Raw genomic sequence first — 250,790 nt, 5'->3', positions numbered from 1 at the left:
CCCTCACATACATGTCCTTTGTTTTTTTTTTTTTTTTTTTTTAAAGATTTTATTTATTTATTCATGGGAGACAGAGAGAGACAGAGAGAGAGGCAGAGAGAGAAGCAGGCTCTATGCAGGGAACCTGACGTGGGACTCGATCCTGGGTCTCCAGGATCCCGCCCTGGGCTAAAGGCGGCGCTAAACCACTGAACCACCAGGGCTGCCCTACATGTCCTTTGTTTTAACACTGAAATCCATTCTACAAAGTCGATTTTACAGATGAAATAGTGGAGTTCAGCCAGGTTGAGTGACTCGCCCGAGGTCACGCAGCCCATAAATGGTGGCATTGAAGCCTGAGCCCCAGTCTCATGTGTTCAACTTCTAGTTCCCCCACTGGGTTTTGGTGCTTCAGCTAAGGGAGAAAAAAGGGCCCTCTCTCCAGTGGTGATCACACTGAAGATCTATCCGACAGGATGCTTCTAGACTCACTTGCTTCCAAAAATTCCTATAAAAGGTACTTAGGGGGGATCCCTGGGTGGCGCAGCGGTTTGGCGCCTGCCTTTGGCCCAGGGCGCGATCCTGGAGACCTGGGATCGAATCCCACGTCGGGCTCCCGGTGCATGGAGCCTGCTTCTCCCTCTGCCTGTGTCTCTGCCTCTCTCTCTCTCTGTGTGACTATCATGAATAAATAAATAAAATCTTTAAAAAAAATAAAAAATAAAAAATAAAAGGTACTTAGGGAAATGGCCACAAAGAATCCTGCAAATATGAAGGGTTGGGGACTAGGTAAGAGTAAAACCTGACCAGGCTGAACTGCAGTGCTTGGGAAGAACTAGGGTATTTTCTCTACTAGTACTGGCCCCATTGTTTTCATGGCATGGCATCACTCTTATCAAACCGCATATGAAACTGGCCTAACTATAAGCCTGTCTATTATGAAATGCCCTTGTTATTTTTTTTTTTAAACAAGCTTTTTCCCTTGATCTCAACTAGGCCTGACCACTTTTCCCTGGCCAGTTTTTCCTAGGTTTTATGCATCTTTTTAGACCTCTTCAGGATTATTACTTTCTCATGAAATTCCCTGATCCCCATCTGGATGAGGCCCCCTGTTCTAATTCTCTCAGCATCTTATAGTTTTCCTTTGTAGCTCTTATCACATCTCTAAATACCTATTTGTATGGTTATTTATGTCATAGTTGTCCCCTCCATCATATCAGAAGCCTAATAAAGGTCCACAGAGATTATTTCTGTGCTGTTTACTGCTGTGTGACCAGGACATAAATATCTTCTCTGAACTTCCAAAACATTACATTGAATAAATAAATGAGTCAATGAAAGAAACAATGCCTGGGATCCCGTCAACTTCTGACAAGTCAAAGGAAACCTGCTTCTATGGACCATCTGCTCAACAGGTTGAATGCTGGATAAGCCTTCTCTTACTTGTTCTCACAAAAACCCAAAGAGAAGAACTGAAGCTCAGAGAGGGAAGTGAATCTGCACACAGCTAGGAAAGGATGGAGCTGGGTGGAATAAAGGTTTCAGGTATGCTCCTCTCTGCCTCCCTGCCTGTCCAAAGAGGTGGCCTGGACCAGCCTGCACTTCTGACCCTACAGCTCTGACTCCCGGCGGCCTGCCTCCTCTGTCTTCACTTCACGAAGGCCCAACTGCATTTAGAGGCCACAATAGCAACTGGAATATTACAAGAGCAACCTTAGCAATCAAAGGGCCACTCTAAAGTCCAGGAAGTTAAAAGTGGTTTCTCATTTCACAATGAGCCAGGCTTTTGTGGAAACTAAGTGCTAGCCCTGTATTCTAACGACCAACCACTTTACAGTTCTCTTCTTTGTATGCTTTGTAGGTTTTTAATTACTCATGATCATAAACCACCTAATTACAAATGGTGGCCCATGGATTGCGAAAATGTCTCCCAAACTGGCCTCCTTCCACTTTGCTTCATCAAACTGCTGCTGAATCCCAAGTGCCACCCCCATCATGCCCATAATTGCTGAGGAGTCCCCCAGTGCCCACCACATGCGGTGACACAATCGGAGGACGGTGGCCTCTGCCAGTATCTTCAATTATGTAGGCCCCAGAGGATAGCAGTGGCTTAGTGACATCATCCAGCATGTCAGTGCAGACTCTAGGCCTTCCCTACCCCTGCGTCAACTTACCTCCTCTGATGTCCTTCTAACCACGCATGTGCCTACCCTCTAGTCATCACTTATTTTTCCTTTTATTTACTTCATAATTTCCTTTTATTTACATCATAGTTTCCCGCTGTCCTTGTTTTGCTTGGAAGACTGCTCTCTCTCTCTGTTTCCGAACCCCACGGAATCCTAAGGACCCAAGTCATATGCTACCTCCTTTTCCTGATCCCCTTGCTAGAAGATTAGCTCCAGCCAGGGTCCTTAGAGTTCTGTTAGCATATTATCTGTGAATTTCTTCAGGCACTTATCTTTCTGGAGTTACAATTATTTGGTTTTTTGTTTGTTTGTTTTTTGGTATATACATTGATTCAACCATTTGGTCATTAAACAAACACTAAGTACCTATTCAATTACCTTTTCTTGATTGTGAACTCTATGTAGGAAGAATCCGTACTCAGTTCCCTTTTGTATCTGCCCAAGCATATCTGTATATGCTTAAGTTGAATTTAGAAGGAAACATAGGGAACTGGATTGGAAGAAATGTGACTTCTGAGGTGGTTAGTGATGTGGGGTGGGGGGACATGGAGGGAAAGGACAAGGAGGGGGAATGGTATTATCAAAGCCCAGAGGCAGGATGACATAGTTTCTTTGGGGCAACAATGCATCCCTATATGGTTTAAAGTTTGTTGGATGAAAGTGCTTGAAGAATAGAATGGTAGGGAAAGACTTCTTCACATGGTGGATGGTAAATGATGAAGTCACTAATTTACTCTAGACAAGCAACAGACCCATTTGGGGGAGATGTTGAAAACACTGAAAGAAAAAATAAAGATATGGCTTTTTTCATGTGAGGTAAGCACCTTGTGAAATATTTTGTTAAAAGCTACAGGGGATCCAGAGCTCAGGAAGAGTCAAGACCTTCATTTAAAGAACAGAAGGAGGATAGGAAGAAGCTTGGTGGGGGAAGAAGGGATGGCATTCCACACGGATGGAAACTTGCTTAACCAAAGAGCGAAGAAGAGAAGAGCCAAGTATGTTCAGTTTGAGAAAAGTAAGGAGGAGCAGTGGAAGAAAAAGTCTTGAAATGAAGGTTGTGGACAATTTGTGGAAAGACCCAGATTCCAGGCTGAGGATTTCATGCATAATCACAGAAAATCCATGGGATTTTTGAGCAGGGAAATCACATAAAGCATACCTGAGGCCATTTCTAGCTCACTAATGAGGAAAAGAAGATTGCCTCGTATGACGTCAAGGTCTCTTGCCAAACTGGCAGGATGAGAATCAAAGCTGAGCTTTCCAGGGAGCAAGTGAGCTTTCCATTTCTTGGGATGACTCCTCTCAAACATATATATGTAGATATTTTTGGACTGATTTACCATTTATCTCCAAGTACACTTTTGAGCTGTGACCAGCTTTATTCTCCTCTATCTTCCGTAGTACACTGGTGAATAATATGTCTTGGACGCATCCAGTATCTTTCATCTGGAGATCTTAAGGAGACTTAATGACAACCAAGCTTCATTATTTCTGTTTTGTGTATGAGGAAACTGACTCACAGAGGGTACAGCAATTTTCTCATTCATGCTGAGAGTTATTACCAGAACTATGAATGAAACTTAGGTTGAAACCCTATTTCATAAACCATTAAACCCTGTATCCTTTATAGGAGTGGAGTTTACTATAATAATGACACCTTTGTCTTGAGAATTCATTCCTTTATTCTATGATTAAATCTTGGCTTATGTGGGGCAGAAGCATCTCACTACAATGCCAGCTTGAGTTGTTCTGCAATGCAAAGCGTGATGGGAAACGTTGTTGCATGTTTTGGTGATGCTCAGACCATTCAGAGTTTATTGTTTTCATCCTTCCTCCCATTTATCAATTTATTCATTCCATTATCATATAGCTGAGTCCCTATTACATCATCTGAAAAATGGGCAGAGTAGTATTACCATTAGCAAAAGGCTGTTTTGAGAAGTAAGATAATTTCTATAATGCACATTGTCTAGCACATAGTAAGCCCTTATTCATAATAGGGCTTATTTTAATTAAATAAGTAATTCCAAGTGCCACATGGGAAGACAAAAATGGTTCTTTTGTAGCTCTATTGATAGGTAGTGAGGGTAAGATTGCATCTGAAGGGTGGATTAATTCCTCAAATTAAAAACTGGGACAGAGCAGTTGGGTCTCAGGTAGACCAGAGAGGGGTCATCTGAGTTTGGACTACGCCAGGAAGGTATTGTTGGGTAGTGGACGTTAAACTGACACAAACTACTTAGAAATGTGTGTGTGTGTGTGTGTGGGGGGGGGGAATGGAGAGACAGAGAAAAGAAACACACACAAAACTCAGATGAAATGGGGTGGAACTTCTAAGTTCTGTACATTTACCTAGTTACGGTAGTATCAAAGCCTTACATACAATAATAGGCCAGCCTGTTTAAATTCCCCATATTCTCTGTTTTTATCTCCCCATTACTCTTCTGACAAAAAACACCAAAACCAAAACTGAATGATAAGCAACAGACTGGAATAAAATATTTGCAAACTAGAACACACATTTTAACATCATAAGAAGGAACATCCATAATGCATAAAGGGCTCCTATAAACCAGTAAGAAAGGCAAATCCAATGGACAGAAGATATAAAGAGGTAATTTCAGAAGAAATAGAGACACAAAATGTTTATCTCTAATATAATGAAGGGAATACAAATGAAAACAAGCTACCATTTTGTTTGCCCATTATATTGGCAAAAATTAAAAAGGCATATAACAGGGAACACTGGCAAATGTAAAGGGATATCAGGAGTTTCTTCTGATAGCAAGAATATAAACTGATGTAGCCTTTTTAAAGAAGGGTGTGACAGTATCTATAACTACTTAAGGTAGGCCTACCTTTTGATACAATTTCACGTCTAGGAAGCTATGTTATTTAAGTACATCCACCTGAGTGCAAAAAATATGAGAATGTCAACTGCCACAACGTTTGAGACCCTGAAGAAATACTAACATCTAACATTTATGAGGGCCAACACTCTTCTAAGCGCTGGGCAGCAGTCGATATAAGGAAACTGAGACAGGCACAGCTAGGGTGTGGAAACAGCAGGATCTTAGCTCAGCCTGTCTCCAGAGTTTGCTCTTAACTACAATGCTCGCTAAGAGGGAGAAAATAAGTCTAGTGTATCCATACCATAAAAATAGTACAGCAATTCAAAAGAATGAGGTAGATCTCTGTTCACAGACATGGAAACCTCTTTAAGATATATTATTAGTTAAGCGGAAAAAAAAACAAGTTGCAAAGACTATGACATAAGGCCAGATGTGTGGGAAAAATATACATCTGTGTATATATACAAATACATATATATGAGAATAAGATAAAGGCCTCTACTGACAAGAGAACGTGTGTAGCAAGATTTGGGAGTGTAATTTTTTGAGGTGTGTTTTATACATGTGTGGTTTCTTTTAACTTTTACAACAATGCATTTGTGGATTATTTTGGTAAAAAAGAACTGTTCTGTTGACCAAAAAGAAATTAAAATAAAAAATTAAAAAAAATAAAAGTTTAACTCCTATCAAGAGATCAGTCTTCTCTTTTTTCCATGTAGACAAGGTACAGGTCTTGGATAAAAGTCGTCTGCAGTGTGGCCATTTCTAGCCTACGTAGAGGGTGCCCACTATCTATATCTTGCTGAGCACTACCTATTCTTTTCAGATAAGGTTCTCATGACCAGTATTTGGGACCATGACTTCCTGTTGGCCTACCACGCTCCATAAAAATACTTAGCCAGTTATTGAAAACTTATTTTGGCACCCGAGAACCACATGGTGCTCCTTTTGCTTGGCATATTTTATTGTCTTCAGGGAAAAGGATCCATAGTCATGCATTATCTCTTATTTCGCTTCAGTGCATAAGCAGAAGTGTCTGGCTCACCTTGTTTTCTTGGTGTGGTTGCGGGGGGTATGAATGAGTCACTCAACATACAGATTTAAAGGACTTACCTTTTGACCAGAAGTCAGTGTTATTATCGGAGAGGAAAAGGCTGTATTGGATTGTTCAGGGCCTCTTCCTGCCTAAGTCCAGGGTGCTTTAACACAAAGCGAAAGATGACGGCTGCCAGAAGGTTTACTGATTAAATTGCTACTTTTACAAGGCTAGAGCTTTAGAACTCAGCTGCAGATCTCTGTGAGCTTATCTCTGACATGCCAGTGAGAAAGGTTCTTAAGATTCTCATTACTTAATGGATAGTAGATTATAGCTTTTTTTTTTGGAGTGGTCCATCTATCTCGGTCCAGATTTCCAATTTCTGAAATTCTAATGTTCTTAAGCATCTTTACAGAAAAAAAAAAAAAAATCCTCATTCACTTAAAAAAAAAAAAAAAAACTGCCTTCCCTTGTTCTTGGTGCTGCTTTTACATAGTTTTTAAGTAGTGTATACAAACTATTTTGTATCTGTTGTTCTCTCACCTTATTTCCAATACATGTTTCACGTACTTGCCAAAATTTCATGCATTTGACGGAAAGCCAGCATACCTGCCAGGACTCTTTCTGTTAATGTGACAGAGCTTGCTCGGATTATTCCCCAGTTGTTGGGACAACTGGGCCCCTTCCCAGGTTTTGGTCTTTATGAACATTCTCTATTAGCCCTGCTATAAATATTTTAATGCAAGTTCTCCTATCCATCCCCCCCCCCCCCCCCCCCCCGCTCTTCCCCCTTGGATTATTTCCTTAGACATCTACTTCCTTAAATGGGTTTACTGGGTCAAAGGGGCTCAATGAACAGTTTTAATAGCTCTTGGCAAATATTTTTCAGATTGCGCCCTGCGAGGATCGGACCAATGGCACGAGCTGCGAGCCGGCAGGAATGCGGAGGAGCTGCCCCGTAACCTGCCCTTCTTCCGCCCCCCAAAGGCAAGGAGGAGCTGGAGAGGGCCTGGGGACCGAGGCCTCTTCTATCACCCTTTTATGCTCCTCCGCGGATGGGTGCTCAGGCCCGGGGCCGCGAGAAGACCGCTAGGGACCTGCACAAAGGCTCTCGCATCCCAGCACTTCTGCCCCGGGGGCGAAGCCGGGCGGGGAGTGCGGTGGCCGACCCCGCTGCGCGCCCCTCCGGCCCGTCCGCGGCCCTCCCCCCCCCCCCCCCCCCCCCGCCCCGGGCCCAGGCAGGCCCCTCGCAGGCCCCTCGCAGGCGCAGAGTCCCGCGGGCGGGGGCCGCGGCCGGCGGGCGCTATTATCCCGGCGCGGGTGATGCAAGGCCCGCATAGCTGCGCGCTGAGTCAGCGGGGACGGGCCGCCCGCCCCACCCCCCACCTCGCCGACCCCCGGGGCAGGGGCAGGGGCAGGGGCAGGGGCAGGGCGGGGGGATGCCGGGCCCCGAGGCCGCGGGGTCGCCCTCCCGAGCAGGCGCAGGCGGCCGCGGCGCGCTCCCCCCTCCCCCCTCCCCCGGCCGGAGCTCAGGGCCGCCGCGCGCCCGGGGAACTCGAAGGGGGCGGGGGGGGAGGAAGCGGGGAGGGAAAGAGGCTCCAAAAGGAGAGACGCGGCGCGGGACCGACAGAGGAAACGAAAAGAAGAAAAAAAAAAAAAAAAAAAAAAAAAAAAAAACATGGAGGCGAAGGGGCGGCGGGCGGCGGGGCGGGGGCGCACGCGCGTGCGCGCGGGGGGGGCGGGGCGAGCGGGGGCGCGCGCGGGGCGGGGCGGGGCGGGGCGGGGGCGCGCGCGGGCGGCCGCGGCCCGAGGGGCTTGTGGGTAGCGGCTGCGCGCGGCCGGAGACGCGGTCCGCGCGGGAGTGTGTGAGGCGAGCGGGCTCGTGGAGCGGGGCTGCCGCGGCGGGCATGGGGGCGGGCTGGCGGCGGCCGTAGCGGCCCGAGCCCGGGTTTTCGGCCTCCCGGAGCGCCGGAGGGCGGGGCGGCGCAGCCCGGCGGTGGCCGCGCCGCTTCCCCCGCTCCCGCCCTCGGAGTCCTGAGGGAGCTCGCGGCCGGCGGACGAGCGGACCGGGCGGCGCGAATCTGACTGAGGGGCGGGGACGCCGTCTGCTCGCCGCCGCCGCCGCCCCCGCCGGGCGACCCCGGGCCCCCGGGGCCGGCGCTGAGAGCCGCAGCCGGCGCGACAGGCGCGCGGTGGGCCCCGGCGGAGCCCCGCCCGGAGCCGGCGGTGCGGGGGGCGGCGCTAGGCCCCGGGGCGCCCCGGGCCGGAGCGCGGGCGGCGGCGGCATGAGCCGGGCCCCGGCGACCGGGAAAATGCCCGGCGCCCCCGAGGCCGCGCCGGGGGACGGGGCGGGCGCCAGCCGCCAGAGGAAGCTGGAGGCGCTGATCCGGGACCCCCGCTCGCCCATCAACGTGGAGAGCTTGCTGGTAGGTGCCCCCCCGCCCCGCCCCGCCTGCCCACCCATCCGTGGGAGGGAGGTCTCGCCCCTCCCGCCCCGCTTCCGGCAGCCGGGCCCGGGTCGGAGGCCGGACACTTTCCGCGACCGAGTTCCAGCAGTTGGAGACGCGCTGGATTCCTCCGCTCCCACCTCCCGGAGCGGGTGTCACCCCCGCCCGCCGCCCGCCGCCCGCCGCCCGCCGCCCGCCGCCCCGGGAGGAAGCACCGGCCCCGCTCCCCGCCTCTCCTGGGCCGGGGGGGGGGGGGCGGCTGCAGGGTGTGCGGGGGGGGCGGGGGCGCCCTGCAGCCTCCAGGCCAGCGGCATGCGGCGCCGGGCCGTGGGTCGGGGTCGGGGTCGGGGCCGGGGAAACCCGCCGCGCGCCCTCTGGGGAGATGACAAAGAGCCGGGGCCAAGGAATCCGTCCGAGCTGTCGAGGAGAAGGGATCTCTCCTTCTCGCGGTCCGTCCTTCCTCAGGCAGCTCGTGGAAGACCCCTGTCCCTAGTCAGCACGTAAAGGCTGCTCCCTGGCTCTTGATTTAAGAAAAGGAGCAGGTCTTAGAAATCAGAAACGCACCGTCGAGTTGCCGTGCGTATTTTCCACGCTCGGCCAAGCCCCGACGGTCGTACCGCCCAGGTGCGGTGGGACCCGTGTGCCGTGGAGCTGCACGGATGTTTGGAAGAAGGGGGTGTGGATTTTGACCCCGGGGTTGGAGAGGAAGGTGCAGGAGATGCTCCGGGCTAGGAGGTCACTCCGGAGGACTGGAATTTGCGTGGGCGATCCTTGGACCCTTTGGATGTTTTCTCCGCCACAACTCAAATTTTCACTTGAACTCCCCGCTGGGAGAGACCTGGTGACTGTAAGGCCGAGGAAAACTGCCTCCTCCCTTTCTAGTGATTAACCGACGTTTCCTCCCGAAGTCCTTGGTTATCCTTTGGGGTTTCTGGACTCGCTGGCGGGGTGACTCAGTCCGCGCGGGTTGGCCACGGGGCAGGACCTGGCTGAAGACCGCCTCTCGGTGCAGGAGCGGGACGTGGTGATGGGCTGCGTCCCGTCCGACGTCCTCGCCCTGGCGTCTCCCCGATTTTCGCGTCAGCGTGTGGTTTGTGTGTTTTCATGGCACCCTGACGCCCTGGTCCCTCGTTAGCGCGAAGGGCATGACTTCGCCTAGGCCAAAGCAGAGGCTCCGGGCTTCGCTCCCAGCGTTTCCACTTTGGCATTTTGCTAGCAAAACTTTGACCTAAGGCCAGAAAGTTCAGTTAAAAATAGTACCGCAAGTATCCATCAGGTTCATATTCAATCCCAGATAGAAGATTTTAACGACCCATCACTTTCATCTCTTGGGTCTTTCCTCACGTTAATCAGAGTTATTCCGATCATTCCGAACTTGAACCGAAGCGATTTATACCTGTATTGCGTTCACGCGTTCTGTCTCGTTAGAGTATTTTCTAGACTGTTAAAGTGAAGGCTGTTGTTAAAAGTGCAACATTACACGTTTTAGTCAACAGTTTGGTCCATTCATTTATTGGGCGCTCAATACAGCCAAGACACTTTACACTGTTATTAAGGTGATGTATCGTTGGTATGAGAGTTGACATTAGATGCCGCTGACCGGACAGATTTTGCTATTCCTGTTTTTAGTTGATTAAATATTCTGGTTCTGAGTCGAAGTAAATCTTACCAGGCCAAAAATTGTCCCCTTACTCTTTTCTTTGGAGCAGTGTTGCAGGGCTTCTATTTCAAATAATGAGCTGAAAAAATTTTTAGACTGTATTATAGTACATTAATTTTAAATTATGTGTATTGCACAAAATAGAATGATTGTGTTTTTTTGTGGTGACATTTACGTAAAATTTACCACTTTAGCCATTTTTAAGCGTACAGTTCAGTGGCATTAATTACCTTCACATTGTTGTGCAGCAACCATCACCACTATCCAGTTCCACAATTTTTTTTTTTATCTTTCCAAACAGAAACTCCATGAATTAATCTTTACGAGAATGTTATAAAAACATACTTCCTGGGCAGCCCTGGTGGCGCAGCGGTTTAGCGCCGCCTTCGGCCTCGGGCGTGATCCTGGATACCCTGGATCGAGTCCCACGTCGGGCTCGGGCTCCCTGCATGGAGCCTGCTTCTCCCTCTGCCTGTGTCTCTGCCTCTCTCTCTCTCTCTCTCTCTCTCTCTCTGTGTCTCTATGAATAAATAAAGTCTTTAAAAAAAAGTAAAAACATACTTCCTGAAATACTAATGAAATAAGGGCTGGGATCACTTTAAAGATTTGAAACCTTACAGTTTAGCCTGTACATCACTGATGATTGTTTTACTGCATATGGCACTTCTTTTGGCTTTACTGTAGAAAATAAGTCTTTCTTTAACAGGGAAAACTTAAGTAATATAGTCAAATGAAAACACAGCCATGAGTCTTAATTACTTCTTTCAGGTGCTCAGAAAGTACCACTTAAAATTGTATACTAAGATGACAAAAATATGGAGATGAAATATACCAGAAGTTACTGTATAATTATTCTTAGAAGGTAAAACTCTCTTTGTAGGAAAAAAAATGTTGCATGAGATTACATGCAAAGTGCTTAGCTCAGTGCTTGGTACATAAGTAGTGCTCATTACATTTAGCTCACTGGTGTGCAGTTACCATAGTTAATTGCTAATTGCTTTAAATTTCCTTTGAAAAGGAGAATGGTTTTATTGGCAACTCTTTCTTGCTATATAATTTTGAATAAGTAGCATTATAATTTGAATTTACTATCAGAAAAGTGCTAGCAATCATCAAACATAGGTAAGCTGGATTCTAAGACTATGTCAGTGTTAAAAGACCAAATTGTCTTTTTTTCTCTGCAGACTGGATTCTAAGACTATGTCAGTGTTAAAAGACCAAATTGTCTTTTTTTCTCTGCAGATGCTCCTTGCTTTGCATAGGTCCTTAAATTAATCTGAAGCGAGTGTATCCCTTTTGTGGTTACAGATTGTGGGCTGGTTGGTATTATTTAAAAATGGAGGATTCACCCCCCCCCCCTTTAAGATTTATTTATTTATTTGAGAGAGAAAGAAGAGGAAGGTTGGGGGGGGGGTTGGAGAGGGGAAGAGGGAGAGGCAAGAATCCCAAGTAGATTCCCTGCAGAGCACAGAGCCCAACTAGGGGTACATCTTACAACCCTGAGATCACAACCTGAGCCCAAACAGAGGATGCTTAGCCGATTATGCCACCTGGGTGCCCCTAAAAGAGAGTTTTGGGAGAGGTTTGTTTCTATCATACTTGTTTGGAGGAGAGGAACTTCAGTGGTACATTTTTGCAGTGTTTGAAACTTTTTGGTAAACATCCATGTTTTGTTGTCAAGACTCAGCTTCTCATACTGCTTTCCCAAATAATATGGTAAAAAGAATTGTGCTTTAATATGCTGGAGAGATGTCTTTTCCCCTCCCTCCCTCCCTCCCTCCCTCCCTCCCTCCCTCCCTCCCTCCCTTCCTTCCTTCCTTCCTTCCTTCCTTTTTCTTGATTTTATTTTTTAAGTAATCTCTACACCCAATATGGGGTTCAAACTCACAATTTTGAGGTAGAGTTGTATGCTTTACCAACTGAGCCAGCCAGGTGCCTCTGAAGATCTTTCTAAAGAGCTGTGCTTTTGGGTTTTAATGTGTTTTACTAAAAGAGTAAATGGGATCAGGCTTGAGTAAACTGTTTTCTTTAGACCGGTGTTGATGGGGAAAGGTGATTAAAATTTTATTTATGAATTTCAGTGACTTAGTACAAAATGCTTTTTTTTTTTTATTGATTTCATTATACCAGTAAACTGTATACACATATTTCTTATCACATTGCTTAGATTTCAGCTTAGTACTGGTTATCTGCCTAAAGTAAAATTTTATGTGTATTTTTTCTCCACTGACAAATAAGTGTATTATAAAGATATACAAGTGAAATAGAAAAAAAATTGAGAAATTGTTTTATACATGTTTTCCTTTTGTGAAATAAAAGTTGAGCATTTATAATATAAAGGGGATTACTTCAAAATTTGTGTTTTGATGATCATTAAAGAAAATGAATTAGCTAGAAAGGTTTAAAAAAGTAATGCATGGAATTTACTGTTTAGGTAAAGTTGAACCTCTTTGAAAGTACAGGTCCACAGCCCTCACCTACAATTTTGCTATATAACGAACTCAGAAAACCAAGTTTTTTTTTTTTAAGATTTTATTTATTCATGAGAGAGAGAGAGAGAGGCAGAGACACAGGTAGAGGGAGAAGTAGGCTCCACACAGGAAACCCGACATGGGACTCGATCCCGGGTCTCCAGGATCATGCCCTGGGCCGAAGGTGACACTAAACCGCTGAGCCACCTGGGCTGCCTGAAAACCAAGTTTTTGACGACTTACTTGATCATAACATCTGACCTGATCTGATGTTAGAATATTTATAATCAATGTGTCCCTCTTGGTGTAATTGGGATAGCTTTTCCTTGGTGAAACATCAAAAAAATAAAAAAATTGAAGTGTTTGATTTCAGAGTGCTACAGGAGACTTGCAAGAGGGTTTTCAGAAGGGCAGCCCTGGTGGTGCAGAGGTTTAGCGCCGCCTGCAGCCCGGGGTGTGATCCTGGAGACCCAGGATCGAGTCCCACATCGGGCTCCCTGCATGGAGCCTGTTTCTCCCTCCGCCTTTGTCTCTGCCTCTCTGTTGGCTCTCTCTGAATGAATGAATAAATAAATCTTAAAAAAAAAAAAAAAAGAAAAAGAAAAAAAAAGGGTTTTCAGGAAAGTACTTTATATGGTGTGTGTGTATGTGTGTGTGTGTGTGTGTGTGTGTGTATATATATATATATAGTATATGTACTTTATTGCCATTCTAAAATCCAGAAAATTCAGAAACATCTTGCCAATATAAGTCCAGTGAAGACTTACATACATCTTTAACACTGTAGTTATAAAGAAATAGTGAATAAGTATCTTGAAACCTAAGTTGTTTTAGTTGAATCCTGATCCAGTAGTCCTCTTTTCCCATTTTGAATTTTGAAATATTCTAAGCATTAAGAGAATATAGCATGAAAATATGAATTATGAAGCATAAAAAACAAGCATTCATGAAATCATTGCCCAATTTAATGAATAGAACACTAGCCTGTTGAAGTTACCATGTGTTGCTGCTTGATCAGTCTTCATGCATTCTCTCCTGTTGCCCTGAAATTTTTTTGAGGATTTATTTATTTGAAAGAGAATGTGTGCTCGAGTGAGCAGGGGTGGGGGCATAGGAAGAGGGAGAGAGAGAATCTCAACTCCCCACTGAGTATGGACCTTGATCTCATGATCCTGAGATCATGATCCAAGCTGAAATCAAGAGTCAGCCGACTCAGCCACCCAGGTGCCCTCCTCCAAGATTTTTATTATTTCCTTGTTTTATTTTATAGATTACCAGATTTGTATGTATCCCTAAACAGTACTGCTTAAGTTTTACTTACTTTTTTTAACTTTAAAAAAGGTCAAAATTTTTATACTATGTTTTGTGACTTGTTTTTTTCAATCAAAGTTATATTTCCCAGATGTACCCACATTGTGGTTTATTCATTTTCACTGCTACCATAAACCAAAGCATATTGCTCCAATCTATTTAATGGATATTTAGGTGGTTTTTCTTTTCTGCTATTATGGACAGAATTACTGTGAACATTACTGGAGCCCATGTGAAGTATCTATAGGCCAGTGTATGTGTTTAGGATTGGAATTGTTGGGTTTTAAGATACACACACACACATATATGTATATATATATATAGAATTGTTGGGTTTTAAGATATAGATATAAAACAAAATAATGGATAGAGTTTAACTCTTCCACCAACATTTTTTAAAAGATTTATTTGAGAGAGAAACAGAGCACACGCGGGAGCAAGGGAGCGAGCAAGTGCCAGGAGAGGGGCAAGGAAGGGGAAGAGAGAATCTCAGACAGACTACCCCCTGAGCACAGGATCCTGGCATAATGACCTGAGCGAAAACCAAAAGTTGGACGCTTAACCCACTGAGCCTCCCATGTACCCTTTCTCCCAAAATTTTATTATGGAAAATTTCAAAGTGTTGTAAAGTTGAAAGAATTGATGCTGAACATCTGTATACTGATCACGTAATTACTAGTTTGCTGTATTTGCTTTATTGCATCTGTCCCTCCCTTTATCTATCTCTTGCTATATCTTTTGGTTTTGATTCATTTAAAATAAATTGTAACTATTGGTATGCTCCTTTAAGTACTTCAGCATGCACTTTGTTGAGTATAGTTCAGTATTTGTTTAGGCTTTTAATTTTTTTATTAATTTTTTTTGTTTAGACTTTTTAAAGATTACATTTACATACAGTGATACGTACAGATCTTAAGTATACATTGATGGGTTTTGACCAGTGCACACACTTGCGTAATGCAAATCCTTATCAAGATACAGAATGTTATTACCAACCCAGAAATCTTCCTTATATGTCTTTTCAGCTAATTCTGCATCCCCTTCCCATAGATTCTATCACTCTTCTTTTTTTTTTTTTTTGGTACTAAAGATTACTTTAGCCTCTTGAAGGTCATATAAGTGGAATCCTGTATAGTGTGTACTCTTTTGTATCTTATGTATTTAGCTTAGCATAGTTTTTGAGATTCATCCATGTTATTATGTGTATCAGCAGCTTGCTCCTTTCTTATGACTGAGTGGTATTCCAATAAATGTGCAACCAAAGTGTGTTAGCCATTTCCTCTTGATGGATACCTGGGCTGTTTTGAGTTTTTGGCTATTATATATAATATATTACATGCTTTGATACTTAATCAAGCTTGCTAAGAACAATCTTGTATTAAGTCTTTGTGAGGATATGTTTTCATTTTTTTTTAAAGTACCTTTTCCTTTTTTTTTTTTTTTAAAGATTTTATTTATTTATTCATGAGAGACACAGAGAGAGAGAGAGGCACAGAGACACAGGCAGAGGGAGAAGCAGGCTCCATGCAGGGAGCCCCATGTGGGACTTGATCCCTGGACTCCAGGATCACACCCTGGGCTGAAGGCAGGCTCTAAACCGCTGAGCCACCTGGGCGTCCCATGTTTCATTTCTTTTGGGTAAATACTTAGTAGTGGAATTGCTAGGTCATAAGGTAGAAGTATGTTTAATTTTTAAGAAGTAGCCAGATGGGGGTACCTGGCTGGCTCAGTTGGTGAAGCATAAGACTCTTGATCTGTGACTTCAGGCCCCAAATTGGGTGTAGAGATTACTTAAAGTCTTAAAGAAGAGAGAGGTAGAGAGGCAGCCAGATCTTTTCCCAAAGTGGTCATAGGATTTTACACTCCCACAGCAGTGAATGAGAGTTCCAGTTCCTCCCCAACACCGAGTCTTAAATTTTAGCCACTCTGTGGGTGGTGGGTACTGGTATCTCATTGTGATTTTAATTTGCAATTTTTTGATCATTATGATAACAGATTTTTCAGGCACTTACTGGCCATTTGTGTATCTTCCTTTGTGAAATATTTGTTCACATTTTTGCCCATTTAAAAAAATTTGGGTTCTTTAGTGGCTTATACAGGTTCTTTATCCTATACGTGGTTCTTTGTCAAAAGTTTGGAAATGTTTTCTCCCGGTCTGTGGCGTGTTTTTTTTTTTTTTTTTAAATAAAAAATTTTTGTGGTTATTGCTTTCTCTGCCTAAGAGACTTGCCTTTCCCCATGTTACAAAGATATTCTCTTTTTCTTTCCTTTGGGAATTTTATAGTTTTTTCGTATTTAGGTCTAAGATAGATGTGAAGCCAGTTTTAGTGTGTGATACGAGTTAGGGCTCAAGGTTCATTTCCCCCATCCCCACTGGTACTTCCCATATCCAGTTATCCAGACTATCATTTTTTCTGCAGCTTTATTGATACGTAACTGACACATAACATTATATGAGTTTAAGGTATACAGTATGTATGTATACAGTATATGTATATATTGCCAATTGCTTACCACAGTAATGGTTATTTACATTCTTCACCTCACATAATTACCCTGTGGTTTGTTGCTATTGTTGTTAGTGTGAGAATATTTAAGATTTACTATTTTAGCAACTTTCAAGTGTACAATATTTTTTTTTCTTAAGATTTTTTATTTAATCATGAAAGAGAGAGACAGAGAGGCAGAGACACAGGCAGAGGGAGAAGCAGGCTCCATGCAGGGAGCCCAACATGGGACTCCGGGATCACGCCCTGGGCTGAAGGCGGCGCTAAACTGCTGAGCCACCTGGGACTACCCACAGTACAGTATTGTTAACTATAGTCACCAGCACCAGGTTTTTAAAAACACTTTTCTGATTGAATTGCTTTAGTGCCTTTGTCAAAAATGAATTTACTGATAGGTGGGTTTTTTATTTGTCTATCTACCTCCTAGTAACTATATTTGTTACAGTTCTATTGTTTAACCCATGCTCTATTCAAAATTTATTTTGTAGTTTTATCTTTTTACCTGAAGGACATCAGCAGGCAACTGTGGTTAAAAAACCTAGATTTTATTTTTTTGAAGGGAAGAAAGATGTAAATTTTTGTAATTATAAAAAGTGTTTTTTTAAAAGATTTTATTTATTCATGAGAGACACACAGAGAGAAGCAGAGTCATAGGCAGAGGGAGAAGCAGGATTCCTACAGGAACTAGATGCAGGATTCGATCCCAGGATCCTGGGATCACAACCTGAGCCAGAGGCAGATGCTCAACCACTGAGGCACCCAGGTGCCCCCAAAATAATATGTTCTTATTGTAGAAAATTTAAGAAATAAAACTATAAATGCAAGTGACATATTTAGTCTCCCCACATAGAGTTAACATTTAGGTATAAATACCTGTCTGAAAAAGTAAAATAGAAAAAAAAAGTAGAACTACATCGAACATGTGCTTTGTCATTTTAATTTTTTTTACACTTAATGAATAATAGAAGCTTTTGTATAGTTAAATTTATCACCCTTCTCATTGTAGAGTGATCTTTGGCTTAGATGTCATTCTGAGGACATTCTCCGTCACCCAAGATTATGATATCATACACTCTAATTTTCCTTTAGTACTTTAATAATTTTATTTTTAGTGTTATCTTTAGTGATATTTCTATTGCATTTTGAATTCTGATGGAAACCATGAAATAGGGGTATGAAGATTTTATCAGGAAGTTTGTGATAAATATTAGAGTACCCAAAATAATAATTGGAAGCCTTTGTTTATATCTCTTTGTTCTTGTCTTATAACTTTCTATTTGGAGAGTGGTGCTTGTGGGAGGAAAGAGGATAATGATTATAGATTTGGTCTTCCATTTGGGTGTCTTGAGTTTTTTCATGGAAATACTGCTTAAAACTGTACTTAAAAATACTACTCTGGGGGATCCCTGGGTGGCTCAGTGGTTTGGCCCCTGCCTTTGGCCCAGGGAGTGGTCCTGGGGTCCCGGGATCAAGTTCCGTGTCAGGCTCCCAGTATGGAGCCTGCTTCTCCCTCTGCCTGTGTCTCTGCCTCTCTCTCTATCATGAATAAATAAATAAAATCTTAAAAAAAAAATACTACTCTTGAGATGCTTGGGTGGCTGAGTCGTTAAGTGTCTGACTCTCAGCTCAGGTCTTGATCTCAGGGTTGAGTTTGAGCCCTGCATATTGGATTCCACGCTGGGTGTGTAGCGTACCTAAGAAAAATATTCTATGCTGACATTCAAAAAAAATATATATATAAGCTGTTAGTGATCACAGTTACCCGTGAAGAGAATTTGAGTGACTCAAGGCTACTTACGGCTTTTGTGGGGGAAAAAACCCCCACAAAATAACATTTTCCACTGACAGCTTGTTATATAGAGCTTAATATTTAAATTAATGTCAAATCATGGTGGTATTTGGGACTCTACTAAAACTGTCTCTTCTTTATCCTTAATTATAGTTATTCTTCCCTCTTATCTGTACTTTTTTTTCTATAAAATGATTGGATTATGGAGATAGATTTGTAAATTATGCAATTAACAGCCCCAGATGACCCTCACTCATCTTTTTGGAAAGCATTTGGATCACAATAGTTAGTACTTCGCACTCATTCTTGTGTGTGTGCGCGCGTGCACGCTCTCTCATTATCTTTCTCTCTTACTTTTTTTTTTTTAAGATTTTATTTATTCATGAGAGGCACGGGGGCGGGCGGGGGGGGGTAGGCAGAGACAGAAGAAGGCTCCATGTAGGGAGCCCGACGTGGGACTCCATCCCAGGTCTCCAGGATCACATCCTGGCTGAGGCAGTGCTAAACCGCTAAGCCACCAGGGCTGCCCTCTCTCTTACTCTTTCATTTGCTCTCTCCTCCTCCCTCCTTTCCTCCTTCCCTCTCTCTCTTTCTGTGTTTGTCTCTGTGTGTGACAAAAAGGAAATATTGAGATTCGTTTTTGGTTCATCTTTGATAATTTGGAGGAGTGTTTCAATAATTCCAAGAGGGATTTTATGTTTTGTTGCTTGATTGTGATAAGTTGTTTGTTCAGATAACTAAAGTGCTTTATACATTTTTTGTTATAGTTAATTGATCACTTATTATTCAATATCTGATTTCCTTTATTCTCTGAGAGTTTAGACTTTTTAGTTATAAAGCAACTGATAGAAATTTTCTTTCTTTTTTCTTTTTTTAAAGATTTATTTATTAGAGACAGCATGTGGGGAGGGGCAGAGGGAGAGGAGGGGGAGAGAAGCAAACTCTACTAAGCACAGAGCCCAACACGGGCTGACCTGAGATCATGACCTGAGCCGAAATCAAGAGTTGGACGCTCAGCCAACTGAAAGACCCAGGAGCCCCCCAAATTTTCTTTTTTTAAAAATTAAATTTATTTATTCATGAGAATCAGAGAGAGAGAGAGGGAGAGAAGCAGAGACACAGGCAGAGGGAGAAGCAGGCTCCCTGCAGGGAGCCCAATGTGGGACTTGATCCTAGGTCTCCTATCACACCCTGAGCTGAAGGCCGGCGCTAAACTGCTGAGCCACCTGGGCTCCCCCCCCCCCCGCCCCTTTTTAAGGGATTATAGACTTGGAACTGATTTCTAACACATTAGAGTTGTTTTATATGCCAGGGAAATGAATAGTAGAACTTCCTCTAGTAGTACTTTAGATGGAAACAGCAGAACAGAGTTGGCATTATCTTAATTACCTGTGATTATGATAAGGAATGCTTAATACACTAAGTGTTGTCTTATATACTTGGTTTTGAGCTTATTTGATGAGCTCTTTTAGGACATGCGTCTTTTTTTTATTGTTGTGTCCGGTAAATTTTTGATACATGAACTAACAGATAATTTTTTAAGTAACAGGAGTGATAACCTGTAGAAATATATTCCTGTTTATTTTTATTATTTTTTAAATAATTTTTTAAAAAGATTTTATTTATTTATTAATGAGAGATACAGAGAGAGAGGCAGAGACACAGGCAGAGACACAGGCAGAGAGAGAGAGACTCCATGTAGGGAGCCTGACACGGAACTCGATCTCGGGTCTCCAGGATCATGCCCTGGGCTGAAGGCAGGCGCCAAACCGCTGAGCCACCGAGGCGTCCCTATATTCCTGTTTAAAGAGCTTTAAAGTATTCTCCAAATAAACATTTTGATATATGTTCTTGTCACTTATTTCTTACCTATTTGTAGGAAAGAACATAAGTAAACATCTGTATATACAAAGAGGATATCCTTGAGTGAAAGAATTAATTGGAGGTTAGGTAGGAAAAGTGAATAATGATTTGGACATTTTCTGGATTGTGGTGAAATAATTTGTTTTGGAAAGGAATTAAGCTAATTTTATTCTAGTGAAGTAAAGACTTTGTGTAGGCTGTACAGCTTTTATCATTTATTGAGTTTCATCTATTCCCCTCACCCCCTAATTTTTCTTCTGGTTAAATATATCCAATTCCTTTTTATATACCTAGGTGATGCCTGTGTTGAAACAGTGCTTCATATGTAAGGACAGATGAAATGCTGGTTGGTTTGTACATAAGGTGAAATTCTTTAAAATGGTATATTGACTGTTACTAATAGTAGGCAGTATTGATTAACAAAATTAAAAGAAAGCCAGAGAGCATGAGAACTTTTGATCAGGGGTCAAGAGTGTTATTATAACTCACTATGAATGACTGTTTAAACAATTTTTCAGATATTATCAAGCATTCTGATTCCTAGCATTTTTATGTCGCTTTATTTTATTTTTTTTAAAGATTTATTTATTTATTTATTTATTTATTTATTTATTTATTTATTTATTTATGATAGACATAGAGAGAGGCAGAGACACAGGAGGGAGAAGCAGGCTCCATGCCGGGAGCTCGACGTGGAACTCGATCTCGGGACTCCAGGATCACGCCCTGGGCCAAAGGCAGGCGCTAAACCGCTGAGCCACCCAGGGATCCCCTTTTTATGTCGCTTTAAAATGTTTATTGTTTGGGGGTACCTGGGTGTCTCAGTTGTTGTGTGTCTGCCTTTGGCTCAGGTCGTGGTCCTGGGATCCTGCATGGAGCCTGCTTGTCCCTCTGCCTCTGTCTCTGCCTCTCTGCGTGTCTCTTTTGAATAAATAAAATCTTAAAAAAATGTTTATTGTTTGTGATAATCTGTTCTTTATCTAATAAATCCCAATACTTGATTTTTCATGTTCTCTTTGCGTTGAATTTAAAACAGGTATAGAAGGAAGAGAATTAGAGTATGATTTTTCTTCTCCATATAATAATAATGGCTGTCAGCAAAGTAGAGCAATACACAGTATCTTGCTTGTAGTAGGTTCTTGATAATTGTTGGTTGAATGATAAATACAGGCTTCAGATGTAGTACAGTTGAGAAGACAGTGTTTCAGTCTCTGATTTGCTCTTAGAATGAGCTCTGAAATAAAAGTCTGGCAGAGAGTGGTCAGCAGGTGTTGAACATAGGTATATTGTTTATTGAATTCTTTTTTTTTTTTTAAGATTTTATTTATTTATTCATGAGAGACACAGAGACACAGGCAGAGGGAGCAGGCTCCCTGTGAGGAGCCCGATGCGGGACTCAGTCCCAGGCCCCAGGATCATGACTTGAGCCAAAGGCAGACAGATGCTCAACCACTGAGCCACCCAGGTGCCCCATTAGTTCTTTTTATTCTTTTTATTTTATTCTATAATTTCCATATCGTAGAGTTCACCTATTTATAAGTATACAATAAACTGGTTTTCAGTAAATTTATGGAGTTGTGCAGCCATTATCATGATCCGTTTTTATTAACCCCTCGGAATTTCCTTGAGCATGTTTGCAGTCACTACTTACTCCCAGGGAAGCCAACTACTGATACATTTTCTCTGTAAGATTTTCTTTTTCTTTTTGGAAATTCCATAAAAGTGGAATCCTACAGTATTCAGCTATTTGTTTCTGGTTTCTTCCACTTACCATAACATTTTTGAGGTTCTTCTGTGTTGGAGCATATGTCAGTATTTTGTTATTTTTTATTGCTAATATTCCATTGTATATGATATACCGTATTTTGTTTATGAAGTCACCATATGTGTATGGATGTGTGTTATTTCTCTTAATCTAGATTTTAAGGAGTTAGATTGCTGGGTCATATGGTATACCTCTGCTTAACTTTTTTTTCCCCCCTTTTATGCTTAGCTTTTAAGAAACTGACAAACTTTTCCAGAATGGCTGTTTCATTTTACATTCCCACCAGCAATGTATGAGGATTCCAGTTTTTCCATATGTTCAGAGAACACTGAACATTGTATGTCTCTGTGGTGATAACCATGATAGTATATTTTACTAATGATAAATGATGCTGAGCACTGCTTCCTGTACTTGTTATTTTGTTTTTTAAATTTTTACTAAGGTACTATGAGTCTGATCTAGTAAAAGGAGTTTCATTTTGTATACCACAGGCCAGTTCCAATGTTTAAAAATTGAATACATATAGATCAGAGAGCCCTATATAGGTGAAACTATCCTACTGACTAGTATCTATCTGAAAGACCTAATTAACACTAACATGTTTTTTTTTTTTTTAAAGCCTTGTGTGGTACCTTCCAAGTAATGAATGTACCTTGCTGAGCTGTGTAAGCCGTGATAATGGCTGTGAAGTCTCTACTGGTTGAGTTATTTGTAAGATACGGATCAAATTTGAATACTTCTGACTTAAATTATGGTCTTTGATTGTTTCTTCATTCTGTTTTGTGTTGATCTTTACTCTAAAAATTTTTTTTTAATTTTATTTTTTTAAAAAAGATTTTATTTATTCATGAGAGACAGAAAGAGAGAGAGGCAGAGACACAGGCAGGAGGAGAAGCAGGCTCCATGCAGGGAGCCTGATGCGGGACTTGATCCTGGGATCCTGCCCTGCACCAAAGGCAGGTGCTAAACCACTGAGCCACTCAGGGATCCCCCAGTTTTTTTTTATTTTGAATATCTTGAGTAAGCTTATACACTGATTTTGTCAACTTAACCCAACATTTATCTTTATAAAACTTTTCTGTTTTACATAAAAAATAAACAGTTCTTATTATTAATTTTGTAATTTGGTTCCTGTGAGAGTGGGTAATTATTGGTATTTCAAATGGAATGTGTTACACTTGGCTTTTGGCTTATGCTTTGAGTACCCATCTGAATTATATCATACAGATACACATGTTACTTCTTGTTCATAGGTGGCACTGATACTGATTTGAGGGCTTAAATTATGAGCAGAGTTTTAGAACTTAACCAAGACCATGCTCTTTTCATATGTAAAAGTAGCTGCTATATATACCCATTCTGTATCAAGATATTACCTTACTGTTTTGCTTTGTGTTTTCAGTGTGATTCTTTTAGAAGTCATACTAAAAGTATGCTTATTGAAATTGAAATTGTTGAGCTTTAGTTTATATTGTGTTTTTTGAAATTTCTAAAAAATATTTTGTTTATTTGAGAGAGAGAGCACAGAGGGAGAGGGAGAAGCAGGTTCTGCTGAGCAGGAAGCATGATGTGGGGCCTGATCCCAGGACCCTGAGCTCATGACCTGAATTGAAGGCAGATGCTTAACTGATTGAGCCACTTAGGCACCCCATATTTTTTGAGTTTTTATTAAAGATAACCACAAATGGGACTTTTGAGCAGAAAGGAAAATTTAGGAAATAATTGTTTCAGTACTTGAGATGCTTTAATTTATTACGGATGAATTTTTAAAATTTTGGTTATAGTGATATTTATTCTTCTAAAAGGAAAGTGCAGTAGAGTGCCTGGGTGGCTCAGTTTGGTTAAGCATCCAACTCTTGATTTTGGCTCAGGTCATGATCTCAGAGTAGTGATTGAGCCCCGTTTGGGGTTCCATGCTGGGTGTGGAGCCTGCTTAAGATTCTTTCTCTCAGTCTCCCTCTGCCCCTCCCCTGCTCCTCTAAAACAAAACAAAACAAAACAAACAAAAAAATAAAAGGAGAGTGCAACAGCCAAACTGCAGTGAAGTATGAGGCCTGCAAGAGCTAGTGAAATGTGTCTTTGTATATTGAAGCTCTTGCAAAAATATTTTGGGTATTAAATGTGTAAACATTGGTATGATTTTGAAAAATGTTTCACTTTTTTGGGGTAACTTGTAGAGTTATAGTTTGTGGTACTTGGGCTTTTATATATTTATATATATATGGCATATTTTATTGTGTTACATAATGAATAAAGTTCAAGTTGAAGTTGAATGGTTAAAAATGATGTGTTGTGATTGAACAGTATGCCTGTGTTGAAAGAATCAAGATTTAAACATTTTTTTCCTGTATGAATCATTAGATTTCTCTAAGGGCTACTGACAGGTTATATAATCAGCATCTGTGGCATTAGTAAAGACTAAAAGGAAGATCTATCAGAATTATTTTCTTTCAGAGATGTATCAAAATTATTATTTTCTTTCAGAGAAGTTAGCTATCAAGTCAGTATTGGGGAAAGAACTAATGCAAAATTTAAACCGTATTGTAAAATTTAGCCATATTGTTGCTATTCTAAATTTAGCAGAGTTTGTCTGGAGTTAACAGAATATTTGGAATTGCTTTTAAATATCTAAAAAATGAACTTTGAATTTTTTATTGCCTTCTCAATGACTGTATTTCTCAAAATCACTGAAATTAATGTGCAAATGAAATTATGATGAACTTTTCTTTGAACTTTATATGCATGGCATAATCTTAGTGTTTGACATGAAATGATTTTTTTGTCTTAACATTCTTTCAAAAAGTAATCTTAAGGAAGCTTTAATAAATGAATTGACAAAAATTTTCCTATTGGATTAAAATAAAAAGGAAATTTATAGATACAGATATATCTGGAAATTTAAAAACTTAATACCATTATAGTATATTTCTTGGCTCCTTATAGGTTATTTATTTATTTATTTATTTATATTATTTATTGATTTATTTGAGAGAGAGCCAGCATGTGAGTGAGGGGGGTGGTGAGGGTGGTGGGTAGAGGGAGAGAAACTCAAGCAGACTCCATGCTGTGCAGGGAACCTGATGTGGGTATCCATCCCAACACCCTGAGATCATGACTGGAGTCAAAATCAAGAGTCAGTCACGCATTTAACCAACTGAGCACCTGGGCGCCCCATATAGGTCATTTTAAGTTACAGGTTTTCTAATCTGTATCTGCTAAATCCAGTAGTTAAGACAGTGGTTTAAAAATCTTGTTATATATAGGGCGGCCCGGGTGGCTCAGCGGTTTAGCGCCGCCTTCAGCCCAGGGCATGATCCTGGAGACCCAGGATCGAGTCCCATGTCAGGCTCCCTGCATGGAGCCTGCTTCTCCCTTGGCCTGTGTCTCTGTCTCTCTGTCACTCATGAATGAATAAATAAATATTAAAAAAAAATCTTGTTATATATAGCACTCAACTACAGATCTTTAGAAATACTGATGCCTGGCTTTCTCCCCCTGGACTTTCAAATATAATAGGTATCTGGTGTGGGCTGGAGATCAGGAGTTTTAAAAGTTCCAAAGGTGGTTCTCAAGTGCAGGAAAGCGTGGGAACTACTGAGCTGAGAGGTGCAATATTGTAATTTAAGGATTGGTAGAGAGGGCATTGGGTTGAAAATGTATCTGAGGAAAGGAGAATACTTAGTGTTTTTTTCTTTCTTTATTTTTTGTGACTCACCGAGGCTTGGATGAAGCCAGAAAGTCAGAATTATCTGTTGGAAGCCAGAATCACACCCAGGATACTTGGTGGAAATGGTGTGAGATCCTCTGATTTAGATGGTCTGTAGTGGGGGCAGGAATTTGCATTTAAACGAGAATCTCAGGTGCTGGTGCAAGTTAGTAGTGATCACCAAGGCTTGAGAAATTTGTATGTGTTGCTTCTTGTACTAACAAAACCAAAACCAAATAGTCAAGATCTCCTTGGCCCACAGAATTATATATGTGGAAAAGGCTGGCGAATGGAGAAGTGCCAGATTTTCTGAAATATCAAGGGTAATCACATTTTCTGTCTTTTTTTTTTTAAAGCTCCATAGGAATCAGACGAAGGTTTTTCTTTTTCTTACTTTAGAAGGAAATTTATTTTGCTTTGCTGAGCTTTTCTGAAGGGAGAATCAGACAAGATAGACCAAAAGAAGTGTAAAACAATTTTTATTGTGATAAAATATACAGAATATACAATTACGATATAGTGATGTCATTATGTCTTAACCCTTTCTTGAGAAGTATAATCTACAGACACTATATTGGCCTGGAAAATACATAATTTTGGTGTTTCACATTTAATAAATCACGACAGGGAAATAATGACAGCCTGTTTTGTCACTGACAGTTGATTTGATTCAGAAAGAAAAATTTCACTAGAAATATATGGTCCTTCAAAGCATAGCACCTAAAGCAGCATGGTGTGTATATATATATATATGCCTGTGTTTAAAAAATAAAATTACTCAAAAATGATTCTGTGGCCTTTTTAAAAACAACCAAAAAATAAAATGTTAAATATATAAAAGCTTTATATTAAACTTTTTTGAAATTTTATTTTCAGAGCAGGCTTCATGTTGATTATATTATATAACAGTTATCTTATTAGTATGTTACTATTTAGATTTTCTTAAATGCACATTCCTTGCAATTATGTCTCTTTACATCATTGGAAATAAGAGAAAACCAGACAGTTTATACACAGTGGATAAATTGTGCCTATTTTTCACTTTCTCGTGTATTTGTATAGACTTCCTTTTGTGTGGCCATTTTAATTTTGGTAGTTAAGAGGTATGTAGTATATTAGAATTTTGAAAAAGTTTTCATTTATTGATTCTTGGGATAATAGTTATAGCTATTAGAGGAATAGCAGTTGTGAGTTTTGTTTTGTCTTTTTTTGATATTTGAGTCGTTAGCAGCTCACTTTTTGTACATTTTATGTTGTGTGTGTGTGTGTGTTTAAGATTTTATTTATTCACTCATGAGACTGAGAGAGAGAGAGAGAGAGAGAGAGGCAGGCAAAGGGAGAAGCAGGCTCCTCATGGAGCAGGAGCCTGATGCAGCGGCGTTTGATCCCAGGATACCTGAGCCCGAAGGCTGGTGCGTAGCGCCTTAGCCACCCAGGCTCCCTATCTTGTGGTTAATAAAATTGGACACATTTGTGGCCAAGGCAATATTAATTAATATTTTTGAGATTATAGAGTGATACATAGTATCTTTAAAACCCTAAAAATTTGTGACAGTTTATCATTTAAAATGTATCCATTCTTCCAAAGTTGTTGTCAAATAGATAACTAAAATGTGAAACAAATCCCAAACTGGGTAGTCCTTCTTTCACTGACTAATATACTTTTGCAGTTATCTTTGGAAGTTTGTTACATCTGATTTTTTTTTTTAACATCTGATTTATTAACACTTCATTGGAAGTGTTTTTTTCATTTATTTCTTAAAAATTTTTTTAAAGATTTTCTTTGAGAGAGAAAACACAAGTGGTGGGGGGTGGAGGGGGTTGGGGGTGGGCAGAGGGAGAAGCAGACACCCTGCGGAGCTCAATCCCAGGGCCCTGAGATTATGACTTGAGCTGAAGGCAGATGCTTAACTCACTGAGCCCAGGTGCCCTGTTTTTTCATTTTAGAAATATTTTACAATCGGGCAGCCCAGGTGGCCCAGCGGTTTAGTGCCACCTTTAGCCTGGGGTGTGATCCTGGAGACCCAGGATCGAGTCCTACATCAGGCTCCCTACATGGAACCTGCTTCTCCCTCTGCCTGTGTCTCTGCCTCTTTCTCTCTCTCTCTTTCTCTCTCTCTCTCTCTGCGTGTCATGAATAAATAAATAAAATCTTAGAAAAAAAAAGAAATATTTTACAATCTAGTCATTTGAATCCCTACTCCATAATACCTCAGCATTGCACAGGATGTTCCAACATTCTAAATATTTAACAAAATGCAATTTAATTTGAGACTTCATGATTTGTTATGTCCATGCTAAAACAGCTCTGAGGCATTATTTCTGATTATAGCTGTAGAATATATATAATTCAAGATTGTAACATTTAAAATTGAGTATGAATATGTTTTAATGTTGTTATATTCTCACTAAAGAATTTAGTCATAAAAGTAAGATGTTATATTGTAAAAGAATGCAAAAACTCACCTAAAGGATTTTGCTGGTAGTTCTGAGAGTTTCTGGGGAAAAAAAATTGTAAAAGGATATATTTTTGTAAAATTAAAAATTTTGAAGGCATTTCAGACAGATTTGTTTTCCATATTTAGAACATTCCCAGAATAGGAGAACAACGGATGATACAAATAAAACTAAATTTGGAACTAATAAAAGGAAACTAGTAAAAATTGGCTTATGAAATTTCCTTCAGAGTGAAGTCATAAAGTAAAACACTGAATACATTCTTAAGAAGTTAATTACTCAGTTTTTGGGAAGAGTTGGAAAGATAACTTATATGATGGTATCTGTCTACTTCAAGGAGATCCTGTATTATCTCTGATACAGATTCTGGTCCTTAGGCATACCAGGATCTGGCTGACAGAGTAGGCTAACATAAGTCTGTTGTCAACTCTTTAACAGCCTCATGGAATAATAATTTGCATTTCTATAGGCAGAAAAAACTGAATTAGTATCCAGGCATAATTAAAATGAATGTGAGGAGAAGCCTGTATGGTGGTAACCACTGTTATGGTGATACATTATATACTTTCCCTGTTGTGGCATTTATGAATTAGGAGATGAATTTTATCTACTTTTATTTATATATCAGTGGTTTTTCTTAGAGTAGAGAGACTTCAGCATAGACTTTTCTATCTTGTGGTTGGACTCTTGTACTCAGGTACCTATCCCTCACTCTCCCATTAGGAGTAAAGGGAAGGGGTTTTTGAAAGGCCAATAGCAAGGAAAAGTCTTCTTTTATTATTATTTTTTAAGTAATCTCTGCACGCATTGTGGGGTTTGATCTCACAGCCCTGAGAGCAAAAGTTATATGCTCCACTGATGGAGCTAGCCAGAAGCACTAGCTGGAAAGTTTTGAGGGATTTATAGCTCACAGATGATGGGCTTTGGGGAAATACACTTATCTTCAGATGTGAAAAGGAAGAGAGTGAGCAGGACCAGGGATAGAGGCAGTCATCCTTTCACTGTTAACTGAATAAATAAACCACATTCTTTTATTTATGCTCTCTACCTCTATCTCTAAGGGGAGACATTCTCTGCTTTGTCTACTTAAAAAGCAAACAAAACAAACTTCATTTTGAAAATTACAAAAGTAATACATGCATATTTAAAAAATTAAAAATTAGGGCAGCCTGGGTGGCTCAGCGGTTTAGTGCCGCATTCCGCCCAGGGCGTGATCCTGGAGACCAGGGATGGAGTCCCGCGTCGGGCTCCCTGCATGGAGCCTGCTTCTCCCTCTGCTTGTGTCTCTGCCTCTCTCTGTCTCTCTCTGTGTCTCTCATGAATAAATAAAAATCTTAAAAAAAATTACAGAAATGAATATAAAATATCAGTTCTCTCTTAGCCCTTTCTCCTTGATCTCAGTCTTTTGAAACAACCACTTTACAGAACATCAGTGTATCACATTCCTTGTATTCATAACAATATATACATGTAACAGTGGTGTATCGTTTTCTTTTTTTCCTTGCATATAAAAAACACGAATACTTAGGTTTTTTTGGTAACCAAATGCATCTGTATCATATCTATCATTTTGTATTTGCTTTCTTTATTTATTTGGAGGCCATCCAGTCAGAACTTATAATTCATCTAGTTCTTTTAGGGAGTATTCCATTATCTGAATTTGCCATGATTATTTTACTGTTTCAGCATTGATAGATATTTAGGTGGTTCTGTAATAAACATTGCTGGAGTGCACATCACTAAATATTTTTGTGCATATATGTGAATATTTCTGTAGATTTCTAGATGGGATGGTTAAAGCATGTACACATTTATTTATTTATTTATTTATTTATTTATATTTTTTTGCATGTACACATTTAAAATTCCAAAATAATCCCAATGTAATGAGAATACACATATTCCCATATCTTTGCTAGGTAAATATCAGCCCTTTACATTATTTGCCAACCTCAGAGGTGAAAAACACCTAGTATCTCCTTTTATTTTTATGTGCATTTCAGTATTTGATTACTAATAAGATTGAGTGCTTGTTGTTAGTCATAGTTTTAATTCTTTTTTAGGATCCACTTCAAATTTATTTTCTTTGTGAGGTCTTCTCTAATTCTTACTTATCCCTTTCCTTAACTCCAGGCAATGACCCTCTTTGCTCTCACAGTACTCTCTGTCGTAAGTGATTAGAATCATGTGTTATGATTATTTACTTATTATATATTAGACCAGGAGTTCCCTATGGTTGTGACCATGTAGTAGTCATTTTTCTAGGTTTCGTATCATGATTTATTGGAAATTTGAGAACTAAAACCTAGTTTTTATGGTAACGAGGCATAAATGCTTTAAAGATAATTTCTTTTATCCTTTTAGTTCTATTGAGATATAATTGATATATAGCACTGTGCAAGTTTAAGGTATACACCGCAATGGCTGGAATTAAGCATATTGCAGAATAATTGCCACAATAAGTTTAACATTCATCGCCTCATTTTGCTATGTAGTATTCTTTATGTCTGCTCAGTGTCTGGCACAGATCTAATAGCATTTAGTGTTTGATTAGGAAGTTTTATAAAATGGTTAGTCTGTTTCCCAATTGGGAGTCTGTATGTAAGGTTTGCGGCCGCCTTTTTTGGAGGAGGGGAAGGGTTGTCTCGTAGTGGTAGTTCTAGTACATGCCTTTATTTTACAAATGAAGAATTAAGTCTAAAGGAGGAACATCTTACTTGGTTAATGAGATATTTTTATTCTTTAATAAAAGGTGTTGTGAAACATAACACAGCTCGAAATGGGGTTATTTATGGTCAGGGATGAATATTGATTTCTAAGATAGATGATGAGCTTTTCTCAGTTCTTACAGACCAAGCTTAATCAATGAGGCTTTTGCCTAATAGTCTTAGCATGTAGCCTTAAACCAATACAAATTATCCCACTTCATTTGGCTCCTTCCTAAGAGTTATGATTCGTATGATACACTAGACATAGACTTTTCTAGCTGCACGTACTGGCTGACTCCTGAGAGACCTGGTGTCTTGTCTTTTAGAGAACTCTTGAAACCTGTCCTCTTAGCCATCTTTCCATGAAGTGATCCCACCAAACCTTATCACATTATCCTTTCCCGCCCAAGATACAAGTCATTAAACACATCTCTTCTCATCTTTGTTCCCTCACCTACTCCCCTCCTTTTCAAACATGTTACCTTTGTTCTAAGGCTAAATATAATTACATCTTTAAATTCTTTACCGAATGTTACTTTTATCTTTGTTAAGTAACACCACTGATCTTCCTCCTAAGGGAAATCCCTTTCCTCTCTAGTGGAACTTTACCTTCCTTTATTCTCTACAGATTCCAGTTGTAGGAAAGTATAGGAAAGTGGTTTCCTGCTTTCTTTGCCTTACTGTGCCTGTAAAACCTTCCTGTTAAAATTCCCCTTGCTGAGTCTCAGTCTCACGAAGTTGGTGTGTACATCTCTGCTTGCTCTTTGAAGACATGGACTTCTTACAGACTTCCTTTCTGTGTGAGGTTGTGCCATCATTCTAGGTGAATTTAGTGTTTATGTGAACAGAGTACCCGGGACCCTGGCTTCATAGTTACCTCATTCTAGTGGAGATCTTCACCTAACTCATTTACTTACACTCATGAAATTACTCTGGACCTCACCATTACCTGAAATCAGCTTTACCTGTGAGATCATTAATTTAAATATCTTGCTCCTGAGCTCTTAACCTCTTGATGCTTTTGAGATCCACAATTCTCGACTCCTCTCTCCACCAAATGCTTTCTTTATAAGCAGGCAAGAATCCATTGTCTGTCACTTGAGACCTCTTGCTAGAATTGTTTCCTTGCCCTGTTAAATTTCTGTCATATGCATTTGCATTTAGGTTTTGTATCAGTTTGTCTTTCTGGCTATACAAAAGATGTTCATTGAGCACTGATGGAGGAAAAAAAAGTTACTACCCAGATTAAAAAAAAAAAAAAAACTACCCAGATTAGTGATACTGTGAATTCATGGTCTCTATTTCTTTTAAGAGTAGTCCGAATGGCAAGCAATTCTCTCATTCTCCTTAGGGTCCGTTTTAAACGTTCTTTTCTGTCTTTGAGCAAAGTGTGCTCCACAGATGGTCTTCTCACTTCACGAGAAAATAGAAGCCATCAAAAGGATATCCCTTAAATTTCCTGTTACTTGACTCACTGGTTTATCTCTTCTGTACCATTTGTTCTTTTCCTTCTGTTCAGTGGATGAGGTGTCCATCATTCTGTCTCAGGCTGGTTCTCCAACTGTGCTTTGGAATTCATTCTTTCCTTCTGTTGATTAATTCTATTTGTCTTTCATCTTTCTCTTAATTTGGATTCTTTTTCATTTAGCTAAACTTGTCCAAATGTTTCACCTCAAACAAATGACCAAATGACCCCTAGAAAAAAATCTCAATTCTTTCTACCTTTTTGCCCCTCCCCTCACCAGCAAAACAAACTGTGCTGTCTCATTTTCTGTTCACTCCTCAGTGCACTATAATCTCCCTCCCAACCTCTCCCATCACTAACACTGCTCATTTCAAGATCATTCTGATTTCTTTGCTGCTAAAACTATCATTCTATCAAATATTCAGAAGTACTTGACACTTCTCAAATTGCTGTCTTCTCTTGGCTTCTATGACCATACTTAGCATCTCTCGCTGTTTGTCTCAGGTTCCTTTGCTTTCTCTTCCGCTGCTAAGTGTGAATCTTGTTTATTCATTCTTACTTTTTTATTCATTTGTTGCCTTCTTAAGTTTGTATTTGTTTCTAGGACTTTATCATTTGTCGTTGATTTCCATTTTTTTAAAAAGATTTATTTATTCATGAGACACAGAGAGACGGGGGGTGGGGAGCAGAGACATAGGCAGAGGGAGAAAGAAGCAGGCTCCTCACAGGGAGCCTGATGCAAGGCTGGATCTCAGCACCCTGGGATCAAGCCCTGAGCCAAAGGCAGCCGCCCAACCGCTAAGCCACCCAGGCGTCCCTCCATTTTTCCATTTGAAATCTTGCCTCTAAGCCTTAGGCATCTCTAGTCAGAGATAGCACAGATACTTTAAGATCAGCGTATCTACAACAATATTATTTTCCCCCTTCTGCTTTCATATCTCCTTCATTTCCTGTGATAAGTGATTCCACTACCTATCTGGCTTGGATCGAGCCAGAAATCTGGCTATTTGGATATCGGTCATCCTTGACTTCACTTTCAGTATCACTAGATCCTGTCAGTGTTGCCTCTGACATAGAATTTTTTTCTTTCCCATCTGACTGCTGCTTTCCCATTTCAAGTGACCATATTTTTCTTAGTTTATTACAGGATTCTTTTCTTTGATGTTGTTTTCCTAGCCTTTTCTACTCCAACCAAACTATGTATTATAAGATGTAGATCTAACCCTATTATTCCCAAACTTAAAGTACTTAAATGGACTAATTTCCTATTTATTCAGGGAAAATTTCAAAATGCTAATTTTTTTTTTAAAGATTTTATTTCTTTGAGAGAGTGAGAGGGAGAGAGCACAAGCCATGGGGAAGGGCAGAGGGGAGGGAGCCCTATATGGGGCTCCATCCCAGGACCCCGAGATCATGATCTGAGCCAAAGGCAGATTCTTAACCGAGTCACTCAGGTACCCCAAAATGCTATGTAATTTCTTACAAAAAGATTGTTAATGGTGTGATTTCTGATTTTTCCAACTCTATCTTTTGTGACTTCTCTTCTTCCTCCCAAATTCTACCCATGTTTAAGTAACTTCATTTGAAGCTACTTTCTTCCCATTTCCAGGCTTTTTTTTTTTTTTTTTTAACATGTAAGTCTCTCTGCCCTGAATGAAAATGCTAATTCCCCAAGTGTTACTACTATGCAGTATGTGGAAATATTTCTTTTTTTTTTTTTTTTAAGATTTTATTTATTTATTCATGACAGACACAGAGAGAGGGAGAAACACAGGCAGAGGGAGAAGCAGGCTCCATGCAGGGAGCCTGACGTGGGACTTGATCCCAGGTCTCCCCTGACGTGGGACTTGATCCCAGGTCTCCAGGATCCAGCCCTAGGGCTGAAGGCGGCACTAAACCACTGAGCCACCCGGGCTGCCCTGTGGAAATACTTCTGCCTCATTGTACTTATTTTGGTTTGAATTCAGACGTTAGATGGAGAAGACAAATATATATTCACGATGATTTTTTTTTAGAAACTGGCTTAATTATTTAATTAGAATAGATCGATGTTTATAGAATTCATAAGAGGATTTCCTTAGAAATTTCTGTTGTGAGAAGTGTGTATAAAATATGGCTAATGGAAAATGGTAATATAAATGCTATATAAGAAACTTCCTTTAAACTAGAAGATATTTTAAATTCTTTGAAACTCGTAATGATAAGTACTAAACTTAGCATATTGAATACAGTGTTTTTTATGATACATCATTAAGGTTATTGTCAATAGCAATAATAGTAATATTGTTAGCAAGACATAGTCTCATGCTTGCTTTGGCAGCACATATACTACAATTGGAACAATACAGAAATGATTAGCATGGCCCCTGCTCAAGGATGACATGCAAATTCGTAAAGTGCCTCATATTTTTATCACAATATTGTATACCTGAAACTAACATAACACTGTATGTTAATTGTACTGGAATTAAAAAAAGAAAACACATGTAGTAGTTCTTACTGTGTGTCAAGCACTGTTCTGAAGTGCTTTATTAATTTGTTAGGTTTCTTTTTCATTTTCTAGTCACATCAAAATGACATATTCTTTAAAAATATTCTCTTTAGAAATACTTAGTTTCAAACATTTAAAAAAATATGATCCCTTCTAAGTAGAATAGTTAGTTGCCCATTTTTTTGCAAACATAATGAAAAATGTGTTACCTGTCTATGTTAAAGTCATGTTAAAGTAAAAAAGCCAAGTAGCCTGTATCTGTCAGTATAATCTAACAAATTCAGTAAAGATTTTATTCTGTAGTGAAAAGACTTAATATCTTAGCAGTTTTGTGTGTTGTCTCATTTGATGTAATAATCTGTGAACTATATGGGGCAGATATTCTTTTTAGTTTCCTGAATGAGGACACTGAAATTTGGAGAGGTTAAATAATTTTCTCAATGAAAAGTAGCCAGTAAATGGCAGAAAAGGATCTGTGCCTTTAGAGTTCTAAAGTAGTATTCTTTTCTCATTTTTTTAAAGTGGGCTCTACACCCAGCATGGAGCCCAACATGCGCTTGAACTTATAGCCTTGAGATCAAGACCATGAGCTGGATCAAGAGTCAGATGCTTGACTGATGGAGCCACCCAGGCACCCCCTTTTCTCATTATGCTTCTTTTCTTTTTTTTTTTTTTTTCCTAAGATTTTATTCATCACACACACACACACACACACACACACACAGGCAGAGACACAGACACAGAGGGAGAAACCAGCTCCATGCAGGGAGCCTGACATGGGACTTGATCCCGGGTCTCCAGGATCACACCCTGGACTGAAGGTGGCACTAAACCCCTGAGCCACCCGGGCTGCCCTATTCTTTTCTAAAGCAAAAACTTGAAGCTCTGTATAAGAAGTTGGTAGCCATTATTTTTGGACAAGCCTGATAGATATTTTAGAAAAGTAATTAATAAAAATGTTCTACATTAAAAGGATTTCAGATTTTAGAATATCTTTTAAATCAGTGATTTTTCAACTTATTCTCCCCCAAATTTTCTTAGATTCAGGTTAAGCTTCTCTAAAACTGATCTTTTTTAATTAGTTTTTTTAATGTCTCCGAATGGAGAGAATAATTAACTAGATGATCTACCCTTCCTGGAGGTCTACATTATGATGGATAATTCAAGAACAGTTCATTATCTAATGATCACTTTCTATTTGTAAGTCTCTCAAGGGCTTGTGTGGAACATTTGAATATGGATATGTGTGAAATTCTGCAAATCAATGCATTTTTCGATGAGGATCTGCAGTCCTAATCCTAGACTTTCATGAGTCTAATTTCCCTTCTTACTGGCATGTTCCCCCCCCACATTATCTCCCAAATTTTTGAAAAGGATTACTGTAAAGAGAGCTGTTCTTCTTCTTCTCAGACTGCTTTCAGACTGCAGGATATCTAAGTGGTGCATTTAAATTGTGATATCTTTGGGGTGCCTGGGTGGCTCAGTGAGTTAAGCATCTGCCTTCCATTGGGCCCCACATCGGGTTCCCTGCTCAGCAAGGAGCCTGCTTCTCCCTCTCCCTCTGCCCCGCCCCCAGGTTCTTGCTTATGCTCTTGCTCTCAGACTCAAATAAACCCAGGAAAGAGAAAAAGAACCCCACAATTGTTGGTATCCCATGATGATGAGAAAACTATCACTTTTTTTTTTTTTTTACTTTCTACCACATATAACATTTGAGACATAATCTAGGTGCTTGTAAGAAATTATAGAAGGTACAGCTTATTGTCAAGGGGAAAATTATATGATGAAGAGCAATAAATACAGTAATATAAAAGAGTGCCTTACTTGCAATTTTTAGAAATTGTTATTTTTGGAAATAGTAGAAAAGTGCTCTGAAGGACGAGGGACTTGATTTACATGTTGGAAGATGCTAATTATGACAGTGACAACACTGATGACGTTAGAATAGCAGCAGACATACTTATTGTCTCTTGTGGTTGTACATAAATTAATTTGCCCCTCCAAAGGCCCTTTGAAGTAGCTACTGTTACTTTCTTGATCTTATTGTTGAAGAAACTGGGATTCTGCCTTTATGTGTCCACATTCTCTAGGTAGGCTGCACTGCATCCTGTACGGCAGGATGGCAGGAGGTGGTGGAGATTAGGGAGGGTAGCCTTCTTTTGCCTTCTTGGTAGTGTGGAACCTGTGTAGGCTTTTGGAATGGCCTATTTAATTATATCTCTGAATGAAAAATAAGCTCTTACCCAGGGCACAGATAAAATGTATTTTCAGTAAGGAAAATTAAAAAACCCACGTAACAGATTTTTTATTGATTAAAAAAAGAAAATACCTGTTTTAACCTTTTTGAGTAGAATTTTTTTTTAACCTGTGTAATTTTCATCATATTGTTTTAGGACATTTAATTAAAACTGTCTAATGAGAAGAGTGTATAACTATTTTGCATTTAACAATTTTTAGTTAAAACAAATCAAAGACCCAGTCATAGCCTTGTATATGCATGTGTGTGTAAAATTTTATAGTACCACTAAAAAAACTCTATATAGATGATTAACAAGTATCAGTGGTGTGTGTTATAGAGGTATTGTTGCAGAAAAACCAGCATATAATGAAATATTTAACATTGGAATATAAACATGGACTTGTTTCATTGTATATGGAATCTTGAAAAGTATCATGCTCTATTATCAAAACATGTAAACTGTTTTAGTTGGGAAACTCCTCCCCCTATATTTATTTTGAACATTTCTTTTGATAACACTTCTTCCTTCATAAAAGTAATAACTATTTAACAAAGGCAATATAAAGACAATATAATGAGGTGTTTAAGGACTTGGGGATCTGGAGTTATATTTGGGTTTATTTTCTTGTCCTTACTGTGTCATCTGATGAGTTGCTTAACTTTTAACCTATCAGTAAAATGGAAGATAGTAATAGTATTTCCTTTATAAAGTTGTTAAGTTTAAATGACTTAATCTAAACCACATAGTGACAGGCATATTGTAAGCCTTCAGCAAATGCCAGGTTTGTTTGTTTATTTTTTATTTTGTTTTGTTTTGTTTTGTTTTTGTGTTTGTTTATTATTGTGGCAAAAAAAAAAATGGCATAAGATTTACCATCTTAACTATTTCTGAGTACAGTTTAGTAGTGTTAAGTACATTCATATTGTTTTACAACCAAGATCCAGAACTCTTTTCATGCTGTGAAACTCTAAACTCCATACCCAGTATAGGGCAACTGGCTACTCAGTCAGTGGAATATGGGACTCTGGTCTCAGGGTTGTGAGTTTGAGCCCCACATTGGGCATAGAGATTACTTAAAATCTTAAAAAACAAATAAAAATAAAACTCCATACCCATTAAAGAACAACTCTTCATTCCTCCTCCCCCAGCCAGTGGCAACCACCATTCTACTTTCTGTCTGTATGAATTTGACTACTCTAGGTACCTATGTAAGTAGAATTGTATAGTATTTGTCTTATAGTATTTGTCAAAAGACTTATTTCACTTAGCATAATGCCCTCAAGGTTCATCCATCCATATTGCTTTATGTTAGAATTTGCTTCTTTTTTCAACAGTGAATAATATTCCATTGTATGTATATGGGAAATTTTGTTTGTCCGTTTATTTTGTAGATGGACATGGGTTTCTTCTACCTTTTGGCTATTGTGAATGATGCTGCTGTGAACACAAGTGTAACAGTATTGGGAGACCCTGTTTTCAGGTTCTCTTTTCACTGTATATCCAGGAGTGGAATTGCTGTATCATATAATAATTCTATTTTTAATTTTTTCAGGAACTACCAGACTGTTTTCCAGAGTGGCTGCACCATTTTACTTTCCTATCAGCGGTGCACAAGGATTTCAGTCTCTCCACATCCTTACCAGTACTTGTTATTTTAAGGTGTTTTTTATTTTTGGCTAATTAGTATGAGGGTCTTCTCATTTTTATTTATTTTTCTTCTGCCTATAGGCTTAAATTGTTCTTTCTCAGATTTTTCCTCAGGGAGCTTAAATTGATAATTTTAGATCTTTTCCTAAATTTGCTTTTTTTTTTTTTTTTTTGCTATAAATTTCTCTTTGAATACTGCTTTTGCTGCCACCCACAAATTTTGAGAAGTTGTATTTTTGTTTTTATTTATTTTTTTTAAATTTTTTTATTTATTTATGATAGTCACAGAGAGAGAGGCGCAGAGACATAGGCAGAGGGAGAAGCAGGCTCCATACACCGGGAACCCGACGTGGGATTCGATCCCAGGTCTCCAGGATCGCGCCCTGGGCCAAAGGCAGGCGCCAAACCGCTGCGCCACCCAGGGATCCCTATTTTTGTTTTTATTTAGTGACACCTTATTTTTTGAAAGGTATTTTGCTATCAATAGTATTCTAGGTGATAGTTTTTGTTTTACTTTTGGTACCTTAAATATGTTGCTTCACTATCTTCTGACTTGCATTATTCTCTGTTCATTATTTTATTGAATTTCTTTTTTTTTTACTGGCTTTAATCAGTTTGATATGCCTGTTGTTTTCTTTATGATTCTTGTTTTTAGCTTTGGTTGAGCCTCTTGATCTGTATAGTTTAAGTTTTTATCACGTGCAGAGAATTTCTAGCCCTTATTTCTTCACATGTTTTTTCTTCTTTTCTATTTCCCTCTCTGACCTCTAATTATATGTACTTTAGGTTCCTTCACGTTGACCGACAGCTTGCTGAGAGTCTACATTTTTTTTTGGTCTTTTCCCCTATGTGTTTCATTATGGATAATTACTATTGCTGTGTCTTCAAGTTCTGTTGTCTTTTCTTCTGCAATTTCTAGTCTACTGTTAATCCCATCCAACAGTAATTTTCATATCACAGATATATTTTTATCTCTAGATTTTTGGTTTGTGTCCTTTTTAATGTATCACCTCTCTACTTAACATTTTTAGTGTTTTCTAAATCTTACTTATTGTGATAAAATATACATAACATAAAATTCACCAGTCTAACCACTTGAGTGACACTAAATACATCCACCGTATTGTATAACCATCACCACAATCTGTTTTTTTTTTTTTAAAGATTTATTTATTTATTCATTCAGAGAGAGCGAAGAGAGAGGCAGAGACACAGGCAGAGGGGAAAAGCAGGCTCCATGCAGGGAGCCTGATGTGGGACTCGATCCCCAGTCTCCAGGATCACACCCCAGGCTGCAGGCAGTGCTAAACCGCTGCGCCACTGGGGCTGCCCCCACAATCTGTTTTTTTAAGAGCAGTTTTTGTTGCTATGTGTGATTGACCACATTAGTAGTTTCTGTGGCTTATGGGTTGTGAACAAGAGGGGCTTCTGTGTTAGGGAAGAGTCCTTATGGGGAACTTATGTATTCCTTTTTTGTCGTTTCTTTTTAGTGACTGGTGCCTGCTTTTCCACATCATGAGGTGGGAGCCTTGTATTTGGGTTGATGGCAACAAAGTTCAGGAGCCTGGATCTCTGATGATTGTGGGAGCTTTTGTGTCCACATCTATCTATCTATCTATCTATCTATCTATCTATCTATCTATCTATCTATCAAGATTTTTATTTATTTATCCATGAGAGACCGAGAGAGAGGCAGAGACACAGGCAGAGGGAGAAGCAGGCTCCATGCAGGGAACCTGATGTGGGACTTGATCCTGGGCCTCCAGGATCACACCCTGGATTGAAGGCTAAACTGCTGAGCCACCTGGGCTGCCCTATTTATTTATTTTTAATGATCCAAATAGCCTTTATTGTTTGGGAAATGAAAGAGAGGAGAGGACATGACAACTCCAGCTCCTGGGACAGTAACAGTGATTACATCACTGTCCTTCAAAAGGACCCTTAACTGTTTTAAGGCAGACATAAGACACTAAGGGGCATTTTCTGTCATTTGCAGCTGAACCCCAAATCAAATTGATACTTATAAATTCCATTACTTCTTTAATATTGACAAAGACATAAGATTTTTAGAAATACATACCAAAGGGTAACTTCTTTTTTAAATAGCTTTAAAAAAAATAGCCATCCAGGCACCCCACTATAGAATTTCGTAATGCTACATTTATTATTTATAAATCCAGCATGATTTTTCTCTTTGGTAATTGACAAAGTGGATTTAAATTTAACAAAGAAAATAATTTAAAACTGTTAATACATAATTATTATGTATGAATGTATTGTGTTTTATAGACATTTTATTTTCTTCATGTATTTTTCACAACAATCCTGCAATGTATTATTGTCTCTGTTTACTGATGTTATTGAGGTTTAGAGAAGGAAGTTATGGAACTTGGTAGTAGTGATGGAGTTCAGATTATATTTAAAGTCTTTCTGACCCCAAATCACACACTTTTTTCACTAAGTCCTACTTTTTCTATCATCTGTCTTTTATATCTTTATTTCTGAGACAACTCTGGTTGGTAAATTAATCTCCTAGGAGGTACCCTGTACCAGTGACTAAGTTAATTCTTTCAGGTCACTTAATTCTTTTACTTATTAGTGAAGCATGAGAAGTTAAAATAAACTTTTCTGAATCTGCAAGGTTGAAAACTACTATAAGCCCTAGACTAGTAACTTAATTTTAAGGTTTATATCATAGATGGTGGTTATTCCAAAGGCCTCAACCTAGCCTTTAAGTCTTTCAGCTGTGCTAGTGTCTTTCATCAGTTAAAGGTTTAGTTTTAGGTATGGTTAGCTTTAAATTACTGTACTTATGATCTGAGGAAAACAGCCGGACTCTTCTAGTCTAAGTTTCTTAATTTGTTGAGAAACTTTGATGCAGTTTTGGTTTTTGTTCTCATTATTTTGTTTTAGCTAACTCGTCTTCTGTAATGACATAGTAGCATTCAGAGGACAAACACATCACACCTTAGGAACAAAGAGTGCCAAGAATTACTTGAAATTTATGATCATATAAAACAAATTTACTTCTTAAATTTAATTTTTGTAATCTGTTATGGCAAAATACTTTTAAAGCCTGGGTGTTCCAGAACCTGTTTAACCTGTTATCTCTTAAGTGAGATGACTGCATACCTGAAAAAATAATTCACTGGTGGAAGAGACAGATGCCAGAACTATTGAGAATAAGTCCTTGTTTGTGTAACCTTTTAGTTTGTCGAATCATTCCTTTTTTGGAGTACAGGAAATTAAACACTATGGAAAAATTGCCATTCCCAGTTGGTCTAATGTTCACTGTACTATAGAATTTCTCTTTCTTTCCCTCCCTCCCTCCCTCCTCTCTCTCTCTCTCTTTCTCTCTTTCTTTCTTTTTTCTTTCCTTCCTTCCTTCCTTCCTTCCTTCCTTCCTTCCTTCCTTCCTTCCTTTCTTCCTTCCTTCTTTTTTTCTTCTAATTTATTTACTTTTAGAGCGAGGTGTGTGTGAAGGGCAGAGGGAGAGGGGGAGAGAGAATCTCAAGCAGACTCCTCACTGAGCATGGACCCCATGTGAGGCACAATCTCAGGACCCTTAGATCATGACCTGAGCCGAAACCAAAAGTTGGACGACACTTAACTGCCTGAGTCTCCCAGGCACCCCACTATAGAATTTCTTAATGCTACATTTATTATTTATGAATCCAGCATGATTTTTCTCTTTAGTGGATTTAAGTTTAACAAAGAAATAATTTAAAACTGTTAATACTGGGGATCCCTGGGTGGCTCAGTGGTTTAGCGCCTGCCTTTGGCCCAGGGCGTGATCCTGGGGTCCCGGGATCGAGTCCCATGTTGGGCTCCCAGCATGGAGCCTGCTTCTCCCTCTCCCTGTGTCTCTGCCTCTCTCTCTCTCTCTCTCTCTCTCTCTCTCTATCATGAATAAATAAATAAAATCTTAAAAAAAATTAAACTGTTAATACTATATATGCAAATGTATAAATTCTGAATTTTCTTCAGCTGTGTAATCTACTACCCGTTTTGCCCCTTCCATTAACCTCTCCTCTGTTAATTAGATATGTGTAGGAATTTTTTTTTCCTCCTTTGCTTTCACAGTGCTTATGTACTTTTCCAGTTCCTCAAGTTTGAGTGCTACCAGTTGGGGGGGGTAGTTGCATTGAGTAGTTCTTTATTTATTTTATTTTTTTGTTGAAGTGTAGTTGACCTACAGTGTTATGATTCAGGTATACAGCATAGTGATTCAACAATTCATTCTATACATTATGCAGTGCTCACCAGGATGAGTGTCGTTACTATCTGTCACCAGATAAAGTTATGACAGTATTATTGACTATATTTTCTATGCTGTATTGTTTATCCCTGTGACCTATTTATTTTATAACTGGAAGTTTGCATCTCATAATCCCTTTAAAGAGAGTTGTCATAGAATGTATCTAAAAATGCCTCTGGCCAGTGTGGTAGCCATTATTACATGTGGCTGTTAACTAAACTAATGAAAGTAAAATAAATTTAGTTTCTCAGTTGCACTAGCCTTATTTCAAGTGGTGGGTAGTCACATGTAGCCAGGGGCTACCATATGGGACGGCACATCTGTTGAGTGTCTGAAATTCTGAAATGCAGCTGATCAGATTGTGACCTGAAGAAAGTACCCAGTATGATTTTTATTAGTTAATGTCATTTAACTTTAAAATTTTTAAAAAATATTTATTTACTTATTTTAGAGAGAGAGAGAGAGAGAGAGAGAATGTACATTAGTGGAGGGAGGGGTTGGGGATCTTCATGCAGACTCTGCTGAGTCTGATGTGTAGCTCCATCTCAAAACCCATGAGATCATGACTTGAGCTGAAACCAGGAGATGGACACTTAACTGACTGAACCATTCAGCTGCCCCAGTTATGTCATTTAATGTAATTATTAGTCTTATTTCTAGTGGAGGTTGTTTAGAAAAGTGAGGTCTTTCATTTCTCTCAATTCTTAACAGTCTACATTTTGATGAAAGTTTTTTCGTTATATTTTCAGGAAATTTTCAGAGGTCATTATATAGTGTTGTTTAGTTAACAGACAAATGGGATTTGCTCCTTGTTTAAATGGCTTGCCAGAAAATGTTACGGATAGTTTTGTAGATGTTTATTACATTTCTGATTATAGGAGTAATATGTGGTTACTGTAGAAAATTGGGAAATGGGGCATCCCTGGGTGTCTCAGCGGTTTAGCTCCTGCCTTCAACCCAGGGCGTGGTCCTGAGGCCCCGGGATCGAGTCCCACATCGAGCTCCCTCCATGGAGCCTGCTTCTCTCTCTGTGTCTCTGTCTCCGTCTCTCATGAATAAATAAATAAAATCTTAAAAAAAAAAAAAAAGAAAATAGGGAAGTGTAAAGAGTAAAATATAAAAACTTACAACCACCCAAGGATAGTTACTGCTTCTGTTTTTTTTTTGCTATTTTTGTAATTTTGCTAATTTAAGTTTAATTTTTCAGATCATTTTCAATTTTGTCTTTAATGTGATAGCATAAGGATTTTCCTATGATACTAACTTTTTTTCTTAAAGTTCTAAACAAATGTACCACAGTATTAAATGAAGTGGTTTCAATCATAATTAGCTTAATGTTGTTGGGCATTGTGTTTTGTGTGATAGTGTTCTCTGCTTTGTAGCTCTGATTAAAGGGTATGTTCTGTAACTTCTCTAACTGGAATATAATCCTTAAAATTTTTTTAACCTCTATAGAATGTATTTGGTTTAAGTTTATTTCTTCTACTAGAGTAGAAGCCACGTGAGTTTAGGGACTTGATTACCTTAGATCTTTTTTGCAGTGAGACAGGATATATAAATAAAGTTATTTTAGTTATATTTATATTTCCAATTTATAACACTGTGCTTGGCACATATTTATTTACGTTTGATGAATTATATTTAGGCGTTATTATTTTTTAAAATTCTCTTTTATTTAAGTAATCTCTACACCTAGTGTGGGGCTGAAACTACTGACTCCAAGATCAAGAGTCACTTGCTCTTCTGACTGAGCCAGCCAGGTACCCCTGACAAGTTGAATTTAGATAAGTGGCTTGTCCATTTTCATAGATTTTGCCTGTAGATGAAAATATACATGAAAATTTAGTAAAAGAATAATTCAGTTTTTTGGACACATTCTTTGCTGTTAGGAACTAGTCTCATTTGTAATTATGGGTTTTTTCCTTATTTTGCAACTCTTTTCATGGAAGAAAGGTTTTGGCTGTGCCATTTTAAGAAGATGAATAATTTTTCAAGGAATTCATATTTAAGCATATTTGCCTGGCTTTATCACATGCCACAATATGGTTTAGCTATTTGAAGAACATCTTTAGTGGCAAACACAAAACAGTGAATGTGCTCGGATACTGGCCAAATTTAATTATGATGTAGTTTCCTAACTTTATAAGTTGGCTTCAACAATGTTATAATAAAAGGAACTATGAAAAGCAAAATTAATGACATATATAGTTAATATTTTGTTATCTAAACTTACTGGATTTGATGACATATAAAATATTTAGGATATGAGACCTTATTTTATGCATGAAATAGAGCATGTGTTATGTTGAACATTATATTGGTGTCACCAAATGTAGTCCTTATCCACTCATTTTAAATATGCTTAATGGTACTGTGTTTCAATGAATGATAGTAAATAAGAAGCCAGTATATGCAAAGTCTGAATCAATTCTTTTATAGAACTATGTAGCCAAAACACATAGTCAAAATTAGTATAAAGAGAGCAGCAAATCCAAAGGCATCTGTGGTAATGTTTTTAATTGCTACACTGGACCATGAGAGCATCATTGTTATTCTGAAGTGCAAATTATTGACTGAATAGTTTTTCCAGTCCATTTTTAGTATCATAATTTGTTTTAGTCATTCAACAATATACCCTTTTCATATTTCCATATTAATACATTTAAACCTATTTTATTCTTCTTAATAGCTTGACAATATTCCATTGGATGTATTTTAAATTATCCATGGCCTGTAATCAAGGACTTTTGAGTCATTTTAATTATTTACATCAAATATCAAAGGATATTCTTACAGATAAATATTTATATATTTATGCAGGTAGTAGGAAAAAGTTAGAATTTATTTTTGTTATTTCCTACGTTTTAATTGGTATTGCATATTTTTACAATAAGAACAGGATACAAATTTATGATTATAATGAAAAACTTCCTTTAAAAAGTCGGTTAAGTACTTGAGGGAAAAAGTGAGGTTATTTTCTTGCTTTATAACATGCACTAAAATAAACTCCAAATAGTTAAAGGGGATTAAGGCAAAATTAAAAACTATAAACAATGGGGTGCCTGGCTGGTTCAGTCAATAGAATATGCAACTCTTCATCTCAGTGTTGTTCAAGCTCCCTGTTGGGTGTAAGCTTACTTTAAAAATAAAAAATAGGGCAGTCCTGGTGGCGCAGCGGTTTAGCGCTGCCTGCAGCCAGGGGCGTGATCCTGGAGACCCTGGATCGAGTCCCAAGTCAGGCTCTCTGCATGGTGCCTGCTTCTCCCTCTGCCTGTGTCTCTGCCTCTCTCTCTCTGTGTGTCTCTATGAATAAATAAAATCTTAAAAATAAAATTAAAAAAAATAAAAATAAGAAGAGTTGTTATATTAAAAAAATACAAAAAACCATAAACAAAATGAAGCTACACATGTGCCCATTTGATCTAAACATAATCGATACAAAAGCATCCATAAAGAAAAAAAATCATAGTTTTTATTTGCTGAAAGTGAACAAAAAAGAGAGAAAGTTAAAAGATAAGAAACAGAAAAACCATATGCCCAAAAAAGGTAGAAAATGCATTAATATTCTTAAAGAGCTTATATAAATTTATTATATAACCTTAAATATCAATAGAAAAATGTTTTAAAAAATTTAGTTCACTAAAGGGTACAGTTGTATCTAATCTGTCTACAGAATTCTTTTTTTTAAATTATAGTTGATGTACTGTGCTACATTAGTTACAGGTGTACAGCATAGTGATTTGACAACTTTACATGGTATACTATGCTCACCATAAGTGTAGCTACCATCTGTGATCATACAAGGCTCTCATTGTACCATTAGCTATATTCCCCATGCTGTACTTTTCATCCATGTGACTTATTCCATAGCCGAAAGAGTCCCATTTTCCTTCACCCCATTCTGTTGGATTCTTAATTTTCACTCATTTTAAGTTTTAGAGTTTTCATTTGACTGATAAAACTTCAGGTTCTCTGCCAAAATTCTCCCATTTTATCTCGAACATGTTAATAGCAATGATTTTGAAGCTTGCATTAAATTTCTGGATTTCCTGTGGGTCTGATTTTTAATAAATTTCTTTTGGTGAGACACCGGGTGGTTCAGTGGGTTAAACTTGTGACTCTTAAATTCAGCTCAGTTTGTGATCTCAGGGTCCTGGGATTGAGCCTCCAGTTGGGCTCCATGTTCTGCACAGAGTCCGCTTGTCCCTCTCCCTCTCCCCTTGCTTGTGGGCGTTCTCTCAAAATAAATAAAATCTTTTAGAAAATTTCTCTTGGTTTTATATTTTGGTTTTATCTTGTATGACTGCTAATGTTTCATTGACTACTGGACATTGTATATGAAAAAATGCTTAGGTAATGTTATCTTTTTTTTTAAAGGTTTTATTTTATTTTTTAAGATTTTATTTATTTATTCATAGACACACAGAGAGAGAGAGGCAGAGACACAGGCAGAGGGAGAAGCAGGCTCCATGCAGGGAGCCCGATGTGGGACTCGATCCCGGGTCTCCAGGATCACACCCCAGGCTGCAGGCGGTGCCAAACCGCTGCGCCACCAGGGCTGCCCTAGATAATGTTATCTTTCTTCAGAGAGGATTTATATTTTCTGTTAGAGTTGAGACAGATCACCTTAATCTCTTTAATAATTGAAGAGATTTGAGGCAGATTTTCAGTCTTTTGAGGGTTGGTCTATTTCTGTGTTTTCTTTATTTCTTTTTTCCTGGAGTGTAGCACTTTAGGCACTGAGTTAAAAGCCTGGACTTTTTCTTCTTTGTGAGTCCAAAACTCTAATTTCTGTCTTCCCAATCTCCTAAGAGTTCTTACAGATAAGCTTTTTTCAGTTTTTCAACTTCTAAGCTGCAGCATGGTAGTCAACTTTAGGCTCATATCCTTGTTCCCACTCCCCATCCCATTTTAGTCTCAGTAGTAGGATTGGCTTGCAACAAATTCATCTGTCATTGGTGGAGGTAGTTATCTCCCTGTTATGTTATCTATATATGTTTCTTTTTAAAGTGTTTTAGGTGTCTGATATATAATAATTATTGTCATTCTGAATGTGGAGGAATTGGAGGAATATGTTAGAATGTTTTATTTATTATTGGTAAAATCTAGGATATAGGCTGAGATATGGGACAGAATGCTCATTGTTCTGAATAGATTTGGACTCTTCCAGCAGATAGGTCTCTCACAGAGGTGGAGTCGTCTTTGCTGTGTTTATCAAAAGAATGAGAGTAGATGAGAATTAGTGTGTATAATTTGTAGGGATCAAGATTCTAGAAAATTAGTGTAACTCAAAATAATTATAAATTGGAGTCACAATCACTAGGTGTCTGTTATATGCAACCTATGATTCTTCCTTCAATAGATCTTATATTTTTATAAATTATGGCCATAGAGCATGGATTTATAGTTAAGTTGTAATGTTGCACATGCCAGGATGGGAAATACTGTTTTGTAGTCTCAAGAATAATTGCAAAATGGAATACTTTGGAATATTTTGTGATGACTATGTTCTCAATATGATGATCTTTATATGATCTGGTTATTTGTCTTCTAAATTTGGAATTTTTCTGAGTTGGTGACTTATTGCCCTCAGAATTCAGTTGGTATTGCATACACTACAATGACGTTGGCAGTATCTTTCATAAAGTTTGAACCATATGATTAAGCAAGCACAGTAAGTACAGGAATCTCTCAAAACTGCTTGATTATTTTTTTAACTGCTTGACTTTTAATCCCCAATTCCCACTTTTAACCTTTTTCAAAAAATTATAAGTTAAAACTTTATAGTAACAGCCAAACTCATATTTAAGATTTCCTGAAGGTTGCAATAATACCAGGTAACACTATTATAGTCAAGCTACTTTCCGTAAAAAAAACCAAATTCACCAAATTTTGGAATCAGATAACTAGCATTAACTAAGTGAGAAGGAGAAATAAAACATACCAACACTTATTACAGGGAGATTTGCCAGGAAAAGAAGGTATCTTTAGGCCATCTTAGTCTTACTTTTATTTTGCATTAGTTCAGCCCATTCATAAAGTCAAAGAAAAAGTTTTGACATAGCTTTTCTATTAAATGGTTGGTTTTGTATTTAGGAATGTTAAACTACATTTTTGTGATTTTTTTTTTTTTTTTTTTTTGTGATGTAGAGCGGGGCAGATATACAAAATAGGTTTCCAGATATAGAACCCTAATTTGTAATACTATTTCTTTTTTTTGTTGTTGTTTTCTTTTTTGTTTTTTTGTAATACTATTTCTGTTGGAAATGAGAATTTGTTTTATAAATTTGGATTTCATTGACCATCAAAGAACCAGTTTGGTTGTGAGATAGATGAGGATCATGTGCATAACTCAATTAATGATTATCAAGCCATGTCTGTTAAGACATGTATGTGTATATACACATACATGTACATAGTTTTTTTGTGTTTCCATTTTTGAAGTATTGGGTTAAATTCAGATATGCTTGTCATTTAGGAATTTCTTTAAGAAAATGTCTGTTTGGTGATTGGTATTCAAGAAAGGAAAGCTTTCTGTATTATTTGGTGGCATAGAAGAAAAACATTTATGAAATGAGATGTTAGTGATTTGATCACTTCATGTATAGGAGCCATAATATTATTTTGCAGATTTTTGGATTATGCCTTTTTAAAAAATATAAGCCATTTGATAATTTTTATAGTACTGTAAACTAATTGAGATCATTGTGGTTAATTTACTTATAGTCTTGATAGTTTTTCAAGGAAAAATAGTAATAAAATCAGAGACATGTTATATTATGTTCCTTGGTTTGCACCACTGGTTTTATTTGAATGTCTTTTTTTTCCTCCTAGAGAAAACTTGGTTTTCTGTGTATTTATCTACAGTTTTCAGTCAAGTCTGATATGGTTAATTCTTGTCTGTCAGCATTTAGAGTGTTTATATTGAATTTTCCACATGCTCTTGGTAAATATTGTTGCCTTAGCTGGCTGCAGTAGTGCAGTTTGCTTTCCGATGGAAATAGGTTTGCTCACTAAGCTCCTTAGAGCAAGGACATTAGCTCATTCATTTCTGCTACGGACATATTTGTTGAAATGATACCCCAGAGCTATCAAATGAATAGTAGAGGTCTTTTTACCTGCTTCAGTGTTCCTTGATGTGATTGATAAAGTGAACTTGTTTTGTAGTTGTGTCTTAAGTTCTTTGTGTTCCAAGGACTTTGTGTACATTTAGTCTAATAAGTATGTGAATTTAGCAACTACCACTTGTCAGGTCCTGGATTAGGCCTTGCAGTGAACAAAACAAAAATTCCCTGCTATCACTTTACATTTAATGGGGAGCCAGATAATAATAAACAATTGCCTAAGATAGTAATTTATGGCAAGGAGAAAAAAATTGAAACAAGGCGAATGGTATGAATATATATAGAGTGTTGACAGTACGGATACTAAGGTTTCTCTGAAGACTTAAGACCTGGTGGAAGTAGGAGAATTAGCCATGCAGATACATGGTTCGATAATTTTTGGATAGGGCAAATCCAAAGACCTTGAGTCAGGAAAATGGCTTGGTGTGACATTAAAAAAAAACTTATTATTTGGAAACAGTTTCCAACTTAAGAAAAAGTTGTGTGTTTTTTTTTAAGATTTTAATTACCTATTCATGAGAGACACAGAGAGAGAGAGACACAGAGACATAGGTAGAGGGAGAAGCAGACTCCCTGTGAGGAGCCCCATGCGGGACTCAATCCCAGAACCCCAGGATCATGCCCTGAATGGGAGGCAGATGCCCAATCACTGAGCCACCCAGGTGTCCCCAACTTAAGGAAAAGTTTTCAAACCTTTATATACTTTACTGAGAGCCCTCATTCAATTTTTTTTTCTTTTTTAAGATTTTATTTTTTTTATTTGTGAGAGACACAGAGAGACAGAGACACAGGCCAAGGGAGAAGCAGGCTCCCTGCACGGAGCTCGAGGGGACTCTCCCAGGACCCCAGGATCACGTCCTGAGCTGAAGGCAGATGCTCAGCCGCTGAGCTACCCAGGCGTCCCTGAGCCACCCACATGTCCCTCAAGTTTTGTTAATTGCCCAAATAATATTCTTTAGACCAAAAGGATCTAATCCAGGATCATGCATTGCATCCAGCTCTCATGTTTCTTTAATCTCCTTCAATTTGGAACAGTTTCTCAGTCTTTCTTGGTTTTCATACTATTTGCAGTTTTGAAGGTTATAAGCCAGTCATTCTGTAGAATATCCCTCAGTTTGGGTGTGTAATGTTTCTAATGATTAGACCCAAGAATTGTATTTTTGGCTGCAGTTTCATAGAAGTGACATTGTATTCTTAATGAATCCTATTTTGTGGTAATGTTAGCTTAGATTACTTGATTAAAGATGATGTCTTCCCCCTTCCTTTGTAATTAATAAGTATTTATAGGGAGATACTCTGGGACTATGTAAAATCATGTTTCTGTTCCTACTTTCACCCATTAGTTTTAGTATCCATTGATGTTTTTCATCTAAATTAATTTTTACTATGAAGATTGCCAAATAGTGATATTCTGATTTAATATTTTTTCTAGTTTTGGCTCTGTTGCTCAATGGATAGCTCATTGAACTTTTAATATTTCTAATACATTTTTTAGTTGGTGTTTTACTAGAAGAAAGAATTACTTCATATACATTTATTTATATCAGGAATTCTTTTTTTATTCAATGGGTTATACTCTATTACTGTCATTATTTATTTTTTTTTAAGATTTTTTTTTTTTAATTTATTCATGAGAGACAGGGAGAGAGAGAGGCAGAGAGACAGGCAGAGGGAGAAGCAGGCTCCATGCAGGGAGCCCGACATGGGACTTGATCCGGAGACTCCAGGATCAGGCCCTGGGCCGAAGGCAGGCGCTAAACTGCTGAGCCACTGGGGCTGCCCTCATTATTTATTTTAATACGCAGATTGCCCCACATTTGCCACTGGGAGCCCTTTCAGGCTGGCTTGTTACATCCTTTTGATGTTTTCCCATCAATCTTTGTGTACTTCTTTACTTTTTTTCAAAAAACTTTTATTCAAATAAAACAAATTCACAGGAAGTTCCAAAAATAACACAGAATGGTCCTTTGTATCCTTACCCAAATTTCTCTTAATGTTTATGTTTTATATAACTATAGTACACTATCAAGATTAGGCTATTGGTATTGATATGATGCTTATGTATAATTCTATGTCATTTTATCACTGTACACCTCCCCACTTTTGCCACAAGATGCTACAGGCTCATTTTGTAATTTTCTTTCTGTAGTCCTGGAATCAGCCATTTCTCTGAGGAGCCTTAATTTTTTTTCAGAGGAGAGTGGTATTTCAAAACCATGTTCTCATTGCTGTTGGAGTATCTGTGTACTCAGACTCTTTCAGTGGACAGATGAAGAAAGCATAGGTGTGTGTGTGTACACTTACATCTACATCTGTATTTGTATATCTTTACTGAAAATTGTGTATTTACCCTGATAACTCTAATTCCATCCCAATACCATTTGTTCATTCTAGCTTTCTTTTTTTCTCATATTTGTATCTCTTCTCCAAGTAGTAAAAACTTGTTCCTGTTATATAGATCATAATTTGCTCAGTTCCTCCATATGTTGCCAGCTCCCCACCCCATAAAACTTGGTTGCTGCTCAGATGTTCTTTCTTGTGAAGGCCCTGGCTGCTTCAGAGCTACCTTCCTACCCTGTTCCCACTTACTTCTTGTGTAGGGCCTCTGTTATGGTTTTAAAACCTTAAGAAAGGCAGTGTGGCTGGAGCAGATAAGGAGGGCATGAGACATACAGATTTAAATTATAAGAAGATTGACTATTCAGGAGTAGAATGGAGATGAACTAGAGTAGAGGGTCATTAAAGGCAGGGAAACTAGTTAGTAGGTAAGAAATAAGAATCTGAGCAAACATAGGAAAAGAAGTGGAGAAGGGAACAACTGTGAGACCAGAGTAGTTCACAGCACAGAAGGAATTACAGGGTGTAAGGGTCAAAGGAAACTTGACTTTCCTAGGATGGCGCTACTTGCCAGATACGGAGTAGGTATGAATGAGAGAATGACTAATTAGGTTTTGGACATGTTGATACCAAGATATTGGTTAAATACTCATTTACACAACAGTTTTGGGGAATATATTGTATGCTTGGAATGTAAATAACAAGTTTTTACCCTTAAGGAAGGTAATAAAAAATTCTTACATTTAAAGAGTTTGTGGGGATCCCTGGGTGGCTCAGCAGTTTAGCTCTTGCCTTTGTCCCAGGGCGTGATCCTGGAGTCCCTGGATCGATTCCCACATCAGGCTCCCAGCATGGAGCCTGCTTCTCCCTCCTCCTGTGTCTCTGCCTCTCTCTCTCTGTGTCTATCTCTATCATAAATAAATAAATAAATCTTTAAAAAAAAAAAAAAAAAAAAAAAATAAAGAGTTTGTGATCTCCAAACTTTTAATCTTGTTTCATCAGTAAAAGATATATCATCAAATAGATGTGTCTTTATAATTTGTATCATTATATTAAAATATTACATACATTCCAAAATACATATAAAAATCTATAAATAACATTTTTTGAGGTATTCGTCTTATAATGGTATAAAAACACAAAAATGCTTAATTTGGCTTAACTGTTTCAGTGATTTAAAGATGAGGTTGGAAGTTCAATTATTTTGCTATTGGGTTTTAAGGACTATAATAATTTTTTTTTAATTTCATGAAGATGTATGGATACAAGTGGATATATCAGTGACTGTAGTTACTAAATCATACTATTCATTTTCCAATTCTGCCTACCAGTCCTATGACTTTTTTATGTAGTTATTAAGGTTCAGTTAGTAAATTTCTGTTTTCCCTAGTGAGGCCAGTATTTAAACACCTATGTTATAACAAACGTGGTTAAAACCTGCTGAACATCTTTATTTTTAACTGGGTCAGAAAATTAGGTTTGCAAGTTTTTAAAACACAATGTGAAAGTTAAACAATTTTAATAGGCAAAAGCATGTTATTATCTGTAAAATTCACATATGGATGGAAACATGTCTGGATGTCTCCCTAGTCAAAATACTTTCTCCATGGCAAAAGTATCTTCCAAAACGAAAATTTTTCTTTTCTTATTGTTAAAATTCCACTTTTACTTAGACAAAATCTATAATTTTTTTCCCCAGAAATATCTGCCAGCATACTATTAATAGGCACCTGTTATTATGAACAAGGCCACATATTTGGGGTTTTCTTAATAGAAGAAAAACAATAATTCATCTATAAGTTCAGTAACTTTTTAAAGTTCATTGTGACAAAATAGCCAGCAAACTTTTGCATTAAAGAAACTTTGTATGAAATTTTATATGGTCGTTCTTCATCTCACTACAAAGAATTGAAAAATTCTATACTTTAACAATCTTATTTTTATAAATTTTACAGTGTTGATGACATATTGTATTACTTTGCCTTCATAAGGGTTTAATTTCTTAGTTGTAAAAACTTGTTCTGTGAATGATGCAGTGAATGAGTTTCATTTGTAGTAGGACATTTGTTCCAGAGGCAGTTTTATATTTCAGTTAAAGTATCAGTGGTTGCTGTTACAAAGGTGTTTTCTTTTTAATATTACTTTCATTAAAGAAGTAATTTACATTGAGAATATATTTTCATCAGTTATTTCTTCATTGTAACAGTATCCAGCCATTTTTAAATTGATCAGTTTAAAAAAAGTATGTATTTTATTCCAATTGTGTAGTAAACCTCTCATTGTATAATTTGTTACTCATTTCTTCAGCTTTTCAGTTATTTTTTTCTGTGTGCCTTCTGAAGATACTGGCTGTCAAGAAAATGAACTTTAGTTTTTTGCCATACTGTTTTTCATGATTTTAGCCATTAAAAAGAACCTTAGAAGAACCAGTGTTTCCCAGTGGCCTCTGACTGTTTAAAATCTATCATCTTTTTTTTTATGTTAAAGAAACTAACAAAACAAAAACACTGAAACACAAAAGAACCTTCCAAACATTTATCATTGAGTTTAATGAAAACTGGTAACATGCTGGATAGCACTCAGGCATGAAACATTATGCAAAGAATTATAGAAATTTGTTTTCATATTCCTGTTGTTTAGGTTTTAAATATTTTTCTAATTGTGGTGGCTTTGGCTTTGTTAGTCACAGAAATGAAATAGAATTCCTGAAAAGCTTTATGTTCTGGAAAAATCATGTACCATAACTAACAAGGTTTAAGAGAAAAAATAGGGTAGGATCAGACTCAGAACCTACACAACTTGCAACCAGAATACTAACGAAAGCAGTAACAACTCAAATAAAAATATCAACACAGTTAAATCTTGGCATTTGTATTCAGCATCACAGACATTCCAGTCTCTGCAGCCTTAAATCTTGAGGCTTGTACTGTTTTCTTGGAGATTTAGACCTATGAAGGCCTTTACTTTCATACCCTTCATCAGCTTTCTTTAAAAAAAAAAAAAAAAAAAAAAAAAAAAGGGGAAAAATGTCTTCTCCGGTTTTTCATCTGTACTTGTATCCTCCCCAGATAGCTTAATGTCATGAACAGTGTAGGGATCTTTGAAGCTACTATTTATATTTTAGGAAGGCATTTCAGGAAGATTTTTAGCTTTTTTCTTAGTGTCTTATATTTTGAAGGCTTTCTTTTTAATTTGAGAAAGCTTGCCCATCATATGAAAATATTAACGAACGGGGCACCTGGGTGGCTTAGTCAGTTAAACAGCCTGTTCTTGATTTCAGCTCAGGTAATGATCTTAGGGTCCTGTGATGAGGGCTCCATACTCAGAGGGGAGTCTGCTTCAGAATTTTCTCTCCTGCTGCAGCTCCCCCCACTTGCTTGCACTCTTTCTAAAAAATAAATCTTTAAAAAGTATATTAACAAGCTGGAAAAAATAATGTATTTTACTTAATATTCTAATCATTCCTTTCTATCCCAGTTGCATGACATAATTGTTATAGAAATTAAGATTATAATAATGTAATAATTATAGTATTATACATTATTAATGATTATGAATGCAATTCATAATAGCTTTGGCATTTTTAATTTTAGGAGGGTGATATTAACTTGCTGTTGTTTGAGCCTTTTATAATTTGATTAACTGCCATTTTCTTTTTGTTTGTACTATTTGCATTTTAGTATTATCTTAAGTCTGTGAATATATATATTACATTCATTTTTCAAATAGCTTTAATTGAGGTGTAATATAATAAATTATACATATTCAAATTTTACAGTTTGGTAACTTCGGCATATGTCTTACACGTCAAAATGGAATGCTTGCTTTCTTTCTTTCTTTCTTTCTTTCTTTCTTTCTTTCTAAAAATGGAATATTTTAAATCTCCTTGATAATTATTCTACTAGAGAATTTAAAAAAATTTAGTAGGTAATATCTACTCATGATAAGATGCATGCAAACTGTAGTATATGTCACACTTCAGTGAAAGCTAACAAGAGTGGGATGAAAATTTTAAGGCTAACTGGGCAAAATTATATTTTCTTCCTGTACTTCTGTGGATCATCTTATATACTCCTGTTGAGTACAAACACACACCCAACATGGGAGATTTCTGAGGTTTGTTGGATATCTGGTGGATACTTGGAAATATATTACTGGGTCCTAGGGTAGAAGTAGATAGAATTATCGACCACAGAAGTTGATTCTCAGAATAAAGTCCAGATATGTGTGTGTTTCATTACTTTTTCCCTTTGAATAGGATTTCTAGTTAAGATGATTTAGGTTCAGTGTTTTCAGGTAATTTTTTTTAAGCCAGAGTTACAAATGCGTATCTAAATTTGAATGACAAGAAATTCTTATTCCTACTTGAGGTGCTGTTATTGCTAGAAATTGAGCACTATTGCAGAGGAATGATGTGTGAAATGATGGTTAATAATTAGCTTTTAGAAACTCTAGATTTGTCTATATTTGTTTTTACATTATTTTAGCAGTGAGACCTTTTCTCTGCCAAATAATAATGTATGTATTACCAAAAGGTAAAACAGACCAAAAAATAGTGTATTAGATTCCCTTAGGAAGACTTGCTCATCTTCTTTTATTTACGGGGAAAGTAAATGGACAAAAGAGAGATAGGAGAGATACTTAATTTAAAAGGTTTAAAATGTTTTTCTAATATTAAATTTCTAATTATTTTTTCTAATTGTTAATTTTTTTTCTAATTACTAAAAAATCTCAAATGTGTAGAAGAAATGTTGCTTCCTAGGTGAGGATGAAATATGCCTTGCTTCTGTAGTTTTTATTGAGAAGAATTTTGTAGTTTTGCAGTAAGAGTAGTTGGGACACTGAGTGCAAAGTTACATATATAGTTAGAAGGGAAAGGAGTGTATACTTTAAAAACAAACAACCACCAATATTTTTTTTGCTGAAGTTTTCTTTCACTGTTTTCTAGTAGTAGTTGTATGGGTAGCAGAAATAGCTGCTTTTGGTTAGAACTGCTGAGTCTCTCATATACTTAAATGGCTGTCAAAAAATATTTTTCTAGGGCACCAGGATTGCTCAGTGGGTTAAGCATCTGTCTTCGGCTCAGGTCATGATCAGACTCTGCTCAGTGGGGAGTCTGCGTCTTTCTGTTCCTCTGCCTGCCATTCCCCTTGTTTGTGCACGCTTGCTGTCTCTTGCGTGTGCTCTCTCTCTCTTAAAAATAAAAACATTTTTCCAGTATCTATGTTCCTTTTTCAGTTTGTTTTTTTATGGGAATTAAATGAGAAAGTGACTTTCCTTGGCACAAAGTAGGTACTCAGTATAGGTTGATTTCCTAATGTGATTTATGGGTATATATATTTTTGCCCTCTGATTTTCATAAGAGCTTGATACTTGGTTGTGCCTTTAGAATTTCATTGTTTATATTTGATTAGCAATTGACTAGAAAACTGAGGATAGTGTATGTCTCTCAGTATAATGACCTGAAACTGGAATATTTCCAGCAATTGCTTTTTTTGTGGGATATGAAATGAAAGATTTAAATGTTTATAGTTTTAAAAAATACTAATAACTATAGTGACATATCAAAATCTAATAAGAGGCAAGGATAGTTTTGTATTAGAAATTTCTTTAATTCCATCTCTTTCACCTGAGAGTTCAGCTGTCTACTTATTATCTTCAATTGCTGAGGTGGTTTTAAGAGTTATAAGAAATGTATTTTTTTTCCACCGGGAAGATGTGATAAAGAGTATAACGTTATATGACTCCTCATTACCCCTCCTGTCCCAGCACTTCTAGCACAAATAAGGATTTAAAAGTGGAGGATAGGTCTCTATAATAGAAAACCGTGGTTGAAATTTTGCAAACTTGAGGGAGAGTTTCTTACTCATTTTTATCTCATGATATAATCAGCACCTGAGTCAGGATGAGGGGGGTTCTGAGTATAGTTTGTCAGCCCCATACCCCTCATTCATGTTTTTCATGACATTTATACTACTCTTCCTTTAAACAGTTTTAAGGAAATCACATTTGCTTTTTAATTACCTAATTTATATTTGAACATCATTAATTAGTGAGAAATGGGATATATCCAATATGTTTTTGTTAGGAACTTTAATTACAGTTTTGTCTCAATGGAGCTCAGTGTCTTTCATGGCCAACGTAATTAAATGTGATAATAGCCACAGAAATGTAAAATGCTTAGCAATAGATTTAGCAAGAAATGTATGGAATATATACAAATAATACTTCAGTGGAGGAAATAGAGAATTTAATTTGATGGAGAGATCTGCCTTGCTTTTGGGATGAGAAGTCAGTTCTTGCCAAATTAATCTGTTAATCGCTATAAAAATCCCAGTTCAAGTTTTGGGCAGAAACAACGTTTATTTGAATTCCAGATAGCTTTCAGGGAGAAAAAGAACATATGATATGTAGGAGGCAGAGAACAGTGAAAAGTTGGAATTTAAAATAGGATGTTTTCAGTAGAAATATGGAGAGCTATAGATAAATAATTTTTTTGACGTCTGAATTTATTGTGTGTTCTGTAGTACCTTATATCTTGAACTAGTGAACATTTAGATTTTACTATATTTTATTATGTTACAAAATATACTACAAAAAATGTTAAAATTTAGAGTAAGAAAAAATAAAATTATATAACTCCATCATGGTATCACATTTTCTATATTCATTTTGTTGCATTTCCATTCAAAATTTTTCATACGCATAGTCCTTTGAATAGAATTATCATACATTCAATTTTATACTTTGTGCTTTTCTTTTAATGTTAATATCTTGTTTTACTTCTTATGTAGTCTATAATTGGCATTTTTAATGACTGCTTAATATAGCTCTACCAAGCCTTACTAAAATCTTAGTTTTTCTTTTCCAGATTTTTAGGTTGCTTTGAATTTCTCACTATGATAAATAATGTTACTCCTAACACTCCCAGATTTTAATTGGCTGAAATAAAATTTCAAGCTGTATAAAGTTGAAGGAAGATTAAAAGCTACTTGGGAATAAAACGTTTGTCCAATTGATTACTATAGAAATGCATTCATAACAAAAATAGGTATAGTAACTAGTACTTTTCAGACTTACCCTTTATTTGGCTTCATAAACAAAACTTGATTAGTTGTCAGCCTAGTCCTGTGATTTAGATGTTGTATTATACAGATGTTGAAAATGAAATTTAAAGAAGTAAAAGAGCTTTCTTTATGCCATTAAATTAGTAATGGAACTGTTTTTGTTTCCATCTGTTAGAAGCAAAGATGTGCTGATAGATTTAGATGTTAAAGTCAAATATAAAACACTTTTAACTCTACAAGTCTTGAATTATGTAATCCCTAAATGTAAAGTATTTATATGCTATTGAAAATAATGGAAATAATAACTAATATTTGTTGAGTGATTGATTGGTTTTATGGATAGAGTCTAGAGATGAAGCTGAAATGTTAACTTCATAACTTGTGGAAATGATCTTCTATATTTAGGTTCTTGGTGGGTGGAAATCATATGGGCAAACTTCTATGTATAAAATGAAAGAAATTATTCTGTTGGTTTAATTAATTAAGCAGTTGACAACGAACAGAGGTTTGGAGGACTGTTCTTTGTCTTTGAGTGAAAATGTGACCAAGTTGTTTTACCTTCTAGTAAACAAAGTACTAGTAAACAAAACTTTGTTTATATTTTAACTTCAAAATTTGAAAAATGTTGAAATGGCACTATTGTTAGAGTAGCTTGACATTCTCTCTAGATATAAATCCACAAAGATCTAATAAATGTTGCTTTGTGTTGTTGGCGGTTATCTCCAACATACTTCTTTACTATTATTATTATTATTGCTAACAGTATTAGTATTTTCTTTGTATATTTGTTACCTTGAATGAACAGGGTTTTTTGGGGGCAGGAGGGTTGAGTTTAAAAATCTATATATGATACTTAATTTTGTGAGTTACAGATATGCAAAATATTTTTTAAGTCTGATTTGTTTATAGTCAGTATTAGAATAGCGACTCTGTTTATCTGCTGGTAGTTTTTCAGCTGAATACCACTGTTAAATTAGGAAAAGGATTCAATCAGATGATGTATTAACTATTCTGATAATTTTATAATGGGGAGATAAGTTACTGATTTTCTCTATTATGCAGGGAATAGTAAAATATTACATATTCCTTGAGGAGGAAAACCTTGTTTCTAGAAGAAAAAATACAATTGTTGATTTTTAAACCGAAGTATAGTTATACAAATAAAGTTTGATGTGAACTTCATTCGAGTGTTTCTGAACAATGGATTACAGTATGACTAGTACTTTGATTTGTATCTTCTTATTGACAATATTTTTAGGAGAAAAAATTTAGAACATAGTTAAAATACTGCAAATACTAATATTTACGTGAAGCACCATTAAGTCCAATCCCAACCCTGCTACTTTTAACTGCAATTCTGAGAAATTAAGTTCTCCAAGCTTAATTTCTTCAATTAAAAAAAAATGTTAATGCTTAACTTCTACAGTCTACATGGAAAATTCAGTGAGTTACATGAGGTGATGTTATAGAAAGTGTTTGACACAGTGTCTGTATACAGCTCTGTATACAGCAGCTGCTTTATTATTGTCAACACGGGCACTTCCACCATTAGTACTATTATTAACTCTACACTTAATTTTTTGACCAATTATTTTTCTGAACCTTTGATCAAGTCAATTGTGTGATGCTTTGCACATTCTTTTATAATTAAAACATGCTGTAGTTCATGAGTGTCCCAGAGATTCCAGTCTCTTAGCACCAGGATGGAGTCAGACTGATGCCTGGGAGGCACATGCTATAGGCCCAAAACTTAAGGGAGTGACAAAACCCTACCATACTGAAAATAAATGATATTTTATCACAGTACTTAGTAAAATGCAAAAAATTATGATGAACAAAATATAACAGACAAAATATTAGATAAAGGCAGGACCTGGAAGAGTACTGTGCTAAACCACATTGATACGTGAGGCCAAAAGGGTGCTAGAGGTCAGGAGCCTGTCCAAGTACAGAGACTTTAGAAAGGCTTAGGATCAAGGAGGTTCGCGTTAACCTACAACTCAGAGTTCAGGTTCTAAGCAAGTTTTTGATAGATTACCCTGTTTTAAGTGTTCTAAATATGAATGGTACTATGTTACAAACCTATTACTTAATTACTGTACCATCTAAATTGTTTTAAGGCAGTAGGGAGCTTTAAGAACTCATTTTACTACAACTATAGAAAGCTGAGGATTTATATAAGCAAACAGGAAAACTGTTACTATGCTTCATTAAGTTAGCTATTCAGCATTATATGGTGAAGTTGATTTATATGATACAAAATACGTGTGAGACACTTATCCAGTACTCTTTTATTTATTTTCCTTTTTATCCTTTAAATAATAGTTTTTGTTAGGTGACATGATACATTTAGTTCATTTAATTTGTCCTACTGATCTGAGACTAATGTACTTATTACAAAGCTATTTTAATTTGTCCTACTGATCTGAGACTAATGTACTTACAAAGCTATTTTGTAAAATAAGCAGTAAGGATTTTATTCATCCGATATTGGTAAATGATAGCAGATCAGTTAATATGACTTAGATTGTTGTGAAATAGATGGTGTACTACAAAAATAATATGGAGTATACTTAGGATTCAGAAGTTTCTCTGTGTGCATTTAGGGTGGCTTAAAAAATTTTATTTCCTAAGTTGGATTTGTTTGGTCATACTATTTTTTTTTTTTTAAAGTTGAGTAGGCCCCACTCGTGCAGAACCTAGTGTGGGGCCCAAACTCACAAGCCTGCGACCAAGACGTGAACTGAGATCAAGAGTTGGACCCAGGCACCCCTGATCCTGCTATTTTTAGTTTCATATTTGTATTTGGAAGTTGTGGTAACAGAAAGAGGAAATGTATTAAAAATTCATTTAAGTAACATTTCCTGGTTACTTATCTGTACAGCAGATACACAGAAATATGTTTCCTATTCTTTTGTTGTCTTAACTTTAAAAACTGGATGTTGTTGTATTCTTTTAGAGGAATAACTTTATTAACTTTAAGTTCAGTAATATTTAGGGGTACCTGGATGGCTCAGTCATTTGAGAGTCTGCCTTTGGCTCAGGGCATGATCCCAGGGTCCCTGCTCAGTGAGGAGCCTGCTTTTCTCTTTCTCTCTCTCCTTCTCTCTCTCTCTCTCTCTCTCCCCCTCCCTCTCCCTCCCTCCCCCCTCCTTCCCCCATCCTCCTCTACCCCTGTACATGCTCTCTCTTGCTCTATCTCAAATAAATAGAAATTTAAAAAGTTCAGTAATGTTGAAAGTATAAATGTGTCATAAAATTCTAGTAATGCCGCTCATAAACTGTTGACTTGGGCATTTTTTTTAACCTACCTTATAACTATAGTTTCTATACTTACTGATACGGGTATAACTATAGAACCTAGCTTATATATTGTTGTGAGAACTAAAATGTCAACTTTGTGTAAAATGCTATGTACAGTTAATGCCATAAAGGAGTCAAGAAGAGTTCCTATTATTAATAACAAATACTGTATTGACCTATTACATAATTTATGGCCAAGTTGAATGCTAGGTGTTATTTAAAGTCTTTGAGTGTGAACCCAAAATAACATCTTAAAGGTTTTGCTTCATTTTTTATTAATTAATTAATTAATTATTTTAAAGATGTTATTTATTTATTCATGAGAGACACAGAGAGAGAGGCAGAGGGAGAAGCAAGCTCCATGCAGGGAGCCCAATACAGGACTCGATCCCAGGACTCCAGGATCACGCCCTGGGCTGAAGGCAGGTGCTAAACCGTTGAGCCACCCAGGCAGGGATCCCCCTGCTTCGTTTTTTAAATACAAGTCCAGAAGTACTAAGAAGATTTTAAATTAAAAATTATAATTTAAAAAAAAATAAAAATTATAATTTAAATAGCTCTGATGAAAGTACTGATGGTATCTACATTACTGAATTCTCAACCTTGGATAGCTATACTTACCAATCCCATTGACTATGGATCACTCTCTTGCTCTTGCTATACTCTACCTGGCTTCCAAGACAATAGAGGTTTTGATTTTCTTCTTTCTTTACCGATTCCTCCTTGGCCCCCTCTTCTCAATCTCTTAATATTGGTGTGTTCCAGGGCTCAGTCCCTTGGTCCTTTTTATTTGTCTGTATTCACTTCTTTAGAGATCTTACTTTAGTTTTATAGCTTCAAATACTATCCATATGCTGACAGCTCATAATTGCATACAGTTTTCAGCTATACGATATTTTGTGCGGCATTTAACAATTGAAATTCCTAGAATAGGGTCTCCATCATTTTGCTTATCACTTCAGACATTCCAGGTTGCTGAAGTCTTTCCAGATTGTTTTTTCTGGGATGTGGAGAAGAGGAATGCATTTTATTTGGATATTTTAAAACAGATGTTTAGAAGCGGTTTATAGTGAAAATGAAATCAAGTCCAGTACTTCATTCTTTCTTGACAATTAAAATTTAAAAGGCTCTGCATTCAGGAAAAGTTAGGAAAATAGGCCATTACATATATATTTTCCACCGTGATAATTATAATGGGAAAGATTGAGTGTTGACTTGTACCTGTTTATTCAGGGAAGACTGTAGTATAATGCAGTGTTCTCTCTGCCTTCTTCCGATGCTAATTTTTTCATATATACACATATAGACAACCACAGTCCAGTATTGGAGCTGATTCATATTTCTTAACCAGTGATATTAGAGATGTGGGTGATTTAGTAACTGGACAAGCTCTGAAATCTTAGCTTAAGACTTGATTGAAAGCTGTATCTGATCTACCTAGTTATGTAGTTTTGTAAAAAACTTGGGCAGTAAGATGTTTTCCAGTGTCTCTCTTAGGGGCTGGGATTTTCATTTCAGCTACTGTATTCCCAGTAATCAGTCTGATTTTGGCCCTTTACTACACTACATTTAGGCCCTTTTAATTCTCAGTCATTGGTTTTACTGCTTCCTGCCCTGAAATCCTCTATCTAGATCTTTGTGCCTTTGGCTCCTGTTCATTATTTGGCATTTTTCTCTCTGGTCCTTGAATATTTTGTGGTGGTGGTGTTTTGTTTTAGCACTTTTAAATGTTCTTTTTAGGGGTGCCTGGGTGACTCAGTTGGTTAAGCGTCTGACTTTTGATTTTAGCTCAGGTTATGATCTCAGGGTCATGAGATCAAGGGCTGCATTGAGCTTTTTGCTGGGCATGGAGCAGGCTTAGGATTCTCTCTCCCTCCCCCTTTGTCCCTCCCCCAGCTCGTGTTCTCTCTCTCTCACTCTCAAAACAAAACAAAACAAAACTTTTAAATATTATCCTATTTTTTTTTGTGCATTTGGAAGTGATGAAAGGGACAAATAGTGTTAATTTTCTTCATTGGTTTGGAGTTTTGGTAGTTTTGAGTTCTTTTAAAAATATCTTTATCTCCGCTTAGTATCACTTTCTAAGAAGAGAATCAGAGTTGAAATCACAGATGTGAAGAAAAAAAAATCTTACTACCTAAAGTTTATATAAAACTACATTACAGGGAAGGTCATAGACATAGGCTTTCAATTAAGTCCTGAGCTAACCTAACCATTGGATCTAAATATTTTTCATGTACTTAAAATATCGGTAGCTTAAAAAAAAATTATAATTTGTTTCTTAATAAGTGATACTGAATAGAATACACTTCAGATGTGAAAATTTATAAATATAAAAACCTCAAGTATAAATGTAAATTTATAAGTATATATTACTTCCTACATTTTCTTCAAATATAAATTATTAGCAGATTAAAGTATATAGTATCATTTAAAAATAGTGTATAAAAGTAAAACTAAATGCACACATGAGATAGTATTTGATCTTTAAAAAATGAAAAAAAAAATGACTTAAAAAAACCAAAATGGAATTATTAATGAGTTGAATACTTGCTCTAATTGTTGGGACTGCTGAAAAATCTCTGACTTTTGAGTTTTTCTTCTTGACTATTTAATCTTAACATAATCCCACATTTTGTGATAACTTGTGGGGAGGATGTGGGTTCAGCAAGGGTTCAATCCTTTTACTGATATGAAGCTGTAGTTCTTTTTTTCCAAAAAATTTTTTTTCTTCATTGTATGTAGATGGAGATGTTAATGTAGTTAACTTTTATCGTATCTGTATGAAGTGTTCATATTCCATTTATTTGAAAAATCTCTGACTAGAAGAAGGTATTTATTCTTGTAATAGATGCTTTTGCCTTGTCAATTGAAATTTTTTTCTTCTTGTGGAGGTTCATGGAGGTACAGAAGAAGGCTTTCCAAATGTACCTTTCTTTGATTTAAAGTCATTAATTATGGATATATCTAACAATAAAAGTGAATCAGATTTTATATTTTAATTAAAGTAGCAAAATCATATAAAAATATAGCAATAATTTGATACTTAAAAATAGCCTACTATGCTAAAATGCTGGAATCCTTGAAAAATAAGTTCAACTGTTCTGGAGAGGGGAATTTGGATGTGTGTGGGATCTCAAAGTGTGAATTTAAAAATTTCAACTTCACTGGAAGTTGGATATTTACTATTTTTTTAGTGTTTTTTTTTTCTTTCACTTTGAGAGGATTGAGATTGTTTTATGTCTGCATTAAAGATACCAGTAGGAAAAAGAAAAAAGATACCAGTAGGCTCTACAGACTTTTAATTGTGATAAAAAGTATTTGTAGTTTACTCTTAACACCTTTCCCCTTTCTAATTAATAAAGAATATTTTCATAAAATGTCAAAATTCTTGAAAAATAAAAATATGAAATATAACTGAATGGTAAACATAGTATGTGCAATTTCTTTAAAATTAGAAACTAAAAACCTCAGATTGCCTCTCTGATTTTCCTCCTACTTGGATACTTTTCTTTTTAGGGAAAAGGCCTCTTTATTTGCTGTTTTATTTTTTGCAATCCTCCAGCTCTTCCAGCCTTCCATTGGTGTTAGTCTCGTTGTTGAGACTAGGCAGATGAGTTAAGTTTATTGGACCTTTAAGTTTTAGGTAGTATTTGCTCTGTCATTTCCTAGTAACATGACCTTGGACAAGTCGAAGTCACTTAATCTCTCTAAGCCTGAGTTTATTTTTAAAATGAAGAATATTTCTTCATGCCCTCTTTCTTCAGAGTTACTTGGGGATGAAACAGTATGTGCAGTGGTGTTTAGTAATACTGTTACCTTCACAAGCATGTCCATTGAGTAAAGACTTTGTTTCTTACTGTTTTTCTTCTTTTATCCCCAACGAGTTATTTGTATATACTTTTTCTTATTTTGATCATAAATTTACTGTATGCTTGTTTTAGAAAGTATGGAAAATAAAACTTAAAAAAATAGAAATCTGAACAATGCATTATCCCATTTTTATGTTTTTTGGGGAAATTTATTTTTGAGACTAAGTTTTCCCTTAGGGCAAGGAAAGTTAGTGTCATAACTATTTTTGGATTTTTTCTTTTCTTTGTATGTATTAGGAAAAAAATAATGCTTATTAAGTGAATGGAAATTTCCTTAGTTTGGGTATATTTTTTTTTTATGATGTAAATTTTAGGTTGTACAAGCTTTATAATTTGACATGTGTATACATTCCAAAGTGATCATCACCATAAGTCTAGTTACTATCCATCACCATAGAGTTGACCCCCTTTACCTATTTTACTTACCCCCCAATCCCCTTCCCTTCTGGTAACCACCAGTCTGCTGTCTGCCTGTGAGTTTGTTTTTCTATTTTGTTCATTTCTTCATTTTTTTATTCCATGTAATAAGTGGAATCGTAGGGTATTTGTCTTTCTCTGACTTATTTCACTTAGCATAATATCCTTAAAGTCCATCCATGTCATTGCATATGGCAAAATTTCATTCATTTTTATGACTGAGTAATATTTCATTGTATATACACTATCCTCTTTATCTATTCACCTATATTGATGGACACTTAGGTTGTTTCCAAACCTTGGCTGTTGTAAATAATGCTGCAATTAGCTTACGGGTGCATATATCTTTTCAAATTGGTGTTTTCATATTATTGAGATCATTACTCAGAAGTATCACATTGTAGTTCTATTCTTAATTTTTTAAGGAATCTCCATATTGTTTTCCATAGTGGCTGCACCAATTTACAGTCCCATTAACAGTGTGACAGGGTTCCTTTTTCTCTACATCCTCTCTGACATTTGATATTTCTTGTCTTTGATAATAGCTATTCTAATAGGTGTTAGGTGATGTCTCATTGTGGTTTTGATTTGCATTTTCCTAATTATTAGTGATGTTGAGCATGTTTTCATGTACCTGTTGGCCATCTGTATGTCTTCTTTTGAGAAATGTCTCTTCAGATCCTCTGCCCATTTTTAAATAAAGTTTTGGGTTTTTTTGTTTTTGTATGATTTCTTTATATATTTTGGATATTAACTCCTTATTAGATACGTGGTTTGCGAATATCTTCTCCCATTCTCTAGGCTTTCTTTGCTGTGTATAAGCTCTTTGGTTTGATGTAATCCCATTTGTTTATTTTTTCTTTCCCTTGCCTTTGAAGTCAGATACATAAAGATGTCACTAAGATCTAGGTTAAGCTTACCACCTATGTTTTCTTCTAGGGATTTTATGGTGTCAGGTCTTACATTCAACCCTTTAATCCATTTTGAGGTAATTTTTGTGTATGGTATAAGATAGTTGTGCAGTTTAATTTGCCTGTAGCTACCCAGTTTTTCCAACACCATTTATTGAAGAGATTGTCCTTTCTCCATTATATGTTCTTCCCTTTTTCAGCGACTAATTGTCCATATAGTTAGTGTTAGTTTATTCTTGGGCTTTCATTTCTGCTCTGTGTGTCTGTTTCTGTACCAATACCATACTGTTTTGATTACTATAGCTTTGTAGTATAGTTTGAAATCTGGGAGCATGATATCTCCAGCTTTGTTTTTCTTTCTCAAGATTGTTTTGGCTATTTGGTACCTTTTGTGGTTCTATACAAATTTTACATTATTTGTTATAGTTCTATGAAGTATGCCATTGGAATTTTGATAGGTATTGCTTTGAATCTGCAGATTGCTTGGGTAGTATGGACATTTTAGCAATATTAACTTCTAATCCATAAGTAGGGAATATCTTTCCATTTATTTGTGTCTTCAATTTTTTTTTTTCATGAGTGTCTATAGTTTCCAGTATGCAGGTCATGCAGGTCTTTCACCTTGGTTAAATTTATTCCTAGGTATTTTATTCTTTTTCATTCAGTTGTAAATGGGATTATTTTCTTAATTTCTTTAGACTGTATTTCTTAAAGTCCAAAGCTTGGCGAAATTTGATTGGACATTTGAAGAGAGAAAGGAAGATGTCTGACTAGCAAAAAATAATACTGAATGTGTATTTTCTTTTTAAGTAATTTCTATACCCAGTGTGGGGACTCAAACCCATATCCCTGAGATGAAGAGTCACATACTCAGCCAGACACCCCATGGGATGCATATTTTAAAATGACATTTTTTCAGGGGTGTGTGAGTGGCTCAGTCAGTTAAGCATTCGATTCTTGATTTTGGCTTAGGTCATGATCTCAGGTTGTGAGATGGAGTGCAGCCTCGGGCTCCGTGCTGGGTGTGAAGCCTGCTTAAGATTCTCTCACCTAATCACCAAATATGTACATACATAAATGACATTTTTCTATTGGCTAAAATAACAAAGGAAAACATAATAGGATCATTCATATATTTTCTGGCAGTAGGGAACAAGTTAGGGCTGTTGGATATGGAGCCACTGGGCAATTTCATATCAAAGTGGATTGATATTTAGCAAGAACAACATAATAAAATTTAAAGACTTTTTTGAATATTTGGAAGTTGTAACAACTTTCTTTTTCCTTTTTTGTTAAACAGGATGGCTTAAATTCCTTGGTCCTTGATTTGGATTTTCCTGCTTTGAGGAAAAACAAGAATATAGATAATTTTTTAAATAGATGTGAGTAAACTTTATATTTGATCCTATCACTATACTTTTGATAAGATTAATATTAGAATCTATAAATTATTAACCTTAAGTATTTTTTAGTTTTCTATTTGATTTGTTTAAAGACTAGCATTCTTTATTTTCAAAGCAAAACTGCAGAACTTAGTTGCAGTTTGTAAAGTAGGTAAAGTTCAAGATTTTGTATGAATTATTAAGACTGATTTCAGGGTAGGTTATTTATGGCAGTTCAAAGAGAACTTTTAAAATAATGTTAACACTATTAAGACTCAGGTTTACATTACCTAGGAGACTTAATGAGCTTTATGTTTGTGTAAATCTAGACATGTCAATCTAGCTAATGAAAGATAATGTGATGACCATTATTGTCATATATGCAATAACAATATTTCCCAGTATTGATGTTGCAGTGAAGATGTAAATGAAGTTGAATTCTAAGAATAAATTCTCAAAATAATTTAATATGTAATTTATATCAACACAGTAAACCTTTTAAGTTGGAATTGTCAGAGACTGGGCTATTTTCATAATTAAACAATTTTGTCTGTAGTTACCATATCTACAATATGTGATTACTATGCAAGGAAGTAGGCAACTAAAAATTTATTATTAAAATTAGCCTTGCAAGTAATTTCACAGCAGCTCTCTGCCATGATTTAGAATGTACTCTAAGACTGCACAGGTCATCACTGTTTACCTGTTATCCTGCCAAGCAACAGAGTCAGAAATGGAGTAGCTTACATGCTGCTTTTTGGTAGTCAGTATTTTTTGTTTTATATGTGTTAATAAACCATAGAGTTTTGGTTCTTTGATGTAGAGTTATTATGTATGTTAGATTTTTAAACAACCTTTGAAAACTGACAGATTTAGCTAAAAACTAAACCTAGTTTCTTTAAGAATCTGTTTACAAATATAGTGATTATTTAAAAATATTGCTTATAAATACGATCTTTTTTTATTGCAGATGAGAAAATTGTGAAAAAAATCAGAGGTCTACAGATGAAGGCAGAAGACTATGATGTTGTAAAAGTTATTGGAAGAGGTGCTTTTGGTGAGGTGCAGCTGGTAAGAAAGTATTGTTTTCTGTTTTTTTTTTTTTTTTTTTTTAAGACAGGGTTTTGTGAAATATTATCAGAAGCCTCTGTGTAGATCTTATTTTTCTGCTCAGCCATCCCAGAATTAGTTTTGTCTTGGTCAAGTCATTCCATCTTAGAGAAGCTGAGTGTCTTTATTTTTGAAAGGAGGTACTTGCAAGCTATAAACACTGGATCTCTTCCAGCTCTGAAACACTGAGGTTTAGAATATATTAGGCCAACTTGGTTTCACACATGACCTGCTTAGCAGTTAATATTCCACAAGACCTATTGTGTTTTTATTTAATGTGTTAAGATCAATAACATTTCTGCTTAGTTAACTGAGACTTATTTAGATATATTAGAAACCTAACAAAGACATTTTAATATGAAATTTATCTTTGCAGGCAAAAGTGGTACCAACTGGAAATATAAACATTTCACACTCTATCACTTGAGTATGAAACTCCGCTGCTTTTGTTTTTACAAATTATTGTATTTGGTTAAATAATGGGTTTAGATTCTGCTTTTTTTTTTTTTTTTAAGATTTTATTTATTTATTCATGAGAGACACAGAGAAAAAGAGGGGCAGAGACACAGGCAGAGGGAGAAGCAGGCTCCAAGCAGGGAGCCCAATGTGGGACTCAATCCCAGGACTTCAGGATCATGCCCCGGGCCGAAGGCAGGCACTAAACCACTGATCCATCCAGGGATCCCAAGATTTTGCTTTTCACTCATTGGTGTTTTACTCTTTTTGATGGAGCTTGAGAAAAGCAGTGCTCACTGTTGTCAGCATGTCATGACAGACTAACTTGTTTTTGTCTTCTCTTTCATTTCTTTTTTCTTTGATAGGTTTATTGAACTTGTAGATCAGGGTAGTGTAATAGGTGTGATATATATCAATCAGATATTTGAAAAAGTCTGATGTACTTGAAGAGAACATGGAAAAACGTCAGTGAATAAGGATATGGGTAGGCAGCTTTATAACTAATTTAATATCTGTATTCTAAGGAGGCTGATAAAGGCATAAATGGTACCTTGGACAGAGATCCGCAGGGACAGGTTTTAGTGTTCTGTCTTCTCCTAGTCAGCACTCTTAATGAGGCATTTATTGTATGGAGGCAATGGTGACATGTTGAATAATTTTGCAAATGAGTTAAAACTGAAGTATGAGGATGATTTCAGATAATAAGCTGAAATCCAGAAATCATCAATTGAGAAGGTCATTGGGCCAGATAGAAGAAGTGAAATTTAACCAGAATAAAGACCTGTACTTAGCTGTGTAGAACTCAAGAAATCGATTCCTTAACAGTAATTATTGTATTTATTACAATTAAAGAACAATTTTCCTTGAATGTAAACCAAGCAAGACTCATTGGTGATTTGGCTGCCCAAAACAGTAAAAAAGGTTTGGATTGCTTTGATAAAGATTTTTTTGATTTTGAGATGACTGTGCCATACTGCATCTTTTTTTTTTTTTTTTTTTTAAGATTTTATTTATTTATTCATGAGAGACAGAGAGAGAGTGGCAGGTTCCCCATGGGGAGCTTGATGCAGGACTCTCCTGAAACTCCAGGATCATGACCTGAGCCAAAGGTAGACACTCAACCACTGAGCCACCCAGGTGCCTCTTTACTGCATTTTATTCATTCTGGATGCTCTATTTTGAAGGGCAGATTGATAGAAGGTACTTGAGGGTGAAATGCTCAGGGACTTGAAACTGTGCCATCTGAGGTGTGGCAGAAGGAACTGAGAAGTTAATATGCAATAGATTTGAGGAGTGGGCTACTTTTGATTTTGTTTGTTTGTTTTGTTTTGTTTTGAGTCAGTGACAGTGGTAAAGCTTTGCCTAGTAGACTACCCATGGGAAGAGAGTCAGAGATTAGATTTTGTGACTGTTGAGTTGTGGAAAGCCCTGTAAGATAGGGAAAATAAAATAGTTGAATCCTACATCTGCCATAGTCTAACTCAAAGATCATGGTGAGTATAGACAAGATTCTCAATCTCCCTGAGTTACAAACTATAGAATACAGATGATAATATCTATGTAATGGGGTTCTTGTAGGGGATTAAGTGAATTAAATAAATCTAGGTGTAGTGTTCCCTGTTTGTTAACTATTGTTACTATTGCCTATTTGATACATAGATTCATACAACAATACATTGTTTTTTCATACTCAGGATGTAGTGTAGATAAAGATACTCAAATTTGGAGTTATGTTTTTTTTTTTTAAGATTTTATTTATTTATTCATGACAGGCAGAGAGAGAGAGGCAGAGACACAGGCAGAGAGAGAAGCAGGCTCCATGCAGGGAGCCTGATGTGGGACTTGATCCTGGGTCTCCAGGATCACACCCCTTGCCGAAGGCGGTGCTAAACCGCTGAGCCACCGGGGCTGCCCCTGGAGTTCTGTTTTTGGTAGGAAATACGACAGATCTTAACTTGTCATGTTTTTATGGCAGAGTCATTGTTCTGTGTTAGGTGAATTTGATCATTCAACTTCAGTAAATTCAAGAAAAGAAAAGGCTTTTATTTTTGTTGTTAATTTTCCATCCCAAATTTTGTTTTGTTCACAAAACATGCAGAAACAAAGTCACATGTTTTTAAAAATGAAAAATATTTTAACATTCCATTAATCTGATGACCTGACCCAAGAACTTGGAACATGTTTGTTTTGGCTTTAGCTCTCGGTTCTGTTACCTTTGGCGGAGACTTTGTAAAAGGATGAGACTGAAAAGCAAAAGTCCAAGTTCTTCTTCCATAGTCTTTTATTAAAGTTGCTTTGTATGTTGTAGATAAATTAGTTTGACAGATATGAGGGCAGTGTTCTACATTTGGCATATCTTTATGATTATGTTTTTCTAGTCATCTGAAGAAAATTTTACAATAGTAGGTGCAAATTTGTCTTTCCTTGTGAAATACTTTTTGGGCCAAGTTAAAAACACATTACCACAGAAGGCCCGGCCCGCCAGTCAGTTTCGAAAAGAAAATTCTTGTAAAAGTAACTTTGGTATGTCACAGTAGCCATACCATAATATTTAAGACTTAAGAGTCCAAGTACTTACGGTTGAATTCTAACTCTGACTAGCTGTCAGTGCAGACAAGTTACTTAATCACTCTATGCCTCAGTTTCTTATCTGTTAAATGATAATGATGATACCACTTATACCCCATTGGGTTACTGGGAGAATTAAATGTATTTAAATTTGGAACAGTTCTTGGAATATAATAAGGGCTTAGTAGATGGTAACAGTTATCCATCCATCAGTGAATATTTAATAAGGATCTGTTATGTTTCAGAAGCTGTGCTAGCCTCTAAAGATGCAAGAGCATAGTTTTGATCTCTCTGCAAGAGGTAGCTTTGTGGAGGAGAAAATAATTTTACTTTAAAGTGCAATATTTTGGGATCCCTGGGTGGCGCAGCGGTTTGGCGCCTGCCTTTGGCCCAGGGCGCGATCCTGGAGACCCGGGATCGAATCCCACATCAGGCTCCCGGTGCATGGAGCCTGCTTCTCCCTCTGCCTATGTCTCTGCCTCTCTCTCTTTCTCTCTCTGTGACTATCATAAATAAATAAAAAAAAAATAAAAAAAAATAAAGTGCAATATTTTCAAATTATGATAAATACATGATGGAAAGATCTGGATACTATGAGAAGGAAAATGGAGGGATGTGCTTAAGTCAGGTGTGTGTATCTCTCTGTGAGAAGATGACATTGGAGTTATGATATAGAGGACAAACAAGGTAGCCACATGAAGAGGAGGGGCAGGGCAAGAGTGAAAAACTGAGGGAATAGCATGTGATGTCATGAGTCAGGAAAGTGTCAAATCATTTAGTTTATTCGAACAGATTTCCTCACCTGAAAAAGGCTTTTTCTTACGCATTGTAAAGTTTTATAATTCTGTGGGCAAAATTTGTTTAGCTTATTGTCTTTTTTCCTCTCTCTACAGAGGTGATGTATATTTATGTTTTTATATCACGCATGAAAAGTCTGTGATGTAGATGATTTGATATCCACTATTGTTTTTGGATTCTACTCTTTTTGGATTATTTATCACATCTCATTTTTATGAAAAATAATATTGTTCAGTACAGTATATTAAGAGCAGTACTTTGGAAGAATAGTCAAAGTCAACTACTTTTGTTTCCATTCTACAGTATGTAGATTTCCTATCATCAAAGCTTTAATTTCCTTATCTTATAGTAGCACTAATAATAGAACTTAAGATTTTTGTGAGAATTAAATTAAGCTATGCATGTGTGATACTGGGACCTGGCACATTGTAGGTATTAAGTAAATATTATCTGTTGTCACTTTTGTCAGTTTCTATGCATTTATGAATTTAGATGTTTTAATTTTAAATAAATAATCAGAAGTCTTGCTCTAATTTTTATATGTATTTGTATGTGTTGGTTCACTAGAGCTTCCATAACAAGATACCACCAACTGTGGCTTAACCAACAGAAATTTATTTTCTCAGTTCTGGAGGCTACAAGCTTGACGTCAAGGTGTTGGCGGGTTTGGTACATGTGCCTGATGTGTCGCTCTGTGTCCCAATAGCCTGTTCTTAGAGGGACACCAATCCATCAGATTGGATTAGGACCCACTCTAATAACCTCATGTTAATTTAATCACCTCTTTAATGTCCCAGTCTCCAGATACAGTCACATTCTGAGGTACTGGAGGTTAGGGTTTTAAAATATAGTGGGGTTGGGGTTGGACACAGCACACGTTCATTCCATAATTGTGTATATATGTTGGGATGAACTTTTTTAGTGAGGTTACTTTTTGAATAGATATGCGTGCTTACTTTGTTTATGGTTATTCAGTTACCTTGGACATAAATAATCCTCTTTGAAAAGAAAGTTACAAATTCTAGCTTTACAAATGTCTTCTTAAGGTAGCTATTTAGTCTTCGTATCTGTTAATAGAATATATATTGTTCTTTAATATTCCCTTGGTTAATTGTAGCAGTTTTTTAAAAAGGTTCTTAAAATTTATTAGAGGGGGCAGGGGCAGAAGGAGAGGGAGAAGCAGATTCCATGCTGAGCAGAAAGCCCAACTCAGGGCTTGATCCCAGAACTCTGGGATCATGGCCAGTGCTGAAGGCAGACACTTAACCAGCTGAGCCACCCAGGTGCCCCAGCAAATGTTTATTTAACGTCTGGAACCATTATAAGCACTGACAATATACTGTATAGGTAAACTACTCAGACAAAGCACCTGCATTCATGGAGCTTTTATTTTGAGCTGGCCACTGGTATAGTTTCAAAAAGAAATTGTGGTCTAGGTTCTAAAAATAGAGTTCTAAGTTAACTTTCTTAAGCATGGTGCATATTTGTTAGGAATTACCTAATAATAATTAGGTAATTTTGGAGGAGATGTATAAAAACAAGATTTCATGGTTTGTAGTGGAATTATTTTTAGCATTTTTGATTTTGAAGTTGTATCTTCTTATATTTGAGTTGGGGACCTTATCTTTAGCTGGTTTTGTGATGTTACCTACTCATTTTTCTTAACTGAAGCATTCATTGGGGCACTTGGGTGGCTTAGTCAGTTAGGCATCTGACTCGATCTTAGCTCAGGTCTTGATGTCAGGTTCATGTTCAGCCCCTGAGTTGAGCTTCACATTGGGCGTGGAACCTGCTTAAAAAAAAAAAAAGTGCTCGTTGTATTTTTCCTAGTGGTAGTTTTATGTAAAAGTATGTAAATTAATATTTGAATGCATTCTCGCTCTAAAAGGTCTAAGTTGCTTAGAATTGGGTAGAATAAATTGTGAAAATCTCGTTTTATCATGTCTTTCTTTCATTTTCAAACATAAAGGTAACTAGTCTTTTGGTATCCCTTTAGTGCTTTGATTATTGTAAACATTTGGGAACTGTTAACAAATCTAGGGCCAAATTATTTTCAGTGGATATATATATTTTATTGTAATTGTTTTCATTCTAGGAAGTTAAAACATTTCTCTATTGAGTTATAAAAAATGCATCAATGCCAATTATTCTCCATTAAAAATTCTTTTATTTATACAACAGATATGTTCATAGTAGAATAAGAAAGTAAGTGATCATGATACTTTTTAAAATTCCTGCTTGTCCCACTACGGAGAGAGAACTATTTTTATTACTTCGATGTATAGCTTTCTGACTTCTGTTTCTTCTAAAGATATGCATAGCATATGGTTATCTTCTGTGTATTAAGGGATATTATATATGTGGTTTTGTAATTTGTGGTTTTTTTAATGTAACGCTAAATAATAATACACACTTTATAGCAATTACAATATTCCAGGCAGGCTTCATTTTTTTTAACTTAATTTTTTAAAAAAGATTTTATTTATTTATTCATGAGAGAGAGAAGCAGAGACATAGGCAGAGGGAGCCTGATGCGGGACTTAATCCCAGGATCCCGGGATCATGCCCTGAGCCGAAAGCAGATGCTTAACTGCTGAGCCACCCAAGTGTCCCTCCCAGCAGGCTTCTAAGCAACTTTTGTATAGTAGATGTTTTGTTTAGATAGATGTTGTTACTATTCATGCTCATTTGACAGATGGGGAAGTTCAGATAGAATGAAGAACCTGCCAAAGTTCTAACTTCTAAGTGGTTGAACTGAGATTTGAACCTAAGGTGAGGATTCGGCAGTTGATTTTCTTTGTTGTATGGTCATAGTCATTTTTCTGTGCCAGTAAATACAGACTTTGTATGTAACCTTATTGGCTGCATGGGGTTTCACTTTCTTCTTACTCAGCCTCCTACTAGTATATTAGTATTCAATTCTTTCTTGAAACACTATTCTTTCCTATGTTACTGGTTCTTCATAGTTTCTTTAGTGGTTCATTCTCCATCTGACTTCTAAATATCATAGTTCCAAAGGCTAGGCTCTTGTTTATTTGATCTCTGTTCTCTCCTAAGTCACTCTACTATTGCTGTGGCTTTAAATGTAATCTATATGATGTCAAGGTTCAGATTCATAGCTGCTACTCAGAATTTTCTAGTTTGCTCTCTCAACTCATATCCATGATGGCTTATTTGACATCTCCATTAAGATGTGTCGTATCTAAAACATGTGAAATTAGAATGCTTGATTCTCTCTCTAACTTATCCACAAAGATGTAACACATCTTAATAAATGGCTCCACTATCAACCCTGTTTTCGAGCCAAAAAATTAGGAATCCTTATTCTCTTTTGGTCATTTCTTAAATTTAACTTTCCAGTTAAGTCCTGCTCATAACAGTTCTCCACTCTTTTTTTTTTTTTTTTTTTGGCGTTCACGGTCGCTGCTGTTATCCAAGATACTCTTTCCTTCCCAGTCAGGTATGAGCATCTCCTTTGTATCTTAATTTGTTTTCCATTTCTGCTGACAATATTTTCATCATTGGATTGTTGAGTTTGGAATGGCAAGTGCTATTGAAGAAACCATCAAGACCATGCTTATTAAATCTGTAATTCATGCTATCCAGGCTCAGGTGGACTCACATTACTGTTTGACTGTTTTCCCCATACTTCATATTCTTGTATTTTCATGTATCCCTCCTATCCTACTCTCATTTTGAGGTATATAGTAGAATCAATTAGGGGTTTTTCTAACATGTTTTGTGTTTTTCTTATTTCCCTTCTTATATAATAATATATAAAGGTTAGGAAATACGGATCTATCTGCTAATACAAACTGCTGCCAATTTGAACTTTTCAAAATATATTTATTGTATCTCGTTTGCAATTCGTGGCTCCCTTAACTACTGAATGAAGCATGACCTCTTCATCCTGGCCTTCTGGGTCCTTTTTTAAGATGTCACCAATATTATCTTTTTTTTTTTTCCACATTTTATCTTTTATCCTTACTTTTTGTTATGCTGTTCATTCTGAGCAGGCTACTCATTTCAGAGCATGCTCTTTGTTTTATTGTCTGTTTCTTCAATCACATTTCACTTTCTCTCTGTGTTTTATTTTTATTTTTTAAAAAATTTTTATTTATTCATGAGAGACACAGAGAGAGAGAGAGAGAGAGAGAGAGAGAGAGAGGCAGAGACGCAGGCAGTAGGAGAAGCAGGCTGCATAAGCAGGCTGCATGCAGGAAGCCTGACGTGGGACTCGATCCCAGGTCTCCAGGATCAGGCCCTGGGCTGAAGGCAGCGCTAAACTGCTGAGCCACCGGGCCGCCCTCTGTGTTTGTTTTAAAAGAAAACTTTTTCCTGTTACTCTCTTTCCTACCCTTTATCTGTGTGTGATCTTTCATCAGCATCTTTTAATTTATAATTTTATGTAATTTACCGTATTATGCTTTGTACTGTAGTTTCTGTGTATATTTCTTTGGATCCTTTTATGTTGTGAATTTTTTGAGAGTAGGAACCATGTCTTTTTTTTTTTTAATAAAGATATTTATTTATTTATTTGACAGGGACTGAGCACAAGCAAGAGGAGTGGTGGGGAGAGGGAGAAGCGGGCTCCCTGTTGAGCAGGGAGCCAGACACAGGGCTTGATCCCAGAGCCTAAGGCAGCTGCTTAACTGACTGGCCACTAGGTGCTCTGGAACCATGTCTCTCGAATACTTTTGGCATTCCCATCAGGGGCTCGTAGCTACTTATCTGAAAATAGTTTACCAAATCTGTGGAGATTATCTTTAGTCAAGTACATAGTTTAGGAGCCACGAGAAAGGGAGAGCCCTCACCATGTAGTGATTTGTCAGTCCAACTGTAGACATTGGTAAGTGATATGTGTATGCAGCTAGATCATATCTGTGATTGGATTTTTCGTGTCTTTTTATATCCTGTACAATGCAGAACCTGAAACATACAAAGTTTTTATTGAAGTGACTTGATTATGATCCCTCATGATCCCTGGGCTCAGATGCTTCCTGGGATCCAGTGTGCTAAAGAGATACAGGCTCTGTGACAGGACTTAAGGCAGGTATGAGATGAGGGTCTTGGCTCTCCTCTCCCCCACTGGCTTGCTTTTAATTTAATTGGTTTAATCTGAGCCTCTAAAGTAGAATCAACTAGAAGGAAAGAGTATAGGGGAAATGATTTTCTAACACTTGTCATGTCAAGTCAAATTTTTAGTTCCTTTTTTGGAGTAAAACAGGCTTTTCTCTGGTTACAAAGTTATTTCTGAGTTGCAAGAATTATCTCCTTCCCTCTGTGTTATTGTAATTCCTGTATTCCTTCATTCAGTCTTGGCTGCCACAAGCAGGCATGTGTAGTAGTGAAAACCTTAGCAGCACACACTTAACTACTGCTGTCCATCAAGCTGGATTTTCTTATAAAGATAATCTATTGTAATTTTTGATATTAAAAACCAAATTGAAAATCTCAAATGGGGAATTTGGGCTAGAAGAATTTTTGAAAGCTTTTTGTCCACAAATGTTCTATGAGATCTAGGTCCATTTTAGGATTTTCCAAGCATGTCTTGTCTGTAGCTATTAGACTTAGGGATGTTTCATCTACTGAAAAGAATTTTTTTTTAAAGAAGTACATAATTTGCTATAGAAAATACAAATAAGCAAATATAAGAACATGGAAATCAGGGCAGCCCCGGTGGCGCAGCGGTTTAGTGCCGCCTGCAGCCTGGGGTGTGATCCTGGAGACCTGGGATCGAGTCCCGCATCGGGCTTCCTGCATGGGGCCTGCTTCTCCCTCTGCCTGTGTCTCTGCCTTTCTCTCGCTCTCTCTGAATTAATAAATAAATCTTTAAAAAAAAAAAAAAACATGGAAATCACTCAGAATTCTGTTAGTTGAGATAAAACCCTGTTAACTCTTTGGCCCTTTTTTGGTGTTATATATAGAGAGAGATGGGTGGGGGTGGGAGGAGGCATCTAGAGAATAGGAACAGTTTTTTTTTTTTTTTTTTTTTGTTATGTACTCAAACTGGTGATGTAGGTGAAACACGTGTAAAGGTTCATGATAGTATGAACTAAGTTCTACATTTACCTATAGTGGTATTAGATAACATTTTCATTGAGTATATTCTATGTGCTAAGTATTTATATTTATAGTCTCATTTTATCTTTGCAACAGTTCTATGAGATTCTTACATAGATGAAGTTCTGAAACTTAGGTTAAGTTAGTGGCCCCATAGTTCATAAATAGCTAGGATTTTCGCAGTTTTGTTGACATCTAAATCCATGCTTTTAAGCAGTACTCTGTACAACGTGGTAATGAATAGCTCCTATATCTGGCTGTTTATCCATCCGTATTGAATAGAGAAGGAACAAAGGAGAGTGTACAAAGATGCTGAGGGAGATTATAATAGAATCATTCAGAAAGAGACATCCTGAGGAGAAAGATCAGTGGAAATCAGCTTTTCTAAAGTAACAGCGCTTTATTGTAGTACTTTGTAATATTAGGCTAATGAATTTTAAAAGTATGAGGTAGATGTTTGGCATGAATACAACTGTTGCCTCTTAATGTTTGTTGTATAAATCAAGTCAAAGGCTACAAGCTGGTGGTTCCTAACTCTTGTGTTTTGAGCCAGTTAAGTGTCCTATCCCAGTAGTTTAAATCAAACTCAGGCCTCATTAAAACATCTACGCAAAATAGTCTTTATTTATTAAAAATTTTATAGTTCTCACATAGACATAGCTATAATTTTGTTCAATTTGTTGAATTGGATATTCAGCATTTTGCCAACCACAAGGCAGCCCCACAAATGAAAATTAATTTATACTCTGCCTAAAGGAGCTTTTGAAGCAGACATGTATATAACTAATTTTAATATTAGATTATGGTAAGTGCTATAGAAGCACACAGAGAGAAGTACTGTTGCATAAAGAATCAGCAAAAGTAAAGTGAATAAACATGTTTCTTGTGTTCAGAGAATTATACCTATGATGTGTGACATTTTGTGTATTTGAATGGTTTTTTTGTTCTAGGTTTGTTTTTATTTGTTTATCTAATTCATATATAAAAGATTAAAAATGGCGCCTGGTAATCTCAGCTGGTTAAGCATCCAACTCTTGATTTCAGCTCAGGTTATGATCTCAGTGTCATGAGATTGAGCCCCATGTCAGGCAGGCTCTGTGCTAGGTATGGAGCATGCTTAAGGTTCTCTCTGTCCCTCCCTCTCCTTCTGCACTCCCCTCCTCAACTTGCACTCTTCTCTCAAGAAAAGAATTTTTTAAAAAATAAATATTTAACTATTTTCTGTCAGCTGACAAACATCTTTTAGTTTCTGTTTATAGCTTTGCTTTAAATAATTTTTTAAAACTCTTGTCACAGTATGAGTCAAGGACTAGTAATATTGTAGTATATAGTAATTGGCTGACCCTTAATGTTTTATGGATTGCTTTTCTAATGAAATTAGGAAACTTTCACAATCTGATTTGTTCCTGGAATAAATGAAGATTTGAAGAGTGACATAAGTACAGAAGAAGGAGTACCTTAGCAGCCTCTTTCTAATAATACATTAAATATGTTTTTAAATATATGTAACATTTGACAGCATTGCTGGAATGAGCATTTGCTTTGAGCTAATTTGCTGATTTGATCCAAACAATTAAAAATCTGTCTGTTGTCGAGGGGATTTCTGGTTTTCAGATGAGGATCCTTTATCCCCCTCACCAACCCCCCAGTCCCCTGCCCACCACCCATGTTTTTATATTGCTTTCACATATGTTTGTTTTCAGCATTCTATAAATGTTCTATCAAATAAAAGGAATTGTTATTCCAGTTTAGTAATTTAACTAGATAGTTAGATAAATAGAATATGTGACCCTCATCATAACATTGACCCTTTGCATATAGGCTTTTTTTTAATGTAAAATTAAAGCTTACTGATATACTTCAAATTGTAGCATACTTTAAAATGAGAAGTGATGTAACCTATTGATATAATAACCAATAAGGGATATATCTTATTGATATATGATTTATATAATATATAGTATCAATCATTAATTGATCAGGCAGTTTTCCTTCTGGACTGTATTTTCTTTATATCCACAGCAATATTTTGTTTATTATATCACATACTGAGAGAGAATGTTAAAATTTCCATCTGAAATTATGGATTTGTCTGTTTCTATCTTTAGTTGTTACTTTTTGATTCACGAATTTTATTTATTTATTTATTTATTTATTTATTTATTTTAAAGATTTTATTTATTCATGATAGAGAGAGAGAGAGAGAGAGACAGGCAGAGGGAGAAGCAGGCTCCATGCCCGGAGCCCAATGCGGGACTCGATCCCGGGACTCCAGGATCACGCCCTGGGCCAAAGGCAGGCGCCAAACTGCTGAGCCACCCAGGGATCCCCTGATTCACGAATTTTAAAGCTCATTTAATAGATGCATACATCTTTAGAATTTTTATGCCTTACTAGTGAATTATGCTCCTTTTATCTGAGTTTATCCCCCTTTTTTCTTTGCTTTGAAGTCTATTTTATCTGTTACTAATATTGCATTGTCAGTTTTCTTATCCTTGCTGTTTGTGTGGTAAATCTTTTTTTTGTCTTTTGATTTTCAGTCTGTTTGGTCTTCATATATAAAATATATGAGATAAAGTTTTTCTTTTGTGATCAATTCTGATAATTTCTGCCTATGAGTTGGTGTTTTAGTCTCTTTATATTTACTCATGTTTTATACTTTTAAAATTGTTTTTCAGGCCCTTGAGTCTCTGTTTTTTTTTTTTTTTCCATTTTGTCATTTTTCTCCTTATTCTTCAGATTTGATTTGTCTTCAGGTTTACAGACTTCTCTTCTGTCTCCATCCTTTATTTTTAAAAATTTTTAAAGATTTTATTTATTTATTTATTCATGAGAGACACAGAGAGAGAGGCAGAAACCTAGGCAGAGGGAGAAGCAGGCTCCTCACAGGGAGCCTGATGCAGGACTTGATCCCCAGACCCGGGATCATGCCCTGAGCTAAAGGCAGACGCTCAACCACTAAGCCACCTAGGTGTCCCTGTCTCCATTACTTTATTAAGCCTAGTTTCTAATAAATTTTTCATTTTTGTTATTTTTCAGTTATGGAAATCCAGTTTCTTTTTTATAGTTTGTGTTTCTCTGTTGATATTCTCCTCTCTTCACTCATTGTGACTACTTTTTCCTTATTTTCTTTAACATATTTTCCTTTAGTTCTTTGAACATATTTACAAGAGATATTTGAAGTATTTGTTAGCTGTAAGTCCAATGTTTTGGGGTGGTTTTCTATTGACTGCTTTTTTCTTTGATGATGAGCCACACTTTCCTTTTGTGACTAATAAATAATTTTTAGAATACATACTCGTCCTTGGAGATCTATGATAGAGATTTTTTGTTAGTTTGTTACTTTTTGTTGACGTGTTGATTTTCATTCTAATAATCTGTCCAATTACCTGATGATCATCCTTAACTTGTGCACACTGAATTTTATACTTCGTGCAAAAAGACCAGTTGTTTCCCAGGTCCTTTTAACTGGTAGAACTGATCCTCCAAACTCTGTTCCCCTTTTGATATTTAAGGGATTGGTGTTACTAGGTTTTGTTAGGTATTGCTCAAGTACCATGCTTTTAGCGCATGGTTCTTTCTCCTTAGATGTCTCATTTGAATGCCCAGGAAATAGCAAGGTTTCTCCATTCTTGTTTGGCTGGAAATTGATTGTTTTTCTAATGCTGTTTAACCTCCAGTGTCTCTGTTTTGTTACCATCCCCAGAGCAGTTACTCCATAGTAAACTTTGGGTACTTTCTCTTTGGATAGTTCAGCCCTTGGCCGAAGACTCACATGATACTTTTAGAGACCTTTTACATAGCTACTTAAATTTCCTCTTTCTTGCCCAGCATAGTCCAGCCGCCTCATCTGTCTTGAATTCTGATCCCTGCCTCCTTGATTCAGCAGGACCACCTTACTTAGCTTAGATGATCACTTGTATGCTGGTTGGGATAATGCCTTCAAGCAGAGTGTCTGGGCAATTATGAGGTTGACTTGGGGAATTTTTCTTCTCTCAGGGATTATAGTCTTGTGCTGCCCAATTTACCAAGCCTGAAAACTCTTGCTTCATATATTTTACCATTTTGATTATTGCTTACAATGTGAGGGCTAGCTGGTGTCCGTTACTGTCTCATAGCCAAAAATGGATGATTTGGAGTACATGTCTTTATTGTTTCATGCTAAGACTTTTTCTGTCTTTTTTGTGAGTGATTCAACAAATAAAATTCTTAACCTGGGATTTGTTAGGAGAAAAAGTCTCTTTGGTAAAAAGGTACATACAGCACTTGTCTGATTTTCTAAAATTTTGTTATATAGTGTCTGATCTGTAAAGTATGATAGTTCTTACATATCTTCTCGGGGAGGACATGAGCATTCCTTTGGTTTACCTTATTTTCATCAGCATAAGTACTGATTTTATATGTGAACAGTACTTGATGAGAGATAAGTAGAAATATTAGCAGTTGGATTTTTCTTAAAACTGGAAATTAATAGTTTGGCGAGTGATCAAATAAAAAAGTCTTTTTTTCACAGACATTAATTTGTTCATCAAATATTTAGTGAGTATCTATTTTAATTGCCGGTGTTGGCATTGTATTTGACACTGATGATGTAATGGAGAATAAAATAGGCATGGGTAGTCCCTACCTTTATTGAGCTTACATTCTAATGTGAGAGATACACAATAAAGCCAAGGAAACAACATTAAAAAAAATCACAAGTTATGGTATTTGCTAGGAGAAAAGCAAATGGAGTTCGAGGTAGAGAACGAGTTCCTACTTTGGATAGAGTGGTCACTCCTTTGAGAAGTTTATATTTTGGCTGAATGACAGAGCTAGTCTCTTTGAGGGAAAGGTGAAGTCAGTGACTGTGATTTATTTTCTGTTAACCTTCCCTGTACCTGTAAAGATACTGAGAAAAGGTATATTAGAGGAATTGAAAGAAGGTGGTAAGTATGGTTGAAGTATGAACAAGGGGAAAAAATGACAAGATTTAAATTGGGAAGGTAGTTGTAGGCTAGATCACTTAGATATCTGTAGATTTTCGTCATGAGCTCAATTGCCTCTTCTTTCATCTAACCCTCAGCAGGATGACCATTTAATTTGTTGTACAAATAATGGCATACTTCTGAGTAAAAAGGAGCAGTAACTGAATGGGTGACACTGCTGACCAATGTAATCTGACTCTGTTCTGGGGAAAGCATCCTAATTGTGGCTACACATGTGTATAAATGACCTAGATAAGTGAGTACTAGCATGGGTTCTGGATGCAGACTACTGTACCTTTGTTTTTAAAATTTGTATCTATTTGAGGGAGAGGGAGAGAGAGAGAGAACGAGAGAGAAGGTGGGCACCGGGAGGGGCAGAGGAAGAGGGAAAGGGAGAATCTTTAGCACTCTGTACTGAGCACAGAACCTGACACAGGACTCAATCTCATGACGACCTGAGCTAAAACCAAGAGTCAGACAAAACCAGTGCACCATCCAGGTGCCCCAGACTACTGTACCTTTACATCTTCATTTCTACTCGCTCTGTGACCCTCAGCAAGTTCATTTCTCTGTGCCTCAGATTTCTTATTTGTAACATGGGGAAATAACACTTCATTAGGATTGTGATGAAGATTAAATAATGCATTTATGAAAACACACTGTGCCTGGTATATAGTAAGCACCCACAAGTAAATTCATTGTTTTAGCAAATATTTATTCAAAGGTGGTTGTGTACCAAGCATTTTACTAGGCACTATGGATTAAGCAGTGAACAAAACACAAAAATCTTTTCTTTCATTGGGCTTGATTTCTAGTGCAAGAGATAATAAAATAAAAGTAAAAAATAAGGTGTAAGATGGTAATAAGTACAGTGAAGCAAAAGCAAGGAAGAAAGAATGGAATAGGGAATGTGTGGGCAGCAGAGTCTATGTAAATCAAGCAATAGCTTGATCATAGTAGGCCTCACTTAGAAGATAACATCTGAGCAGGGATCTGAAGGAAGTGAGGGCTGATTCCAGGCGAGAGAATCTCGTGCAGAGATGAAACTATTGGGGTTTTAAAACAGGGGTGACAGGAAATGGTTTATGTTTTTGAAGGATCACCACACGTGGGTAGGCAAGAGTCATAGCAGGGAAGCCAGTTTAGGTTATTGTAGGTAATGGAAATAAAAGATTTAGACCCCAGGGTTATCCGAGGAGGTAGTTAGAGATGATTGGATTCTGAAACTATTTGAAGGTAGGACTGAAATGATTTGCTGCTGAGTTTGATGAGCTGTGTGAGAGAAAAAGAGGATCCAAAGATTTTTAGCCAGAGCAACTAACTAAGAATGAAGATGCCATTTACAAAAATGAGGAAGACTTATGTAAAGGAATAAATTCAGAGGTAAAGATTTGGAATTCAGCTTTGCATGTCCTGTTAGATATCCAAATATAAATGCTAGCAGTCACTATTTTTTATTAATTATTTAGTAAACATTAACTATTATAATCATTAGGTATTTATTGCTCTGTGGTGGAGTTTGCTGTTTGGTATATCTAGGATTAAAATGATGGTCAGGGCAGCCCCGGGCGTGATCCTGGAGACCCGGGATCGAGTCCCACGTCGGGCTCCCTGCATGGAGCCCGCTTCTCTCTCTGCTTGTGTCTCTGCCTCTCTCTCTCTCTGAATGAATAAATAAATAAATCTTTAAAAAAAAATAAAAATAAAATGATGGTCAAAGAAAGATAAGTTTTTGTCCTTGTAGAAGTTACAATCTGATAAGGAAGATAAGAATTGATCAAATAATCATATTGTTGGTAGTTTTTTTTCCTTAAAATTAAAAAAGACCTTTTAAATAAGATACTTTGAAAGAAATAAAGATGACTTAACAAAATCACAAATGTCCCTTGATATGTGAATTTGCTAGGTTCTTCTGTTCAGATAGTGAGCAATACATGTACATACCTTGAAAGTTTCTCATTTAACTGTATCTGTTCTTAAAATTGGGTAGCTTAATTACCATAAAGGAATGAAGCTTTATGAATTCATGGAACCTAGCATTTAAAGGTATTGTGTATTTCATGAAATATTTAGGCTGTTGGGAATTTTCTCATTTTTTTCCCATTAAAAATGTTATGCTTTTACTTTTTGTCAGCTAAACATCATTTTGTTTTATAACTAAAATCTTTTTTTTAATAACTAAAATCTTAATAATAGAATATAGTATGATCCATTGTTTACCTTTCTCTCACAAAATTATTTTCATGTTTTAAAAAAATCTACAGGTTCGTCATAAAGCATCACAGAAGGTGTATGCTATGAAGCTTCTTAGTAAGTTTGAAATGATAAAAAGATCAGATTCTGCTTTTTTCTGGGAAGAGAGAGATATTATGGCCTTTGCCAACAGTCCCTGGGTGGTTCAGGTAAGCACACAGACCTTTACAAATTTATTTCCCCCTTTTTTTTTAATTAAAATTCAGTTTGCCACCATATAGTATAACAACACCCAGTGCTCAGTTTATTTCCCTTTATTGTGTTTATCATTCATAAAATATGATTTTTTATACTTAAAGTCCTATAACTCACATAGTAACAATGCAGTCATTTTTACTAAGCTCGGATTCAATATACTTGTTTAATGTTCCTAAATAGTATGTCATATAGACATGACATGTAATACTTAAATGGTGTATGAAAGCAAGTATTTGCAACTTTTAAAGAATTCCTTTATGAACAATTTGGTTACCAGTATGCTGCTATTCCCTGCCTACACTCTCTTGTGATTTACATAATAGGAACAATAATAAGCCTGTCTCAAAAAACCCAAAACTTCCTACAATAAAAATTTTGAAAATTTTCCCATAGTCATTTATATATTACCTATAAGACAGTATTGTGCTTCCTAATTCAGCCTCTTGACTGTAAAGTAAGGAATTTATGGTTGTATCTTATGTCCCTTTCAATTATACTCCTCATTAACTTTGCTTCTCTGAAGGTGTATTTATACTAATACCTAATTCTGCACACATTTTTGAACAAATATCCTAAGATTAGAGATGTACCAATGCATGTTCAGAATGTTACCTTAAATGATTTGAGGGTTTGATAATCTTGCTTGTGGAAGGCAATTTGCAGGTAAAAAATTTGCCACATAGATGACTATGTAATTTAAAAGCTCATTATTACTTTTTTAATGATGTTGAGCCCCAGTGCTTTCTCTCTACTTAATTTTTTTTATTGTTGCTAGTGAATAAAAGTTCTGATATGTGTAGCTAAAACTAAAGTTTTTGTAGCAAATTATATATCATGATAATTTAATTAAGGAATGGTGGTAATAAATTATTCCACTTTTAGCTTTAAATTGCTTTCATAGTAAAGAATCATTGCCTTTTCTAGTTTATCGTTTCATACACTGATGTACTTGATCTTTAATTCAGCTAAGTGGACCTTTATAAAGTGTTCATTGAGATAAAGAGTTAATGGATCTTTGGAAGCCTGTCAACAGTGAAACCTTGTAAATTGAAAAAATAACATTATAATTCTGGCTTTCATTTGTTTATCTCTATGGTAAAGGATATTCCATGCACCATCATTGTATTTGTATGTTTGAAATGTATAACTTTGTGGGGAAACTTGTCAAAATGACTGACTTCTTTCTATTTATTGATTTAATTTAGTGATTTTTCAATATATTTATAGAGTTTTACTGTATTTATATTAGTATATTTTTAAAGCTTCAATATATTTATAGAACATTTTGGTGCCTCAAAAAAGAAACCCAGAATCAATTGGCATTTATTCTCTAATCCTCCCTGTCTTCAACTCCTGGCAACCACTAATCTGCTTTCTGTGTATGTGGATTTGCCTATTAAGGGTATTTCGTGTAAATGGGATCATACAATATGTGATCTTTTGTGATATCTTTTTTCATTTAGCATAATGTTTTCAGTATTCATTCATGGTATAGCATGTATCAGCCCTTCATTTCTTTTTATGGCTGAATAATCGTCTGTTGTATAGATATCCCACATTTTATTTGTTCATCAATTAATAGACACCTAGGTTGTTTCTGTTTTTTGGCTATTGTGAATAATGCTGCTATGAATTCTTTCACATGGATTTTGGTACATATGTTCACACATTTGTGTTAGGGATCTGTACCTTGCAGTGAAATTAATGGGTTATAGGATATGCCTGTAATCAATTTTGGTAGATTATTCCTAACAGTTTACCAAATCTCAGTGCTTATTTTTTTTATTACTGTTCAATATTTAAACGGATGAAGGCCCTCATACTTTGTTACAGCACTCTTTTTGGAGATGGCTCTTACCTTTCTTACATAAATTATGATACAACATAAATCTTTGACCTATCGTATTTGACACATAAGATACATTCTTAGTGTGATTTGAATTCCATAGATGAATGTTGGCGTATTTAAAAAACTTATTTGCTGATAGAGAAGACTTTTTTTTAAAGCCATCTGTTATATTCAGTTTGCTGTGTTGCCTGTTTTTCTAATGTCCATACTTTCATGGTGAACACCTCCTTACTTTTCTGTACAGTTTCACATACCCAAGTTGGTGTGTACCCTTGAATACTTCCAGTTTACTTTTAGATTTTTTTTTTTTTTTTTTTTGGTAAAGAGTTTATTTATGAGAGAGACACAGAGAGAGACATAGGCAGAGGGAGAAGCAGGCTCCCCACAGGGAGCCTGATGGCGGACTCCATCCCAGAACTCTGGGACCACGTCCTGAGCCAAAGGCAGGAGCTCAGCCCATGAGCCACCCACGCATCCCTACTTTTAGCTTTTTTAAAATTTAAGTTTAGGTATCTTCTTTAATCCTCTCAATCTAGTTTCCTTCCTGTTTTCCTTTTTGTCTCATGAGTTTGTTTTTTTTTTTTATTTTTTATTTTTTTAATTTTTTTATGAGTTTATTTGTTGAAGAAACCTGGTTTTTGCTGATTACATCCTTGTGTAGTTTAACGTGTTCCTCTCTTGTTTGTATTTTTTGAGTTGCTAACTGGAGATACAGGATCAGAATCACGTGTGATTTTTGGGAGAGTGTCAGGACAACTTCAAGGATAGTGTTTTGTTCTATTAGGAAGCTAATGTCTGCTTAATTCTCTGTTATTTTACTAGCTATTTGTGCATAAATCCCAGGTCCATTAATTTATTAGGGATTTTAAAAATGGTGATATTCCAATCCTTACACCCTAACCCTGAGCCATCCTTTTTTATTATAGTGACTGGAATAATTCTATAAAGAAAATATTCCCCATTTACTATTTGGTTACCCAGTAGTACAATTCACAGAGGGACAGGATAAATACTTTATTCTTTCCGTGTGTTTACTAGTTTTCAAAGTAAGGAATTAATTTCCTTTTATCCTTAAAGGTGAACAGTTTTGGGGGGAGTTACCAGTTGAACTTAACAGACTTGAAACCTATTTGATGTGTTTTAGTCCTTTGAGTATATTATTGATGCTCAAATTGTGACACCTTTGGCAAATGACATCCTGTTCAGGTTGGTTCCTGAGTCCTTTGGACATAGATGTAGCAGCCTTTGATACTTACTCTCTGATATAATGGGATGTTCCAGACCAATCTTGTACATTTTCTGTCCTTGACATGGTGGATTAATTGTGCTTTAGGTTCATCTTTTATACGCATGTGAATATTTCCTTAGAATAGATTCCTAGCATTGAAGCTGCTAGGTCATATAGTGTGCACATTTGACATTTTGATAGTGCCAAATTGCTGTGTAGAAAAAAGATTTTAACAAGTCTATATTACTCTAATTGTTTATCATTTTTATTTCACTACATTTTTAGCCGATACTGGATATTGTAGTTATTTAAAATTTTTGTTGGTTGCATCCTCAAGTAAAAAAGATGTTACTGTGCTAGGTTGCATTTTCTTGGTTAATTCTGAGGTTCAGGACATTTCATATGCTTGTTAGTAATTTGTATTCTTTCATTGCTTATCCCATTTTTCTATGTGTTGCTTTTTAAAAATTTATTTATTAGAATACTGATAGACCTTGTATATTAATCCTGTGTTACATATGTTGGAAATCTATTCTCTTGGACTGTTATTTGTTCCTTACTGAGTTTTTAAATATAGATCTAATCAATTCTATTTATACTATATTTTGATTCTTGCTGGGGAATACCTTCCCTAGCCCAGTATTATGAAAACATTCTTTTATACTTACACTTTTTTATATTTTAATTTTGGGAGGGGCAGGAGTCTGAGTCACTAGGAACTTATATTTTTATATGAAGTAAGATTTGTTTTTCCCAAATAGGCAGCCATTTTTCCCAATGCTGTTTATAGAAAAGCCTGTCTTTTTCCCATGAAGTAAATGAAATGTTCTTTATATCATATACTAATTTACCATATACACATGAATTTCTTTTAACTCTGTTCTATTAATTTGATTTGTTATTTCTTCCTGCACTAAAATAACATTGTTTAAATTTCTGTAGTTTTTCATATATTTTGGTATTTGGTAGGGGGCTAGTCTTTTCACGGATGTCTGTCTGTCTGTCTCCCTCCCTCCCTCCCTCCCTTCCTTCCTTCTTTCCTTCCTCCCCCCCCACCCCCCGCAGGAGGAGAGGGAGACGCAGACTCCCTGCTGAGCAGAGAGCCTGACTCAGGGCTTGATCCCAGGACCCTGGGATCATAACCTGAGCCAAAGGCAGACTCTTAACTAGACCCCCTCAATGGCAGAGTTTAATGGATTTTTGAAACATGGATATTTGCTTTACACTTACATTCAGGTCAGAAAAATGCTGTTGGAACTGTGGGACTGTAGTTTGAGCTCAGAAAATACATCCATTGCCAATTTGTATAGAAGTGGAAATCTCACTTCTGATTTTGATAGCATGGAAAGCATAAAAAGTTTGATGTTTGATGTTGTCATTAAAAATTTAAATTAAAAAAAATTTAAATTTTATGGGGTGCCTTGGCTCAGTCAGTTAGGCGTTGACTCTAGGTTTTGGCTGGGGTCATGATCTCAGGATGGTAGGATTGAGCCCTGCCTCCAGCTCCATGTTTAGTGGGGAGTCTGCTTGGTGTTCTCTCTCCTTCTCCCTCTGCTCTTTCCTCTTTTGCTTGCACCTACTCTCTCTCTAAAATAAATAAATAAATTTTTAAAAAATGTAAGTTTTGCATATAAGTGCTATTTACCTTGTCATTTTAGGTTGTATTAATTAAGAAACGTTAATTAAGAAAGTTATCAAGCCTGCTTCTAAAACTAATTTAGAAAGCCTTTCAGTGTTCCATAGTAGTAGTTGAGAGTGGTCTTGATCGGACAGATTTCAGTCTCAGCTCTAAGATTGCAATGAAATTTTACCAGTGCCAAGCCACTGAACTGCTGTGTGGTAGAGTGAGGATATTCAGCATCTATTTCTGACAAAAAATTCACAGAACAGATAATGATAGTTGTTAAGTCCACAAGAGCAAATAGCAACCATTAATACTGCTCATTTATTTATTACACGAGAGATTCAAATATATTTTCCACTGAGTACTTATTGATTGGTATTACAGAGAATAAACAGATTTTAAGTATCACACATTTTCACAAGCTTTGTAGATTAATCCAGTGAAGCCTTTTTCTGTTCCACATATATTTTTACCACCATCGTTTGTAAACACACCTTACCAAATTCTAGCTTAGGTTGTACTCAATTAGTGTTTTCTCAACTTCTTTGAAACTGTTTTTGCCTGTAGTTCATCTGTGCAGACTGTTTATAGAGGCTAATTCTTTACTCACATCAAGCTTGGCACTTACTTCTCCAATAACGGGTAATGACTGCATGGTATTAGTAACATCTGTTGGCTCATCAAGAGCCGAGGAAAACCACTGAAAATCATTCGCCTTGTTTTGAAATTGACTACTGATATTGCCACCAGTGTCCTCAACTCTTTGAGCAGCTGTTTTTGAAAGACAGTCTTGCGTTGAGTTTTCTCTAGACGAATTTCTTCAGCTGATGCAATCAAACACAACTAAATTCACCATTGGTAAATATCTGTTCTTGCTTGCCTAATAAATAAGCCATCTGGAAACGTTGTCTTACATACATTTAGCAAATTTTAACATTTTTCCATTGTTAATTTTAATCTTTTAATTTTGAAAACATTACGAGAATCCTTGAAATACTTGATGTACTCCTACCCAGTCTTTTCTCCCTTTTTTTCTTCTGAAAGATAGCTGCTGTCCTAAAACTCAGTGTATTGTTTTACTGTACTCAATCCCTCCATTTCTTTCCTGATTAGATCCTCTGTCAACCTCTTATTTTCCCACTTGATTTTTGACTAATTCAAGTTTTTATTTATCTGTTGAGTCTATGTAAATTTTTTAGTGTTAAGATTTTTTTGTTTTATTTACAAAATAACACATTTTTTTGCTTTTTAATTATTTTCTTCTTTTTTTATTTTATTTTATTTATTTTATTTTATTTTTTTATTTTCTTCTTTTAAAAAAATTTCTTAGCTCTGTTTTCGTGGGTTTATATTGTTCTTTTCTAGTTTCTTTATGTGCCTAATTTTTATTGTCTTAATTTTCCAATGCAAGTATCTTTTTAAATATTGGATAGTGAAAGGATAAAGAGAGATACCTATAAATGCATTTGAAGTTATAAATTTCCTTCTTGAGTTCTGCTTTAATTTTATCATGCTTTTTTAAAAAAATGATTTTATTTATGATATACACATAAATACTTAAAACAGGTGCAGAAAGATTTATCACAAAGCAAACACCCATGTATTCACTACCCAGGTCAAAAAATAAACATTGCCATAATAAGTCCAGAGGTTCTCTTGTACTCTTTCCCAATCACTGCATTCATGTATTCCTCCCAGAATAGCCACTCTTCTGCCTTTATTGGTAATCATTTCCTTGCTTTTCTTTCGAGTGTACCACCTAAATCAGCACTCAGGGCCTATAGTTTTCCTGCTTATTGAATTTTTTTTTTTTCTTATTGAACTTTATATGCGGTATCACTGAATATCTCTCTTCTTTTGTATCTAGCTTTTTTGTTCAACATTATATTGGCATGAGTGATCTACATTGCTACAATTTAATAATTTCATTGCTGTGTTTTATTCCATTATATGTATTTACCATAATTTGTTGGTATATTTCAAAATTTTGTTACAAGTAATGTAAGTGTTCTTGTACTTATTTCTGTTGGGTTTATTCCTAGGAATGGCATTTTGGGGTACTTAAATCAATCTCAGTAGGTGGTGACAGCTTCTTTTTCAATGTGGTTATAGAAGTTTAGTTTATAAGTTCCCTTTGTCCTTGTCAGCACTTGGTATTATCAGTTTTAAAATTTTTGGTCATTTTTGTGCATGCAGATTGGTGTCTCAGAGTAGTTTAAATTCATCTTTCTCTAATGACATTTCATACCTTTTCATCTTTGAATATCTTTTTTTTTTGTGAAATACCTGCTTAATTCTTCATCTGTTGATTTAAAATAACTGATTTGTAGGGATTCTTTTTATTTAAGTGTAAGTTCTTGGTTTTGTTCTGTTTTCCCTATGAGTTTGTAGAAACCTTTCCTGTTTGCATTGCTTGCTTCAAGGGTGTGGTTTGGGATATGTTGGGAATGTACAAATAACTTATAAATTTGTGGTTCCTATGTATCTGGGGGGGGGGTGTCAGTAGCAATTTAGCTTGGTGTGATTTCTCTGGTCCCAATGTCACTGCTTTAGTCTGGGTGCCAGTAGCATTGCCCCCTGCTGCTTATTAACAAGATGATAGGGGATAGGAGAGGAACAGGCCCTGTTGTAGATGTGTTCACCAGGGACTCACTCTTGTACAGTGCTCTGGTGCTTACTCCCTGTGCTTACAGCCATTGAATGTGGTATCATTGAAATTTTTCTCAACTGCTCCTGCCTCTTCAGCTTTCTTCTTTGTAAATTACGTGGAGTAGCTTGCTTTGTTTTCAGAAAGCTGTTTTTTTTTTTTTAAACTATGAATTCTTCTGTCATTCTTTCACCTTTTATGTCCCTCGTTCTGTTTCTCTTTTAAAATATCTCTATTTAAATAGATTCTTGTGTTTTCTAAGAAAGAAAATGATTCATTTATGTATATTTTGTCAGCATGCAGAAGTAACCATATAAAAAGTTTTGTCTCATACCTGTTTTCCATTAGAGATGTCCAAATCTAAAATCAAAGATTTCATAAAATTCAACCAAAATTCTTTTGGTTGTAAAATACCTTGTATTTTTCAATAGTAATAATTGTTTTGGATTTTGTCCCATTTAAACTTTAGATTTTCTTTCTTTCCTAAAAACTTTTTTTTTCTCTTCTTGTTTTGTTTTACAGCTCTTTTGTGCTTTTCAAGATGATAAGTATCTGTACATGGTAATGGAGTACATGCCTGGTGGAGATCTTGTAAACCTTATGAGTAACTATGACGTGCCTGAAAAATGGGCCAAATTCTATACTGCTGAAGTTGTTCTTGCTCTGGATGCCATACACTCCATGGGCTTAATTCACAGAGATGTAAAGCCTGACAACATGCTCTTGGATAAACATGGACATCTAAAGTTAGCAGATTTTGGCACATGTATGAAGATGGATGAAGTAAGTAATAAGTACAAAAAAAAAAGCTAGTTTTTAAAACAAAAATAAAAGAAACTTCAAATCTCGACTTTATAGTTTTAAACAAAGATAAATTTAGTTTTGCTGTGTAGTGACTTAAACAAAATAAAACTTTTTTTTTTTTTTTACTGATCATTCATCTAGCTACAGAGTGCTTTATTTCTTATATAGTACTAGATTTGGCAAATATAAGGGACATACGGATACAGATAACTTAGATATCTCCCCATAGAATGGTGACAAGTAATTGCTATCAATTAAAACTAGCTCATGTGCAAAATGATCCAGGTGAAGAATAGGACACAAAATATGAATTAAAGGTACATGAATATTATGTCCATCACCATTATTTCTGTATTTTTCCTTTAAAAAAATGAGGTAAGAAGTTTATGTTTTTTTTTTTTTTTTTTTTTTTTTTTTTTTTTTTTAAAATCTTTTTTTTTAAATTTTTATTTATTTATGATAGTTACAGAGAGAGAGAGAGAGAGAAAGAGAGAGAGAGGCAGAGACATAGGCAGAGGGAGAAGCAGGCTCCATGCACCGGGAGCCTGATGTGGGATTCGATCCTGGGTCTCCAGGATCGCGCCCTGGGCCAAAGGCAGGCGCCAAACCGCTGCGCCACCCAGGGATCCCAGAAGTTTATGTTATACTGTCTGCTACCAACCCTATCTGCATCAACCATATCGAGTAAATTTAAGGCCATCATCTATTGTGTACTTTACCTGTTGAACAATTCACATTATAATTAATAGATTCAGTAGTTTTAACCTCACAGCCAATTATGATGTTGATTTATTTTTGTTTCAAAATTTATATCTCACCTTTTTCTCTGTAAGTATACTATATATAATTTCTGGCAGTAATTCCTGATGGGGAGAATAATTTTATTTTTATTTTTTTATTTTTATTTTTTTGTTTCCCTGTTGGATCTGGAGGGTAACTTACATGTATCAGACTCTAAGTGTTAATTATGTTGACAGCAAACTAGATATTTTTTGTGTGGTTTTTATAACCTTCCAGTGTGCTTATATATCTAATCATATTTCTTAACAAAAATACCTTTTTTTTTTAACTTTGTAAAAAATTTTTTATTTACATTCAATTAATTAACATATAATGTATTAGTGGTTTCAGAGATAGAGGTTAGTGATTCATCAGTCTAATACAACACCTGGTGCTCATCATATCACGTGCCCTCCTTAACGTCCCATCACCCAGTGACCCCATCCCCCAACCCTCCTCCTCTCCAGTGACCCTCAGTTTGTTTCCTGTGATTGAGTCTCTTATGATTTGTCTCCCTCTCTGATTTTGTCTTGTTTTATATCTTATTAAGATGTTTATTTTTAATTAAGTTGATTTTCTTTTCTCTTTACCTCTTATTCATGTCACCCATGTGACGCTTTTATAAATCATACTGTCTTCATCAGCATTCTGTATTCTTCCAAGCTCAGCTCAGATTTTACCTCATTTGGAAAGTTCTTCCTGATAATCCTAATCTGACTCTCCTATAATAATAATAATCACTATAATCTAATAATCACTCTGGTAATGTTTTTAGTTATTTAGAATTTGTGCTGTGTTCATAGGCTGTTTTCATGTATCTAGGTTTGTATGCTGTGTTTGCTCAAGTAAAACTTAACATTCCTTTCTTCTTTGGTCTTCTTCATGTATATGTCACTGTGTCCATGTTCTGCATACATCAGTCAGTGTTTAATAGATAGAGCATTTGTCCCTAAAGCTCCCTCTTGTGGTGTTTATCATACTACAGTGTGAAATGGTTAGTAGTAAAAATTATCTTTATTTTTTTTTATTTTTTGTAAAAATTATCTTTAATTAAAATACAGTATAAAAAATTTTCTAATAGAATGCTAAACTTTTTTTATGTCTCTTGTGCATAATGAGTGATGTTTATGTGCTGTGGTTCCATGAGTGTATTCTGATTTTAATTAAATCAAAAACTTTTGGGAGGATGTAGAGAAGTCACACTATGTTTTTAGGGTAGGTAGTGATGGTTAGGGAGAAAAGGGTATAGAGTGTGAGGAACAGGACAGAATATGGTTTTTCTAGAATAATTTTATAAGCATATAAGTAAATACTAAATTTAGCAATTTAAATCTCTTACATTGTCTCTTTATAAGACAAAGTAAAATGTGGCTTATATAATTTTATTTGCTATTTTTTCAAGTACATATAGCTCAGCTAATAATCCTGCTTGGTTCATCACTTATTGTCATTAGTAGTCAACAGAAAGACTTCATCTAGTTATTTTATGATATTTTCCCCCTTTTCATTTCAGTCTCATTTTCTCTTTCCCTAATAGACAGCTACTGTCATGTTTTTACTATAAGCTCTTGCAGGCTATTAATTTAACGTACATGTGTATAAATTAGAAATAGTATAATAATATAGATGTCATTTTTTTTTTACTTCTTTTCACTCAACATTGTTTTGTATCTATTCTGATATATGTAAATTAGCTCATTCCATCACAGTGTTCCATAGGATTTATCTAGTAGTTTTACTTATTCCTCCTTGTGTTGGATTCCTAGGCCACATCAGCAACCTGCTACCAAGAGTACTGTGTTGAATGTAGTTAAACATTGATGTTGAATATCTTCAGACATGTCCCATGTGTGTTCAGACAAGGGTTTTCTCTAAATATACACTTATACGTGGGACTTCTGACTTAGAAGATACATAAGTAAAGTATTACTGACCTCCAGAATGGCTGTAAATGTTATAACCTCTTGTTAACAGTTGAGTGCATTAGAGATCGTGTCTCTCCATGTTCTTACTCAACTTTCCTATTATTCATTCTCTAAATCTTACCAATTCCATTGGTATAAGGTAATAGTTTTTTAAAATTTTATTTTATAATTAATGATGTCAAACTTTTTTCATATAATTGTTAGTCCTTTATCTCATAAATTACTTGTGTATCTTTTCACCTTTTTAAAACCAACTTGTTGATGTGCAGTTATTCCTTATATAATCTCAGTAGTGATTCCACAGATAATGCTCATGTTAGCTTTGCATTTGTGTCTGTTTGAACAGCAATTCTTAATTTTGATGTAAATATATATATTTTTTAAATACTGAAGTTGAAAGAAAGAAAGAAAGAAAGAAAGAAAGAAAGAAAGAAAGAAAGAAATGCTGTAGTTTAAAAAATGTTGTTTTACCCAAGACCTCTATTCTGTAAAACTAATGATGAGAACAACTATGTTGAAGAACAAAGGTTTTTTTTAATTAAAAGCTATAGTACATAGAATTTATAATTTTGTTATGTTAACTGTTAATGTGAATAGTACTATTGCAAGTTTCAAGTTCATCACATTATTGGCCTTGGTTTGATTATTGTTATGGTCTCAAAGCTGTTAGAAATGTTCTAGTCTTGTTCTCATTCATCTGCATATCGTAGAAGGGATCAGCAAACTGGAGTGCAGGGCCAGATCTGACCTGTGGCTTGGTTTTGTATAGCTCCTGTACTGAAAATGTCCATTTTTAAAAGATGGTTTAAGATATGTGCCCACAAGTCCTAAAGTACTTATTAAATATCACTAAAATATTTCCTGGCCTTTTATAGAAAAGTTTCCTAATCCTTTATCTACAATATAGACAGAGTTCTCAAATTACTTTTTAGCTCTTCTGGCTGTGAATAAATGCAAAAATAAAATACAACTAAAAATTATTACCTACAAGGACTAAAATAATTTGTTACTATTACATTTAATTAAGAGTACTGGTTTATGTCAGTAAGTTCTCTCATTAATAAATTGTGGTTTTATTTTAGTTTTCTAAATGCTGCTATTCTTTTTCTTTCTGAAAAAAATATGTAGATATGAGTGAGTGTCACAGTGTAGTATATTTACATATAAATGTGTCTCAGTGATAGCCTAGAAGTACTGCTATTTAAAATTGCTTGCTTAATTAGGTAAATAGAGTTTTGTCTTTGCTTGTCATTATGCATTTCATAGCCACCCTTACCACCTTTTTTTTTTTTAAAAAGATTTTATTTATTCATGAGAGACCAGAGAGAGAGAGAGAGACAGACAGACACAGAGACAGGCTTCATGCAGGGAGCCTGATGTGGGACTTGATCCTGGGACTCTAGGATCATGTCCTGGGCCGAAGACAGGTGCTCAACTACTGAGCCACCCAGGCGTCCCCACCTTTAACACCTTTTAGGGCACATTTTATATTACTATTTTAGGTTACCTTAAAATAATATAAAGTTTTATTCCTTAATATTCTAATGTATACTATTTGATTAAATTGAGGCTGTACTTCTTTTAAAGTGAATTGGTAAATTGTTAATGTTCTAACCCTTCTACAGGTGACACCAGGTTGTAAAATGGAGACATTTCTACTTGTGTTTCTGGAAAAAAAAAAACCTATTTTCTGCAAAATTATACATCGAAAAGAACTGGTTTATGGGAGCAATAGGGAAAGACCATTCAAAAACTATGAGCTTTTTAACCACAGCCCTAATAAAAGTAATAATTGTTACCCCAGGAGATAACTAGAATTACAGGCAGCTTTTTGTGCTTTGGGCACGGTATAGTGCAAATGGACAAGGACTTATAAACCAGTTGGACTGTTTTTTAGATAGAACAAAGAAGAAGCAGGACTTAGCACTAGCTGAGATTTTTATAAGGTGAAGGATATGCCTGTTTGAGAAAGGAGCCCCTACTGCTAGCCCCTGCATCCTTGATCATTAAAATGAACTGACTCCTGCCTGGGTAGCAGTCCAGTCAAGCGGAGGCTCCTAATGCTTCTCTGATAATTAAGAATTCCAGTTACAATTTTTTTTCCGCTTTCACAGGAAGCATTTAGAATAGTGTCTTTTGGACAACCTCAAGATTTATGATTGACCTGTTTTGTGTTTTCATTGAATCTCTCCGTTTATAATATTTTGCCCATTATAAAACACCAGATATATTTTAGCAAATAAACATTTAATCTTAATCATTTAAAGTACCCATGAGGAAGCTTTTGAAGATGCTTACCTCTTTATGTTCTCTCCTGTTAAAACCCTTCTGTAGATTTGTCATCTGTTGAGGAAAGTTCAAATTCCTTAGCTTGTCATATGATCCCTCTGTTTCACCCTCATTCTTTATCATTTGACCTTTTGTGCCATATGGTTCACGGGTCTCAAATTACATGTAGTTTTTATGCAATGAAATCAATTTCATGATTCTTGGACTTCAGATATATTGTTGAATACAGTTTTCTTGGCAGGTTTCTACTCATACCTTAAAACTCAGTGTAGAGCTTGCTTATCATGGCTCCATTGCTTATCATGGCATACCTTTAGATATGCCCTCTTTTTGGATCATTTTCTTATTTTTTAACACTATAAGTTGTTGAAGACTTACTTGTCTTCTATTTTTATCTGTCCCAGCTTTGGAATCAGCCACTTCTCCAAGAAACATTTTTTTTTAAAGGTTTTTTTTTTTTTAAGGGTTTTTTTTGTTTGTTTGTTTGTTTGTTTTTTAAGATTTTTATTTATTTCCTTGACAGAGAGAGAGCATGAGTGGGCAGGGTGGGAAGGCAACAGAGGAAGAAACAGACTCCCTCCCACGGCAGGAGCCTGACACAGGGCTCTATTTCAGGACTCTGTCCCAGGACCCTGAGATCATGACTTGAGCCAAAGGCAGACAGACACTCAACCAACTGAGCCACCCAGGTGCCCCCAGAGTTCTTTTATTCAAGAATGGTATTTAGAAATCAGTATTTGAACACTAGATATGCTTATTGCTCCTCAAGTACCATTATTTCTAGGCCTTGTCAGCAGACACATGTATCATGAATCTACTATATGTGCTAGTCCATTTGCACACACATGTTCATGTTTAGTTTTGTACTTACCTGTTTGTATATATAGGGTATTAAAAATCATGAGTTCATACTGATACTTCTAATTCTTGTCCTATACCACAGGGTTCATTCTAGTCTTCCTTTTTTTGGTAATTTCTTTTGTAGTTAGTGAGAAATCTGGATCTCATTATCTACAGTATATTTACTTGTTCAACTGTAGGGGACACACAAAATTATTTCAGAGTTAACATTTTTTTTTCTTAATAACTGTTTGGGGACATCTGGGTGACTCTGTGGTTGAGCATCTATCTGCCTTTGGCTTAGGGTGTGATCCCTGTCCAGGGATAGAGCCCCAAGATTGAGCTGCATCTGGCTCCCTGCGAGGAACCTGCTTCTCCTTGTATGTCCTGGCCTCTCTCTGTGTCTCTCATGAATAAATAAATAAATATCTTTGATTAAAAAAATAATAACTGTTGGTTTATCCAGCCTCCAAACTAGGCTCTCTGTAATCTTAATTACAATTTCTTTATTTTTTTATTTTTATTTTTTATTTTTTTTAAGATTTTATTTATTTATTCATAGAGACAGAGAGAGAGAGGCAGAGACACAGGTAGAGGAGAAGCAGGCACCATACAGAGAGCCTGACGTGGGACTCCATCCCGGGTCTCCAGGATCACGCCCTGGGCTGCAGGCGGCGCTAAACCGATGCGCCACCAGGGCTGCCCTCTTTTTTTTTTTTTAAAGATTTTCTTTATTTATTCATGAGAGACAGAGAGAGAGAGACACAGGCAGAGACACAGGCAGAGGGAGAAGCAGGCTCCATGCAGGGAGCCCAGCAAGGGACTCTATCCGGGGTCTCCAGGATCAGGCCCTGGGCAGGAGGCGGTGCTAAACTGCTGAGCCACTCAGGCTGCCCAATTACAGTTTCTTTTGAAAACAATTTTTCCTTTCTCTCTAATTCTTTCCCCAGATCACTACTTTTAAGATCACATTTTGTACTTCCCTTGCAACTACTTAGTAGTGTAAGAAAGAAACAAAAGATGTTGATTTGTTTGGAATTCCTGTGGAGTTTACCACTTTTTCCTTCTTCCATTGATGAAGCCTTCTGTATTTTAGAGTTGAAAAATTATCCCTGATTTCTTGTAATCTGGACACTTTAAGGCACTTCGTAATACACTTATCTCCAGTCCTCCCAAAGTTATCAGCAATGAAGTTCTTTTGGTAGCAATTTGTAGTTACTGTTTATATGGTAATAAATGAATTAGTTGCATTTATATGTGTATGTTTTTACATGCAACTGTTTTTCTTTATCTTTGCTTTTTACCAGACAGGCATGGTGCATTGTGATACAGCAGTTGGAACACCTGATTATATTTCACCTGAGGTTCTCAAATCACAAGGGGGTGATGGTTACTATGGGCGAGAATGTGATTGGTGGTCGGTGGGTGTTTTCCTTTTTGAGATGCTGGTGGGTAAGTAAATATTTTAACTAGTTCTTTTTTCAAAATCTATCTCTCATAACATTAGTTTTACACCAAGAATTTGAGAATATAAGGAAATTAGTTGTGTCCCATGAAAGAAGTAGGTATTTTTAAAACTTTGAATTAGTTGTATCATATATGACAGATTATTAACTGGAAAATTAAAGCCAAGTTGTACTGGCACAGTAATTTAGTGGAATATAAAAGGAATAAAAGTATATTGATAGGAAACAATCCTTCAGTAGGCCTTTTTGTATGAAGAAAATGTTAGAGCAAGAAGCAAGTTTACTAAAAAAAAAAAAAAAAAAAGGAAGCAAGTTTACTGGTGCTGTGGGCCTCTAAGACTTTCTTGATCAATCGTGTTTGTTGTAAATATTTAAGTATAAGGCTGTTAATATTTGTTCCAATAATAGAGAACTAAAAGTATTCTTTAGTTTTTGTAATTACATTATATAATTGACTTTTGTCAACTGTATTTCTTCTGTTTATTACTTGCATTTACATATGGTTTTCATTCTAGTAAAATAAATCATAGTTTTTGACCATTTGATTATTGGTAAAAGTATTCTATAATTGTATTTCATTATCAAAAAACTCAGAAGCAAATTTAACAGTTTCTTTTACTTTGCGCAAATCAAAATTTGAAAGATTCAGGTATTTCAAAACTTTTCTTTACGTAATAGATTTTATTCTTAAGATTTCCCTTTCCTAAGTTATGAGGTCACAAAAATATCTTCTGGCTAAGGAAGCCAATGACTGAATCATCTGGCTTGGGAATGAGGACAGATATAGCCAAATCTGTTTTCTGAGGCAAGTGTGATAAGGCTAATAACATTATATGAAACAACTTTAAAGTTGAAAATTATTTTTAGAAATTGGAGAATTTATTTTCTAGAGGAGGACCCTAAAAAAATTAGTAGTGGAAAATCTGTAAAATCTGTATGATTATTATTATTATTTCTTTAAAAAAACCCAGAACTTTCTGGTATATTTAATAATAATTAGTCATGGAATGTTTTTGTGGCATAAATTGCCTTCTCTTGGTGACCATTTTGTGTATGTAGTATTGATCTTGTTATGCTTAAACTGAAGACATAGTATGACCTACGTTGTTTTGGGCCTTTATTTTTGTAGTGCATCTCTATATGCAGGCTGTGTTCCAGGTAGCTCCATTCTCCCCGCCTCTGGCCCAATCTGATGATACATTAGGTATATCTTTTGCAATCTTCTTAAAGTAGAATATAGTCTATAATTTGCCTAGACTCTCCAGGAATTTAGAAAATAATAATATTTGGAGAAAGTCACATAGCTCCTTTGAAGGAACCATTTAAATTCCTGCTACTGTTTCCAACTCTTGAGTTGAATTTAATGACTTTGAATGACACTAATTTACAGTATTCTGAGCCTAATCTGGTGCTTGCTCAGGTTGGTTAGCACTGGACTTCATTTAAAAGCTCTACTGCAGTTAAAAATGGCACTAGAAAAATCTTGAGTTCAAAGCACTCCTTTGCCCTCTTTGAAGACAAACAGAAACTACCTGAACACCCCTTTTGAAATTTTTGGATTGTCTGATTTGAGAAATTCTGGTTTGTACTAAGGTAACTTATAGTTGAGTCATACTGGCAGGGCCTTTAATTCTTTTGGCTTTTAGAGGAGTAGTGGCCAAGATGGTGCCTTCAGCTTTTTCTGTCTTTATTTACATTTCACTGCCTCTTTATCTTAGCCATTAGTTTGCAAGAACACTGCATTTGGGAGACCATTTATGCCATTTTCAATTCTAGCTATGTGTCATCTTTGGCAAATCACATGTGAAATAATAGGTCTGGTCTAACTCTTAGAGCTTTACTGTCCAGTTTATCATGATAAAAATGGTTTATGTCTGTACAGTCCCATATGGTGGGCACTGGCCACACTGAGCTCTTGAAATGTGGCTAGTGTGACTAAAGAACTGAAATTTTTATTTTATTTAATTTTAAATTGCCACGTGTAGCTAGAGAGTAATCTCAAAAAAGAGATTGATCCAGCTCAAGCATTAGAGGACTCTGATCTATCTGATCCTACTTAGTATTAGTAATCTTTTTATTTAATTATCCAGTGAGTTATTTCATTTCCCATTGTAAAAGCAACAACAAATTCTAGAGTTAGCATTGATTTTATTTTGCTTTTAAGAGTTGATAGTTCATTGGTATGGTTAAAATTTAAATACATTCACATTCTTGGTATGTTCTGATGTGTTTGGACTGAGACTCCTGGCCCATAGATTACTTGTTCTTCCATGCATGTGACAAATTTAAACCTAACATATTTAAATAATAGTTGAAAAGTGTTTAATTTGCATTCTCTGTTACACTCAGTGTCTTCTTTCTTGGAATTTTAGGGGATACTCCATTTTATGCAGATTCACTTGTAGGAACTTATAGCAAAATTATGGATCATAAAAACTCACTGTGTTTCCCTGAAGATGCAGAAATTTCTAAACATGCGAAGAATCTCATTTGCGCCTTCTTAACAGATAGGTAATATACATTGAATTTCTTTGTAGAGAGCCTTTAACTTTTAAATTTGTAGAAATGAAAGCATAGCTTTTATTTACATATGAAATCTCTTTCTCTCTATCCAAATTGCTTTTAATTCTGGATTAGCCATTTCCTACTGGTAGGCCTGGTGTTGGGTTACTCTCGTCATTATGGGTGTGCAACCCCATTGTAATCTAACTCTAAGCCTACCTTCATGGCTACAAAGAAAAAATAGAACTTGGTAAGATAATGCATTTGAGAGAAATAAAACTTGTATTATTCACATTTTATCCTTTGAAGTGATTAAGCCACCTGACTCTTACTGTACAACTTTTGAGAGACGAGTGTTTTGTGCAGATACATACTTGACAGGTTATAATCTCAAAAACTATTTGTATTTGACTTGGGAGTGCCTCCTTCCCAGCCCTTTTTTTTTTTTGCATTTGAATATGAGTAATCTGCCTTGGAAATTCTATATTTGTTAAAACAAAATAGGTAAACAACACTGAAATCTGCCTCGAAAAGGGAAGATAGGAAACTCTTTGGAGTTTCTTCCTTGGCCTTTCTATTTAGTTCTTTCAGATTTGTGATAAGAATCAATCTGTCACAGGACCAACCTTTATAAGGGGGTGTTATGCACCACAGTCCAAACTTTATTCACCAGCATTATGATTTTAGGGAAGTAATTTTTCTTTTTGGAGAAGTTTTACTTATCCATAAATAACAGCATCAGGTCAGATTGATAATGAGGGCATTTCTAGCTCGAAAGTGCTATGATTTCTAGCTCGAAAGTGCTATGCTAACAGACCATATTGTTTATCAGCCAGTTGCTGTCAAAGCAGTACTACATTGACTATTCTCATGCATTTATATCTTGCATACATTCTGTAGGAAAAAGTCTTAAAAGTGGAATTCTAGGATACACACTTTAAAATTGAGTTGGTGTAGCAGAATTGACCTGTAGAGTAGCTACAGCAGGATATATTTCTATTGATGACAGTTACTTTCCTTATTCTCCTCAAACTGAATATCATGATTTTTTTTTCCATTTGAAGCAAGAAAAGTTATTGCTATTTTTTTCTCATTAGAGAGGTTAATCATTTTGTTTATCAACTATAAGATTTGTTAATTACGTGATTAACAAACAGTCCATGCTGATAAACAGTAAATTCTGTATAATGTTTGATTTGGGACTAAATGGATTAATAAGGATGACCATAATTGGTGCTGAAAGGTAAAATATAAAACAGGACATAGCACGTGTTAATAAAAGGAGTACCTACCATTCATGAAAGATTTGCCTTAGCAATTTATTGGGGTGGTGGTACAGTCTAAAGAATGATTGTAGGTAGAGAAAAGATATTTGGAAAAGAATTTAATGCCATCATTATGGCTAGTAGTACTTCCCTCTAAAGTTTATAGGTTTTTCTGTTTATATTTAATATGGCTCCAAGGGCATGTAAAAAATGCTTTTTATTTCTATAAAATCTTCATTGAAAACTCAGAGAATGAAATTGTTAATATTTTTCTTGTATTCAGAATGATAATTTTAGTATAAATGTAGGGATAACAATTATCAGAGTAAAGATAGATAGTTTCTAACAATATATAGTTCTTTTTAAGAATAGATCTTAATTAAAACATTTAAAAGAATTTTTTATTAAAGATTTTTAAAAAGATTTTTAAAAATTTATTTGAAAGAGATTTAATAAATATTTTATTAAAGACTTTTAAAAATTATTTATTTGAGAGAGAAAACATAGGAGCAGTAGTGGGGATAGAGAGAATTGGACTCTGCCCTGAGTATGGAGCCTGATGCTGGGTTCATTCTCATGACCCTGAGATCATGACCTGAGCCAAACCAAGAGACAGATGATGCTCAGCCGACTGAACCATCCAGGTGCCCCAGAAGAGACTTTTAAGATAACACTTTTATTGGGGGGACTTCAAATAAGTCTTCTGTGTCTGAAGTTAACACTGTCCATTTTACATCCTGGAGCTGGTCATGCGGTTTTGGCACACACAAGTGAATATTTTTATTTGAAAGTCTCATGTGTACTTTTGCTTGATATAAACTACAGATGGAAATACATTTCACTTTTCATAGCATTTACTATACTTTATAATCCTTTTAATCTAGGGAGATCATATATTGTAAAATTAGCATTGCTTGTTTTTTAGAAAGATCTAAGCAGAAACTTTTAATAATGATATCTGAAAATCATTTGTGATTTGATACCCAAGATATGAATTTATTTTTTTCATTTTTTCATAATCTTTTTATAATACAGTCTTTAATTGCATTGTTTAGGGAGGTACGACTTGGGAGAAATGGGGTAGAAGAAATCAAACAGCATCCTTTCTTTAAGAATGATCAATGGAATTGGGATAACATAAGAGAGAGTAAGTCAGTAAATTGAAATATTTCCATTCCATCATGTTTCAAATCTCAGAAATTGATTACTCTTTTGAATTATTAATCATGTTTGATACACTTAATGCTAACCAATTTTAAATTGGTTAAATTTATTTCATATTTTTCTGTGGCAGTGTTTATGATTAAATGTTCCTCAGTGTATCTTAAACTAATTTGTATTCATTAGCAATACTTTTTAATACTTCTATAATAATCAGATTTCTTAATTTGTCCAGTTTTTTATGGATCTCAATAATTTTCAGAATGGGGGAAATACCCCTTAATTTGAATATGTTTGAGTTAATAAATCAGTAATTAATATTTATGTAGACCATACTTTGGTGAATACTAGGATAAGCATAATAATTCATTTTCACCTTATGTGTATTTGTGTATTTGACATTAATTCATTTTGAGAGTAGGAAATATTAACTTAAAGAATTTAAAAAGCCAAAGACTAAAGAATGTGTGTGCAAGTTATTGTTGCTTGCAGTTTGTATACCTAGAATGATAGCATATTACTCTCCTTGTGTAATTGATTTATCTATACTTAAAACTGTTGTAATATAGTAATAAAATACTTGAATAAAATTTTAATTTTTTGAAATGAAAGAATGTAAAACATATTACCAAAATTTTTTATAGTAAATCATAATGTTATTAATTATATATTATTACTGTATAATGTTTGGTATTAATACATATTATTAATAATATGTAATTGATATAAAACAAAATCTGGATGGTTAATGTGTATTTTGATTATGAAGAAAATTATCCATTTCTTTTCTTTTAACAGCGGCAGCTCCTGTAGTACCAGAACTCAGCAGTGACATAGACAGCAGCAATTTTGATGACATCGAAGATGATAAAGGAGATGTAGAAACTTTTCCAATTCCTAAAGCTTTTGTGGGAAATCAGCTGCCTTTTATAGGATTTACCTACTATAGAGAAAATCTGTACGTGACTTGTTAGATTTTTATTGTTTTCAGTATTTAGCTGTAAAGAGTTATCTTACCGTGTGAGAAGAAAAAGTGTTAATTTGTTTTAAACTTTTGAGTTTTTAAAAAAAGACTGTCAGAAGTTTTCATTTAATTCCATTTTTTGGAAAGATTTTATTTATATTTATTTGTCAGAGAGAGAGGACAAGCTGGGGGAGTGGCAGGCAGAGGGAGAAGCAGACTCTCCACTGAGCAGGGAGCCTGACTTGGGGCTCAATCCCAGGACTCCAAGAACGTGACCTGAGCCTAAGGCAGAGAAGCTTAACTGACTGAGACACCCAGGTGCCGCTAATTACATTATTTCTGAATGTTACGCATTTACAAATGTATGCAAGGCATTGTTCTATATTCTTTGTAGGGACAGAGAGTAAGACTAAATGCCTGCATTTGAAGGAGTTTATCAACTAATGAGGGATGTGAAAGAATAATACAGTCATAATGAAGGGTAGAAAGTGATATTTACCTTAAGAAAGGTCCCAAAATATCTGAAATAAAAGGAACATCTCTGGTGAGGGTAAGGAGTCAGGTAAGACCTCAGGGAAGAGGTCGTATTTGTAAGCTACGAAAGGGTTTGAAAGGGTTTTCAGTGGCCAGTGGCCAAGACGTGGGGAGGTTAGGTAAGAGCTGTGAGAAGATGAACAAGGGAAGCATATTGGCACACATATGGAGCAGAGTAGTGTGGTCTAGCAGGGCTCAAACATAAGATGCATATTACTGTATTACATCATGTGGGGGACCTAATGATGATTTCAAGTTTCTTGCCTGTAATCCCTACATGTAGCACAGCGCCTGGCACAAGGCCAATAAATACTGGTTGCAGTGAGTAAAAGATTAAAAACTGTGTTGGAGTTGGAGTTCAGAGGAAGAAAAGCAGCAGATGATGATTGTTGTGTGCTATACTGAGGGACTTTTGACTTTGACAGGCAGTGAGGAGTGAGGCATTAAAGACATTTGAGAAACATATATTTGAGAAACTTCTGGTACTTCCATAATGGTAGGGATGATCAACTATTTTGATTTGCCCAGGACTGGGGGGCTTCCTAGGATATGGCAAGGGACTTTGATGCTGAAACTAAGAAGATCTCTAGCAAGCCAGGATAAGTTAACCACCCTGCTAATGATAGTATTCTAAAAACTATTGTAATGTTCACTAAAATGCCTGGAGAAACTAAAGTATTTTTATAGGCAGCGAGGAAGGACCTTACAGTTAAAGAGAGAAATTGACAATTAAATAGAAGTGATTTATGGACTAAGGCCTGGGAATCGAGATGTCATCTTTGAAAAGGAGGAATGGTATCTTTTTTCTAGAAGATTTCTAGATAAAATAGTTACGGGAACTCAAAATGAGATGAAAAGGGGCAAAGGATAGCCCATTTAGTAACTCCAATCTCAACAATATTAAAGAAGAGAACATCCAATGAGTGGGGAGCAAAAAAAAAAAAGTGCAGCATTTTGTTATTGAGAATGATAAATGTGTAGAGGGGAAAACATTGCTTCATTTAAAATATGTTGAAGTGAAAAAGAGAAATCTTTGTGGTTGGAATTTAATTCTGAGAAGAATTTGGGGCTATTAGAAAATGGATTAGGATGACATGCAAAGGATTTATTTCCTGCCTTTTCTTCTAGGTTATTAAGTGAGTCTTCATCTTGTAGAGAAAATGATTCATTACAATCAAGGAAAAATGAAGTATGTATAGATTTTTACTACTCTATTTTAGTCACATGTTCAACTAATTTTAGTAATACCCATGTGTTTAAAAGTTCATTTGATATTACTTTTTGAATCAATAGATGTCATTCTTTGTTGTAATACAATTTATAGGACATTGTAATGATTCATTTATTTGACAGTTATTATTGTGTTAAGATACAGTAGCTAGAGAATTATACATCGCTTTAGGCTTAGTTTTAGTAGCAAAGTGATGGAATAGGTTTATAAACAACTATAACATCAGAAACTTTTGTAATCTTAGTACTCTAAAATACTATAGATAATAAGGTATAAGGGTACGGAAACAGTAGAGGAAATAATATTTTGAGTGTTTCGGAATGAATTTAGATAAATGGTGTTTTTATTGAACTATTACAGTATTTTATGGCCTCTGTAATTTGTAACTGTTCAAAAGTAAATCATATACACACATACACATTAATAAGGATGCTAAACATTTTTCTCCTTAAAATTTATAGAAAGTAAAAGAGTTGGTTAGATAATTCTGGTATGATTTATTTTAGGAATTTTATAAAGAATACAAGCATTTTAAATTTTTGTTTTGTTTTGTTTTAAATAGGAAAGTCAAGAGGTATGTTGATGTCACATATGTTGAAAACTGAGAAAAGCACATCACTCTAGCAATTTTTTGATATAGCCATTTTCCACCTAGCATTTGGAATGCTACATCTGCCCGAGAGAGAAGTTTCCAACCTTTTTTCTACCAAGTATTTCTTTCATTATTGCCCTTATGGATCTATTGTTTAAATATGTATTATGTAATTTTCTTAGTTTTATTTATCAAGGATATATAACTGATTAGCATGTGAAAACTAGTGTGGTCAAATTATACTAAGGCAGTAGCAGCCAAAAGCAATTAAACTTGACTTGTTCATTGGCCTGTATATTCTTATTAGGGAAAAATAATATTTTTTGCTTAAGATACATAAAATATTTAAGAAACCATGGGGAACCTTATCACTAGAAAGAATAATGGAAAGAATGTTGGCCTTGGAATCTAATAGACTTGGATTGATTTTTGGGATAGCCACTTATTAGCTAAGGAATCTTGGCCCAGTTATTCACCTTTTTTGAATTACATTTTCTTTATTGAGTAGGTACAACACTACCATGTTCTTAGGGTCATTGTTAGGATTAATGAGACAACATTTGTAAAGTGCCTGCCACAATCCCCTAAGGCACAAAAGGAACTCAAAAAGTTCTTTATAAAGGTAATAATGCTCCAAAGATGGATTATTTAATACTTTCTGATTTTAGTTTATTTAAAAATCAATATATCTGGCCTAGATGAAGGTGTAAAGAATGGCAAGGAAATGACTTCTAAACAGTTAGCTATCATTCTTCAAAGAGTTCTTGATTCTAACTTTTTATAGTACTGTTCCTGGCACTGTGTAGAAAGGTATAAAGAAGAGCTCAAATTCTTATTTTTAAGAGCACTAGTATATTTTTGAGCCAGTTCAAAGTATTGCAGATATTTATTTCAGATATAGACCTTTCATCTTATAAGAACACATAGTGACAGTATTTTTATATAAATAATCTGTGGAAGAACACTGGAAGATATCCTTTATTCATAATGAGTGAGAGACTTGGTGTTGTAGAAGAATTCTACCAAGTTTAGGGCTTCTCACTCATATATTTGTGTAGTGTAGACATGTACATGTTTGCATACATGTGTACTGTGATAGAGACCAAAGTTGGAGAATTTTTTTCCCCCTGTCAGTAAAAGTCACATTAAGAAGGTACAAATCTGTATGTACCATTATAGATGAGGTTATAGTCAGCTCAGAAAATAGCTTGTCATTGTTTTCTTTAAGCTTTTTATGTTTTAAATGTGACCAAACTTTATAGTTTCTTGTTTACTGACAGATTCAGAAAAAATTATATACATTAGAAGAACACCTCAGCACTGAGATACAAGCCAAAGAAGAACTAGAGCAAAAGTGCAAGTATGTTTTATAGATAATTAAATGTTGTATTTTAAAATTTGTCTAAGCATGTTACTAAAAATGAAGAGTTACAAAGTAATTATTTGGTTATTTTAAAATTTATAGTAAGTAAATGTTTTTATTATGAGTTAGAGATGATTTTACTTACTATTTCTTTTGAAATTCTTTAGATCTGTTAATACTCGACTTGAAAAAGTAGCAAAGGAATTAGAAGAAGAGGTAAAGTTGCTCTGTATTTTTATTAACATTTTTCACTAAAAGTTTTGATGCCTGACTTACCTACAGAGTTCTCTTAGAACCATAACTAATACATATCTTGATAATATAGTAAGACCTACCTTCTAGCATTGGTGAACAGAACTAAAACTACAGGGTAACTGTGATGCTATACTTCATTTTGTTGTTTTTACAAACTTGAGTTAATTTAGTATGTTCAGATATTTCAAGTAAAAAACATTTGCATTTGTATTAATTACTTGGCTTAACAACAGAAAGTGACCAGTTTCTTTTCTTAATTTTCTGTTGATAATATTTTAGATCCCTAGTGTATATCAAGTGAAGATGGTTCATTGGTGATGGAATATTTCAGAAAGCTTGACTTTGAGTAGTAAACAATGAGCACTGTGGTCTTGATAATTTAGGAGAGATGTGCTATTTGAAAATAATGGAAAATATTGTGAGTTTTAACGAAGTAGCAGTTAACAGCTTATTTTTAAAAGTGTCCTTATCTGCTTGAAATACTGAAATACTGTTTTCATTTGATTTTTATGCATACTTTCCTTTGGTAATAACTTTAAGCATTATTTCAGATTACTTTAAGGAAAAATGTGGAATCAGCATTAAGACAATTAGAAAGAGAAAAGGCACTTCTTCAGCACAAAAATGCAGAATATCAGCGGAAAGCTGATCACGAAGCAGACAAGAAGCGGAATTTGGAAAATGATGGTTTGTGGTGTAGAATATTAAATACTTGTCAAGAAAAAACTTAAGTGTGTATGTAAGTGTGTGTTGTGTTGAAGCTTGCCACTGAAATGCTTTTTGTCATAGTTAACAGTTTAAAGGATCAACTTGAAGATTTGAAAAAAAGAAATCAGAACTCTCAAATATCCACCGAGAAAGTGAATCAGCTCCAGAGACAAGTAGGTCAATCTCGGTTGTAGTAAGGATATCGAATATTCTTTATGATGACTTTTTTTAAATTTTTATTATTATTTTCTTTTATGATGACTTCTTAATACTAGTTTTAGTTGGCAGTGTTATAAAAAAGCTTTCTTTGCCTCTAATTTTAAAGGGAAATCATTAGGAAAATAATTTTAGGTGTTTTTCTGTTGTTGTTTTTTTACTTTAGTTTATAATGGAGTACTAAATGGAAGTATTTTCATTACATATACCTGTGTTTGTTGTTTGATTGATTTTGAATGGAATAACAGCTGGATGAAACCAATGCTTTACTGAGAACAGAATCTGATACTACGGCCCGGTTAAGAAAAACCCAGGCAGAAAGTTCAAAACAGATTCAGCAGCTGGAATCTAACAATAGAGATCTCCAAGATAAAAATTGCCTGCTAGAGACTGCCAAGTTAAAACTTGAAAAGGAATTTATGAATCTTCAGTCAGTTCTAGAATCTGAAAGGAGGGACCGAACCCACGGATCCGAGATAATTAATGACTTACAAGGTATTAACGTAGAGATTACACTTGGATTCATCTTGATAATTTGTATTTTGGAAATAACCTTGATATTTGGAAAGAACCTTGGATGATGGATAATGTGTTGGAATAGCATATTTCTGAATACACTACTCTGTTATGTGAAGATTGGATGTTGGAAATGCATTGCTACAACTTCTATGAATAGAAGGTTTACTTTAAAATAGTGTGAAATATTTAAAGTTGTCAAACCACTTCCTAAGCAATGTTTTGGGTTCCACTTGACTTCCCTATAATGCACTCTACCGACAATTATAAAACTGCTCATAAATAACAGCTCCAAACTATGAGGCAACTTCTGAAATTTTTTTTGTTTTGTTTTGTTTTTTGTTTTTTTTAACTTCTGAAATTTTTTACTCTTAATTTGATACACACAGGGACAAGCAATTCGTGGGTTTATTGTTTTTAAAATGTTGCATTTTTAGGTAGAATATCTGGCCTAGAAGAAGACTTAAAGAATGGAAAAATCTTATTAGCAAAAGCAGAGGTGGAGAAGAGACAACTGCAGGAGAGACTTACTGATTTGGAAAAGGTAAAACATGTTCAGCTTTATATTTTGTAAGAAAGTGATTATAGAATTTCAGATTGGAAAATTTAAAATAAGGGAAATCAGTATACTTTCAGTGGATGTTTCTCCCTAGGGATCCAAGGAAAACTCAAAATTTGACTTATAACATGTCTTAAAAATGATGTAAAAAAAAAATGATGTAAAGTTATCATGGCTTCTGGCATTTAGAAATTTTTTTTCAAAAATACTATAAGGACATCCCAGGTGGCTCAGCGGTTTAGCGTTGCCTTCAGTCCAGGGCCTGATCCTGGAGTCCTGGGATCAAGTCCCACGTTGGGCTCCCTTCATGGAGCCTGCTTCTCCCTCTGCCTGTGTCTCTGCATCTCTCTCTCTCTCTCTCTTTTTCTCTGTCTCTCATGAATAAATGAATAAAATCTTAAAAAAAAAATACTATAAGCCAGGCATTATTTCTAGACTCTGTGCAGCTAATATGGTATTTTTGTTCTCTTATTTATTCATTCGTTTAAGTATTTAATGTGTCATCTGTCAGGATGCACTCCTTGCTTGCCTTCAACAATTTCACAGTTGTGGCACCTGGCTGGCTCAGATGGTACAACACCTGACTCTTGATCTCAAGATCATAAGTTCAAGTGGCACATTGGGTGTGGAGCCTACTTAAAAAATTAATTAAAAAAAAACACCCCACAATCTAATGAGTATCTTCTAAAGTAATAATAAGGTATACAGATAATTCAACGTGGTATGGTAAATAGAATGCTAGAAGAATGGACCGGGTATATTGGATGCACAGGATAAAGCCCCGGGCTGACAGGGCAAGATTGGTTGGTAGGGTAAAGGCACATTCTGATTTGGGGGAGACAACATGAGCATAGGTACAAAGGATGAAAAATAGAAAAGGCACAGTTGGTTTGTTTAATGCAAACTGCTCAATATTTCTGAAGTACAGGGCAAGGGTCAACAAATTTTAATCTTTTAAGGAAAAAACAGTAAATATTTCAGGCTTTGAGGGCCATATGGTCTCTGTTGCAGCTCAGCTCTGCTGAAGTCCATAAAGGAATGGGTGTGGCTTTATTCCAGTGAAATTTTACAAAAATAGACATCAGACCAGAATTGGCCTGAAGACTGCAATATGGTCCTAATGTTAAGTGTAAGGAATTCAGTAACCAGAATGAAGCTATAGAACTAGGCATGAATATATACTCTCTTAAACTTAGTTTTTCTAGGTGGGCTAGCCACTGAAGGACTTTAAGTTGATTCCTCTTACTAGAGGTGCATTTAAGATAGATCATTGTATACCATGTGGAGGATAAATTAGAAGAAAACAATATAAGAGGTAGGGAGACTAGTCAAAGGCTTTTTCAGTAATTCAGATAATGAAGACTTAACTAGTACAGTGGTTAAAAGGATGGAAAATATGGGTGAATCTGAGAAATATTTGAAGGAATTATATTTGGCAGCACTTAGCGATTGATTAGATGAGATATGTATGGTACTTAATTAAGGATGAGTTCTAGGTTCCTACTTTATGATAAGATATATAATGGTACCACTAATTAAGAAAGAATAAAGGAAAACAGCTCTTTTAGAAGAGACCATGACAAAAAAAAAAGAGACCATGACAAATCTATTTTAGTCCTCAGTTTGAGGCGCCTGTGAGTCAGCCAAATTAGGATGTTTACAAAGCAGTAAACTATGTTTGTTGAAGCTAGAAATATTTGAGAGTCATTGGTACAGGAGTAGCTGAAGCCCTGTGAGTGAAAGCCTATCTGGAAAGAGATTGTTTAGATCATTGGTTTTTCAGGGCAGAGTAGATTACTCTGTTGGTGGATTGAAAAAAGTCATTTTTAGGATTAAAGGTGTATTGAAAAATCAAAGGAAATTGTACATTTATGATAAAACTATAGAGAACAAAGAATCAGAAAATCTTTTTTGAGGATGTATAGAAAATTGACATCTATAATTAAAGATTCCTAACTTAAGTCTCCTACGTGGAATATAAGAGGGTAAATGGTAGAGGATCCTGAAAACTTATCTTTAGATACAGCAAAGGGGAATAGTAGATATGTTTTTAAAGTGAGGAATAATGATATAGAAAGGGGAGAAGCTTTGTGGCTGAAGAGCACAACTTTCAGAGAACACCAGCATTTAAAGAACAACTGAGAGAAAACTGCGTAAGTGACAGAAAAGATGAGAACAGGAAGTGGGGAGCCACATGAGTTCAATGTCAGGTATATCAAGGAAATAGTTTCAGGGGCGACAGTGAGTCTAAATGAGATAAGGACTGAAAAGTGTGTATTGAATCTGATGTTGAGAATATCATTGCTTTGTCTCTTGAGATCAACCGCTCTCAGGGCAGATCTCCAAACTGTAGAGTGGAGGGATGGGACATGGTACAACAGGAGATGGATTTCATGGAGCACTTTTATAAGAAGTTTGTTTGAGTGAAGAGGGGAGGAAAGGTATTGAATGTTCTTAGCCTGTAAAAAAAGAACTTTGTAAGTTTTTGAAAATGTGAGCCAGTCTTTTTTTTTTTTGTTGATAGTTGCTATTTTAAATCTTTAATAGGAAAAGAACAACATGGAAATAGATATGACGTACCAACTAAAAGTTATACAGCAGAGCTTAGAACAAGAAGAAGCTGAGCATAAGGCCACAAAAGCACGGCTGGCAGATAAAAATAAGATTTATGAGTCCATTGAAGAAGCAAAATCAGAAGCCATGAAAGGTATGCTTTTTTCTAAGAGAGTTTTCCCAGAGCATTGTACTAAGAATTGATTCTGTAGTCCCTTCTTTGATTTTGAAAAATATTTTTTTATATCTTAATTGTCAAATACTGGGAACTAGAAAGAAAAAAACATTGGGGAAGCTTTATATACATATCATTTTTTTTTTATTTTATGGCAGTAAGCTTTTCTAAGATAGTAAGGTACAAACACAAAATTATACAACCAAATTTAAGGATCAGGGATAAATTAATATTTCAATTTTCAGTATCAGTAGTAACAGGCATACAGAACATGAGGTTCTATATATATCTTCAGATTTGGGGGATTTCCTCTTTTTATAATATTCAGTTTGACTTTCACCAGTTTGTATAATGAAATTGTTTCCAGTTTATGCAAGATAAATGTTTTAAAAATAGTCGCTGACCTAACTAGAGTATAAGTTCTTTGAATATTTTGAACTCTGGAATGATGAAAATATTAGCTTAAAGTCATCCACTACTAAGGAATACAGGATAAGATAACAGAGTTCACTTATCCACAAACCAGCATGTTTCTTGAAATTGTCTTAGGATAATTTGTTTTCCTAATTGACTGCTTATAATTATGTTGGATTTGAAATTCCAAAGGAAATTAATAAAATACTCTTGTAGAAGATTTATAGAACTCTTAAGCAGAAATTTTATTTCATACTGAAGATAACATTTATGAATAACTTAGCCCCCAAAATAGCTTTTCAATTATTGAATGTAATTAAAATTGGAGATCTTTTTGGTTAAAGTCCGTTTAGTCTAAGGCAATAATTGAGGATGTTAAGAGATTAAATGAATGCTTTATTTAAAAAAATCTAATTACAAGAGAGGAAGTTAGTGGGCCATGTTTCCCTGTCAGTTGCCTAGAAGATAGAATTGAATTTCTTTTGAGGTATAATTAGGTGCAATAAAATGCAGGCACTTTCCATGTTTTAATACACACGTGTAACCACCGCTCAAAACAAGTTGTAGAATCTGTGTTCTACACCTCATGTTCTATCACCTCAGTAAGTTTGCTTGTGCCCCTTTCTATTCTCTGCCCACATTAGGGTGATTATTTTCTAAATGAGTACATCTGTCCATAGGTTATTCTCTGAAATGACAAAATTGAACCAATTCAGCATAATAGTACCTACCATTTTTTCAAACTCCTTTTTACTACTGACATAAGATGTATGATAACTTTCTTATTTTACATGAGTATGTAAAACTTAAATGTTGTAACTGATACTCAAATCCAGATCTAAAAGCCTTTGGTCTTTCCACTGCATGTCAAGGCTTCCTTTTATTAAGAATATGGCTTACTAATGAATTCACTAGTTATGTGACTTTGTCTGTAGTTACCCTTTTTTGTGCATTCTTTCCTCTAAAGAGACATTTAGAGTATTAAGTTGTGAAAACCAAGTGCACTGACAGATGAAAAATGCTTAGAAATATTAGCTGATACGAGTAGAATATGAAGAATAGTTTCGTTTTTTTACACGCTTTTGAAGATAGTACATTAAAAACTGAAAATCCATAGGTTTAATTTTTCCTTATATAACTCTATAATAAATGACAATCAGATATAAAGCATTAGATATGAAAGGAATCCAATTGACTTTGAACAGATTTTTCTAATCCGTACATCAAAAGGTAATCCTTTAATGGTAATAACTGAGATTTTAATATGAAATCACTTGCTTAGACAAAACTTTGCCTGCTTTTCAAAGGCTTTTAAGGGGCACCTGAGTGGCTCAGTCAGTTAAGCATCTGCCTTAGGCTCAGGTCATGATCCTGGGGTCTTGGGATTGAACCATGTCGCTCCCTGCTCATCAGGGAGTCCGCTTTTCCACCTCCCTCTCCCTCTGCCCCTCCTTTCTACTTGTGTGCGCTCCCTCTCTAATAAATAAAATCTTTTTAAATAAATAAAAAGGCTTTTAAAAGCTTTTTCTGATCAATAAAACAAGTTATTAGAAATCACTTAGAAAATACAAGAAAGTATAAAGTAAGTAAAGGTTGACCCTTACTAATCAGGATGATATTTTGTATATTTTCTGAAATTTTTATACTGTTTTGCTTTTTTTTTTTTAAAGATTTTTATTTATTTATTCATGAGAGAGAGAGACAGACAGACAGAGGGAGAAGCAGGCTTCATGCAGGGAGCCCGACGTGGGACTCGATCCTGGGTCTCCAGGATCAGGCCCTGGGCTGAAGGCGTTGCTTAAACCGCTGAGCCACCTGGGCTGCCCTGTTTACTTTTTTTCTTTTAATGTAATGCTGTGAACATTTTCCTCAGATCATTAAACATTCTTCTTAAATAGTGAGCACTCACCAAATGCTTTTCATATGCCAGGCAGCATTTAAGTGCCACACAAATATTAACTCAGAACCTTCATAACATCCCTGTGAGGGAGGATGGGTGATTACTATTACCATTTTAGAGATGAGATTGAGCCTCAGAGAGGTTAATTAACTTGCCCAGGCAAATAGTTGGGACGTGTCAGAGTCAGGGTTTAACCTCAGGAAGTTTGTCCCTTTACCATTTCCCCAAAATATAATTGTCCTCCTCTGCATAGTAATATGGTAATATGGAAAGAGCTATAGACATCATAAAATCTATGTGGAATGTTTTAGGGTAAAAAGAGTGACACCAGGGCAGCCCCAGTGGCGCAGCGGTTTAGCACCGCCTGCAGCCAAGGGCGTGATCCTGGAGACCGGGGATCGAGTCCCACTTTCAGCTCCCTGCATGGTGCCTGTTTCTCCCTCTGCCTGTGTCTCTGCCTCTCTCTCTAGCTGTGTCTCTATGAATAAATAAATAAAATCTTTAAAAAAAAAAAAAAGAAGAAGAAGAGTAGTGACACCAAGAGGAACAGAGTATCAGGGAAATGAAATAAATCTTTATCAAAAAGATGTCTATTTTAGAACCATCAGTGATGGCAGAATTATTTCCGTTGGAATGAATGTAATATTGCAGTGCTGTATATTTTTCCACAATGCAGATGAAATAAATGCCTGATTTCCAAGCATGAAACTGTTGACATTTCAAACACATTAGCAAGGGTGATGAAAATATTAAACTGGAAATTTTAAAAATGTTTTTAAGCTAGTATCATTTACTATAATTTTTATAGCACTGTGCCATGTATTTCATATGCCTCTTTTGTTTGTGGATTCATGATTGTGTCCATTTTTGTGGCAATAGAAATGGAGAAGAAGCTCTCAGAGGAAAGGACGTTAAAACAGAAGGTGGAGAATCTATTGCTGGAAGCTGAGAAAAGATGCTCTTTATTTGACTGTGACCTCAAGCAGTCACAGCAGAAAATAAATGAACTCCTTAAACAGAAAGATGTGCTAAATGAGGATGTGAGTATAAAGTTTAATAATAAGTAATAATAGACCTGTGTACTGAATTCATAGTCAACGTAGGTTTATCTGTAATGATGGTTTCATAATTAAAAATTTTTTTCTTGGGATCCCTGGGTGGCGCAGTGGTTTAGCGCCTGCCTTTGGCCCAGGGCGTGATCCTGGAGACCCGGGATCAAATCCCACATCGGGCTCTCGGTGCATGGAGCCTGCTTCTCCCTCTGCCTATGTCTCTGCCTCTCTCTCTCTCTCTCTGTGACTATCATAAATAAATAAAAATTAAAAAAAATTTTTTTTCTTATAAAATAGCTTTCTATGATGTTTAATTTTACTGAATTTAGCTGATATGCCCAATGATGAATCACAATTAAAAATTTTTAAAGTTATTTTTTACCTTAAAGACTATATTTTATTTAAAAATGAGGACATCAGAAGTACAAAAAAATACTTTACCATGCAATAAATTAACTGCCTAAGGGCAAAAGTCTGTTTTGCATGATCATATTTGCTACAATAAGAGCGATCAAATAATGACTTATATTTTACTAAGTAGACCATTTATTTTTTAGGTTAGAAACTTGACATTAAAAATAGAGCAGGAAACTCAGAAGCGCTGCCTTACACAAAATGACTTGAAGATGCAAACACAGCAAGTTAACACACTAAAAATGTCAGAAAAACAGTTAAAACAAGAGAATAATCATCTCATGGAAATGAAAATGAGCTTGGAAAAGCAGAATGCTGAACTTCGGAAGTAAGTAAATTGAGACAAAGTTTTATTAATATGTACAACTATCCATATGTAAATTACTTTAATTTTTATTTACCTGGGGATTTTCTTTTGATCATGTCATATTCTTGACCACATTTGCTCTATTTTTCTGTATAATTAATGTATGGAGTACCACTGTCCTCCTTCAAGAAGATTATATTTGGGATCCCTGGGTGGCCTGCCTTTGGCCCAGGGCGCGATCCTGGAGACCCGGGATCGAATCCCACATCGGGCTTCCGGTGCATGGAGCCTGCTTCTCCCTCTGCCTGTGTCTCTGCCTCTCTCTCTCTCTCTCTCTCTCTCTCTGTGTGACTATCATAAATAGATAAATAAATAAAAAATTAAAAAAAAGAAGATTATATTTACTTCCCCAACGATTGTTTACTACTTCTACTTTACTACTTCTACATATAATGATACAATGTTGCTATTGGAGTAGAAGAAACTGACATTTTCACTTCAAGCTCTTAAGAGTCTTCACACTTTGTCCATGTGCTTTTTTCCTTCAGTTTCTGGGACTTGGAAATGTTTGATTATTAGCAAACACCATACAAATTTTTAAATCATTTTTTTTTTTAATTTTTATTTATTTATGATAGTCACAGAGAGAGAGAGAGAGAGGCAGAGACATAGGCAGAGGGAGAAGCAGGCTCCATGCACCGGGAGCCCAATGTGGGATTCGATCCCGGTCTCCAGGATCACGCCCTGGGCCAAAGGCAGGCGCCAAACCGCTGCGCCACCCAGGGATCCCTTAAATCATTTTTTTATGTTATACTTTAGTAGTCTGTTTTATTTGCTTAGAAAATAGAAAACATAGTTTAGAATCCTTTGAAGTGTACAATAAATATACTGTTAAAGTTTGTCCCATTCGGTCATTAGTAGTAGAATCACCTTTTCCCAGTCATGATCAAAGGTCATTTTGAATCCGTTATTTGGAAAGAGCATAGGCTTTGGATATAGATTGAGGTATGAATTCTAGTCCCATTCCTTACTAGCTGACCAACATTGGGCAAAATATTTAACCTATCTGAGCCTTTGATTTTTTTTTTTTTAAGATTTGTTTATTTTAGAGCAAGAAAACATGAGTTGGGAGGAGAGGATCAGAGGGAGAATATACTCAAGCAGATTCTACACTGAGTACAGAGCCCCAATGCATGGCTCAGTCCCACGAACCCAAGGTCATATCCTGAGCCGAAATCAGGAGTTGGATACTTAACTAACTGAGCTATCCAGGCACCCCCTCTTTGAGCCTTTTATCATAAGACCTACAAAAAGGGGTAGTAAGAGCTTCCTTGTTAGGCATTCTGGAAGGATAACAATGATTTATTTACAGCATCTAGTACATAATAAACAGTAAGGGCCATTACTAGTACAGCTGTTACTGTTAATACTACTGTACTACTACAACTGTTCCTCTCTTATCATCATTGCTAATTGCTTGCTTTTTACATACCTGTGACAGATCAGTAAACTTGATACTACTTAGGAAAGGATGGTCAAGCATTCCTGTATTGACACTATCTAGGAAAGGATGTTCAAAAAGATTTTGTTCTTTTTGCTGATCTGTTGCCTGGGTAAGCCTAGACTCTTAAACTTGATGAGATTTCAACTTTTGAAAATTAGAACTTGAAACTTGAATGATATTTTGATATCTTTATTTTATCTTTGTTTTGTTTTCCTATATATTAGCTTTATTATTCTCTTATTTTAGACCTAGCTTTTTCCATTTACCAGAAAACATCTTTCAAGAAGGACAGATCCTAGAGATATATTTTATAACTTCATATATTTGGAGAGCCTCTGATTTGACTTTTCTAGACCCCAATTTCAAAAAGTACCCTAAGTTCTGGGTTAGAATTCATTGGCCCTAGTTCTGATCAAGAATATAAGCAAGCTGTGTATCCTTAAAACAACTTGACTGAATAGATATTCTCCGTAGTATTTCTGGTATCCATAGTATCTATTTCTGACCATAGTGGTTATATGAATGTAAGAGCAGATTAAACATCTAGATTCTTTCCTCTCTTGTTCTAATTATACTGTTTATACCAAATTTATAGTACTTAGTATATATGCCCCTTGTTTTCTTTGCAGGTACATATGGATCTGTTGTTTCTTAATCCCTAAGTTCCTAAACCTTTCTCCTGAAAGAACTCAAATTTGCTGTCTTAACCTAGTACATTATAAGTTCACTGAAAGGCAACCATCTTTTTTTTTTTTGCAACCATCTTTTTTTATGTTTTGTTCTCTACAACCCCTGATTAATGTCTTCTACATAGTATATTCTCAAATGTTGCATGAATGAAAGCTTACCTGTAATGTATAAGGTACTCATAGTCACTGTGGGAGATTCAAAGATGAATCAGGTACATTGCCTACCTTTAAGAATCTTAGTAGCATTTTATCAGAAGTCACTCCTTAGGGAGAGGTAAGATGGGTACATAAGTAATTGGAATACCAGAATAAAGTAATATATACACGCCATGGGAATTTACATATGAAATACTATGTAGGCTTGCATTTGAAAATGGTTAACATATATATCTTTTCTTCTTTCCAAGATTCCAATAAAACTTTAGTAAAGGAGTTTTTTAAATGCATAAATCCATATCAAGAGTTACAGTGGGTTGGAAGAGAAGAAGTTTATTTCGTTAATGAGGTAGTAGCAAGTGGAAACCTCACTAATGACGTAGAGCAAAGGAAGCAACAGCCAGGAATATATGTGAAATAGGATATTAGTGGAGAAGAAAATGTTTCAGTATTCAAGTACCTTGAAGGGGTAGAGTAAGATGTGATGCTATAAATGGAATAATCTGCTGGTCCTACTCTTCCTACCAGCCCTTACAGAAATGTCTCAGGCTAGGCACTACCACTACTTGGGTTCCTACAAAGCAGTCCTTCAAAAAAGTTAGGTTTACCCTCTGTAGGTTATTAGAACTGCTAGTATGAGGATGACTGCTAGTCATACTCATACTGCTAGTATGAGTCAAGTTATTATTATTTTGCCTTTTAGGGGTCTCTCTGCTTAATATGCTGGCTTTTTAAGCTCTCATCTTAAAATGAAACTTACCAGTTAGAAAAACTCTTCCAGGGATCCCTGGGTGGCTCAGTGGTTTGGCGCCTGCCTTTGGCCCAGGGCGCGATCCTGGAGTTCCAGGATCGAGTCCCGCATCGGGCTCCTGGCATGGAGCCTGCTTGTGTCTCTGTGCCTCTCTCTCTCTCTCTCTCTCTCTCTCTCATAAATAAATAAATAAATAAATAAATAAATAAATAAATAAATAAGTAAGTAAGTAAGTAAGTAAGTAAATATTAAAAAAAAAAAAGAAAACCTCTTCCACATGCTTAGAGATTGTTATTTCTATCTCTTCATTTGTAAGTGAATAACCAAATATCACTAGGCATTTGGGGATTGCCTGAACAGTACTAAAGAAAAAGAGTATGATAAAGAAAAAGGAAACACACCCCCAGATGAAAAATATGTCAGGGAAGAAGAGAAATTAACAAATAAAAGGCATAATTTTTTTTAATAAATTAATTTTTTATTGGTGTTCAATTTACCAACATACAGAATAACACCCAGTGCTCATCCCGTCAAGTGTTCCCCTCAGTGCCCGTCGTCACCCATTCACCCCCACCCCCCTGGCATAATTTTTTTAAAAAGCCTACTGGTAATAATTAGTATTGATCAAAACTTCTAAGAGATATTATTTGCATTAAACAAGAACCTGGAATAATGCAAAAAGGGCAGCCAGAATAGAAGAGTTGTCAAAGATTAAAAAATTCAAAGAAATTTCATCAAACGTAGAACAAGAGGAAATTACATGGAAGATATGAGGGAAATAGATAAGACACAAGAAACTGTCCCAGGAGTTTGACACCAGACGAAGTCTAGAGAAACTGAGGTGGAGGAAGTTATTAAAGAAATAATAGAAAACTGTTTCCCATAGCTTATAGATAATTCTTTAGATTGAAGGACTCAGCAGAAAATAAATGAAAAAAGACTCACTTTTAGAAATGTTCTCATGAAATTTCAAAAATAAGAGGATGGGACTTTTCCAGTTCTCATCACCAACTGGGGAGGTTGTGGCTTATGGTTGATGGAGTAGGAAGTGAGGTGTGGTTCTGTGGCTAAAGCCAGTGATACAACTATATTACAGGGGTTTGGGGAGAGGTTAGGGATGTTAAAAGCTGATTTCCTACTCTGGCAGCAGAGAATTGATAAAAAATATTTTAAATTTATATCCAGAAATAAGCTGAGACATGGAGGTAACTGTCAAAAGAACAAAACGCAGAAATGGAACAAAGCAAAATCATCTAGGGGTATAGGATTAGGGTGTTAAGAGGTGTGGATAAGGAGACTGCTACCTTTCATTATAATTTTTTCTGTGCTATCTGTACTATTTAATTGTAACCATGTGCATATTATGTGGTTATTTTTTTTTAAGATTTTATTTATTTATTCCTGAGAGACACACAGAGAGAGAAAGAGAGAGAGAGAGGCAGAGACACAGGCAGAGAGAGAAGCAGGATCCATGCAGGGAGCCCGACGCGGGACTTGATCCCGGGTCTCCAGAATCAGGCCCTGGGCCGAAGGCAGCGCTAAACTGCTAAGCCACCCGGCTGCCCTGTGTGGTATTTTTTGAAAAATACTTTTTTTAAATACCTGATAAATGTTAGATTTTTAAAGTTGTATATAAATGAATGCTAGCAGTTTTTCAGGATCATGATATTAAAAGTATACTGGGTTTTGCTACAAATGGGCTTAGCTGATAATGATGAGATCATTTTAAAAATTGACCTTTTGGGGTGCCTGGGTGGCTCAGTGCTTGAGTATCTGCCTTTGGCTCAGGTTGTGACATGGGGATCCTGGGATCAAGTCCCGCATCAGGCTCCCTGTGTGGAGCCTGCTTTTCCCTCTGTCTATGTCTGCTTTTCTCTCTGTGTCTCTAATGAGTAAATAAAATCTTATAATAAATAAATAATAAATAAATAAATAAATAAATAAATATTGACCTTTTATATATTATTAATTAGCTTTATTCACATTTTTGACTCAAAAATAAGAATCATTTTTAATAGTACATACTTAATAAAATACAGATATAACACAGATAAGTGATATTGAGTGCTAACTTTTTTTTTTTTTAATATTTTATCTATTTATTCATGAGAGACACACACAGAGAGAGAGAGAGAGAGAGGCAGACACAGGCAGAGGGAGAAGCAGGCTCCATGCAGGGAGCCCGATGTGGGACTCAATCCTGAGACTCCAGGATCACATCCCGGGCCAAAGGCAGGCACTAAACCGCTGAGCCGCCTGGGCTGCCCACTTATTATTTTTTTTTTTAGTTTTATTTTATATTATTTTTTAAGATTGTATTTATTTATTTGAGAGAGAGCACACAAAGGGAGAGGGAGAAGCAGATTCTCTTCTGACCAGGGAGCCTGATGCGGAACTCGATCCCAGGACCTGGGGTTCATGACCTGGGCCAAAGGCAGATAGATGCTTAACTGACTGAGCCCCCCAGGTGCTCCTAATTTTATTTCTTTATTGAAGATGAATATACATACAGGAAAAAAAATACACAAATATAGAGCTCAGTGAATTTTTACAAAATGTACAGATCTGTGCAGTTATCATCTACATATGAACATGAAAATAAGCACTCCTTCCACTCTTGTCATTTTTCACTCAGCCTAAGATAACTAATTCTGAGATGCTCTTAATTCTCCTACTTGGTTGGTAGAAATGGCTGATCCCGTCAAATGTTTGAGAGTATATAATTTAGTATCACCGCTTTAATCACTCTGATTTTAAGACCCCTTTATACCCTGAAACATTATCAAGAGCCCCCCCCAATTTTTGTTTATGTGAGTTATATCTAATGATATTTTTTGTGTTAGAAATTAAAATTTTAGGGATCCCTGGGTGGCGCAGCGGTTTGGCGCCTGCCTTTGGCCCAGGGCGCGATCCTGGAGACCTGGGATCGAATCCCACGTCGGGCTCCTGGTGCGTGGAGCCTGCTTCTCCCTCTGCCTGTGTCTCTGCCTCTCTCTCTTTCTCTCTGTGTGACTATCATAAATAAATAAAAATTAAAAAAAAAAAAAAAGAAATTAAAATTTTAAAACACAAGAGCATACAAACACTAATTTCATTCATTAGCTGTTGGAATGATGACATAATTATATAACTTCAAGAAAAGTCCATACACACTAGTGAGAGAATGGGAATTCAAGACAAAACAACACAGTAATGGTTAGTTTTATGAAAATAATTTGACCTTTTGGGTGTTTTAAGGGCCTGGGGATGCCCAGTTGTGCCTTAGGCCACATTTCAAGAGTTGCTGGTTTATTATGCATGTAGCTTATTTGAACCTTTGCTGCAATGTCCCCACAGAGAACGTCAAGATGCAGATGGGCAAATGAAAGAACTTCAGGATCAGCTTGAAGCGGAGCAGTATTTCTCAGTAAGTTCCAGATATATTAATTTGAAAATTATTGTATTTGTAGAATGTAAATAGTTTTTTGCTGTAGAACTAGGGAAATAATTTTTGTCTTTAGAATAGATTCTTACAGCAAACACTAGACAGAGATTTGGATAAGATGTTTTGTACCACACAATTCATATAAAAAGAAATAACTGGGCAAATGACAATAGCTTAACAGAAATCTATCATCATTGTTAGAAAAATGGTCCTAAGCACATACCCTATGAAGGTGATTCAAAAAAGATTTTTTTTTTCATAGAGAAAGAAAATTGTCATTTTAATGTTTGTACTTTTTCAGATCGGTTTTAAAATATGAAGTAGTAGTGTCACCTGTGTTTCATTTAAGCCAACAAAATTTTCTTGTCTAAATTAGTAATATTTCTCTTTGCCTCTTTATTTACCTACCAATCTCTGTTTAATGAGAAACTTCAATCTGATATCCAGTTGAAAATCAAGCTTTTAAATTATTAGTGTAACTTTTACTAGTTAATAGGTTGATTACCAGAAAAGTTCATTCAACTATTAATTTGCTCAAGGGCCCAACATTACTCACTATTCAGGAACATATTTGTATGTGTCCAACTTGACTGTCTGGATAGACTGTGAATGTAGAAATAGAATCGATGATGATGACGATAGCGGCAATGATAAGTTTCTGTTCCTGTTTTGCTATTTAGACCCTCTATAAAACACAGGTGAGGGAACTTAAAGAAGAATGTGAAGAAAAGACCAAACTTTGTAAAGAATTACAGCAGAAGAAACAGGAATTACAGGAAGAAAGGTAAAGACAAGTTCCTTATCTCTTTTGTTCATTGTCATGTGCTTTTCTAGAATAGTGCCTGCTGTACTCCAAGTAAGAATTTGATGAAGTGCATTAGACAAAAACTTTGACTTTCTAGTGAAAATTGAATATTAAAATGATGTATCACTAAAATGTAGGGATTCCTTGGCTGCTCAACTGGAGATCACCTTGACCAAAGCAGATTCTGAGCAGCTGGCTCGTTCAATTGCTGAAGAGCAGTATTCTGATTTGGAAAAAGAGAAAATTATGAAGGAGCTTGAGATCAAAGAGATGATGGCTAGACACAAACAGGAACTCACTGAAAAAGATGCTACAATTGCATCTGTAAGTAAAATTTTTAGTTCTTTTTTGGTTTTAATTAAATTACTATATCATCAGTCTTCCTTAAAAGCACTAGGGAAGTACTACAGATAGAAATGAAAAATCTTATATGCTGGCTATAGAATTTTGAATCCACTGGACCATTAGCTTCTCAGAGTTTGGCAGAAAGAGGCTCAAAAAAGAACTGCTTCCGGTGGCTCTATCTGGTGGTAAATTCAGAGTGAAAGACCTAAATAAAGTGAAGGGGAAATACCAAACGCAGGATTAGTATGTCTTTTTTTTTTTTTTTTTTTTTTGGTTAAAGTTTAGTTGAAAAGAATCTTGAAATGACCATGAAGGTTACTCTTATGCAGGTTGAAAAAATTGTAATGAAAATTTCAAAAGAGAAGTAAATGCCAAGTAATTGAATTTGTCATTAAATTGCTATAGTGGTTAAAAAGTGTGGTATTAGAACAAGGATATTTAATCCCGTTCAGTGGAGATGAGTAGGGAGGCCAGAACCAGATTCATGCATGTACAGGAATGTGGTATATGATAGTAGTGGTAATAATAGACACACTGGTGGGAAAGGATTCAGGTGTAATAAATGGTTTGGGATGACTCTTCCTTTTTTTTTTTTTTTTTAATAAAGATTTTATTTATTTATTCATGAGAGACAAGAGAGAGGCGGAGACCTAGGCAGAGGGAGAAGCCAACTCCCTGCAGGGAGCTCAATGCAAGACTCGATCCCAGAACCACACCCTGAGCAAAGGCAGATGCTCAACCACTGAGCCACCCAGGCGTCCCTGATGACTCTGTTCTTATGTAGAGAAGAAAAAAGATCCTTACCTTTTCCAACTAACAAAAATACATTTTAGCAATCTTAAAGAGCCAAATATGAAAAAGAAAAATTTTAATTAGAACGAAATCCAAAACTTACGATAACAGAAGACAACAAACACATTATAAGGAGAAGATATTTGTAATGTATTCATTAAACAAGGGACTAGTATCAGGAACACATGTGGCACTCCTTCAAGTTGTGCCTTAGGCCACATTGCCGTAGGCCAAGCTCACTAAGAAAAAGTTAAACAATCCAGAAAACTGGCCAAAAGAGAAAACCCTAAAAAAAAAAGCAGATGCTTAACGTAACTACTCTTTAAGAAGGGCTAGATAAAGTAACTTTGAAATACCATTTCATACTCATTACAATGGCAAAATTCAGTATCTGGCTAATTTCAAGTGTTCGAAGGATATATGGGAAATGACATTCTAATTCTCATACAACTATGAGGAGTGTAGATGCAGTATGGCATAGTACAGTAAGTAGTATGGCAATTTTTAATACTTATTATTTTAAGTATTTTAAATATCCCAAATATGACAGCTTAAATATTCACATAATCCAAAGAAAGTCTATGTTAAGATAAATATGCTGGAGAAATTAAGGCATAATTTTCATAGCAGCGTATATGTTTATAATAGCAAAAATTCAAATGTCTTATATACAGATGAATGAGTGGATCATTGGTAGAGGTAGAAGATGGAACTACTGTATCAGTTAAAATGAATTAATTAGATCTTTATATGTCAACAGTTTTTTTTAATTTATTTTTTTAAGATTTTATTTATTTATTCATGAGAGACACAGAGAGAGAGAGAGAGAGGCAGAGACACAGGCAGAGGGAGAAGCAGGCTCCATGCAGGGAGCCCGATGTGGGACTCGATTCCGGGACTCCAGGATCACGCCCTGGGCCAAAGGCAGGCGCTAAACTGCTGAGCCACCCAGGGATCCCCTGTCAACAGGTTAATTTTAATACAATGTCCAGTGAAAGCAAATACAGAAAGATACAATGTGATACTTATGGACAATTTAAAATCACATAAAACCACACTACATACTGTTTTATGTTTTTGCAACAAAAGTATATAATCACATACGGGAAGGATGAACACATAATTCTCAATACAAATTATTTTGGGTAAGAAGGAAGAGTAGGAGTAGGATTTGGAGAGAATAAACAAGGATGTCAGCTTTAGTAAAATTTTGTCTTAAAATGTTCTGAAAGAAATACTACCATTTTAAAATTTGTTCTGCATGATAAAATGCAGAGCTTTGTTAAAATGTTTGTTTGTTTTTAGTTTATTAAATATTTTTCTCATTAAAAATGCTGCTGAGGGGCACCTGGGTGGCTCAGTGGTTGAGTGTCTGCCTTTGGCTTAGGTCGTGATCCTCAGGCTTCTGGGATTGAGTCCTACATTGGGCTCCCTGCAGGGAGCCTGCCTCTCCCTTTGCCTGTGTCTCTGCCTCTCTCTCCTTCTGTGTGTCTCATGAGTAAATAAATAAAATCTTAAAAAAAAAAAATGTTGCTAAGGGTTTTTGAGAGAAGGGGCAGGTTTTGGCTTCCCGTGGTGCACACGAAATCCAAAATGATTAGCGAAATTCTCCTCAGGGGTGAAGTTCCATAAGGTTCCACAAAGCAACAAAGTATAGAAATAGATGTGCTTAGAAAAATAAGAGTTTTAGCAGCATTCTGGTCTCTTTTCCTTTTGAAAGATTGCTTTATAACATAGACCTTGTAAATTGGGATATGATTTTTTTCCACTTAAACTTTTTAGCTTGAAGAAACGAATAGAACACTAACTAGTGATGTTGCCAATCTTGCAAATGAGAAAGAAGAATTAAATAACAAATTGAAAGATGCACAAGAACGTATGTATTAACAAATAATAAGGTTTATTTTAAATATGCTTAATGTTTTGTCATTTGCTATAGTTATTAATATAATCTTGACATTTCCCTGTGTTTCAGAGCTGTCACGGCTGAAGGATGAGGAGATCAGTGCAGCTGCTATTAAAGCACAGTTTGAGAAGCAGCTGCTCACAGAGAGAACACTGAAAACTCAAGTAGGTGTGATAAACTCTAAAGAGGATTTTGAAATTTTTTTTTCATTTCCCTCTTTACATTCTACTTCCAGCATTGCAGACTGTAGCAGACATTGAGTATATTGGTATTTGTGAACTATCCTTGATTTTTGCCTAGTTGAGAGCAGCTAGATTTGGTTAACATTGTCTAGTTCAATGTTTACTCCAGGTTTCCTTAATTTTTCCATATGAAATCACGTTTCCTCTTAGTTTTTTATTGTCATCTGGTAAATTTTTCTGCTTTTAAGAAATACGGAGAGTGAACATTTGCTGACAGCCTGAAAAAGGGTTAGTCTGTAAAGGCACCTTTGATTATTGACCATCCTTCTGCCAACTCTATGGTAGTGTATACAGCATGAATCTTTGTGGGTCCAGATGCTCAGTTCTCTGGTTGGACATACTGTTTTTTACTAATCTGATGCCAATGCAAAATTCTCTTCCTCCAGGATAAAAGTGGATCTGCTTCAGAAAAGTCTCTCTTGGAACTAAAAACTCAAAAGTAATAGAAAGTGACATCAGATCCAACCTGTAAACATTTTAAATTACATTTCTCAGAAAACATGAGTGAAAGCTAATTAAGGTTGGAGAAGGATAAGGAGTAAGGAAGGAGTGTATAATTTAATACAGACAGTGTTTCTCTGTTGCTCTGTGTGTGTAGGGAAGGACATTATTAGTGGTCATATAACTTGCTCTTGATGAACTACCAAGAACCGTCAATATGCTTTATTTTATGTGACTACATGCTTATTTTTATGTTTTTAAGGCTGTGAATAAGTTGGCTGAGATCATGAATCGAAAAGAACCTGTCAAGCGTGGTAGTGACACTGATGTGCGGAGAAAAGAGAAAGAAAATCGGAAGCTACATATGGAGCTTAAATCTGAACGTGAAAAACTGACCCAGCAGATGATCAAGTACCAGAAAGAACTGAATGAAATGCAGGCTGTAAGAATACTTTTTGGACTCTAGATTGAAGATTTCCTTTTCAGAAGTAGAAGTATTTTTATGTTTGCACATATTTTATTGGTTTTAGAACATTTCTATTACTTCATAATTGTTATTGAATTAAACAAAAATTATGAGGTATATGGCATCCAAATAATTTAATGTAATTTAATCTCTTGTAGCAAATAGCTGAAGAGAGCCAGATTCGAATTGAACTGCAGATGACACTGGACAGTAAAGATAGTGACATTGAGCAGCTGCGGTCACAGCTCCAGGCTTTGCATATTGGTCTGGATAGTTCCAGTATAGGCAGTGGACCGGGGGACGCTGAGGCAGATGATGGGTTTCCAGGTACAGATTTATTTTCAGGTCTTATGTTATTTTTATTAAAAGCCTTTGTCTTAAATATAAAGCAGTTGATTATGTTACGCCCTGAGATTGACTGCTCCTGAGAAAAATATTTGTCATTTCTTTAAGAAAAAACATACTCCTCGGAGTGGGGATTCAAACGATTATTTAAACTTACATTATTTATTGATTTTTGACAAAAATTCTTGTTAAAAATTGCTAAAGAAAATTCCACATATTTAGTTACCTAATTAGCTCTTTATATGCTATAGGTAGCTCTTTTTTCAAATTTTTATTTTATTTTCTCTTAACTTCTTTTGCATTCTTACTTCCTTTTATGTTGGGTGTTTAGTTCATATCACTCAATCACGCACTATGGAATCCATGTCATTCACCTACCAGCGTTCCTCTACTTCTCTCAATATTGCCACTAAGCCTTCCAGTTCTCATATGCTTCTTGACTCTGATTCTGACTCAGAAGAAGAATCTTTGCCTTACTTACCTATTTCATCGGAACCTAATGGTACAGGTGATATCCTGAAAATCTTTCACCTTTGGGGTTTTCCCCATTACCTTTAATTTCAGTCTTTTTGCAAATTTTTTGTAACATTAACTAATATTCACTAACTCTAACAAATTGTTCAGACCTCAGTTAAAAGGAAAATGCTGCATGAACAAAAAAATTTTTAAAGGTATTAGCACCTGGCATTGCTGTTACATTTGATAGACATATTTTGTCAACACTGTCATTTAAGAGCATATGGTTTTACTGCCTGTATAATCCATCTTTAGCCAATAAGAAATTCTTTCTGAAGTTTCATATATTAAGAGTGACAGTACAAAAAAAAAGCATGTAGACTGTTTGAGAGGATGTGTGGGATGTATATAGGTTTTCACTAAGTGCTTAGCTAGTCAGCATTGTGTTAGGCTTTAAAAGAGAGTTCAAGACAGTTTGTCGCAGTCTTTGCCCTGAAAGGACTTAGAGTTTAAATGAGGAAACTAGATGGGAAACAAAATTACTGTTTAACTTACATGTCCATGTAAGTACGGATCACATCTAATGGAAATGCTACAGGAAATTAGTATATGACCAGTTGAATGTAAGGTAATTTAGTCTCTTACTAATTGAATACAAATTGAAATAGCTATAGTTATTTACATTGTTGTCACCTTTCTCGGGTATATAGCAGCATATAATAACCAATCACATCGAAGTTTTAGATTTTAGCAATAAAATTGAGTCTATTCATTTTGTTGGAGATCATCTAATTCAGTCCTTTAAGTTGGTGTAGGACCATGTCCAGCCAGTTACTTTATATAGGCTGTTTTTAATGACAGCATTTCTGTTCATACTCTAGAAGGTCGTTGATGAGAGAGGATAGGTTCTGGAGTCAGAGTTGCATCCCTGCGTGACCTTCCTGTGGCGTTGTGAGGATTAAAGAAATTGATGTAAAGCATCTAGCACAGTTCATAAGTGATTATTAGAATAACCTCCAGAAATACTTGTTGCACCTAATTATTTCATTGAATGATATTGATCGAATGCCATTGGAACAAATTCTGAGGATTCAGGCAGTTTCCTTTGTTGAACTAGAATTTTCTGATTTTGCTATTTTGGAATTTAGAAATATTTTTATTACATTGCTACTCATTAACCAAATTTGATCTGTAATTTACACAATTTTATTTCATTTTATTTTAGCCATTTAAAATTCATTTTCTCTGGACACATAAATCACTCACTTAAAATGTTTTCTTTTCAAAGATACATATGCACTATATCTATAATTAGGCCTCTGCCAAAAGGAAAAAGAGTTCTAATACAGGTGTACTAGTGAGAATAAGAGAACTACTTCTCTTTCTTGTACCTTTTTCCTGAACTTTGCAGATGCATGAATTTAATCAGCAGGGGGCATTTGACTTTATAAACTATAGATTATGTATTTTCAATGTGCTATAACCTGGATTTTGTTTGGCATTCCATAACTTGCTTATACTGATCCTGCATTATTATAGCCTAGATAATGTATAATGATAAATTCTGAAGGGTATATCTGATTTGTTCTGTGATTTTTATATTAAAATTTTATTAAATTCCTCATTTTCTTTGAAGAATTGTTAAATTTATCCTCATATCTTCTGCTTATTTATAGAATCAAGACTAGAAGGATGGCTTTCATTGCCTTTACGAAACAACACTAAGAAATTTGGATGGACTAAAAAGGTAATTGGTACTTTTGAATATGGTTCTTTTACTTCGCTTTTGGATTAGCTATAGCCATTTTATATTTGTAGTTATAAGATATATATAACTAGAACTTTTAGACACATAAAGTTTTGCACTTCCTGATTTGGAATGATGTGATTTTTTTTTAATGTATCTTTGTGAAAAAGAACAAAAATTAAAAAAAACTATCATCATTAATGTGTTGTTAATAATAAAACAGGTTTTAGTGTTAGGAAAAACAAAAGCCTATTGGCCTTGGTGTTTTGCCCTTTCATTGGGAAAACAACTGTAGGTATGACAGACCTACTAATTTCTTTTCCTCTGTTACTAGAGTTATCGATATTATGATGTTCATTTTTGGTAAATGTCTTTGCCTGTTTTCAAGATGCTGTAGCAAAATAGACTGGGTGGTGTATGAAAAATAGAAATTTATTTCTCACAGCTCTGGGAACTGGAAGTCAAGAGCAGGATGCCAAATGGTTCTGGGGAAGGACGTCTATCAGGTTTAGACTTCTTGCTGTGTTCTCACATGAGGAAAGGGGCTAGGGATCTCTCTTGAGCTCTTTTTATAAGGATACTAATCCCATTCAGGAGGTCTGTCCTTGCAATGGCCTATTTATTCATTTGCCTTCCAAAGGCCCCTCCCACTAATACCATCTCATTAGGTGTTAGGGTTTAACATAAAAAATTTGGGAGGAACACAGACATTCAAGCCATAGCAATAAGGTTACCTGTGTTACTGGATTTTGAAGCAGTCAGTCCAAAAAATATTTGAATTCATCCCCTTCCCAATTTGCTTATTTAAAATGTATGCAAACTGAATTTATTGTTATTTTAAGGAAGACGTTTCTCAGGTTATGTTGAGAACTTCTTAGTTATTTAACTTAGGTATTTTATATGATTTTTATTGCTATAGAATTTATTTTCAAAGAAAATATTTTCAAAGAATTTATTTTCAAAGAAAATAAAGATATATATTAATTTTAGTCATTAATTCCTTCCCTCCCTCTCTTTAACAGTATGTGATTGTAAGCAGTAAGAAGATTCTTTTCTATGACAGCGAACAAGATAAAGAACAATCTAATCCTTACATGGTTTTAGATATAGAGTAAGTGTTTTTATTAGAATATTTGGAAACTTTCTCTTTTAAAGTATAGGAGAGTGATGTGACCTTTTTTTGTCAAATTAGTGCTATTTATTAGTCATGTAGTATCTAGATAGGTAGATATGCACTTACAGTATAAGTCCTACTATACTGTTGTTACATTTTCTTATCTTTGCTTCATAGAGATGAAAGTCTGGGATACAAAGTTAAAACATCTTAATATTTCATGGGTCTTTAGTATGTTGTTCTCTGAAACTAATTAGAAAATTTCTGATTTCCTGGAAATACTCAAAATCTCAAGGAGTAATTGGATTAATAGAACCAAGTTATCTTTGACCCTTCTAACATGGGTCAGAGTAGTCAGTTTTGACTTCTAACAAAAGTATAGGATAACTCATGTAATTTGATTCTTTGGTAATATTTTATTCCTTTATTAAAAATCTTTTATAGCAAATTATTTCATGTCCGACCAGTTACACAGACAGATGTATATAGAGCAGATGCTAAAGATATTCCAAGGATATTTCAGGTAAATAACTTTATTTTGTTTTTAGTTGATTGAATTTATTTTGGTTTTTTCACCTTTAGACTAAGGTTCTCAGTATGATATGACAAGACATATCAAATTTCTTTATTCTTGGGCCTTCTTTAGATTACCTTTCAGTTTTAGTCCCGTTTAAAGGTCATTTGTTTTTCTATATCTTTCATACTACTTCCTCTTTTTGGATACTACTTCATTCTTCTCTCCATTTTACTTTTGAAATCTAGGGTATTTATATCATGTTTCTGGCCTTTGCTGTCCTTTAATTCAAGGTGTGTTATGATATTTATTTTATTTTATTATTTTTTTAAGGTATTTTATTTTTAAGTCGTCTCTCCACCCAACATGGAGCTTGAACTTACAACCCCAAGATCAAGAGTCACAGGCTTACCAACTGAGCCAGCCAGGCACCCCTATTGGGACATTTTTAAAGCATGAACTTTCTCTTCTGTTTCTGATTTTACACTCCGCTCTCTAGAAAGTTAAAACAGTTGCTTGTGAAGTTAAATTCTCTACCCAGTAGCCCTTCTACTTCCAGTTTAAAGGGAAGCCAAATTCTTCCCTCTTCTACTTCCATTTTAAAATTAGTCAAACCAACAATTAGTTATTGAGTTCCTTCCAAATAAAAGCCATTTTGCTTGGAGTACTGTGGGAGAGTTGGCCACTGATTTTCTAATGCTTATGATGTTTATTTGGAGTGTATTATACATCCTTTTCTCTTCCTCACTTCTCCAAATATATATCTTTCCATTAAAGCTGTGTTTGCAGTTATTACCCACCTGTCTGTTTTTGAGACTTGTAAAGCATTAATTTGTATAATTGCCACATCTTTTTGGGAGATTGTTTTGAATACACCCTTCGAGAAAAATGTTCTAATACCCATCAATTAAAAATTTACCTTTTGACCTATTCTGATAAAATTGCTAAAATATAGTAAGGTATCACAGAAAAAATAAGGAAATAAGGAGGTACATTTGAACAAGATAGGTTTTTTTCTGAAATGTGAGCCAAGTGACTTAACTATCCAATGACTTTTCTCATAAAAGTTCTTAGAACCTACTAATATTTAAACATCAAATGCATTTTCTTCTCATTGAATGATCTGGCTAATTCTGTTTTATTTACACTGTAAAAATTGTTACTACATAAAAAATGATTTATTAATCACTCATTATTATTTTTGCTATCTGTAGATTCTGTACGCCAATGAAGGAGAAAGTAAGAAGGAACAAGAATTTCCAGTGGAGCCAGTAGGAGAAAAATCAAATTATATTTGCCATAAAGGACATGAATTTATTCCTACTCTGTATCATTTCCCAACCAACTGTGAGGCTTGTATGAAGCCATTGTGGCATATGTTTAAACCTCCTCCTGCTTTAGAATGCCGGCGCTGCCATATTAAATGTCATAAAGATCACATGGACAAAAAGGAGGAGATTATAGCACCTTGCAAGGGTAAATAGTAATTAACTTGCTCCATCAATATTATTTATGTTCAGATCAATTTAAACATGTTAATTTTTTCTAATATTTCTTTATAGTTTATTGTGATATTTCGACGGCAAAGAATCTATTGTTGTTAGCAAATTCTACAGAAGAGCAGCAGAAGTGGGTTAGTCGGTTGGTGAAAAAGATTCCTAAAAAGCCTCCAGCTCCAGACCCTTTTGCACGGTCATCACCTAGAACTTCAATGAAGATACAACAAAACCAGTCTATTAGACGGCCAAGTCGACAGCTTGCCCCAAACAAACCAAGGTAATAAATCAAAATGTGAATAAAAATTAGTGTCTTTTAAAATATTTTGCTATTTATGTTCAATTACAAATTTTCCTAATTGTAGTGTTCCTTTGTTTGGTATGTTAATGAACCATGGAATACCAAATGTTTGAAACTGTGTGTGTGTCTCATTGATTCAGTTCAAGATAGTACAAATTTGTTTGCTAAATCACACACATATATTAAATTCAACCAAAATATATAAAGGGTTCATTTTTGTCATGTTTATGTATATAATAAAAATATTTTAAGATTTTATAAGCACACCGACTAATGGTTTAGTTAGATGATGTACACAAAGACTTAAAAGTGTCAGATGCACACATTGGTTTTAATACTGCAAACCTCTTAAACCTCTTTTATGTTAGATGACTTGGGAAGTAGGACCAAAACCTTCTAAAATCTTAATTCACATCTATAAATTTAGAATAACTTGTTTCTGATTTAAAGAGCAGTAAAGATCAATCTTAAAAATGCAGATATTAAAAAAAAATAAAAATAAAAATGCAGATATTAACTAGTGGGTAAAGTGGACATTCCTTGTATTTGAGGTGGTTGGGGCTAGGGAGTAATAAATCCTGAGATAATGATGAATGCACGTTTTCATATGGCTGTATTACAGTAATTTCATTCTTGATTCAGAATAACCATTTCTTGGCTTACTAGCTACTATAGCATTTGTAAATACTACTACTATTCATTGAAATGACCCTGAAGATTGAGTTTAGTTAAAGGATAAAGTGCGTAAGATCAGGTGTCTAATTTCAGGTATCCTTTTTGTTCCCTAACACAGGACCTTCAGTATATGAATAATGATGTGCATTGGCTGTATTATCAGAAATCTTTTCATTCTAACCACAAACATCTTATATGAAACTTTTCTTGAAACTATTATCTCAAGGAAGTAATTTAGAATGACAAAGGTAGAATTGGTGTGTCAGCAGTGAAAATGTTGAATTTTTCTGTGAGGTATGAGAAAACTAAATACTATAAAATTAGTGATTTTATGAGAGTAATTAAGCTGAAGAAACTCAAAGAATTCAAAGACACTGAAGGTTATTCTGTGTGCCATGCGCAAAACACCTAAAATTTTAAACTTCTGTTATTAGTATTGTGGAACTATTAATGCACAGATGCCCTGCTATTGTAATAGCTCACACTGTCTAGTGCTTTATAGCTTCCAGAGTGCTTCCATAATCTGTTCTCTCATTCAACTTTCTGCATATTCTGTCATTTGATCTTGAAAATATTCCTGTAGAGTAGAATAGAAGATATATACTATCTTTCTTTTTGATTGAGACTCTACAAGGGCAAATAATTTCAGATTCAGGATTGTAAGAACTCCAGTCCTTTAATACATTTTACTCTTTGGTACTGTTGGATAAGTTAATAATTTCACTGCTTGTGATAGATAACACATAGAATTCGTTCATGAAGCGGATTTCACACTAAGTGAGGCATGTTTTCACTTACCTAACAGTTTTCATGTTCACTGACTTATACTTTGTTATCCCCTTCTTCCCCAGTTTAGCATTTTGGTCTATTGGAGGCACATTTACTTTTTATTTTTGTTGCTTTTTGTCTTGTTTTAGTTCTGGCCCTGCCCTTCGAATCATTCTTCATTGATTTTTTAATACATTTTGCATAGCAACAGTAAGTAATAGGGATTTTTTTTTGTCTTACAACTATGCATGTAGATAAAACTCATATCAAAACTGACTATAAAATGTTTAGGGTATTTATGTGAACATATTTTGTCTAACATACTCTGAAATTTTAAGCATAAAGATGGGCACATTTAAGATGCAATTTTGCATTTCATTATTGTGTCTGCATCATTATTTCCATTGTCTTTAACATCTGTGACTTCATTCTTCATTAATTCCTTAAGTTTTGTCTGTCTGTCTTACATGAATCACTGTATGGTTTGCATTTTGAGTGTCACATTTTAAGAGTAGCATATACAAATTGGAGAATATACAGAAAAGAATAACGGAGTAGTAGGTCATTTGAAAGTGTAGCAAGTGAGGGAACTAAGGACATTTATTCTTCTGAAGAAATTGTTTGGAAGAACAGGAGCTTGTAGGATGGGAGATTGTAAACAGCAGTAAAGATTTAGAGGACTTTTCTGTAGGTGATGTACTAGAATAAGAACAAACAGAGAGGCACATTTATAACTCAGCAAAGGAAAAGTATCAGGCAGTCACAGATTTCCAAAATTGGAAGACTTGGCTTGCTCTAGAATAGTGAGTGCCTTGTCACTGCCAGTGTTAGTACCTGATTCAGGTGACTGCTTGGTGACTCTAGGGAAAAGTACCCTCCCCAATTTGTCATGTGTATGTAGTCTAACAGAGAACCGCATGGCTCTGGAGTGTAGTCAAGCATTGGACTTGATGGCCTTTAACATTCCTATAGACAAATGGGTAGAGCTGTGAAAGGATCATCCAGGAACACCTAGGAACTGCATTTCTGGTCGATATCAGCAGTAATTTATTATCTAGCTCTTTGTTTGTATTAATCTGGCTTTAGTTGAACTAACTTACATGGTGTCTTTCTTAAGACAAATGTCTGGCTTTGTTAGATGTCATCAAAATCATCAAATATATGTATATTTATTTATATATGTATATTTATAATATACACTAAAACATAATACCTATAAGTAATCATCTGATTTTTTTTTTAACTTTTCCTCAGTGTTTGTCTTTGTTAATGACCACAGCATTACATTTTTTTTTCTTTTGGCTTTTGTGACATCCCTGGTTCTGATTCTCATCTTAACTCTTTGCAGTGCTTCCCCTTTTCTGTAGGAGAGTGTTTTAAAGTGATAGCTATTAGGCAAGTGTTAGCTACTATTATAGAAGACAACATTTTTGAGGGCAGGTTATATGCCAGACACTCTTCTCTGAGCTTTAAGTGTACTAATTTATCCTCAGAGCCACCCTGTGATTTAGCTCTTAATGTCTCCATATAACAGACATGGAGACTAAGGCACAGAAGCAATGTATATCTGAGGTTGCACACCAAATAAGCAGCAAAGCCATGAGTTCAGATTGAGTTCCAGATCCTGCATCCTCAGCTGTAATACTGCACTGCCTCACGGTGATACAAATAGAAATGAATTGACAGTTTATAAAACATAATGTGTAGAAATGCTGTTCCAGAGGAATGTTTTCTTAGTAATTTTGAATTAAAAAAAAAACAATGCTAGAAATGTAGAGAATTTGTGAATAAAATGTTGATTTGTGATAAAGGTAATTTGCAGAGATCCTTAGTTTGTTCCGAAGTAGGACACAGAATGCTGGTCTCTGCTAAGGACATTTCTCTTTAATTATTTTTCTTTTAAAAGTCTCCTTTAAAATGTAATATTTAAGCTACACAGGAAAGTATAAAGCAAAAATGTAACAAACACTCATTTACCCAGTTTTAAGATATAAAGCATTGCCAACACAGTTAAAACTTGGGGGTTGGGGGAGCTCTTATGCTATCATTATTTATTTATTGTAGGGGAGGGGCAGAGGGAGGGAGAGAGAGGATTTTAAGCAGGCCTCACACCCAGTGCAGAGCCCGATGTGGGGCTTGATCTCATGACCTGAGCTGAAACCAAGAGTCAGATGCTCAACAAACTGAGCCACCCAGGCATGCCACATTAGCATTATTTTAATTTTGTTCTTTTCCATTTATAGATATTAGAAAATTAACAGACTAATTATTTGGGTAAAAATGAAAAAGATATGTACAACTTGAAGTGTTAAAAATAAATCTATGAAATGAAGTAGAAGAAAATAGGTGAATATGTATCTGATCTTGGATTGGAGAACTTCCTAAGAGTAAAAGCAAAGAAAGAAAGTGATTGAGTAACCAAAAATTAAAGACTTGTAAATTTTAAAAACAGCATGTATTTATAATGTTTATGAGAAAGATGGGTATCTTCGTATATAGAGTACTTGTATAAATCATTAAGAAAAAAAAGATTGCCTCTGCCCGGTTTAAAAATCAGTGAGGAACATGCAGGCATTACTGTTAAGTATGAAAAAATGATCAACTTGATTATTAAGCAAAGAAGTTTAAATTAAATTAAAAATAAAATGTAAAACCATTTTCAGCTGCCAAACTGGTAAGGATTAAGAAACTTGGTATTGGCAATACGTAAAGAACTGGGCACTGTCCTGTCCTTGCAGAACTCAAAGTTCTAATGCTCCTTCCCACAGCATCTTCGGCAGGAAGTCGCCCAGGCCTGCAGTGTGTACCCACTGATCAACTAAATGGGGCAGATAGAAAATCAAACAGATAGTTACAGTACTTTTTTAAATGTTATTTATAATAGAAGCACGAGGGGAACAAAGGAAAGCATGGAGAATTCTGCCTGAGGCCATCAAGAAACTCCAAAAAAGGGAGGTTCCGTCATTTTCTAGGCAAAGAAATAAGGGAACAGACAACGGTAGGCAAAATGTTATGTGCATTGGTACTGAGTTGTCAGAATTACTTCCATGTTATGTTCTGAAACATTGTACTGGCTGGAGTAGGGAGAGAGGGTAGTGACAGGAATTGGCAGAAGAGGACTGACAGAGAAAGCAATGAGCCAGACGGAAAAGAACCCAGTGCACTACGCAGTACTTTTTACTTTGTTCTCCAGATAGAAGTCTTTCAGCAAGGGTTTGGTGTGTGTTGACTTAGTGAGCTCCTTCTCTAAGGTACCGGTATGACAGTGAAAATGGCAGGAAGAAACCAAGTTAGAGAAAACTTTCTTAGGTTGAAATGACAAAAGTTAGACGGCTGACTGGAAAGGGCTGAGGGGGGGCTTTAAGGGAAGTCTTGCCAGGCATTGTACTAATAGCCTAGTGACCAAACTTTTAAAATTTGAAGACTGTGACACAGATGCACACTTCACACACACTTCAAAGGTTTTGGAAGGGTATGAAATGCAGATTTTTCAAAGTTGGGCTTTAAACACCCAGGATGGCTCACTGATCTCAATCTCCCAAGCAGTACCTTAGCTACAAGTTACTGCCTATATGTAAGCCTGGAAAAATGTGATAGGTGTGTAAGTGAATAATTATATCTGTACATTTTCTCAAACATTGTCCTACATTCAACACATTTTGAAATAGAGTAATTTGGGTTGGTTTATTTACTTTTAAGTTAGGGAGCTATCCATCAACATACTCTGTCAGTGATTAGATTATCAGAGTCAAACAGATGCATCAGAATTCACTCCAGATTTTTAATTTAAAAATGCGGATACTTGCACCTCGCTTTCCCTTCAGTCCAGTTATATCAGAATCTCTTGGGATGATGCCTGCAAATATGCATTATAAATAGCATTGAGTGTAAACCATATACATTCAGATTTAAGGACCAACTTTAAAGTTGAAGTCACAAATGAGATTTTGGGGACCAGAGGCGTTCCTTGGCATAAGTTGATTCGTGAACCTCACAGTTAAAATAATGAAAAAGTTACACCTGTTTTTTAAAATAAAGATGATAGCAATGTTAGATGATTGGATTGGATTAGAAAGAAAAGACCACATATACCCCTGCTCTAAGTCCAGTTTATTCAGCCAAGATAAATTGCTAATGATGCTTATATACCTGTGGTTTTTCTCTTAATTGTGGTTTTTCACACAGAGCGTCACTGTTGGTGACCCACTAAGCAAATAGTTTCTTGCTAGAATTGAGAATTCGACATTCTTAGTGTTTCTCTCTAAACTGTGAACCGACAGTCTGGGTCCTTTTGTGAAGGGAGTGCTGACAAATGCTGAATTTTTTCATAGTTCTCAAATCAAACTGGGGATCAGGATGGTTACATCTTTATCTGGGCCCAGTGGGGAGAAGATCATATCTTATCCCCAAATATTACCTGTCTTCAGGTCTCTAGTGTTCTAGAAATCAGACCTGGCTAACATTATATGCACTTACATATGGAAAGAAAGATCTCCCTGTGTGCTACCATCTTAATTTTGACTGTGTTATTATTGATGGAGAGTTAAAATCTCACAGCACAAAGTGTGATTTCTAGACAATTATCATATTAAGCTGCCATTTCTAAAGAGTGCTAGAATGTGAATTTGCAAACCTCCTATTGCAGATTGCTTGATTTGGCATTTAAAGACTGGGATTGGTCATTTGATGATGTTGATGGTGGTGATGATGATGACGATGTTTTTGATTTCTGAAGAAATAAATGGGGTAAATCAAAAAATGAAAAATGAGTTATTCAAAGTAGTGCATGTGATTTGCACTTGGGTTTTCATTGTTTTTGACTAGTTTTTAAATTTTGTTAAGTTGTTTTTAATAGTATGTATTTGGAAAATAGTTTTCAAAAAAGTTTCTAACTGAAATTTCCATGTTAAGTTAAAAAAGTGAAGTGCTATGTTCAGAATCTTTATTGGCTATATATTTTCAATACAGTTGGAATTACAATGTTTTATCTTAGGAATGAAACATGTAAGAATAACAAAAGAAGCAATTCTGGTACTTATTGTTCATTCCAAAGAAGCCATATTCAGAGAAGTAAAATTTACAATGTTTTCAAGTTCCTACAACTGTATTAGTTTGTGAACATAGCATGGGATTCCTTCCTCCCTCCCTCCCACTCTCCTTCCCTCCTCCTTTCTTCTCTCTAACGTGCAAGAATTGAAGCCATAAACACTTTGTAAGTCTAATAAGTGCTGTGAAATACTGTTTCTGATTTGGCTTTTCTTTGTGATGTTGTGAGATGTTTTCTCTTGCTAAAGAATGCTATTGATGTGCTGTGAAAGTTCTTGTGTTTGTAGAACATATAAATAGTTTGGTTAACAGTGGCTAAAGGAGATTTGAGTAAAAACTGAACCTCATGGTTAAACCTTTTTACACAGAATGGATTTAAAAGAAGTAATGTCTGTCTTAACCTAAGTAAGCATATTGCAAAAATAGACTTAAATCATGTGTTATTGGGAGGTGTTTATAACCAAGATTTACAGAGTATTTTTACATATATTTACTAAAACAATGTGTTTGTTCCCATTTCGTAGATTTAAAAAATGTGTCTAAGGCTCAAATAGTCAAGTAGAACCTGGTCCATAAGCCCACTGTTCTTTCAGCTATAGAAGGCAGCTAGTGGTTAATCTCCAAGTCAAACTTATATTCACTTGAGTTACTTGGTGATGTATTATCTAACCCTAATAGCCAGTTAACCATATTAAAACTTGTGTGTCATGTTTGTAGAAAATATAGGAAAATATAAGAATATAATTGCATGTACCTAAAAATAAAAATAATATAATAAATGTTTTATGCATGATTTAGGTATTAAAAGCATAGAGGTTGGAAGACTACATCATGAAATGATATAAATGGAATGCCTTTTAAAAGAATTTTAACAATCTCTTAAATTATTTCACTGTATCAACTAACTTTGTTTTTTCTTTTTTTTCCAGCTAGCTGCCTTCTATGAATGCAGTCATTATTCAAGGTGATCATATTCTTCCAGTTAAAACAAGACTGAAGTATGATGGGCCAGAATTTCTTAAAAAGCTATATTTTCTGGAGGGACTGATACATACACACACACACACACACACACACACACACATATATTTCCCTTATTCCTGCAATATAAATTATAAATCTTGGATATTTTCTGGGCTCCTTTGGAGCATCAAGTTGAACCAACAATGATTGGTTAATAGAGTAAGAATATCATATGCAACTCTTCCAAACTTGTTCCATAAAGCTCTCTTGGCAGTCACTCACACTACATTGCACAAAAGGATTGAGAAGAGTTAAAGCTTAAATCATCTTTTCAGCTTCAACAGAGAGATTTCACCAGCACATTTACCAGAAGATTCTGGGAATGGATTCCACTACAGTGATAGAGACTGCATCTTTAAGAAGTGACCATTATACTGTGTGTGTGCATATATATGTGTGTGTGTCTCTCTATGCGCGTGCGTGCACACACACACACACATATATAATAGTACTGTAATACTGCAAGAGGGTTCAACAAATGTCCCATTTTATTTTTTTATACACATTAATCAGATATCTTACTGCAGTTGCAACTATGCACTTGTATAAAGCCATAATGTTGGAGTTTATATCACTCATTTGTGTATACCCCATGGAGGCTGCATGTTCATGTTTAAGCAATTATTGTAACAGGAGTTTTGATGTTAATTGTATCAATTTCCTAATGCTTCATGATAGGCAACTTTACCCATTTTGAATGCCTTAATTTAATTTTTTTTTAAAGTCTCACCCTTTTCTGTATTTTGAAAAAAGAAGTGTTTTCCAGCTCTTAGGATGCAAATTCGCTTTGCAAAAGAAAAACAGTGCACTATTTTTACATGTAATAGTTATCAATGTCAACCTATTTTGATTGTATAACAATTTTTTTTAAAAGTACTCGTGATAGAAACAATAATGGATACTATTGGAACTAATATATCTTTTATGTATATCTATTATTCATCCCACTCTTCTTACAGACCTCAGTATTAGTGTGTGACTGAAATGTTTGCTTTGCTTTGAATTTGCTGGCTACCCTAGATGTATTTTTATTTCTGGTAGAGACATTGTGACTATTTTTACATTTTCACACTCAAGATTCTAAGATTATCTCAAATATAAAGAAAATTAAGACATACTGTAGATATATTTTAAATATTTAAATGTGATTCCTCAAACACACAACTGTATATGGCAATATTTCAGGATTGGGCTAAAACTGGTGACTGGGAAGAACTAGCCTCAGAGGCTCTTAACCTGATTTTTATTTTTTAAATGATGTTAAAGTCATAGGTTATGCAGGACCATTTCTGCTAGATTTCTCATTGTCCCAGAAAAATGTGTTTTGTACTGCTACCATATGGATTAATGATAAGCATCAAGTTAAAAAAATTATGTAGTCTTTTATCAGTCTCTTTATAATACATATACACAGGGTTTGGTGTGATATTGAAATACATCATCTAATAGTTCAATGAAGGAAGCAGACATTTTTCATTGATTACTTTTGGAGTCAGTGTAGAAATGTTTAAAGAGTTAGATCCCCAAAATATAGATACTGTTGTGAAAATTGAAGAGTGGCCTTTGGCCTACTGATGTACTAAAACTGAATCTTGTTATTCTCATTATCCCACCTGCACTCTTCCATGATGTCTGTGCTAAACCAGAAACTCATGTCATTTCCCTCACAGAGATGTTCTGCAGTTCTGGTTTGGGGGCACAGCCTTTTTTTTTTTTTTTTTTTTTTTTTTTTAAGTAAGATATAAAAATGAAAAATATATAAAATTTATATAGAATAAATATTTCCATTCATTAGATTTGTTAAAAGGAGACTGAATTAATATTTTATATAAAGATTTTGTTACACTATGGGAGGTTCTATCATATTCTGAATTGGAGAGTATATATATATATATTTTTAATAAACTTTATTAAGGTGAAATAATTTGAAGTTTACATGAGTAATTGAAATATTTGAGTAAAAATGGCAAAAGTTAATTTTTGAATGCTGTATATATTAGAGAATATGGAGAATCATGGTGTGATGCAACTATACGAGGAAATTTAATGTGAAGTTTTTTGGGGAAAAAAAGGTATTCTAAGGGGTGAAAAAAATCTCTCCCATGGAGATTCTTCACATTATATGGTTTAACATAAGGGTTCAATAGGGTTGTTTCTCCAGCTAATGGAAATGCGCTTAATAAAAATTCTGACCTTGGGTAAGAATTTGCTTTTTACCCTGTTGCTGATTTCATGTACATACATGAATGCATACACCCATACAAATGTTCTCTTCTCAACACTCATTAAATACAATATTGACTTGGTTTAACAACCTGATTTTGTGCCAGCTTCTCTTTTTCTTGAGGCTCCAAAGGTTCCCAGATAAATAAAGACCAAAAGTTGCTTATTTCTTCACACCTGATTTCTCCTAGAGCCATAAATACCTCCTATTGAGAACTAAGAAGTAGTGAATACTGGGATTTTCTTAGTTGGATTTTTTACTTTTGTTTAGTGGGGGATAGCAAGACAGAAGTAGAAGGAAAACTGGTGCCGGTATTATTGTTAAAAATAAATGTATAGTGAATGTTTGAAAAGTATTAAAGAAAATATGCTATCTAGAAGCAAGATTTAAAAAAAAATCTATCTGAAAATTTTAACTAAAGGATACCAAGAAATCTAGAGTAAGGTTAGTGTCTTTAAAACTAACCTAGGCTAGAGTCACAAATCTGGCTCTGAAGGATGTCTTTTTTTTTTAAATCAGTTTAGCTGTAGATCCTCAAAAAACAAAACAAAACAAAAAAAAAAAACTCTAGGTTGCCAAACCACAATTTAAGAAGTTTTGCTGCTGTTGTTAATCTATTCTTACAGGATTCTCGTGGTAAAATAGAGAAACTTAAGACACTATATTACCTTTTTCAAACATGCTTTAATAACATGTTTAATATTCTATGAGAGCAAGTCACTTCTGAGTTTCTCAGTCTGTGTCGACACTGCTACTGACTCACGTCTCCTCCCCTGGAAGAAGGCTGCAGTTTTCCTCTGGCGTGAAGATAACCATAGTTGATTCATAAAGCACTTTGAAAATAGGCACTGTATGACAGTGCCGGATATTATGCTTGGGGGCCTGTCCTCGATTCCCTTCCCCATAATGAGTTTTGTTTGAAATTGTAATAAGTTATGAACTGCATGGTTTAGATAATCATAAATATTTGATCAACTGTCCCCGTTGAACAAAAATCGTACCCCCCTGATTTTTAAAAAATTTTTGTTGCATCTTTGTAGTAATGTAATTGTATTTTATGCCTGCTTTTTATATTAAAAAAATTAAATAAAAGAAATTAAGACATAAGCATTTTCATACTCTTCCTGTGGAATAGTCCTGGAACACTACAACCTCCTAAAATTTATCCCTCAAAATTTTGCCTTCCCTACATGATGGTGTAGCAGAACAAAACAACCAAGGTTACAACTTTTGGATGCGCTACCCTGTCATTTAGTCCATGGAGAAATACAAAATAGAATTTCAACAAGGAGTCCGTTGCTGACTTGACTTAGGTATTTTAAGGGACATGCAAATCCAACAACCTCATTTGAGTGTCCGGGATAAGGAAAAGGCACAGAGTGCTGAGAGGTGGTTTTCAAGAAAGCATTTCTCTGGTAATCAGTTGAGTTCTTATTTAGGATATTTTTTTGGCTATCATATCTGAGACAGATTTTTCACTCTGAGCTTCAGTGTTTTCATCTTTTGTAAGATTAAGACTTCCGTTACAAGATTGTTGTAGGATTAAATATGATGTGTGTAGGATATTTGGAATAGTTCAAATGTTTCCTTTCGTCTCAAAAAGGAAAAATGGGCAACTCTTCACCTAAGATAGTATGTTCTTTAAGCAATGATAAAGTTCTAATTAAAATATACTTAAATTTTTGTTGGACTAAAAAATCACATTATTTTTATTTATACTAATGGTTAGATTATGATTGCATATGAAAAAAGATTCACTTGGATTTTCTTTAAATGACAACTATCAGGGGGCCTGGTTGGCTCAGTTAGTAGAGCATTTGACTCCATCTTGGGATCAGGAGTTGGAGGGTGGCTCAGTTGGTTGAGCCAAGAGTCATGTGAGCCTCTGACTCCTGATTTTGGCTCAGGTCATGATCTCAGGATCATGAGGTCAAGCCCCAAGTCGGATTTCACACTCAGCAGGGAAACTGCTGGAGATTTCTCTCCCTTCCCCTGTCCCTGTACCCCTTCATCTGCTTGCAAACTCCCTCTCAAAATGAATAAATCCTTGAAAAAATTAAATACTATGACTGTAGAAACTGCAGAATGAATGATTATTGGTATATACCATGTTTCTCTTCCTGCTGGTCCCATGCAATAGTTCTAAAATGTTGACCACAGTTTATATTCTTAAGCATTTTACATAACTTAAAAAACTAATCCCATTAAAACTGACAGTTTTTTTTTTTTTTAAGATTTTATTTATTCATGAAAGACACAGAGGAGAGAGAGGCGCAGAGACATAGGCAGAGGAAGAAGAAGACTCTATGCAGGGAGCCTGATGTGGTGGTACTCGATCCTGGGACCCCAGGATCACGCCCTGGGCTGAAGGCAGGCACTAAACCACTGAGCCACCCAGGGATCCCAAAACTGACAGTTTTAAGACTCAGCAGAGTTCAGAATATGAGAGTTTATTTTACATAGGAAGCTAAAACATTTTCTAATAAACATCGTTTATATATTCCATGTAATAGAATAATGCCATTCAATCATAAAGGAAGAGTTTAAATTTTAGGCTTTATAAAATTTTGTAGTAAAAAGCTGCATCCAATAATCTTAACATCATGTTTAGAATATGATATAATGAGCGTGAAATCCTTAAGAACTTGGCAGAACCCAGCAATACCCTTTCCTGCTTATGTTGTCAACGGACAAGGTGTGTTTTTGTTTTTTTTTAAAGGTGTGACCCATTAAAAAATGGCAGCACTATGCTTGAATCAGAAAGTTCATCGGGACTGCCTCGTAAGTAGAGACTGCAGCTCATAGCACGCTTCTTAAAGGCACTGGATGAGGTTAAAAAGACTAACTTTGGTATATGAACTCTGGCCAGCGTTTGCTTGCCTCATACCTTACTAGAGCCCAAGGAGGTACTATCTTGTGATACGATACGGAAAGGCCAGCCTGTTAAAGCTCTATTACAATTAAACAGTCCCAGGGAGGGAACATTAGTAATTTACTACAATTCCACTTCCGACTTTGAGAAAAATCTCACTCCATTCATAATCGCTTGTGCCGTGGAAAGGATTGTAAAAGCCCAAAACCAGAGACAGTTAATCCCGAGGGCCCAGCCAGCAGGGGTCTGAGCCCAGCCGCCGCCTCCTGAGGCGGAGGGAGGGGAGGGTAGCATTTCTAAACAGGTGTCCACGTGGCTTGTGTCTAAAATACCTTTGGCTTCAAAGTCTCTGAAACAATTAACTAAATTTATAGAAGACCTTGACTTAGCAGTGAGCTTATTTTCCCCTTTGGTTCAGTCATTAGGAATCCACTTTGTGCGTAGGAGCCGCGCATCGATCACTCAGCCTTTCCCACTGTCGTCCTGTAGCGAAGTACCGTGGCTGTTACCCACAGATTCAAAGCAAGCATGATCACAAATCGCATAAGAACTGAAATCAATCAAAAAGGAAACGTCTGTATGAACACGTACTGTTTTCATGTCCTAAAACAGAATTGCTTCCTTCCTTGCTCTCAGTGGAAACCCGGTTAGCCACACCCCAGCCTGCCCAACGAAACTTGGAACTCTGTTGAACAACTCTGGTTCTAAGTGTTTCTGGGCCGAAAACACTTTACCGTAAGTGACTCGATGAACACTCTCCTGAGGAGTAAGATTTATGAGATTTAATGTATCCTTGTGGTCGTAAAACATTTGTAAGATTCCAGCTAAACTGTCCTCGAAAGATTATCCCCCAGATCACTTTCAGGAACAGCTGTCACTTGAAGTACAAAGCGAAGTATAACTAGAACATTCTAAGTCTTTCAAACTTCTAACATGTAGGCTTGTTTTGTTGGTTAATTGCAGCTGGACTCTTCCTCCCATAGGGAGAGTCCTTCAGGTCCCGTGGAGGAGACAGACCTGTCTTCCCCGTTCCCCACCTGACCCAAGTTTGTGCTGTGGCCAGAATACTTCCGATGCTTCTCTCAGAGCTGACGGAAGGTACCTAAGCCCAAGACGCGGCCTTGCAAAGGGACAAGCCTATGCACCTCACTGCTCTGTAGGCAATTATTTCTCAAATAACGGCTTATTTAAGGGGTCTACGTGCCAGGGACCTATATCTAGTCTTCACAGAATAGGTGACACCATTTGTTTTGATCATTTTCCAAGTGATACCCAACTTGGGAGTAGACAACAGCCTAAGGAATAACTAAATCCGTTTTGCATCGATCCAAGTATTTTCCTCCTCCCCCTTTAAAAAAAATCAGCAAGGACGTGGGGGGTCAGATGACTGTCCGCTCAGCGGACCCCATCCTCACACTCCTCCCAGAGCTCCCGTTCGCTCTGTGGCTGAGCCAGGTGTACCCCACTCGGGACCTTCACGGGGGCTGCTCCCTCTCCCCGTCTCTCACCACCCCCCCATCTCACTCTTCAAACCCGCTGCCCCAGGTCCCTCTGGCTAGGTCAGATCCCCCCTGCCCCACCCAAGGTGCTTGTCCTGTCCTGCTCTTCCAAAACACATTTCCCAGCAGCCTTCCGTAGCTAGCTGTGTGGTGGCATCCCTGCCCCCTGCACCTGCTGCGGCGGCGACACCCTCTATCCCGGGCGCTGCAAGAACCAGGTGCTTAGTTCTGCGCGTGGGGGCGGATGCCCCGGGATCGAGCTCGCGGGCCTCCCTGTACAGCGGAGCAAGCTGATGTGTGGGACCGTGAGACCGTTTACACATGAAGGAGGCACCCGGGGGACAGAATTCCAGAAAGTGGGAAGGAACGGACTGTGCTTACCTGTTAGATCACTGGTGGTCATTAAGGTGGTGATTATTCTTGCTGTAAAAGAAAACAGCAGCATCAACTTGCTGCTCAAGGCATTTTGCTTGAGCTAACGTCTCTCCATTTTTAAATACAGGAATAATATACACTAACTGGTTTAAAAAGGCTCTGGGGGAGAGAATACTGAGTCAGTACTAGATTTTATAAAACTGCTCAACTCTGGCCACACGTCCTAGCCCAGTGGTTCTGAAGCTGCTCCTAAGAGCAGGAGCAGTGTCTTGAACGTAATTGGGGCTGCGCAGGGAAACCAGGGAGAAACTGAGCCCCACTCCTATCCTGTGGGCCAAGTCCCCCACCCCAAAAAGCAAATTTTGAAAATCCCATTTACCTATGGGGCTTCTGCCAAGGTTTAATTTAAAGAAAGGCTCCCATGAGCAAAAATCAATGTTTTTAAACAACTAAACGCTACCCCCTTCTTTTACAGGGGTGTTCTAGGTAAAGGAAACCCAGGCCCAGCAAAGGGCATGGCATGATCTTCCTCAGGGTCTAACTACAACTGTTCCATTCAATTCATTTTTCGGGGACAGCACTTGACCTTGGGAACACCAGGAAGCTGTAGTCACAGTGAAGGTGGACATACGAGGGAGACATGAGCTGGGAGTTCCAGAAAGCAACCTGCACCCCAAGGCCTGCCTTTCCTAACCCTCCGCCTCACACGTCCCGCATTTAGGACATTAGGTTTAAAACCAGTTCATTTCTTTCCATCAGGTTCTAACCCCCAGTTTGTCATCTACTCAATGTGTATAAGTACTTGTTAAGCACAGAGCGCCGAGCAAAACCGATGGAAGTGTATGTGGGCTCTGGAGATTTCCTACAAGAAAATCTAATATGCAGCATTTCAAGATAATACCTGAAGATAAAATTAGAGAGCTAATAAGTAATATATCTAATTAGCAATTCCAGAAACCATATCTCTATTTCAACATTTCCTAACACTTCAACACTTTAAAGCTAAAAATAAAACCCAAGAAGCCTTCATTTTAAATAACTTGGGACACAAAGGCCCCCTTCCATTAACCCCTGAGAGAGAAATTGGTCCTTTAGGACACAGAAGAAATATAAAGTAGAATTCAAATATCTAAAAGTAGTCAACCTAATTAATGTGATAGCTCTGAATTTTAAAAAATCATTCTAACCAAAAAAAAAATTTATTCTACCAAAAAGAGCATATATGTATTTTGGGTAGTTCCTGCAAGAATCCACACAAATCATGGAATTCTGAACTTGACCTCAAGAAATATGGCTCCAGAACGACCCCCCACCACCACACACACACACAAATTATATTCTTTCTCAAAAGTCAGTGTATGACTGTCATCTCTGGAATCTGTTACATCATAAAGATTCACATTTTTAAAACAAGTTAGTGGATTCAATATAATTTCCTGATGTTTTTCTTTTTTTTTTTTTTTAAAGATTTATTTATTTATTTATTTATTTATTTATTTATTTATTTATTTGAGACATAGAGAGAGAGAGAGAGAGAGAGAGGCAGAGACACAGGAGGAGGGAGAAGCAGGCTCCATGCCAGGAGCCCAACGCGGGACTCGATCCCGGGACTCCAGGATTGTGCCCTGGGCCAAAGGCAGGCGCCAAACCCCTGAGCCACCCAGGGATCCCCACCTCCTGATGTTTTTCAAAGAATAAGAGAGGACTGTTGATACTAGGCCAGATCTTTGGAGAAAGGTGTCCTTTCTACTTTTTTTTCTTTAGCACCCGGACTACGGATCTTGCAGAGGATAGAAAATAATCTGCGTGAGGTGAGAATTGTGAATATGCATCCGCTTGCAGGTTCTACGTGAATAGCTGCCTACAGAGGATTCAAGCTTGCGGGGCTACCTACGACAGGTGGCCGGGAAGGTAACGGTCTCCCCGGGGACTGCCCAATGCCCACAAATGCGCCCGTCGGCTGGCATCTTGCTCTTACCCGCACAGGTGTACGACGCGAGACTCCAGGTCAGGGCGCTCACGGCTCCCGAGTCCTGGGTCTTCCACAGGCACTGGAGCTGAGCGAACTTGCTGGCCGTGCTGATGAAAGTACTCAGATTCTGTTTACAGGAGAAAAAGCAGAATAAGAAAAGGGGGTAGAAGGTTTATTTGAGGAAATAATGATAGCTGAAAACTTCCCTGATCTGGGGAAGGAAACAGATATCCAAGTCCAGGAAGCACAGAGAATGCCATCAAAATCAACAAAACAGGTCAACACCAAGACATACTGTAGTAAAATTTGCAAATTCTAGTGATAAAGAAAAAAGTCCTAAAACCAGCAAGAAAAAAATCCTAAAACCAGCAAGACAAAAGAAGGCCCTAACTTACAAGGGAAGACCTAAAGCCAGCTGCAGATCTCTCCACGGAAACTTGGTAAGCCAGAAAGAGTAGCAAACAACGAGCAAGTACGTCAGGAGGCCCTCGCTGAAAAAAGCCAAAGCCCCGGAGACTGAGCGTGCCTCCGAAGCCGCAGTCGGGGCAAGCGGTGACCAAGCACAAAGCCCCAGCTGCCGCGACACGCTTGTTCACAGCCGGCCACTTCCCTGCTCCGAGGCAAGTGATGGGCCACAGCGGCCTCTCCAAGCACCTGCCAATGAAATCAGGCGACAGACGGACGGACGGACAGACGGGTACACGCGGTGTTTTAGAGCCTGGGGGAAACCCGGCTGCTTTGGACTGGCTCATGAACCCCAGCAGCAGCCGAGGCGCACCAGCTCGGAGTTTCTGGCCTTTCCAGGGAGTCCGCGGGGTGCCGCGCACCCTCTGCGGTGTCGCCCGGTGAGACACCCCGGCCCCGGCTTCACCCGCCTCCGCCTCAGCCCAGCGGGAGCAGCGGCCAAAGGGAGCAGCACGCTGGGAGCTGGGAGCGGCCCGAGCGCCCGGGGCCGAGGCGGGGCTGACCCGACCTGCCGCAGGCTGCGGCTGCACACGGACTCCTGTCCGCGCCCCTGGCCTGCGCGGGACAGAGACAGGGAGCTGCGGGAGCGGGGTGCTGGGCGAGCGGGGTGCTGGGTGAGCGGGGTGCTGCAGGAGCAGGGTGCTGGGCGAGCAGGGTGCTGCGGAAGCAGGGTGCTGGGTGAGCGGGGTGCTGCGGGAGCAGGGTGCTGGGCGAGCGGGTGCTGCGGGAGCAGGGTGCTGGGCGAGCGGGGTGCTGCGGGAGCGGGGTGCTGGGCGAGCGGGGTGCTGCAGGAGCAGGTGGCCAGGAGCCCAGACTCCGTGTCGGCCCCGCGGCCAGAGAGGCTGCCCAGCTGTGCGCAGGGAGCTGGGTCCCCCCTGCCCTGCCACGGTGCTGGCACCCACCCGGTTCCTGATCAGTGACCACGTCCTCCAGTGCAAAGCAGCGTGGCCACGGTAAAGGCAGGGGAGCGAGGGGGCCACCTGGACCCGGTGACAGTGGACAGTGGAGAAGGGAAGGGCAGGGAGCCAGAGCTCGCATCCAAGGACAGGGCACCCCGAGGGCTGGGCACAGACGGCTCTGAGGACGGAGGCCAGGTGGGGAGACTGCCCTGAGCACAGGCCAGTGGGGGCCGGGGCGGAGGGGGGGATCGGCGGGCCGAGGGTCAAGTGGCAAGAAAGCCTAGTGGGGCCCTGGTGTCAGGGGCATGGCCAGCGCTGCACAGATACCCTCACAGGGTCTGCTGGGTACCCCACCGACACGTCTCCCAGGAGAAGACGCCATCGCTAGAATCATGAGGTAGTTCTCTTTGGGAGCATAACCAAGGCCTGGACAGATTTAGCAAATAAAAATACAGGACACCCAGGTAAATCTGAATTTCAAACCAACAACAAATAATTTTTAGCATGAGTATGTCCTGCGCTGTATTTGGGACATATTCATGTAAAATTCTTCCTTGTTAATAGGGCAGCCCTACCTGTTTGCTCTCCATACGTCACAAGAGAGAACATGGAGCCAAGCTCGCTTTCTGGCAAGGGTCACAGACAAGACGCTGGGGGTGGGGGTCGGGGTGGGGGTGAAGCTCATAAACATGGGCGTGACAGGCAGTGACTGGGGACCACCAAGACTTCTCCTTTTCCCCTTGGGTGGAGAAGTACACTCCAGTCACTCTGGAAAGAAGCCCTGGCCTCAGATGCTTCCTGACCCACCCTCTGAATTCTATTCTCAAACAATGGGATTTTTTTGCCCTTAACCAAGGAAGGAAAAGAGTACTGAGCTAACCCTTTTCCAAGGAGGGCAAAAAATAGCGGGGGGTGCGGGGGTGGGGGAAAGGTTAGAAAAATAATGAGTAAGTGGCCAATACGCAATCGTCAACCTGATAAGAGGCTCTTTAACTCATGTCCACTTCTTCATCCTACTACTGTTGGCAACCCCCCCAGCCTGGCTCTCTATGACTCCCCAAAAAGGAAGTCAACAGTGTTGCCAGACGGCTAAGTGAGAATAAGGTCTTTAAACATTTGGATGGGTCTGTGCTCTCATTCCGTGATGCTTTCGTACAGCTGCAACATCAGCAGGTTAAAGAGTGCGGGGCGGCGCCTGGAGGGACAGACCCCTGCCCACTCTCCTCAGGTGTGACTCACTCACCATGGCCAGGTCTATGATCCACTTCTGCAGGGAAAGGACGAACCACGAGGCCACACATATACCCAGCGCTAAGGGAGACAAGAGGCTCTGCAGGCAGCCCTGACCCCCCCCACCCCCCCCCAGCCCGAGCCTTCCCACCAGGACCACGGAGCTTACCCACCACACAAGCCGACCTGGGAATGGGGCTACTAGAGCCTGTCTGATTTGGAAGAGACAAAAATGGCTCAAAAGAACAAGCAGATTATGGACGAGAACTGCCAAGAGCCCTGTCTGTGGACTGTTGCTGGGGTTCCACCCACCTCATCCCCGACCACGCAGACATTGCCAATGTCATGGCAAAAGTCAAGCATTTACATGAGAAGCTCAACATTATAGGGGAGGCACGTCCTGCAAAACTGGTGCCACGTGAAACTCTCTTCACTGATTTCCCCCTTCCCTGCTAACTCCAGCGTAAATCTGGTTGGTGTCAGCAATGCTGGGACATGGGAGACTGGAGAGATGACAGGGGATTTTTGTCAAGCTCAATGAGGCTATGAGCACAGAGAGTCCAGCTAGCCAAGCGCACACACGAGATAACGGCCAAGAGCCTCAGCTGTGGCCTTGGCAAGTCACCTGCCTTCTTTTGGCCTCGGTTTGCTTATCTGCAAAATGGCCTTAACATTCCTTGTCCCATCTACCTCGGCAATGCCCGGTGGCACACAACAGGGACCCAACAGGTTGCTGTGATTATGATCCATAACATTATTTGAATGAAGGGAGCCACAGCGCCCTGTGTGAAAAGTCGGTAGAACTCATTCCTAGCAACCTGGTCTACACCAGAACAGCAGCTGGAACGTAGGCAGATGAAATCTTGGTTTTAAAGCACTCTCTAATTCAATTTCTTAAACTAATTTGACCCAGTTTTATACTGTCCGTTCCAAACAGATACTTTACATAACATTTCACAAAACTTGACCAGGAGCAGCAGGTGTAGCCAACTCCCGAGTGCCTCAAGATGACCTTTTTATGGGGTTGCCTGATTCACCAAAAAAAAAAAACCAACAACAACAAAACAAAACAAAAAAATAGAAAACAGGACACCCAGTTAAATTTGAATTTCAGATTAATAAAAATATCTTTTAGTACGAGTATGTCCCACGGAGTATTTGGGACACACTTTTGTTAAGAAAAATTTCACTGTTAAAAATTCACTGTACCCTCCTCCCTCCTCCACCCTGAAGATGTACGAATAATCAGCTCAGGCCATTTCACAGATGTGGCAGGATTAAGTGGCTGCCACTCAAAAGGCTTTCGTGGCTTTTTCAGGAATGCGAATTCAACAAGAAGATAACCGAATTTTTAGAGAGGGCTGAAACGAAAGCCAGGCCCTTGTTCACAGAAGATGCTGCGTGAGTGGGCACACGTCTGTGTCACGGCCGGATCCCCACCAGGACCCTTCTGACGTCTTGGGCGTAGTTTTCACTTTGAACAAAGCCTTCGAGAACCCACGCTCGCACACAGACAGGCAGTAGCAAGCAGCCTACCGGGTGCCTTAGTGGCACCGTGCTAGTGACAGTCCCATTATTGGGACTTCAAGTACTCTGGGGATGTTTTTAGGGAAGAAGAAATGTCTCCCTTCCCCTAAAGGATAAATCTGGATGAGGTCGCCCTAGCAGGGTGCCTCCACCGCTCAGCACGCCAGCAGGGAGGTACTAGGTCTACAAGCCACTTGGCTGGCTGGAGCCCCGCTGACACCCTTGTCTTGGAAGGGAGGCCACAGGGAGGGACTGCCCTGGAGCACCTCTAGGTTGCAGAGGTATCTTCCCTCCCATGGAGTCCTGCATTTGGGATCTTTTTTAGGTTAACCCAAAGAACATCTATCTGGTAAGCAGCACACATTGCAAGTACCACCCCGGTCCCATCTGATCCCTGGATGCTGAAGGATACAGGGCGAGGTAGGGCGCTGCCCCTTTCACGTTCCCGTTGAAGTGGAAGACACAGAGCAGAAGGAGGACGTCTGAAAGAGAAAGGCTGGGGTGAGGCAGGACAGAGTGCGAGGGCTGCTGCCAGCCCGGCCCAGGGGGGACAGGGGACACGGGCATCCAGGGGCTCCGTTACCTTGTGCGATGAGAATGGGGTACTCCAGGTAGGTGAGCAGCGGGTACTCATAGTAGCACAGGTACCGGAGAAACACCAGGAAGCTGGGGAGAGAGAGGGCAAGCCTGAGCCCCACTGACCCGGCAGCCGGCAGGGGGCCCCGGCCAGTGCCCGGGAGCACCTGGGAGCACCCAGGAGCACTCCAGAGCACAGGCTGGCTTGCAAAATCCTGGAAGCAGCGGGCAGAGCCTGCAGATGCCAAGAGGGGAGATTTCAAACACGAAGGGTGGACTGGTGATTTCACAGGCCCAGTCCTGGCCGGAGCCGGGCATACTGCGCACAGTGTCAAGTCCCCCTTGCAGAGGGCAGGCTGCAGACCAGGCTGGAAGAGACGGGGCTTCTGGCCCCCCTCTGGCCTGTCTCCAAAGCTAGGGTGCTGGGCAGCCCCTCAGAAGGCCGCACACCAGAAGCCACACAGGCCAAGACAGACATCCGGGGGCGGGCGCTCATGAGGGGCCGGGTGGGGTGGGGTGCAGCCCGGAGCTGAGGAGTTCTGAAGACAACCAACCACCTGGGTGATCCCTGCGGCCTTCCAGAGTGCTGCCCAGTCAGGAAAGAGCAGCCATCAGTTCCTGAAGAAAATTCTAGCTCTGAAAGGCTGGGGACGTGGGGGAAAGGACCCCAGGACCCCACACGCTTCTCAGGAGAAAAGGCCTGAGCTTCCCATCTTTCCAGCTCGCTCCCCAGCCAGTCAGGTCCCCAAGAACCTAACCCCCCCAGGTCCCCTTGGAGTCACCTGTGCCATCACCCGGGTTGTCTCCCCAGGTAAACCAGAGCTGCCCTCCCTCATCATTTCCTCAGCCAGGAAGAGGGCTGGGGAGCCTGTGCCCCCCATCCTGTTTCCAACCTAGCAGACACTTCTTGGCTGAGCTGGTGGTGAGGTGGGAGGCTGGCGTCTCCCAGGGGGTGTGGGTCTGCCTAGGCCTGGGCCTCCCTAGTTGTCCTCTTCCCAGGGACCCCAAAGCCCTGCTGCCCTCTGGCTCTCTGGCTTTGCGGCTGGTCACCTCTGGGCTTCAGGGGCCAAGCAGGTGCTCCTCCTGGCCCCTGCCCCGCTGCATGGCCTCCCGTCCTGCCAGGCCTCCAGAACAGCACCCCTCTGTTCACCTCTGCAGGGCAGCTCAGGGGGCCAGGGAAGGAGGGGGCAGCTGTAGCCCACCCACCTCTGCAGAGGGGAACACAGCAAGCCTTGGAGCAGACCCGCTGAATGAATGACCAGCAGGGACACGAGCAGGCCCTGCAGTCTGGGCCGCCCGCACCCACATCATGGAGGGCACACCTCCCAAACGCCAAGAGGGGTTCAGCCAGTGACCTTCAGGAGAGGCATGAGACCCTGGGACGTCGGAGCCAAGACCACTGCCCGGGGTCATCCACACTGCCCTCCACATCTTACAGACCACCTCGGGAAACTGAGGCCCAGAAGCCAAAGTCATAGGACAACTCAGGGAAAAGACAAAGACCAGAGGCTAAATTTCCTGATTCCAGTGGGGTGCTTCCCACCCCCCCCACCCCCACCCAGCCTGGGGCATTCCCAGGGAGGCCCAGCTGCCAGGCTGCAATGCTCTCCCAGTGGGACCCAAACGTTCAAGGTCAACCGTCTATCACTTCTGTGGCCTGAGGGTCGTAAATGTCCTTTTATTTTTAATGTTGCTTTTAATTAAAAGCTATATGTTTTTATATGTTTTATGTTTTATATATGTGCCAACTATATGTTGGCAAATTTAATTTAAATAAAAAAGATATAAAAAATAAAGAAAAAAATTAAAAAAATAATTTAGATACAGGCTTCCGGTTATGGAATGAGTATGTCATGGGAATAAAAGGCACAACAGAGGGGGGAAAAACAGTTGAATGCTTGAATGCTCATTACAGTCACGCCCAGTGATGTCTGACCCGCAGCCCCACAAATCTGTTAAAATTCCTGGTCTACTCCATGGAGTGACTTGAGGTTCTCTCCTCCGCACATAACCTAGAGGTCTGAACAAAAACCACACACGTACCCACTCCTGAGGCAACAACTCAGGAGTCAGGAGCAGAACCGGGATTAGGACTGAAGGCTTTTCTAAGGGAATCTTACCCAGAGGCCGGGGCATCCAACAGCCTAGAAGGCAGCCTGCTGGGCCTGGGGGGAGGGGGAGCAGGGTCCCCCACAGGAGCTGCCCTGTCTGAAAGCCCAGCTGTGGAAGGTTCCAGGGCAGGAGGATGCCCGGAGGAGGGGTGGCGGAGGAGCTGAGTGAGGCACGGGTGCTCTGAGTGGGGGAAGAGCCCCGTCTCAAGAGGAAGTAGAGGCAGCCTCTGCAGGTGCCGCTAGGCTGGGAGGTGCCCAGCACAGCCTCTGCCAGCCCGGCCCCACTGCCTCCCTACCGGGAACCTCCCCGGGACACCGGGGACACCGGGACACCTGTGCCAGCAACTGTGAAACAGCAGCCTCCCGGCACGGAGCGCTTCCCACGGTCAGCCTGGGGTCCTATCTGGGCTCCCTCCCGCACCAGATGCTGTGGGACCCCAGCCAGTGCTTCCTGCCCCCGCCACCTGCCCCTCACCTGCCCCACCTGCCCAGCCTCCTCCTCAGAGTGGCCGGGCCTCTGCCCTGCGGTCGGCCCCTTGCTAAACGTGGAGCCTCCCGTCCAGTGCGGGGGGGGGGGGGGGGGGGGGGGGGTAAGAACTGACACTCCGGGGCACGGCCACTGGGCTCCGGATCCCCGCATTGGGGATCTAACCTCTCCTGCCCCGGCTTCCCACCTGGGGAGCAGGGGTAACTGCATCCCTAGCTCTCGTGGGTGCCTTAAAAGTGTCACCTAGTCCGGCCCACAGGCTTCTCCCGGAGCCCCCTGCCTGGAGAGCCCTCTCCTCTTGTGGCCACCTCTTCTCCCTGAAGAGGGCAGGTGACTCCCTCCCCACCACCCCCTCCAGGGCAGACCACGGCCTCCCCCAGTCACCTGAATTAGGAAACTGCTCCAAACAGGCGATTATTTATTCTCTTCAGAGACCTGAGGGGCTCTGAAGGCGGATGTGCTTGCCCATGGCCTGGTCTGGGGTCCCTTGTCCTCCCCACGCGTGCATGAAACAAGGAAGGAATCAGGTGGATGCTTTTGTAAACTGAAGAAACTCTGAGTTCTTTTTTTCTTTTTTATGGAAAGGAGAGAGCAAGAGCTGGAGGTGGGGCACAGGGAAGGAGAGAGTCTTAGGCAGGTTCCACGCCCAGTATGGAGCTCAACCCGGGGCTTGATCCCACGACCCTGAGATCATGACCTGAGCCGAAATCAAGAGTAGGACGCTCAACCGACTGAGCCACCCCGGCGCCCCTAAATTGTAAAAACACAGACACAAACTGGAAAAAAAAAAAAAAAACCAGCATAATGAGCCCAGGTACCCAGCACCAGCTTCAACAAATAATACTTTGCTACGTTCACCTACGACCCCTCCCTTCTTTCTCTTTGCTGAAGGGTGCAAGGTGCATGCTTCAGGAGGCACTTCTAAAATAAAGGCATTTTCTTGCTGCTTCACACCAATCCACATTAAAAGTCATTTTCCAGTATCATTAAGATATGGCTTATGTCCCTATGAGCCCAATTCTATAAAAAATTGGTTTTTAGAATTTGCTCAGATCAGGATCCAAGGAGGGTACATGTCCTCTGAGGGGTTGTTATGGCTTCTACTTCCCAGGAGATGAAGGGTCCTTCTCTCCCCTCCCCCTCCTCCACGGGGACCCCTCAGGATTCTTTCTGGGGGGCTTCTGGAGGCCGCCCTGCCCCGAGTAGGCAGGCAGGCAGGGCTCACTGGGGACAGTCACTGGGAGGCACTGCCCCTAGCACCCGCTCCGAGCTGGCTCTCACCAGAGGAGGCTGGGGAAGGAAAGGGAGAGGAGGGCAGGGTGTGCCAACCCTTTCCCCCACCCACAATATGGGAGATGAGCCTAGAAAGCAGCCAAACCCAGTGAGCGTGGAGAAGGTGGGAGGGCAGGCATGGCAAGGGCGAGAGGCAGGGCCAGGTGACCCCTAGGGCCCTGCTGCTGCGGGGGAACTTGGGTGTGATGCTTCACCTTCTAGGCCCCAGGTTCCTACTGTCTACGGTGAACACGGTCTTCCTCCCGGGGGTGTCCTGAGGATTGAGTAAGACAATGCTCAGCGTCTGCACACAGACCCGGCTCTGGAAATGGAGCCACTAAGATACAGTGTGGCCGGAGGTGGACAGGAAACCCAGGGACCCAGCCCAGGGAGCCGAGATCACTTCCAGCTGGGCCGGGGGGCGCCCGGCCCCCGCCTCCACGAAGCCCCCCGCGCCGCCCCCTGCGCCCCGACCCCCCCACGCCGGCCCCTCCTGCCCCAAGGGCGGCTTCTGCCCACGGGCAGGGGCAGGGGCAGGAAGCGGCCGCCCGCAGCACCTGCGGCGCCAGGATGTGGGCAGGCTCCCCGCCCTCCGCGGGCATCGGGCGCTCCTCGGCTCCCCCCGCCCCCCGCCCCCCGCCAGCCCCGCCTCCCGAGCCTCAGGCGCCTCTTAGGGACTCAGGCCCCGTCCGGGCCGTCGGCGCCCCCTGGACCCCCTCAGCGCCCCAAGCCCCCCCCGACAGCCCGCGCGGTGAGGCCTCGCCCATCCCGCTGTCCAGCCGGGGGCCCCGTGTTGGGGGTCGCCCCGAGTCCGCCGGGGGCCCCACTCCCGCCAGTGGCCCAGCTCCAGACGGGCGCGCCCGGTTAGGACCCCACCTCTCCCACCCCCGAGGTCTCTCCCCCCTCCCCGCCCGGCTTCCAGGGCGCGCAGCCGCGGGGGGAGAGCGGGGGCGGCTCGCCGGGGGCTCCGGGTCCCCGCTGCCCGCCCCCCCCAGTCGTCCCAACCGAGTTCTGCGACTCCGCTCCTCGCGTTCACATCGCGAAACCTGGTCGGGGCACCCACTCCGATTCCTCACGGACGAGCCGCCCCGGCTCCTCTCTGGCTGGCCGCGGCCGACCAAGTCCTCTCCTCCCCCCCTCCCCCCTCCTCCCCCCCTCCTCCTCCCCCTCCAGGGAGCCCTCCGTCCTCGGGGTCCCCCTCCCCCCACGGGTAACTTTTAAAAGCCAGAGGACCCTTAGAATTTCTAGCCCCACCCCTCATTTTGCGCGCGAGGAAGCCGAGACCCGAGAGAAGGGGTGGCGGCGGGGCGCTCCGGGACGACGTGGGTCACAGGCCCCCGGGTGCAAACGGCCCCGCCCGCGGCCGCCCGGTTGGGCTGCGGGTGCCGGGCGGGGTGGCGGTACCCCGGGCGTCGGTTTCCGCACCTGTAAAATGGGCGTGCGCCGTCCGCGCGGGGAGCAGCGACTCGCCAGGGGAGGTGAGCGCCCCGGACGGTGCCTCCCGCGGCCGGGCTCCCGGCACCCCCGGGCCGCAGAGAGCAGGGGGAGGGCAGCCGCCGGGCCTTACCCCGCCAGCTCCAGAAGTAAACTCGGGAGGCTGATGCCCCGCGAGCTGCGCGCCGCCAGCACCGCGGAGATCTGCGGCAGCTTGAGCGCGGCGCACACGCCCAGCGTGCTCCAGTTGCAGAACAGCAGCAGCGCCTCCCGCATGGCGCCCGCGGGGCTGGGGGCTCCGGGACTCGGCGGGGGCGCCGCGGCCAGCGGGAAGGAAACCGCTCTGCGCCGGGCCGCCGGGGGCGCCGAGTCCTTCCGCCTTCCCCGGCGCCCCCGCCCACGGCCCGAGCCGGGGTCCGCCCAGTAGGGGACCGCGCCCCGCCGGGATCTCCGCCCCCGCCCCGCCCCGCCCCGCCCCGCCGGCGCCCCGACCCCTCCCCGGTTCCTCCCGAGTCCGCGGGTCCCGGGTGCGCTCCTCCGCCCGCAGCTCCGCTCCCCGCCCCACGCCCCCCGCCCCGCGCGGGTCCGCGCCCCGCCACCCCCCACGCCGCGGTCCGCCCGCCCCTCCCGGGCCCCGCCCCTCCCGGGCCCCGCCCCTCCCGGGCCCCGCCCCTCCCGGGCCCCGCCCCTCCCGGGCCCCGCCCCTCCCGGGCCCCGCCCCTCCCGGGCCCCGCCCTCCCGGGCCCCGCCCCCTGCCTCGCTGCGCCTGCCCCGGGGCTGCAGCTCCGCCGGGCGGTGCGCGGGCCGTGCCCAGCTCGCGGGGTGCCGAGCAGCCGGGAGACCCCAGACAGTTCCGCCCTCCCGGGGGCTGCGTGGGTCCGGGCTGAATCCCGGGAGGGCACGCGCGCACCCCTTCGCGGGGGCGTGCACCGTTCTGTGGGGATTTTTCACGTCCCAAGTGCTTTTCTTTCTTTGTTTTCCTCACTAAGCATCGCAGAGATGGAAGCTTGCAACGACCTTAGCGACCCAACTTGGCCGACGTGCGTCCTCCTCGCTTTACCTGGGGACACAGGCTTTGCCCGTCCGTGGGGGCCAGACCTCCGGGTGGTCTCATTTCCTGCCGTCTCCTGCCGCTGGGGGGGGGCGGGGGGCGCCTCCCGGGCCGGGCTTAGCCCCGAACCCCCGCAAGTCTGGCACTTGAGCATTTCAGAGGGAACGCTTTTCTTAAGGAGGTGGATTCTATGATACAAAGAAGGTAAGATGGACGCGGGCACAAAATGAAGGGATGGAGTGTATTCTCCAAGCCCTCGGGATCGCAGGGGCAGTCCAGGTTCTGAAGCAGGAAAGAAAAAAAATCACCAAAACTCGGTGCTAGAATCCACGGTGGCTGGTCTTGTACTGTGAACCTCGGCCAGGCTCCCAGGCGTTCCTTCTGCCGACCCCACGCTCCTCCGTGCGCCTCCAGCCCTCACCTGGCCATCAAAACCCTTCCCCTGGAAAAACAAAACAAAACAAAACGAAACAAACAAAAAAAACCAAACCCCAGAAGTATTGAGTCCTTCCAAAATTAAAGGGAAACAGGATGTTCAGAAGGAAACTTTTAAGAGGAAAATTGTGTGTTTCATCCTTATCTTCTAGAGATCCTGAAATACTTCCAGATGAAATAATAATATGTCTGGAACTTGCTTCAAATAATGGGTGCTTGGGTGGAAGGAAGGGTGGGGATGTAGACGAGATTAGATGTGAGTTAATGGTTTTGGGCCTTGGTTATGGGCATATAGGAGATTACCGTTCTACAATAAAAGTTTAAAAACCAAAGAGAAGACAGGCATGAAGTGCTGTTACCCTCATTTTTAAGGGGAGGAGTCTGTGCTGCAGAAGGTGGGGCAGCTTCCTCCTCACCCACAACCAGCACCAGCTGGAGCCCAACTCTGTTCTCCCAGGACGCTCCGCCGGAGGCTGCTGGAAGCAGGGCCACAGGGGTGGCTCCGTGGCTCCAGCTCCCCCGGAGGCAAGGTTGGCTCTCACGCGTTGGCATCGCCAGCCAGGTGTCCTTGCGATGCCCTGACCGAGCCCTGCCCAGACTGTTACTGAGGGCTCAGGCGTCCCTGGGAACCAGCCATTTGCCCACGGAGCCTTACATCCTTTTAATAAATAGAGCATGGTGTTCAGAAACAAAGACCTGGGAGGACATGTGCCTAGTACTTTTGAGGTGTCGGTTGCACCTGCCCTCTTAGGAGACAGAGCTGGGGTGTGTGTGTGTGTGTGTGTGTGTGTGTGTGTGTTGTATTAGTCTGCTTGGGCTGCTTTAACAAAATACCACACTCTGGGTGGCATAAACAACACAAATTTATTTTCCCATAGTTCTGGAAGCTGGAGATGGAAGGTGCTGGCAACGTTGGTTCCTGGTGAGACCCCTCTCCCGGCTGTCTTCTTCCTCTGTCCTCTCTCGGCCTTTTCTTTGTGTGTGCACATCCCTGGTATCTTTCTTCTTATAAGGGCACCAGTCCTATAGGGCTAGGCCTCCACCCTCATGACCCCAATTACCTCTTCAAAAGTCCTATCTCCAAATACAGTCACACTGAGGATTAGTGCTTCCACGTGTGAATTTAGGGGTGGGGGACATAATTTAGTCCAAAATATATATATTCTTAATTCTCTGTATATATCCAAATACATGATATATATGATATATGTCACACATACGCATGCTTCCTTCTAACAGAACCCCCGGATTTGGAGGCACACCAGCTTGAGAAGCACTGGCTCCAGGACCTACAGAGGTTGACTGCACTCCCTGTGGGACACCTTCATAAATACTGATTCTCTTGGCCAAACTTCTGCTACGCACATAATGGACCGCAGTCAGGTTAAAATGCCATTCCCTGACATCGATTTAAAATGTGGCTAATCTGTTCTTTGCCACATCTGCTGCGAGAACAAAGACCATTCTCAGCAATCAGGCTTTGGACGGTCAAAGAAATGTCGACCCTGCTCTGCAGGGACGCGCTGCTAACGTGAAGGGCCCCACAGGAACCCTGCCAAAGGACTTCAATCACATCAGCATAGAACTCGGTCTCCTTGGAAAGGAGAAGAAGAGGCTCCGAGTTGACAAATGGTAGGAACCAGAAGAGAACTGGCTACTGTCTGCACCAACTGTAGTCGTGTGCAGAAGGTGATCGAGGGTGTTACTCTGGGCTTCCGGTACAAGATGAGGTGACTGAGGAAGTGTATGCTCACTTCCCCATTAACGTTGTTATCTAGGAGAAGGGTTCTCTTCTCGAAATCTGAAATTTCTCGGGTGAAAAAATACATCTGCAGGGCTTGGATGAGGCCAGGTGTTGCTTGTTCTGAATCTCAAGCCCAGAAAGAGGAGTTAATTCTTGAAGGAAATGACCTTGAACTTGTATCAAATTCAACTGCTTTGATTCAGCAAGCTACAACTGTTAAAAACACGGCTATCAGAAAATCCGCGGTGCTATGTATGTTTCTGAAAAAGGAACGGTTCAGCAGGCTGATGGGTAAGATCTAAGCTGTCCAGCTACAGAAGCAGCAGGATGCCAGATGATTTTTTTTTAGACTTATTTGTGAGAGTTTAAAGATGCAATAATAGCTGTATTGACTCGGGGGATTTTTCTTTAAAAAAAAATGCAGCTAATCTTCAAAATGGCAAGTGCAGGATGGTCTTCTTTACTGTTAGCTGCACTGAGGACCCTGTTGCATCGTCTTACAAAAACCAGGTGGCTTCAACAGCAGACCAACCTCACTATCACCACAGACTTTGGAACAAAAAGCTCAATATAACTTTCCTTTGGGTCACAGAATTGCATGCTTGTGTGGTTGCTCACTATGGAAAATTCAAAATGAGTCTGGGCGAGCCTCCTAGCCAGGGTCCCAGGAGACGACAGAATGTTCTGGAACTTTGAGGGGATCTGGAAGTTCTCTGCCAAGAAGAGTGTGACGGTGAAGGTCTAGGGACAGACCACACAATCCTCTTTAGTTAGCTTAGTTATGATCACCCGGTGTTGAGCAGCTTAAGGACAAGGAAGCAGGTAGTAGGAAGAGTCTCTAAGGAGCAGAAGGGTCCCTGAAGAATCGCCCTGGGAGGGGAGCTGCTGTGCCGTGTCCACCACCGCAGGAAGCTGCCACCACAGCTGCCCGGTGCTCTTGAAGCTGGAGCCTGCCGCAAGCCATCAAGGCCCAGCTGTCCCAGAAGGACCGCGTTCCTGTCTCTCTGTCCTTCTGGAAGGGTCCTGCCTTCTGAAGGGTGGCGCCTTCTGCCTTCTGAGCCTCCTGGGGGTGCTCCTGCTTGGTAGGAACTAGGTCACATGAGAAGCCCAACTGCCAGGGCATCTGCTACAGCCAGCCTCATTGTTGGTCCGCTGTCACAGCCAGTGACTTCACATGACCGTGTCCTCAGAGCACGGCACAATGACTGCAGGGCAAAGCCACCCCAGGGTCTGGGGTGCTTTGGACCGAAGCAGCTCCTAGCTGGTTTCACCTCTTATCCCAGAGTGCTCTGAGGGCTCTGTCACTCAGACTAGGCTCCTGTGCTCGAGGGGCCGGGGAAGGAGATGGGGGAGCTGGAGAGGCCCCGGGCCCCGGGCATGGGGAAGAGAGTATCTGATTGCAGGGCCAGGGGCCGGGCCGGCTCTGAGGACCGAAGCTGCAGGAAGTCTGGCAGAGACAGCCACCCCGGCTGTGTCAGTGACAATCTCAGGGCAAAGAGCACCCCCTGACCTCCGTGCCCTGTCCCCCTGCCTCTTCCAAAATGCCATGCTGCTCTGAACACAAGGACTCCGCTGGACTTGGCCATGGACCTGCAGTTTTGAGTCCTGGGTCCTGTCCTTGAGCGGCTGAGGATGGAGAGGGAAGAAGGCACGAGCGTGCTGGGCATCAGGCAGGGAGCAGGACGCCCTGAGAGAGAAGGGGGCGGGGAGGTGGCCCCCGGGAGCACCCAGGGGGAGCACTTATGCTTTCCCTGGATTTGGGATCGAGTCTCAGGTATGTCAAGGCGTCATTTCAGTTTCTATCTGAAAAAGGATCTGAAAAGGGATCTACGCGGTTGACTGAGTGTTCCCCCCCCCCCCCATGGTTTTAGTAAACTCTGCTAGTTCTCAGATAACACCATTTGGGCGCAGGCTGTTCTTGCTTTCACACGAGCAGTAGGAATCACGCTGGCCTCGGCCCTGGTCAGATTGCTCATCAGCAGTCACTGCTTGTAGGAGGTAAAATAAGGAAGTAAAGAGCTTTCTTACAAACATCAAAGGCTTATCAACAGCAGACTGACAATGGTAGAAGCATCTAGAAGTGGAGTGCCTGCTGCGTGGCAGGTGTTTCGTTTTCATTGTGGTGTCCCACTTATCTGCTGAAGCAGGAAGGCCTTTCCCATTCTGTGGTGGTCCACGTTGGAAGTCGCTGGCCCCACTGAGGGGCTGTAGCTCCCTCTTCTCCCTCCCATCGGCTCGCCCTCCCTTCCTCCGGGGTCCCCAGGAACAGCTAGAGGAGAGAGTGGCTCCAGCCTGGGGCCCAGCCTGCCCCCACTCTCCTGGCAGTGCTCCCTGCCTGAGGGACCCCTGTAAGACAGAGCTGTCCTTCTGTGGTGTGGGACAAACAATCTCCAGGCCGAGGACAGAAGCCGCCTGGTCTGGGAGTGAGCCAGCTGAGGCAGGGTTGTGGGAAGAGGATTTCTAAGCCCCTCCCATGCTGCTTTGCATGCAGCCTCTGATGTGGCTAATGTGGGTGTGGGGCTCAGGTGCCTTGCAAACTTCTGCTGTCTTCCCAGCGTGAGATGAGCAAGCCCTTCACTTGCCTAGGCCTCAGTTTCTTCATTTTAAAATGAGGGGAGTCATACCCACCTCATAAATGTACTGAGAGGTACACAGTAGGCGTCTAATATATGGTAGTTCCTGACTGAGTGCAAATGAGCAGAGTGTTTTAGGGGTTTGTGGCCACCGGCCTTGCTCCTGAAACTGTGAGGAGCCAGTTGCCCAAGGAGGAGTCAAGGATAGGCTCTGCGGGAGGTGGGGAGTCCCAGCCCCCCGTTCCAGCCGGGACACGCCCTAGGATGTTGGCCCATCCGACTGGCTGGCCGAGCTTTGGGGCTCCCCTGTATCCTCAGGAGGGTGGGGAGTTGCCGGGGTGGGGGTTCTGCGGTGCCCACCCTCTGGGATATCTCTCCGGCCCCTGACACGTGTCCCCATCCGGAGGAACTCTGCTTCTTCTCCATCTACACAGTTACCTGAGTGACAGCCTGTCACAGGAGCCTGACCCCACCGGAGCTGGCCACGTAACATCTCCCTGGGGAATGTGGGGTCGAGCGCTGACCCGTTCTGTCAGCACCCGGGCTCTTCGGTAGGACAGACGTCAACTCTGGAGGGCCACGGGTTATGGCCAGTCCCCTGGTCACCATTTTTGTCGGTTTGCTGGTTTGTTTTTTTAAGGCTCCCAAACCTACAGAAAGGTTGCAAGACTTCACTCAACAGGCATATGCTCTTCACCGAAGTTTATCAGTTGTTGACATTTTTATCCACATTTGCTTGGTTTCTATTTATATAGAGCACACATTTTGTGGTTGCCAAACCATTTGCAGGTGACTTTCAGACCTCGTGACACTTTACCCCACATACACCTCTTAGGAACAGGGACATGGTCCTGCGTAACCTTGATAGAATGATTGTGCTGTGCGAATCTAACATCGGTACGATGCTCGGCCTACTATTTAGTGCCTATCCTCTGATATGCAGTCTGCAAAGTGTCCTCTAGAGCTGCTTTTGCTTTGTCGTGAGAGATGGTCCCGACGACGCTCTGCGCTGCCTTTAACGTATGTCGCGTCCTCAGCCGTCCCGTGTCCCTTATGACATTGACGGTTGAAGAGTCAAGGCCGGCCGTTTGGCAGAATGGACCTCAGCTGGGGTGTGCCCGGTGTGTCTTCACGATGTGGCTCAGGTTATGGGGAGCGGGGAGGGGGTGCTCCGTGTGTGGGTGCTCCTCCCCAGCGGGTCACCTCAGGAGGCACCTGCTGTCCGCTGTCCTCTGGTTGGGGAGGTTAAATTTAATAATGTGGTTAATGGGAATCTCCCAGACTTCACCGTTTATCCCTTCCTAAGAATCTTTCACATAATTCTTTCAACGTCTTTTACTGATTCTTACCTAAATTAGATAAAATGGCGATTTTCTGTTTTCATCATTTATTCTACGTTCTTCGGTAGAGAGGAGCTTTTCTTCCTGTACTTAAAAAACTTAAAACTTATTGATATGAACTCATGGCTTCATTATTATTATTGTTATTATTATTCTTTGATGGGATTTGTGGGGGCTTTGCTTAGAAGCTGTACGGGCTGGGTTGCCGGGTGAAGTCAGGTAAGGACATCACTCTGATGCTCACCTTGTCCCAAATTTGGCCTGTGGGAGCCCCTTCAGACGGGCTCTTACATCCAGTCCCTTTGAGGCTCCTCATCCCGTTTTGAACACTTCCTCACTTTCTGCCACAGGAGGAGGCTCCAGGCTCACTTTGTACGTTCCCTGGACAGTGGGTTGTTGTTGTTGTTTTAATGGGAGCAGAGACGCTGGCTCTGCCACAGAGAGGAGAAAGAGGCAGAGGTGCTCAGAGAAGCAGTTAAAAAGGCGAAGAAGGAATCCCTGAGTCTCAGTGTGGCTCATTAGCCCCTGATTCTAGTTCTCCCTGGCCTCGGGCAGGGAGATGTCTCAGTTCCTCATTTCTTTCTTTCTTTTTTTTTTTTTTTAAGATTTTATTTATTTATTCATGATAGACATAGAGAAAGAGAGAGAGGCAGAGACACAGGCAGAGGGAGAAGCAGGCTCCACGCAGGGAGCCCGACGCGGGACTTGATCTCGGGACTCCAGGATCATGCCCTGGGCTGAAGGCAGGCGCTAAACCACTGAGCCACCCAGGGATCCCCCAGCTCCTCGTTTCTTTCTTTCTTTTTTTTTTTTTTTCAGCTCCTCGTTTCTAACGGCCCTCTTGCCTTTGCTGTGCCGACACGCAGGCTTGATGGAGAAGCCACTTCTCCTCCTGGCCCAGCCAGCCTCCTTTGTTCTGCTCCAAGCGAGACACTGAGGCAGACCGGCGTGCTGGTATGAGGAGGGGGCCCCGCGATGATGCCCTGCGCAGGTGGGCTGCAGAGTGCAGGAGGAGGCCCTTGCGGGGATCTCCGCTCTCTGGATCCCCCTGCCTTGGGGCCCTCCCTGGCACTGCCTGCCCCATCCAGCAGAAATGCCTGGCCCTCCCCATCTCCCCGAATTTTGACTTTTCCTTGAGGAGCAGCTGGGTGGCTCCTTCTGCAGGAGGACTCCCCCCTCCCCAGCCCCCTAGTGGGGACCTGCCTTCTCCACTCCCTCAGATGAGCCTTCTGTCTCTGAGGCTGAGGGTTCCTGAGTCCACAGCCCCATAAGCCAGAGCAGAACTGGTGCCTGCCTCTAGCAGGGCTTGTCCAAGCCTAGACAGGACCGAGTCTGGGACCCGAGCAGTCCAAGGACATCATCCTTGGACTATGTCTGGTGTTGTTTTAAGCAACGTACGGAAAACTATTGCCCAAAGCCACCCACGCAAATGGTCAGATCCTCTGCATCACAGTTGGGATTATCACTCAGCCAATATTTGCTTTCTTTTTTTAAAAGATTTTTATTTATTTATTCATGAGAGAGAAAGAGAGAGAGAGAGAGAGAGAGAGAGAGGCAGAGACACAGGCAGAGGGAGAAGCAGGCTCCATGCAGGGAGCCTGACGTGGGACTCGATCCCGGGTCTCCAGGATCAGGCCCTGGGCTAAACCGCTGAGCCACCCCGGCTGCCCCAATATTTGCTTTCTGAGCCTCGTGCTGTGGACAAAGTGTGCTTTCTTGCCTTAGTGAAGCTGGGGTTGGCCGTGTGACTTGTTTGGCCAATAAGACGTTATCGGATGTGTGCCTATGGAAGCCTTGCGTGGTTCGGTCTGGCTCCCGGTCCCTGGCGCTATGCCCCGAGAACGTGCCCCAGGAAGCTGTGGGTCCCAGATAACGAGAGACGTGTGCACTCGATCTGAAGCTTGGAGCCAAGTCCACGCAGATCCGTGAGCAGGAAATGGAGTGCTGTGTCACACCAGCATGACCGCAGCCAGCAAATGCACTGCGTACACCCGCACAACTCCGCACTCACTGCATGCTTGCACGCTTACGGCCCGAGCCCTGAGCCGGGGCCTTCCTGGGAATCGGACTCTCCTCCCCCATTTTACAGCTGTGAACACTGAGGCCCGGGGAGGAGACGGGTACGGTGAGTCAGGCGCGAGAGTCTGGCTCTTCACTAGCTGTGGGATCCCGGCCGGATTGAATGAAGTCTTTGACTTAGTTTCCAAATCTCTCAAATGGTGACCACTCAGTAATGTGCCAAGCACAGAGTTCGCGCTCGATAGGCACATTGTCTGTAGGCGGCTCTGCTGCCAGGGAGTGCCCATCCGGCGCCTGTCCCTGGGCCTCCTACCCTCCCTCCGGGCACAGGTGAAGTTCTGGATGATTCCCTCCGGTCTGCATGGGCTCCGCCCCGGCTGCATCCGCATTTAACCTCGACTTTTCCTACCTCCTGGGAGTTCCCAGTCTATCTCTTGCTTCCATCCTGTCTCTCACATGGAAATAAGACCCCCTCTGGACCCCCTCTCCTGCTGCGGCTGAGGCCAGGCCGGACCCTCCACGAGGGGCCTCCCCAGAGCACAGAGGGCGTGGGGTGGGTCTGGGGCACAGGTTCCCAGGGGTGCCCTTGCAGGGCCTCAGCTCGGGCTCCGCAGGTGGGCTCCTCCCGACTTGGCTCTGGCCTAACCATGACCACCCAGACCATCACTCAGTAATGAAAGAGATGGACAGACTGATGGTGGGGGGGGGGGGGCTGACCTCCCAGCAGCCCCTGTGTGAGGACCCACACTTCCCTGCATGATTCACCAGGATGCAACCCTCCCTCCCAAGAGAGGGGCGTCCTCAGCAAACACACCCTCATACCATGGTCCAGGCGCTGCTCTGAACAGTTACACACAGTAGCTCATCTCACCTTCACGACAACCTTCTAGAATCAGTACTTTTATTATTTCTGTATGTGGTAGGCAGAAAAATGGCCCACCAAAGACGTCCGTGTCCTAGTCCCTGGGCCCTGTGGATATGTTACCTTACACGCAAAAGGGATTTTGCAGACATGATTAAGAACGGTGAGATGGAGAGATTATCCTGGCTGTCTGAAAAGATGGAAGGAGGGAGGCCGAGAGAGGTTTGGAGATTGGCGATGCTCCCATTCTGCTTGGAGAGGAGGGAGTCACGGGCCGAGGGATGAGGGCAGTCTCTCCTCTAGAAGCTGGAAAAGGCGAGGACTCAGGTGCCTTTAGTGGCCTGAAAGAAACGCAGCCCTGTGCACACCTTGATTTCAGTCCGGTGAGACCACTTTGGATTTCTGACCTCCAGCGCTGTGAGATAATACGTATGTGCTGTTTCCAGCCCCTCGGCGTGTGGCCTACTTGTTACAGCAGCACAGAAGGTTCGAACAACCCGTGCAACAGCTGCTCAGAGTCAGGAGCGGGACTTGAACCCAGGCGGTCAGCTCATGACTGCAAACCCAGGGCTGCCCCTCCTGGGCCTCGAGAGGGGGTCCCCACCGCTGCCGGGTCCAGGGCCACGGGCAAGCTCCTGGAGTCCTTCTGAGCTCATGTGTGAAAATGGGCCAGTGGAGCCTCGGGAAGGCTGTGCGGGGCCAGGAGAGAAGGAGAGGCTGGCGGACACGTGTGGGCTGTTGACTGGGGCCCTGGGGCTGGCCTCCCTCCCCGCGCCACCCCTACACCCACCTGAGGCAGGCCAGCCAGCCCTCCTCCTCCTCCTCCTCTTCCTCCTACACGGGCTGCAGCTCGGCTTCCAGCTTCTTCTTCCGGACTCCGTCCACAAAGAAAAAGTCCATGCCGATGAGGGTTTGCCCCAGGGGCGTGCCCACCCTGCTGCCCACAACCTGGTTCGTGGAGCTGGGGACTGTGTCGGAGAAGAGAGGCACGTACTCCGGCAGCTTCACGGGCTCCTTCTTATTGCCCTGGGGAGAGGGGACAGTCCGTGTCACCAGCTGCATGGAATCCAGGGCAGGCCTGCAGGTGACCAGGACCATCCCAGGGGAGCGGGGGGGCAGGCAAGGGTGCAGGAAGCAGGTGGCCTCTGCAGGCAGCTTCCATCCCAATTTGGCCCCAGGAGCCCAGAGGGTTACGAGACCCTTCAGCTGAGGCCCACTGCACCTTCCTCACCCTGGGCTCCCTACTTCAGATGCTCCCCTGAACCCTCCCCTTTGAGCCTTGGCCTCCAGTGACCCTGGAGGGACCCTGTCTGATTCCAATCTCCATCCCCACCACCTAAGACCCTGCCTCGCCTATGGTGGGAGTGCCTGAGGGTTGGTTTGTTTGGGGGTGACTTCTTCACCTGAAGACTGACACACACACAGAAACGTCCCCAAATCATAACCGTCCGGCTCCACAGGCCTCCACAACAGGTCTGAGCAGCGCTGCCCAGATCAAGAAATGCCACCCGCCACAATCTCTAAATCCCAGTTTTGAACTTCATCTTAATAAGACCTTGGCTCCTGTCTCTCGGGAACGTGTTTTCAAGGTCCATGCATGGTTTCGGCTGTGACCACAGCCCATTTGCTGTCCTCGCTTCACCCTCCACCATCATCGTGGGGCTTGTGTGAATGGTCCACGTTATCTCTACCCACCTCGCCGTGGATGGCTTTTGGGTTTGTTCCCAGTCTGGGGGTCTGAACATTCGTGCTCGTGTTTCTGGTGACTTCTGGGACTGGAAGGTGAACGAGTGAGTGAATGCATGTTGTGAGAATAATCTGATGAGGCCTTGGGTTGGGGGTTAACTCTGTGCTACCTGGGCTCAAATAGAGGCTATGGGACCAGCGAGGTAACAGGATCCTCGCTTTCACGTGGGAAAGTCCAGGCCCAGGTGGCCCCACACCTCTGGGCGCGATGCAGGTGTCAGTGGTCAGGTTGCTAATCTCCAGGCCTTGGCAGGGAGACTCTGGGCTGGAAGCCCAGTCCAGGAGCTCAGGGTGGGACTTCACAACTCGGGACCCACACCTTCTCTCCCAGGGCAGACAGCGAGCCCGCAGGCTGGGCACGTAGACATTAAGCCTTCCTTCAACCTGGCAGGGCGTGGCCACCGTCTTGGTTGACTTGCTACGCTCGCTGCTCATTTTCCAGGTTGGTTCTCTGACCTTTCTTAACAGCCAGACTCATTCTCCCATTTGGTCATTCACCCAACAGAGTGCAAAATATCGGGTGCTGGGGGGTAGGGCATGGCTGATGGGTGGGGTCCCCAGCCGGACACCCGGAGAAACTGGTGGGTGAAACCTGACCTGCGATAGCCAGGGAGTTGGGCTGGATCTGCCAGCGGGTGAGGAACAGGGGGACCTGATCCAGCTCCCCCAGGAAGGAGAGATTTCTCAGCAGGAGGCATCTGAGCGATGAATGAGCCTGACAAGGCGGAAGCGCATTTCAGGCAGGGGCACAGCATGCACAGAGGCGTAGCTAAAAGGGACGTGGAGGTCAGGGTGGGGGTGGGGGGTGCAGGTCAGATCCTGGGAAGCCTTGTGAGCCACCCTGGGAAACGCAGGTGTACGGAAGGATTTTAAGCAGGATTTTAACTCAGGGTCAGTTTTGTGGTTTAGGAAACTGACTCCGGTAGTGACGTGGAGGACAGATTAGAGGTGGCGCCATGAGAAGCAGGGAATTGGCTTGCGAGGTGGGGTCACCCAAGCTCATCTCCGGCGGGGCACACCACACATCGCTCGCTATCCGCGGCTGGCATCCTCATACGGGGCAGGACATTTCCGAAGCAGACGTCTATCTTTCCCAGTCGGTTCATCTCCATAAACCCAAGAAACGCTGCGGAAAACTGAATGCTCTACGCATTTTCTTTCCCCCAGACCCTGAGTTTCTCGAGACAAGAAAGTGTATTTTTTTTTTTTTTTTGGCCTCTGTACATTCCAGCTTCTAGCACACAGTAGGGCCTCCATCAGCGTTAGACACGTCACTGGCCTTACCAGGGGATCGTAGTCTTTCAGGAAACTCCAGTGCTGAGCCCTGGAAAGGAAAACACGTGGGCAGTGTTACAGCTTCCCGTGACGTTTTTTTCGCAAATGGCTTTCTGTATCAAGGGAATGAGTCGATGCCACGGATGCATTTATTACATCACGGAGGAGCTAAAAAAAATCAAGTGCAACAGACACCCCCAACCAGCCACGTATTTATGGCGTGGCCTCCCAACCAGGCAAGTATCTCAATACCTGATGCTTCCCGGAGCGGGAGGCCTGGCGCCAGAGGAGGCAGCGGCGGCGGGGAGGGCGGGGGGAGCTCCCCGCGTGCCTCTGCCCACGTGGGAGCCCTCAAGGATTTCGTGAAGAAAAGCCAGTGATCGCTCCCTCAATTTTTTTTTTTTTTTTTTTTGTGGCCTTCCAGTGTGGGCAGCAGAAGAAGGTAGGGATGGGGCAGGAGACCAGGATGGTGACGATGGGAAGAAGGGCATTACCTGGGGGGCTAATTTAATTTTTAGTTTAATCTGTTTTTAAGAAGTTGAAGAGTTCTGTAAGACTTATCATAAAAACAGGTTTTCTCTACCCCTGATTCTCGAACCCCACAGCTTCCGGTCAGGCTTCCAGCCCTCTCACTGTTTCTTTGGGCCTGTCACCACCCCATTCCGGAATAATAAATCTAGGCTACTATTTCTTGAGTTTTTGAAATTATAAACATATCTGTGGACTTCCTCTTGTGGGAGAATTTCTTTTTTAAGATTTTGTTTATTAATTCATGGGAGACACAGAGAGGGGCGGAGACACAGGCAGAGGGAGAAGCAGGCTCCCCCGCGGGGATGTGGGACTTGATCCCAGGACCCCGGGATCAGCACCCTGAGCCGAAGGCAGATGCTCAACCACAGAGCCACCCAGGGGTCCCTCTCATGGGAAAATTGATTATGAGTTAGCTCCCCTGCCCCTCTTCCCTTCCCTCATTTCTTCCACAAATGACTATATTCTAGATTTTGGCTGAACCAACATGTATTGTTTATATCCTTAGGATTCTGTAAACACCGTTCACTAAGCAACTATCCTGGATCATAGGATCCCAGATCCTGCCTTGGACAACGTGGAATTTTTTTCTAGAGTTATAATCACTTTTTTTTCTTAGCTTCTGTGTACAGATCACTGAAACTCTCTAGCAAAATCATAAAGCCCCTCCCGGTACGGTCTTCCACGCAGTCAAATGCAACAGGTAATCCACGTCTCTTTCCCGCTTCTTCTCTAGAGGCCGCCGTCCTGGATCCGGGGTTGCCCTGCTCCCACCAGGGCTGCTGCCCAGGACCTGCCCTGCCCTCCTGACCCCCACTCAGGGGTTCCCTCTTTCGGGGTCTCGGGCCTTCCTTTCTTGTTTACTCCCCTGCTGTGGAGCACATCCTCCAGGGTCAGTGGATGCCTGCATTTCTTTGGTTCTAGAAAATTCTCAGACACTTTCTCCTCCAATATTTCATCTTTCCCAGCCTTCCCTTGGGGTGCTCTGTTGAAAGGTATGTTGGAACTTCTTGTCCCGTTCTCTAGGGTTCCAATTCCTTTTCCGTCTGCTTCCTCTCCTTGTCTTTTTGGAAAATTGTGATGAAGCTGAGTTTATGGTTTCTCACTTCAGTTGTATTTTTTTTTAAGGATTTTTTTTTCTTTCCTTTTAAAGATCTTATTTATTTATCCACAAGAGACACACACAGAGAGGTAGAGACAGAGGCAGAAGGAGAAGCAGGATCCCTTTAAGGAGCCCGATGCAGGACTCGATCCCAGGACCCTGGGATCATGCTGTGAGCTGGAGGCAGATGCTCATCCCTGGGGCCACCCACGTGCCCCTCAACATTACAGATTCGTCTCTAGAGGTTCTCTTGGATTCTTTTTCAAGTTGCCTCTTGGTTCCCCCTGTCTTCAGCCCATCACCCTCCTGAGACGTTGGGGCCCTCCCCAGCCACCCCTTCCTGGGGACCCTGTTCCCTCTCTGCCTGCCCACTCAACCTCCTCCAAGCCTCCCCAGGTGTCCTGATCCCCTCACCAGCCACCACTCCCCGTCTTGTCACAGGGAGCCACGTTTCAATAGCGTTGGTCTTGAACTCACCGAAGGCAGGGACCTTGACCTCAGAGCCACACTAGGACTCAGTGAGAGCCAGTGACGTGGGAGAGGGGATGCCGGGTCCCCGGCTTTGTGCTGCTCATTGCCTGCTGTGCTCGCTGGGGGGCCCTGAGCCAGGCTACTGTGTTCTCGGGCCCTCAGTTTCCCCATCTAGAGAAACCCCGGGGGGAACGGGTGTGTGGGGCACCTCTCAGGGCTGTAGGAGGTAAGACACAGACCTGGTTTCAAGGGCTCAGAGCAAAGAGGAAGGTCAGATGATCTCCCGAATATCTTTTCAAATATTGACGATGTACCAAAAAGATGATACTTTGGATGAGATTCATCATTAAAATGGATTTCACTAGTTCCTCGTTACATTTTTTAAGGCTGCCATTAGAATATGGAATATTTCGTGTGTGGCTCACATGGTGTTTCTGTTGGGTTTCCCTAAACTCTCCCCTCTTGGGTCTGTGACCCCTTTCTTGTCCGGGGCTCATCTCAGCTCATCTCAGAGTGCGTGTGCCCATTGGGTCTAAGACCTTGTCTCCGGGGACACGAGGCCCCTTCCAGGGACAGCCCAGGGGTCCCAGCGCCAGGTTCTCAGGCCCCTCCTCGCTGGGGGCACACGCAGGTTGTGAGGGTCACCCCTGTAGGGGGATGGTCCAGCCGGTTCCCACATATTCAGAGTCGTGGCCGGCACTGGCCTTTCGTCACCCCCTAGAGCGACCCCACGTCCCTTAGCGGTCACTCGCTGCCCTTGTCCCTCCCGTGATGCCGGCCGCCTCCCGGCCCTCTGTCCCCTGGTCCCGCGTCCAGCTCTTGACTGCTGATGCTCAGCGGCCTCCTGGGCGGCCTCCCGCCAGCCCCGCAGGGCGCTCCTCCCACGGTCCTCGCGGCGACTCGGACCCGGACCCGGACCCGGACCCCACTCCCACCTCTGCTCAGGTCTCCGGCTCCTGCTCTCCCCAGGCTCCTTACTGTGTCGACAGCCCTTCCTTTTAAGTGTCCCCTGCACCCCAACCCCTGCCTACACCCCCCCACACCCCACACGCACCACACACACCCTCACCCCACCACACACAGCAGGTACACACCTCCTCCACACCAACACCTCACACACCACACACCCTACACACATACCACACACACCAACACTCCACACACCACACATACACACACACCCCACGTACACACACCCTCCACACCAATGCCACACGCACACCACATACATACCCCTCCACACCACACACCATACACATACGCCCCCCACACATAACCCTATACCCCACACACATTCACCCTCCACACCCCACCCCCACCCCAAACACACCCCCCCACACAGCACACGTACACACCCCCACACATACCACACACAACCTTCACACCAACACTCCGTAAACACCACACACATACCCCACACACTGTGCACACTGTACACGCACACCCTCACTCCATACACCCCCACCCCTCCACACATCTCACATACACACATCCTCCACACCAACACCACACACACCCCACAACACCCTCCAGTCTCACAGCCCACACACCACATATGGACACACATACACCCTATACCCCCACCCCCTTACACACCACACACACACACCACATGTGTACACACACACAACTTCCCCCACACACATCCTGTGCACATATCATACACACCACACACACATACACACACCTGCCACACCCCCATGCCTCACATCTCCCCCCACACCACACACATGCACACACCTCAATACACCAACACACCACAGACACACCACACACCCTCTCACTCTAATCCATCAGCAGTTCTCATAACGCTACCATGAAGCCATTCCTCGAGTTTTCTCAGATCTCAGGCTAGATCACATCATGCTCTTCCTCGAAACCCTTGATGGTGTCTCATTACATTTAAAAAAATATGACCTTTTACAGTATATGACATGTTCCTCCTACTTCTGATCTTTTTTTTAAAGGTTTCTTTTTTTAAAAAATATTTTATTGATTTATTCATGAGAGGCAGAGAGAGAGGCAGAGATACAGGCTGAGGGAGAAGCAGGGTCCCTGCGGGGACCCCGATGTGAGACTCCATCCCAGGACCCCGGGGTCATGCCCTGAGCCAAAGGCAGGCCCTCAACCACTGAGCCACCCAGGTGTCCCCTATGTCTGATCTTGAGGCTCCTGTCCCCTCGCCGACTGCCTCAGCCACATGGACTGTCTTTGTTTTGTTCTGTTTTTAAAAACACCAGACTCTCCGTGGCCCCTTCTCACATTTCCCGACAGCCTCTGGGCCACCTCCTCAGAGAGGCCTCTGTGAGCAGCCTGTAGAAAGAAGGTGCCCACCGACCCCTCGCTCCATGACACTCGCCACACTATTTCTTGTCTCTCGGCTGGCTTTGTGGTGGCCCAGTCCTGAGCTGGGGGCTCCCAGGAGCCAGGTGTCGGCCTGTGTTGTCCCTCATCGCAGCCTGACAGGAATGTCTGGATTGATCGGATGCCTGAAGGGATGTCTCTCCCTTGGGTCAGAGGGTGAGGGCTCCCCCCCTCCACTGCTGCCCCCCAGTCTCTCCCTGGGGCTCCAGCTGGAGGGATTATTCAAAGGCAGATGGGACCCCAGAGTGAGCGCTGGGCCACCTGGCCCCTGCCACCTCTCCCTCCCACCCTCGGGCTCCAGTCTGGCCGGCGTGTTCTCCCCAACTCGTGGCCCGAGCACTTTGACGCCAACACGTTTGCCTGCTTACTCCTTCTCATGGGTCTCTCTTTTTCCAGAAGCTTCCTAGACCCCGAGGGTCAGGCAGGGCACTCACCAACGCTGCTGGCCCCTCCTCTCGGCCTCCAAGAGCTCCCTCCACAGCTGGTCCCGCTGCACACCGTTCGTTCCCAGGGCCCAGCGCTCCGCTTCTGGGGCCTGGGGGGCTTGGCGACCCCTGCCCACCGCGGGGCCACCTCGGGCAGTGCGGGAATCTACGGCTGGCGGCCTGGTTGAGGGCAGCCGGTACCCAGCGGACGAGGTTTTCTGGAGCCCAGGGGTGGGGGGGCTCCCCATGGGTACGGGTGTGATGGGGAGGCAGAGAGAGACAGAGAAGTGGAGAGATCGAGAGAGACACAGGAGAGAGAGGCTCCGGGCTGAGCCTGGGCGGGGGTCCTCCCCGCCGCCCCCCAGGCCCCAGGCTCCGAGTGGCTGAAGTCGGCGGGGAGAGCGCTGGAGCCGCTGTGTTTTGAGCTTCTGCCTGTGTTGACGGTTGTCCAGGGGACGGGCCAGCTCCCGAGTGTGTGTGACATCTGAACCCGGGGAGGGGGGCGGGTGGAGAGACTTTCTGCGTCTGTACCAGGCCCAGCTCAGCTGCCCCTCAGCTCTGTCCCCAGGGCCCCTGGCCCCCTGGCCCCCTGGCCGGAGACCTCAAAAACAGCATGGGGGAGGGAGAGGGGGACCAGAGCCCTGATTTCTGGGGCAGTGAGGAAAGACCCTGGCTCCTAGACAGGATGGGGGTGTGTTGGGGCCGCGGCCTCCCAATTGCCGCATGGCCTTGAGCTGCTCTGCCCCGCTTGGGGCATGTGAAAGGACCATAATAACCCGCTCAGCTCCCCTGGGGACATGGGCTCCCACCAGAAGGTGGATGGAGGTGCTTCGTGAGCTACAGAGAAGATGCCAGTGCGATGCTCTGCTTCTCTGTTGGAGGAGGCTGCGAGCACGTGGCAGCAAGGGGAACCTGGTGACACTGTACCTTCATACCTGGTCTAGCTGCAAAAACCTGGAGGGTTTACAAAGCACCACCTTCATCTTGCTAAACCCTCCGGATCCCCCAGGACAGGTATTTCGGACTCTGTTCTACAGAGGAAGGAACCAAGGCCCTCGCCAGCGGGATTAGGTGACTGTCCCAGGCCACGCAGTTACTAGCCGAGGCTTGGCCTTGAATTTAGATTTTCTGAAGGAATCAAGGGGAACTGGAGGGTGGGGATTCGCGTTTTGAGCCTCCAGCTGCGAATCTGCTCTCAGCCAGTGTGGCCCGAGTGGCTCTGTGGCCCCGGGCCTCTCCGGCCTCTCCTGCTGTGGCTCAGCTAAGCTCCTCGCACACGCCGCCCTCACCTGCTGCCAGGTCTCCCAGCTTCGGGCTGTCCCCTGTCCCTGTCCATGTGGGCAGATTTCCGGATCTTTCCCTGAAACTCTTCTGTGGGCCGATCCAGCTGGGCGTGGTGCTCCCTTCTCTGTATAGCTGGAAAACGGGTTCCCCGTCAACTAAGCACCCACAAAGCCCTGCTCGAGGAGGTATGTCTGGTGCCCCAGGGTGTGGGGACAGGTCAGCCAATGCACCTGAGCTCGCACTGGATCTGCTTTCCAGAAGGAGGGGCCAAGGAGTGAAGAGGACAAGAGGATTTGCCAGGTGGAAAAACTGGGGCAAGGAGGAAAAGCATGGATGCAGGAGGGAGCACCAGTATTGGGGGGAGGTAGAGGGGAGGAGGCGAGGTCTGAGGCTGGCGGGTGGGGCCCCAGGACCACAGGGCTGGTCGGAGCTGTGCCTGGAGTTAGCGCACAAGGGAGAGAGAGACGCTGCTGAGGCAAAGAAGCATCGGGAAAGAAGAAGCAAGGGAGTGACCACGGCCATGGCCCAGGTGAGCGGTGGGGAGGCCCGCACTGGCTTTGGGCCGAGGGCTGGAACAGAGATGGGGTGACAGCGGCCAGCATTTGCCTGAGGAGGTGGCGCCGAGTGATGTGACCTTCTGGGACAACATTAGTTTAGTCCCAAAGCAGAGGCTGGGGGGCTGGTGGGGGCTGTCTGTCCTCTCTCTTCTCTTCTTCCCCCAGAGCTGGGACATGCAGCCTGGCCTTCAGTGATCTTGAAGTTCTCCCAGTAAAGATAAACTGGGTGAACCCCCTGGACCCTGGAACAGGCTTTTCTGGTGGCTATTTTCTTTTCGGTGGATGTGCCCCGGCGCAGCCAGGACAGGCCCCCACTAGTTGCCGAAGAGTGGCAGCTCTGATCTGACCTCCACAAACCTCTGGAAGGGGTCGCATGAGTGTGTTTACAGAGGGCAGTCCCTGCGGCAAGGGACACCTCTCATAAGACGACCACAGGCTGTGGCGTGGAGCAGCTCGGTTGCTCAGATACCTTAGCCCAGGTCTCCTGGCCCCAAGCCCCAGAGACAAGGGACAAGGCCAAAAGGCCAGCAGGGGCATCCAGGATGACCAAGTGCTTGATGTATGTAGAGGCTGAATACTTCTGTGGGGGTTAGTCTTTAATTCAGAAGCCATTTACTGACAGATGGTAGCAGGATGGATAGAAATGTGACAAAGCAAATACAACAAAATATTGTTGTAGTGTAATTGTAGAGTCAAGGTCATGGGTATATGGGTATTCAAGGTACCTACTTTCAGTGTTTCTCTATGTTTGAAATTTTTCAAAATAAAATGTTGGGGGCAAAAAGACCTCTCCGGCCAGTCCAGCTGGAACACATTCCGTTTCCTCAGTCACTGACCTGGAAAAGTGTCCAGATCCACTCTGGGTGGTCTCCCTAAGCCCCAGCCTGGGGGACCCATCCCCTCCTCCTCAAAGAGAATCAGGACTCTGGGTATCTGTGGTGCTTTGTGACTTGCTGGGTGTCCTTGAGCAAGTCATTGCCCCTTCCACACCCCACAACTTGTGATGTAACTTTACATACAACTCTCCACGATAGGACAAAAATCCCTGCATTTGGGGGCTACTGGAGCTGTATTTTAGTGGATTTCTCCCATCCCCAAGAAGGATTTTTTTTTAATAAAGATTTTATTTATTTATTCATGAAAGACACAGAGAGAGAGGCAGAGACATAGGCAGAGGGAGAAGCAGGCTCCCCCCCACCCCCCCGCGGGGATGCAGGACTTGATCCCAGGACCCCGGGATCATGACCTGAGCTGAAGGCAGACGCTCAACCACCGAGCCACCCAGGTGTTCCCCCCAAGATGGACTTTACCGTAGGTTCTGGTAAATTCTACAGCCTGGGCTCTGGTGTGCAATGACAGGCCGGGTCCCACTGGGCCAGGTGGTCGCAACCTGGGAGGATTGGCCCAGCCAAGTGAGGCTCCGCCCCGCGGGGCAGGTGTGGGGGGCTGGCCGGAGAAGCCTCGCCCCTCCCCGTAGACCCCGCCCCTTCCCCTGCAGGGGCTGCCTTGGGTTTGCCTGCCTGGTTTAGGCCTTCCTCCTGTCTCCGAGATCCACCCCCTCCCAGATGAAAATTTGGGCTTAACACCAACCTCTGTTGGTGCAGGTGAGGTGTCCCCCTGCAGACACCCTCAAGGCTTCATAAAAGGTGGTGAAAGCCAAAGGATTCCGGGCCACCATCCACACCTTCCCAGCTGCTCCTACCAAGTCCCCAGAAAGTTCTGAGATTATGAGGACAGCAACATTCAAGGTAATGTGTGGATCAGCCCACACCCCCTTGTCATCCCAATCATTTCACTTTTGAACAGTGGCTTTTGATCTTACCGTTTGCTCCTTCTTTGCTGTCAACTCACCCACCATTTTGTCTTCAGCTTAAAAAAATTTAACATCAGAAACATCTTTTCACGTTTTTCTTCATGACCTTTATACTTCTCACTTTAATCAGCTTCTTAGAATTGGGGTGTCGCAATTCACTTAGCCATTTTTTCCAGTTCTTGGGCATTTACTTGGTTTCCGGATTTAGCATTAGCTCTGATGGATATCTTTGTGCTTCTTTCTGTTGAATTGTTTCACCAGGATGGATTCCCGGAAGGGGATGACTGAGCCAAAGGATATGGACATTTTATTTTATTTTTAAAAGATTTCATTTATTTACTCATGAGAGACAGAGAGGCAGAGACAGAGGCAGAGGGAGAAGCAGGCTCCCTGCGGGGACCCCGATGTGGGACTCGATCCCAGGACCCTGGGATCATGACCTGAGCCAAAGGCAGACGCTCAACCCCTGAGCCACCCAGGCGTCCCAGATATGGACATTTTAATGACACGCAGTCTACAGAGCAGTGTTGCCCCCCAGCCAGGCATGTGTGCGTCAGCTGAGCTGGTCCTGCCAGAACTGGAAGCTGTGCGTCAGGGTCTCTGAGGCCAGCCCCAGGTTGGTGATTTGCTAGGAAGACACCAGAACACAAGCCTCTAAAGCCTCTCCTGTGGAGTCACACGGACACACTGGTTCCCCAGCAGTGAGGTGTGACAACACATGTGGAAGGTTGTCGACTTCATATGCCCTGTTTTTAAAAGAGATTTATTCATTTATTTGAGAGACCCAGGAAGAGAGAAAGAGAGAGAGAGCGCACATGAGCAGAGGAGAGTGGCAGAGGGAGAAAATCTCAAGCAGCCTCCCTGCTGAGCCTGGAGCCCGACACGGGGCTCGATCCCATGTCCACAGCTCCTGACCTGAGCTGAAACCAAGAGTCAGATGCTCAACCAACTGAGCCCCCCCAGGTGCCCTGACTGGCCGGGGCAGGTCTCCGTGCCCAGGACTTTCCCTGGGGTCAAGTCATGTACACACCTCTGAGAAGCACGTCCCCAAATTCCAGAGTCCCAGAAGGAAAGCAAGCGCTCAGCGTGAACCATAGTGTAGCACAGCTTAGGTACAGGGAGCCACTCTTATCAGGGAATGGAGGCCACCCTCTCGACATCTAGGTCCCCAGACCCCGGGGGAAGGGCTCCCGGCCCTTCTGAGAGTAGTGGTCTCAGGCGCTCTAGTAACTGCTTTGCACTTGCATGATTTCACTGGCTAGCACTTAACTACTCCCCATTTTTCCCACGAGCATCCTTGGCAATTTACAGCAATTAGGGACTCTACGTTTTCAATACCAATCTAGGCTCTGGGAGATAATTTAAATATTCCCTGATAGATAAGTACATTAAAAATAATAATTGTATGGCACTTCAGGTTTGAGAGTGTGCTTGCACGTCTCAGTGAAGTACGACAGCCTTGCGAGGGATGGTCACTCATATCTGGATTCGGTGCAGAGCCTGGGTGCTCAGAAAGCCATGCTCCCCGCTGGTTCCATGGGCAGGAGATGGGGTGCCAGGACTGGAACCCCTGCTGACTGCCATTTCTGGTCTCTGCCTAAATTGTTATTTGCAGGGGAAAAGCATCCCACATAAGCAGGTTTACCTTGGCTATCCAAAATATAAACTCAGTGGTTTATATTCTGAAGACCCTGGATCCCTGGGAGTTGGGGGCATTCTAAGCACTGGAAGAAAATATTCTGGGGCACCGTCTTTATTTTCTCTATTCTGGAACTTCCCAGTGATGGGCAGCTGAATGCTTTTCAGGAGAAAGGAGTTGAATGGGGATGACTGCAATGCACCTCTGGGGCAGCAGGGGACAGCCTGTAGCTTTGCATCCTCCATCAGCTCTAAATTCTGAGATTCCCTCCCATTCTGTGTCCCAGGGCACTGAGAGAAGCCCGGCGTCCTGAAGGCACTCTGGAAATGAGTGTAATGTCCAGAAAAGGTGTCCAGGAAGGAATCCAGCAGTGGGCCTGGGGAAAACCGGTGCTTGACAGAGAGCCCTCAGTTAGCAGCGGCTCTGGGCGGGAGTGAGACCCCAAATGGTTTGCAACAGGTAGAGCCAGGCACCAGCCGACCACCTGGAGGACTGGAGGCCACCTGCTGCCACACAGTGTGCAGGAGTGAGAGGTGAGAGGGGGACGTGGGGGTAAGGGCAGGGAAATGGGGGGCAGCTATTTACCAGTTGGTATGAAGGGATCTGGATGTTTAACAACTGAACCAGTGCTTATAGGCTGATTATTAGCCTGGGTGAGGTCTGTGGGGGCCTGAAGCTGTGGTGTCAAGATCCCTTCAGCCCAAGTGGCTTCTCTGGTTCATTGGATTGGTGGTTATGAGAACATGAGCTTTTCGCAGATCAAGGAGATGTATTACACTATAACAGCAGATCACGCTGCCTTGCCCTTGGCTCTCTGAGCCCCCATGACTTGCCCATGCAGGTCTGTGCCCCCGGGAGCTGGTCCCTGAGACCACACTCCTGCTCCAGGTCCCCCAAGCTCCCCCAGCTGCTGGTGTAGCGGTGGTCTCCCAGGCGAGAGACTGGGGGCCGGGCTGGAGCTGGGGGTAGCTGGGCAGGTGGGGGGTGTGGAGGAGAGCACCTGGCCAGGTACAGAGAGTGGGATCTGTGTCAGGCGGTCACATCTGTGCCAGCTCCAGCCCCAACCCCTGGGTGACCATGGGCAAGCCACTTCATCTGTCTGGCACCCTGACTGGGCCCTGCTGGTGAGGACACGGTGGGAAGGGGGAAGTGAGTGGCCCTGCCAACTCGAGAGTGCACGTCCTCGCTGAGCATGTTCGTGCTCGGTTAGGTTCTTCCAGGGAGAATCGGGTCTAGAATGAGGAAGTGCTGAGGAGGGAGGGACCGGGCACTGAAGTCCAGCAAAGTCCAGTGACCACCAGCAGCTTGTCTCCAAAGAGCAAGTTCGTTTGAATCTGCAGACTGAGTAAAGCACATCGCCCTCCCCGTGTGCCTCATCCTGTTCCTGGAAGGCCTGCATAGGACAAGAAGTCCGAGCTGGAATTATTCCCGCCTGACTGCTGCATTGGTGCACTGGTCTTTTCTTGCCTTTGGTCCTAAGCTGGGACTCGAATGTACACCATTGGCCCTCACGGATCTCCAGCTTGCCAGCCACACTTCCGGGGACTTGTCACCCTCTGTGATCATGTGGGCCACCTCCTTAGATCGATCTCTGTCTATCTACCTAACTCTACATGTCTGTATCTGTACATGCTTTTTCTTTAGAGAAACTGAATAATATAGATAGTCTTATTTTCTCTTTTACAGCTAAGGAAACTAAGTCCAGAGAGTTTAGATGGGGGAGTGGGAACTCCGAATCAGATGAGCACAGACTCAACCATCTGAAGCCAGCACCTGTCTTGTCAGGTCATGTCATCCCCCGGCACAGCTGGACCAGTAGGGAGCACATAGGCCTAGGCTCGGGGGGGTCAGGAAGCTTGCTTCTTCTTCGCAGGAACAGAAGGACAAGTAGTTAATCAGATAGTATCTATCCTAAAGATACAGTCGCCAGGTGTATCTGATGAAATCTCTAACATAAAGAATAAAGACAGGCACCCCAGTGTCTATAGCAGCCATGTCCACAAGAGCCAAAATATGGAAACAGCCTAGATGTCCATCAACAAATGAATGGATAAAGACAGGGTATGTATACACAATGGAATATTACTCAGCCATCAAGGAATGAAACCTTGCCATTCGAAACAACATGGATGGAACTAGGGCATATTATGCTAATGAAATAAGTCAGAAAAAGACAAGTACCGTATGATCTCACTCATATGTGAAATTTAAGAAATAAAACAGATGAGCATAGAGGAAGGGAAGGAAAATAAAATAAGATGAAAACCAAGAGGGAGGCAAACCATAAGAGACACTGAACTCTGGGAAACAGAGTATCTGGAGGGGTCGGTGAGAGATGGGGTCACTGGGTGGTGGACATTAAGGAGGGCGCATGATATAGTGAGCACCGGGCGTTTTTTAAAAAGATTTTATTTATTTATTTATGAGAGACACAGAGAAAGGCAGAGACACAGGCAGAGGGAGAAGCAGGCTCCATGCGGGGAGCCTGATGTGGGACTCGATCCCAGGACCCCGGGATCACAACCTGAGCCAAAGGCAGATGCTCAACCACTGAGCCACCCAGGCATCCAGAGCACTGGGTATTATATGCAGCTGATGAACCACTAAATTCTGCCCCTGAAACTAATAATACTAAATTAATTGTAAACTAAATTGAGTTTAAATAAAGAATTAAAAAAGAAGAAGAAAGACAGTTTTCCCATTGCAAGCCTCTTGAGATGGCATCACCATCTGAGGACCCAAATGAAGCAGCAACAGAAGCTTTTCTAACGTGACCTCGTGGGCCTGCAGTCCGTGGCGCCCACTTTCTCAGGGGACCCCTGCCCCAAGTTTTGCCCTTTAAAACCTTCACTTGCAATCCATCTGGGAGTTCAGGACGTTAGAGCATTGGGGCCGTATGGACACGTAGCCCATCATTCCTCCCTGCAAAAGCTCGGTGTCGGTGTCGGTGTCGGTGTCGGTGTCTGTCGGTGGGCTCGCTGCCGTCGGGTGAATGGACTCTCACTGGGCTCAGTTACGGGCCTCGCTGTTGCCCCCTGTGCTCGGCCACTGGCCGGGTTCCGGGTCTGCTCTGCGGCCTCCCGGTGAAACGCCAGAGCCCTACGAGCTGGGAGCACGAGGAGCAGATGTCCAAGGGCCACAGTGAGTGGTCACCTCCCAGGACTCGGGCTGGGGAAGAGGACAGGACTCACAGGTGTCCCCATTCTGTGTTTTCCAAGCAGAAAGGCAGTCGGAGCACAGATGTCTGGATGTCAGGTCTAGTTGGGGGGTGGAGGGCGCTGGGACATGTGCCGCCTGCTTGACAGTTGAAGGGACACAGCCCCTCCGGGCCTCGGTGTTGATGTCAAACTGGGTGCTTCCATGCTGTTGTCTCGACTGTGTTCACCCCACTGTGTGGCTGACGAGGCCGAGGCTCAGAGGACCTGCCTACTGTCGAAACTGGAAGGCTGGGCAGCCCGGAACCAGTGGCACATCAAATCCTCCCAGGGCCCGAGTTTTTCCTGCCACTCTTGACTCCCTGTGCAAGGGAGATCTTCTCTTCTAAACAAGGGGGGCTCGGAAGCTTTGTTGAAGAAGAACATCAGACGGTGGTTTCGGAGAGGAAGTAATATTTGGTCGGGGAGGGGCTGGGATGCAAGAGCCAGCTGGAGGGCTGCGAAACCAGAGGGCAGGAGACTATTTTACTTACCAATGGAACGTTCTCAAGTTCCTGCCTATTATTTTGCCAGCAGTAGCCTTGCTTGGACTCCCGTAAAGGCCAACACCTGCCTCAGACACGTTGGTTCTACAAACTAGCGCAGAATCTGCACATCCGGAGGGGTCCTCGGAGACCACAGACCCAGCCGGGACCTGGGGACACCCCTTAAAGTGTCACAGCTGTGTAGTGGAAGAAAGGCGTTTACTCCGGGTTCCCGACACTAGTGGCATGTTTGAAATTGGGGGCCCTCTCTTAGAAGGCCTAGTACCCCCTGGGAACGGGAACGTGTTTGCACTTGCATCCTGTAAGTCTCCTGGGCGCACGTGCACTAGACCGGATGCCGCTTGCATTTTGCATTAGGGCTGAAATTCACTTACAGGTTTTCTGTGCAGAAAGGTGGTGAAATATGTGGTTAAGAGCAAGCACTTAGGGGTCAGACCTGGGTCGGAGTGCTAGCTCCTGCCCTCGCTGGCACTCAAATGCCGAGAGTAGCTTTGCTTACGTGTAGCGTGGGAACACAACTCCTTTGTGGGGTGGGCCTGGTCTAAATCCCCCTTGGCTGCTTTATCGTTTCCTCCCAAAGCCTCATTCCCCTCCCTGGGAAGGAGGTGGTAATAATAGCATAGTCACCCCAGAGGGTTAGAGCAACAGGAAATGTCACAAATTTTGTGTAAAGTTCTTAGCAGACTGCCTGGGGGCCAGAAAGACTAGAGCTGGTGGCCAGTACGGCTATGATTAGGCTGCGGGCCCCCAGGTAGGCTTATCCGCCACGAACATTCCCGTGGACCCGGCGCTGGGTTTATGGGATTTGCTGCGGCAAGGGAGGGGGCCCACCCAGGAACTCAAGGCTGTCTTGGAAAAGAGCCTTGTGCTGGGCGATTCTAGGAAGAGTGTTAGTCATTTTTGCAGCTGCGACGCAGCCTTGCCTGGGTTTCTTTGTTTTCTTTGTTCTGGTGGCTTCATCTGTGTCCCATTGGAAAACTTGTTTATCTCAGTTTGCCTGCCAGCCGGGCTAATTTTCACTTGCTCACTGATTATGCAGATCTCAGCTATCAAAGGCTTGGGTTTCATTTAAGCCAACACATGATCGCTCTTCCCAGGCGATCAACACAAGACTTTCCCGCAGCCTCGTGACTGCCCCGGTGTCCCACCTGCACTCGGCCTTGTGTCTCTACCCTGGAACGCTCTCATCTGTGCTGGGCTCGCTCTGGTCATTCACTCTCAGCTCAGAAATCACCCCTTTCCTGCCCTCCTCATGACGAGCTCCCGTCCAGCTGTCTGGCAGTGTCTGTCTCCACTCTGTGACCTCTCATTTGTCCCTCTCAAGTTATTCTGCTCACTGTCCTTTCCCTCACTAGAGGCAGGACACCACGGATGCATCTCCAGCTACAAGGGCGCCTGGCGTGTGCTAGGTGCTTAGTAAACAGTTGTGCAAGGAAGCCAGGAGGCAGGAGTATCCCCGGTCCACGATCCTTTCCTGTTTGGCCTGTAGGATTCTAAGGGGCTGGAAGGGGAGCTTGAGGTCATGGGGTCCAGCATCCCGCTGGAGGCCGGTCTCCTTCTGCGGCATCCTCACCTTGCCTCTGTTGGGCCACTTCCGTTGCAGAGAGCTCCATACCTTATGACATGCCCTGTGCATTTCTCAGAAGTGCCTTTCTTAGCGACTGAGCTTCACCCACTGGTCTCAATTCTGCCCCCTACAACGGCCAAGAGCAGGACTCACGATGGCCCTCTGAGTGACTGGATGGCTCTCAGGCTTCAGTGACTGGATGAGCCCCAGTCTCTGGACTTCCCTTCTGTGATTTCTAGATGCCCCACTTTCCTCTCTTTATGTCAAAGACTTAAAAATTTTCACGGGCATCCTTCAGTACCCTTGATATTACTTGTGATGTTTTCTGCAGGCGCACAGTTTTGGGGTCCAGCGGGGATCTGTAGGTTTCATCAGCTTCCCAAAGAACCCTCGACCTCAGAGTGGTCCGGAAGCTTCCAGAAGCCCTGCTGTATCTACCTTGTCTCTCCACAGTGCACGGAGCGCCTTTCTCCTTGATAATGGCCACCCACTCTAGGCGGCAATTTCTGTTCAAATGACTCCCTTTTGCCAGTTCCCCGAGTCCTAACGACACTGTTTCTCCAGTGTGTTTGATTTTTTTCTGTGACTGAGAGAAGAGGGCCCCCAAAGGGTAGGGGTTTTTTTCATCTATTTTGAGACTGTGTTGTTAGATGTGTCATGCTCAAGACTGTTAGACCTTTCTGGTGTGCTTTTCATCATTAGATTGGTAAGTTTGCTGTCTTATGAAACACATGGTCTTTTTTCCTCCTTTTAGAACTATACTCATTTTCTTTTGATAAATATTTGTCTGCAATTTCTTTCTCCATCCATTTTTTAAGTGTGAGTACTCACGTTTTAGGTGTGTCTCTTATAAACAGCATAAGGCTGTCCTAAAGAAAAAAAAAATCCAGTCTGGAAGATTCTTTAAAACCAAATTTAGTTCATTTTTATTGTAATTATTGATAGTTTGATTTTTTTCCCACAATCCTATTTCCTCCTTTCTGTTTACCCTGCTTTTCAAAAGTTCCATTGCTTCTATTATTTTGAAATAAACTCTATTTCTCTTCTTTGGCTCTTTGAAAATTGCCTGTCTTTTTTAGTGGTTTGTCTTCAACATATGTATTTAGCTCCGTTTAAAAAGATCTGCAATTTTTCTATCCTCCACCCAAAACAAACATTTGGTAATAAAGTACACAAATTTTAGAATGTTCTCACTATAATCATTTACTGAATTTTACATGTTATTTTTGAGGTGTGTATGGGTTTCACCTTATTTTTATTACCCTTTGAATTAATCACAACTATTATTTAGTCAGTACTTGTTCTGCTTTCTGTATATTTATCTTCTTTGCTCATTTCAGTCCTTCTTCTGGGTTCAATTTGCTTCTTTTTGAAATAGTTCCTTTGATGTTTCCTTTACTGGAGATCTATTGGTAAATTCATTAGTTTTTATTTGTCTGTGAAAACCTTAATTCTTTCCACCACTCATAAATGATGGTTTCACTAGGTATACAGTCCCATTTTGACAGTGAAATGTTTTCTTAGCCGCCCCCCTTTTAAAAAAGATTTTATTTATTTATTGGAGAAAAATTGAGAGCCAGAAAGATCACAGAGAGAGAGGGAAGGGCAGACTCCACACTAAGCAGGGACCCCATGTGGGGCTCCATCCCGGGACCCCGGGATCATGACCTGAGCTGAAGGCAGATGCTTAACCACCTGAGCCATGCAGGCGCCCCTCTTAGCACTTTGAGAATAACATCCCACTGTATTCTGGTTTCTGCTGGCGGTCCACGAACACCCAGTGCCCTGAAGGGATCTGGCCCTTCCTTCTTTTGCTTTCCAGACCTTCTCTTTGTCTTTGGTCTTTTGTCCTGTCATCCGGATGTGAGATCCTGCTTGAGGCTGCGTGTCCGCGGCTCCTGGTCCTTTCATTAGCCCTTTGCCTATTGGCTCTCCTTCATTTCCTCTGTGTTTTTTCTTCCAGAATCTCTCAGATGTAAGGATGTTGGCCCTTGTCGTCTTATTCTTTGTGTCTCAACTTTTCTTTCATATTGTCCATAACTCTGCCTCCCTTATGGTCACTCTGAGGCCCTAGTTCCCATCTGCCATTGTTCAGCTTGACATGCTGGGCTGTTTCTTTTGTTTTTGTTTTTGTTTTGTGTTTAACAAAGAATTGTGGAAAGATGTGGACAATTTTCTTGCTAAAGTAAAGATGATTTGGGGGCATCTGGGTGGCTCAGTGGTTGAGTGCCTGCCTTCAGCTCAGGTCGTGATCTCGGGGTCCTGGGATCGAATTCTGCATCGAGCTCTCTGCGGGGGAGCCTGTTTCTCCTTCTGCCTGTGTCTCTGCCTCTCTCTCTGTGTCTCTCACGAATAAATAAATAAAATCTTTTTTAAAAATTTAGAAAGTAAAATAAAATAAAGATAATTTGGCCTCATGCCTTCCCCAGGGCTGCTTTTATGGATCTTATCAAAGTGCCATGAAACCAGTCCCAGAGACTATCCACCAGCTCCCAGCCATTGGCTATTCTTCTCCCTGGTTATTTAAACATGACTGCAAACTGGAATTTTGCTGAAAATTTTGCTCACTCTTGTTCCTCTGTTTCTAGAATTCACCTTTTCCCCATTCTTGAAAACTGGCTGGCATTTTCTCATTCCTCCACCATAATGGCCTCTATCTTCCTTGCCTGGTTGCTTCCAGGCTCTTGCGTTTGATCTGGGAGGAGGCCTTACAGGCTTTTACTCTCCTGGAGGCCACAGCTGCCTAGTTTCAAAAACATGAAATTAGTTAACATGACCAGAAACATTTTTGCCCTCTCTTTCTTATCTGGAAATTGCGCTTCCTGTGATGTGAGAAGTCTGGTAATAGAATGTGTGGATCAGAGTTGGAGTTACATCAGTAGCTCAGTCAGGGCATCTGGTGAAGGATGGAGTTAATTTAAAAAATAAGCCTCCATGCGGAATGAATAGGATACGGGGGGAGACCTCCAGACCAGGAAAGGGAAAGACAGAGGTTCGACAGTTACTTAACTCCTTCCTTTCCCCAAGCCGCATGCCAGACAACCAATCCCACAGCCACTGGGAGCATCAGACGCATGGCACGGCCTGAGCAGACCTGGGAGAGTTGCCTCAAGCTGGTTTTATAACCTGGGGAATTGAATTATTCATCTGACATTTGACTATGCGTTTATCAATCTTTAAAAAAAAATATTTTATTTTGCTTTTATTGCTTGCTGTATACACAGTCCCTGCCCCTTCTGGTTGAGTTTTCTCATCTGTGAAGCAGATGAGGGGTTGTAATCCCGAATCACAAATCAAAACCACAATGAGATCCCACCTCATATCAACGAAAATTAATAAGACAGGAAACAAGTGTTGGAGAGGATGTGGAGGAAGGGGAACCCTCTTGTACTGCTGGTGGGAAGCAAGCTGGTGCAGCCACTCTGGAAAACTGTGTGGAGGTTCCTCAGAGTTAAAAATAGATCATCTGCCCTATGACCCAGCAATTGTACTGCTGGAGATTTACCCCAAAGATACAGATGCAGTGAAACGCCGGGACACCTGCACCCCAGTGTTCATAGCAGCAATGTCCACAATAGCCAAACTGTGGAAGGAGCCTCGGTGTCCTTTGATGGATGAATGGGTAAAGAAGATGTGGTCTATACACAATGGAATATTACTCAGCCATTAAAAAGGACAGATCCCCACCATTTGTTTCGATGTGGATGGAACTGGAAGGTATGATGCTGAGTGAGGTAAGTCAATTGGAGAAGGACAAACATTATATGGTTTCACTCATACGTGGAACATAAGAAATAGTGAAAGGGACTAGAAGGAAAAGGAAGGGAACTGAGTGGGAAAAATTAGAGAGGGAGACAAACCATGTGAGACTCCTAACTCTGGGAAACGAACAAAGGGTTGTGGAAGGGGAAGTGGGTGAGGGGATGGGGTGACTGGGGGACGGGCACTGAGGGTGGCACTTGATGGGATGAGTCCTCGGTGTTATACTGTATGTTGGCAACTTGAATTTAAATTTTAAAAAAATTTCCAAACTAAAACCAGGCAGGAGGGGGCCCAGCCAGCGAGGGGCTGACTTGTGTCCTCACGCCGGGGCTCTTGGTGGAGACGGGCTGGCACAGTTAGCTCAGTGTTGGGCTCACATGAACTTTTCCTTTTCCACCAGAAAGGTGATTTTACAAGGTCGGAGAGACATGAAAACATGAAGCAGCCACAGGTTTGAAGCGGAGCGAGCTGGGGGTGCGAATCAGCGGTGCTGTTGCAGACCCTTCCTGGACGCTCCTTCTGGGCATATTCCTTAGCCTTCCAGGGAGCCCAGAAGATGGTGGCAAATGCACAACCGGCAATCCCATCACACAAAAATATTTCTTTTAATATTTTAGTTGGGCATGCAGACAGCTGTTAGGGGCTCTGCTGCTGATTTCCAAAAAGAAGGTGGAGTGCCCAACAATCTGCAGCACATTTTTGACAGGGACTTTCCTGTCATTGTGCACAGATGAGGGTTGCTTTGGGCTCAGGATGCGTGGTGGTGACGTGGAACAATGTTGTGCATCAGAGGGTCCCCGTAGAGCAGTGTGGTCCTCCCGGGAGCTCATCTCCCGGGCTCTTTCTGACAGCACCTTCACCGTGAGGGCTCCCAAGGGGTGCTTCAGAGCCTGGGCCAGGTCTGAGGCCAGGACGTGCCCTGGCCCCTATATCTTCCTTACCTGCACACAGGACCCGGCGAGCCTCCTTGATGCCAACATGAGCAGGGGCGCTAGCCCAGGGCGCATGGCCTCCTGCTCCCTGGCTTGCACCTCACACCCCTTCATGGCTTGGGGTCTGCCCCACCTTTGCTCTGGTCACAACAAACCCCTCATCACTCCCAGGACACGTCCTGTGTGCCTGTAGAGTTGTCTCCATAGAACAAGCACTATCCTTCAGGACTCCTCCTGTCACCGTCACTGAGGAGTCCTTGGTCCCCTCACCCCATCGGAGTCTGGTCCCCTCATCTCTGGACCCCTGCCCACTGCAGCCTGAGAATTCCTCAGTCTCAATGTCCCTCTGTATTACAGGCATCTGCTTGTCTTTCTCCCCTCCTGAATTTGAGCTACTTGGGCGCAGGGAGCTGTGATCAGAGTTCCTGGGTGTCCTGGTCCCACGGCAGGAGCCTGGCATATAGCAGGGGCCCAACAGATGTCTCTCAGATGAAGATATGAATAATTAGCTGAACTTAGCTAGAAGTCGCCCAGGCTGAGGCTTATAGACCAGAAGCTCACCCAACCAGAATGGGCTATGTCAGCAGGAGGAGTTCTCATATCTGCTCATAAACGGAAGCTGGAGGTGGCTACCCCAGGAGCAGTTTCTGGAATGTTCTGGGCCAGGGCACCATCGTTGGAATAAGCCTGTCCTTTTATGACACGTCTGTGAGGAGAGACCCTCTGTGTAGTGTTGGGGGCCCATCTTCCCACACAGGTGGGTCTCCCAGGAAGCTCATCCTGAGACAGAGAATAGAGTTTGGGACATTTAGTGAGGGCATTGCTCCAGGACCAACGTCTGTGGGAGGAGGGAAGGCAGCCCAGCTGGGTGGGGGGAAGGTAGGGTGGTGGTGCTGGAGCAGTGGGCTCAGCTCATCCAAGGGGCGCTATGCAGTCAGAGTCGTCCCAAGTCAGAGCAAGGGGCCAGGCCTTTACACCTCCCGTGTTGACTGTCACAGGAGGCAGACTGTCCCCAGGGAGGGGGCATGTCGTAGGTTCATTTGTGTTCTTCTAAAAAGATATGTTGAAGTCTTAACATCCTGTACCTGTGAATAGGAAAGAATCTGTTGCAAACAAATAGCATTTAGATCTCATATCTGCAGAACTGGCAATTCCTCTCAAGAGCTGTGGATTTTCTGTTGATTTGGAAGGACAAGTCATGGGGTTATAGCTGTTTCTTGTCTGAGCACACATGCTTCACTCAAACCCACGAGAGCATGTCCACACGATTCGCAGTTCTTTTAAATGCTGCAGATTAAATCAGGGCGTCAGAGATTGCTGATGCCGGAAGGGCCGTGCAGGTGCTCACCGAACCACCGAGTGGCCCGAGCTGGGACATGATGGTGGGCACTGGTACCTGCTGGTCGAGGGACGGTGTCTGAGGTGTCCCTACTGTGGCCCCACGAGCTGGCCATGCCTGGGGACGGGCTGAGAGCCTCCCCTCTGCCCCAGGGGCTCACCCTTCTTCTCCCAAAGGCCTGGCCTCCCCTCGTCACCTAGCCCTCCCCCTCAGGGAGTGGTGCTATGTGCCCCCAACCCCCCTTGCCAGGAATGTTGGCTGTTGGTGACTGGCAGCCGAGCGTCCTCTTGGGAATCATAGGACGGAGCTGTCCGGCCCAGGATCGTGTCCCCCAGGGGGCCACCCGCTTCACTGATCGCTGTGGCCATTACCTGGAGGTGTGACCACCTGCCTCCGCTCAGGACGACTTGCGGGCCACCCCGGGCTCCCTCTGACTCTGGCCCTGCCATGTTCCCTCCACACTAGCGCAGCACAGGCTCTGGCCTGGGAGGAGAACAGAAGCTCTCTGCTCTGTGCCCCCCTCTGGGTGCCTGGACCCGGGAGCAGGACTGGGAGGGGGCTGTGACTCACTGTGACCCATGCTCCAAGATTTCCTCCTTGCAAAGGGCCTTAGGGAGAAGGTTCTCTGGCCTTCCTTTCTGCCCCTTGTAGACTCTCCTCCCGGGGCTCAGAGACCCAAGGTGTAATTAGCCAAGGGCACCTGTTACATTGATCCTTAATCCCAGATGGGCTTTTACTCTGCGGAGCTGTGGGCTTCCACAGAACACCCAGAGAGGAGGAGAACCCAGTCTCCTGTGTCTCCTGGCTTGACGAGGCTCTTCTGGGGGGTGCAGTCTCTTGACAGGTTCACGGTCAGCCTGCAGACCTCTCTTCCTCCATCCTGAGTGTAGACGGTGGAGGAGGGTGGGGGCGCGGGAACCCCTGGTCTGCCCTTGAGTGGGTAAAGGCTGAGGCGGCAGGTCTGGTCCTGCCCCTGGGCGGCCCAGTGGGTCTGTGGCAGAAGTCGGTGCCTGCTGCCCTTTGTGGTCTGGGAAGCCCAGCTGTCCCGTACGGGGGAACAGAGCATGGCCTGGGGGTGCTGAGTCAGCTCCTGCCGGGGAGGCATCACCCCTGGACATCTGCATTTATCAGGCCCCTGTGGCCCAGGTGGGGGTGGGCGCTGCTCTTCTCTGAGAATCCAGCTAGGAATCAGGGTGAGAGGCCCCTGCCTCTGCTTCTGCCCCTCCCCCCCCACCAGGCAGCGCCATGAGCCACCTGGCTTGGAGACCTTGGCCTTGGGAGGGGACGGGTCACCGAAGGCCCCTGCCCACACACCCACCTCCATCCCTTCTTCTTGCATCCACCTGCTGGAATGTTCATACTGACAGCTGAGGTTTCTCTATCCCACGCCTTCCTCTTTCCTGAAGTGAGACCTTCCCTGGCCTCTGCCGCGGGGCTGAGACGGCCGCTAAGGAGCAGGATCTAAGGAGAGAAAGAAATGGGAGCACTTCTCCCTTCCCCGGCCTGGGTACCGAGCCCACACCCCTAGACTGGACGCTCCCCACGGTCAGGGTCCTGATTATCTTGTCACTGCTCCCGACATCGGGGTCTGGCCTGTGGACAGTGTGCAGCAGGAAGGTGTGTTGGGTGAACTAGCAGCCGCCCTCAGGTGTGAGGGGCTACCTGCGGGACCCAGAGTTTCCTCACCCCGATGTTTTCAGGTCAGCCTCAAATGAGAACAGAAACTGAAACGTGCCCCAAGGGACGTCCAGATGGCCCAGGAAGGTATCTCTGGACCCCCCGGGAGCCGTGAGGAACACTGTTTGAGAAACACTGTCTATACTTCCCTGTGACGCCCCCAATGACACTAATTTCACACAACACTGTTATTTGGGCTTTGTCCTAAACCAGATGATTGGGTCGTAAGACTTGGCGATCTCAAATGGAGATCAAATTTGGGGATCAATCCAGAGATGCTCGTATGTCAGGAAGTGTTTTCCTTGTAGCTCAGAGCCAACGAGAGGCCGTCGTTGGGAGGATCCTGGGTGTGTCTGGTGTTAATGTGGCAAAGAAGAGGCGTGAGGGTGGATGGTTGACCTGCGCTGGTCATCGTGCCCACCTGTGTTTCTAGAACAGCGCAGCAGGGCAGTCGGTCCCACCCCACAAGGGAGCTCTATGGCCGGGGGATGCTGACCAACGGCGTCTTCCTCTAGGGCAGTGCCAAACAGTAACAACAGAGCAGCGTGGACATTCTCTAGCAGAAAGAAATCCTAACGAAGACCCACAGGCTCCGGGCTATCACAGAAGTGTGACATTTGGGACCCCTGGGTGGCTCAGGGGTTGAGCGTCTGCCTTCGGCTCAGGGCTTGATCCTGGAGTCCTGAGATCGAATCCCGCATCAGGTTCCCTGTAGGGAGCCTGCTTCTCCCTCTGTGTCTCTGCCTCTCTCTGTGTCTAATGAATACATAAATAAAACCTTTTAAAAACATTAAAAGTGTGTTTTAAAGAACACATTAAAAAAATGTAACATTTGTCCCCTGGAGGGGAAAAGTGCCTGCTTTTCCTTCAGCTTTACTGAGAAATAATTGACATAACTTTAGGTAAGCTGAAGGTGTGCAGCGTGAGGATTTGATACACGCGTGTATTCGAAATGTCGACCACAATGAGGTTACTTAACACATCCTTCTCCGGACATAATGCACGGTGTTGCCCTGGTGAGAACGCAGAAGCTCTCCTCTCAGAGCAAATGTACAGTCAGCGTTACCAACTGCGGTCACCACGCCGGACATTCGGTCCCCAGACTTTAGTCATCTTAAAACAAAACCCTTTGACCAACATCTCCCCCTTCCCCCTCGTCCCCAACACACCATTCTGCTCTGTTTCTGTGTATTAGATGGTTTTCTGTTGTTGTGTTTTTTTTGTTTTGTTTTGTTTTGTTTTTAGATTCCACATATGAGTGAGAATCCCCAAAAAAATCTTTCCTGGCTTATTCTACTCAGCAAGAGGGATGGACCCTTGAGGTCTAGCCATGTGGAAGCAGGTGGCAGGACTTCCTTTTTCCCCGATGCGTAATACTCCACTGGTGTATAGTCCTCTGTCAGGGGTGCTCGGGCTGCTTCCGTGTCCTGGCCACTGTGACTAATGCTGCACGAAGTCCGCGACTTTGAGCAGCGACGGGCCTTCCTAGAGCCAGGAGGATGTCTCCCGGGCTTCACCCGAGACCTTACTGGATCCTCGCTTGGAGCCTTGCTGCAGAGAGGAGGTTGCCACCGAGCAGGTCGGGGAAGGGACGTGGGGGACAAGACGTGAGGCTGCCCCATAGGGGCCCGGGGCCAATGAGAGCCGCCGGTGCTGGCTGAGCCCCAGCTAGGAGGTCAGGGACATCTTGGAGGAAGGAACAAGGACGGTTTAAGACCTGAACCTCAGGCCCTCACTGTGACCTGCAGCAGAGCCCACCCAACAATCGTCGCCCTCTGATGGCTCCGAGTGGACTCTCCAAACGATTGCATGGACAGAGCGGGGAGGGCGCCGGATAAAGCCGGAGATCCACCATCCGCTGAGCATCTACTGACACCACGTGCTCTACCTACATGACCTCACTTCATTTTCCCAACATCCAGTGCGAGGTAAATGTTATTATGTTCCCACTCGACAGGTGAGCAAACCGCAGCTCCGAGGGATCGAGGGATTGGTCTGGGATCAGGCGGCAGCCCCTGAGCCAGCGGGATCTGAATCTCGTGCCTCCCGTAGCAGAAACGCGCTCGTGTGGGGCAGCGCCCAAGAGACCTGCTGTCAGACGTGAGCATCCCAAGCGGGGCTGAGCGCTTTTCATTAATTATTTCATTGATTCACACATTTCCTTCATTTTACAATTATCTATAGAGCACCTGCTATTGGCTATATGGGCAGGCCAGATAAAGGCCCACAGATGAGTATCGTGAGCCCCTCTGAGGGCTTCTCTGACATCCCCAGGTGGTTAGGGCAGCGGGAGGACCAGAACTGGGGGCACCCGGCTCCCACGGATGAACCTGCCTGCTTTTCCCATGGGATACAGACTCACGGGTTCGCTCCCTGTGTGTGCGTGGTCCTGGCCATGCACATTCGATGGAATATGATGGCATAATTATAGGAATAGATAACACCCCAAGCTTCCCTAACCACCCTGCTCTAATCATACACAGCCCCAGAACACATTGTAACAATGTGTCACCCATCTCCCAAGGTAGAATGCGCTAACTCTTAATTATAAGCCAGGACTAGAGATGAGTAAATAAATATGCATGCCAGTCTCAATGCTATAATTAGAACTACCACTGGCTAAAGAAAAGTAGAGACATTTTAATTCCAGGCCTCGGCTTGAATGTGGAGTTGCTGCTAGGGAACAGTCCATGTGCATTAACACATTAAGTTCTGAGCAAGTGGTAGTGTCATAAGAAGATAGGGTTTTTGGTTTTTGTTTCAGTGTTGTTTTTGTTTTGTAAGCGGGGCTGGGGTGCACTCTATATGCCACTTGATGTTTCAATTCTGTGTTTATTCCCCAAAGCTGATGATGATTAGTATTTTTCAGACATTTCTTACAGTCAATGATAATTTTGTTTTTAAAGATTTTATTTATTCATGAGAGACAGAGAGAGAGAGGCAGAGACACAGGCAGAGGGAGAAGCAGGCTCCATGCAGGGGGCCCGATGTGGGACTAGATCCAGGGATTCCGGGATCACGCTCTGAACCGAAGGCAGACACTCAACTGCTGAGCCACCCAGGCGTACTGATACTTTTGCATAAGATGTCTAACTCGATTTGTATAATGTGTTGGCCCCATTTCTTGGCAATAAGGGGTCAGGTGATGATGGGATGGACATACACAATCTATTCATACATTTAGTATTTTTTCTCAAGCATCCACCTTATGCCAGGCCCTGTTCGAGGCAGTGAAAGACACACTTCCTGGAGCTTATTTTTTAATGAATGAAGGCAGATGGATAAATAATAAACAGGTTTGTAGCTAAGAACCCAATACACACAAAATGTCAGGTGGTGATAAGTGCTAAAAAGAAATATGTCAGGATGAAGGGATAGAGAATGAACCACCCCTTAAATGGGGTCCCTGGGGAAGATTCTGATGAAGGACGTCAGGGCACAGACCCGATGGGCATGTGTTGAAAAGCACCCAAGCAGAGGAAAGAGGAGGTGCAAAGGCCCCGAGGCAGGAATCTGTCTGAAGTGTCCAAAGGTCAGCAAGAAGGCCAAGTGTAAGGAAATAAGATCAGAGAGGAAGACAGGGCCCCGTCGGATAGCCTTAAGGGTCACAGTAAGGACGAGGATATTACCCTGAGGAAGATGGGAGCCATTGCAGGGTTTTGAGCAGAGGAGTGACATGATTCAACATCAGTTTTAAAAAGAATTATTCGGAGGGCACCTGGGTGGCATAGTCGGTTAAGCATCCAACTCTTGGTTTTGGCTCAAGTCGTGACCTCTGGGATCGAGGCTGTGTTGGGCTCCATGCTCTGCGTGGAGTCTGCCTGAGACTCTCTCCTTCTCCCTCTGCCCCGCTTCTCATGCTCTCTCTCGCTCTAATAAATCAACAAATCTTTACAAAAAGAAAATTAAAAGAAAATGAAAGAATGATTCTGGTTTTGTGTGCAGGACAGATTTAAGGGAGCGAGCATGTAAAGAAAGCCCCCCCAGGGGTGGCCACTGTCCGTCCCTCTTGCAGTAAGTGCCTCTCATTGGGGTGGTGTAGCATGGTGGCTCATGAGCAGAATGCTGGGTCCCCATCACGGGTACGTGGTCCTCGACAAGTCGTTGAAAATTTTGTGCCTCATTCTACTCACCTGTAAAATGGGGATAATTACCTTACCTTCCTCGGTGGTTCTCCAAGTGCGGCTCTCAGGCCAGCATTATCAGTGTCCCCTGAGAACTTCCTGAAGATGCAAATTCTCAAGCCCCACCCCCCACCTGCTGATCCAGAAACCCTGGGAGTGAGGCTGCCAGATAAATGAGCAAGGCATCCGGGGAAATTTGCATTTCAAATTGAATTTTCTTTTCTCCCAGCCCCATAGCTGGTAAGGGTGCCATTAGGTCCAGGAAGGGCCACTGTTTGTTCGTGGACTTGCAACCACCTGGAAATCTGGTACAACAGCGGCCTGCCCCGGGGGCTGACATGGGGATTAAGGAAGATCAAGTGTGTGAAAGCTCCTAGCCCAGAGCCTAGCACTTAGTAGGTATTCAACAAATGTTAGGTCTTCACAATCATTCATCTGAACAGCCATTCATTTGACAACTGCTTTTCTCTGCAGTGGCCAGCTCCTATGGTAGGTGCTCATCTGTGTGTGCCGAGTGTGTGCGTGTGCAGACGTGGGCGTGCCTCTCACCCAGAAGCATTGCTTGTGGTAATACTGACGCTGTGTGTTAGAATGAATGGGAAATGAAATCTCCCCCCTTTTTTTCTTAAGCCTAGGAAGTGAAGGGCTTAGGCCAATGCTTCTCAAGTGGTCACGTCTATAGGAATCACCTGTGGATGTTGTTAAACATCAGACTCTGACTCGGCTGGTCCTGGGTGGGCCTTGAGATCCTGCGCTTCTAACAAGATTCCGGGTGACGCTGAGGTCTGGGACTGGAGCCATACTTCGGGATGGAGAGACGTCCGGCTACCAGCATAGCCCAGAGCATGACTGGTGTGTGCTGTTACCACGTGGTGGTTACTCAGGTTTAGGGGTGAGCTCTGGAAGGGCAGGGGCTGTCCGAAGAGTTGTGTGCTCCAAGGGTGGTAGACACGGAGGGATGAACAGCCTCGGAGTCTGGCACTCAGTACGCAGTTAACGATTGCTCACTGCTTCCAATGACTCACGCAGGAGGAGCCAGTGTACCATAAACCCTGTAATAAAAATTTAGTTTTATCCAACAGAAAGATCATGGGATAACTCTGATTTTTAATACATCTGTTCTAGTATAGGATTCCCTTTAAGTAGTCTGCTCTTTTATTTTTTTTAGATTATTTATTTATTTATTTATTCATGAGAGACACACAGAGAGAGACAGGGACACAGGCAGAGGGAGAAGCAGGCTCCCTGTGGGGATCCCAATGCAGGACTCGATCCCAGGACTCCAGGATCACGTTCTGGGCCCAAGGCAGGCACTTAACCACTGAGCCACCCAGGTGCCCCAGTACTCTGCTCTTCTAAACACGTTCCAGGGACACGTGGGGGGGCTTAGTGCTTGAGCATCTGCCTTTGGCTCAGGGAGTGATCCTAGGGTCCTGGGATCGAGTCCCGCAGCATGCTTCTCCCTCTGCCTGTGTCTCTGCCTCTCTCTCTGTATCATTAACAAATAAATAAGTAAAATCTTTAGAACACACACACACACACACACACACACACACACACACTCCAAGCAGGATTTAACTGATTTTTCAGATTTTAGAAATCGACTTCATGCACAGTGTGAGGCCCCTAAAAGGGCCCAGGGTGGTCTCCTGGTGTTGCTTTCCAGGTGTGGCCTTGGCAGCTGTGCCAGCATGGGAGCTGGTGACATGTCTGGGTACCCTGTTCCACTTCCCACCTCCAGGTTCCACCGCACGTTCTCCCTCACTGCCTGGTCTCCCTCTGGTGCCCTTGCCCTTGTCCCTCGCCTGTCCTGATCCTTTCTCCGGGAGACTCAGATGTGGGGGGATAGTGCTCGTCCGCCTGCAGTCCGAAGCCGCTCACACTCCCTGTCTCCCCATCCTCCTCTCCCTGGGCTCTGCTCCCCCCCAGGAGAGCTCTTCGCAGCCGTGCAAGCTGAAAGGGCAACGACAGCCACTTGTGCTGTTCGAGCTGGAATCCACATGCCGTAAGGCTCGCCCATTTCAAGTGTACAAGTCAGTGGTTTTGAGTAAATTCACGAAGCCGGGCACCCATCACCACCGCTGAATTTCAAAGCACTTTTTTCACCCTGTACCTTTTAGCACTCATTCTCCGTCACCCCCCCCACACCCCCCAAATCTCCAGTAATCACTAATCTTCCTGTCTCTGTGCATTGGTCTAGTCTGAACATTTCACATAAGTGGAATCCTAGACTATGCGGCTTGTTGTCTCTGCCTTCTTTCTCTTAGCAGAGCGTTCTCAGGATCCATCCATGTGGTAGCACAAGTCAGCACTTCATTCCTTTTTATGGGTGAGAATTTCCCTTATATGGATATACACCCATGTGCACAGCACCCTTCTTCACGATATAACATGGAAGCAATCCCCGTGTCTGTCCACTGACAGAGGAATGAACAAGATGTGGCCTATGCATACAAAGGGATCTTATTCAGCCTTGAAGTGGAAGGAAGTTCCACCATATACAGCAACATGGATGGATCTGAGGATATTGCGCTAAGTGAAATAAACCAGTTACAAAAAGACAGATACTGGGTGATTCCACTTACAGGAGGTACTTCAAATAGTTGGAATAAAATCATAGACAGAAAATGGGATGATAGGGTGCCAGCGGCTGCCACAGGGCGTTGGGATTTGTTTAATGGGGACTGGGCTTCAGCTTGATGAGACGAAAAGAGCCCAGAGAAGGATGATGATGGTTGCACATCATGAACATATTTAATAGCATTGGGCTGTACACTCCAAAATGGTTAGGATGGCATATTTTGTGTTATGTGTGTTTTGTCACACTGAAAATTTTTTAAAAACTAAGTTGAGGGGGGCACTTGGTGGGATGAGCACTGGGTGTTATGCCAAATGTTGGCAAATTGAACTCCAATAAAAAAAATTTAAAAAAAGAGAAAAAAAAAACTAAGTTGAGGGAAAGACAGCAGAGTTTCCATCAGTCAAGCAGGGAAAGGCATATTCATGTTGAACTTGCTAGAATTTGCAGTACTACTTATTTTATGCTATTTTGGCCAAGTTACAGACAATGGATGTTTCAGGGGAGGTAGATAGGGAAGCATGGTGAAATCTTGTTTTCTGGGTAATTCCTGTTGTGAAAATAAAAATGTGTCTGCAGAGCTTATCTATTTTGCAATCTTTTCCTAAGGGAGAGGCTCACACTCTAGTTATAAGAGGGGAAATGTGCTGTAAAATTCATTACTATTAAACCTTTGAAATTTTATCTCGCTCCCCTCAAAGCCAGCATTTTATTGGCTCTGCGCTGCCCAGTGCTTTTATACTGGGGATCTGTGCCGCACAAAACAGAGCAGCTGTCTCTTTCTTGTGTATCCAGCTCCAAAGAATGCAGTGGTAAATTGGATTCATTTCTTTGGTAATTGTTGAAGCGATGCCTGGGAATGTTGAATTCATTATGGTGCTGCTTTACCCTTCTACAGATCTGAAAAACCATTACCGAAAAAAACACAAGCTTGTAATTTCCTTAATTACTCATCTGAGAGGTTCTTCTGTGCCGGGACAATTTTAAAAACTACTGCTCGGGTAATGGTGAGAGATGTGTCAGCTGCACTTACTAAGGTAAATTATAATGATGCAGACATGAGTGGGAGAGGAGACAAAGTGGAAGTAAAATGAATATGGTGGAACCATCCGTCGAATAGCTAACATATGCTCCATTTGGGGGCTCCATTGTGTACTAAAATATATTTTTAAGATTGTAGAATTCATAAGTTTGTATAGGGCAGTGGAAAAAAAAAAAAAAAGAAACCAGAGAGGAACCTTTGGGATTTGTCAACAGCAAAATGCCTTTCCATTCATTGTACCTCTCAAAGAGTTGCACAGGTAAAGACAATCCAGTTTGATATTTGCACCTTTTTCATAAACACTGACCACTCATTCTTAAACAGAGTTCTGGATTTTAAGCAGGCTAACTGAAATTGTGTTAACATTTTTTAAAAAAGATTTTATGTATCTATTTCAGAGAGAGAGAGGGGGCGCAAGCCTGAGCAGGGGGAGGGGCGGAGCAGGGAGCCTGGATGATGGCAGGGCTCTATCCTAGGACCCCGAGATTGTGACCTGAGCTTAAGGCAGATGCTTAACTGACTGTGCCGCACAGGTGCCTCTGATGTTAATTAACATTTTTTGCAATTTCATTAGTAAGAAAAGGGTCATGTGGAAATGAATTTGCAGTGGATAAGTGTAGACAATGCTCTTTGTCTAGGCAGACCAGGACAGATCTCAGATATCTTGGGGGAATTTTTAAGGATTAAGAGGGGATCCGACATAGACATTAATCACTTAGGAAAAATGATCCAAAGCCCAGGGGGCATTAGTGCTGTAGACTGAATGTTTGCATTGCCTCTCACCCCTGGATTCATATATTGAAACCCTAAGCCTCAGTGTGGTGGAATCAGAAGGTGGGATCTTTGGGAGGTGATTAGGTCATAAGGGGAGTGGGGAGCCTTTATCAATGGGATTAATGGGATTAATGTTCTTGCAACGGAGGCCCCAGAGAGTTCCCTTGCTCCTTCTACCATCCTCCCAGAAGGAAAAGATTGTCTATGAACCAGAAAGTGGGCCTTGATCTTAGACTTCCCAGCATCCAGAACTAAGAAATACCTTTCTGTTGTTAGAAGCCCCCTAGGCTACAGTATTTGAGCGATGACACCCGAAATGCCCTAAGACAATCAGTACAAAAGGGTCAACATAAGGTAGGAGAAACCCAAGGAAAGCAAATCCAAGTTACAACTCAGAGAATTGCAGAGTAGCTTAAATAAAATAAAAGTTGCAAACTCCATAGAATGAGAAAGTCCAGGATTAGACAATGTTTTTAGCTTTCCCTCAAAGACATCTCGCCATCACTTTGGTCTAGTTCAAAGGTTTTCTCGTGTAAGAGTCCTATCTGTCAAATCTAGAAGATGTGCTCCAATCTCTCTCTTAGTCTGAAAGCCAGGATAATTTTGGTCACTTCCCAGGTTGATTTGGATTTTATATTTCTGTAGCTCTCTGCTTCCAGCTTCCAAGGAAACAGGTCTGCTGTCAATTCCTCTTTTGCACTCCAGTGTGTGAGTTTTACACGCAGAGGCTATAAATCATTCACGAGGGACAGTTATTCCTTGCTCCTTGAGGGGGAAGACGTTTTTGAATTAAAGATGGATTTCTGCTTGGCTTGGTGTCCTCTCCTGGGTGCTTTTCTGGGTAACAGATCGATCATTTCAATTTCTAGCATTTTCAAGTAATTACCCAGGCCACTGATTTTCAAATTCTTGCTCGCTATGATTCTGAATCATAGCTTTAGTTTTGCAAGAACTTCCAACCTTATGTCCTCGCAGCAGCTAACACAAGTTACAAGTCACATATATCTTGAAAATGGCTTCAATTCAGACCTCGTTTCCCTCGTGGTGATTAGAGGTTTCTTCCCACAGTCCCCAAATGCAGGGATCGGCGGCAGTGAGGACTGAATAATCTTGCCAGAGCCCTCAGGTTGAAATCAGCCTCTGACCCCACTGCCCAGACCCTCTGTTTCTTCCCTTCCACTGCCAGATAAACTTATATTCTTCCCTGAGGGTTTCAGTTCAACAAAAATTAGGGAGCACCTGTCATATGACAGGTTGGGTCCCAGGTGTTTAGGTGGTGACCGAGAGAAGCATGCTTCTTGCTCTCCAGAAACTTCTATTTTGTGTATATATATATAAATCACACAAGAAGATATACTTCAGTATTACTTGGTGTTTGAAAAATAGACAGAAGTTCCCTTTAGAGCCCAGAGACGTGTGCTGGGGGCTCGGTGGAGCTGCAGGAGTGGGGAAGAGGCCCGGCAGGTGATTCTGAGGAGATAGGTCAGATGGCCTGGGGGCCCCAGTGGGATTGCACAGGATGGAAGGATAGGAACATAGAGGAAATAGAAATGATAGAATTTTTATAGCCTTTTGCTAAGAGATTCCATAATTTACCTTCAGCGAACATGCTGGCTAGCGGGTGTTTTTCTGGGGGGGGATTGTATGGGTGTGGAGGAAACCGTGGATGGATATATGCTAAATTCTCAACTTGGGTCTGCAGGTGTATTAGTCTCGGTTCTCAGGTCTGTTTTAGGCTGGGTTTTCTAGAGCAACGGAACTCACAGATGCAGTTGTGGGGGGAAGGGGAAAGCCAAAAGTGGAAAAAAAAAAAAAAAGGAGGGAAGAAGGAAGGAAGGAAGAAAAAAAAAAAGACCAACAAAACAGCAGTATGAGTAGTTGGTATGACTGACATGTTAAGCATTTCTGTAAAAATTACATGTGTGTATATAAAAGAGAAAGTTAAGAAAAGAAAAATAATGAGCAGTGACAAATGTATGATGATGTGTGCAGCACTGTGGTACCATACAGACAACTTCTCTGGCATAAAAACCCCCTCTGCTCCACCAATTCATTGCTTCCTCCCTCTCTCCTGGCCCCTGGTAACATCTGATCTTCTTGCTATCTCCATAGTTGGCCTTTTCCAGAATGTTACACAGTTGGAATCATACAGCATGTAACCAGATTGTCTTCTTTCACTTAGGGTTTTAAGGTTTCTTCATGATAGCTCATTTCTTTTTAGTGGTGATAAATAGTCCACTGTCTAGATGTACCACATTTTATCCATTCACCTACTGAAGGATATTTTAGTTGCTTCTATCTTTCGGCGATTATGAATAAAGCTGCCATAAACATTATTGTGTAGAGTTTTGTATGAATGTAAGTTTTTAATCATTTGGGTAAATACTAAGGAGTAAAATTGCTGGACTGTAAAAAAAGAAAAAAAAAGAAAAAAAAATTTAAAAGGATGTTGGGATCATTCATCTTATCTGACATTGCTTAGACAATGGACGGTGGCCTGATAGACTGGAGCTGGGGAACTGGGTGTGTGGGATGCGTCCTGGGCCTCTGCTGGGAGGAGTTCAGGAGTGCGGTGGTCGTCTGTCAGCATCTGCTCACCCAGGCCTGGCTTGCTTTCACAGATTCCATTCCTACTACGGGCTGCATGTTTGTGCCCTACCCACCCCCCTCACTTGTTCACCGCCGGACCCCCAGGGTGATGGTATTTGGAGGTGAGGCCTTCCGGAGGTGGTTAGGTTTTGGTGAGATCGTGAGGGTGAGGCCTCACAAAGGGATTGATTAGTGCCTTGATAAGACGAAGAGACCAGAGTGTGCTCCCTCTCAGTCATGTGAGGATGTAGCGAGAAGGCAGTTGTCTACAAGCCAGGAAGAGATCTCGCCAGAGCCTGACCACACTGGCATCCTGATCTTGGACTTCTAGCCTCTGTAATCGGCAAATACACGGTGGTTGTTTACGCCACCCAGTCTGTGGTATTTTGTTACAGCAGAGCAAGCTAAGACAGTTCCCATTACAGTGGAGCTATAGCATGCAAATTACTTCCGGGACAAGTAGCACAGGGACTTAAATTCATACTAACGTGTAAATGACTGCTACTAGATCTGTGAACTGATCTAGTAGTGGGTGGAGGTGTGGAGGGAACCCTGAGTCAGAAAGGCTTAGAAGAAAGTCTGTCACTCTGGATTGGGTTAGAAGGAGAAGTTATAGAGAAGTTCTGCTGGTCGGGCTGGCTCTGCTAAGGAAAATAAAGTACAGATCTGGGTTCAAGTCCCAGCTGTCACTTATTGGCTGTATTGCCTTAGGCAGGTGACAACCTCTCTGGAAGTAAAGGCACCTACCTCACGTGGCTGTCTCAGAGGGAAATGGGATTGCATGTATGTACAGTGCAGTGTTTGTCAGTGTTAGGTAGGTGGTTATTTTTTTAAATTTTTTTTCTTAAGATTTTATTTATTTATTCATGAGAGACACAGAGAGAGGCAGAGACATAGGCAAAGGGAGAAGCAGGCTCCCTGCAGGGAGCCCGATGCAGGATTCAATCCCAGGACCCCGGGACCACACCCTGAGCCAAAGGCAGACGCTCAACCGCTGAGCCACCCCGGTGCCCCTAGGCAGGTGTTTTTTCCTGTTTTTCCCAAATGGGATGCTCAGAGTTGGCCTCAGGCACCCTTTCCCCCTTATAAATGTGCCCACAGTCCGAGCAGGTGTTCACTGTCACAACTTACCATTTGTTGGTCTCGCTGTCCTCAGCCTACAAGAACCTGGCAGGGCTGCTCCTGCCTCAGTCACCCCAAACTGCTGTGAGAGATGAGTAGAGCTGAGTATTGGAGCGTGTGTGTGTATGTGTGTGCGTGTGTGCACATGAAAGACAGAGTCCTAGTCCAGGCCTTGTCCCTGAGGAGCCTGGAGACCCTGTGGGATCAGCCCACCTCGTCCCAGTGATCTGGGCCCCAGCAGTACCCCTGGGCTGGTCGGTGCTCTGGTCAGCGAGGCTCCCAGCTGTCCAGGCCAGGCCCCGGGCCCTCCCTTATGATCTGTTCCCTGGCCGGAGTGACTGTCCATCTGCCACCACTGCCCCCCGGATCCTTCCCAGCCCGGCCTCCTCGGCCCCAGGCCATCATGCTCCCTCCTTCGAGAATCCCCCTCTCCTCTCCCCTCTGCACAGGAGATGCTCTTCGCATTACAAAGTCCTGTACCAGGTGAGGCAGGGAAGCCGGGCTGCTTCCTCAGTGGGTGGTCTTCCAGGGACCCAAGAAAGGTGGCCTTTTGTCTTTGTAATAAAGGACTGGCCATTTGGTGTCAAAACTGCCCCAAATCCTGTACCTGTGGTTGGAGATGACGATGGCAGCTGACATGACCCAAACCTGTGGTTTCTTCTGGTTTTGGAGAAGAAGTGCGGAGGCTCCCTGACGCTGCCATTCCCTCTGCACCGGCTCGCAGGCTGCCGGGCTATGCTTGCACACATCGGTTTATTTGCTGTTTTCAGTATTTATTGCCTAATGAAATGACAAATTGCATCGGATGCAGCTGTCTCGTCAATGAGGAAGCAAAGTAATTAAGTGTTAAAATTATATTGCTTCAATCCCCAAGCTGTGCTTGCTTCGTTGAATGGCTAAATTGAATGGCTATAAAAGATCCCAGTGCAGGCTTGGTAAATGGCCTGTCACATCCTGTAGGAAGGGAACTCCATGGTCAATAAGACCTTCTGGACTTCTCGTGTCAAAATGACAAATGGATCATGCTTTCCTCCTGAATAATGATCATTTGTCACCTGCTGGTGGCAGAGGAACAGGCCGGGGCTGCTCATTTACCTAATCTGCTGAGGATGACTCTGTTGGGGGAGCTGTAAGTTCCCAGGCCTGGCCTCCCCACTCCGGCCCCCGCAGCCTCTCTCCATTTCTGATCCTGAGACCAAGGGCCCATTCCCAGAACATGAGATTTTGTTTTGTTTTGTTTTTGTTTTTGATTTGTGGAAAAAATATATAACATGATACTGATCAATTTAACCATTTATAAGTGGTGACCTTAGGGGCATTCAAAACATTCCCGTTGCTGTGTGACCATCGTCCATCAACTATGCCCCAAACTTTATCATCTCAAACTCTGTCCCCATCACACCACGGTTCTCCCTTCCTCCTCCCCCAGCCCCTGGGAATCCCTATTCTGTCTCCCGCCTCTGAATGTGTCGGCTCCAAGCACGTCAGTGAAGGAGAATCCTGCAGTATTTGTCTTTGTGTCTGGCTCATTTCACTGGCCATGTGTCCAAGGTCCATCCATGCTGCAGCATCCATCAAAATTCCAGTCCTTTTGACAGCTGTGTGATATTCCACTAGGCGGGTTTGGGAGAGGATCCGTCTCAGGACCCCTGGCTGGCTCCCTCTCAGGCCTGGGCCCTGCCCGCCCCGGGTGCAGCCATCGTCGCTGCGGGTCGTGAGGCCAGGCCTCTCTGCTACCTTCCCCCCGGGGGCACGGTGGACTGCCCCTCCCTCCCTCCTCTTTGGCTCTGGGTCTACGAGCCACGGATGCACTGAGGGGATTGTGGGGGAAATACGGAAGATGCCAGGAGGGAGTTATTTCTTGGATTTTGTGAAATGCTAAGATGCTAACAAACACTGAGCAGGAAATCTGTTTGCGTTTAGACAACCAGCCCTTCAGAGCGACCCTCTGTGGCTGTTGCCATGGGGATAGTGGAGAGGTGATGGTCAGTCCATCTCGGGGTCTGCAGGGCAGGGGACTGTTGGCTTCCCTGGTTAGTCGGTGCTGGGTTAGTTAGGAGATGTAGGGTCGCTCCACGGGGCACACCTTCGCTCTGTGTATCTCTCCACCCAGAACACCTGGGGAGCCTCACCTTGCATGAGAATGTGAGCTGAGTCCTGGCACCCCTGTGGCTATTATGTGACCATGAAGTCACTGCACATTCATCTCAGAAGGAGCTAACACTCCTTCTTACTACAGGTGGGGAAACTGAGGCCCCGGGAAGCAACAGCAGGTGCCAAGGCCCCTCAGCTGGGACCCGATCATGGTTCCCTTGGCTCTTCTGATGTCCCCTCCACATGGCACAGCAGGTGCACCTTCCAAACTGACAAGCGGGCAGCGGGCCTGGGGGAGCCCGTGCGGTCAGCCGAGGGTCAGGGTGATCAGTGGGGGGAGCGGTCGGTCCCAGATGCGACCAGACTGGCGCTCGTTTCCACCTGACACTGAGCATCGTCCCTATTTGGGTCAGGAAGACCCTTTTTACTCCTGAAATATTTAACTGTCCGAAGATGGTGTTGGCTGATGTCATGTTCTCAGAGAATCCCTCATGTGTTATTGCTTTTAAAGGAGAAAAATAACCAAGCCCAATAAAACGTTGTTGGACCTCATTACTAGACGCTGAGGAGGTCACGTTAGACATGAGAACACAGAACGAAAGGGGGCCAATGGACTCCCCTCCTGAGCGGAGCAGTCAGGGAACGGCCAGGCCGGTCGGGGTTGGGATGGGGCTCACCGCTTGTGCACCTGCCTACTCATGAGGCTTAGCCACACAAAGGTTTATTCGTTCACACAAAACTTCCCAGGTAGTTGGTGTAGACTGTAGTCTCTGTGCCCCCCAAATTCATATGTTTAAACTCGATCCCCAATACGATGGTGTTAGGGGGTGGGGCCTTTACCAGGTGCCGAAGTCATGAGGCGGAGCCCCCATGATGGAATCGGTGCCCTTGTAAGAGAGACCCAGGGAGCTCCGTTGCCCCTTCTGCCAGGGGAGGACATGGGGAAGACAGCGGCTCTGAACCAGAGCTGGACACCAAATCTGTGGGCACCTTGGACTCAGACTTCCCAGTCTTCAGAACCGTGAAAGACAAATTTCTGTTGTTTGTAAGCCACTTAGTCTGTGGTCGTCTGTTCTAGCAGCTCAAACAGGCTAGGCATTGGGTGACCCAGAGCCGGTGTGGTGGCTGCGTGAAGTCAGCAGGGACCCGGCTTCCTCTGTCTTCCGTCTGGCTGTGCTTCACTTCTGATCTCAAGGCAACCTCATAGCCTAAAATAGCTGCTGCAGCTCCAGCCATTACATTCCCAGTTAAAGCAGCAGAAAGGAGAGAGAGAGGAAGAAGAGCTCTCTCGATTGTTTGGGAAGCACTCTGGTCTTCTGTGCCCCCTAGACGGTGAAGGGGCATCTAGGGGTGGGAAGAAGGGGCACCCCCACAGGCATTTCTGGGCGAGGTGGCTCCCACAGGCCACAGGCAGGGTTGCTGGGTGTCAGGACTATGCCCTGAGCAGCCTCGCTCAGGGTGGGGTGTGGTGCACCAGGCCACGAAGGGTGGCTTGCAGGGGGACCCATGGCCTGGTTTTTGCCTTCGGGCAGCTGAGCCCCGATGTGAGCTCCAGGTCCTCCTATCTGCCCCGGCCTCCCTGCTCCCGTTCTCTGTCTTCCAATTTGGCCCCTGCCTTGCCCGTCCCTTTCTGTTCCTCCGCAGCTCCTCGCTGGCCTCCCCCGATGCCATCTGTCACCACCCCCCAGGTGTCACCGCTCTCAGGTCCTCCCAGCTCCCCGCTCACTCCAGCGCAGGCCCCGGGGAAAGGGAGCCTGAGAGGGACCCAGGGTGGATCAGGTGAGAAGTCGAAGGCCCCGGGGTTGTGGGGGTGACCCGACAGGCCATCACCCCCTCTTCCCTTAGATGTGATGCCCTGAGATCTTTCCATGGCTCTCTGTTGCCACCTTCCAAACTACCCTTCCGGGGGCACAATCACGCATTATCTGAACCACCTGCAGTTTTACACTGGGCCCCGGGGACAGCGGCCAGGGAAACAGCTGGCTCTTTATTCGAGGACACAGCTGCCAGCCCCTGCACAACGGCCGAGGGCTGCTTCTTGGAATAAAGCCAGCAGTGGCACATGTGTCCCCGGGCGGGAAGGGCACTCGGGGGACGTGATTACACGGGCGTGAGCAGTGCACTGGGGTCTGAATTCGCCCTTCCTGAGCCGGGTTGGGGGCCGTGGCCCGGCCCGAGGCCAGCTGGAGGCTTGCGCTCTGCAGCCGAAAATAGCGGGAGCTTGGGCCTGAGTTTTCCTTTTCCAGATACGGGCCCGGCCAATTCCCACACATCAACTTTCAGGGATTTCAAATCCTCAAGTGCTTCTTCCTGAAGGACATAAAAGCTTGAAAACATCTCCTCACAGGGCCCATCATCCAACCGGAGTTCTTCTGGGTCTCCTTAACTCTCCCCCTTCCCCTCTTTTTTTTTAAAAGTAAAATGACATTTATTTTGCTTACAGTGAGACCCTGGAGCTCCCCGGATCTGTCCAGTGTGGGGTGCTGGAACAGCGCTGGTGCCGCGTGCTGGGAGATGCTGCGCCTCTCGTGGGGACGGTTTGGGTTGGTTCCTGTTGACCTGGATGGTCGGCCTCCGAGATACCCTCAAGTGGATAGAGCCGGTGGCAAACACGATAACACGGTATTACTCGGTTTTTAAAGAACAACCTGCAGACTCAGAACCTACAAATGCGTGTGAGCTTGCAAGGACGCAGGGCAGGAAGCTCAAGTGCAGTGGAATCACATCCTCACTCCATCCGCGGAAGCCAGGGGGAGGCGGTGGGAGTTAAGGAGACGTCATTCCCTGTTCTTTCTATGTTGTTTAATATGCTGCAGTAATGAAATACCAGTTTTATGTTAACTAATTAAATGGATTGCTTTAAAATTTCAAAGGAAGGGTCCTTGCAACCCTGCAATTTCAGTGGTCAGCGCGATCTTCCGCACATCCAACCATGAATCCCTCTAGAGTGGGGGCTGCTGGCTGCTTTTGTATGTTTTATGTCTCGGCCCTGGAGTCAACTATTTCTCCAAGGAATGTGGGTCTCTTTCCATGGAGAATGAAATTTAAAAGCCAAAATGCAGGTGCTGAGTGTGCTCATTGCTTTGAGGGTGTTGCTGATCACAGACTCCTTCAGTGGGTAGGACTAGGGAATGTCTGTCAGTCTATTATCTATCATCTATCTATTTATCAGTCATCTGTCTGTCCCTCCAACTATTTATCTATCAGTCATCTACGTATCTATCTAACTATCCATCTCTCATCTCCACCTATCATCTATCAATCATCCATCTATCCATCCAACAGTCTACCTATCATCTATATCATCTATCAGTTATTTATCCATCCAACTATTTATCTATCCAACTATTTATCTGTCATCTATCAATCATCTATGTATCTACCCAACTATCCATCTATCAAATCTACCTATCATCTATCAATCATCTGTCTATCCATCCAACTATCTACCTATCATCTATATCATTTATCTATCTATCATCATCATCATCATCATCATCATCATCATCATCTCTAGCTATCTATCACCTATCTATCTTCAAACCTTAAGTTCATACAGATACTTTCTAATCCAATTCAACCCCTTAGGGCTGGCTCAAGATTTCCCTCTTTCCAAATCTGTAAACTGACTTCAATGACCATGAGAAACCTGCCTCCCATTATCCTTGTATGTTTACTTACTAGACCAACGTCTCTCCGTGTGACCAATCTCTCCTCACTGGCACTACCTCCTCCCGTATGTAGATGCTTCTCTCTTGGACCCTGTGCTGGGCCAGGTTTCCTCACCCTGCTGGACACCCTGCCTAGGCTGTCCCCCACATGGATGTCCTTGTCACCTTGCTTGGGCTCCAGCCCATTGAGCTGGGCTGCCTCTTGCCCCTTCTTCCATGTGGATGCCCCCTGTCCTCAGTTGGGTTCTGATACCTCCTGCCACCCCCATTATGTGGGCATCCTCTATTCTGCTCTATATTGGGTTACCTCTTTGCCTGAATGCCTTCTTCACCTTCTCAGGCTCTGACACCCAAGCAGCCTGCTCCCCCCAAACTTCAAATACTTCTTTTTCTCTGTGATTGGACTCTGACATCTTACCCTGGCCAGCAGCTCCTTCTGGCACTTAGAGGGACACCTGCCTTGCAGCACCACCTATGGCTTTTTGGACTGAAATGTTCAGGACAGGGAGAGGGGAGGAGCAGGAGCTGTAGACACTTCTTTACCTAAAGCGTTCTCAGCTATTTCCTATTTCCATCCTATCCCTCTTGAGTGGGGGCATCCGTCCAGACATCTGTGATGGCTCCTGCCATGGTTCCTGGTGTTGCCAAACCCATCCACCTGTAGCTGCTTAGCACTGCTTTCATCATTCCGAATAACTCGAGGAATCTACATAGTAGTCCTTGTCGAAAGGGAGAAAACAGAATGAAGACAATAACCACTGACAAAATGGAGACAACACTATCATTATTTACTGATGGATGGAGACACACAAAATCCTCAAGAGAATCAGCTAAAAAAACTACCACGCTAGGTAAGGGAATTCATTAGGATGTCCATATAAAGAAAAACCACACAAATTCCTAGATTTCTTATAAACCAACAGAAACCATTAGAAGGTAAAACTGGAAAAAACTCCTCTGGCAATTGCCCTCATGGTCGGACTTCCAGAAAGGCTGGTTGTCCAGAATGTCGGAGGTGGAGCCAGGGTAGGGACCTGCTTTGTAGGACCAGGGCACCCCAATGCTTGACACTCAATTTCATGACTTATTTTCTTTTTCCATCTGGGAAGCAAAATGGAGTGCTGTGTGCTGTCATTAAGTGACAGATTGGTGTGCCCCTTTCTAAAAGATAAATTATACATTTTCAGAGCTAGAACATGTGCTATTCACAATGTCCCTCTGAGAAATCACTCTGCCCAGGATATCTGAGTGTTTTTTAATGTTATTATTAAAGTAGAGAGAGAAAATGACCCATGGAACCTGCCTCAAATGAGAACATTCTGCTTAGGGAGCTGCGTCCAGATGGTGCTCCAGGACAGGCTCTGGGGGTGTGAAGGCAACTCATGAAGAGGCCAGACATTTAAAAAGGAAAAGTGGTGCTAGTGCAGGGGTTTGAAGCCATGCGGGCACTGTCTGAATGTTGCTTGGTGTCACCTTGGGTGGAAGGACAGGCACTGGCAATGTCACCAGTCTGAGATGAACAGCTGTGCAGAGAGCCTCAGAGATGATCGACCAGGTGTTACGTCGACTCATGCTTTCACTTGTCTCTGCCTTGCTTATTAATGAGGAGCAAAGCAGGTGAGACCCCGAGGACCATCACTGCTTTGGGAAAGATTCTGTGGGGTGTGTTGGCTATATTGTCTTAGTGTCACTCTTGGGGTTTGAGGAGACACCTGGATGGCCCTGGATTGTGTGTTGGCTTGGGTGACCAGCTGGACAGTGATATTCTCAGATAGGAGTCTAGGAGAAGCGCCTGTTGAGGGCAGATGGTGAGTAGGGTCATGGTCAGTTGGGGCACTTGAGGGGTATTCAGGTAGAGACCCGCTGGCTGCCAAAGTATCAGTTCCAATTATAGATCCAGGGCCTGGGGAAATGGCTGCAGGGAGGGCGCACGGACCTGGGAGGGGAGTGGCCTCTGTGAGCTGGACTCCCAAGTAGGACCCTGTGTGTTACTCAGCTCTCACAGGCCCCCACTCTAACAGGGGGCTGTGCTGGGGCTTTTGGGTTCATTGTCAACTCAGGCCCCATGTCCACTCATCCTCAAAATGTGTGGCTACTCTCTTCCCGGTATACAGTCATCTGAGTGAATGACTGCGTGTCCTTCTGGGGAAGGATTCAGGGGACAGTCAAGGTAAATACTTGTTGTGATGTCATAGGGTTCTTCCCCTAGGGGACTGGCCACTTATTTAGTCAGTAGGTTTTGGATCTGGAAATTGGTTCAGGTCTGGGAACAGAGCAAGGGATCATGACTTTTAAAATTAGAGTGGCCGCCCTCAGCCCCTGACTCATTCTTGTGTTTTATTAGATATAAAGGTTCAACAGGGCCCTGTTAGCTGCCTGTCAATCTTGTCCCCGTGGGCACCAAGCTCTGTCAACCACCCCCATGCCCCCATGTTGGCATACCAAGCTCTGTTAACCAACCCCACGACCCCCGTGTTGGAACACCAAGCTCTGTTAACCATCCATCCCCATGACCCCATGTTGGGACACCAAGCTCTGTTAACCATCCCCACGACCCCATGTTGGGACTTCGTTAGAGCCCTGTCTTTCTAGAACCAGAACAATTTTGATTCTGCTTTCTCTCTCCATTTCAGTTACATGCCTGCAGCCAGAATTTGCTCTTTCTCCTGTTGATGTCACAGCTGATGCAAGCTGGTGGCTCCAGGCCAGCCCCCTGGTTAATATGTGTCCTTCTGTCTTCTGAAACAGGCAGCCCAGATGTCCCTTGTCCTGCTTCTGTCCCCATGAGGTGGTGAGGCTGGTGTCCTTGGAAGGCTTTCCGAAAAGCACGTCCCTCCCCAGCAGTACATTCAGCACTCTTCGAGGAAATATCCTCCTCTCTTGGGGTCTTGGTGATCACAGTCTCCCCAGGGGAGTGTTGCAGCAGGGACCAGGGCTTCAGATAGAAGACATGATATCATATCATTTATCCATGTTTCTCAGCACCTAGGCTACAGATGCACACCGAATATGGAAGGACCTCAAATGCATGATGCTAAGTGAAAGAAGCTAGTCTTCCAAGGGGGCGTGCTGCATAATACTGTTTATATGACATTCTGGAAAAGGCAAAACCATGAGGGGGATATCAGATAGTCATTGTGAGGGGTTGGGGATGGTGGAGTGCTTGACCACAGAAGAGTCACTGAGGGAGTTCTTTCGGGTAATGGAGCTGTTGTCCCCTATGTGGGTTGTGGTGGTAGTTAAATGACTCTGTGCTTTCAAACCTCATACTATTATATTAAAAAAAAACCCCAAGCAAACCAACAAAACTCACACAGCTATCTACTACACTAAAAGATGTGAATTTTGCAGCATTTAAATTAAAAATAAAATTTTAAATGTGAAAGAATACATCACATATACATAAAAGACTCTATACTGAAAAAAAAGAAAATTCACATTTTCAAGTGCACAATGAACATTTACAAAAAGATTTTAGAACAAAAAGAATGCTTTATTAAAATTTAAAAAGGAAAAAGAATACAAGCAGCATTTTTATCACAATGCAATAAAAAGAAATATAGTTAATATAGCTAGTTTTACAAATTTTCTACCTCTGTTTCTTTTCCTTTTTTCTTTTTTTTGGGGGGGGGGGAGGTGGGAAGAGGGAGACGGAGAGAAAGAATCTTAAGCGGTTCCATGACCTTGAGATCATGACCTGAGCCAAAAATCGAGAGTTGGACGCTTAACCAACTGAGCCACCCAGATGCTCCCAGACTTTCTACCTCTTAAAAATCTCTTTGTATCAGAGAGAAAAAAATGGAAATTGCAGACTCTTTGGAATGTAAAGATACTAATAATGAAAACACTTGTATCAGATGTATGAGATGTAGCTAAAGCAATTCAGAACTTTAATACATTAATAATAAACAAGTGTGAGTGATTCAAAAATTAAACTTCTAACATAAATGAATAGCAAAATAAAAACAAAATAATCCTAAATGAAACAGAAGGAAGGAGTTAATAAAGATAAAGTCAGTAACAAAATGAACCAGAAAACATAACAATGGTAGTTAAATCCAAAAAGTTGATTTTTTTAAGGTTAAAGAATGAAATAAAAAGGATAAACCATTAGCTAATCTAATCTCTAAAAAGAAGGAAAACACAAATATACAAAATAAGATATGAGAATGGAGCAATCAAATAAAACAAAATAATTCTGCTCAAAATTATTGGATGGAGGGGCACCTGGGTGGCTCAGTTAAGAGTTCAACTCTTTATCTTGGCTCAGGTCATGAGATCAGGGTAATGCATAGATCAAGCCCCACATTGGGCTTATGGTGGATGTGGAGACTGCTGGACCTTCTCTCCCTATCCCTCTGCCCCTTCCTACTCCCTGCTCACATGCGTGTGCTCTCTCTTTCTCTCTCAAAAAATAAATAATTATTGGATGGAACCATATGAAATTGTCGATGGCAACTCATGGTCCAACCTACTATTTGTTCAAACTCTCTGCAAATACAGTTGAGCATCTGGATGGGATTATCAATATCCTATGAAATTACGAATGCCTGAGAATGACCTCAGAGGAGCTAGAAAATCTAAAATAGATAAATTATTGAGGACTGAAAAGAAACAATTTTCAAAGAGCTACCTCCAAAACAAATAATACAAGGTCCAGATGATTCATAGGACAATGATGCAAAAAAATTTCAAAAACAGAAAATCCAAATACTGCTTAAACTGTTCCAATGTATAAGAAAATAAAACTCTACATGGAGAGTGGTTGATAAGAGTCTCCACCTAAGAATCTTAGGACTCTTGTCATCTAGGGTAGTGCTCTGCTCCCACCTCACCCCCATGCTTTGCTATTGTGAGGAAACCCAGTTGTTTGTCCTGTCCGATATCCCACAGAATGGATTTTGCTGCTTACATCCTCATGGTGTCATTTGACATGTTCCTCTGTCCACTGTTTTTCTCATAAATTGGTAGTTAGATCTAAAAACTTAATCTGACTTCAATTTAATTTGGAGGAAAGCCTGCTCCATAGGGGTGCTATGTATTTCCATCAGGAGACATGTGGTATCTGGTTGTCTGTTTTTGTGATGTTAGCAGTCTTTGATGATGCTTGTTGAGATCTATTAATTCCTTGTAGGTTGCTAGGTGGTAATATTCTAATTTTACTATTTCTTCTTAAGTTGGCATCCTTCAATAGAAAGAAAATTCTTTTCATCAACTATTTGGCTATCCCAAGATATGGTTCATGTGGGAATGGTAGGAAAAATGCTTAATTCTTTATTTTAATTTGCCAGTTTTCCAGAGTTGGTTTCCTAGTATTATCCCAAGATGACCAATGAGGAATTTTGTGTTTTGTTTTCTCAATAATTATGAGATTACTATTTTAGACATATTTGATGTGTTTTCACCTTTTGAAATGATTAATCTTGTGCTCAAATTATCCAATATTGGGCTCTTTACTCCTAAAATCATCCACCATGACTCTAGTAATCTTTGATAACTTCGTTGCCTTCTGGTGTGACAGTTGTTCTAGGCTCTCCTTCACGTTGCCCGCCCCAGACCTGGAGTCAGTTATTTCTCCAAGGAGGCATGGCTTCCTTTTACTGACCACAACTTGGAGCTAGGGGGAGCATCTTATTTCTGGATTAGTCATTGTTTCCAGTTTTGTTCAGTGGCCAGCACCAGCAGATTACAGACCTACACAGTTTTTGCTAAGCTTGTTGATTTTACACTATACTTCCTTCTCCCACTCCAAAAATCCCAGTTTCACTGACTTGAACATAATTGCTTATTTTTTTTATCTCATGAATACACACACAGTAGTTCCAGAATAATGCTACAAAAACTATGACCAACAATATGAATAGCAAAAATCAGTTTAAGCTCTTTTTTTGGAGGAGGGGTGTTTCTTTTGTTCAGAGGCTGTCTCCCACTCAATAGGTAAAATCAAGATGCTATGCTTTAAAGTCATTTGAAATAGTGTTCTTTATGGGGAAGGTCACACCTCAGAGACTTAGAGTAATCTGTTTCTTTTTGCTCTTATTTTAAAGTATTGCTTTTTAAAGTTTAATGTTTTAAAATACATAAAATATTTACATCAAATCTATAAAACAAGTATATTCAAGGAAGTCAACATCTAAACCTGCTCTCTCTTATTCCTTCTCTCTTCCTATAGATAACAATTTTTAAAATGTTAAAAATTGCTTGTTTTTTGCTTGCTTGCTTTTCTTCCAAATGAACTTCATAATCAACTTGTTGAGCTCCAGCAAACAAACGAAAACTCTGATGATATTTTTATTGGATTGTATTTCCCGTCCATAACTTAATTATTGGATTCCATTTCCATCTATTAACATCTCTATGGTATTGAGTTTGCTTATTAAAGAACAGGATGTCATTCTATTTGTTCACATTCTTTTGTTTTCTCAAGAGGGATTTCTTGTTTTTTTTCTCATGTAGGTTTTGGGTGTTCTGGAAGACACAGATGCTGCTCAGATATCTTTTCAGTTAGGAACAGGTGGTCAGCTGACAGCCTCCAGCAGGTACTTTTGTCAGGATACGATTTTGTACCCAATTCCAACATATGTGTGGGTTTCCTCCCACCACCCAACAATTCTCAGACACCAGCTGAGTGTCCTACAATCCACACAATTCTAACACTCCTTACCTGGAGATAGTGTCAGACTCCACAGGGTAAGGACTGCACCACCCTCCCCTCCCTTCAGATGCTGGTAGCAAGTTCAGGTTGTCATCTGGGCTTCTGACCAACTTGCCATAGGTGGGAGGTTCATTCAGAAGGTCATTCTCCTGGGTTAGATTAATTTGCTAGATTAATTAACAGAACTCAGAGAAACATTTTACTTATTGGATTGCAGGTTTATTATAAAAGGATATAGGGGCACCTGGGTGGTACAGTTGGTTAAATGTCCAACTCTTGGTTTCAGCTCAGGTCGTGATCTCAGGGTCATGAGATTGAGCCCCATGTCAGGCTCTGCACTCAATGTGGGGTCTGCTTAATATTCTCTCTCTTCCTCACCTCTGCCCCACCCCCCACACTCTCTAATAAATAAAGAAATCTTTAAAAAATAAATAAAAAGAGGGCAGCCCGGGTGGCTCAGTGGCTTAGCACCTCTTTCAGCCCAGGGCCTGATCCTGGAGACTCATGGGATCGAGTCCCACGTCGGGCTCCCTGCATGGAGCCTACTTCTCCCTCTGCCTGTGTCTCTGCCTCTGTGTGTGTGTGTGTGTCTCCCATGAATAAATAAATAAAATCTTTGAAAAAAAAAAAAGATATAGCTTAGGAACATATAGATGGATGAGATGCATAGCGCCAGGATTTGGGGCAAGGGTACAGAGCTTCCATGCCTTCTCTAGGGTGCCTCTCTTCCCAAATCTCCACGTGTTCTCCAACCCAGACACTCTGAACCCCGTCCTTTTGGGCTTTTATAGAGGCTTCATTTTTTTAGTTATGATTGGTCATTGGTCATTAACTCCTCTGATTATTGTGTTTGCGATATTCCCCTCACGTCCCAGCAGATTAGGCAGTGGGCCTGACATCTCCAACCTTCTGTTCACATGGATTGGAACCAGCCTGGCAACCAGCCCTGTCCTTCGGTGGGGCTCAAAGTCACCTCATTAACATTACAAAAAACACTTTATTGCTCTTAACACTTAGGAAATTCCAAGGGTTTCAGGAACTCTGCCAGAAATGGGAAGGAGACCAAATACAATTTCTTATTATAAATCGCAAAATATCACAGAGTCCACCTCAGCTTTTGTACCAGTTATATTATTCTCAGGGGAGCCCTGGTCGACTGAGCAAGGCCACTTGAAAAGCCTGGCCACCTCAGTCCGACACAGGACGACTCTAACTCGGGGTGGCAGAGACTGTCTGTCACACAGGAGGGGTCTGAGAGTTGTCCCCTTCCCACCCAGCCTCTTCCTTGCTCAACTTTCTGCACTCCCGACTCCATCTTGGCATCCACTTCCCAGAGACCACAAATGTGACAGACACTTACTGTTAACTTTACACTTGAGTATTCATAGTTTCTTTCCTTTTTTTGCTATATGAATGGAGCATGCTTTAAAATGGTTTCTGTTTTTACATATGAAAGCTATTGATATTTCCATGTTCATTTTGTAACTTGCTACTTAACTCAATTATATTTATGTTGCAGTTTTTCCGTTGGTGTTTTGGGGTTTTCCACAGATAAAAATCACATTATTTGTAGATAGTGAAAATTCTACCTCTTCCTTTCTAATGCTTAAGCCTCTTTTTGTTTTCTCTTGACTATTGCATTGGCTAATACTCCAATACAGCGCTGAACAGTAATGGTAACAAAAGCCATCTTTGTTCTTGACTTTAGTGAAAATCTTCAAGCATTTTCCATTTAATGCAATTCTGGATTATAAATATATGTACATATATTATGAAATCATATTAAGAAGATACCTTTTAATTCCTATTTTATTATTTGACATGAATGAGTTTTGGACCTTTATCAAATGCCTTGTCTATGATTTGTTTCTTAGCACTATTAATATTATGGATTGTGTTAATGAATTTCCTAATATTGAATCAACTTTCCATTTCAGAGATGAACTGGACTTGATCATGGTGTATCATTTTTTTAATGAGCTGTTGGATTCTGGCTGTTAATTTCCTAGTTAAGGTTTTTGCATTGATGGTCATCAGTGGGATGGGTCTGTGCTTTTCTTTTCATCATGTGTATGGCTCAATATTTGAACCTGTGAAAGTCCATGAAGTCACATGGGCCTGAGGCATGGCAATGGCAGTGTGAATCATCTCCACTGGTGCCAGTCTGGTAAGCTGTCATTTTTCTAGAGTATTTTCCATTTTATCCATGTCTTCAAATTTACTTACGTAGAATTCTACATAGTAGTCTCACATTTTTTTTGGAAGTATCTGTTCTGATGGTTATTTTCCACTTGTCGTTTCTAACTTTGTGTATTTGTGTTTTCTTTCCCAATTAGGTTAGCTGATGATTTGCCTTTTTTGTTGAGGGTTTTTGTTATTATTACTTCTACTGTTCTTTTTTCTAATTCTTTTAATCGTTTTATCTTTATTAGGTTTTTTTCTTCTGTTTCTTTTAGTTTACTCTCTTATCCGGACTAACACTATACTAATACATGACATTAATATGATATATTTTCCTTTGATAATTGGCTTTTGTGATCCTGATATGTTTTCAGTCCATTTTATTTTCAAGAAGTTGTATAAATTCATTTTGTAGTTTCTGTTTGTCCCAAGAATTCTTTAATAGTATGAATCTTAATTCAGAGAGTAGAGACTTTCTTGTTTATTTTATTATTAGCATCACTGCTCTTGTTGTATTATGATGAGAGGGTATTGTTTGTATAATTTCAATTATTCAAATTTACTAAGATTCCCTCTATGGCCTGAGCAAATGGTTAATCTTTATGAATGCTCTATGTATCACACTATTAGTTAACATTGTTAAATAGCTGAAGCCAATTAGATGAGAAGGAGAAGTGAGGCAAACAAAGTAGAAACGAAGAGGTAAGATAATTGTTATTGTCACATTTTAAAAATCATTGTTTAGCGGAAAAGCCCAAAAGAACCAACAATGAAAAAAAACAAAAAACAAACAAACAAAAAAAGAACCAACACTGAAAAAATCTATATAAATATTAGGTAATTCAGAAAAGTGGTTGTGTAAAAAAAGTATATATATAAATCAATACCCTGCAAATTTAGGTATATATTATATACTAAATATTATATTCTATTTTATGAATAGAATATAACTTATATACCTATTATATATATATTTTTGAAGCATAGTGCAGGACCAGTTATACACTCTGTAAACATTTGTGTATAAAACCATGTATCTACCCAGAGATGTTTATCCAAGCAAAGAATGGTGCCGAAGTGACACCCAAGAAGGGGTGTCCCTGAAGAGAAGTGGGAGACCCCAAAAGCGTCTTTAGACTTAACACTAAACTTTAGGACTGGCGGCCCTCCCCTTTGCTCCCTGGAAATATCAGAGTAGCCAGGGAACCAGCACATCTAGAAAGAAAAGAGGCCCAAGAAAACATCCATGAAATGAATGAAAGGAGAATGGAGAGGGGGTGCATGTGGTTGGAACGCAGAACAATGAGCCTCTCAGGAAGAGAGCAGAGTCTGGGCTTCTCAACCAGAGAAGGCAATGGGGAGACAAGAAGGAAGGTGGGCGAGTCCCGAGTTCCTTCTGCCGGAGAGAAGAGGCCATTTGGGAGATGGATGACAGCAGTCCGTAAAAGCAGATTTCATCTCTCAAGTTATCTCTGAACATACAGTGTGCGTGCTCCAGTTTTATCTGGAGGAACTGTGGCGAGCAAGCCGTGCAGTTATGACAGCAAAATTAATGGCAAGAAATATCCTTTGGGGACCATTCTAAGGGCAGAGCTTTTGTTGGGGGAACTACTTTTGAAAAGGGAAAAATTCCTGCGTTTGCTCTTAAAACTTTAAAAGCTTTTTCATGTTCTTGCATTAAACAGTGTTGTTAATGGAATGAGAGCTTTTCCCTGCAATGATGGTCTATTATTGCCTCAGAAACCGACATCTTTAGAAATGCCATGGCTTCCCTTTGCCGGCCTTGATTCCATCATTGATGGAGTCACTTGAATTTCTAAGTGCTATTGCCAGGCTTCTCCTTAAATGTAGAGGATGCACAGCCACTAGGAATTATCCTGACAAACTGACGTCTCTGAAGAGAAAGCTAAGCCATAAACCTTTCTGCTAACACTGTGAGGGCCCAGCAATTTCTCAAGCCTGCCATTTGCTGGTGCTCCCCTGGAAGGCTGCTGGGCTTCGAGCCAGAAGTCTTGAGTTAAGCCCTAGATTCACTGTTAACCTGCTTTGCGATCTTGAGCGTCACCCAAACTTGTCACCTCAGTTTTCTCATCTGCTGGAGAAGGAGAATAAGTATTCCTACCTCACTGGATTGCCGGGAAGATGAAAAACATGATTACATGTGTGATCACATGGTGCCCGGCATGTGATGAGGGTCTGCTGAATTGAAACCTCTACTTCTTTCTAGTTTGGGGCAATGGTCCCCACACAAAGTCCCTTGGAATCATCTGGGAAGCTAAAACCAAACAGAACGAAACCCAAACACAAAATCCTGACCAAGGCAGACCTGGTGCCCGCCCCAGACCACTTTTGGTGGTTCTGGGTTGTGTCTATGCCTCAGCATTTAGGAGCCCGCTGGCCCAGAGTATGTGAAGTTACAAAAACTGTGACCACCAGGCCTGTCTCTAGGAGTGTACAGCCCATGATGCTGAGATTCAGCAGACAGCAGACTGTGTTGTGCCGCCACAACCCTGCGGGACATCTTCCTTAGACTTGATTGTGACACAATAATTTTCCTCAAAATTAAAAATAATCTCAAAAACTGAAATGTAAGTAGTTACCAGGAGGCAAATTTCCAACAGAAATGTTTTATATTAAATAGCAACCTGGTTGGAACTCACACTTCGTTCTCGTGGTACTTTGCCAACTCTGTGAGAAGTTCTCAGGAAAAGGCGCTGGGGGGACGGCAGGTGGCATCCCCTGGGGAAAGCTGCCTGGCGACTCCACACACAGGTGACCTCAGCCAATGCCCTGTAGTCTAGAGGGCGACCTGCACTAGCCAACAGCCCTCCCAGGAGCCAGTCATTCCAAGCATCACTCGAGGGGGCCGTTCCCAGACCTGCCCCTAGTGCTTGCAGGGCCCGGCAGGGGCACCGGTGGAGGCCTGTGGTCCGCTGGCCTATAGGGGTTGTTAGATAAAGCACATCCCCTCTCCTACCCTGACAGGAATGCCTGGTAAGCAAGGATGGATTTTAGAATTCTTGGTTGGGTGAGTCAGGGTCTCATGTGGAAAAGTGGCCTCATGATGACCTCCAGCTCCAGGACTGACCCGAACGCCAAGATGTGGCCAATCTTTCCCTCCCTGTGCCTGGGAGTGAGGAGCCTCAGCTGCCCCCAGCCTCTCAAACAGGCACCGCTTGGCTCTTCCTGGGCCCCAGAGGTGTGCCCACCCAGCAGGTGTCCCCTTTGGGAGGGTGGGTCTGGGAGCAGACTTGGGGTCATTTGAGTGGGAATTCTGAAAGCCTGGGCACCTGGACCACAGTCTGGATCGAGATGGCCATGAGCTCCAGGTGGGTACCTCTCCTCGGCCTTGGCCCATGGGGAGGGGAGTAGCTGAGGAAAATCAGAGCAGCACCCCGAAAGTGCGGGGCCCAGGGCAGCGCCCATGGTGAAGCTGACTTTGCCAGAGTAGTAGATGCAATGAGAGGTCATCCAGTGCAAAGAGGAGTCACCGAGTGTCCCAGCACACAGTTGATGGCAGTCGGGGTGGGCATTAAGGATGTATTCCTGGAGGCGAAGAGGCAGGATGAGTTGAATTATCCGAGCAAGGAGGGGAGCAGCGGTGGGGAGGGTGCTTTAGACGGAGGGGAGTCTTATGCCAAGGAACGGAGGTAGGAGAAAAGATACAATGTCCAGAGAAGTGACAGGTGAGTCTTGTGGACAAGCCTGTGGACGGGGTGGGGACGTAGGGGAGGGTGGGAGCATCGCCGCCTTGAGGCTTCACCACACTTAAGAGTGTTTTTCAGGAAATTAAAAACAACATTTTAGAAACAGGAGGAAGGGAGAGAGAGAGCATCCTAGGGGAGTGTATTTTCACAGCAGAAAGCGCTCTGGTAAAATGGCCAGTAGTCCCTGGATTTGCATATTCTGTGAAACAGTGTCTTATGTTGCAGCACGGATGCTCAAACCGTCTGATGCTTTAGAAGCATCACATTTAACTTTATTTGTTAGTTTTTTTTTAAAGCTACAGAATAACAAAGAAACTCCCTTCCTGTAAGCATTTTGTTTTTAAGAGCTGCATTTATTATATGTCATAGCACTGAGAGTTTTTCACGGGCTTTGCAAGCCGCGATATTGTTCCAAATAAACAAATCCAAGTCTTGCCCTAGGATATTAAGGACAAATAGCACAGAAATCTTTCTTGTTCTCATTTTCATTTATATTATCTGACAGGCTTTTAAGACTGCTTATTGGTGGTATGAATCTGAACAGTGGAGGCCCCCAGAGGGGAGGAAAATGTGAGTTTTGAATATGACTTTTCTACTAAACCAAATGAAATGGAATTTAAATCCATTGTAATAAACTCCACAGGGCACGCCTGTTGTCTTGGTAGAACAGAGCTCCTTTGTAATGACTGTGCTGTTGGCATTCAAAGTCCTTGCTTATGGTGACTAAAAATGAAATGGTATGAGGGGAAAAAAAGAAAGAGGTGCTTGGAACCCAGGAGGGGAAAGTGGGCGGCTGGCTCGGTGTTCAAAGTCCATCTCTCCCTCCTCTTGGCTGGTTTTTGTCTAGATGTCCACTCGGCCACCGTGGGACTAGAGGAAGGTTGGTCCAGTCACTGAGGTCTCATTCGCCTTTTCTGCGATTGGTTTCGATGTAAGGAATGAGAAACAACTCTCTCAGCTAAGAACCTCTTCTAGCCCTTGTGAGAATTGGATGTGATGCCCAGATAGCTGCAGCATCTTGCAACCCTGAGGATAGCTGGCCTAAAGACAGGTCAACCTGCTGAGCATGTCAAAGGGGGTCGGTAGAAAGAACTGGGGTCTTTGAAGATGTTACGGAGTCACTGGGTTAACCAACTGTGGAGCCATCTTGTCTTGGAAGGTTTTATTAGGTAAGAAAAGAACATTCTTCTTCCTATTACTGGCAGCATCCTCACTAATAGGGAGGGAAATACACTTTTTAAAAAAATAATAAATTTATTTTTTATTGGTGTTCAATTTGCCAACATACAGAACAACACCCAGCGCTCATCTTTCTAATCCCTCCACATCCTTCTTCTTGTTGGATCTTTAGGTGTGTAGTAAGGTCATAAGTGACCTTGAAAGTGCAGATGGGGTCTTCTGGAGACTATTGGAGATCTTGACTTAGAAAGGATGATGGGAAATCCATCATTAAAGACAACACAGAGAGGCAAGAGAGGTCAGCTTAGATATCTTGTCGTCTTATCAGTATGGTGTAGATTCATACCAGGAGCTAGCGTGGTGATATAGAAGGATCGCTGGACTGTTGAGTCCAAAGACTTAGTTCTAGAGTCTGCTTTCCATTACCTCTGTGAGTGCACTCATGAAGGGCATTTGCCTTCTCTGGACCTCACTCTTCTCATTTGTAGGAAGAAAAGTGTGAATAACACTATCTTTAGGACCCCACCCAGCTCTCACAGTTGGTGATTCTAGAACTCTGCACCCCACTTGTGTTAAGTATGACAGCATTGCCTAGCTCCTCTCTCAGGCATGGGAGAAGGTCTCTCTCCTCCTTGTATTTCTGGGCTCGTGGAGGTATGTAGCATATAATAGTTGGACTTGGATTAAGTCCTAATGAGATTCTTCTCTTGGAATTTTAATTGTGTCTTTTTGGAGAACTGAGGTGATGCCTACCTGGGAAACTCAGCAGGGCTGAGAACTATTGTAGGACTATGTTGTTTTGTCAAGAATGTTAGTCCACAGGGCACCTGGGGAGCTCAGTCTGTTGGGCATCTGATTCCTGATTTTGGCTCAGGTCATGATCTCAGGGTTGTGAGTTCGAGCCCCACATTGGACTCCATGCTGGGAGTGGAGCCTGCTTGAGATTCTCTCTCTCCCTCTGCCCCTCCCTCCCTGCTTATATGTATCCACATGCTCTCTCTCACACTTTCTCTCTCAAAAAATAATATTAGCACATAAATAATGGCTGGTGTGTATAAAGTGGTGCACAAACTGTCAGGCATTATCCCTCCAGGTGCTGTTTATCTGCATGAATATTATGCCCAGTACCATTGCACAGTGATTTTCTACTTGCTGTGTATTATGAAGAAAGTTGTTTCAAGAGGCAGCAAAACTCTCGAGAGCAGGCCCGATTCTCGTTAATCTCTGTTAGTACCTAATACCAGTAACTTAAGAATTAAATATGTGTGAGTGAGAATGATAAAAATGAGGGGAACTGACAGAACTCACAGTCAGTTCATGGTTCAGCGAATGGTGGCCCCTAATGATGTCCCCCCTCATCTCTCACCACTGCCTGCCCCACTCTCTGCCTGCCAGCCATACCGAGCTTTCTTCCTTAGAGCTTCCTTCCTTGGTTACTCTCGCTACTGCCTCTGGACATTTGCACAAGCCTTTGCTTTTTCCCAGACCACTCTTCTCCCTGCCACAGCCTGGTTAACTATTTCATCCTTCAGGGCTCAGATTGAACACCCACCTATTCAATATTTACTATCTTGGTCTGTTTGTGCTGTTACAGCAACGCATTGTAGACAGGGTGGCTTAAACAACAAACATCTGTTTTGTACAGTTCTGGAGGATGGGAAGTTTCAGATCAAGGTGTCAGATTTGGGGTCGGGTTAGAACCTGCTTCCTGGTTCACAGATGGCAATCTTACTGTGCCCTCACATGGTGAAAAGAGAGAGTGAGGGAGCTGTCTAGGGTCCCTTTTATGAAAACACTAATCCAGGGCACCTGGGTGGCTTGGTTGGTTAAGCATTGGACTCCTGGTTTTGGCTCAGGTCATGATCTAAAGGTCCTGAAATCAAGCCCTACATCAGGCTCCACACTCAGCATGGAGTCTGTTTAATCCTCTCCTTCTGCTCCTTACCTCCCCGCCCCCACTTCCCCGTGCTCTCTCATAAATAAATATTAAAACAAAACACTAATTCCATTCATGAAGGTGGGCCCTCTGTACTTAAGTCTATCACATTGGGCGGGGGGGGTGAGGATTTCAACACATGAATTTTGAGGAGACACACAGTCCATCACATCTAGAGGCCAGGGTTGGACCCGGAAGCCCTCCTGGACACCCTCACCTCGGAGCAGAGCAATAACGTGCTTGCATGTGTATTGGACTAATGTCTGAGTCTGTCAGGCTGGACTGTCCCTGCAGGCACTGACCCCACCTGGGGTTCTATGCTGGGCTGCTGACACACAGCTCAGTGCCTGCCTGCCACATACTGGAAACTCAATAAACTTTTTTTTTTTCTTTTAAATGAATGAAGAAACTGTTGAAGAGATTTTGTCATCTAGTCAACTACCAGGATGCAAGTGGGCTTGTATTATGTAGACCTCTTTTGACAGGGATTTTGAGGGTAAAGGGAGCCCACCCCATGCTGCAGATGTATGTCTGAAGACTTGAATGTTCTTTTGAGTCCTAGGCAGAGATCCCAATCTAAAATATCAGGGATTTATATATTTCAAATTCAAATGTCTTCGATCTTTACTCAGTATTTTGACCTTAAAAAAAAAAAAAAAGTGCCTGCACAAATGCCAGGCTTTTGTTTGTTGGAGAGATGGTGGGTGTTCAAGCCTCAGGAATGAGCCTGTGTATTCTCTGCGTGGGGAGGAGCGTGTCAGTTGGCTTTGTTCTCAGTGGGAGATTGTTCTGGAACCCGAGGAGGAGACAGACAGGTATTCCACAAGATTAGTCACAAGAGAACTGTCTCTATCATGTGGTTTCTTCCTATAATTGTTCCTAGGAATCTTCTCTGTTTGGAAAGGATGAGTGAAATGAGACATTTACTTTATTTGATTGAATGAAAGCAGTTAGAACTTCCTGTAAATTTAGACTTGGGGTGGGGGGAGAATTAGGATGTATTCTCTCTTTTTTTTTTAAAGATTTTATTTATTTATTCATGAGAGACACAGACAGCGAGCAGAGACATAGGGAGAGGCTCCCTGCAAGGAGCCTGATGTGGGGCTTGATCCCCAGGACCCCGGGATCACGCCCTGATCCAAAGGCAGACACTCAACCACTGAGCCACCCGGGCGCCCTGGGATGTATTTTTCATTAAAATGTAATAATCGGCAGACTTCCTGGCCAAAATCTTGCACTGACAGCCATCGCATCTTTTCCTTGCTCACCAAGGCTGCACATTTCTTTATGTGGTTCTTTCTTCCTTTCAAAAGATAAGATCATTCCACCGTTATGACAACCCCGGGAAGAATGAAGACCTATTTTATAGACAAGGAATCAGAGATAGAAGAACATTACACGATTTGTTTTAAATATCACATCTACTAAGTACAGCAGGACTTAGACTCTAAGACTAGCTTCTTTGTACTGCCTGCTAGTGCCATTTTCATCTGAAACCAGGGTGAGCTAGGTGAGGTACAGCAGTGGGAGGGACAAGGGATGGACCAAACCCAGCAGGGTAGCTCAGTCTACAGATGTGTGGCTCGGTACAGACCACAGGGGATGAGCGCTGGGGAGAACAGCTGCTGGGAGGGCACCTAAGGGTGGTTGGACTCTGCCCTCGTGGGACAAGGACACCGTCTACACAGCTCAGAGAAGGAGGCCGGGTTAATATGGGCACGAATGTGTTTGAAACTCATCCAGCAAGAGTCAGAGCCCTGCCCTAAATGTGCTTCTATGTTTCTACTAATCCAATTTTAACAAATATCATCTAAAAGCTTCGCATCCTGTCTGGGTGGGTTTTTGGATGTATAATTCATATTCCTCCATTCATTTGGCAAGCTGATGCTCTGTATGTTCACGATGACTTGGCAAAACCTATATGACTGAGCCCTGTGGTTAATCTATGTAAACCCACATGTTGTAAATATTGCATTGTTGGAATGAAGTCGGCTTGTTCATTTCTTAAGTGTTTTCTTAAAGTGGTATTGGATTCTGCTGGCTAATATTTTATTTAGCATGTTTGCTTCGATACTCACGAGTGATACTGGTTTGTAGCTTTCCTACATTCCTCCCATCCTTATCAGGCACAATATCAATGTTATGCTTGCTTCCTAAAAGGAATTAGGAAGTTCGTCTTCATTTCTAATGCCCTGAGAGAAAAAAAAAATCCCTGTATATGTTCACTCTCAGAAAAATTTAAAGGCAGAGAATTGGCCAGTCTTCAAAATAACGTTAAGAGAGGAAAATCCCACCAAATCCAACAACACAATTTCTCACGGTCCTGCCCTACCTTTACTGGACCTCAGATCTTACAACAAGTAAAACCAAGGTAAGAAAAACTGAAGCAAGAGAGAAGACGGGTGCTGGCGAGGGGTCCTGAGGTTGGTCAAGGCCACCATTGGAAAGACAAAACACATCTCAATATGAAAACACAGGGTGTAATAGGGTAGATCAGAAGTGGACTATAAGAAGGGACTCAAAATGATGTGTAGTTTGAAGGATCTGTACGAAAACACTGGCTTCTGGGTGTAGAAAGGAAACAGGAAGGAGAGAAGGGGAGAGGAAAGGGGCAAGGAAGGCATCTTTAAAAAACTGAGTGATGGAGGGGGAAAGAAACCAGAGGAGAAAGTTGAAGGTCCTGTAAGACAAAAGAGGACCAAACATGGAAGGATGTGCAAGCACTCCCCTCACTGCCAAACCAAACAAACAAGATCCACTCAAGTATCTGGACTTTCCTGTCCTGACAGGACAGAGTGCCATTCAGCTAGGAATCCAGTAAATCACCACAACACGACTCTAAGAAAGATCAACGGGTCCGTACAGACTTGGCAATGCCTCAGACCAGAAGACAATTCTTAATATGCAGCCACCGAGAGAGACTTGACTCAGAAAAATCATAAAACAACAGTTCAAATAGAATTAAATCTGTTCAAATATGCATTTGAGGATAAAACCACTTTGAATCAGAAGTTCAAAAACTAAGAGAGATTTTAAAAAAAATACTAGGAAGAAATAAAGAAAAGGGTAATGGAGTTCAGAAAAAAAAATAAGAGAGTTAAAATATTTCAGAAATGCAGAAAAAGTTATAAGATTCTCAAGGGAGAGTATCCTCAAATGCTAGTTTATTAAGAGGCATGGAAGAAAGGCAAAAAAACACCCCCCAAAAAGACAATGATATAAATAAAGGTGGATGCAAATAGGATCAGAGAATAAGTTGTGGGAAGGACAAACAGGGAATTACATCTGTGTTTCTGGGGGCCCCGAGGAAAGAAGTAAAATAAGACAGAGCTAATATTTAAAATTAGAATCCAAGAAAATTCGCTGCAAAAACTCCCACTTTTTCCACAAAAACCCCCATTCTATTTCTATGTGCAAATAGAAGGGGTTCACTGGGTACCCGAAAAACCTAACTCAGAACAATCAATGCCAAGACATATGCAGTGAAACTTTTAGATTCAAAGATAAACAAAATATATCAAGGCTTCCAGGCGAAAAGCACAAAAGCAAACAGATGAGACTGGGATTAGACTTTTCAAGAATAAGGTGCAAAGCCAAGCCAACAGTGAAGCAAGCATTTTAAAAATAAGAGAAAAAAAGGTAAACTAAGGGTTTTCTTTGTAGCCTGGCTGTTCATCAATATCAAGGCTATGAGAAAAACTGTTTTCAATGTACAAGAGCTTTATGATGCGGGGATGGAGCTCTGTGGCTGAACCCAGGTGAGGGAGGATGGGGCGGAAGAGTGTGGCTTTGGAAGTGGGGCGCGTCTAAGCCGGGCCCAGGGGTTACTTCCTCTCCCTTGAAGAGAAGCTCCATACTCTCACCTTAGGGCAGAAGGAGTCTGGGAGTCACTGAGCAACCCTGGAGCTGAGGGGAGCGATGGCAGGGGAGGGACAGCTGGGAGCAGTGAGGCTGCCCTGCCCTCTGCCCCTGACCTTGGTCCTCAGTCGCCTCCTCCAGGACATGCCAGAGGATGGAGGATGTGCAATCTCAACAGGCACCCCCAGTGGTTTGGTAAAGGCGATGCCACTTGGCGAAGTGCTAGCTGGCTCCACCCCCCACCCCCACCCCCCAGAGCCTCCTGTGCCCATCCGAGCCTGGAAAGGGCAGCTTTTCATCTGCACATTCCTTTTAAATATTAATAATAGTGAAGAGACATATTTTCTGTACCTTATAGGAATTATCTTATTAAATGTAGTGTATTTTGCTTAATTGTCTCACTTTATGACACTCTCACAACCACCCTGTGAGGTTCTCTTATTCCCGTTCACAGATCAGGACACTGAACTTTGAAAGGGTGAAGCTGTTTGCACAAGGTGATAAGGTTCTCTTCATGTAGTGGCAGACCAGGAGTCTGAATCAGGTCTGCTTTTCTCCGAGCCTCTGATCCTAACTACCACCCTGGACCGCCTGCCACGGTGACTGTCCTCAAAGAGCAGGACAGGAAGCCATTATCAGTAATGTACACCTTCGAGTAAATGAGTTCATCAATATTAGCACATCTTTGTAGCACCTTGCTATTTGCAAGGCACTTTGCTGTATACTGTGCTGCTTGGTGCCCATAACAGCCCTATAAAGTAGGGCACCGAAAGGACGAGGGCATGGGGACACACACACACACACACAGGATTTTTAAATAAGTAGAAAAAAACTTTAAAAAAGAAAACAAAGATCTAAATGTGAGACAAGAGTCCATCAAAATCCTAGAGGAGAACACAGGCAACACCCTTTTTGAACTTGGCCACAGCAACTTCTTGCAAGATACATCTATGAAGGCAAGAGAAACAAAAGCAAAAATGAATTATTGGGACTTCATCAAGATAAAAAGCTTCTGCACAGCAAAAGAAACAGTCAACAAAACTAAAAGACAACCTACAGAATGGGAGAAGATGACCTATCAGACCAAATGACCTATCAGATGAAGGACTAGTATCCAAGATCTATAAAGAACTTATTAAACTCAACAGCAAAGAAACAAACAATCCAATCATGAAATGGGCAAAAGACATGAACAGAAATCTCACAGAGGAAGACATAGACATGGCCAACAAGCACCTGAGAACATGCTGGGCATCACTTGCCATCAGGGAAATACAAATCAAAACCACAATGAGATCCTACCTCACACCTGTGAGAATGGGGAAAATTAGCAAGACAGGAAATGACAAATGTTGGAGAGGATGTGGAGAAAAGGGAACCCTCTTACACTGTTGGTGGGAATGTGACCTGGTGCAGCCACTCTGGAAAACTGTGTGCAGGTTCCTCAAAGAGTTAAAAATAGACCTGCCCTACGACCCAGCAATTGCATTGCTGGGGATTTACCCCAAAGATACAGATGCAGTCAAATGCCAGGACACCTGCACCCCGATGTTTCTAGCAGCAATGTCCACAAGAGCCAAACTGTGGAAGGAGCCTCGGTGTCCAACGAAAGATGATGGATAAAGAAGATGTGGTCTATGTATACAGTGGAATATTCCTCAGCCATTAGAAACGACAAATACCCACCATTTGCTTCGACGTGGATGAACCTGGAGGATATTATGCTGAGTGAAATAAGTCAATCAGAGAAGGACAAACATTATATGGTCTCATTCATTTGGGGAATATAAAAAATAGTGAAAGGGAATAAAGGGGAAAGGAGAGAAAATGGGTGAAAATATCAGTGAGGGAGACGGAACATGAGAGACACCTAACTCTGGGAAACGAACAAGGGGTGGTGGAAGGGGAGGTGGGCGGGGGAGGGTGGGGTGACTGGGTGACGGGCACTGAGAGGAGCGCTTGACGGGATGAGCACTGGGTGATATGCTATATGTTGAAAATTGAACTCCAATTAAAAAATAATTTAAAAAAAGAAAAAACTGCAGCTTTACCACTAAACTAAACTAAACTAAATTAAAAGCAACCTAGCTGAACAATAAGTGTGCATTGGGACCAGACTTCCTGTCTGAATAGGACCAGGACAGTTCTGGAAGACACAAACTGTATTTGTCCTGTACTGTCTGAGCTCTGCTTCTGTCTTCTCAATGTGGGATTGTCTTCTTCACCTCATCTGTCAAGACACGCGTTATCCTTCAAGACTGAACTCAAACGCCCTCATCGTTCTTTCAGCAAGAAGGGAACTGCCCCTGTAAATTCCCGAGCACATTGTTTTGAAAGCGAAAATGCACTTTTATTATTTTTGTTTTACTTTTTTAGTTGAAGTCCACAGCGTGTATAAAACCTTAAAATAGAACTTTTAAAAGTTGTTAGGTTGCGACAACTACCAAATCTGCCCAGGACATCACGGCCTCTTAGATAAATACTAAATTCGATAGGCTTCACCATGCGCATATTTTACAAATCCTATTTTTTTAAAGTTGAAATCTTTATTTTGAGATGATCGTACATTCACAAGTTATTCTATGAAGTAACACAGGGAGAGCTTGTGTTTCCTTTACCCATTTTCATCCGATGACCTGCGGAACGAGGGCCCAGCAGCACGACCAAGAGAGACAACCATCAATGCCTCTGACTCAGATACCTGGGTTTCACTTGTCCTCATTGCGTGTGTCTATTTGGTTGTGTGCAACCTTACCACGCGGGAAGGCTCACACCTCCAAGGCCTCGGTCAGGATGGTGCAGTTCCAGCACTAGGTAGGACCAGCCCTCCCGCTGCTGTCCTGTCGTGACACCCGGTCCCTCCTGCCGCCCCTCCTGCACCCCCTCCCCGGCCCCTGGCAACAGCGAATCTGGTTTCCCTTCTATCGTTTTGTCAGTTCAAAAATGTGACCTACCGGACCCAACGGGGTGTGACCCTGAGACTGGCTTTCTCATCTGAGCACTTTCCAGAGCTGCAGTCGTGTTGGGATACGGCTTCGACCACTCGGTCGAGTTCCTTACGTCTGCCATGCTTCCGTTTCCTCACCTGCAAAATGGGGACAATCCCATCTATGTCACAAGGCTGCTGCCTGCAGCTTGCACTGTCGTCATCTGTCACGAGGGAGCTGCTGCTGCCATCGGTCTCGTCGCCTTGACTCCTCGGGCGCATCGGACGGTGAGCCCCTTGCGCCTTCGGCCACACCGAAGTCCTGGCCCCGGTCCTCGCGGCCTTGCTGGGCGGGGGAGGGGCTGCAGCTGCAGGACGCCGACCGCAAGGACACTTTGAACTGAGAGGGGACGGCCACTTAGAGGAAGGCACTGGAAGATGGCGCTGTACCGGGCTGGCCTTGCTGGGGACCTGGGGACGCGCGGTCACAAAGACAGATGCTGGGACAGCGTCAGGGAGAGGGATGCTGAGAACAGCCTCAGGGAGGGGGATGCTGGGAACAGCGTCAGGGAGGGGGATGCTGGGAACAGCGTCAGGGAGGGGGATGCTGGGAACAGCGTCAGGGAGAGGGATGCTGGGAACGCCCCAGAGAGGGGGATGCTGGGAACACCCCAGGGTGAGGGATGCTGGGAACAGTGTCAGAGAGAGGGATGCTGGGAACAGTGTCAGAGACAGGGATGCTGGGAACAGCGTCAGGGAGAGGGATGCTGGGAACAGCGTCAGGGAGAGGGATGCTGGGAACGCCCCAGAGAGGGGGATGCTGGGAACACCCCAGGGTGAGGGATGCTGGGAACAGTGTCAGAGAGAGGGATGCTGGGAACAGTGTCAGAGACAGGGATGCTGGGAACAGCGTCAGGGAGAGGGATGCTGGGAACAGCCTCAGGGAGAGGGATGCTGGGAACACCCCAGAGAGGGGGATGCTGGGAACGCCCCAGGGAGAGGGATGCTGGGAACAGCGTCAGAGAGAGGGATGCTGGGAACGCCCCAGAGAGGGGGATACTGGGAACGTCCCAGGGAGAGGGATGCTGGGAACAGCCTCAGGGAGAGGGATGCTGGGAACAGCCCAGAGAGGGGGATGCTGGGAACGCCCCAGGGAGAGGGATGCTGGGAACAGCGTCAGAGAGAGGGATGCTGGGAACAGCCTCAGGGAGAGGGATGCTGGGAACAGTGTCAGAGAGAGGGATGCTGGGAACAGCCTCGGGAGAGGGATGCTGGGAACACCCCAGGGTGAGGGATGCTGGGAACAGCGTCAGAGAGAGGGATGCTGGGAACAGCCCGGAGAGAGCTGCTCCGCTCAGGGAACCACGACCTGTCACTCCCTGTCCACCGAGGCCTGATTCAGAATTTTCCGTGTGAAAAGGGACGATCCCGAGATGTTACAGAGCTGGACGCTACAGACAACAACTGTTATTAATTATTGGAGAAGTTTAGGTCTGATGGATTTTTAATCTCATTCAAAGTCTACACCGTCTGTGGAGAGCGGGTGAAATGCTTTGTTGTTCCATCCAAATCCCCGACGGCCGCTGTCGAACCTCCAGCGCACGGCCCAAACCGGCGTCACCTCTGCAGTTAACTGAGCAAATATTACAGGATCCATTTGCACAGGGATGCGCTCCGGCAGGTCCAGCCCGCTCGCCGCGTGTTTGCTCATCCCGGGGGAGCCCATCCGGCACTTTGAATGCTTCCCCCACACAACACCTCTAACCGAGCAGGAGCAATCTGATCCCCCAGCTGGAGTGATGTAAGTGGAATTAAATATTTTTAAATGATGTCTTGATAGTTGTTGAAATTCCTGAGGCTCTGCTGTGACTTGACAGCTTGGTAATTGCTAATTCGCTTTTATGCTAATTGAACTGGATCCTTCTTGACAGTTTTCATGTTAAGCTCTGTGACTTGCCATGGAGTCGGGGGCTGCTCCCACGGCCCCCCGCCCCGGGCGCCCCAGACAGGTGGCCGAGGGCCGGCATCTCACACAGGCCCGACGTGCCGTAGGTTCACATTCCGGGAGCGAAACCCTGTGACGGGGGGTGTGATTGGCCAAGAGGGGGCTAGCCATCCTTCGCCCCACAGACACCCCTTGGCCGCAGTCACTGGCGGCCGGCTCAGTGGGGAGAGCAGAGGCTTAGAGTACAACATATTTGGGTTCAACTAATTTCTCTGCCATTTACCAGCTGAGTGACTTTGGGAAAACAGCTTCACCTCCCTGGGCGTGTTTGCTCATCTACAAAATGCAATTAATGTATCTGCCTCAGGGTGCTGGCATATTTGGAGAATTAATATGCTTACGTTTTTAATTATTTTTTTAAAGATTTTATTTATTTATTCATGAGAGAGAGAGAGAGAGGCAGAGACACAGGCAGAGGGAGAAGCAGGCTCCATGCAGGAAGCCCGACACAGGACTCGATCCCGGGTCTCCAGGATCACGCCCTGGGCTGAAGGCAGATGCTCAACGGCTGAGCCACCCAGGCGCCCCAAGAATTAATATGTTTAAAGACCCGTGGCTGCGAACTTACGGCACGTGGTATTCAAGAGACACCAGCTCCATGTTTCTCCTCTTACGCGATCGGGACGCTGTTTTCCGCTGTTTTGTTCCATCCCTTCCTGTGCTAAGCACGGAGATGAGCAAGCAGGGCCTCCACCTGCAAAGGTCTACGGGGCCGCAGGGGCAGGGGTGACGCGGTGGCACTTGCTGCCGGTGAGGCTGAGGTCCGACTTCTCGGGGGGCCCTTGGCACCCGGGGGGCAGCGAGGAGGCCGTCAGGAAGCCTTCGTCGTGCGCGTCTCTACCCTCACCTTCTGTTGCTCTTTCCGGAAACAAATCCTCTCCTTCATCTCCACACTCAGTTCTGGGGCAGGAAATAGACCCACAGGCGAGCATCTTCCTTGTTTCCAAATGTGCTTCTTCTCACAATAGGAACTTGGAATAAAATCGTGTCACGTGGAGAAGTCTAGCAGATGACCGCACACTGAGCATGAAAGCTCCCTTCGTATCCTGCTGTTCATCATTTGGGTTTAGGGGTGCCATTTGCCAGAGGTGGCAGAAAATTAATTTTGGTCAATTTGGGGTCTCCTCCTCCGCCCTGGGGAGTGTCCAGGTACCAGGGGACTTAGTACTTGGTGTTCCGTGTCCACGTGGATGCTGCTCTGTCTCCGTTGGCCCGCATGGAGGGCCCTGGAGGTCGGCTTGCCCAGGAAGCCTCCCCACGGCAGGGATCTGCCACTCTTCGGGGCCGTCTATGACCAGGTCACTCTCGACCGCAGGGCCAGCCGCTCCCTCGTTGGGTCCTCCTGCCTCAGGCCTCCTTGGCAGAGGGATCCCACACATCTCCGTGGGGTTTGGCTTAGACCCTGGCCTCTTTGATTGCACTTGGTTGCAACTCTGGATGTCTCCTCACTTGGAACAGAACCAGACTCTACACCTGTCTGTAAAGCCAGCCTTGACAATCACTTTGGGGCAAAATGTAGGAAATAAGGCACTCTCTTCAGACCCCTTCTTTCCACCACTGGTTCCCCCAGCAATAGGTTCATTCCAAACAGAAGAAAATGGGCTTGCTGTCTCCTCGTCTTGCTCTAGGCAGGCTTTCTCTGTAGCAGGTGCATGCACTGTGTCTCCGGAGTGTGGGTTCGGGGCGGGAAGAAGGGGAGACCCAAGAACCTCCTGCAACTCTCCCTCCAGTCTACAGCAGTAAACACACCAGCTTCACATTTCTCCTTCTCCAACCACTCGTTTCTCCTCATTTTCTATTTTTAAGAGGTTTTTTAAAATGCCTGGGATGATTCTTTTTTTAAGATGGAAATATAAATCTTCTTGACACAACGTGGAATTTTAACCACAGAAAAGAGCACAGCATCTTCCCAGAACATATTTTGAGAAGGTGGCTTTGCCTCTTCAATCAGCATTTTCCTGGGGAGCTCCCCCCCAGTCCTTCCTCCACCCCCACTTCTCAGCCAGGGCCCTCCTCCCCCAGGAAGCTTTCTCTGGTTGCCCAGGAAGCAGGGGGGGTCTCGTGTGTGCAACCTTGCAGCACCCCCTGTCTGCACCGCTGTCTTGGTCTCTGCTTGGACTCCCCAACAGAACATGACAGACTAGGGGGCTTGTGCAATAGAATGTTCTGGAGGCCACAAGTCTGGTGGATTCCGTTTCCGGTGAGATGGCTGCCTTCTCCCTGTATCTCCATGTGGCCTTTCTTTGGTACAAGCACATTCTTACACAGCCACCAATCCTCCCAGATCAGGACCCGATTACTCTTTATCCTTAATTACCTTCTAAAAGCCTTGTCTCCAAACACAGTCACATTGGGGTCAGGGCTTCAGTCTCTGGGTCTGGAGGGACACAACTCACTCTATAACGATTGCCCTCAAGTCCTCTCTGCTTTGGGGATTAACTCCTGAGCCGCACACATGCCTTCCCATTAGCTCAGCTGCTCTCGGGCTCCAGCAGGCAAGTGTTTGCTTCCACTATCCAACCTCACCCCATGCCAACCTCTCTGGGGTGGCTCACCCGCCAGCCCAGGTACCTCCTCCCCTTTCCGGTAGGAATTCCTCACTCTGACTGCAGGCGATAAAGCCCATGCTCCTTCCAGACAGCTGGCCCCAGGCTTGTCCTCCCCCACCCTCTTCCCAGCAGGTGGACTTCAGGGTCTGGGGGCGGGAGGTTCTCACAGTTTAGCATCTTGATTAGTAGAGTGAGCTCCAGGGCCCAGCAGGCCTTCTTCCATGGCCTAGCTCAGCCACGAACCAGCCGAACCAGCCGGCTGGCCACACAGCTGCACCTGCCCGGCCACACTGGGTTTGCTCTTTAGAAGGAGGACAATAGCCCCACCTCACAGGGTTTGTGGGGGCCAGACTAGGTAAGTACTCTGGACTAGGACTAGCTTACCATTCTCCCGTTTGTTTGGGAGTCATCCTTGAGCTGCTGGTGCGCTCACCGTCTGCAGCCGCCCTGAGGGAAAGCAGACCTGCCTGCTTGGGTGGCAGTGTTTTGCATTTGGCACCTCCTGGCAGGCTCCCCGAGAATGCCTATTTCCTGCAGGACTTTCATTTTAAGCTTCGGTGAGCAAGGAGCTAACACCATTGTCTCCTGACCCCCTCCTGCACCCTCACTGTTTATACATCACTCTGGTAAGCGCTGGAGTTTATCCATCGAGAGAGGGATGGAATCAAGGCTGGGGAATCTCAGGGCTGCTGTTAATGTCACACCTCGTTTCATAGCCTCTGGGTTGCCCTGTGTCTCCTAGTCAAGCAGACAAGACACGGATAACTGAGCCTGGCCCGCTGCTAGCCCTGCTCCGGTGCTGTTGATAGAGGCCATAGAAGAAGTCCGGGTTTTCTGGTTCCCTTCTGATTGAAAGCAGAAACAATATTGGGGTTTCTATCCTGGAGACTTTCCCTGGAGCGCTATGTTAGAGACACCTGTTTTTACATTTTAAAAATAAGTTTATTTTGGAATAATTTGGAGGTTCACAAAAAAAGTTGCAAAGATAGATTACCGAGAGTTTCTCCCAATATCCCCCATTAATATCTTACATTGCTGTGATCCCTTGGTCAAAACTAAGAAACTGAGGGGCACCCAGGTGGCTCAGTTGGGCAAGAGTCTGGCTTCAGCCTGGGTCATGATCTCAGGGCCCTGGGATAGAGCCCCACATCAGGCTCCCAGTTCAGCGGGGGGGGGGGGGGCCTGCCTCTCCCTCTCCCTCTGCCCTTACCCCTGCTTGTTCTCTCTCTCTCTCTCTCTCCTTCTCTCTCAAATAAATAAAATCTTTAAGAAATCGACATGGGTGCCTTGCTGTTAACTAAAGCCCAGCCTTTATGTGGATTGCACCAGTTTTTCTATTAATGTCCTCTTTCTGTTCCAGGATCCAGTCCAGGACACCACATTGCAGTCAGTTGTCACATCTCCCTGGTCTCTGCTCTGCAACAATTTCTCAGTCTGTCTTTTGCCCCAGTTCCCATTCCCCTGCTTCCTTTTTTGTTGTTGTTGTTTTGGTAAAATATGCATGACATAACAGGTATCATTTTAACTATGTGTAAGTGTATGATTCAGTGACATTCAGTCCATTCACAGTGTTGTGCCGCTCTCACCACCATCCCTTTCTAGAACTTTCTCACCATCTTGAATAGAAACTCTGTACCCGTTAAATACTCTTTCTTCTCCCTCCACCCAGCTCCTGGAAACCTCTCTTCTGTTTCCCATCTCCAGGATCTCCAGAGCAGAATGATACGAGTTCTCTTTTTGTATCTAACCTACTACACTCAACATCGTGTTCTCAAGGTTTATCTATGGTGTCGTATGCATTAGAATTTCCCTCATTCTTATAGCTGAATACTATCCCTTTTTATGTACATAGTACACTTTGTCTATCCACTCTTCTGTTGGCCGACACTTAGATTATTTCCACCCTCGGGTGACTGTGAATAATGCCGGTGTAGACATTGGCGTACAAGTGTCTGATTGCCTGCTTTCCGTTCTTTAGTGCAGGGACCTGGAAGTGGAATTGCTGGATCATGTGTCCAACTTTCGAGGAGCTGCCATACTGTTTTCCACTTTTCTCTGCCATGATCTTCATCATGAGGAACTGGCTACGTATTCTGTGGAACAGCCCGAGTCTGGTTTTGTCTGATGTTTTTGTCATGATTAAACTGGTGTTTTGTCTTCTTGGAAAGCATATGGCAAAGGTGAAAGGCCTTTCTCACCATATGGCATCTGAGGGCGCCTGCGCTCCACCTGACACTGCTGGTGATGTTAACCTTCCTCAGGTTAAGGCGATGCCTGCCCCCCTTCCCCACTGTCTCTAGTCTATTCTTCGGAAGTGAGTCACTAAGTCTACCCACCCTCAGAGGAGAAGGGTGAACTCTACCTCCTGGACGGGGAGTATGCACACATATTCTTGGAATTCTTCTGTATGAAGGACTCGTCTCTTTTCCCATTTCTGTACTTATCTGGGTGTTTGTTTATATCAGTATGGACCCGTGACTCTACTGGATACTCTGAGTTGCAGTCTAGGACTACATTATTTATTTTGTGGCTCAAATTGTTCTAGCTTTTGGCTCTTTCAAGTGGCCTCTGGCCTCCTGTGTTCCTTCAACATGCCCCATCCTTTTGTTTTCTGAGCACTGCTTTACCTTCTGGTAACTACAGAAGAGTTTCAGGCTTATCTTGTGTTTTTCCCTGCTCCATCCCTAGAATCAGGCATTTCTCCTGGGAGCCCTGGTTCCTTTTATTGGAGAATCCTACTTAGAAACCGGGCTCTTGGCTCTGGGTATAAGATGCCTGATTTTTGAAGGAGAGCTAGTTGACACTTATTGACTGCCTTTGTCACCAGCAGATGCACCCCGTGGCCCCGGCAAACAGCTGTCAGCCATGATGAGCACAGACCAAAACCATTATTTTCTAAAGCAATAGATGTTTGGTGCAAGACTTGTCTCATCTTGGGGGATAGATACCTGACAGCCTCACTTCTCAAAGCTGCCCATTGCGGGGCAGGGCACAGGATGAAGAAGGGCATAGGTGCCAGAGCTCGTGTTATAAAGGGTTAAGCTGAGTTATTTCAACACATCTAGGTACAGGCAGGTTGCAAACACCCCCACAGTTACGCCAATCTGAGATGTGGGCAGCAGGAAGGTTGATCTCCCTGGAACATGTTGGGTTTAGGGCCAGGATGGTTGTTATTCCAGGACAGGGTGGAGTACAGGCTTGAGTACGTAAAGGTAGACAGGCTGGAAGGAGAGATGACCTAACTCAAATTCCAACCAACGAGCCTTCAGTAAATATCCTTGGAGGGCTATGGGCCAGAGAAATGGAAGCTGGGATCATCTCCAAAGATCCAGTCTATTGGTTGTCATGTCCAAGTGGGGCCTGGCAGGTGGGCAGGAGGTAGACCCACTGTGTGAGCTCGGATGGGAAGGTGTGGGAGCTGGTGCTGGGAGGCCAGAGTGCAGGATAAGAACCGGTGCTCAGCAGCGCCTGGGATGGAGCCCCTGTGCTGTCTCCTCTCTGCTTTCTGCCGGGTATGGGCTGAGGCAGGCGACGCTGGGGAGATGATGGAGCCCAGCCCATGGGCAGGGCCCTGAGGAAGCTGAGGTGCCAGCTCGCCAGGCTGGCTCCAGTTTCCTGTCTGAGGAGCTGCCTCTTCTTCGGCAAGAGAATCCGAAGCCTACACTATCCCCAGCGCATCACAACATAAAACTTACAGAGGTGCCCACATACGTCAGTGGCAGAAGACGTAGGTTCTGTGACAGGACTTGGTGAATTTGGGTAGTGTAATTTGGTTTGCTATATATTTAATCTGCACAACAATGAGAGCTGTGTAGAGGTTCATTATGCATAGATTTGGTTGGCTTATGC

The 250,790-nt window shown here is 41.7% G+C and overlaps 3 protein-coding genes, 3 long non-coding RNA genes, 1 other non-coding gene and 1 pseudogene across 22 annotated transcripts in view; 4 read left to right on the top strand and 4 right to left on the bottom strand.

Annotated features, from left to right (window-relative positions):
• Positions 1-7,894: 7,894 nt before the first annotated feature.
• Positions 7,895-151,744, top strand: ROCK2 (Rho associated coiled-coil containing protein kinase 2). 14 transcript variants are annotated; one of them, XR_007403332.1, is made up of 36 exons: positions 7,895-8,479; positions 69,170-69,251; positions 70,222-70,322; positions 87,478-87,615; positions 95,535-95,795; positions 102,958-103,102; positions 104,246-104,320; positions 105,489-105,627; positions 107,939-108,030; positions 108,843-109,002; positions 110,671-110,731; positions 112,646-112,725; positions 112,896-112,944; positions 113,535-113,670; positions 113,773-113,864; positions 114,156-114,402; positions 114,861-114,967; positions 117,530-117,689; positions 120,904-121,064; positions 121,634-121,818; positions 128,234-128,303; positions 129,002-129,105; positions 129,264-129,450; positions 132,046-132,139; positions 132,239-132,333; positions 133,115-133,294; positions 133,477-133,645; positions 133,995-134,171; positions 135,796-135,866; positions 136,889-136,977; positions 137,425-137,503; positions 138,709-138,970; positions 139,057-139,270; positions 140,884-140,944; positions 145,380-145,480; positions 146,710-151,744. XR_007403332.1 is itself a non-coding variant. In XM_049096146.1 (35 exons), the coding sequence occupies exons 1-34, from the start codon at positions 8,339-8,341 to the stop codon at positions 145,465-145,467; spliced, it is 4,485 nt and encodes a 1,494-aa protein (XP_048952103.1). In that variant the 5' UTR covers positions 7,895-8,338; the 3' UTR covers positions 145,468-145,480; positions 146,710-151,744. The 14 variants fall into 14 exon arrangements, 9 of the variants coding, with proteins under 9 accessions (XP_048952103.1, XP_035556564.2, XP_048952104.1 ...); XR_007403336.1 differs by lacking the exon at positions 145,380-145,480 and adding an exon at positions 140,085-140,214 and having other exon boundaries at positions 7,896-8,479; XR_007403335.1 differs by lacking the exon at positions 145,380-145,480 and adding an exon at positions 140,085-140,260 and having other exon boundaries at positions 7,896-8,479.
• Positions 34,511-34,613, top strand: LOC112665168 (U6 spliceosomal RNA). The gene has a single exon (XR_003140261.1). It is a non-coding gene; the product is annotated as a U6 spliceosomal RNA (small nuclear RNA).
• Positions 151,462-166,142, bottom strand: SLC66A3 (solute carrier family 66 member 3). 2 transcript variants are annotated; one of them, XM_049096154.1, is made up of 7 exons: positions 165,880-166,132; positions 160,450-160,532; positions 160,280-160,348; positions 158,353-158,411; positions 155,752-155,872; positions 153,780-153,821; positions 151,462-152,449 (listed from the first exon to the last, which is right to left on the bottom strand). In XM_049096154.1, the coding sequence occupies exons 1-7, from the start codon at positions 166,020-166,022 to the stop codon at positions 152,358-152,360; spliced, it is 609 nt and encodes a 202-aa protein (XP_048952111.1). In that variant the 5' UTR covers positions 166,023-166,132; the 3' UTR covers positions 151,462-152,357. The 2 variants fall into 2 exon arrangements, with proteins under 2 accessions (XP_048952111.1, XP_048952112.1); XM_049096155.1 differs by lacking the exons at positions 151,462-152,449; positions 153,780-153,821; positions 155,752-155,872; positions 158,353-158,411 and adding an exon at positions 158,472-159,467 and having other exon boundaries at positions 160,279-160,348; positions 165,880-166,142.
• A 2,504-nt stretch (positions 166,143-168,646) lies between these two features.
• On the top strand, positions 168,647-172,998 carry LOC112665018 (60S ribosomal protein L9-like; annotated as a pseudogene).
• Positions 172,999-175,792: 2,794 nt separating this feature from the next.
• Positions 175,793-184,082, bottom strand: C17H2orf50 (chromosome 17 C2orf50 homolog). Of its 2 annotated transcripts, XM_025454660.3 has the most exons (3): positions 183,691-184,082; positions 178,801-178,840; positions 175,793-176,796 (listed from the first exon to the last, which is right to left on the bottom strand). In XM_025454660.3, exons 1-3 carry the CDS (start codon positions 183,927-183,929, stop codon positions 176,605-176,607), a joined length of 471 nt encoding a protein of 156 aa, XP_025310445.3. In that variant the 5' UTR covers positions 183,930-184,082; the 3' UTR covers positions 175,793-176,604. The 2 variants fall into 2 exon arrangements, with proteins under 2 accessions (XP_025310445.3, XP_048952012.1); XM_049096055.1 differs by lacking the exon at positions 175,793-176,796 and having other exon boundaries at positions 178,425-178,840.
• Positions 184,083-204,843: 20,761 nt separating this feature from the next.
• Positions 204,844-222,987, bottom strand: LOC112664829 (uncharacterized). The gene is made up of 4 exons (XR_007403206.1): positions 218,716-222,987; positions 214,788-214,960; positions 206,765-207,127; positions 204,844-206,084 (listed from the first exon to the last, which is right to left on the bottom strand). It is a non-coding gene; the product is annotated as an uncharacterized LOC112664829 (long non-coding RNA).
• A 13,634-nt stretch (positions 222,988-236,621) lies between these two features.
• LOC125752783 (uncharacterized) lies at positions 236,622-246,318 on the bottom strand. The gene is made up of 3 exons (XR_007403081.1): positions 242,416-246,318; positions 237,682-237,795; positions 236,622-236,961 (listed from the first exon to the last, which is right to left on the bottom strand). It is a non-coding gene; the product is annotated as an uncharacterized LOC125752783 (long non-coding RNA).
• Positions 243,494-250,790, top strand: part of LOC112664830 (uncharacterized) — a 13,618-nt gene continuing 6,321 nt past the window's right edge. The window contains exon 1 of the long non-coding RNA XR_003140019.3: positions 243,494-244,188. This is a non-coding gene — a long non-coding RNA (uncharacterized LOC112664830). The remainder of the gene's footprint in view (positions 244,189-250,790) is intronic.

Source organism: Canis lupus, chromosome 17 (genome assembly GCF_003254725.2).
Source record: "Canis lupus dingo isolate Sandy chromosome 17, ASM325472v2, whole genome shotgun sequence".
NCBI classification, from domain to species: domain Eukaryota; kingdom Metazoa; phylum Chordata; class Mammalia; order Carnivora; family Canidae; genus Canis; species Canis lupus.
This window is presented reverse-complemented; position numbering and strand designations above follow the sequence as displayed.

Coding starts and splice junctions, on each gene's coding strand:
- ROCK2 (XM_035700671.2), top strand. CDS start 8,339: ATGAGCCGGGCCCCGGCGACCGGGAAAATGCCCGGCGCCCCCGAGGCC. Junction 121,819..128,233: donor CAGAATGCTGAACTTCGGAA/GTAAGTAAATTG, acceptor ATGTCCCCACAG/AGAACGTCAAGATGCAGATG. Junction 136,978..137,424: donor TACATGGTTTTAGATATAGA/GTAAGTGTTTTT, acceptor AATCTTTTATAG/CAAATTATTTCATGTCCGAC.
- C17H2orf50 (XM_049096055.1), bottom strand. CDS start 183,929: ATGGGGAGCCCCCCCACCCCTGGGCTCCAGAAAACCTCGTCCGCTGGG. Junction 178,841..183,690: donor AGGAGGGGCCAGCAGCGTTG/GTGAGTGCCCTG, acceptor TTTCCTTTCCAG/GGCTCAGCACTGGAGTTTCC.
- SLC66A3 (XM_049096154.1), bottom strand. CDS start 166,022: ATGCGGGAGGCGCTGCTGCTGTTCTGCAACTGGAGCACGCTGGGCGTG. Junction 160,533..165,879: donor TTACTTCTGGAGCTGGCGGG/GTAAGGCCCGGC, acceptor CTCTCTCCCCAG/CTTCCTGGTGTTTCTCCGGT. Junction 160,349..160,449: donor CCCCATTCTCATCGCACAAG/GTAACGGAGCCC, acceptor TTTCTCTTTCAG/ACGTCCTCCTTCTGCTCTGT.